General features: G+C 40.0%; 2 protein-coding genes and 1 pseudogene across 6 annotated transcripts; 2 read left to right on the top strand and 1 right to left on the bottom strand.

The window, feature by feature from the left end:
* Positions 1-57,887: 57,887 nt before the first annotated feature.
* On the bottom strand, positions 57,888-129,107 carry taf6 (TAF6 RNA polymerase II, TATA box binding protein (TBP)-associated factor). 5 transcript variants are annotated; one of them, XM_067407806.1, is made up of 15 exons: positions 129,004-129,107; positions 126,428-126,589; positions 108,356-108,442; positions 108,060-108,213; positions 107,558-107,614; positions 103,550-103,669; positions 92,400-92,515; positions 92,051-92,128; positions 72,616-72,717; positions 72,259-72,441; positions 72,007-72,081; positions 70,886-71,011; positions 64,831-65,004; positions 64,513-64,704; positions 57,888-58,900 (listed from the first exon to the last, which is right to left on the bottom strand). In XM_067407806.1, exons 2-15 carry the CDS (start codon positions 126,581-126,583, stop codon positions 58,610-58,612), a joined length of 1,911 nt encoding a protein of 636 aa, XP_067263907.1. In that variant the 5' UTR covers positions 126,584-126,589; positions 129,004-129,107; the 3' UTR covers positions 57,888-58,609. The 5 variants fall into 5 exon arrangements, with proteins under 5 accessions (XP_067263907.1, XP_067263905.1, XP_067263904.1 ...); XM_067407804.1 differs by lacking the exon at positions 129,004-129,107 and adding an exon at positions 127,762-127,952 and having other exon boundaries at positions 126,428-126,608; XM_067407803.1 differs by lacking the exon at positions 129,004-129,107 and adding an exon at positions 127,762-127,952.
* LOC137034115 (zona pellucida sperm-binding protein 3-like) lies at positions 128,853-171,495 on the top strand. Its single transcript, XM_067406741.1, has 11 exons — positions 128,853-129,131; positions 130,210-130,254; positions 145,692-145,807; positions 145,964-146,067; positions 146,839-147,016; positions 168,758-168,875; positions 169,288-169,373; positions 169,531-169,808; positions 169,974-170,150; positions 170,871-171,104; positions 171,206-171,495. The coding sequence occupies exons 1-11, from the start codon at positions 128,853-128,855 to the stop codon at positions 171,334-171,336; spliced, it is 1,746 nt and encodes a 581-aa protein (XP_067262842.1). The 3' UTR covers positions 171,337-171,495.
* A 29,974-nt stretch (positions 171,496-201,469) lies between these two features.
* Positions 201,470-201,586, top strand: LOC137035155 (5S ribosomal RNA; annotated as a pseudogene).
* The last annotated feature ends 79,829 nt before the right edge of the window (positions 201,587-281,415 follow it).

The following is a 281,415-nucleotide window of genomic DNA, read 5'->3' as shown; positions in this document are numbered from 1 at the left end:
GGTTTTATAGCACTTGTGGAGTGAATTTGACATAGTCCTTTGATGTTTAACCGTTTTAAGTGCCTATTGCCCGCTGTGCACAGTTGCCCTGAAGCCACCGGGGTGGCGGTGCCACCGGGCTTGGGCCCGCCATCGCTGCTCGCAGCTATATTTATTATTATTTTTTTTTTTTTTTTATTTTTTTTTTTTTCCGTCTTCCGGGGCTTTTTGGGGGCCTTAACATGCTCAAAAACTCTTGAAAATTGGCACACACATTGGAATCCGCGGCCATTAGGACGCCGGAGAGGCTGGTACCCGGGCGTGGCAGGGGGGCTCGACAGCGCCCCCTTGAAAAAAGTCTGAAAATTTGGTCCATATATTAAACATGCTTGCACGTATTAGTATGAAACTCGGTACACATATAGACCTCATCGGGCCGAACAACTTTCGCGCTCTAAGTTAATCGCCACGCCAACAGGAAGTCAGCTATTAAGGGTTGTTTGAAAAACGCATGCTCTGGAATTTGATATACTCCTCCTAGACGATTAATCCGATCGCCACCAAACTCGGTCAGCATGAAGTCAAGACACTGATGATTAAAAATTGCCAGGGGATTTTTGATATCTCGAACGGTTTGGCCGTGGCGAGGCAACGAATTTATGGCGAGAAAAAGGAAACAGGAAATGTGTTATAACGTCTTAATACATATATTGATCTTTATGAAACTTCACGAGTGTGTTCGTTATAGGAGTCTGATCACATGGATGTGACTATTGTGAGTCAAAGTTATAGCGCCACCAACTGGCAGCAGGAAGTGTATCACTTTTTGAAATGTTTTGAGATCACCCTCTTATTTTTACCTGATTTGCTTCAAACTTCATCAGTGTAATGTCAATACACAGCAGATGTAGACCTATGACAGGATTTTTGATATTTGAAATATTGTTGCCATGGCAACAGGTCAAACTGTAATAATATTCTTGAGTGTTTTTGAGGCTCTTAACATGCTTCAAATTGCATGAAACTCGACACACACATCAATATTGTCAACCAGTAGACATGGACAAAGCCATAGAAATGGGCGTGGTGGAGGGGCTCAGTAGCGCCACCTTTTGACAAAAGTGGGGGTTAGTTTTTCCTACAGTCACCAAACTCGGTACACATATTATTCTCATCAAGCCGGACAATTTTCTAATTTACATTCATTAGCTCCGACCAACAGGAAGTCAGCTATTTTGGTTTGAATGTTAATTTTTTGAAAAACAGGCTATGAATTTTATACTACTACTCCTACAGGGTTTATCCAATTTACACCAAGCTTTTTTTAACTTGTTGCGAACACATTGAAGTTGTTTAATTGCAAACGGATTTTGGATATCTCAAACGGTTTGGCCGTGGCGAGGCAACGAATTTATGGCGAGAAAAGGGAAACAGGAAATGTGTTATAACTTCTGCATACATTGATTGATGTTTATGAAACTTCAGGAGTGTGTTGGTTGTAGTAGTCTGATCACATGGATGTAACTATTGTGAGTCAAAGTTATAGCGCCACCAAATGGCAGCAAGAAGTGTATCACTTTTAAAATGCTTTGAGATCACCCTCTTATTTTTACCTGATTTGCTTCAAACTTCATCAGTGTAATGTCAATACACAGCAGATGTAGACCTATGACAGGATTTTTGATATTTGAAATATTGTTGCCATGGCAACAGGTCAAACTGTAATAATATTCTTGAGTGTTTTTGAGGCTCTTAACATGCTTCAAATTGCATGAAACTCGACACACACATCAATATTGTCAACCAGTAGACATGGACAAAGCCATAGAAATGGGCGTGGTGGAGGGGCTCAGTAGCGCCACCTTTTGACAAAAGTGGGGGTTAGTTTTTCCTACAGTCACCAAACTCGGTACACATATTATTCTCATCAAGCCGGACAATTTTCTAATTTACATTCATTAGCTCCGACCAACAGGAAGTCAGCTATTTTGGTTTGAATGAAAATTTTATGAAAAACAGGCTATGAATTTTATACTACTACTCCTACAGGGTTTATCCAATTTACACCAAGCTTTTTTTAACTTGTTGCTAACACATTGAAGTTGTTTAATTGCAAACGGATTTTGGATATCTCAAACGGTTTGGCCGTGGCGAGGCAACGAATTTATGGCAAGAAAAGGGAAACAAAGTGTTATAACTTCTGCATACATTAATTGATTTTGATGAAACTTTGGCTTAGTCTTCGTTGTACAAGGCTGATCACATGGATTTGACTATTGTGATTCAAAGTCATAGCGCCACCAACTGGAAGCAGAAAATGTGTCACTTTCAGCATACATTGAGATCACCCTCTTATTTTTACCTGATTTGCTTCAAAATTCATCAGAATAATGTTAAAACTTGGCACATGTAATCCTTTGAAAATGGGCAGGGAGGAGGGGCTCTATAACGGCACCTTGTAGTGCAGTAAATGTGGAGTGAATTTGACATAGTCCTTTGATGTTTAACCGTTTTAAGTGCCTATTGCCCGCTGTGCACAGTTGCCCTGAAGCCACCGGGGTGGCGGTGCCACCGGGCTTGGGCCCGCCATCGCTGCTCGCAGCTATATTTATTTATTTATTATTTTTTTTTTTTTATTTTTTTTTTTTTTTCTGTCTTCCGGGGCTTTTTGGGGGCCTTAACATGCTCAAAAACTCTTGAAAATTGGCACACACATTGGAATCCGCGGCCATTAGGACGCCGGAGAGGCTGGTACCCGGGCGTGGCAGGGGGGCTCGACAGCGCCCCCTTGAAAAAAGTCTGAAAATTTGGTCCATATATTAAACATGCTTGCACGTATTAGTATGAAACTCGGTACACATATAGACCTCATCGGGCCGAACAACTTTCGCGCTCTAAGTTAATCGCCACGCCAACAGGAAGTCAGCTATTAAGGGTTGTTTGAAAAACGCATGCTCTGGAATTTGATATACTCCTCCTAGACGATTAATCCGATCGCCACCAAACTCGGTCAGCATGAAGTCAAGACACTGATGATTAAAAATTGCCAGGGGATTTTTGATATCTCGAACGGTTTGGCCGTGGCGAGGCAACGAATTTATGGCGAGAAAAAGGAAACAGGAAATGTGTTATAACGTCTTAATACATATATTGATCTTTATGAAACTTCACGAGTGTGTTCGTTATAGGAGTCTGATCACATGGATGTGACTATTGTGAGTCAAAGTTATAGCGCCACCAACTGGCAGCAGGAAGTGTATCACTTTTTGAAATGTTTTGAGATCACCCTCTTATTTTTACCTGATTTGCTTCAAACTTCATCAGTGTAATGTCAATACACAGCAGATGTAGACCTATGACAGGATTTTTGATATTTGAAATATTGTTGCCATGGCAACAGGTCAAACTGTAATAATATTCTTGAGTGTTTTTGAGGCTCTTAACATGCTTCAAATTGCATGAAACTCGACACACACATCAATATTGTCAACCAGTAGACATGGACAAAGCCATAGAAATGGGCGTGGTGGAGGGGCTCAGTAGCGCCACCTTTTGACAAAAGTGGGGGTTAGTTTTTCCTACAGTCACCAAACTCGGTACACATATTATTCTCATCAAGCCGGACAATTTTCTAATTTACATTCATTAGCTCCGACCAACAGGAAGTCAGCTATTTTGGTTTGAATGTTAATTTTTTGAAAAACAGGCTATGAATTTTATACTACTACTCCTACAGGGTTTATCCAATTTACACCAAGCTTTTTTTAACTTGTTGCGAACACATTGAAGTTGTTTAATTGCAAACGGATTTTGGATATCTCAAACGGTTTGGCCGTGGCGAGGCAACGAATTTATGGCGAGAAAAGGGAAACAGGAAATGTGTTATAACTTCTGCATACATTGATTGATGTTTATGAAACTTCAGGAGTGTGTTGGTTGTAGTAGTCTGATCACATGGATGTAACTATTGTGAGTCAAAGTTATAGCGCCACCAAATGGCAGCAAGAAGTGTATCACTTTTAAAATGCTTTGAGATCACCCTCTTATTTTTACCTGATTTGCTTCAAACTTCATCAGTGTAATGTCAATACACAGCAGATGTAGACCTATGACAGGATTTTTGATATTTGAAATATTGTTGCCATGGCAACAGGTCAAACTGTAATAATATTCTTGAGTGTTTTTGAGGCTCTTAACATGCTTCAAATTGCATGAAACTCGACACACACATCAATATTGTCAACCAGTAGACATGGACAAAGCCATAGAAATGGGCGTGGTGGAGGGGCTCAGTAGCGCCACCTTTTGACAAAAGTGGGGGTTAGTTTTTCCTACAGTCACCAAACTCGGTACACATATTATTCTCAGCAAGCCGGACAATTTTCTAATTTACATTCATTAGCTCCGACCAACAGGAAGTCAGCTATTTTGGTTTGAATGTTAATTTTTTGAAAAACAGGCTATGAATTTTATACTACTACTCCTACAGGGTTTATCCAATTTACACCAAGCTTTTTTAACTTGTTGCTAACACATTGAAGTTGTTTAATTGCAAACGGATTTTGGATATCTCAAACGGTTTGGCCGTGGCGAGGCAACGAATTTATGGCAAGAAAAGGGAAACAAAGTGTTATAACTTCTGCATACATTAATTGATTTTGATGAAACTTTGGCTTAGTCTTCGTTGTACAAGGCTGATCACATGGATTTGACTATTGTGATTCAAAGTCATAGCGCCACCAACTGGAAGCAGAAAATGTGTCACTTTCAGCATACATTGAGATCACCCTCTTATTTTTACCTGATTTGCTTCAAAATTCATCAGAATAATGTTAAAACTTGGCACATGTAATCCTTTGAAAATGGGCAGGGAGGAGGGGCTCTATAACGGCACCTTGTAGTGCAGTAAATGTGGAGTGAATTTGACATAGTCCTTTGATGTTTAACCGTTTTAAGTGCCTATTGCCCGCTGTGCACAGTTGCCCTGAAGCCACCGGGGTGGCGGTGCCACCGGGCTTGGGCCCGCCATCGCTGCTCGCAGCTATATTTATTTATTTATTTATTTTTTTTTTTTTTTTTTTTCCGTCTTCCGGGGCTTTTTGGGGGCCTTAACATGCTCAAAAACTCTTGAAAATTGGCACACACATTGGAATCCGCGGCCATTAGGACGCCGGAGAGGCTGGTACCCGGGCGTGGCAGGGGGCTCGACAGCGCCCCTTGAAAAAAGTCTGAAAATTTGGTCCATATATTAAACATGCTTGCACGTATTAGTATGAAACTCGGTACACATATAGACCTCATCGGGCCGAACAACTTTCGCGCTCTAAGTTAATCGCCACGCCAACAGGAAGTCAGCTATTAAGGGTTGTTTGAAAAACGCATGCTCTGGAATTTGATATACTCCTCCTAGACGATTAATCCGATCGCCACCAAACTCGGTCAGCATGAAGTCAAGACACTGATGATTAAAAATTGCCAGGGGATTTTTGATATCTCGAACGGTTTGGCCGTGGCGAGGCAACGAATTTATGGCGAGAAAAAGGAAACAGGAAATGTGTTATAACGTCTTAATACATATATTGATCTTTATGAAACTTCACGAGTGTGTTCGTTATAGGAGTCTGATCACATGGATGTGACTATTGTGAGTCAAAGTTATAGCGCCACCAACTGGCAGCAGGAAGTGTATCACTTTTTGAAATGTTTTGAGATCACCCTCTTATTTTTACCTGATTTGCTTCAAACTTCATCAGTGTAATGTCAATACACAGCAGATGTAGACCTATGACAGGATTTTTGATATTTGAAATATTGTTGCCATGGCAACAGGTCAAACTGTAATAATATTCTTGAGTGTTTTTGAGGCTCTTAACATGCTTCAAATTGCATGAAACTCGACACACACATCAATATTGTCAACCAGTAGACATGGACAAAGCCATAGAAATGGGCGTGGTGGAGGGGCTCAGTAGCGCCACCTTTTGACAAAAGTGGGGGTTAGTTTTTCCTACAGTCACCAAACTCGGTACACATATTATTCTCATCAAGCCGGACAATTTTCTAATTTACATTCATTAGCTCCGACCAACAGGAAGTCAGCTATTTTGGTTTGAATGTTAATTTTTTGAAAAAACAGGCTATGAATTTTATACTACTACTCCTACAGGGTTTATCCAATTTACACCAAGCTTTTTTTAACTTGTTGCGAACACATTGAAGTTGTTTAATTGCAAACGGATTTTGGATATCTCAAACGGTTTGGCCGTGGCGAGGCAACGAATTTATGGCGAGAAAAGGGAAACAGGAAATGTGTTATAACTTCTGCATACATTGATTGATGTTTATGAAACTTCAGGAGTGTGTTGGTTGTAGTAGTCTGATCACATGGATGTAACTATTGTGAGTCAAAGTTATAGCGCCACCAAATGGCAGCAAGAAGTGTATCACTTTTAAAATGCTTTGAGATCACCCTCTTATTTTTACCTGATTTGCTTCAAACTTCATCAGTGTAATGTCAATACACAGCAGATGTAGACCTATGACAGGATTTTTGATATTTGAAATATTGTTGCCATGGCAACAGGTCAAACTGTAATAATATTCTTGAGTGTTTTTGAGGCTCTTAACATGCTTCAAATTGCATGAAACTCGACACACACATCAATATTGTCAACCAGTAGACATGGACAAAGCCATAGAAATGGGCGTGGTGGAGGGGCTCAGTAGCGCCACCTTTTGACAAAAGTGGGGGGGTTAGTTTTTCCTACAGTCACCAAACTCGGTACACATATTATTCTCATCAAGCCGGACAATTTTCTAATTTACATTCATTAGCTCCGACCAACAGGAAGTCAGCTATTTTGGTTTGAATGTTAATTTTTTGAAAAAACAGGCTATGAATTTTATACTACTACTCCTACAGGGTTTATCCAATTTACACCAAGCTTTTTTTAACTTGTTGCTAACACATTGAAGTTGTTTAATTGCAAACGGATTTTGGATATCTCAAACGGTTTGGCCGTGGCGAGGCAACGAATTTATGGCAAGAAAAGGGAAACAAAGTGTTATAACTTCTGCATACATTAATTGATTTTGATGAAACTTTGGCTTAGTCTTCGTTGTACAAGGCTGATCACATGGATTTGACTATTGTGATTCAAAGTCATAGCGCCACCAACTGGAAGCAGAAAATGTGTCACTTTCAGCATACATTGAGATCACCCTCTTATTTTTACCTGATTTGCTTCAAAATTCATCAGAATAATGTTAAAACTTGGCACATGTAATCCTTTGAAAATGGGCAGGGAGGAGGGGCTCTATAACGGCACCTTGTAGTGCAGTAAATGTGGAGTGAATTTGACATAGTCCTTTGATGTTTAACCGTTTTAAGTGCCTATTGCCCGCTGTGCACAGTTGCCCTGAAGCCACCGGGGTGGCGGTGCCACCGGGCTTGGGCCCGCCATCGCTGCTCGCAGCTATATTTATTTATTTATTTTTTTATTTTTTTTTTTTTTTTCCGTCTTCCGGGGCTTTTTGGGGGCCTTAACATGCTCAAAAACTCTTGAAAATTGGCACACACATTGGAATCCGCGGCCATTAGGACGCCGGAGAGGCTGGTACCCGGGCGTGGCAGGGGGGCTCGACAGCGCCCCTTGAAAAAAGTCTGAAAATTTGGTCCATATATTAAACATGCTTGCACGTATTAGTATGAAACTCGGTACACATATAGACCTCATCGGGCCGAACAACTTTCGCGCTCTAAGTTAATCGCCACGCCAACAGGAAGTCAGCTATTAAGGGTTGTTTGAAAAACGCATGCTCTGGAATTTGATATACTCCTCCTAGACGATTAATCCGATCGCCACCAAACTCGGTCAGCATGAAGTCAAGACACTGATGATTAAAAATTGCCAGGGGATTTTTGATATCTCGAACGGTTTGGCCGTGGCGAGGCAACGAATTTATGGCGAGAAAAAGGAAACAGGAAATGTGTTATAACGTCTTAATACATATATTGATCTTTATGAAACTTCACGAGTGTGTTCGTTATAGGAGTCTGATCACATGGATGTGACTATTGTGAGTCAAAGTTATAGCGCCACCAACTGGCAGCAGGAAGTGTATCACTTTTTGAAATGTTTTGAGATCACCCTCTTATTTTTACCTGATTTGCTTCAAACTTCATCAGTGTAATGTCAATACACAGCAGATGTAGACCTATGACAGGATTTTTGATATTTGAAATATTGTTGCCATGGCAACAGGTCAAACTGTAATAATATTCTTGAGTGTTTTTGAGGCTCTTAACATGCTTCAAATTGCATGAAACTCGACACACACATCAATATTGTCAACCAGTAGACATGGACAAAGCCATAGAAATGGGCGTGGTGGAGGGGCTCAGTAGCGCCACCTTTTGACAAAAGTGGGGGTTAGTTTTTCCTACAGTCACCAAACTCGGTACACATATTATTCTCATCAAGCCGGACAATTTTCTAATTTACATTCATTAGCTCCGACCAACAGGAAGTCAGCTATTTTGGTTTGAATGTTAATTTTTTGAAAAAACAGGCTATGAATTTTATACTACTACTCCTACAGGGTTTATCCAATTTACACCAAGCTTTTTTTAACTTGTTGCGAACACATTGAAGTTGTTTAATTGCAAACGGATTTTGGATATCTCAAACGGTTTGGCCGTGGCGAGGCAACGAATTTATGGCGAGAAAAGGGAAACAGGAAATGTGTTATAACTTCTGCATACATTGATTGATGTTTATGAAACTTCAGGAGTGTGTTGGTTGTAGTAGTCTGATCACATGGATGTAACTATTGTGAGTCAAAGTTATAGCGCCACCAAATGGCAGCAAGAAGTGTATCACTTTTAAAATGCTTTGAGATCACCCTCTTATTTTTACCTGATTTGCTTCAAACTTCATCAGTGTAATGTCAATACACAGCAGATGTAGACCTATGACAGGATTTTTGATATTTGAAATATTGTTGCCATGGCAACAGGTCAAACTGTAATAATATTCTTGAGTGTTTTTGAGGCTCTTAACATGCTTCAAATTGCATGAAACTCGACACACACATCAATATTGTCAACCAGTAGACATGGACAAAGCCATAGAAATGGGCGTGGTGGAGGGGCTCAGTAGCGCCACCTTTTGACAAAAGTGGGGGTTAGTTTTTCCTACAGTCACCAAACTCGGTACACATATTATTCTCATCAAGCCGGACAATTTTCTAATTTACATTCATTAGCTCCGACCAACAGGAAGTCAGCTATTTTGGTTTGAATGTTAATTTTTTGAAAAACAGGCTATGAATTTTATACTACTACTCCTACAGGGTTTATCCAATTTACACCAAGCTTTTTTTAACTTGTTGCTAACACATTGAAGTTGTTTAATTGCAAACGGATTTTGGATATCTCAAACGGTTTGGCCGTGGCGAGGCAACGAATTTATGGCAAGAAAAGGGAAACAAAGTGTTATAACTTCTGCATACATTAATTGATTTTGATGAAACTTTGGCTTAGTCTTCGTTGTACAAGGCTGATCACATGGATTTGACTATTGTGATTCAAAGTCATAGCGCCACCAACTGGAAGCAGAAAATGTGTCACTTTCAGCATACATTGAGATCACCCTCTTATTTTTACCTGATTTGCTTCAAAATTCATCAGAATAATGTTAAAACTTGGCACATGTAATCCTTTGAAAATGGGCAGGGAGGAGGGGCTCTATAACGGCACCTTGTAGTGCAGTAAATGTGGAGTGAATTTGACATAGTCCTTTGATGTTTAACCGTTTTAAGTGCCTATTGCCCGCTGTGCACAGTTGCCCTGAAGCCACCGGGGTGGCGGTGCCACCGGGCTTGGGCCCGCCATCGCTGCTCGCAGCTATATTTAGGGCCCAAGCGAAAATTCGCGCAGGGCCCTCTTGTTCTTCTAAGGATTATTATTATTTTATTTTTTTTTTTTTTTTTTCCGTCTTCCGGGGCTTTTTGGGGGCCTTAACATGCTCAAAAACTCTTGAAAATTGGCACACACATTGGAATCCGCGGCCATTAGGACGCCGGAGAGGCTGGTACCCGGGCGTGGCAGGGGGGCTCGACAGCGCCCCTTGAAAAAAGTCTGAAAATTTGGTCCATATATTAAACATGCTTGCACGTATTAGTATGAAACTCGGTACACATATAGACCTCATCGGGCCGAACAACTTTCGCGCTCTAAGTTAATCGCCACGCCAACAGGAAGTCAGCTATTAAGGGTTGTTTGAAAAACGCATGCTCTGGAATTTGATATACTCCTCCTAGACGATTAATCCGATCGCCACCAAACTCGGTCAGCATGAAGTCAAGACACTGATGATTAAAAATTGCCAGGGGATTTTTGATATCTCGAACGGTTTGGCCGTGGCGAGGCAACGAATTTATGGCGAGAAAAAGGAAACAGGAAATGTGTTATAACGTCTTAATACATATATTGATCTTTATGAAACTTCACGAGTGTGTTCGTTATAGGAGTCTGATCACATGGATGTGACTATTGTGAGTCAAAGTTATAGCGCCACCAACTGGCAGCAGGAAGTGTATCACTTTTTGAAATGTTTTGAGATCACCCTCTTATTTTTACCTGATTTGCTTCAAACTTCATCAGTGTAATGTCAATACACAGCAGATGTAGACCTATGACAGGATTTTTGATATTTGAAATATTGTTGCCATGGCAACAGGTCAAACTGTAATAATATTCTTGAGTGTTTTTGAGGCTCTTAACATGCTTCAAATTGCATGAAACTCGACACACACATCAATATTGTCAACCAGTAGACATGGACAAAGCCATAGAAATGGGCGTGGTGGAGGGGCTCAGTAGCGCCACCTTTTGACAAAAGTGGGGGTTAGTTTTTCCTACAGTCACCAAACTCGGTACACATATTATTCTCATCAAGCCGGACAATTTTCTAATTTACATTCATTAGCTCCGACCAACAGGAAGTCAGCTATTTTGGTTTGAATGTTAATTTTTTAAAAAACAGGCTATGAATTTTATACTACTACTCCTACAGGGTTTATCCAATTTACACCAAGCTTTTTTTAACTTGTTGCGAACACATTGAAGTTGTTTAATTGCAAACGGATTTTGGATATCTCAAACGGTTTGGCCGTGGCGAGGCAACGAATTTATGGCGAGAAAAGGGAAACAGGAAATGTGTTATAACTTCTGCATACATTGATTGATGTTTATGAAACTTCAGGAGTGTGTTGGTTGTAGTAGTCTGATCACATGGATGTAACTATTGTGAGTCAAAGTTATAGCGCCACCAAATGGCAGCAAGAAGTGTATCACTTTTAAAATGCTTTGAGATCACCCTCTTATTTTTACCTGATTTGCTTCAAACTTCATCAGTGTAATGTCAATACACAGCAGATGTAGACCTATGACAGGATTTTTGATATTTGAAATATTGTTGCCATGGCAACAGGTCAAACTGTAATAATATTCTTGAGTGTTTTTGAGGCTCTTAACATGCTTCAAATTGCATGAAACTCGACACACACATCAATATTGTCAACCAGTAGACATGGACAAAGCCATAGAAATGGGCGTGGTGGAGGGGCTCAGTAGCGCCACCTTTTGACAAAAGTCTGAAAATTTGGTCCATATATTAAACATGCTTGCACAGTCACCAAACTCGGTACACATATTATTCTCATCAAGCCGGACAATTTTCTAATTTACATTCATTAGCTCCGACCAACAGGAAGTCAGCTATTTTGGTTTGAATGTTAATTTTTTGAAAAAACAGGCTATGAATTTTATACTACTACTCCTACAGGGTTTATCCAATTTACACCAAGCTTTTTTTAACTTGTTGCTAACACATTGAAGTTGTTTAATTGCAAACGGATTTTGGATATCTCAAACGGTTTGGCCGTGGCGAGGCAACGAATTTATGGCAAGAAAAGGGAAACAAAGTGTTATAACTTCTGCATACATTAATTGATTTTGATGAAACTTTGGCTTAGTCTTCGTTGTACAAGGCTGATCACATGGATTTGACTATTGTGATTCAAAGTCATAGCGCCACCAACTGGAAGCAGAAAATGTGTCACTTTCAGCATACATTGAGATCACCCTCTTATTTTTACCTGATTTGCTTCAAAATTCATCAGAATAATGTTAAAACTTGGCACATGTAATCCTTTGAAAATGGGCAGGGAGGAGGGGCTCTATAACGGCACCTTGTAGTGCAGTAAATGTGGAGTGAATTTGACATAGTCCTTTGATGTTTAACCGTTTTAAGTGCCTATTGCCCGCTGTGCACAGTTGCCCTGAAGCCACCGGGGTGGCGGTGCCACCGGGCTTGGGCCCGCCATCGCTGCTCGCAGCTATATTTATTTATTTATTTTTTTATTTTTTTTTTTTTTTTCCGTCTTCCGGGGCTTTTTGGGGGCCTTAACATGCTCAAAAACTCTTGAAAATTGGCACACACATTGGAATCCGCGGCCATTAGGACGCCGGAGAGGCTGGTACCCGGGCGTGGCAGGGGGGCTCGACAGCGCCCCCTTGAAAAAAGTCTGAAAATTTGGTCCATATATTAAACATGCTTGCACGTATTAGTATGAAACTCGGTACACATATAGACCTCATCGGGCCGAACAACTTTCGCGCTCTAAGTTAATCGCCACGCCAACAGGAAGTCAGCTATTAAGGGTTGTTTGAAAAACGCATGCTCTGGAATTTGATATACTCCTCCTAGACGATTAATCCGATCGCCACCAAACTCGGTCAGCATGAAGTCAAGACACTGATGATTAAAAATTGCCAGGGGATTTTTGATATCTCGAACGGTTTGGCCGTGGCGAGGCAACGAATTTATGGCGAGAAAAAGGAAACAGGAAATGTGTTATAACGTCTTAATACATATATTGATCTTTATGAAACTTCACGAGTGTGTTCGTTATAGGAGTCTGATCACATGGATGTGACTATTGTGAGTCAAAGTTATAGCGCCACCAACTGGCAGCAGGAAGTGTATCACTTTTTGAAATGTTTTGAGATCACCCTCTTATTTTTACCTGATTTGCTTCAAACTTCATCAGTGTAATGTCAATACACAGCAGATGTAGACCTATGACAGGATTTTTGATATTTGAAATATTGTTGCCATGGCAACAGGTCAAACTGTAATAATATTCTTGAGTGTTTTTGAGGCTCTTAACATGCTTCAAATTGCATGAAACTCGACACACACATCAATATTGTCAACCAGTAGACATGGACAAAGCCATAGAAATGGGCGTGGTGGAGGGGCTCAGTAGCGCCACCTTTTGACAAAAGTGGGGGTTAGTTTTTCCTACAGTCACCAAACTCGGTACACATATTATTCTCATCAAGCCGGACAATTTTCTAATTTACATTCATTAGCTCCGACCAACAGGAAGTCAGCTATTTTGGTTTGAATGTTAATTTTTTGAAAAAACAGGCTATGAATTTTATACTACTACTCCTACAGGGTTTATCCAATTTACACCAAGCTTTTTTTAACTTGTTGCGAACACATTGAAGTTGTTTAATTGCAAACGGATTTTGGATATCTCAAACGGTTTGGCCGTGGCGAGGCAACGAATTTATGGCAAGAAAAGGGAAACAGGAAATGTGTTATAACTTCTGCATACATTGATTGATGTTTATGAAACTTCAGGAGTGTGTTGGTTGTAGTAGTCTGATCACATGGATGTAACTATTGTGAGTCAAAGTTATAGCGCCACCAAATGGCAGCAAGAAGTGTATCACTTTTAAAATGCTTTGAGATCACCCTCTTATTTTTACCTGATTTGCTTCAAACTTCATCAGTGTAATGTTAAAACTTGGCACATGTAATCCTTTGAAAATGGGCAGGGAGGAGGGGCTCTATAACGGCACCTTGTAGTGCAGTAAATGTGGAGTGAATTTGACATAGTCCTTTGATGTTTAACCGTTTTAAGTGCCTATTGCCCGCTGTGCACAGTTGCCCTGAAGCCACCGGGGTGGCGGTGCCACCGGGCTTGGGCCCGCCATCGCTGCTCGCAGCTATATTTATTTATTTATTTTTATTTTATTTTATTTTTTTTCCGTCTTCCGGGGCTTTTTGGGGGCCTTAACATGCTTCAAATTGCATGAAACTCGACACACACATCAATATTGTCAACCAGTAGACATGGACAAAGCCATAGAAATGGGCGTGGTGGAGGGGCTCAGTAGCGCCACCTTTTGACAAAAGTCTGAAAATTTGGTCCATATATTAAACATGCTTGCACGTATTAGTATGAAACTCGGTACACATATTATTCTCATCAAGCCGAACAACTTTTCTAATTTACATTCATTAGCCACGACCAACAGGAAGTCAGCTATTTTGGTTTGAATGTTAATTTTTTGAAAACAGGCTATGAATTTTATACTACTACTCCTACAGGGTTTATCCAATTTACACCAAGCTTTTTCAACTTGAAGTCAACACATTGAAGTTGTTTAAAAATTGCCAGGGGATTTTGGATATCTCAAACGGTTTGGCCGTGGCGAGGCAACGAATTTATGGCGAGAAAAAGGAAACAGGAAATGTGTTATAACTTCTGCATACATATATTGATCTTTATGAAACTTCACGAGTGTGTTTGTTATAGGAGTCTGATCATATGGATGTGACTATTGTGAGTCAAAGTTATAGCGCCATCAACTGGCAGCAGGAAGTGTATCACTTTTTGAAATGTTTTAAGATCACCCTCTTATTTTTACCTGATTTGCTTCAAACTTCATCAGTGTAATGTCAATACACAGCAGATGTAGACCTATGACAGGATTTTTGATATTTGAAATATTGTTGCCATGGCAACAGGTCAAACTGTAATAATATTCTTGAGTGTTTTTGAGGCTCTTAACATGCTTCAAATTGCATGAAACTCGACACACACATCAATATTGTCAACCAGTAGACATGGACAAAGCCATAGAAATGGGCGTGGTGGAGGGGCTCAGTAGCGCCACCTTTTGACAAAAGTGGGGGTTAGTTTTTCCTACAGTCACCAAACTCGGTACACATATTATTCTCATCAAGCCGGACAATTTTCTAATTTACATTCATTAGCTCCGACCAACAGGAAGTCAGCTATTTTGGTTTGAATGTTAATTTTTTGAAAAAACAGGCTATGAATTTTATACTACTACTCCTACAGGGTTTATCCAATTTACACCAAGCTTTTTTAACTTGTTGCGAACACATTGAAGTTGTTTAAAAATTGCAAAAGGATTTTGGATATCTCAAACGGTTTGGCCGTGGCGAGGCAACGAATTTATGGCAAGAAAAGGGAAACAGGAAATGTGTTATAACTTCTGCATACATTGATTGATGTTTATGAAACTTCAGGAGTGTGTTGGTTGTAGTAGTCTGATCACATGGATGTAACTATTGTGAGTCAAAGTTATAGCGCCACCAAATGGCAGCAAGAAGTGTATCACTTTTAAAATGCTTTGAGATCACCCTCTTATTTTTACCTGATTTGCTTCAAACTTCATCAGTGTAATGTCAATACACAGCAGATGTAGACCTATGACAGGATTTTTGATATTTGAAATATTGTTGCCATGGCAACAGGTCAAACTGTAATAATATTCTTGAGTGTTTTTGAGGCTCTTAACATGCTTCAAATTGCATGAAACTCGACACACACATCAATATTGTCAACCAGTAGACATGGACAAAGCCATAGAAATGGGCGTGGTGGAGGGGCTCAGTAGCGCCACCTTTTGACAAAAGTGGGGGGGTTAGTTTTTCCTACAGTCACCAAACTCGGTACACATATTATTCTCATCAAGCCGGACAATTTTCTAATTTACATTCATTAGCTCCGACCAACAGGAAGTCAGCTATTTTGGTTTGAATGTTAATTTTTTGAAAAAACAGGCTATGAATTTTATACTACTACTCCTACAGGGTTTATCCAATTTACACCAAGCTTTTTTTAACTTGTTGCTAACACATTGAAGTTGTTTAATTGCAAACAGATTTTGGATATCTCAAACGGTTTGGCCGTGGCGAGGCAACGAATTTATGGCAAGAAAAGGGAAACAAAGTGTTATAACTTCTGCATACATTAATTGATTTTGATGAAACTTTGGCTTAGTCTTCGTTGTACAAGGCTGATCACATGGATTTGACTATTGTGATTCAAAGTCATAGCGCCACCAACTGGAAGCAGAAAATGTGTCACTTTCAGCATACATTGAGATCACCCTCTTATTTTTACCTGATTTGCTTCAAAATTCATCAGAATAATGTTAAAACTTGGCACATGTAATCCTTTGAAAATGGGCAGGGAGGAGGGGCTCTATAACGGCACCTTGTAGTGCAGTAAATGTGGAGTGAATTTGACATAGTCCTTTGATGTTTAACCGTTTTAAGTGCCTATTGCCCGCTGTGCACAGTTGCCCTGAAGCCACCGGGGTGGCGGTGCCACCGGGCTTGGGCCCGCCATCGCTGCTCGCAGCTATATTTATTTATTTATTTATTTTTTATTTTATTTTTTTTCCGTCTTCCGGGGCTTTTTGGGGGCCTTAACATGCTCAAAAACTCTTGAAAATTGGCACACACATTGGAATCCGCGGCCATTAGGACGCCGGAGAGGCTGGTACCCGGGCGTGGCAGGGGGGCTCGACAGCGCCCCCTTGAAAAAAGTCTGAAAATTTGGTCCATATATTAAACATGCTTGCACGTATTAGTATGAAACTCGGTACACATATAGACCTCATCGGGCCGAACAACTTTCGCGCTCTAAGTTAATCGCCACGCCAACAGGAAGTCAGCTATTAAGGGTTGTTTGAAAAACGCATGCTCTGGAATTTGATATACTCCTCCTAGACGATTAATCCGATCGCCACCAAACTCGGTCAGCATGAAGTCAAGACACTGATGATTAAAAATTGCCAGGGGATTTTTGATATCTCGAACGGTTTGGCCGTGGCGAGGCAACGAATTTATGGCGAGAAAAAGGAAACAGGAAATGTGTTATAACGTCTTAATACATATATTGATCTTTATGAAACTTCACGAGTGTGTTCGTTATAGGAGTCTGATCACATGGATGTGACTATTGTGAGTCAAAGTTATAGCGCCACCAACTGGCAGCAGGAAGTGTATCACTTTTTGAAATGTTTTAAGATCACCCTCTTATTTTTACCTGATTTGCTTCAAACTTCATCAGTGTAATGTCAATACACAGCAGATGTAGACCTATGACAGGATTTTTGATATTTGAAATATTGTTGCCATGGCAACAGGTCAAACTGTAATAATATTCTTGAGTGTTTTTGAGGCTCTTAACATGCTTCAAATTGCATGAAACTCGACACACACATCAATATTGTCAACCAGTAGACATGGACAAAGCCATAGAAATGGGCGTGGTGGAGGGGCTCAGTAGCGCCACCTTTTGACAAAAGTGGGTGGGTTAGTTTTTCCTACAGTCACCAAACTCGGTACACATATTATTCTCATCAAGCCGGACAATTTTCTAATTTACATTCATTAGCTCCGACCAACAGGAAGTCAGCTATTTTGGTTTGAATGTTAATTTTTTGAAAAAACAGGCTATGAATTTTATACTACTACTCCTACAGGGTTTATCCAATTTACACCAAGCTTTTTTTAACTTGTTGCTAACACATTGAAGTTGTTTAATTGCAAACGGATTTTGGATATCTCAAACGGTTTGGCCGTGGCGAGGCAACGAATTTATGGCAAGAAAAGGGAAACAAAGTGTTATAACTTCTGCATACATTAATTGATTTTGATGAAACTTTGGCTTAGTCTTCGTTGTACAAGGCTGATCACATGGATTTGACTATTGTGATTCAAAGTCATAGCGCCACCAACTGGAAGCAGAAAATGTGTCACTTTCAGCATACATTGAGATCACCCTCTTATTTTTACCTGATTTGCTTCAAAATTCATCAGAATAATGTTAAAACTTGGCACATGTAATCCTTTGAAAATGGGCAGGGAGGAGGGGCTCTATAACGGCACCTTGTAGTGCAGTAAATGTGGAGTGAATTTGACATAGTCCTTTGATGTTTAACTGTTTTAAGTGCCTATTGCCCGCTGTGCAGAGTTGCCCTGAAGCCACCGGGGTGGCGGTGCCACCGGGCTTGGGCCCGCCATCGCTGCTCGTTATTTTTATTTTTTTCCGTCTTCCGGGGCTTTTTGGGGGCCTTAACATGCTCAAAAACTCTTGAAAATTGGCACACACATTGGAATCCGCGGCCATTAGGACGCCGGAGAGGCTGGTACCTGGGCGTGGCAGGGGGGCTCGACAGCGCCCCCTTGAAAAAAGTCTGAAAATTTGGTCCATATATTAAACATGCTTGCACGTATTAGTATGAAACTCGGTACACATATAGACCTCATCGGGCCGAACAACTTTCGCGCTCTAAGTTAATCGCCACGCCAACAGGAAGTCAGCTATTAAGGGTTGTTTGAAAAACGCATGCTCTGGAATTTGATATACTCCTCCTAGACGATTAATCCGATCGCCACCAAACTCGGTCAGCATGAAGTCAAGACACTGATGATTAAAAATTGCCAGGGGATTTTTGATATCTCGAACGGTTTGGCCGTGGCGAGGCAACGAATTTATGGCGAGAAAAAGGAAACAGGAAATGTGTTATAACGTCTTAATACATATATTGATCTTTATGAAACTTCACGAGTGTGTTCGTTATAGGAGTCTGATCACATGGATGTGACTATTGTGAGTCAAAGTTATAGCGCCACCAACTGGCAGCAGGAAGTGTATCACTTTTTGAAATGTTTTGAGATCACCCTCTTATTTTTACCTGATTTGCTTCAAACTTCATCAGTGTAATGTCAATACACAGCAGATGTAGACCTATGACAGGATTTTTGATATTTGAAATATTGTTGCCATGGCAACAGGTCAAACTGTAATAATATTCTTGAGTGTTTTTGAGGCTCTTAACATGCTTCAAATTGCATGAAACTCGACACACACATCAATATTGTCAACCAGTAGACATGGACAAAGCCATAGAAATGGGCGTGGTGGAGGGGCTCAGTAGCGCCACCTTTTGACAAAAGTGGGGGTTAGTTTTTCCTACAGTCACCAAACTCGGTACACATATTATTCTCATCAAGCCGGACAATTTTCTAATTTACATTCATTAGCTCCGACCAACAGGAAGTCAGCTATTTTGGTTTGAATGTTAATTTTTTGAAAAAACAGGCTATGAATTTTATACTACTACTCCTACAGGGTTTATCCAATTTACACCAAGCTTTTTTTAACTTGTTGCTAACACATTGAAGTTGTTTAATTGCAAACGGATTTTGGATATCTCAAACGGTTTGGCCGTGGCGAGGCAACGAATTTATGGCGAGAAAAGGGAAACAGGAAATGTGTTATAACTTCTGCATACATTGATTGATGTTTATGAAACTTCAGGAGTGTGTTGGTTGTAGTAGTCTGATCACATGGATGTAACTATTGTGAGTCAAAGTTATAGCGCCACCAAATGGCAGCAAGAAGTGTATCACTTTTAAAATGCTTTGAGATCACCCTCTTATTTTTACCTGATTTGCTTCAAACTTCATCAGTGTAATGTCAATACACAGCAGATGTAGACCTATGACAGGATTTTTGATATTTGAAATATTGTTGCCATGGCAACAGGTCAAACTGTAATAATATTCTTGAGTGTTTTTGAGGCTCTTAACATGCTTCAAATTGCATGAAACTCGACACACACATCAATATTGTCAACCAGTAGACATGGACAAAGCCATAGAAATGGGCGTGGTGGAGGGGCTCAGTAGCGCCACCTTTTGACAAAAGTGGGGGTTAGTTTTTCCTACAGTCACCAAACTCGGTACACATATTATTCTCATCAAGCCGGACAATTTTCTAATTTACATTCATTAGCTCCGACCAACAGGAAGTCAGCTATTTTGGTTTGAATGTTAATTTTTTTAAAAAACAGGCTATGAATTTTATACTACTACTCCTACAGGGTTTATCCAATTTACACTAAGCTTTTTTTAACTTGTTGCTAACACATTGAAGTTGTTTAATTGCAAACGGATTTTGGATATCTCAAACGGTTTGGCCGTGGCGAGGCAACGAATTTATGGCGAGAAAAGGGAAACAAAGTGTTATAACTTCTGCATACATTAATTGATTTTGATGAAACTTTGGCTTAGTCTTCGTTGTACAAGGCTGATCACATGGATTTGACTATTGTGATTCAAAGTCATAGCGCCACCAACTGGAAGCAGAAAATGTGTCACTTTCAGCATACATTGAGATCACCCTCTTATTTTTACCTGATTTGCTTCAAAATTCATCAGAATAATGTTAAAACTTGGCACATGTAATCCTTTGAAAATGGGCAGGGAGGAGGGGCTCTATAACGGCACCTTGTAGTGCAGTAAATGTGGAGTGAATTTGACATAGTCCTTTGATGTTTAACCGTTTTAAGTGCCTATTGCCCGCTGTGCACAGTTGCCCTGAAGCCACCGGGGTGGCGGTGCCACCGGGCTTGGGCCCGCCATCGCTGCTCGCAGCTATATTTAGAGCCCAAGCGAAAATTCGCGCAGGGCCCTCTTGTTCTTCTAAGGATTATTATTATTAGGGCCCAAGCGAAAATTCGCGCAGGGCCCTCTTGTTCTTCTAAGGATTATTATTATTTTTTTTTTATTTTTTTATTTTTTTTTTTTTTTCCGTCTTCCGGGGCTTTTTGGGGGCCTTAACATGCTCAAAAACTCTTGAAAATTGGCACACACATTGGAATCCGCGGCCATTAGGACGCCTCAGAGGCTGGTATCCGGGCGTGGCAGGGGGGCTCGACAGCGCCCCCTTGAAAAAAGTCTGAAAATTTGGTCCATATATTAAACACGCTTGCACGTATTAGTATGAAACTCGGTACACATATAGACCTCATCGGGCCGAACAACTTTCGTGCTCTAAGTTAAACGCCACGCCAACAGGAAGTCAGCTATTAAGGGTTGTTTGAAAAACGCATGCTCTGGAATTTGATATACTCCTCCTAGACGATTAATCCGATCGCCACCAAACTCGGTCAGCATGAAGTCAAGACACTGATGATTAAAAATTGCCAGGGGATTTTTGATATCTCGAACGGTTTGGCTGTGGCGAGGCAACGAATTTATGGCGAGAAAAAGGAAACAGGAAATGTGTTATAACGTCTGCATACATATATTGATCTTTATGAAACTTCACGAGTGTGTTGGTTGTTGTAGTCTGATCACATGGATGTGACTATTGTGAGTCAAAGTTATAGCGCCACCAACTGGCAGCAGGAAGTGTATCACTTTTTGAAATGCTTTGAGATCACCCTCTTATTTTTACCTGATTTGCTTCAAACTTCATCAATGTAATGTCAATACACAGCAGATGTAGACCTATGACAGGATTTTTGATATTTGAAATATTGTTGCCATGGCAACAGGTCAAACTGTAATAATATTCTTGAGTGTTTTTGAGGCTCTTAACATGCTTCAAATGGCATGAAACTCGACACACACATCAATATTGTCAACCAGTAGACATGGACAAAGCCATAGAAATGGGCGTGGTGGAGGGGCTCAGTAGCGCAACCTTTTGACAAAAGTGGGGGTTAGTTTTTCCTACAGTCACCAAACTCGGTACACATATTGTTCTCATCAAGCCGAACAATTTTCTAATTTACATTCATTAGCTCCGACCAACAGGAAGTCGGCTATTTTTGTTTGAATGTTAATTTTTTGAAAAAACAGGCTATGAATTTTATACTACTACTCCTACAGGGTTTATCCAATTTACACCAAGCTTTTTTTAACTTGTTGCTAACACATTGAAGTTGTTTAATTGCAAACGGATTTTGGATACCTCAAACGGTTTGGCCGTGGCGAGGCAACAAATTTATGGCGAGAAAAAGGAAACAGGAAATGTGTTATAACGTCTGCATACATATATTGATCTCACAATAGTCACATCCATGTGATCAGACTACTACAACCAACACACTCGTGAAGTTTCATAAAGATCAATATATGTATGCAGACGTTATAACACATTTCCTGTTTCCTTTTTCTCGCCATAAATTTGTTGCCTCGCCACGGCCAAACCGTTCGAGATATCAAAAATCCCCTGGCAATTTTTAATCATCAGTGTCTTGACTTCATGCTGACTGAGTTTGGTGGCGATCGGATTTTGGATACCTCAAACGGTTTGGCCGTGGCGAGGCAACAAATTTATGGCGAGAAAAAGGAAACAGGAAATGTGTTATAACGTCTGCATACATATATTGATCTTTATGAAACTTCACGAGTGTGTTAGTTGTAGTAGTCTGATCACATGGATGTGACTATTGTGAGTCAAAGTTATAGCACCACCAACTGGCAGCAGGAAGTGTATCACTTTTTGAAATGCTTTGTGATCACCCTCTTATTTTTACCTGATTTGCTTCAAACTTCATCAGTGTAATGTCAATACACAGCAGATGTAGACCTATGACAGGATTTTTGATATTTGAAATATTGTTGCCATGGCAACAGGTCAAACTGTAATAATATTCTTGAGTGTTTTTGAGGCTCTTAACATGCTTCAAATTGCATGAAACTCGACACACACATCAATATTGTCAACCAGTAGACATGGACAAAGCCATAGAAATGGGCGTGGTGAAGGGGCTCAGTAGTTTTTCCTACAGTCACCAAACTCGGTACACATATTGTTCTCATCAAGCTGGACAATTTTCTAATTTACATTCATTAGCTCCAACCAACAGGAAGTCGGCTATTTTTGTTTGAATGTTAATTTTTTGAAAAAACAGGCTATGAATTTTATACTACTACTCCTACAGGGTTTATCCAATTTACACCAAGCTTTTTTTAACTTGTTGCTAACACATTGAAGTTGTTTAACTGCAAACGGATTTTGGATATCTCAAACGGTTTGGCCGTGGCGAGGCAACGAATTTATGGCAAGAAAAGGGAAACAAAGTGTTATAACTTCTGCATACATTAATTGATTTTGATGAAACTTTGGCTTAGTCTTCGTTGTACAAGGCTGATCACATGGATTTGACTATTGTGATTCAAAGTCATAGCGCCACCAACTGGAAGCAGAAAATGTGTCACTTTCAGCATACATTGAGATCACCCTCTTATTTTTACCTGATTTGCTTCAAAATTCATCAGAATAATGTTAAAACTTGGCACATGTAATCCTTTGAAAATGGGCAGGGAGGAGGGGCTCTATAGCGGCACCTTGTAGTGCAGTAAATGTGGAGTGAATTTGACATAGTCCTTTGATGTTTAACCATTTTAAGTGCCTATTGCCCGCTGTGCACAGTTGCCCTGAAGCCACCGGGGTGGCGGTGCCACCGGGCTTGGGCCCGCCATCGCTGCTCGCAGCTATATTTTTTTTTTATTTTTTTTATTTTTTTATTTTTTTTTTTTCCGTCTTCCGGGGCTTTTTGGGGGCCTTAACATGCTCAAAAACTCTTGAAAATTGGCACACACATTGGAATCCGCGGCCATTAGGACGCCGGAGAGGCTGGTACCCGGGCGTGGCAGGGGGGCTCGACAGCGCCCCCTTGAAAAAAGTCTGAAAATTTGGTGCATATATTAAACATGCTTGCACGTATTAGTATGAAACTCGGTACACATATAGACCTCATCGGGCCGAACAACTTTCGCGCTCTAAGTTAATCGCCACGCCAACAGGAAGTCAGCTATTAAGGGTTGTTTGAAAAACGCATGCTCTGGAATTTGATATACTCCTCCTAGACGATTAATCCGATCGCCACCAAACTCGGTCATTATGAAGTCAAGACACTGATGATTAAAAATTGCCAGGGGATTTTTGATATCTCAAACGGTTTGGCCGTGGCGAGGCAACGAATTTATGGCGAGAAAAAGGAAACAGGAAATGTGTTATAACGTCTTAATACATATATTGATCTTTATGAAACTTCACGAGTGTGTTCGTTATAGGAGTCTGATCACATGGATGTGACTATTGTGAGTCAAAGTTATAGCGCCACCAACTGGCAGCAGGAAGTGTATCACTTTTTGAAATGTTTTGAGATCACCCTCTTATTTTTACCTGATTTGCTTCAAACTTCATCAGTGTAATGTCAATACACAGCAGATGTAGACCTATGACAGGATTTTTGATATTTGAAATATTGTTGCCATGGCAACAGGTCAAACTGTAATAATATTCTTGAGTGTTTTTGAGGCTCTTAACATGCTTCAAATTGCATGAAACTCGACACACACATCAATATTGTCAACCAGTAGACATGGACAAAGCCATAGAAATGGGCGTGGTGGAGGGGCTCAGTAGCGCCACCTTTTGACAAAAGTGGGGGTTAGTTTTTCCTACAGTCACCAAACTCGGTACACATATTATTCTCATCAAGCCGGACAATTTTCTAATTTACATTCATTAGCTCCGACCAACAGGAAGTCAGCTATTTTGGTTTGAATGTTAATTTTTTGAAAAAACAGGCTATGAATTTTATACTACTACTCCTACAGGGTTTATCCAATTTACACCAAGCTTTTTTTAACTTGTTGCGAACACATTGAAGTTGTTTAATTGCAAACGGATTTTGGATATCTCAAACGGTTTGGCCGTGGCGAGGCAACGAATTTATGGCGAGAAAAGGGAAACAGGAAATGTGTTATAACTTCTGCATACATTGATTGATGTTTATGAAACTTCAGGAGTGTGTTGGTTGTAGTAGTCTGATCACATGGATGTAACTATTGTGAGTCAAAGTTATAGCGCCACCAAATGGCAGCAAGAAGTGTATCACTTTTAAAATGCTTTGAGATCACCCTCTTATTTTTACCTGATTTGCTTCAAACTTCATCAGTGTAATGTCAATACACAGCAGATGTAGACCTATGACAGGATTTTTGATATTTGAAATATTGTTGCCATGGCAACAGGTCAAACTGTAATAATATTCTTGAGTGTTTTTGAGGCTCTTAACATGCTTCAAATTGCCTGAAACTCGACACACACATCAATATTGTCAACCAGTAGACATGGACAAAGCCATAGAAATGGGCGTGGTGGAGGGGCTCAGTAGCGCCACCTTTTGACAAAAGTGGGGGGTTAGTTTTTCCTACAGTCACCAAACTCGGTACACATATTATTCTCATCAAGCCGGACAATTTTCTAATTTACATTCATTAGCTCCGACCAACAGGAAGTCAGCTATTTTGGTTTGAATGTTAATTTTTTGAAAAAACAGGCTATGAATTTTATACTACTACTCCTACAGGGTTTATCCAATTTACACCAAGCTTTTTTTAACTTGTTGCTAACACATTGAAGTTGTTTAATTGCAAACGGATTTTGGATATCTCAAACGGTTTGGCCGTGGCGAGGCAACGAATTTATGGCGAGAAAAGGGAAACAGGAAATGTGTTATAACTTCTGCATACATTGATTGATGTTTATGAAACTTCACGAGTGTGTTCGTTATAGGAGTCTGATCACATGGATGTGACTATTGTGAGTCAAAGTTATAGCGCCACCAACTGGCAGCAGGAAGTGTATCACTTTTTGAAATGTTTTGAGATCACCCTCTTATTTTTACCTGATTTGCTTCAAACTTCATCAGTGTAATGTCAATACACAGCAGATGTAGACCTATGACAGGATTTTTGATATTTGAAATATTGTTGCCATGGCAACAGGTCAAACTGTAATAATATTCTTGAGTGTTTTTGAGGCTCTTAACATGCTTCAAATTGCATGAAACTCGACACACACATCAATATTGTCAACCAGTAGACATGGACAAAGCCATAGAAATGGGCGTGGTGGAGGGGCTCAGTAGCGCCACCTTTTGACAAAAGTGGGGGGTTAGTTTTTCCTACAGTCACCAAACTCGGTACACATATTATTCTCATCAAGCCGGACAATTTTCTAATTTACATTCATTAGCTCCGACCAACAGGAAGTCAGCTATTTTGGTTTGAATGTTAATTTTTTGAAAAAACAGGCTATGAATTTTATACTACTACTCCTACAGGGTTTATCCAATTTACACCAAGCTTTTTTAACTTGTTGCGAACACATTGAAGTTGTTTAATTGCAAACGGATTTTGGATATCTCAAACGGTTTGGCCGTGGCGAGGCAACGAATTTATGGCAAGAAAAGGGAAACAAAGTGTTATAACTTCTGCATACATTAATTGATTTTGATGAAACTTTGGCTTAGTCTTCGTTGTACAAGGCTGATCACATGGATTTGACTATTGTGATTCAAAGTCATAGCGCCACCAACTGGAAGCAGAAAATGTGTCACTTTCAGCATACATTGAGATCACCCTCTTATTTTTACCTGATTTGCTTCAAAATTCATCAGAATAATGTTAAAACTTGGCACATGTAATCCTTTGAAAATGGGCAGGGAGGAGGGGCTCTATAGCGGCACCTTGTAGTGCAGTAAATGTGGAGTGAATTTGACATAGTCCTTTGATGTTTAACCGTTTTAAGTGCCTATTGCCCGCTGTGCACAGTTGCCCTGAAGCCACCGGGGTGGCGGTGCCACCGGGCTTGGGCCCGCCATCGCTGCTCGCAGCTATATTTATTATTATTTTTTTTTATTTTTTTTTTTTCCGTCTTCCGGGGCTTTTTGGGGGCCTTAACATGCTCAAAAACTCTTGAAAATTGGCACACACATTGGAATCCGCGGCCATTAGGACGCCGGAGAGGCTGGTACCCGGGCGTGGCAGGGGGGCTCGACAGCGCCCCCTTGAAAAAAGTCTGAAAATTTGGTCCATATATTAAACATGCTTGCACGTATTAGTATGAAACTCGGTACACATATAGACCTCATCGGGCCGAACAACTTTCGCGCTCTAAGTTAATCGCCACGCCAACAGGAAGTCAGCTATTAAGGGTTGTTTGAAAAACGCATGCTCTGGAATTTGATATACTCCTCCTAGACGATTAATCCGATCGCCACCAAACTCGGTCAGCATGAAGTCAAGACACTGATGATTAAAAATTGCCAGGGGATTTTTGATATCTCGAACGGTTTGGCCGTGGCGAGGCAACGAATTTATGGCGAGAAAAAGGAAACAGGAAATGTGTTATAACGTCTTAATACATATATTGATCTTTATGAAACTTCACGAGTGTGTTCGTTATAGGAGTCTGATCACATGGATGTGACTATTGTGAGTCAAAGTTATAGCGCCACCAACTGGCAGCAGGAAGTGTATCACTTTTTGAAATGTTTTGAGATCACCCTCTTATTTTTACCTGATTTGCTTCAAACTTCATCAGTGTAATGTCAATACACAGCAGATGTAGACCTATGACAGGATTTTTGATATTTGAAATATTGTTGCCATGGCAACAGGTCAAACTGTAATAATATTCTTGAGTGTTTTTGAGGCTCTTAACATGCTTCAAATTGCATGAAACTCGACACACACATCAATATTGTCAACCAGTAGACATGGACAAAGCCATAGAAATGGGCGTGGTGGAGGGGCTCAGTAGCGCCACCTTTTGACAAAAGTGGGGGGTTAGTTTTTCCTACAGTCACCAAACTCGGTACACATATTATTCTCATCAAGCCGGACAATTTTCTAATTTACATTCATTAGCTCCGACCAACAGGAAGTCAGCTATTTTGGTTTGAATGTTAATTTTTTGAAAAAACAGGCTATGAATTTTATACTACTACTCCTACAGGGTTTATCCAATTTACACCAAGCTTTTTTTAACTTGTTGCGAACACATTGAAGTTGTTTAATTGCAAACGGATTTTGGATATCTCAAACGGTTTGGCCGTGGCGAGGCAACGAATTTATGGCGAGAAAAGGGAAACAGGAAATGTGTTATAACTTCTGCATACATTGATTGATGTTTATGAAACTTCAGGAGTGTGTTGGTTGTAGTAGTCTGATCACATGGATGTAACTATTGTGAGTCAAAGTTATAGCGCCACCAAATGGCAGCAAGAAGTGTATCACTTTTAAAATGCTTTGAGATCACCCTCTTATTTTTACCTGATTTGCTTCAAACTTCATCAGTGTAATGTCAATACACAGCAGATGTAGACCTATGACAGGATTTTTGATATTTGAAATATTGTTGCCATGGCAACAGGTCAAACTGTAATAATATTCTTGAGTGTTTTTGAGGCTCTTAACATGCTTCAAATTGCATGAAACTCGACACACACATCAATATTGTCAACCAGTAGACATGGACAAAGCCATAGAAATGGGCGTGGTGGAGGGGCTCAGTAGCGCCACCTTTTGACAAAAGTGGGGGTTAGTTTTTCCTACAGTCACCAAACTCGGTACACATATTATTCTCATCAAGCCGGACAATTTTCTAATTTACATTCATTAGCTCCGACCAACAGGAAGTCAGCTATTTTGGTTTGAATGTTAATTTTTTGAAAAAACAGGCTATGAATTTTATACTACTACTCCTACAGGGTTTATCCAATTTACACCAAGCTTTTTTTAACTTGTTGCTAACACATTGAAGTTGTTTAATTGCAAACAGATTTTGGATATCTCAAACGGTTTGGCCGTGGCGAGGCAACGAATTTATGGCAAGAAAAGGGAAACAAAGTGTTATAACTTCTGCATACATTAATTGATTTTGATGAAACTTTGGCTTAGTCTTCGTTGTACAAGGCTGATCACATGGATTTGACTATTGTGATTCAAAGTCATAGCGCCACCAACTGGAAGCAGAAAATGTGTCACTTTCAGCATACATTGAGATCACCCTCTTATTTTTACCTGATTTGCTTCAAAATTCATCAGAATAATGTTAAAACTTGGCACATGTAATCCTTTGAAAATGGGCAGGGAGGAGGGGCTCTATAACGGCACCTTGTAGTGCAGTAAATGTGGAGTGAATTTGACATAGTCCTTTGATGTTTAACCGTTTTAAGTGCCTATTGCCCGCTGTGCACAGTTGCCCTGAAGCCACCGGGGTGGCGGTGCCACCGGGCTTGGGCCCGCCATCGCTGCTCGCAGCTATATTTATTTATTTATTTTTATTTTATTTTATTTTTTTTCCGTCTTCCGGGGCTTTTTGGGGGCCTTAACATGCTCAAAAACTCTTGAAAATTGGCACACACATTGGAATCCGCGGCCATTAGGACGCCGGAGAGGCTGGTACCCGGGCGTGGCAGGGGGGCTCGACAGCGCCCCCTTGAAAAAAGTCTGAAAATTTGGTCCATATATTAAACATGCTTGCACGTATTAGTATGAAACTCGGTACACATATAGACCTCATCGGGCCGAACAACTTTCGCGCTCTAAGTTAATCGCCACGCCAACAGGAAGTCAGCTATTAAGGGTTGTTTGAAAAACGCATGCTCTGGAATTTGATATACTCCTCCTAGACGATTAATCCGATCGCCACCAAACTCGGTCAGCATGAAGTCAAGACACTGATGATTAAAAATTGCCAGGGGATTTTTGATATCTCGAACGGTTTGGCCGTGGCGAGGCAACGAATTTATGGCGAGAAAAAGGAAACAGGAAATGTGTTATAACGTCTTAATACATATATTGATCTTTATGAAACTTCACGAGTGTGTTCGTTATAGGAGTCTGATCACATGGATGTGACTATTGTGAGTCAAAGTTATAGCGCCACCAACTGGCAGCAGGAAGTGTATCACTTTTTGAAATGTTTTAAGATCACCCTCTTATTTTTACCTGATTTGCTTCAAACTTCATCAGTGTAATGTCAATACACAGCAGATGTAGACCTATGACAGGATTTTTGATATTTGAAATATTGTTGCCATGGCAACAGGTCAAACTGTAATAATATTCTTGAGTGTTTTTGAGGCTCTTAACATGCTTCAAATTGCATGAAACTCGACACACACATCAATATTGTCAACCAGTAGACATGGACAAAGCCATAGAAATGGGCGTGGTGGAGGGGCTCAGTAGCGCCACCTTTTGACAAAAGTGGGGGTTAGTTTTTCCTACAGTCACCAAACTCGGTACACATATTATTCTCATCAAGCCGGACAATTTTCTAATTTACATTCATTAGCTCCGACCAACAGGAAGTCAGCTATTTTGGTTTGAATGTTAATTTTTTGAAAAAACAGGCTATGAATTTTATACTACTACTCCTACAGGGTTTATCCAATTTACACCAAGCTTTTTTTAACTTGTTGCGAACACATTGAAGTTGTTTAATTGCAAACGGATTTTGGATATCTCAAACGGTTTGGCCGTGGCGAGGCAACGAATTTATGGCGAGAAAAGGGAAACAGGAAATGTGTTATAACTTCTGCATACATTGATTGATGTTTATGAAACTTCAGGAGTGTGTTGGTTGTAGTAGTCTGATCACATGGATGTAACTATTGTGAGTCAAAGTTATAGCGCCACCAAATGGCAGCAAGAAGTGTATCACTTTTAAAATGCTTTGAGATCACCCTCTTATTTTTACCTGATTTGCTTCAAACTTCATCAGTGTAATGTCAATACACAGCAGATGTAGACCTATGACAGGATTTTTGATATTTGAAATATTGTTGCCATGGCAACAGGTCAAACTGTAATAATATTCTTGAGTGTTTTTGAGGCTCTTAACATGCTTCAAATTGCATGAAACTCGACACACACATCAATATTGTCAACCAGTAGACATGGACAAAGCCATAGAAATGGGCGTGGTGGAGGGGCTCAGTAGCGCCACCTTTTGACAAAAGTGGGGGGGTTAGTTTTTCCTACAGTCACCAAACTCGGTACACATATTATTCTCATCAAGCCGGACAATTTTCTAATTTACATTCATTAGCTCCGACCAACAGGAAGTCAGCTATTTTGGTTTGAATGTTAATTTTTTGAAAAAACAGGCTATGAATTTTATACTACTACTCCTACAGGGTTTATCCAATTTACACCAAGCTTTTTTTAACTTGTTGCTAACACATTGAAGTTGTTTAATTGCAAACGGATTTTGGATATCTCAAACGGTTTGGCCGTGGCGAGGCAAAGAATTCATGGCAAGAAAAGGGAAACAAAGTGTTATAACTTCTGCATACATTAATTGATTTTGATGAAACTTTGGCTTAGTCTTCGTTGTACAAGGCTGATCACATGGATTTGACTATTGTGATTCAAAGTCATAGCGCCACCAACTGGAAGCAGAAAATGTGTCACTTTCAGCATACATTGAGATCACCCTCTTATTTTTACCTGATTTGCTTCAAAATTCATCAGAATAATGTTAAAACTTGGCACATGTAATCCTTTGAAAATGGGCAGGGAGGAGGGGCTCTATAGCGGCACCTTGTAGTGCAGTAAATGTGGAGTGAATTTGACATAGTCCTTTGATGTTTAACCATTTTAAGTGCCTATTGCCCGCTGTGCAAAGTTGCCCTGAAGCCACCGGGGTGGCGGTGCCACCGGGCTTGGGCCCGCCATCGCTGCTCGCAGCTATATTTATTTATTTATTTTTTTATTTTTTTTTTATTTTTTCGTCTTCCGGGGCTTTTTGGGGGCCTTAACATGCTCAAAAACTCTTGAAAATTGGCACACACATTGGAATCCGCGGCCATTAGGACGCCGGAGAGGCTGGTACCCGGGCGTGGCAGGGGGGCTCGACAGCGCCCCCTTGAAAAAAGTCTGAAAATTTGGTCCATATATTAAACATGCTTGCACGTATTAGTATGAAACTCGGTACACATATAGACCTCATCGGGCCGAACAACTTTCGCGCTCTAAGTTAATCGCCACGCCAACAGGAAGTCAGCTATTAAGGGTTGTTTGAAAAACGCATGCTCTGGAATTTGATATACTCCTCCTAGACGATTAATCCGATCGCCACCAAACTCGGTCAGCATGAAGTCAAGACACTGATGATTAAAAATTGCCAGGGGATTTTTGATATCTCGAACGGTTTGGCCGTGGCGAGGCAACGAATTTATGGCGAGAAAAAGGAAACAGGAAATGTGTTATAACGTCTTAATACATATATTGATCTTTATGAAACTTCACGAGTGTGTTCGTTATAGGAGTCTGATCACATGGATGTGACTATTGTGAGTCAAAGTTATAGCGCCACCAACTGGCAGCAGGAAGTGTATCACTTTTTGAAATGTTTTGAGATCACCCTCTTATTTTTACCTGATTTGCTTCAAACTTCATCAGTGTAATGTCAATACACAGCAGATGTAGACCTATGACAGGATTTTTGATATTTGAAATATTGTTGCCATGGCAACAGGTCAAACTGTAATAATATTCTTGAGTGTTTTTGAGGCTCTTAACATGCTTCAAATTGCATGAAACTCGACACACACATCAATATTGTCAACCAGTAGACATGGACAAAGCCATAGAAATGGGCGTGGTGGAGGGGCTCAGTAGCGCCACCTTTTGACAAAAGTGGGGGGGTTAGTTTTTCCTACAGTCACCAAACTCGGTACACATATTATTCTCATCAAGCCGGACAATTTTTTAATTTACATTCATTAGCTCCGACCAACAGGAAGTCAGCTATTTTGGTTTGAATGTTAATTTTTTGAAAAAACAGGCTATGAATTTTATACTACTACTCCTACAGGGTTTATCCAATTTACACCAAGCTTTTTTTTAACTTGTTGCGAACACATTGAAGTTGTTTAATTGCAAACGGATTTTGGATATCTCAAACGGTTTGGCCGTGGCGAGGCAACGAATTTATGGCGAGAAAAGGGAAACAGGAAATGTGTTATAACTTCTGCATACATTGATTGATGTTTATGAAACTTCAGGAGTGTGTTGGTTGTAGTAGTCTGATCACATGGATGTAACTATTGTGAGTCAAAGTTATAGCGCCACCAAATGGCAGCAAGAAGTGTATCACTTTTAAAATGCTTTGAGATCACCCTCTTATTTTTACCTGATTTGCTTCAAACTTCATCAGTGTAATGTCAATACACAGCAGATGTAGACCTATGACAGGATTTTTGATATTTGAAATATTGTTGCCATGGCAACAGGTCAAACTGTAATAATATTCTTGAGTGTTTTTGAGGCTCTTAACATGCTTCAAATTGCATGAAACTCGACACACACATCAATATTGTCAACCAGTAGACATGGACAAAGCCATAGAAATGGGCGTGGTGGAGGGGCTCAGTAGCGCCACCTTTTGACAAAAGTGGGGGTTAGTTTTTCCTACAGTCACCAAACTCGGTACACATATTATTCTCATCAAGCCGGACAATTTTCTAATTTACATTCATTAGCTCCGACCAACAGGAAGTCAGCTATTTTGGTTTGAATGTTAATTTTTTGAAAAAACAGGCTATGAATTTTATACTACTACTCCTACAGGGTTTATCCAATTTACACCAAGCTTTTTTTAACTTGTTGCTAACACATTGAAGTTGTTTAATTGCAAACAGATTTTGGATATCTCAAACGGTTTGGCCGTGGCGAGGCAACGAATTTATGGCAAGAAAAGGGAAACAAAGTGTTATAACTTCTGCATACATTAATTGATTTTGATGAAACTTTGGCTTAGTCTTCGTTGTACAAGGCTGATCACATGGATTTGACTATTGTGATTCAAAGTCATAGCGCCACCAACTGGAAGCAGAAAATGTGTCACTTTCAGCATACATTGAGATCACCCTCTTATTTTTACCTGATTTGCTTCAAAATTCATCAGAATAATGTTAAAACTTGGCACATGTAATCCTTTGAAAATGGGCAGGGAGGAGGGGCTCTATAACGGCACCTTGTAGTGCAGTAAATGTGGAGTGAATTTGACATAGTCCTTTGATGTTTAACCGTTTTAAGTGCCTATTGCCCGCTGTGCACAGTTGCCCTGAAGCCACCGGGGTGGCGGTGCCACCGGGCTTGGGCCCGCCATCGCTGCTCGCAGCTATATTTATTTATTTATTTTTATTTTATTTTATTTTTTTTCCGTCTTCCGGGGCTTTTTGGGGGCCTTAACATGCTCAAAAACTCTTGAAAATTGGCACACACATTGGAATCCGCGGCCATTAGGACGCCGGAGAGGCTGGTACCCGGGCGTGGCAGGGGGGCTCGACAGCGCCCCCTTGAAAAAAGTCTGAAAATTTGGTCCATATATTAAACATGCTTGCACGTATTAGTATGAAACTCGGTACACATATAGACCTCATCGGGCCGAACAACTTTCGCGCTCTAAGTTAATCGCCACGCCAACAGGAAGTCAGCTATTAAGGGTTGTTTGAAAAACGCATGCTCTGGAATTTGATATACTCCTCCTAGACGATTAATCCGATCGCCACCAAACTCGGTCAGCATGAAGTCAAGACACTGATGATTAAAAATTGCCAGGGGATTTTTGATATCTCGAACGGTTTGGCCGTGGCGAGGCAACGAATTTATGGCGAGAAAAAGGAAACAGGAAATGTGTTATAACGTCTTAATACATATATTGATCTTTATGAAACTTCACGAGTGTGTTCGTTATAGGAGTCTGATCACATGGATGTGACTATTGTGAGTCAAAGTTATAGCGCCACCAACTGGCAGCAGGAAGTGTATCACATTTTGAAATGTTTTAAGATCACCCTCTTATTTTTACCTGATTTGCTTCAAACTTCATCAGTGTAATGTCAATACACAGCAGATGTAGACCTATGACAGGATTTTTGATATTTGAAATATTGTTGCCATGGCAACAGGTCAAACTGTAATAATATTCTTGAGTGTTTTTGAGGCTCTTAACATGCTTCAAATTGCATGAAACTCGACACACACATCAATATTGTCAACCAGTAGACATGGACAAAGCCATAGAAATGGGCGTGGTGGAGGGGCTCAGTAGCGCCACCTTTTGACAAAAGTGGCGGGGTTAGTTTTTCCTACAGTCACCAAACTCGGTACACATATTATTCTCATCAAGCCGGACAATTTTCTAATTTACATTCATTAGCTCCGACCAACAGGAAGTCAGCTATTTTGGTTTGAATGTTAATTTTTTGAAAAAACAGGCTATGAATTTTATACTACTACTCCTACAGGGTTTATCCAATTTACACCAAGCTTTTTTTAACTTGTTGCGAACACATTGAAGTTGTTTAATTGCAAAAGGATTTTGGATATCTCAAACGGTTTGGCCGTGGCGAGGCAACGAATTTATGGCAAGAAAAGGGAAACAGGAAATGTGTTATAACTTCTGCATACATTGATTGATGTTTATGAAACTTCAGGAGTGTGTTGGTTGTAGTAGTCTGATCACATGGATGTAACTATTGTGAGTCAAAGTTATAGCGCCACCAAATGGCAGCAAGAAGTGTATCACTTTTAAAATGCTTTGAGATCACCCTCTTATTTTTACCTGATTTGCTTCAAACTTCATCAGTGTAATGTCAATACACAGCAGATGTAGACCTATGACAGGATTTTTGATATTTGAAATATTGTTGCCATGGCAACAGGTCAAACTGTAATAATATTCTTGAGTGTTTTTGAGGCTCTTAACATGCTTCAAATTGCATGAAACTCGACACACACATCAATATTGTCAACCAGTAGACATGGACAAAGCCATAGAAATGGGCGTGGTGGAGGGGCTCAGTAGCGCCACCTTTTGACAAAAGTGGGGGGGTTAGTTTTTCCTACAGTCACCAAACTCGGTACACATATTATTCTCATCAAGCCGGACAATTTTCTAATTTACATTCATTAGCTCCGACCAACAGGAAGTCAGCTATTTTGGTTTGAATGTTAATTTTTTGAAAAAACAGGCTATGAATTTTATACTACTACTCCTACAGGGTTTATCCAATTTACACCAAGCTTTTTTAACTTGTTGCTAACACATTGAAGTTGTTTAATTGCAAACAGATTTTGGATATCTCAAACGGTTTGGCCGTGGCGAGGCAACGAATTTATGGCAAGAAAAGGGAAACAAAGTGTTATAACTTCTGCATACATTAATTGATTTTGATGAAACTTTGGCTTAGTCTTCGTTGTACAAGGCTGATCACATGGATTTGACTATTGTGATTCAAAGTCATAGCGCCACCAACTGGAAGCAGAAAATGTGTCACTTTCAGCATACATTGAGATCACCCTCTTATTTTTACCTGATTTGCTTCAAAATTCATCAGAATAATGTTAAAACTTGGCACATGTAATCCTTTGAAAATGGGCAGGGAGGAGGGGCTCTATAACGGCACCTTGTAGTGCAGTAAATGTGGAGTGAATTTGACATAGTCCTTTGATGTTTAACCGTTTTAAGTGCCTATTGCCCGCTGTGCACAGTTGCCCTGAAGCCACCGGGGTGGCGGTGCCACCGGGCTTGGGCCCGCCATCGCTGCTCGCAGCTATATTTATTTATTTATTTTTTTTTATTTTATTTTTTTTCCGTCTTCCGGGGCTTTTTGGGGGCCTTAACATGCTCAAAAACTCTTGAAAATTGGCACACACATTGGAATCCGCGGCCATTAGGACGCCGGAGAGGCTGGTACCCGGGCGTGGCAGGGGGGCTCGACAGCGCCCCCTTGAAAAAAGTCTGAAAATTTGGTCCATATATTAAACATGCTTGCACGTATTAGTATGAAACTCGGTACACATATAGACCTCATCGGGCCGAACAACTTTCGCGCTCTAAGTTAATCGCCACGCCAACAGGAAGTCAGCTATTAAGGGTTGTTTGAAAAACGCATGCTCTGGAATTTGATATACTCCTCCTAGACGATTAATCCGATCGCCACCAAACTCGGTCAGCATGAAGTCAAGACACTGATGATTAAAAATTGCCAGGGGATTTTTGATATCTCGAACGGTTTGGCCGTGGCGAGGCAACGAATTTATGGCGAGAAAAAGGAAACAGGAAATGTGTTATAACGTCTTAATACATATATTGATCTTTATGAAACTTCACGAGTGTGTTCGTTATAGGAGTCTGATCACATGGATGTGACTATTGTGAGTCAAAGTTATAGCGCCACCAACTGGCAGCAGGAAGTGTATCACTTTTTGAAATGTTTTAAGATCACCCTCTTATTTTTACCTGATTTGCTTCAAACTTCATCAGTGTAATGTCAATACACAGCAGATGTAGACCTATGACAGGATTTTTGATATTTGAAATATTGTTGCCATGGCAACAGGTCAAACTGTAATAATATTCTTGAGTGTTTTTGAGGCTCTTAACATGCTTCAAATTGCATGAAACTCGACACACACATCAATATTGTCAACCAGTAGACATGGACAAAGCCATAGAAATGGGCGTGGTGGAGGGGCTCAGTAGCGCCACCTTTTGACAAAAGTGGGGGTTAGTTTTTCCTACAGTCACCAAACTCGGTACACATATTATTCTCATCAAGCCGGACAATTTTCTAATTTACATTCATTAGCTCCGACCAACAGGAAGTCAGCTATTTTGGTTTGAATGTTAATTTTTTGAAAAAACAGGCTATGAATTTTATACTACTACTCCTACAGGGTTTATCCAATTTACACCAAGCTTTTTTTAACTTGTTGCTAACACATTGAAGTTGTTTAATTGCAAACGGATTTTGGATATCTCAAACGGTTTGGCCGTGGCGAGGCAACGAATTTATGGCAAGAAAAGGGAAACAAAGTGTTATAACTTCTGCATACATTAATTGATTTTGATGAAACTTTGGCTTAGTCTTCGTTGTACAAGGCTGATCACATGGATTTGACTATTGTGATTCAAAGTCATAGCGCCACCAACTGGAAGCAGAAAATGTGTCACTTTCAGCATACATTGAGATCACCCTCTTATTTTTACCTGATTTGCTTCAAAATTCATCAGAATAATGTTAAAACTTGGCACATGTAATCCTTTGAAAATGGGCAGGGAGGAGGGGCTCTATAACGGCACCTTGTAGTGCAGTAAATGTGGAGTGAATTTGACATAGTCCTTTGATGTTTAACTGTTTTAAGTGCCTATTGCCCGCTGTGCAGAGTTGCCCTGAAGCCACCGGGGTGGCGGTGCCACCGGGCTTGGGCCCGCCATCGCTGCTCGTTATTTTTATTTTTTTCCGTCTTCCGGGGCTTTTTGGGGGCCTTAACATGCTCAAAAACTCTTGAAAATTGGCACACACATTGGAATCCGCGGCCATTAGGACGCCGGAGAGGCTGGTACCTGGGCGTGGCAGGGGGGCTCGACAGCGCCCCCTTGAAAAAAGTCTGAAAATTTGGTCCATATATTAAACATGCTTGCACGTATTAGTATGAAACTCGGTACACATATAGACCTCATCGGGCCGAACAACTTTCGCGCTCTAAGTTAATCGCCACGCCAACAGGAAGTCAGCTATTAAGGGTTGTTTGAAAAACGCATGCTCTGGAATTTGATATACTCCTCCTAGACGATTAATCCGATCGCCACCAAACTCGGTCAGCATGAAGTCAAGACACTGATGATTAAAAATTGCCAGGGGATTTTTGATATCTCGAACGGTTTGGCCGTGGCGAGGCAACGAATTTATGGCGAGAAAAAGGAAACAGGAAATGTGTTATAACGTCTTAATACATATATTGATCTTTATGAAACTTCACGAGTGTGTTCGTTATAGGAGTCTGATCACATGGATGTGACTATTGTGAGTCAAAGTTATAGCGCCACCAACTGGCAGCAGGAAGTGTATCACTTTTTGAAATGTTTTGAGATCACCCTCTTATTTTTACCTGATTTGCTTCAAACTTCATCAGTGTAATGTCAATACACAGCAGATGTAGACCTATGACAGGATTTTTGATATTTGAAATATTGTTGCCATGGCAACAGGTCAAACTGTAATAATATTCTTGAGTGTTTTTGAGGCTCTTAACATGCTTCAAATTGCATGAAACTCGACACACACATCAATATTGTCAACCAGTAGACATGGACAAAGCCATAGAAATGGGCGTGGTGGAGGGGCTCAGTAGCGCCACCTTTTGACAAAAGTGGGGGGGTTAGTTTTTCCTACAGTCACCAAACTCGGTACACATATTATTCTCATCAAGCCGGACAATTTTCTAATTTACATTCATTAGCTCCGACCAACAGGAAGTCAGCTATTTTGGTTTGAATGTTAATTTTTTGAAAAAACAGGCTATGAATTTTATACTACTACTCCTACAGGGTTTATCCAATTTACACCAAGCTTTTTTTAACTTGTTGCTAACACATTGAAGTTGTTTAATTGCAAACGGATTTTGGATATCTCAAACGGTTTGGCCGTGGCGAGGCAACGAATTTATGGCGAGAAAAGGGAAACAGGAAATGTGTTATAACTTCTGCATACATTGATTGATGTTTATGAAACTTCAGGAGTGTGTTGGTTGTAGTAGTCTGATCACATGGATGTAACTATTGTGAGTCAAAGTTATAGCGCCACCAAATGGCAGCAAGAAGTGTATCACTTTTAAAATGCTTTGAGATCACCCTCTTATTTTTACCTGATTTGCTTCAAACTTCATCAGTGTAATGTCAATACACAGCAGATGTAGACCTATGACAGGATTTTTGATATTTGAAATATTGTTGCCATGGCAACAGGTCAAACTGTAATAATATTCTTGAGTGTTTTTGAGGCTCTTAACATGCTTCAAATTGCATGAAACTCGACACACACATCAATATTGTCAACCAGTAGACATGGACAAAGCCATAGAAATGGGCGTGGTGGAGGGGCTCAGTAGCGCCACCTTTTGACAAAAGTGGGGGGGTTAGTTTTTCCTACAGTCACCAAACTCGGTACACATATTATTCTCATCAAGCCGGACAATTTTCTAATTTACATTCATTAGCTCCGACCAACAGGAAGTCAGCTATTTTGGTTTGAATGTTAATTTTTTTAAAAAACAGGCTATGAATTTTATACTACTACTCCTACAGGGTTTATCCAATTTACACTAAGCTTTTTTTAACTTGTTGCTAACACATTGAAGTTGTTTAATTGCAAACGGATTTTGGATATCTCAAACGGTTTGGCCGTGGCGAGGCAACGAATTTATGGCGAGAAAAGGGAAACAAAGTGTTATAACTTCTGCATACATTAATTGATTTTGATGAAACTTTGGCTTAGTCTTCGTTGTACAAGGCTGATCACATGGATTTGACTATTGTGATTCAAAGTCATAGCGCCACCAACTGGAAGCAGAAAATGTGTCACTTTCAGCATACATTGAGATCACCCTCTTATTTTTACCTGATTTGCTTCAAAATTCATCAGAATAATGTTAAAACTTGGCACATGTAATCCTTTGAAAATGGGCAGGGAGGAGGGGCTCTATAACGGCACCTTGTAGTGCAGTAAATGTGGAGTGAATTTGACATAGTCCTTTGATGTTTAACCGTTTTAAGTGCCTATTGCCCGCTGTGCACAGTTGCCCTGAAGCCACCGGGGTGGCGGTGCCACCGGGCTTGGGCCCGCCATCGCTGCTCGCAGCTATATTTATTATTATTTTTTTATTTTTTTTTTTTCCGTCTTCCGGGGCTTTTTGGGGGCCTTAACATGCTCAAAAACTCTTGAAAATTGGCACACACATTGGAATCCGCGGCCATTAGGACGCCGGAGAGGCTGGTACCTGGGCGTGGCAGGGGGGCTCGACAGCGCCCCCTTGAAAAAAGTCTGAAAATTTGGTCCATATATTAAACATGCTTGCACGTATTAGTATGAAACTCGGTACACATATAGACCTCATCGGGCCGAACAACTTTCGCGCTCTAAGTTAATCGCCACGCCAACAGGAAGTCAGCTATTAAGGGTTGTTTGAAAAACGCATGCTCTGGAATTTGATATACTCCTCCTAGACGATTAATCCGATCGCCACCAAACTCGGTCAGCATGAAGTCAAGACACTGATGATTAAAAATTGCCAGGGGATTTTTGATATCTCGAACGGTTTGGCCGTGGCGAGGCAACGAATTTATGGCGAGAAAAAGGAAACAGGAAATGTGTTATAACGTCTTAATACATATATTGATCTTTATGAAACTTCACGAGTGTGTTCGTTATAGGAGTCTGATCACATGGATGTGACTATTGTGAGTCAAAGTTATAGCGCCACCAACTGGCAGCAGGAAGTGTATCACTTTTTGAAATGTTTTGAGATCACCCTCTTATTTTTACCTGATTTGCTTCAAACTTCATCAGTGTAATGTCAATACACAGCAGATGTAGACCTATGACAGGATTTTTGATATTTGAAATATTGTTGCCATGGCAACAGGTCAAACTGTAATAATATTCTTGAGTGTTTTTGAGGCTCTTAACATGCTTCAAATTGCATGAAACTCGACACACACATCAATATTGTCAACCAGTAGACATGGACAAAGCCATAGAAATGGGCGTGGTGGAGGGGCTCAGTAGCGCCACCTTTTGACAAAAGTGGGGGTTAGTTTTTCCTACAGTCACCAAACTCGGTACACATATTATTCTCATCAAGCCGGACAATTTTCTAATTTACATTCATTAGCTCCGACCAACAGGAAGTCAGCTATTTTGGTTTGAATGTTAATTTTTTGAAAAAACAGGCTATGAATTTTATACTACTACTCCTACAGGGTTTATCCAATTTACACCAAGCTTTTTTTAACTTGTTGCGAACACATTGAAGTTGTTTAATTGCAAACGGATTTTGGATATCTCAAACGGTTTGGCCGTGGCGAGGCAACGAATTTATGGCGAGAAAAGGGAAACAGGAAATGTGTTATAACTTCTGCATACATTGATTGATGTTTATGAAACTTCAGGAGTGTGTTGGTTGTAGTAGTCTGATCACATGGATGTAACTATTGTGAGTCAAAGTTATAGCGCCACCAAATGGCAGCAAGAAGTGTATCACTTTTAAAATGCTTTGAGATCACCCTCTTATTTTTACCTGATTTGCTTCAAACTTCATCAGTGTAATGTCAATACACAGCAGATGTAGACCTATGACAGGATTTTTGATATTTGAAATATTGTTGCCATGGCAACAGGTCAAACTGTAATAATATTCTTGAGTGTTTTTGAGGCTCTTAACATGCTTCAAATTGCATGAAACTCGACACACACATCAATATTGTCAACCAGTAGACATGGACAAAGCCATAGAAATGGGCGTGGTGGAGGGGCTCAGTAGCGCCACCTTTTGACAAAAGTGGGGGGGTTAGTTTTTCCTACAGTCACCAAACTCGGTACACATATTATTCTCATCAAGCCGGACAATTTTCTAATTTACATTCATTAGCTCCGACCAACAGGAAGTCAGCTATTTTGGTTTGAATGTTAATTTTTTTAAAAAACAGGCTATGAATTTTATACTACTACTCCTACAGGGTTTATCCAATTTACACTAAGCTTTTTTTAACTTGTTGCTAACACATTGAAGTTGTTTAATTGCAAACGGATTTTGGATATCTCAAACGGTTTGGCCGTGGCGAGGCAACGAATTTATGGCAAGAAAAGGGAAACAAAGTGTTATAACTTCTGCATACATTAATTGATTTTGATGAAACTTTGGCTTAGTCTTCGTTGTACAAGGCTGATCACATGGATTTGACTATTGTGATTCAAAGTCATAGCGCCACCAACTGGAAGCAGAAAATGTGTCACTTTCAGCATACATTGAGATCACCCTCTTATTTTTACCTGATTTGCTTCAAAATTCATCAGAATAATGTTAAAACTTGGCACATGTAATCCTTTGAAAATGGGCAGGGAGGAGGGGCTCTATAACGGCACCTTGTAGTGCAGTAAATGTGGAGTGAATTTGACATAGTCCTTTGATGTTTAACCGTTTTAAGTGCCTATTGCCCGCTGTGCACAGTTGCCCTGAAGCCACCGGGGTGGCGGTGCCACCGGGCTTGGGCCCGCCATCGCTGCTCGCAGCTATATTTAGAGCCCAAGCGAAAATTCGCGCAGGGCCCTCTTGTTCTTCTAAGGATTATTATTATTAGGGCCCAAGCGAAAATTCGCGCAGGGCCCTCTTGTTCTTCTAAGGATTATTATTATTTTTTTTTTTTTTTTTTTTTTTTTTTCCGTCTTCCGGGGCTTTTTGGGGGCCTTAACATGCTCAAAAACTCTTGAAAATTGGCACACACATTGGAATCTGCGGCCATTAGGACGCCTCAGAGGCTGGTATCCGGGCGTGGCAGGGGGGCTCGACAGCGGCCCCTTGAAAAAAGTCTGAAAATTTGGTCCATATATTAAACACGCTTGCACGTATTAGTATGAAACTCGGTACACATATAGACCTCATCGGGCCGAACAACTTTCGTGCTCTAAGTTAAACGCCACGCCAACAGGAAGTCAGCTATTAAGGGTTGTTTGAAAAACGCATGCTCTGGAATTTGATATACTCCTCCTAGACGATTAATCCGATCGCCACCAAACTCGGTCAGCATGAAGTCAAGACACTGATGATTAAAAATTGCCAGGGGATTTTTGATATCTCGAACGGTTTGGCCGTGGCGAGGCAACGAATTTATGGCGAGAAAAAGGAAACAGGAAATGTGTTATAACGTCTGCATACATATATTGATCTTTATGAAACTTCACGAGTGTGTTGGTTGTTGTAGTCTGATCACATGGATGTGACTATTGTGAGTCAAAGTTATAGCGCCACCAACTGGCAGCAGGAAGTGTATCACTTTTTGAAATGCTTTGAGATCACCCTCTTATTTTTACCTGATTTGCTTCAAACTTCATCAATGTAATGTCAATACACAGCAGATGTAGACCTATGACAGGATTTTTGATATTTGAAATATTGTTGCCATGGCAACAGGTCAAACTGTAATAATATTCTTGAGTGTTTTTGAGGCTCTTAACATGCTTCAAATGGCATGAAACTCGACACACACATCAATATTGTCAACCAGTAGACATGGACAAAGCCATAGAAATGGGCGTGGTGGAGGGGCTCAGTAGCGCAACCTTTTGACAAAAGTGGGGGGTTTAGTTTTTCCTACAGTCACCAAACTCGGTACACATATTGTTCTCATCAAGCCGAACAATTTTCTAATTTACATTCATTAGCTCCGACCAACAGGAAGTCGGCTATTTTTGTTTGAATGTTAATTTTTTGAAAAAACAGGCTATGAATTTTATACTACTACTCCTACAGGGTTTATCCAATTTACACCAAGCTTTTTTTAACTTGTTGCTAACACATTGAAGTTGTTTAATTGCAAACGGATTTTGGATACCTCAAACGGTTTGGCCGTGGCGAGGCAACAAATTTATGGCGAGAAAAAGGAAACAGGAAATGTGTTATAACGTCTGCATACATATATTGATCTCACAATAGTCACATCCATGTGATCAGACTACTACAACCAACACACTCGTGAAGTTTCATAAAGATCAATATATGTATGCAGACGTTATAACACATTTCCTGTTTCCTTTTTCTCGCCATAAATTTGTTGCCTCGCCACGGCCAAACCGTTCGAGATATCAAAAATCCCCTGGCAATTTTTAATCATCAGTGTCTTGACTTCATGCTGACTGAGTTTGGTGGCGATCGGATTTTGGATACCTCAAACGGTTTGGCCGTGGCGAGGCAACAAATTTATGGCGAGAAAAAGGAAACAGGAAATGTGTTATAACGTCTGCATACATATATTGATCTTTATGAAACTTCACGAGTGTGTTAGTTGTAGTAGTCTGATCACATGGATGTGACTATTGTGAGTCAAAGTTATAGCACCACCAACTGGCAGCAGGAAGTGTATCACTTTTTGAAATGCTTTGTGATCACCCTCTTATTTTTACCTGATTTGCTTCAAACTTCATCAGTGTAATGTCAATACACAGCAGATGTAGACCTATGACAGGATTTTTGATATTTGAAATATTGTTGCCATGGCAACAGGTCAAACTGTAATAATATTCTTGAGTGTTTTTGAGGCTCTTAACATGCTTCAAATTGCATGAAACTCGACACACACATCAATATTGTCAACCAGTAGACATGGACAAAGCCATAGAAATGGGCGTGGTGGAGGGGCTCAGTAGCGCCACCTTTTGACAAAAGTGGGGGGGTTAGTTTTTCCTACAGTCACCAAACTCGGTACACATATTATTCTCATCAAGCCGGACAATTTTCTAATTTACATTCATTAGCTCCGACCAACAGGAAGTCAGCTATTTTGGTTTGAATGTTAATTTTTTGAAAAAACAGGCTATGAATTTTATACTACTACTCCTACAGGGTTTATCCAATTTACACCAAGCTTTTTTTAACTTGTTGCGAACACATTGAAGTTGTTTAATTGCAAACGGATTTTGGATATCTCAAACGGTTTGGCCGTGGCGAGGCAACGAATTTATGGCGAGAAAAGGGAAACAGGAAATGTGTTATAACTTCTGCATACATTGATTGATGTTTATGAAACTTCAGGAGTGTGTTGGTTGTAGTAGTCTGATCACATGGATGTAACTATTGTGAGTCAAAGTTATAGCGCCACCAAATGGCAGCAAGAAGTGTATCACTTTTAAAATGCTTTGAGATCACCCTCTTATTTTTACCTGATTTGCTTCAAACTTCATCAGTGTAATGTCAATACACAGCAGATGTAGACCTATGACAGGATTTTTGATATTTGAAATATTGTTGCCATGGCAACAGGTCAAACTGTAATAATATTCTTGAGTGTTTTTGAGGCTCTTAACATGCTTCAAATTGCCTGAAACTCGACACACACATCAATATTGTCAACCAGTAGACATGGACAAAGCCATAGAAATGGGCGTGGTGGAGGGGCTCAGTAGCGCCACCTTTTGACAAAAGTGGGGGGGTTAGTTTTTCCTACAGTCACCAAACTCGGTACACATATTATTCTCATCAAGCCGGACAATTTTCTAATTTACATTCATTAGCTCCGACCAACAGGAAGTCAGCTATTTTGGTTTGAATGTTAATTTTTTGAAAAAACAGGCTATGAATTTTATACTACTACTCCTACAGGGTTTATCCAATTTACACCAAGCTTTTTTTAACTTGTTGCTAACACATTGAAGTTGTTTAATTGCAAACGGATTTTGGATATCTCAAACGGTTTGGCCGTGGCGAGGCAACGAATTTATGGCAAGAAAAGGGAAACAAAGTGTTATAACTTCTGCATACATTAATTGATTTTGATGAAACTTTGGCTTAGTCTTCGTTGTACAAGGCTGATCACATGGATTTGACTATTGTGATTCAAAGTCATAGCGCCACCAACTGGAAGCAGAAAATGTGTCACTTTCAGCATACATTGAGATCACCCTCTTATTTTTACCTGATTTGCTTCAAAATTCATCAGAATAATGTTAAAACTTGGCACATGTAATCCTTTGAAAATGGGCAGGGAGGAGGGGCTCTATAACGGCACCTTGTAGTGCAGTAAATGTGGAGTGAATTTGACATAGTCCTTTGATGTTTAACCGTTTTAAGTGCCTATTGCCCGCTGTGCACAGTTGCCCTGAAGCCACCGGGGTGGCGGTGCCACCGGGCTTGGGCCCGCCATCGCTGCTCGTTATTTTTTTATTTTTTTATTTATTTTTTTTTTTTCGTCTTCCGGGGCTTTTTGGGGGGCCTTAACAATGTCAAAAACTCTTGAAAATTGCCACACACATTGGAATCCGCGGCCATTAGGACGCCGGAGAGGCTGGTACCCGGGCGTGGCAGGGGGGCTCGACAGCGCCCCCTTGAAAAAAGTCTGAAAATTTGGTCCATATATTAAACATGCTTGCACGTATTAGTATGAAACTCGGTACACACATAGACCTCATCGGGCCGAACAACTTTCGCGCTCTAAGTTAATCGCCACGCCAACAGGAAGTCAGCTATTAAGGGTTGTTTGAAAAACGCATGCTCTGGAATTTGATATACTCCTCCTAGACGATTAATCCGATCGCCACCAAACTCGGTCAGCATGAAGTCAAGACACTGATGATTAAAAATTGCCAGGGGATTTTTGATATCTCGAACGGTTTGGCCGTGGCGAGGCAACGAATTTATGGCGAGAAAAAGGAAACAGGAAATGTGTTATAACGTCTTAATACATATATTGATCTTTATGAAACTTCACGAGTGTGTTCGTTATAGGAGTCTGATCACATGGATGTGACTATTGTGAGTCAAAGTTATAGCGCCACCAACTGGCAGCAGGAAGTGTATCACTTTTTGAAATGTTTTGAGATCACCCTCTTATTTTTACCTGATTTGCTTCAAACTTCATCAGTGTAATGTCAATACACAGCAGATGTAGACCTATGACAGGATTTTTGATATTTGAAATATTGTTGCCATGGCAACAGGTCAAACTGTAATAATATTCTTGAGTGTTTTTGAGGCTCTTAACATGCTTCAAATTGCATGAAACTCGACACACACATCAATATTGTCAACCAGTAGACATGGACAAAGCCATAGAAATGGGCGTGGTGGAGGGGCTCAGTAGCGCCACCTTTTGACAAAAGTGGGGGGGTTAGTTTTTCCTACAGTCACCAAACTCGGTACACATATTATTCTCATCAAGCCGGACAATTTTCTAATTGACATTCATTAGCTCCGACCAACAGGAAGTCAGCTATTTTGGTTTGAATGTTAATTTTTTGAAAAAACAGGCTATGAATTTTATACTACTACTCCTACAGGGTTTATCCAATTTACACCAAGCTTTTTTTAACTTGTTGCGAACACATTGAAGTTGTTTAATTGCAAACGGATTTTGGATATCTCAAACGGTTTGGCCGTGGCGAGGCAACGAATTTATGGCGAGAAAAGGGAAACAGGAAATGTGTTATAACTTCTGCATACATTGATTGATGTTTATGAAACTTCACGAGTGTGTTCGTTATAGGAGTCTGATCACATGGATGTGACTATTGTGAGTCAAAGTTATAGCGCCACCAACTGGCAGCAGGAAGTGTATCACTTTTTGAAATGTTTTGAGATCACCCTCTTATTTTTACCTGATTTGCTTCAAACTTCATCAGTGTAATGTCAATACACAGCAGATGTAGACCTATGACAGGATTTTTGATATTTGAAATATTGTTGCCATGGCAACAGGTCAAACTGTAATAATATTCTTGAGTGTTTTTGAGGCTCTTAACATGCTTCAAATTGCATGAAACTCGACACACACATCAATATTGTCAACCAGTAGACATGGACAAAGCCATAGAAATGGGCGTGGTGGAGGGGCTCAGTAGCGCCACCTTTTGACAAAAGTGGGGGGGTTAGTTTTTCCTACAGTCACCAAACTCGGTACACATATTATTCTCATCAAGCCGGACAATTTTCTAATTTACATTCATTAGCTCCGACCAACAGGAAGTCAGCTATTTTGGTTTGAATGTTAATTTTTTGAAAAAACAGGCTATGAATTTTATACTACTACTCCTACAGGGTTTATCCAATTTACACCAAGCTTTTTTTAACTTGTTGCGAACACATTGAAGTTGTTTAATTGCAAACGGATTTTGGATATCTCAAACGGTTTGGCCGTGGCGAGGCAACGAATTTATGGCGAGAAAATGAAACAGGAAATGTGTTATAACGTCTGCATACATATATTGATCTTTATGAAACTTCACGAGTGTGTTGGTTGTAGTAGTCTGATCACATGGATGTGACTATTGTGAGTCAAAGTTATAGCGCCACCAACTGGCAGCAGGAAGTGTATCACTTTTTGAAATGCTTTGAGATCACCCTCTTATTTTTACCTAATTTGCTTCAAACTTCATCAGTGTAATGTCAATACATAGCAGATGTAGACCTATGACAGGATTTTTGATATATGAAATATCGTTGCCATGGCAACAGGTCAAACTGTAATAATATTCTTGAGTGTTTTTGAGGCTCTTAACATGCTTCAAATTGCATGAAACTCGACACACACATCAATATTGTCAACCAGTAGACATGGACAAAGCCATAGAAATGGGCGTGGTGGAGGGGCTCAGTAGCGCCACCTTTTGACAAAAGTGGGGGGGTTAGTTTTTTCTACAGTCACTAAACTCGGTACACATATTGTTCTCATCAAGCCGGACAATTTTCTAATTTACATTCATTAGCTCCGACCAACAGGAAGTCGGCTATTTTTGTTTGAATGTTAATTTTTTGAAAAAACAGGCTATGAATTTTATACTACTACTCCTACAGGGTTTATCCAATTTACACCAAGCTTTTTTTAACTTGTTGCTAACACATTGAAGTTGTTTCATTGCAAACGGATTTTGGATATCTCAAACGGTTTGGCCGTGGCGAGGCAACGAATTTATGGCAAGAAAAGGAAACAAAGTGTTATAACTTCTGCATACATTAATTGATTTTGATGAAACTTCGGCTTAGTCTTCGTTGTACAAGGCTGATCACATGGATGTGACTATTGTGATTCAAAGTCATAGCGCCACCAACTGGAAGCAGAAAATGTGTCACTTTCAGCATACATTGAGATCACCCTCTTATTTTTACCTGATTTGCTTCAAAATTCATCAGAATAATGTTAAAACTTGGCACATGTAATCCTCTGAAAATGGGCAGGGAGGAGGGGCTATATAGCGGCACCTTGTAGTGCAGTAAATGTGGAGTGAATTTGACATAGTCCTTTGATGTTTAACCGTTTTAAATGCCTATTGCCCGCTGTGCATAGTTGCCCTGAAGCCACGGGGTGGCGGTGCCACCGGGCTTGGGCCCGCCATCGCTGCTCGCAGCTATATTTCTTCTTCTTCTTCTTCTTCTTCTCCAAAGTGAATCGCATTTTAGAGGGCCTAAACGTGCTCGAAAACTCACAAAACTTTGCACACGCGTCAGAAGTGGTGAAAATTTACGTCTGTTATGGGTTTCGGAATTGGCCGTGGCAAAATGGCTCGATAGCGCTATCTAACGTACAGCCCCACTTGCTACATTACAGTAGGGTTTTGAAATTCGGTACACACATTTATCAGCCAAGTGCCTACAAAAAATTCTCTTGGAGCGAAATCCGAAACCAAACAGGAAGTCAGATATTTTGAATTAATTCACCGTTTTTTGCATTTTCCAGACGTTGTACTTTAACGAACTCCTCCTAGAGATTTAATCAGATCAATGTCATTTTTGGTCAGTCTAATCTAAAGGCCTTTGTGACGTTAAATTGCGAAGATCTAGAGTTTTCACTGAAGGGCGTGTCCGTGGCGGCCTGACAAAGTTTGATGTCTTCGCCATGAAAAAGGAAGTTGTTGTAACTCAGACAAACAATGTCCGATCTGCCCCAAACTTCACATGCTTTATTAGAGTCCTGACCTGAAGACATCTTCATAACAATATTCAGTTACAGTCATAGCGCCGCCTGGGGGCAACAGGAAATGACATGTTTTACACTGTGATTAACTCCTCATAGAGATTTCACAAGATCAACATCATATGTTGTCAGTCTAATCTTAAGACCTCAGTGATGATAAATATCGAAGATCTTGAGTTTTCGGTGAAGGGCGTGTCCATGGCGGCCTGACAAAGTCTGATGTTTCGCCATGAAAGAGGAAACTGCTGTAACTCAGGCATACTATGTCCGATCTGCTCCAAACTTCACATGTGTGATAAGAGTCCTAGCCTAAAGACGTCTATATGATAATATTCAGTTAGTCATAGCGCCACCTGCTGGCAACAGGAAGTGGCATGCTTTATACTGTAATTCACTACCAGATTCACATTTCATCATGCCACGAAGTACCAGACATGCTTGAAACACGATAAATCATGCAACACTTGGCTGAGTGCTAATGTATGCGATTAACACCACGAAACAGGAAGTTGTTGTAACTCAGGCATACAATGTCCGATCTGCTTCAAACTTTACGTGTTCAATGATAGTCCTGGCCTGAAGACATCAACATGGCAAAATTCAGTTACGGTAAAAGTGCCACCTGTTGGCCGCAGGAAGTGTGGCATTTCGAAATGACTTTGGCATAATTCTCCTGTATTCACTCACTTAAATGCATGACGCCCACTGTTCACTGTTTTCCTGAGGCCAACGGGTGGCGGTGAGCCCGTGTGCGAGGGCCCTCTCAACGCTGCATGCAGCTTTAATTTGATCATGTTATCTGAAATGTTTTAATGAAAAGGCAGAGTAAATAGCTCTTGATATACTCTCCAGCTTACCGAAAATTGTTATAACCCTTTGTAGCCAGGAATTCAATATTGCTTTACATTTATCAATATTTCTAAGAATGCTTTCTTTTTCTCTTATTTATTTGTTTCTGGTGACTGTGATGCCCAAATACTTGACTTCTCTTTTAACCTATGTTATCAATTAAGCAAGCTGGTTGATTGTGCAAAGCAAGAATTCCACATTCATTAATGTTTAATGTAACACCTGATGCTTTCGAGAATTGACTGACTGAATCTAATGCTGTGGAGATTTGCCTTTTATCTTTCAGAAATAAAGTCATATCGTCTGCAAACTGACTTATTATGATGTGCTTTCCCATGATGTTAAAGCCACCAGATTTATTCATTCTAATCATAATAGACAGTAGTTCAGCAACCAATATAAATAATAAAGGCAAGCTGTTGCAACCCTGTCTAATGCCCCTCTTGACTGTAAATTGTGAGCATGTGCCATGCTCCAGAGATACACAGCTGTTGATTGTAAAGTAGACTAATTAGGGCCCGAGCACCGATGGTGTGAGGACCCTATTGGAATTGCTCAGCCAATTATTCTTCTTCTCCAAAATGAATCGCATTTTTGAGGGCCTAAACGTTCTCAAAAACTCATGAAACTTTGCACACGCATCAGAAGTGGTGAAAATTTACATCTGATATGGGTTTCAGAATTAGGTGTGGCAAAATGGCTCGATAGCGCCACCTACAAAATTTCAATTAAGCGCCCTTCGTGCTACGTTTCACGTACAGTTATGAAATTCGGTAGACAGATGTAACAGCCCAGTAAAAAGCCCCTGGGTGCAAAGTTTGTAAACCCAACAGGAAGTGAGATATTTTGAATTTTCTCTAAAAAATTTTGGCAGTTTTTGCCATTTCCACATGTTGTACTTTAACGAACTCCTCCTAGAGCTTTAATCAGATCAACATCATATTTGGTCAGTCTAATCTAAAGGCCTTTGAGACGTTAAATTGCGAAGATCTAGAGTTTTCGCTGAAGGGCGTGTTCGTGGCGGCCTGACAAAGTTTGATGTTTCGCCATGAAACAGGAAGTTGTTGTAACTCAGACAAACAATGTCTGATCTGCCCCAAACTTCACATGTTTTATTAGAGTCCTAACCTGAAGACATCTATATGACAATATTCAGTTACAGTCATAGCGCCACCTGGGGGCAACAGGAAATGACATGTTTTACACTGTGATTAACTCCTCGTAGAGATTTAACCAGATCAACATCATAATATGGCCAGTCTAATCTTAAGGCCTTTGAGATGTTAAATTGCAAAGATGTTGAGTTTTCGTTGACCAACAAAGTCTGATGTTTCGCCATGAAAGAGGAAGCTGTTGTAACTCAGGCATACTATGTCTGATCTGCCCCAAACTTTACATGAGTGATAAAAGTCCTGGCCTAAAGACATCTATATGACAATATTCAGTTAGCTATAGTGCCACCTGTTGGCAGCAGGAAGTGTGGCACTTTTACATGATGTTGCTATAATTCTCCTTTATTTACTCGCTTACATGCATGTCGCCCACTGTTCGCTGTTTTCTTGAGGCCAACGGGTGACGGTGAGCCCGGGTGCGAGGGCCCTTTCATCGCTGCTTGCAGCTTTAATTAAATTTATGAATTTCTGTCCAAAACAAATGATTTAAACCTTGATCTACAAATGTATGACTGTAATCGATTAACTCTAGTACCAATTGTATGTTATTATGGATAGATCTTCCAGCAAGGAAGCCAGATTGGGTTTCATTTATTATCTGGGGCAGGCCTTTTTTCATTCTAGCTGCAATAATTCCCGTTAATAATTTATAATCAATGTTAAAAAGCGTAAATGGTCTTAAATTATCTAACAATCTTTTGTCTTTGCCTTGTTAAGGAATAAGTATTAGGCCTTGCTTCATGGTTATCATTAATTTGTTCTTCGCTATGGATTCTTGAATTGCCTTAAATAACAAATGTCTGATATCTTTCCAAAAGAATCTATAAGATTTGGCTGTGAGCCCATCCATACTCGGGGATTTAGTCAATGATAATCTCAAGCTCACATCATCCAGTTCTTCAATTCTTAAATCTGACTCACAAAGTTCATTAAATGAATCATCAATCTTGGGTATGAAGTCTTTAATTTGAGGATTCCAGTTGGGAATATGCAGAAGTGTAGAGATTATTCTAAATGGTTTTATTATACTTACACTCTATTTATCAGTAAATTGATATTGCCCTATTTTCCTGTCTTCTCTTCTCTAAATTGCTGTAGTACGCGATGTTCTTTTCTCCTTGCTCTGTCTACTTTGCTTGATAAATGACATATCAGCACTCTACTGAGTTCTGGGCCTCAGATGTTTCGCCAGGGATCCCTCACCAGAGCTAACTCAGCCATAGAAAATTAAACCATTCTAACAAAACAGACCATACCATTTTATAATTACAGGGGGTCTCAAAATTCAGTACATCAAAAATAAATAAATAAATAAATAAATAAATAAATAAATAAATAAATAAATAAATAAATAAACACACATAAACACACATAAACACACACACACACACACACACACACACACACACACACACACACACACACACACACACACACACACACACACACACAAACTCTATAAACATACACTCTAAAAAATGCTGGGTTAAATATGGACAAACCCAGGGATTGGGTTGTTTTCACCCAGCCATTTTTTTTCAACCAATTTTGGATTTATTTTTTTAGCCAGCAATATATTACTATAGTAAAAGGAATGTTTTTGCTCACCCCCAAATAGTGGCAAATTTGTGGGGTATTTTAAGCTGAAACTTGACCAGACCAGAGACTTATATTACATCTTGTGAAAGAGGGCATAATAGGTGCCCTTTAACCCAACCTGCTGGGTTTGTCCATATTTAACCCAACTTGGGTTGTTTTTAACCCAGCATTTTTTAGAGTGATGAAATTACATTCACCATAAAGCAATATTGAAAATAAACTGAAACACAAAAATGAACTTCATAACACATTCAAATGAACAAACAATCCAAACCCATATGGTACCCAAAACTACATTTCCCATAATTCCTAGCAAAGGATATAAAGGACATCAGGAAAAGCCATGCTCATGGTTGTAACAACAGGCCTTTGTTCCATGCTGCACTCGTGGATCCCGGCGGAACCACGGGTAAGATACACAATCATTCAAACAATTAAATAAAGAAAATGAAACCTATATCTTTGTCTAGTTGTTATTCAATCACTATTTAATAAATGCTGGCTTAAAAACAACCCAAGTTGGGTTAAATATGGACGAATCCAGCGATTGGGTTGCTTTAATCAAGCAACTGGGTTAAATGTTTGCTCAACGTGCTGGGTAGTTTTAATTAACTCAGCTACTGTTAAAATAATGTATTTCTTGCTTAAAATGAACCCAAAATAGGTTGGAAATGAACATTTTTTAATAAGTTTAATAAATAATAATTAAATAATAAACATTTATAAAATTACTTATTAATAAATGCTCACCTTTTGATTATTATTGTTGCCTCTTGTAATTATGTTTCTGATTTTTAATTTCAAACCTAATTTGGGTTTATTTTAAGCCAGCCATATAGTCATTTTTAAACAATAGACGAGTTAAATAATACTACTCAGCGCGTTGGGCAAACATTTAACCCAACCACTGGGTTTGCCCATTTTCAACCCAGCAGTTTTTTGAGTGTAGCGTGCACTTTTGTAATCAATTGTTGTGTCGCTCTTTAAACTTAATGCGTGCATATAGTAACAACATGCACCTCTAACACAATGTTTTGGGTAAATTATTAAAGAAACAAAATAAATACATAGAAATTTATAAACAAGCAGACAAAAAAAAAAAAAAAAAAAAAAAAAAATCAATTTCTCATACAAAGAAATAGAACAAAAAAGAGAAGACTAGAACAAATGAAATAGAATAGCCTTAGCCATCACACAGTGTCTACTAATTTCTTGGAACAGGTTACATACTTCTCTTCTTTTTTTCAAGGCAATCTCCTTACTAAACTTTATAGAACATTCTATATTTTACAAATTATTAGTCTCATTATTTTCAGTTTCAGTTATTATATTATTTTTATCTTTGTACAATATTTTTTTATTTTTAAGAGACTAGAATTAAATTTCCAGTAGCCTTTATTTTTCCTTATTCTATCTATCTTCTATCTATATTCTATTCTATCTTCCCATTCATCAGGTGTCATATTCCAGTCACCTCCCATTAGAATAAAGTATGTTGGATAGACTGTTTTGAGCTCAAAGTATTTGTAATTTCTTCAAGCATTTGTTTATTTTGGGCAATAGTTCTATGAACATACACATTAGTATGAAAAAACAACCATCAATTTTTAAAACTAACATCAGCTAGTGACCTTGGCTATCTGTCCGGTATGTGATTATATCACATGGAAACTTATTAAAACAAACTGCAACACCAGCAGACTTATTGGTCCCATGACTAAACAGTATTCGATCACCCCATTTGATAGACCAGAACTTAAAGGGTTAGTTCATCCAAAAATGAAATTTCTGTCATTAAAGGTGCTCTAAGTGATGTCACACTTTTTTGTCACATACAGCAAACATCTCCTAACTCTATCCGCTAGCTGCCTGTCCCTTGAACACACTGTACATCACATGCAGGCCAATACTGAGTTGGCATTCGGATGTAAACAAGGAAGCCTGCACTGAGTTCACTACATATGACAGCGGTTCAAATTGTTGAATAAAGTCGTTATTTTTGTTTTGTTTTTGCGCACAAAAAGTATTCTCTTCGCTTCATAACGTTAAGGTTGAACCAATGCAGTCACGTTTTCAACTACCTTTCCGGACGTCAAAAGGTACAATGACGTTGCTGCCTATATGTGGATCAGATACCCTCAGATTTCATCAAAAAAAAAATTGTATTCTGAAGATAAACGAAGGTCTAACGGGTGTGGAACGACTTGAGGGTGAGTATTTAATTACAGAAATTAAATTTTTGGGTGAACTAACTCTTTAACAATCACTTCGGAAGAATGAGTTTCCTGTAATAGCAGATATTGAGGTTTTCGCCGTTTACAAAATAAAAACAGTGGGTTTTTTTTTTACCAAATATTTTAGACCCCTCACGTTTAACGAAGCAAGTGAGACATTGAAATTGAACATTGCTGAAGATAATGAGATACTATAAAAAACGAAGAAACAAAAAAGTAAAAAAAACAAAAAAAAAACAGTAAGAACACTCCTTTTGGTTCGCGGTAATAGGCACGCTTTCCATCCTGACTAGACTGTTCAATCTGCGGCCATAGTTTTTTCCTTGCCTCTCTAGTGGTATCTCGACAAGGCAGAAGCCTTCCCTCTTCCCTCCTTGCAGTGACGCCATAACTCCTCCTTGACAAGCCTCCGGACAAATAAGAAAACTATATGTCTACTTCTGTTGTCTTCTTTTTGGCCGACTCTGTGCACAATGTTGATTGCTTCTTCGCGCTGTTGCTGATTCATGTCAGGGGCGATCTCACTGAACAGTTGTATAACATTCTGAAAGTAACGTCTGCTCTAATGTTCTTGTCCTTTACCATAAACCTTTTAGTTTCAGACACCATCGTATCTTGTATCTCTCCTGGTCCCTGATTCTCTCTTTAAGCTCTTCATTTTCTTTGCACAGATGTTTGTTAAACTTTTCTAGCTCGATGACTTTCCCATTGCATTCCCTAACTTCTTCAGCATTGAACTGCACAGCTTTAGTTAAGCTGGCAATCATGCTGCTACTCTGTTTAGCCTGCTCTCGAAATTGTGCCAGTTGCTCATTGAAGTTCTTTTCCAAACTCTGAATGGCTTCCAATATAGTCAGGTTAGAGACCTCATTTTTCTTTAGTGCAGTATTGCTCTTTTTCCCGGCTGGCATCTTACTCAGAGTTGTTGGCGCGGAGTCTTTTCTTTTACTGATTGTGCTAACCTCCATATCGTAGTCATGGTCGGCAGATTGCTTGAGGATCTTAGTGCTATTACAGCTTGCTTCTTTTCACTATCCCCCCTCTTTTATTATCAGTCTGGCTGGTTTGATCATACTTTTTCAATTATTTGGAGTGTCTTTACAAGCGCATAATCAAGATTTGGGATAATTTTGCTTCCGTCTCTGATGTGAGCGACTGTTCAACACGCCATCTTGCCTGGAAGTCCCTTTCACTGCTCGTGTTTAATAATTTAAGGGTTTTTCACCCTTGGTTAGGCAGCTGGGGTAGCTTCCACCGTTGTTGGTGGAGAACTGGAAATAAAATTTAATAGAGCTTTTTCAGGTTTTTGTGGGTTGGTTTGTGTGATTACAAATTATGAACAAGTATCACCTAATCCTGTATTACTTGAGGGGCTTATGGGGTGAGTTAGCTGTGGTCTTACAGTATGCAAATAAGTGTCCCCTGTATAAGTAGCTCAGTTCTTTTTTTTTCTCTTCAGGTTGGACTATCTGCCCCCGTCAGCTGACTTGGCTCAGGGTTGATGTTCTGAATTGTATTGTCCTGTTCAATAAAGAATTATGAATGTACTACTTGTCTTGTGTGATATATTTTTTTTTTGTTTGTTTGTTTGTTTTTGTGGGCCCTTACTGAACGTCACATCTATATAAAATTTCAAGTTGATCCTGACCATGAACCATTTGAAAACCACTAAGGTTTCTACACTACAGTAAAGTCTTATAAAGAAATGAAAATTACAACCACATTTAAAACCCATCTTTATTATAGAAGATAAAAAATGAACATGAAATAGTAAATCAATTAAATTGTTCATTAAACCCTATAAATGCCCAGTTTTTGGTCAAGCACACATGCTCAATTATACACATGTAGAATAGACAAGTGATGGACCCACTGTATCATTTTGTTTGCTTGTTTGTTTGTTTTCTAACTATCTATCATTCCTTCTCCCATTATAAATACAACCATATCTTCATGTTTATTAATGAAACATTGCTAAAGCTGTGAAGTCAAACACAGAATCCAGAAGTCTGGTGCTTTCTTCACACACAGCACCTTTTTATCTCAAATCACAATCAAGTTCCATCCTGTATTTTTCTGCCGTGTGTGTGCTTATTACTGTTACAGCTTCTCTATGCTGGCAGCCACAATGGGAATTATGTAAGCAGTTATGTTTGTGTTTAAATGTACATACAGTAATCAGACATGTATTTGTGTGTATACATTATTCACTGTTAATGTTTTGACATATATATACATATACATATATATATATATATATATATATATATATATATATATATATATAATCATATGTACACAGTGTGTGAGTCTTACGTTCCAAGTGTGCATAGCTATTTGCTTGCTTTTCTAATTGTAAGTATGTGTCAGTTTGTCCAAAAGTGCTCAGTAAGCACTATGACGAGTCTCAAGCTACATTTATTGTTCTTCTGTATCTTGGTGGAATAAGTTTGAGTTTCAGTGTGGCGATTGTGTGCTTGCGGCAGGTGATTCCGAACGTTCTAGCTTGACAGTAGACTCCATGCTGATGGGTGAGGTAGAGGAGGGAAGGACACCTGAGCCCTTGTTCTCCAGTGAGGAAGAGGAAGAAGGCAAAGACACCACAATGTATTTCTGGAGAGGGCGTGAGCCACCCACAGCACCTGTGTTTCCAGACTCCAGTTTAACGAGTGGTTGTAAAGACGTGGGGGTGCTGGGGACTGTACTTGTGACAGGAGATCCAGACTGGGAAGAGCTGAGAGTGATTACCTGGAGGAAAAGTTTACGTCTACAATTACAACAGATATATAGATTAGACACTAGAATTTGACATTTTCTGAAGAAATTGTAAATTGCACTTCCATTTGCAAAACACACTGCCACAATAGTACAATGTCGTGGGTGGTTTTAATGCATTGCATTGCCATTTCTAAGGTGTTGCTAGGTGTAGTTGCCCACCTCCAAGTCTCTATAGGGCTTTTCACACTGCACTTATCCCAAAGTTACCATGGTTCTAAACACCGCTTTTAACCCCAGGTAAAGGAATGTGTCATACTTGTAATTTAGAAGCGGGATTAGCACCGCTTTTTACTCAGGGTTATGAAACCCTACCTCAGAGCAGGGTTAGCACTGCTTTTGCACTGTAAACTTGTACAGTGTGAAACGATGCAGTGTTACAAGGTTACAGCTAGACACTTAGCAACATACAACCAATCACATAGTCATATTTGCCTGCTTTGGACAGTCACAGAAACACCATGCATTGTATATAAATAGTAAATTCATCGTTTGAGAGGAAAAATGTCAAATGCTTACAGAAAACACAACAATTTCAGTGAAGAACAGACCATTTCATTCTTATCACTATAGTCCGAAATGTCCATTCTAATGGACTAATAAGAATATGACTTTTCTCACATTACAATAATGCAAAATGTTTAGAAAAATGTGCTTAATCGTCATTAAAAATAAACTGGTTAAAATACATGATTATTATTTTTGATAAAATTTAGATAATATAATTACATTGTTTTCTTTTCATTGGTTTAGCAGGGTAATACAAAAACAGGCCATGAAGAAAATACATGTTAACTGCAAATAATTTTTAATAATTTTTTAATAATTAAGGTGAAGAATTAGGTTAGACCATCAGGAACTCTTTAGTCTCCAGTGCCACCATTTTCCAGAACTGCAACCTACCTGAAGTCTCCAAAAGTACAAGGTGTCAGGATCTCAGAGACTTTGCTAAGGTAAAGAATCCTGAAATATGATCCCCACTCAATAAGAATCATAAGCTGAAGTGTTGTGAAATACATGAAAACTGTTTTTTAATAGACTTTATAGACAGATAGGTTGAGAGTGACTCTTGAAGGACCAGCACCACAGGTTTTTTTTTGCCACATTTTTAGTCCATCTTGCTAATTGTTAGTTGATCTCATGATAAAAAATCTCATGATATAAAAGATGAAGCGCTATGGACAGGATATTTAAAACAGTATAATGGCTACAACTAGATGGCAAATACCAGAATAAGACTCTTCTCCGCTCTTCAAATACAAAAAACATTAGCCTTTATAGACATAGTGTTTCCTGAGTAAAGAAAATGCTATACTTATTCAAACATCAGTTCTTTATTAACCCTTGCATTGCAAACTAGCAGAGATGGTCCAAACTATGTGCTGAACTTCATTCACAATCGAGGCTGGGTGGAGTTCTGAGGTTTCACTGATAGTTTGAGAATCAAATGGAGTTAAATTATTTAGTTACAAGCTCTTTTAAATGCGTTTCATCGGTTAAGTATTTGTCAAACCCACATACAAACGTAAAGGATGACCAATAGCATTAATTTAAAAAAAAATAAAAAATACAACCAAAAGGACGAAATATAGAGATATGAAGTTTTTGCCCGACAGCGATATAATTTTATTCATTGTTTTTTATTTAATCATTTAATCATTTTCCATTGCACACCTGACAACCCGTCATGGCACACTAGTGTGCCACGGCACAGTGGTTGAGAAACACCGCTATAGAGTTACATTTGAAACAAGTCAATCATAAAGTTAGTGCCCTTCAAATACATAGGCATTGAGAAGGAACAGAAACCCTCAAGAGGAGGTAATTTTGAGAAGAAATTATAACTAAGGCCCTGGCCGTAGCTGTAGAGTGACAGAGTGAGCATTCCGGTTTGAACGCTTTATCATTATTTAGTGTGTGATGATGTTTCTCTGTCTGTCAATGCAATGGCAATCGCTGCTCTGTTTGAATGAGTGCTGTGGTGCCAGCCAGAGGCATGTAAAACTGTGCTCTTTTCCACCAAAATGGTGCCCTTATTCATACCAGAGCTGCATGCTTTAAAGACTACATTAAACCCACAGACTGACTGTAACTGAAGTAATTTGATTTAGCATTTTTATGCTTTTAATCCAAAAGTAAAAAAAACAAACATTGAATAATAAAATTTATAGCCATCAATGCATACACATTATATTTGTAAATAATATAATATAAATAATACCCTTTTAAAGGGGTGCCCTGTGCAGGCATCCAGGGGTCGCTTATTTTTTATTTTATTTTTTAGCTTTTTCAGACCAGGTGCTTATTTCTCTAGCAAAACTTGGCTACAATTATAACCACTTGCTTGTCCAACAAAAAATAGGTGTAATTTCAAAGCTTAGAACCTTGGCTTTACAGTGAATATAGGAAATATGACCCCCTGGTCCGTGTACTTTTGCGTCCATTTGTTTTTCCTTTTTTAAACCAGAAATGCGGTTTCTTTGTTTTGTTTTTTTATTTTAACACTGATGAATAGAATTAGAAGTTCTTTATGCAAGATTATTATTTTGGAAAAATAATATAAATGATATACAACTTGTTATTTAATCTGTAAAAATGCTAAATTTAATTTCCAGTGTTTTGCGTCATACACACAGACGCTAAAGTGCCCTTTAGTGCCTTTTCCTCTGGCGTTAAAGGGATAGTTCACCCAAAAATGAAAATTTGATGTTTATCTGCTTACCCCCAGTGCATCCAAGATGTAGGTGACTTTTTTTCTTCAGTCGAACACAAATTATGATTTTTAACTGCAACCGCTGCCCTCTGTCAGTCAAATAATAGCAGTGGATGGGAACTTCAACTATAACAGTAAATGAAACTTGCTTAGACAAATCAAAATTAAATCCTGCGGCTCGTGACGGCACATTGATGTCCTAAGACACGAAACGATCGGTTTGTGCGAGAAACCGAACAGTATTTATATAATTTTTTTACCTCTAATACACCACTATGTCCAACTTCGTTCAGCTTCCTGTTAGTGAGGTCAAAAAATGCGTTCTGGTGCCAGAAGTGATGTCTCGCCCATATACTTCAATGAGCGCGAGACATCACTTCCGTTGTCAGAGCGCGATCCGACCTCACTTACCGGAAGCTGAACGAAGTTGGACATAGTGGTGTATTAGAGTTAAAAAAATATATAAATACTGTTCGGTTTCTCGCACAAACCGATCGTTTCGTGTCTTAGGACATTAATGTGCCGTCACGAGCCGCAGGGTTTAATTTGGATTTGTCTATGGAAGTTTTTTCGACTCTTATTGTTCAAGTTCCGAATCACTGCTATTATTTGACTGACAGAGGGCAGCGGTTGCAGTTAAAAATCATAATTTGCGTTCGACCGAAGAAAAAAAGTCATCTACATCTTGGATTCCCTGGGGGTAAGCAGATAAACATCAAATTTTCATTTTTGGGTGAACTATCCCTTTAATAGAATGACTCGCTTCAAGAGCCAGCCTAAATGATCATTGATTCATTTTTCAGTCGTTAAATTACTATTATTATTATTTCTACATTTATATTTTAACCTAAATATTACATTTCTAAACCTGATAGCCTCTTGTTTAGAACTCTAACATGATTGAGTTCCCGCTTGTGGTCTCAATCTTGTCACTTTTTACTCTGTTTTATGTGAATAAAGGCCAAAACGACATCTAAATTACTGTGACTTTTTCGTCTGGCTGTGTTAGGTGTTTTATATTGAGAAATTATTTGGGATTAGGAGTCACTTTATAGCTATGCTGTTCAAATTGAAAATATACCAACATTTGTTATGATGACAAAATTATAAGTGATGGTTTTGGATATATACTTTAAAAACTATGGGCACTATCATACACACAGCGCAATGCAATGCCAGACAGATATAATTTTCACGTCCAGTGCCCACATTGTTTAAATAGCAAATGCACTCACACCCATCTGTTCGCCTATGGGCGTGCTGGTCTGAAAACGAGCTGTGTTCAGGTGCATTGTTGGCGTGTTGCAACTGAAAACAACTGCGTCATTGATCAACAATAACCTGGTCTAAAGTCAATGGTGCAGTATTTTTTATGTTTTTTTTTGTTATTTAAAGGGCCCGTTAGTTATATGCACCTATAGGTGGGTCCACAATGCGCGTACACTCTGCTTTTTACATACAAAGGGATGCGCAAGCAGCACACAAACATGCCAAATATTAAAAATAAAAGGATTACAATGTAAAACGTTATTGTGTACATAAAGATAAAAATGCCTACATGTCATAATGGATAGTCATTGCATGTATAGGTAATGACTAGGGGTGTAACGGTACACGTATTTGTACCGAACCGTTTCGGTACAGTGCACGTGTGTACCAAAGCATTACATTGCAACCAATATTCACCACCAATAACCGCAATAAGCTCTGCGTTTTGTTACTTTCGATAAGAAACAAAGTGTCATCCTTCAAATTCTGTCCACGAAATCATGAAGTTTAAACAGAAAATGCCATTTTGACGTGCTTTGATGTGGGGTGACAGATCACTGTACAGGCGCCTCAGTTCAACCGGCAGCGCGAGCGCGGAGCGCAAGTGAATGTGTTCATCTCTTCCTCCTTAATACTAGTTACAGAATAAACATGAAAGAACATCTGAAGGTATGTTGCAAGATTCAGTACAACTTACTGAAACGGTCATATCTCATGTAATCGCTCATTCAGTGTTTCAACGGTGGAAAGACATCAATGAAAGCGTCCGTATTCAACAATATGTCATGATGCATTTACCTCAGAAAAGCTTAATATATGCACTGTATTAGCCAATATATTCATTATTTTACTTAATCTTTTAGTGATATCCTGATTAGGCTATTTAATGTATGTTTAAATAAATCTGATGTTAAAATAACAGCCACTGTGTAGAAATGATTATATTTCAACAACGAATTGGAGTAAAAACATTTAGAAGTTAATGCAAAAACTGCCTTAGGTGCAGCTTACAGGTTTGCATACAATTTGTTATTTGAGTGTTGATTATTTTATCTAAAAATAAAAAGCCATTGAATTTAGGCTAATAGTTTGAGCTTCTTTCAAGTTAGGGCTCTCTACATAGTTTATAGCATTAGCAGAGATCATTTTTTTTATCCTTAAGAAACTTTTAGTTTTAATTTAATTTAATATATTTAAAGACAAAAACACAATTTGTTCAGTAAACCTCTGTTTAATAATAAAAAAAAGCAATTTTATGTTTAGTTTTCTCTCCACCTGCTGTACCGAAAACTGTACCGAACCGTGACTTCAAAACCGAGGTACGTACCGAACCGTGAGTTTTGTGTACCGTTACACCCCTAGTAATGACCAATAAAACTGGCTAATTATTTGACCAATCGTGGCAATACGTTGAAACGTTGCACTGTTTGTTGAATACATTTTCGGAGCTGCATTTTCAGTGCATTTACATTAATTTTCTTTGCTCATTTATTGTTATTTTTTGTCCTGCACCATAGATCAATTTGGGTTTTTGATGTGCACATCTTTTTTTTTTTTTTTTTTTGCTCAACTACCATGACACAAATTCCTTTAAAACTCGTACCTGCTGTGTGGATGCAGCCCCTGCACTTGTTGCCATAACAATATACTTGGTTGCTGGGGGTGACGGCTGAGTGGGCGTTCCAGGGCGAGTGGACATGAGGGTAAGCGAACTGGGTACTTTAATGATGCTGGGTGTGCGTGAACCACCTGACGTTGACAATCCACTCTGAGACACTGACAGAGTTGGCCGTGGCTGTAGAGTGACAGAGTGAGCATTCAGGTTTGATTTGAATGATTTTAACAAGGTATTTTTTAAAAAAAGAACTACTGGTTATGATTTAGACCAGCTTGACAAACGTTTTATTTCAGATTTACTCACCTGTGTGATAGTGAGTGTGGTTCTGTTAACAGTTTGGGCCTGGAAAGAAGCCTGTGCACGAGCCTTGATCACATGTGAACAGAGCATGGTGCCCAGATAACCATAATCTGTCTTGTATTGATCCACCAAATCTGGTAGCAGCCTAGTTTTAGCAACCACACTTGCACAATGTTTCTATACAGAATGAGACAGAGAGAGAGAGAGACAGAGAGAGCGAGAGAGTACTTTTTATCAGATAAGAACAAAAAGAAGGAAATCCTGTTTTATTCTTATTCAATGATTATATAATAAAAATAATTATTTTTTGTTAGTAGTAGTAGTATTAAAATATATTTATTTTACTATAAATTATAAAAATTAAACAAATCAATAAAGAAATATATTGAAATAATGTTGTACTGTAAAATAAAAAAAATTATCATTATTATTATTATTAATAATAATAATATTAATAATAATACTTACAGAACAGTAAAATTACAATACTTATAATAATGTCTTTATTTATTTGCTTTCAAATGTTAAACCATAGCTTTTGATTTAAAAAAGCTGGATGGTTTAAAATCTCCGGTAAATAATAAGTAACAATAAATTCAACAAAATATGCTAAACAATAATAATAATAATAATAATAATAATAGTAATAATAATAACAATAACAGTAACAATTGCCCTCCGATGTTAAAAATGTAATGAATAATTTAACTAACCTAAACCCGGAGCAGCCCGGTATCAGATTTGCCAAGCCTGCCTATTATAAGCAGCTTGTTTTTTCAAAGTAGCTTATAAATTTTGGTAGTCACGGGTTGCTGTTTTTTGGGCTATTTGCGAGAATATAGTTATGTATTTGGTCTTGTTATTGGTTGGCACCCATATGACCAAACATATGACCGCTTTATCATTATTTAGTGTGTGATGATGTTTCTCTGTCTGTCAATGCAATGGCAATCGCTGCTCTGTTTGAATGAGTGCTGTGGTGCCAGCCAGAGGCATGTAAAACTGTGCTCTTTTCCACCAAAATGGTGCCCTTATTCATACCAGAGCTGCATGCTTTAAAGACTACATTAAACCCACAAACTGACAGTAACTGAAGTAATTTGATTTAGCATTTTTATGCTTTTAATCCAAAAGTAAAAAAACAAAAAACAAAACATTGAATAATAAAATTTATAGCCATCAATACATACACATTTTATCTGTAAATAATATAATATAAATAATACCCTTTTAAAGGGGTGCCCTGTGCAGGCATCCAGGGGTCGCTTTTTTTTTTTTTTTTTTTTTTTTTAAAAGACTGGGTTGCTTATTTTAGGTTAGCTTTTTCAGACCAGGTGCTTATTTCTCTAGCAAAACTTGGCTACAATTATAACCACTTGCTTGTCCAACAAAAAATAGGTGTAATTTCAAAGCTTAGAACCTTGGCTTTACAGTGAGTATAGGAAATATGACCCCCTGGTCCATGTACTTTTGCGTCCATTCGTTTTTCCTTTTTTAAACCAGAAATGCGGTTTCTTTGTTTTTTTTATTTTAACACTGATGAATAGAATTAGAATTTCTTTATGCAAGATTATTATTTTGTGAAAAATAATATAAATGATATACAACTTATTTAATCTGTAAAAATGCTAAATTTAATTTCCAGTGTTTTGCGTCATACACACATACGCTAAAGTGCCCTCTAGTGCCTTTTCCTCTGGCGTTAATAGAATGACTCGCTTCAAGAGCCAGCCTAAATGACATTGATTCATTTTTCAGTCGTTAAATTACTATTATTATTATTATTATTATTATTATATGTACATTTATATTTTAACCTAAATATTACATTTCTAAACCTTATAGCCTCTTGTTTAGCACTCAATCTTGTCACTTTTTACTCTGTTTTATGTGAATAAAGGCCAAAACGACATCTAAATTACTGTGACTTTTTCGTCTGGCTGTGTTTTATATTGTTATATATTGAGAAATTATTTGGGATTAGGAGTCACTTTATAGCTATGCTGTTCAAATTGAAAATATACCAACATTTGTTATGATGACAAAATTATAAGTGATTTTCATGACAAAATTCCCATGCCCTTTGCCTCAGTGGAGGTTTGACATGAAATATTTTTCAATTCTCATTGAAAGCAATGCGTTACGGCCGTGTTGCTGGACATTAACGCTTTATGTGGATTAACCCTACCTAAAACAACAACCAGGGAGAAACTATTTTCTCGCACATTTTCTTGTTATCAACAGCATCTAAGGCTAAGACAACGGCAACGTAAACAAAGTGGAAGGAAAATATTTTTATGTTAAGTGTTTATAATGGTTTTCTATAAGTGGAAAACGCTGAACATTAAAGTCGCATTGCCTTCATATTCAGCCTGACCTGCTTGTCTGCATATCTTTATTGGTCATTTAATCAGTGTCTTAATGCATTAAGCATTTTCTACATAACTGTATTTTCTTGGAAAATGCTTAATGTGTTATTAATTGTGTTCACAGTGGGCCGCTTATAAGGTGTAGTGAATTTGCTCCTCCATTATCACTATCGCTGGAAGAAGCGGGACATACTTGTTTGTCGCCAGTATAGCATTCTCTTGGACATGCAGCAGTATCGGACCCCTCGTGAGTGAGAATGGGGTGGAAATCAAGTCATGAATTATAATGTTTCAGACACATGGCTCTCGAAAGTGTGGGAGAAACAGCAATTTAAAAAAAAGAAAACTTGTACTTTTGCATCCATTCCTTTTTGGTTTTTAACCTTGTCAAGAAAAACAAAAAAGAACGGTTGCTGTATTTTTAAATGCTATGGTGAATACCAAAATTTAAATTAAAGCCGAATATACAAATTTCATTTGCACAAAATAAATATTGACTTATTTTCAGATTTTTGTTGATTACGTTTTGCATCTTTATAAACCAAAATTAAAAAAGGACATATTAAAGTTGAAGAAATGTAAATTTACAAGTTTTCTTTTGTAAAATTGCTGTTTCTCCCACACTAAAACACATGATAATACTTGACTTGATTTCCACCTCATTTTCACTCACGAGGCATCCGATACTGCCGCATGTCCAAGAGATGCTATACTGGCGGCAAACCAGTAGGGTATTTCCCGCTTCGATAGTGATATTGGAGGAGCAAACTCACTACTTATAAGTAGCCCACTGTGGACACAATTAACATGTTAAGCTTTTTCCTTGAGAATAAAACACAGTTATGAAGAAAACGCTAATGCATTAAGACACTGATATTAATGACCAATACAGATATGCAAACAAGCAGGTCAGGCCGAATATGAAGGTTACACGCTTTCAGCTTTTAGGGTTATAGAAAACCGTTATAAATGCTTAACATAAAAATATTGTCCTTCCATTTTGTTTACGTTGCCGTTGTCTTAGCCTTAGATGCTGTTGATGACAAGAAAATGCGCAAGAAAATTTCTCCCTGGTTGTTAGGCTACTTTAGTAGGATTAGGCCATGTAAAGCGTTAATGTCCAGTGATGCGGCCGTAACGCATTGCTTTCAATGAGAATTGAGAAATATTTCATGTCAAACCTCCACTGAGGCAAAGGGCATGGAATTTTGTCTTCACGAAATCACATATTGGGGTATAATTTTGTCATCATAACATATGTTGGAATATTTTCAATTTGAACAGCTATAAAGTGACTCCTATTCCCAAAACATTTCTCAATATAAAACAATAAAACACCTAACAGAGCTAGACAAAGAAGTCACAGTAATTTAGATCATCAGTAAAGCCGGTTCCCTGATTACCGCTAAATCGCCATCACCTGCTTTCAAATGGAGCGGAATTTAATAGACAGAGCCGTAGTTCACTGACAAGCTACGCAATATCGCGTTCATTATCGAAAGGCGATTCATCTGCGATAATGAACGCGATATTGCGTAGCTTGTCAGTAGAGCAGGTGGTCTCGATTCAAACAAGACCACAACATTAAACCATGCATAGGTCTTGATATAATCCATGACATGCTGCTTGGCTAAAGCTGTAGGACTTCAGGGATCTGATCGCATTGCAATGATCATGCAGTGTCTGAAAAGTCATTTGAAAATGTTGGGAAGTCCAATTAATGTAAACTTGGTCTGGGATATAGTGGGTAAGGATGATGTGTAGAAACCAATCGGCCACACTTGGATTAGATAGAACTGTCAGTCTGAGCGATCAAACATTTACCATGGGCCATAGAACAGTTGTGCACAATACTGAGACAGACAGCGCTGGAAGATCATCAGTCATCCACCAAGATTTTATAACTTGTTACCTATTTTACGTAATTATAAGTATTGTTTTGGTTTATTGTTGTGTTTACAAGTGCAAGCAGTTCTTACAACACTCAGATCACTTATTTAGAGAGGTTTTTGGAGGTGACCATGGCTCCAAATGTCATAACTTTTGATTGCTTTGAGATAACACACATTTTTTCTCAGGTACAACTGACATGATTGTGAATGACACAAATGTATGTTTAATTTTATGACATTTCATAAATACTTTCTAATAGTAATCATGTCAAGCATGAATAACAAAAATGTGAAAACATTAAAAATACCTACAGGGTTATAGCATCTGAATCGATCAAACACACAATTAAATGTTACTCTTCCAACCCTTCACCCATTCAGACTTCATAATGTCATGGAGAGCTATCACCCTTCTGCTTCACTCCCACTTCAAAGACACTTGAGACATTGATTGTTCTCAATACAAGAATCAGACATGCGGCCCATTGAAATAGCATCCTTTCCACTAATTCATTGACAAATTTGCTTAAAGGAATGAACATGCATTTCCACAGTACATTTTGTGGATTATTACTGTGTTTATATTGTTCTTTTGTATACTGTATAGTGTTATGCATAACTGAAATTTGGAACTACTAGATAATGTAGTATATCTAGGTGGTGTTTCATATCAACATATTTGTATTTAATGACTCACACTTTGGTGGACATCACCATATCTCTCATTGGTTATCAGAGTATAAATGGACACAAACTGCCAGCTTACTCCCCTCATGCAAATGAGTCCACTTTCAAACAAAGGAACATTTCCTGCTTGGAAATTGCACCTTTCTCATTGGTCAAGCCAAAACTCAAAGGTGTGACTGCTGTATAGGTTTAAAAGCCCCCACACAGACCTCACTCTTTCTTGTGATCTTCTGCTTTTGTTCATGCTGATTCTACTGATTGCTGTTCAACTCACCCGGCCAGCCGGCCGGCACAGCCATGCACAACTTCCTTGACAACAGGGTCAAATTAACAGCGCAAGTTTGTCGTCATTTCCCTATTCAATGCAGAAGATATTGATTACAACTTCAGCACCATCGGACCGAAACATCAAGAATTTCTCTTGAGCCTGAAGATCTAGACGCTCCTCAACAGCTAAGGCATTTCCAAGTATTGTACATTTAAACACTAAACGGCAATTTAGTATTAAGTTTGAACCCCTTTGTTAACAAAGGTGCTTTATAGTGAGAAACTGATGGTTCTTCCAGCTCGTTAAATGACTTTTTTTTATAGCTTCTTTCCCCTGTTATGCTATGGTTCAAATTCATTCCCATTCTCTCATTTCCTATGTATGCGTGATTTTTATGTCTGTGTGTGTTTAGTCTAGCTATGTGTTTGTGATTTAGTTCAATAAAACTTGTGTGCACATTCTTGAGAGTTGATAATGATTATGATCACAGCTACATGTTAAGAAAGAGTTATTTTTTTTCTGTGGCTACGGAAAATATCCTTTCTGAAGAGTTGATAGACGATCAATACTGAGTGTTTGCTGGTCGAACAGATTAATTGATTGTAAAATTAATTCAGCCTCATCAAGTTAATTCGATTAATTTATTCAAATATTTATAATTAATTATAATGAGTTATGATTAATTATTCATATTTCCCTTTTGAGCTAATTCATTACAGGCTGTAAGGGGTTAAAATGTTTATTTATTTGCACAAATAACAATAATATGAACAAATTGACAGCACCAGAACTAGAACTACTTCTCATCTAAATGACTGACCATGTTGTTGTAAGGTACTTACAAGTAAAAGACTCTGGACATGATCAGCTCCAATCTTATCAATGTTGGATACCACTGGCCCATCCATCACAGCTTTAATACGAGCACCCTCTACAGACAGGCGAGGGATGATCAATGTCTTTATCACCTACATGAAAAGTAAAAGGCTTAAGGTTTACTCTCTGAATGATCAGCACACTGAGATGATTCAAAATAGTTTACTGAAAAACTTATAATTAAGCAATATGTTACAAAAGGTTGTTGTATACAGTGGCACTGTTAGGAACAACAACTCATTCAGCCAGGACTATATTCACAAAACAGCATGCCTCAAATGCCTTAATGCTTATATAAAACAGTTAGAATATAGTAAGCAAATTCATTATTCATTAAGTGACAATCTTGACATGTAAACTAAAGTTAAAGTGCCCCTATTATGCTTTTTCGAATATTACATTTCATGGAGTGTGTAATATAGCTGTTTATAAATGTAAAAATGTCTCAAACTTTTCAAAGTGATTAAAAATCAAAGTGCATGACAAATAAAGTTATTGTCTCCTAAAATAAATAATTGATTCTGAACTGCTCAAACGAGTCATCAGCAATTCCAGTCTCACTTTCTGTTACATACCTACAAAGCAATGTAACAAATTTGCTTAATGCCAGCCTATGGTCTTTATTGGCTCTCCGCAAACAACGTCTACTTTGACTCGCCCTCAAACACTGTAGTTGTAGCCTGGAAGAGTTTGGTTCATGTTGTCAACATGACTAGAAGACGCTGTTTTCAGCGCTGCAAATCCACTTTGCATGCACTTCAAAAGGATGAGGAATCATGCTGGAATTTATAAGAAAAAACCAACACTATCTTTCAAAGAAATGAGGTTCATGTAAACCTATCGTAGGAGACCTCTAAAACAAAATTAGAAATCTTTAAAATAGCATAATAGGGGCACAGATGGCCTTAATGTGTGCTGCTCAATATGATGAACAAGTGTTTACTATATTGGGTTTTTTAGAATATTTTTGATGCTGTACTGACCAATTAACATCTAAGATCGGAAGAAAAATGACACACATTAAGTATAAATGTGCTTCCAAAGCATTAAATACAGTTATAGTCGACAGTGAATGAAGGAGACTCACGTCATGCCCGAGTTCAGCAAGTCCGGCAATGCAGCCATAACGTGTTGTCCACTGAGTCCTATCATCCAACAATGCCTGAAAATTAAAGAAAGTCATATAAAAAATGACAGATACTTTAAGCTTTTTAAACTAATTTTTGTGTTTTTGCTTGTCAGGTGTATTTATTTCACTTGGATAAAACAAATAATAGCTTGTAAACACACCAGCTACAATGAGAAGTGTGAGCATGCAGACACACAGTGTCTACAATACCTTAGTAAAGGTCTTTGTGATACGTGACTGGATGTTGTTGGTGGTTGTGCTGAATGTCTTGCAGCTCTGAGCCATCAGCCGAGCAGCAAAGTCTCGCAAAGCCCAGTGATTGTCCACGTCAGGCCTTAAACATAACTGCTTACTGACAATACACGTCACCACTGCCGGGATCAACTCATGGAGCTGAATGAGAGCAGAAAACAAAGGGAATTTCTATTACAGCAGTCACATTAGGAAAAATAACATTTGCTATGAACTTTTGAGATAAAACATTTGTATTTGTATTATTGAAAAGATAAAGTAAGTAAGATAAAGGAAATTTCCTTTCTAGTCCAAAAATAAGTGTGAATAACTCACATATTTCTCTAAATATAGTGTGGGATTGTCCATTAAAGCCTTCACCATCCTCATCAAGTATATCAGCAAAGCCAGGTTATTCTGAACCACATTTACACGCACCTGAAACAGAGAAAGAGATAACACTTACTCCTGTGACACCAATATAGAGGAAAGAGCACAGGCCTAATTCTACAGGGGTGCTAGAAGGTGCTAAACACCCTCAAATAAAAGCAAGAGCACCCTTAGTTTAAAAACAGACATAAACTCTTCAGTGTGTATTTGTGTTTGTGCTCTAGAGAACATTAGCATTAGCGTTTCTTTGCAGCATTTTTGCAGCATTGAGCAATGTAGTTAATCACAGACATGTCTGTTGATCTCTTGAATGCAATGGCAGTCAGTAGTGTTTAAGTTTTTGTTTAGTGCCGAGTTCTGCATTCTCATGAATAATCGAATAATATAAACATGGTGGAAATAAGAGATTCATTGTGCATCTTCTTTGGCTCAAGCTTTCTGGGGCTTTTCGCTTGTGACTGAACAGACGGCTCATATCTGACTGTGATCTGATTTTCGGGCTCGTCATTTGCAACCCGATTGATGATGCATGCTTCTTGAAACTTGTTCATCTCTTGGTTGGCGCTTCTGGAAGCGTAGCACAGCATGGCAAGAGTTTTTCCCAACCATGGAAACTGTGGAGTGTGCGGTCAAGTAGGCTGTGGCTTGGAGCTGTTTGGAACCTACACTAGGCTTGTAATTGCAGCTTGTTGTTTTGTGGATTTTAGGAACAAAGCAGTACGGAAACTGGAGAATAATTTTGTTCATTTTATCTGCCTTGTGTTAAGTTCAAACAGATTATGATATTGGCAAGCACTTACGTTTTTTGCATATTCAGATCATTGTACTTGCGTGAACTGGATAAAAGTGACCCATAATGGGAGGTATACTCATGTTTTCTCAGCTTTGAGAGACTATCCGAATTTGTATATCTTTATATTATGAATTATCTGTATATGTATATGCAGAAGTCACATTATGTTAAAGGCACAATATGTAATTTTCACCGCTGAAGGTCGCTTATTCAAAACAATGTGCAATGAGTGTGGAATCATGGGAGTTGTCATCTTCACCTCTACAGCCAGCCAATGGAAAGCAATTGAACAGGACTCAGGAAGAAATCATGTGAGCTAATGTATTAAAGTTTTATTAATGTTAAGCAAGGTGGGGCTGAAATCGAGAGACCTTTTACGCTGCTGTTTTTATTATGCTTAAATATGCCGCAGTCGGCCACTGCATTTCGTTTTGTTGTTTTCGTAATTTAAGTTATGTTTAACGACAGCCTTGAACTTTGTTACTTTAGATCAAATAAATTCACAATTTTACTTTATTCTAATGAAAAAGAAGAAAGTGCTGAATTACTACTCATACAGGTCACTTTATTTGACAAATAACAACAGAAAAAAAAAAAAAAATGCTATCTAAATCAATATCTAAACAATTTGAACCCCTGGCAGTTGATGTAGTCTTTTTAAAGACTCTAGCCCTTCATGTTGTTGGTTGTTATAGACCTCCATAAGCATTTTGTTGCTGCTGGATCTCTATTTCAGGCACCTAAAACTATAGATATGAACAATGATATGGATTACAGAGGAAGACATTTATTGGATCTTAATTTTTAGTTTTAAAAAGTTCACCACGTTAGGTTCAAAAAGCTCTTAAATTGTTAGTTCACCCCAAAATGAAGCTTATGTCATTAATTACTCACCCTCATGTCGTTCCAAACTCGTAAGACTTACGTTAAACTTCGGAATACAAATGAAGATCTTTTTGAAATCTGAGAGATGTCTATTCCTCCACTGACTGCCTTTGCAACTATCACTTTGACACTTCAAACAGTTCATAAAGAGATTGGGAAAAAATCCATATGATTCGAGCGATTTAATCCAAATTTTCTGAAGAGACTCAATCGCTTTATATGATGAACAGATTTAATTAATGCTTTCACTTGCAGCCCACTAGGACCCCAGTAGCCACTTTTCCACTGCGGGGCCAGTACGAGCCAGGGCTAACAATGTGCTGTGCCAATAGCCTCGGACCTCAAGCACCAAGGCCAAAATCAAGTTGCATTTCCACTGTCGGGCCAGTAGCCCCACAGCACTTCCCTGAAACCCGCCCTTAAAACGTTACACAACCTCACCATTTTACCAGCTGACTGAAAACTAGCTAGATGAGCATGTCAGAACCGAACGTCTGGTCTTTACTTAAAGACTTAAGATTCCAACATCAATATTTGACCAACGTTTTACAATAAAAAAATGTTACAGTAACAGCATTTTATTAATTTGTGTCAGGAATGCACATCAATCATGCCAAATCAAACTGGTTTTTACCATTTCACACAAAAAGAGAACACATACCTATTTGGTTGCACCTGCTTCCATTTATTTACGAGAATCACAAGAATGCACAGAACATTTTTTATATTTTATATTGATAAAATATCATATATTTATCATACATTTGCATTTCTATTAATTTTCCATGAAATTATAGCCTGACTTCGTCATACTCATATTCTAGGCAGAATGTGAGTCTGATACTGCTCCATTGCACTTGAATTATGGGGCGTGTCTTAACCGAACAAGTAAAAAAAAAAAAACTCTGCACTCAATTGGATAGACCTACAACCAATCAGAGCAACGCAGTAAGTGACGTATGTTGAACTTGTACTTAAACTTTTGCCGAATCCCGTTGGAAGGACGGCAAACACATCTTTCCCATCGACAAATGCCTTGATTGCGGTACTTTGTTCGTCTTTTAAAATTAATGCGCTGTCGATTTCTTTTATTACAGACATGATAGCGGAATCTAAACATCTTACTTCTCCAGCTGCAGTCATCGTTGGTGAAAACCAATTCAACCCAAGCGCTCTTTGATGACGTGGCTGGTTACGTAACCGCAGATAGCCTGTCCATCATCGATTAAAGCCTGCCCTGGCAATTTGATTGGCTCGGCCTTCTGGGAGCCGAGCATAATTACTCCACAATGGATCGAGTCCAGACCGAACTTCCCGTCCAAAAAATGATGTGGGTGGGGTTCGGGCTGGCACCCAGGCTAATGAAATTATGTAATGAAAGTGATCTGAGGAGGTTTGTGTGATCTCTTCCATCTCAATGCAGTATACTGTTATCCTTTCAGCCAGAAACAGAGAGAGCTCATGAGAAGAAAACAAGAGTTATGCTTTAGTCTAGTATCAACAAAGGTACAGTGCAGAGATAAAACATTAAACCAAATAAATACACGATTATTACAATCATATATGAGTTGTCTATGTTCCTCAAGCAGTCTCTGGTATTTTCCATAAACGTGTGTATTTATTATTGTAATGATTAGCATAAGTAGCCTTTAGCATTGCATATAAGTATATTTCTGCCTCATACAATGATGAGAATTTTGAGCTGAAAATTGTTTAAAAATGTATTAGATGTTGAAGCTAGCTGGTAGGCTGATATAATAACATGGGAAATGAGCAGTAGTGTCGACCGTCTCCTTCCGCCTCTGTTCATGATAGGGCTGGATGATTATGACCTAAAATCAAAACCTCAATTAATTGAACATTTTACCTTGATTACGATTAATGAATGATTATTTTGTTTGTTTTTGTTTGTTTGTTTTTTTGCCCTCATAGGTCACTTACAAGGTTTGTACTGTAAATATGCTTGACTATTAAAAGGTGGGATATTTTTTCCTTCTGAAAGAGTGATCTGACATAACAGCTCATTTTTAGCAGTTATTTAATCTATGGTTCCTAAAATTTCTTACAGATTTCTGCTCGTTGTAAATCAGATGATAAATTAGCACAGTACCAGTATGTAATGAGAGCGATTGCGTGTGAGAATTAGTCTCTCTATTAATTGTGAAGCTGTGGGTTGTAAATAGCAACTTCAAAAGTAGAAAAATATATGCTATAATAAGTTGAGTTTCTAAGCTATAAATCACAGGACAGCGCTGACAACTAGTTTCTGCTCCTGTGCGATCTTCACGTTTTGTGCAGCTACTGTTTGTATAAATGTTCGTGCCAAAATGCAGCTGCGTGAGCATGATCTAATAACACATTCGATCGTCTAAATCGCTTGAATGTCTAAAATGGCAAATCGTAATACACATACAACTGACAAAGTTTAGTCAAGACGCAAGGCTCACCGCTCGCGCGCCATCTCTGTGTTGACTCTGCATCCACCTGCGTGTTGACTGGACGGGGCGGAGTCACGTGGCAACACGCGCGCTAGTATGTTTTAAAGTGGGAAATATTGACAGGATTAAAAAAACTAAATAACCGACATGAGAAAATTACGTTGGTTAGAGGTTCTGAATTTCAGTTTCGATTACTTTTCGATTAATCGTCCAGCCCTAGTTCATGACCACTCCTCAAACCCCCACTTGGCCTGCTTTAGACCAAGGTATTAGGTGGGCCAAAAAAAACCTGGCCACTGGCCCCAACGAGGCCTGATCAAGACCCAGAAGTGACAATGCAACTGGCCCTGGCACGCACTAGCACGCTCGCCTTTTGGCCCGACAGTGAAAACGCAGCTACCGATCCTCTAAGGGGGCTGCGAGAAAACTTAAAATTAATTTAAATATATTAATATAATTCATTAAATTTATTATGAATACGTTAAATTAAAAAAATAAAAGCACCACCTCTCTCTGTGATTGATTCGAAACAGCCCAAGCCATTTCTCATCATGCTGTGTGAAATGAAAGACCGATCGGTGCCTCAAAACACGCAAATAAATAATATGTCGCTAATAAAGTTGATGGATGATGATGATTGTAACTGAAGGTAAAGACGATTACAGAAGTTATACATCAGACATGCGTGAGTCCGTAATTATTGATGCACAAAAAATATTGGAAATGTTCACTGATGACATCGACTTGCCTTCAGATGGCTGAGTTTTTACACATTTTTATTTTTATTTTTCATATTTAATTTGGTGTGTTTAATAATTCTGAATGGATCCGTATAGTATTCAGTCCTTTGGTATCTCCCTGTGCAAATTTGTTTAATTTACTGTATAACTGAGCAAAGTAAATACTTTTAAAGAATGTCTGCAGTGACATTTTTGCAAAGTATGTTAGCAAAAAAGAACACTGAAGGTTTAAATCTATCTTGACTTTATTTTGTTTAAAAATAATAACATGGAGTTGAAAAGTAATGACTCTAGAATACAAATGTTTTTGTGGCCTTGCAGTATTGATTCGGAGAGGAGGGGGACCTTGGAGTAAATAAGGTTGAGATTCACTGCTATATAAGAACTTTACTATCACAGAACTTCACTGTGGGGGCCAGGCACTTCTCATTGTACTCCCCCTTTCAATGCCATACATTTTGGATGCTTCTAGATCCAAAATGATTGATTTGGTCTCACGAGACCAGAGTATAGATTACAAGAAATCTATATTTTTTAAATGTGGGCCTTGGAAAAGACAAAATTAGTTTCTTGTGCTTTGGCTACTATAGATATTGTTTGTGTGAAAACAACAATACATTTCACTGCAAGTTGAGTCTTACTGTGTGTGATTGAACAGTCACTGTTCACTGCTTTTTCCAGCTCTGAGACACTTTCTTGGCATTTCTTTTGCTCTTTTCTTTCACTCATCATGAAATGTAGGCTTAAAGTGAAGGCCTGATTCTTTCAGTTTCACAAGTCCACTCTTTTGGAGTTTCTGTGTTACATTTGCTTTGGTAATCCTCTTGTACCATTGTCTTCTTTTGCGCAAAGAAACATGTCTTCTAACAATTCTCTCCCAAGTGGTTCCATTGTTGTCTGAGAATGATTTAACCCAGGGGTACTCAACAGGCGGCCCGCGGGCCGCGTCCGGCCCGTCAGCATTAAATGTGTGGCCCGCATCATGCTACATATAAATGTATTTTTATTATAATTTGCGTTCAAAATTAGCGTGAATATTACTTAGTTTTTTTACACGTATACTAGGGTAGGCGTACAGTGTGCGTGATGCTGTAATCATCAGCAGAGAACGCGTATAGTGTACGCGCGCAGCACAGTTTTTCTAACCACAAAGAACAATATAAACTGAAGGCACTTTGCACGCGCGCATTGAATAGTTTTTGCACTAATTTAGTTTGTCCACAAGATGTCAGCACTGAAACGGGCTGTTGTTTCAGTCTGAAAAGAAACGGAGAAGACAGAACAAGAGTAGCAAAAAACACAATAGCCGACCGTGTTGAAGAGCGCTCGTTTGAGGGGATTAAAAGATACCAGCAACTCTAATTTTAAACAAGTACAAAGACATTTTATTGTAACTATTTGAGTGTAAAAGACTAGACAAGCATGAATCTCTCTAGTGCGCATGTGTCGAGCACTTGTGTTCCTGAACGCCATCAAAAGCTCGAGACTGTGCGCGCAAGTAAAAAACAAAGTAACCTTATTTTTCCATGATAAAATGCATTTGAAATTCCTCAAACTTTGCAGTGTGTAAGTTGCCGAACAGCATGAAAAACAAACCTTTTATTCTTGAATCAATGTGTTATAAACAGAAAGCAATCAGAGAGCGCTCCCATTACAGATCTGTCATCATCACATCATTGACCTCATGCAGAATATCTTATTTATCATGTTTACAACGTTGGTTATAGTTAGATAATTCATGAGATTGTGATTTGTGAGGACACAAATTTGTATAATGACATGGGTATTACACTGGTATTACGACGTAAACATGTTTTATGAGGACATTTCATGAGCCCTCATATTTTAAACAGCTTTAAAACATACTAAACCATGTTTTATTAAAAATTAAAAAATGCAGAATGTTTTCTGTGATGGTAGGTTTAGGAGTAAGGACAGTGTAGAGGGATAGATAGTAGAGTTTGTACAGTACAAAAATCATTACGCCTATGGAATGTCCTCACTAAGATAGCAAAACAAACCTGTGTGAGTGTGTGTGTGTGTGTGTGTGTGTGTGTACAGGTTTATATTACATTGTAGTTATATTACCAAATGGTCACCTATATTGTGGGGACCAGCCAGCAGTCCCCATGGGGAAAATGGATTAATAAGCATATTAAACTATGTTTTTTTGAAAATGTAAAAATGCCGAAAGTTTTCTGTAATGGGTAGATTTAGGGGCAGGGGCACGGGCAGGGGAAGGGGCAGGGGCAAGAATATACAGTTTGTACAGTATAAAAACCATTATGCTATGGACGTAACATTATGTCTATGGTTTACTATCCCTACAAGGAGTGTGAGTGTAAGTGTGAGTTTTGTGTTTCTGCCCCTGCCATTCCCGCACAATCTTGCAACATTGTTGCAAAATTCAAGTACCAACACAGTCTATTCTTAACATTCCCGCACATTTTACCCTCTATCTTGTGGGAACCAATCTTTATTTTCTCATACTCTATCCCAGCTGCAAATTGGGGCTGGGACATAATAAATATAGCTTTGCCAGTGTGGTTCCTTATCACAACTGATCAAGATGGAGCATTAGAGAGTTTCAAAATGAAGATGAGCCCCAGGACAAGCCCATCAGCAGCCAGCTAAAGGCCCGTTAGCAGCTCGCAAGTGAAGAAATATGGATGTCAAAAAATAGTGAAATTGAATGGTCTTCTTGCCCAAGAAATGAGCCACCCCACATGGCTGACAATATAAGAATGCAACCAGGGCCAACACGGATGGCAGTTTCTCATGTGCAGGACATCAAGTCTTCTTTTGAGCTGATGCTCAATCTCATCCTCTTCTTCAAAGTCACTGTCAGACTCTGAATTTTCAGAAATGTGATCCTCACATTATGAAACCTCTTCCTCTACATCATCAAAAGCTTCTCTCTCTTCCAAAATCAATTGCAAGGCACCTGAACAGCAAATCTTTTGGCCATCTTGATCAGTTGTGATAAGGAGCCACAATATAAAACACAATATACACCAATGGCATAACATTATGACTACCTTCCTAATATTGTGTTGGTCCCCCTTTTGCTGTCAAAACAGCCCTGACCCATCGAGGCATGGACTCCACTAGACCCCTGAAGGTGTGTTGTGGTATCTGACACCAAAATGTTAGAAGCAGATCCTTTAAGTCCTATCATTTGTGAGGTGGGGCCTCCATGGATCGGACTTGTTTGTTCAGCACATTTCACAGATGCTTGATTGGATTGAGATCTGGGGAATTTGGAGGCCAAGTCAACACCTCAAACTCCTTGTTGTGCTCCTCAAATCATTCCTGAACCATTTTTGCTTTGTGGCAGGGCACATGATCCTGCTGAAAGAGGCCACAGCCACCAAGGAATACCATGAAAGGGAGTACCTGGTCTGCAACAATGCTTAGGATGGTCTGCGGCTATGCAGCCCCATACGCAACAAACTGTGATGCACTGTGTATTCTGACACCTTTCTATCAGATCCAGTATCAACTCCTTGAGCAATTTGAGCTACAGTTGCTCGTCTGTTAGATCGGACCACACAGGGCAGCCTTCGCCCCACGTGCATTAATGAGCCTTGGCCACCCATGACCCTGTCGCCGGTTCACCCCTGTTCCTTCCTTTTTGATAGAAGAGCTGCAGATGTAGATCTGCTCTGACCCAGTCGTCTAGCCATCACAATTTGCCCCTTGTCAAACGTGTTAAAATCCTTACACTTGGTCATTTTTCCTGCTTCTAACAAATCAACTTTGAGGACAAAATATTCACTTGCTGCCTAATTTATCCCACCCACTAACAGGTGCCGTGATGAAGACATAATCAGTGTTATTCACTTCACCTGTCAGTAGTCATACTGTTATGTCTGATCGGTGTACATGCATAAAGTGCAAGTAGTACATATGCAACACAGGAAAACTCTGCACCTGATGTGTTGTATAGGCTGGTATGAAAAGGCAATGAATTCAATGGGGCTGATGTGTCATCTAGAATGACATGGTTACTGTATGTGTTCAGCTTGTGTTGTGTAAACTGACCTGAATGGATTCAATTTCTAATGAAGTTCAGCAGTAGTAGTCTGGTTAGACGTAAAAAGAAATCTCACTGCATGACTGGCTACTCTCTGTTGTCTCAGACGACGACATCTTTGTCCTGTGTCAGGCACCGTAGGTTCTCTATGTGCTTTGAAAAGGAGGGGTGATCGCTGTTGGCTGCAATCAGCAACCTCACGCTATGCCGCTAAAATTTACACACTGCACCTTTAAAAATGTGGGGTAATGCAGTGATGTTTTACTTGATCAAAACAATAGTGCTAAAAATATGTTTTAGTGTAAAAGTTATGTTATAACATTACTCTGTGCATTAGCTCAGTGTCTGGTATAAGACACTTGTTGCAGATTGCAGTAAGCTAGATTGACATTAGAGTATCATATTAATAAAAGTTGGATGACTTGTTAAATGGCATGCACATAATTTTAAAATATATTGTATGGTGAGCAAAATGCTGTATTACTGTTACTACAAATAAAGCTCCTTCTGATTATGTTATGTTAGCCTCTTGACAAAATAGCACTGTCTCTGAGGCATAGTACAAACATGTTATTTGCGATAAATCAAGAAAACAAGAGATTCGCCGTGTTGAGATATATAACAATGACTAGTTTTCTGTCAATAAAAGTATGCAAACAGTTGCTCATCTGTCTAATAAAACACAGTGTATTAAAGCATCTTTGTTGTTTTCATTGTTTTCAAGGGTAACGGAAAACAAAGGTAACGCGGATATGACGTCACTGACAGGAGACACAATGATACTGGCCGTTACACTAGTTAAAATAGCTTATTTCTCTGGATTTAAATGTTGTTGGAAACATTTGGGATGTTATAAGTACACAAGTCAACAAAATATATAACATTGTTTTAGTGGTTTTTGGGATATTTTAATCCAAAAATCTTGCATATTGTGCCTTTAGCTTGCACCAGAAACTTAGTTTTTTTTTTTTTAACTTTCAGGAGCTTGTACTCATTTTTGCTACAACATTTTATTACTGATAAGACTGTTACGGCCTGTGCCTTGTGTGTGACGTCATGACTCTGTTTCTTCCTGAGAGTTTTGATTGTAGGTCCGCCTTTGTGCACCTGCTTCTAGTTGCGTGTGCTTAAATGGAGGACGCTGAGAAGACTGGAGCGAGGAGACACACCAGCAAACAAGCTTTTCTTTCCGTTTTTATTTTTTGTCTTCCTTTATATCAGTTGATTTGTTTGTCTTAGTTAAGTTAGGTATGTATTTCTTTATTATTCTTAATTTGGGTTAATTGTTGGTTATATTTGGGCATTGATTTGTTTGTTTTTTCGTATGATAGGTTACGTGTTCCCGATTTTCTTTCTTGTTCGTTGAATAAATATTTAACGATGTATTGGGTTTCACGTGTCCTTCTTTATGTTACGTTTCCCATTTTATGCCTTTAAAGTCAGGGTTCGTAACATAAATTGGGGGCTCATCCTTGATTTTTATTTTTTATTTTGTTGAGCAAATTATTATAGTGGTGCAAAACAAACTCCGGATAGGTAGAGTAAACCATGAGGACCGTGTCTAGCGCCGGCCCTTACTACGGTTTACTGATTTATTGTTTTTCTTTGTTATTTTAGTTTGTTATTTTTGGAGGTAATCCAGAGGGGAGGCTCCTCTCAATCGGTACCCTCTGAAGACTAGTTAGGTCTTATTTAGTTTTTGGCTAGGTAGGTTTAAGTCTGGAGTTGTTTGCGCTATTATATTTGTTTGTTTGTTGCTCAACTATGGCGACATTTGATTTAAATGCGTTTATAAAACAACCAAGTCTTGTAGGATTAGAAACGTGTAGAAAGGATGATTTGTTTCTTATTGCCCAACATTTTGATATACCCGTTTCTAAAACATTACATAAAAAAAACTTAAAAGCTTGTTTGGTGGCTGGTTTAGTTGGTAAAGGGGTGTTACCTTCAGAGGTTAATGTCCCGGAGAAATCAGCGGAATCGCTGGATAAGGCTCAAGCACGAACGGATGAGCTGCAGCATCAGCGTGAGAAGGGTATACTTTTTGACAGGTGGGTGAAGGCTTGTAAAGTGACTGACTACAATTCTTTGCGTGAATTGTTGCTCATTGAAGAGTTTAAGAATTGTGTTCAATGATTCAGAGAGAATCATTGAAGCTACAAGAGGATCTGCATACTGTAAGTGTTTTGCTGTCGTTTCTAGTTGATTTTAGTGCTGTATAGTTGCTTTACTGCTTGTTTACTGAGGTCACGTGGCAAATCGCGTTTGGTCTCGTTTGCTCTGAGTCAGTAAGGCGTGGTCTTCTGAACTAACGTTGTAATAAGCTGGTATAAGTGCACAGTGTACCGCGGCAGCGGACGCGGCAGCCCTCATGTGAAACCCTCCTCGTGTGAAGACCGAAGAGTGTAAAGACCAGCGACTCTACCTGTGCGACTCCACCGAGCAACGACACAGACAAGACACTTGAGTATTGCTCTTTTCTTTCTTTCCTCTTTATACAGTGTGTTCTTGTCTGTCTTTTGACTTGTTTTAGGTATGTGCTTCCAAATTCCCACTATTACTAACCCTCGTAAATCGCATGCTACACGCTGTAAGCAGCGCAACCATAACAACCTGCGTTCTTTACCCATGTCACCTAGTACATTGTTTTCTATTTCGATTGGGCTCTGGAATTGTCAGTCTGCTGTCAACAAAGCAGAGTTCATCACAGCTATTGCTACTTATTCAGATCTCCATCTCATGGCTCTGACTGAGACATGGATCAAACCAGAGGACACTGCCACACCAGCAGCCCTCTCCTATAATTTCACTTTCTCTCACACCTCACGCCAGATTGGGAGGGGTGGTGGTACTGGTTTGCTTATGTCCAATGAATGGAAGTTCAATCCTTTACCATCTCTCTCTGAAAATGGCTCATTTGAATCACATGCAATTACCATCACCTACCCTACCAAAATTCATGTTGTAGTTGTTTATCGCCCCCCAGGTCAGCTAGGTAACTTCTTGGAGGAGTTGGATGTGTTACTCTCATCCTTCCCTGAGGATGGCACTCCTCTGCTAGTACTTGGTGACTTCAACATCCATCTAGACAAACCTCAGGCTGCTGACTTCCACACGCTGCTTGCCTCATTTGATCTCAAGCGAGTGGCTACCTCAGCTACCCATAAATCAGGTAACCAATTGGACCTCATCTACACACGCTTTGGCTCCACCGACAATACACTGGTTACTCCACTACACACCTCAGACCACTTTCTCATTACTTTCACACTCAACCTGACCCCCAACTCATCACACACCCCACCACACGTCACTTTTCGGCGAAACCTACGCTCCCTCTCACCATCTCATCTATCCTCTTCGGTCTCATCCACACTTCCTCCCGCTAACCAATTCTCATCAATGGACACTAACACTGCTACTGACACTCTCTGCACCACTCTATCATCCTGCTTAGATGATTTCTGCCCCCTCTTAACCAGACCAGCCCGCGCCACCCCCTCTGCCCCCTGGCTCTCTGATGTTCTCCCTGAGCATCGGTCTAGACTCAGGGCTGCAGAGAGGAAGTGGCGCAAATCTAAAAATCCTACTGACCTTAGCTTATATCAGTCACTCCTTTCTTCTTTCTCTACTAATGTCACCAATGCTAAAACCTCCTACTATCACACTAAAATTAACAACTCAAATGACTCCCGAACACTTTTCAAAACCTTCTCTTCTCTTCTTTGCCCTCCTCCCCTCCCTCCCACATCAGTTCTTACAGCTGATGACTTTGCCACTTTCTTCACACATAAAATAACAACCATCAGCGGCCAATTCTCCACACCACACACTGACAAGAACATCTTAATTGAAAACACACAAATTCTCCCCTCCTTCTCCATGCTTTCTGAGGCAGATGTTTCCAAACTCATTCTTTCCAATCACCCTACTACCTGTCCGCTAGACCCTATCCCCACTCCTCTTCTTCAGGCCATCTCCTCCTCAATTCTACCTGCACTCACTCACATTATCAATTCCTCCCTTCACACTGGAACAATTCACACAGCTTTTAAGCAGGCTAGGATTACCCCACTGCTTAAGAAACCCACTCTGAATCCAGCTCTTTTAGAAAACTACAGACCAGTATCCCTTCTTCCTTTCATTGCTAAGACACTTGAGAGAGTTGTATTCAACCAACTGTCTACTTATCTCTCACAGAACAACCTCCTTGACAACCACCAGTCTGGTTTCAAGAGTGGCCACTCTACTGAGACTGCCCTGCTCTCAGTCACTGAAGCCCTGAGACTGGCACGAGCATCTTCAAAATCATCAGTACTCATCTTGCTGGACCTGTCTGCTGCCTTTGACACAGTGAACCACCAGATCCTCCTGTCTACACTCATGTCGAAGGGCATCACGGGAACCGCGCTCCAGTGGTTCGAGTCTTACCTCTCAGGTAGGTCCTTCAGGGTATCTTGGAGAGGTGAGGTGTCCAAGTCACATCATCTTGCTACTGGGGTACCTCAGGGCTCTGTGCTTGGTCCACTTCTCTTCTCCATCTACACGTCATCACTAGGATCGGTCATTCAGGATCATGGTTTCTCCCATCACTGTTATGCTGATGACACACAACTCTACCTCTCATTCCAACCAGATGATCCGACGGTTGCTGGTCGCATCACAGCCTGCCTGACAGCCATTTCTGCCTGGATGAAGGACCACCACCTCCAACTCAACCTTGCAAAAACGGAACTGCTTGTGATCGGTGCAAACCCAACACTTCATCACAACCTTTCAGTTCAACTTGGGTCTTCAACCATCACTCCTTCCAGGACAGCCAGAAACCTTGGAGTGGTGATGGATGATGGTCTAACCTTCACAGATCATGTTGCAGCAACGACCCGGTCCTGCAGATTTGCCTTGTACAACATCAGGAAGATTAGACCCTTTCTATCTGAACATTCCACACAAATTCTTGTCCAAGCTCTTGTTCTATCCAGACTGGACTACTGTAATGCTCTCTTGGCTGGCCTTCCAGCATGCACTATCAAGCCTCTACAACTGATCCAAAATGCTGCAGCAAGACTGGTCTTCAACAAACCGAAGAGAGCGCACGTCACTCCTCTCTTCATCAGTCTGCACTGGCTGCCAGTAGCTGCTCGCATCCAATTCAAGGCTCTGATGTTTGCTTACAGAACGACAGCTGGCTCTGCACCGCTATACCTTAACTCACTACTTCAGACTTACGCGCCCTCCAGAAACCTGCGTTCTGCAAGTGAACGGCGCCTTGTGGTGCCATCACATAGGGGCACAAAATCACTCTCACGGACCTTCTCCGGGACTGTTCCTGGCTGGTGGAATGACCTACCACGCTCTATCCGAGCAGCCGAGTCTCTAGCCATTTTCAAAAAAATGCTAAAGACGTATCTTTTTAGTCAGCACTTGACCCAGTAGTAGTAGCACTTACCTTGACTAATATTCTTCTCCTATCTGTGTATTTATTTATTAAAAAAAAAAATAAAAATTCGCTATGAGCACTTTACTGACATATCTGTGACTTCACTCAGCACTTACATACTGTTGTTCTCATGTTGATTTAATTGATTCTACTACTCTCATTTGTAAGTCGCTTTGGATAAAAGCGTCTGCTAAATGACTAAATGTAAATGTAAATGTGTTTCGGAACGAACTGCGGTTTATTTAAATGAGCAAAAGGTTAGTACTGTACAACAAGCAGCCGTTTTGGCAGACGAGTATGCTTTGTTGCATAAACCCGTGTTTGTCAAGCGTTCGGTTGATGCTGGACATGCCTCACAAAAGGAAAATGAGGTTAGTTCTTATGATGATCAAATAAAACCTAGTCCGTCTGGCCCAAAATTTCATAAAGAATGCGGCTATTGTCATGAAATGGGACATGTGATCGCTGAGTGTAGAATTTTAAAACGAAAACAAGAGCGTCCGGGTTCTTCGGTGAATCAACCTCGGGGTTCAGCATTGGTGAAAGTTTTGTCGCCGCAGCCTGTGACTTCTGAAGTTCCTGATATGTGCTTTCAGCCTTTCGTGTTTGACGGTCTTGTGTCTTTGACCGGTCGTGATGAGGATCAGAGGGCTGTAAAAATTTTAGGCGACACTGGGGGATCGCAATCTTTTATATTGTCTAATTCTCTACCTTTTGGTGCGGAGTCTGTGTGTGGCACTAGTACTATTGTACAGGGAATAGAAATGGGTTTTGTACCTGTTCCCCTTTATCGTGTTTGGGTATCGTCTGATTTGGTCTCTGGATGTTTTAACGTTGCGGTCCGTTCTTCTCTCCCTGTACCAGGCGTCGATTTTATTATGGGCTATGACATTGCTGGAGGTAAGGTAATGCCAGTTATGCACGTTACTAATACTCCACTTACTGATCCACAACCTGAATTTTCCGAACGTATTTGCTGTTAGTGCGGTTACGACACGTGCGCAGGCAAAACATTTAGATAAAGAAAATGAAATAGATCTAGGTGACTCTGTTTTTAAAGAGATTCTGGAGAAGGAAGTATTTTCTGAGTCTTCAGAGGCTCCTAGATTTATTTCGAAATCTATCTGTCCAGGTTCTGATGTTTTTTTTTGCCTATTTCCTGTAGCGCTCTTACAGAGGCTCAGAAGAGTGACCCAACACTTGAAAAATGCGTCTTAGTGCTGATAGTGACATGTTACCGTCGCGTAACCATCAGTTCTATTGGAGTAACACTGTGTTAATGTGTCGCTGGAGTGCTCACTCCTTGTGTGAGGATGTTCAGAATGAATGGAATGTGGTCCATCAAATTGTGGTACCTTTTCAGTTTCGACAGCATATTTTAAATCTGGCTCATGATCTCCCTTGGTCTGGACACCTTGGTGTGACCAAAACATATAATTGGGTGCTGCAACACTTCTTTTGGCCCGGTTTAAAAGCTGATGTGTCCCGAAATTGTAAAAATTGCCATACTTGTCAAATTGTGGGGAAGCCCAATCAAATTGTGCCACCTGCTCCCCTTCGTCCTATTCCGGCTCTAGGTGAGCCATTTGAACGAGTTCTTGTCGATTGCGTTGGTCCGCTTCCATGAACAAAATCTGGTTCACAGTTTATTTTAACTATTATGTGCACGGCCATGCGGTTTCCGGAAGCAGTACCGCTGCGGAAAATAACTGCTAGAGCTGTCATTAAAGCTTTGACAAAATTTTTTACCACGTTCGGATTGCCTAAAACGGTTCAAACTGACCAAGGTTCGAATTTTTTATCTAGAGTTTTTCGAAGTGCTCTGAGAGCTCTAGGAGTGTCCCATGTTGTGTCCAGCGCCTATCATCCTGAATCGCAGGGTGCTCTAGAGCGCTGGCATCAAACTCTGAAATCTGCTCTGCAAAATATTGCATGGAGACTGATAATGAATGGGATGAGGGCGTTCCTTTAGTTTTATTTGCTCTTTGTGAAGCGCGACAGGAATCACTTGGTTTTAGCCCGTCCGAATTGGTTTTTGGACATAACGTACGTGGTCCTCTAAAGGTTTTAAAAGATGAATTCTTCACCACTAATCCGTCTGAGAAAAGCAACGTGCTTGATTTTATTTCTCGTACCCGTGAGCGTTTACAAAATGCTTGTGCTGTTGCAAAAGAAGCGCTCTCTCGGTCACAAAAGAAAATTAAGGGTTGCTTTGACAAGCGAGCTGTTGTACGCAATTTTAAGGCGGGCGAGAAAGTTTTAGTGTTGCTTCCTGCGCCTGGTTCTGCTTTGGCTGCACGGTTTGCAGGACCATACGTGATTAAAAGTAAACTGAGTGATACGGATTATATAATCCATACCCCAGAACGCAGACGAAAGACGCGGTTATGTCATGTGAATATGTTGAAGCCTTACCTGTGTCGTGCTGGTAAAACTGAGGCAAGTAACCTTTCCGAGTGTAAATTCCAGGCAGAGCGAGTGTCCATGTTGTCTCACACTCTCGCGAGTGAAGATGTAGATGACGGTTTGTCCATGTCTACAGAATTGTTGAATGGTGGTCGTTTGAAAAATTCTGAAATTCTGGAATATTGCCATCTCAACTGTCACTAATGATCAGCGACAAGATGTGACTGATTTGGTGAAAAGTTTTCCTAACCTGTTTAATGATGTACCCTCAGGTACTCCTGTCATCCAGCATGACATTGAGGTGGACGACGCCCGTCCAATTAAACAGCATGCGTATCGCTGTCCAGTAAGTAAGAGGGAGGTCATGAGGCGTGAAGTGGAGTATCTGGTTCAAAATGGTTTTGCCAAAAAGAGTAACAGTCCTTGGAGTTCACCGTGTGTCTTAGTGCCTAAGGCAGACGGGTCGCTCCGTTTTTGCACAGATTTTCGAAAGGTGAATTCTGTTACAGTGCCAGATGCTTTTCCTTTACCACGTATAGAGGACTGTATTGATAATCTTGGCACTGCTCAGTACATTACAAAATTAGATCTTTTAAAAGGATAGTGGCAGGTGCCTTTAACTGAACGTGGCTCTGAAATTTCCGCCTTCGTGACTCCCGATTCTTTTCTCCAATATACGCGGATGGCGTTCGGGCTCCGAAATGCACCCGCTACTTTCCAGCGGTTGATGTCTATGGTGCTGGGTGACCTCCCAAACTGTAATGTTTATCTGGATGAAGTGGTTATCTATTCTCCTACCTGGGCTGATCACATTTCTTCGCTGTATGATGTGTTTGGTAGATTGGCTACCGCTTCCTTAACGTTAAATCTAGCGAAGTGCGAGTTTGTGAAAGCTTCTGTTACGTACCTCGGGAAAAAGGTTGGAAATGGCGAAGTACGTCCTTTTGAGGCAAAAGTAAATGCAATTATTGCGTATCCTGTGCCTACTACACATCGTGAGTTAAGGCGATTCTTGGGGATGACCGGTTACAGATGCTTCTGTAAAAACTTTTTGACTGTCGTCGCTCCATTAACACAACTGTGTAGTCCAAAAGTTGCTTTTAACTGGACTGATGAATGTCAAAATGCATTTTTATGTGCTAAGTCTCTTCTTTGTAGTGCCCCTGTTTTGTCTGCTCCTGAGATGGATCGCCCGTTTAAACTTGAGGTCGACGCCAGTGCAACCGGAGTTGGATATAATCATAACCAACGGTTGATGCGCTGGGCTCTAATGGCTCAACATTATAATGTGGAGATCCGTCACAAGAGGGGATCTGATAATATCGTTGCAGATGCTCTTTCACGGGGATAAGTAAGTTAATGTAACTTCATTTTTTTTTTTTTTTTTTTTTTTTTTTATTCTTTGCTTGTTAATGCTTCACCCAGAACCTGTCTCTTTGTATTCGACTAGGTTCTTCTTTTAGGTGAGGGAGTGTTACGGCCTGTGCCTTGTGTGTGTTGTGTGACGTCATGACTCTGTTTCTTCCTGAGAGTTTTGATTGTAGGTCCGCCTTTGTGCACCTGCTTCTAGTTGCGTGTGCTTATATGGAGGACGCTGAGAAAGACTGCAGCGAGGAGACACACCAGCAAACAAGCTTTTCTTTCTGTTTTTATTTTTTGTCTTCCTTTATATCAGTTGATTTGTTTGTCTTAGTTAAGTTAGGTATTTATTTCTTTATTATTCTTAATTTGGGTTAATTGTTGGTTATAATTGGGCATTGATTTGTTTGTTTTTTCGTATGATAGGTTACGTGTTCCCGGTTTTCTTTGTTGCTCGTTGAATAAATATTTAACGATGTATTGGGTTTCACGTGTCCTTCTTTATGTTACGTTTCCCCTTTTCTGCCTTTAAAGTAGGGGTTCGTAACAAAGACAATCTTATTTTCTTGATTAATATTCTTTGGTAATTAATCAAGCAGACTTGCTGGAATATTATATATTCAAATAACCCCTAAAATGTCTCTTACGTAAAGAGTAACTGCTGAATTTGTTAACTTTCAGAGGGGGTGTATTCATTTATTCTGAGTACTGAATAGCACTTTCATAATTCATAATTTGAATAAAAGTTTTGTTTTTCATGCTGCCAAGAGGACCAACAGATAACCATAACCATGATAACCATAGCAATGGACAGGACAAATAATGTATCTCAAAAATAAGCAATGTAAAATGCACTAATAAATAAATAGAAAAATGTCCAGAATTTTCTTATGGTGACAACTATTTGTTATAAGTCAGCAGCACATTCAAGCCCTCACAATGTTTTTGAAATGCTGTTGCTATTACTTGTAAAAGTAATGACTTAACCTTGTAACCTTGTAAATTTCTCATTGCACATTGCTATCTTTGTTCTGGTGGTGCTTAGCAGCCTTGCTTACACATTACATCTGCTTTGTAAGACAATCCTCACTAATTTCAAAAGCACCCTCAATGATTTGATTCTGGAACTGGGCCTGAACTAACACTTTTTATTTCACTTATATGTGTGCATGTGTATGAGAGAGCTAAAGGTCTAACATATCACCTATTTTACTGGTTGTAGCAATTTTACACTGGTTAATACAGCAGTTATAGCAGATATAAGTGGTCCATGAATGTACTCACGCCCTCAGAGATGAAGGTACTAAACCTTGGCAGCATCTGGTACAGCCCTGGGTCTGTTGCTATGCTCTGCAGTGCCTCCTGGTGGCATAATTACAGCACCAAATGACAAAATGAAAAATAGAGGGACAAAGTTACTTTAAATGTCTTTAAATGTTTTTGTTTTAGGTGGTGTTCTGTCAAACTTGCTTGTATATCATAATGCAGAAAGATATTAAAAATACAGCAAAATGTCACAGGGACTAACATTTTAGGGAAATAATGCAAAATACAGTTTAATGGCTGATAAATTTTACATTTACATGTGCTGAAGGTTATTTTGGACCCTGCACACACACAAACACAAACATACCGCTCTTTTGGCTTCACAAGATCCTACACAAGCTTCAGTGATCTCTTTATAGTACAGTTGCTGTTCCACAGAGAGCTCGTGTGTGCTACGCGGCTTCATCCGCATCTTTTCCTTTCCTAAAAAAACAAAAAAAACACAAGAGAAAGGTGTGAGTAAGATTGGAAAGTCAGTAGAATAAAATTAACTAAAACACCAGAGATACAATTGCAATCAAAATTATTCAACCCCACAGACACCGTAACAATTCATAAATGTAAGCTTTAAAAAAAAAAAAACAAAAAAAAAAAAACATATATAGCACTTTGGTGGCATATTAAATGATAATAACTATAAAGAATGTAAAATGTTTGAGTTGTAGTATTTTTTCATAATGCAGCTATGTCATAATTATTCGACATTTTAAGTTTTTAAATAACTTACTAGTATGATATGGTACAAAATTGTGATAAACCTCAATTAATCAAAGCTTTTGGTAACAAAGGTTTTTGTAACCCTATAACCACTTTATTAGATTAAGTTGTAGCATATGCATAAATTAAGCTCATGCATGTGCTGAAGTTGATTAGCAAATATGGCCAAAATAAAATAGCTCTCATACAAGCTAAGAGAAAAAGGTTATGGCTACAGAAAATTTCCAAGACACCAAAGTTCCCAGAGACACAGTTGGCAGCATCGTTTGTAAGTTTAAAATGTATGGTACCATAGCAAATGGAAGGGGGAAAAAAAAGATTGTGGCAAGCTGGGTGAGGCCAAGAGTCCTGGGAACAGAGCGAGGCCGGTGGAAAGAGTGCTAATGAGCCTGAGTGTCACAGAGAAACTCCAGAAGGATAAAGGGAGAAGCTACGACAAGATGAGAGAGGACCAGGTTTGGACTTAATGTTGGTGTTTTGTTCTAGTTTAAGCAGCAGTTATCTGTGAGGTTGTGCTGCTTTATTTTGTTTTGTTGTTTGTTCATTTTATGATTAAAGTTACACTGATTGTTTGCCAGTTCCTGCCTCCTCCTCCCCTGAGCCTTTAACATTGCTACAAAGATGTTTAATCAGAGCAGCTGAGAAAAAAAAAAAAAATTATTTACTTCCAAAGACTTGCTATATAAAAAAAAGAGAAACACTTAAAAATAATGGTTCTTTATTGGCATTGATGGTAATCATGAAGAAGCTTTAAAGGATTAGTCCACTTTCAAATAAAATTCAACTAAATAAAATGAATAGACCTTTCTTGCACAAAAGACACACGATTCCCCTTTAAACTCTTGTAGCTTGACCTGTGCAAAGTAACTGGGATGGTTATATTACGGAACGAACGCAGCGGCAGTTTCGTTTTTTTTCCGTAAGTAGAATAGGGAAGGCATAGGACATACAGCGTAAGCTTTTTGAAGAATACGGAAAGAGGAAGCACGAGCAAGGTGATCATTTGTGTTTATAAAGCATAAACCGATCGTTTCACTAGATAAGACCTTTATTCCTTGTATGGTATCGTTTAAAGCCCTTTGAAGCTGCACTGAAACTAATTTTGACCTTCAACCGTCTGGAGGCCACTGAAGTCCACTATAAGGAGAATAATCCTGGTATATTTTCATCAAAAACCTTAATTTCTTTTCGACTGACGAAAGAAAGACATGAACAACTTGGACATGGGGGTGAGTAAATTATCAGGAAAATTTTATTTGAAAATGGACTACTCCTTTAACATCCATGGAACCTTTCCATTGCACAAATGGTTCTTTATAGTGGAAAAGGTTCTTTAGATTATAACATATACTTTTCACACACTCTTCGAAGAAATGTGTAGAAAAATCACATATATTATGTGCAGCACTTGTGTCTATATTACATAAAACTGTGTTGGAAGAATTCAGTTGTTTTACACATAGTTATGTGTAGTTTTAAAATTAACACAACCTGTGTGTTTGTTCACAGCATCAAACACAATCCGTGTAGCCAAGAATATCCACAATGTGTTAATATTACATGTTTACACATCATTGTGTGAATCTCAGAGGTATAGTGAAAACCAGTCCTCCAAGACCAAGACCTTTCAAGACCAGAGGTGTGGTCAAGACCAGACCGTCCAAGACCAAAACAAGACCATTCAAGAGTGGATTTAATGAGATAATTAATCAAGTGATGATTGTGCATTAGTGACGAACACTTGCTGTTAACAAGCAGAATCACAGAAGAAAAGATGAGCAACAAGAACAGAAAAAAGAGAAGAGGCGAGCAGAAAACAAACAACTACAACTGACCTCCAGCCACAGCCTTATGCTGCGTTCACACCGAACGCGTCTGGGGCGTAAAATTCGCACCAGACGCGTCTAGTTGGACGCTTGAACATTTTGAAGTCAGACGCTTCAGACGCGCGTAAAATTCGCAACATGGGAGGGGCTTTCATCTCTTTCTGCACAGATCCTCTGATTAAACACATAATCACATAAAAACTCACTTGCCTATAACATTCTACTAATCCTAAAGACCTTGATTAGCTGGTTCAGAAGTGTTTGATTAGGGTTGGAGCTGAACTCTGCTTGATACTGGCCCTCCAGGACCGGAGTTGTCCATCCCTGCTGTCACATAATCTACAGTTGGAAACCTGTAGCGGCAATTTAACTCGGTTATGCCGGCCGACTTTTGCTAGCTAGAAGGTGGGCTAGTATCAACGGCTAAAATCATGCAAAAAGTTTTACAACTAACCAGATTGTCCGATTTCTTCGCTTATTCTCTTCCAGGCAAGGTCCTTTTTATTCCTGTCTCGATAAAAATATAATGACACATCATAGAGCTCAGGGTGGCCACACACAGCGACATCTTTGTTCTGCTCTCCACCACTGATCACATCATAAACACGTTACTACCAAAGCAGAGTCCCTGATTGGTTAACACGCCGCAAATTTACGCCAAAGTTCAGATTTTTCAACTCGGGCGTTTGGGCGTCAGACGCTCAATTCGCGCGTCAGCCGCGTGAACGCTCAATTCGCGCCGCGCTAGATGCTTGATTCGCGCCGCAGGACACCTAGACGCATGTTTAATTTGACTTGTAATTGCAATTGTAATTGTAATTGCACTGCAACATGTAAATCAGATGCCTCAGACACCCCAGACGCGTTCGGTGTGAACGCAGCATTACAATAGATGAAATCAAGTGAAGACGAAAGAACATTAAATCTATCAAGATCTCAGTAGAGGATGATTAAACAACTCTAAAAACAGCATTACCGGCATCACTTAAGTCTAACTGGTTTGACTCTATTTCTGTCATACATCTACAAAAGTTCTCATTGAAAAATAACAGTGGCTTAGATATTGATGTTTCATTGAAAATGTTTGGTCAACATTATGGAGATCGTGTTTGTTTTATTTGGGCTCTTGACCCTTCACTTTTACAACATTAGTTTAGTTTTGTATAATTTTTATAACAGCCCTATTATTCTTCAGCTTGAGATCCAATAGTGTTGTGACAATCAGATAATCTGGAGGATTACAAAGACACATTATGCACAGATAGTTTTGAACTACTGCATAATTTAGACACACAAATAAATTAAGAATCAGTGTTTGAATCTCAACAATGGTGACTAAACATCACAAAACAACAACTAAAGTCACAACAAAACAATAAAATAAAATCAAATAGTAAGAAAATAAGAACATAAGACAATTCATCTGCATAATTTGTTCATGCTGCAATGCATGCTAGGAGTCATGGATGAGATTTTTACTATGCTGGTACCCAGCATGCATTGCAGCATTAAGCATTTTGTTGATTATCACCATTGTTGAGAGATTTATATACTGATTGTTGATGTCTATGTCTCAATGATAAAGTTGTAAGAAACTGTAGTCTGCCTCGACCCAGATTCCACTCCAAAGTATATTTTAGAATGAACTCATCCCCAAAATGGCTTAAAGGTACAATTTGTGATATTTTTTTCCGCTAGAGGTCGCTAGAAGCCTATTCAAAACAAAGGCGTAGTTTGATGACGCCAAGTTTTAGAGCAGAAACTTGGGACATGTGGTCTCCATCTCAACGGACGGTGCAAAAGAATAGGGATTGGAGTCTGGAAGAACTCATGTTCGTGGATGCGATTATTAACTTTACTGTAGTATGAAGCAGAGCAGGACCGAGTGTTGCGGGAGCTGAACGAGGAGCTGGAGCGATTGATCAACACACGCCTCACAAGCAGCGGGACTTTTATTATGACACAGTCGCCGGCGCCGCTTCCGCTTTTCCGGTCATGAGTTTACGGGAGCTGTCCTTGTGGACAGAACCAGCGGCAGATGGTAAACAGTAATTATGTCCCATAAATAAGTAACACAATCCACCATAAAACGTGCAAGAAGTAAATAAGGAACTGCTTGAAGCAAGCTAGTGGTTTGCTGGACGCTAGACACTACTTCCACATTTGTCCACGGCACTGTTGTCATGTGGTTTCTACGTCAGTAAAGGCGGTAACAAAGGTAACTGACGTCATTGACAGGCGACTGCACTGCCCCGTGTCACTGTTTAGAATGGGAATTTTCTCATGATTTACAAGTAGTTGAAAACATTAGAGATATTGTTTGTAATCAGCTGGACAAAATATATAACACTAGCCTAGTGGTTTTTGGATATTTTACTGCAAAAATTTTACATATTGTACCTTTAAAGGTGGTAAAGAGGGTGTTTTTTTTATACATTTTTGCAATATTACTTGAAACTTTCTTTACTAACTGATAAAAGACTATTTATTAGGTGCACTGAAAGGAATAATATTAATATACATCATCTGTGCACGAGGTAGGGCCTTAAAAACATCAGCCAATCGTTTACGCGATCATCACGGATTGGCCCTCTGGCTTGTCAATCACTGCCATGACGTTCCTTGTGAGAGACGTGCGCTGCTGCGCACTACAGTAACTTTCCACACTCCACAGGTGCCGCATGCAGTGTTTTTGTCAGAAGACAGGAGTAACAACTGCAGATTATGAGTTACCTGCGGTGAGTCCGACATAATGAATCCACTAACACGACACAGCGAATGCCGGTGGTAAACAAACACTCGTGTTCCAATACTCGTGCATGAGTTTTGGGAGGCGTTCCCTCGAAATTTTAAAAACTCACTAACAGTCTTTGGTTTCTCAGTCGACGAAAAGATCCTCTTTAGCACAGAGAAGAAGAAAGTCAACAGTTATGTTGTTTCTGTAACCCTTTGGGTTGATCACATCCTGAGCAAATGGTCATCAATTGTAGAATAGGAATGGACAGAACCATCTCAGACAATGGGGTGTGTCACAACTTCATTAACATACAGACCACAGCTGTTAATTCATGAGCAACTACATTTACATGAAGAGTGGTAAACTGTAACAGGATAAAAGTTTTGAGATTTGGATGTTCTGGGTTCATTCCGACTCCGATGAACCCAAGGTGCTACATGTACTTTGTCACTGCTATGCTGCAATAAATTTTATCAAGATCTTCAATGTCCTCCTCATTTTTTCTTATACAGTAGTTCAAAACTTTCTCTGCACAATGTGTTTTAAAAATCTGTCAATTCGTATTAACAATGCTGGATCTCGTGCTGTAGAATCACTGGGCAAATTTAATGGATAAAGCAAAATTAATTAAACCCTGACCTATATAATTGTATGAAATATTGGATGAGATCAGTAAATCAGGTCACAGATTTTGTTGTTCAAACGCCCAGTCTTGCCCGACTCTCTGTGACCCCATGTAATACAGCAGCCTGGCCTCCTGGTCTTCCACTCCCTCCTTGAGTCTGCCCAAATTCATGTTCATTGCATCGGAGACACTATCTAATCATCTCATCCTCTGCCTTCCCCTTCCCCAATCCCAGCAAGTATTTGAGCTTTAGCTTCAGTATCTGTCCTTCCAATGAACAGTCAGGTTTGATTTCCTTTAGGACTGACTGATTTGATCTCTTGTGAGTCCCTTGGACTGCAAGACCACATGAAACCATCAATTCTTCAGCGCTCAGCCATTACTTATGATCCATCTCTCACAGACATACATTACTACTGGGAAAACCATAGCTTTGACTATATGATGCAGGAACTACAATACATTGGTTAATACATAACCAACATCATCTGATCATATTTTCTCTTGGTGTTTCTTGCTGTAACAAATGTGATTTATAAACACTCAGTTACAGCAGCCAAAGAAAAAAAATAATGTTTAAGGGTTTGTTTAAGAGCCTAACTAAAGCAAACACTGATCAATGGGGACTTCAAACCAAACTATTATTTTCAATAAAACATCAACACCTAAACCACTGTAAATTCTCAATAACAACTTGTGTACACATATAAAACCAAACTGTTTTGTAATAAGTGAAGCTAGTAATGCTATTGTGGAGTTGTTTAATCATCCTCTGTTAAGACCTTGAGAGATTTTTACAAGATGTAATTTAAGTCTCGAGTGTCCCCAGAATGTGTCTGTGAAGTTCCAGCTTAAAATACCTCACAGATCATTTATAAATTCATGGTGTAAATAACCATTTCTGACTACAATCAAGAACAGGCTGTTTTCGTGCATGTGCCTTTAAATGCAAATGAGCTGCTATGCCCCGCCCCCTCTCTACGATCACAGTTCCTGCCTCAATCAGATTGTTGACATGGTTGTCACTACAGCTGCTCAAGCGCAGAGAAAATGGCGTACAGCGTACAGCTTGCTGAGGGCGGAAACTATGGTAATACAGGACCAGTCATTGGCTATGGGCGGGGCATGAGGAAGGTGACGTCACATTACTCAGAGAATCAAAACGGCTTGTCTAATGAGACTGCTTTGGTTTAATGGGTATTTAAAAAAAAAAAAAGGAGTAGGTGGATTTTTATCATTGTAGGGTGGTTGTGTTCACACACTGCCAACACACATTTATTTCGAAACACATTTATAATGTCTTCTTTTATCCACAGTTGATTTCATCTAAGGCTGTGGCTATAAATCAGCTGTAGTTCTTGTATTTCTGCTCATCTCTTTTTTCTGTTCTTGTTGATTCTCTTTCCTTCAGTGATTCTGCTTGTTAATAGCAGATAACCTTCCTGACACATTAACTGTGTTAAAATCAATAACACAGTGAATGTGTAAAAAATTAACACAACAACCGATGTCCCAAAACTCTTTGATGTGTAACCCAGGTGGAGTCGGTTTTTAACACTGGATGTTACAAAGCGACCTTTGCAAATCCATTTGCTCTTCATGTTCTGAAGTAGCACGAGTGCTTGAAATACGTCAGAAATGGGGCATCAGTTTACTGTTGGGAATTTATCATGTTGCGTCATGACACATCCAGTGTAGACTAGAGCCCGACCGATATGGATTTTTGGGGGCCGATGCCGATATTAACTTGAAAAGAGCCGATTTATGAGCCGATATTTTGATTTTGAAAATAAACTGGATATTAGACCCATTTCCTATAAACTACACTTACACAACATTCAATAGCAAAATATCTGCCTGTTCTATGTATGTGGGCTGTATAAACCATTTTCCAGAAGGGATTATGTTAAAAAAAGCCTCAGATTCTCAATGACTAAACAATTGCACATCAAAAGTATATATTTTTAATGACCAAAAAGCAGTCTGGTTTTAAACATTTAACAGTTTTACTTACTTCCAGTTGAAGCTGGTTTTAACAGTCTGTGTACAGAATATTTAGAAGTGATAATGATAGGACCGTTAGCTAGAACTACCACACTGTTTTTATATACAGTGTATGAACTAAATCTACAATCATGGCGTACCGCAAGTCTGTGAGGCCCCCCCGCAAAGAATGAGATTGGGCCCCTCCCACAAGCAGTGATGTCATGTGTTCAAATTTGTTGTGCACCTGCGTCCATCTGCCCCACAGTTTACAAAAACTGATTTAACAGTGAATCATGTGGTGAATTATCATTGCATTGATTCATTTGATGTTATCGAATAATATTATCCTAGCTAATGTTTAGTGATTTTGATATCGTAGACTAAAATACCGGCAGGAATAAATATTTAGGATAATTTATTCATTAAACCCAAAGGAGCGCCAAGAGAATTGATAACAGCCGCAACGAGCACTGGCCACGATTTCAGAAACAACACATTCCAGCGGATAGATCGCCTCTTATTTAACACAGACCTACACATTTCTTATCAAATGGAGATGTTTCTTTCTATTAGGTACAGTTATTCGCCAAGTTTAAATTAATGTTTGAGACGTTTCAGAAAGATTCTGGCGGAGAGAAAAAAGTAGACCATTTGTAGTCTTGCACTAATCTGTAGGCCAGGTGGACAACTCCGGTCCTGGAGGGCCAGTGTCCTGCAGAGTTTATCTCCATCCCTGATAAAAACTCACTTGCCTATAACATTCTACTAATCCTAAAGACCTTGATTAGCTGGTTCAGGTGTGTTTGATTAGGGTTGGAGCTAAACTCTGCTTGATACTGGCCCTCCAGGACCGGAGTTGTCCATCCCTGCTGTAGGCTATCGCCCAAAATGACGGAAGGCCTGTTTTAAGTTGTTTCAGCTGTCATGAGGAGAAAATCAGAACGCGCCGGCGCTTTCATCGGCCAGAGGGATAAAAATGTAGCCAATTTAGTTTCATATATATTTAAATATTGGGCTATTGCCTAATATATTTTTTGTAAGATGTCACCAATGTTGATTATGAAAAGTGAATAGTCGGGAGACATATGCAGCGGGTTAGACATTAAGTTTTGTTTTATAGTAAGTCTTTCTTTAAAGTGAATTTCGTTTTGTAGAAATTGTATCTTAATTTCAATCAATGTTTCATCAACCAATTGCCTATATTTAATAAATAAGGATAAACCAAGAACGTCGGGTGTGGAATGGATTGTGTAGGCTAACAAACGAACTCATGTTTCTGCGCAGCCTTTGAATAAGGCTGACGCAATAGATGTTTTTCTGTTTTTATTAAATTTTTTATTACTTTATTAGATGCCTTTATTACTTAATTAATTGATAAGATATTTTTGGTCTAACAATATATTTTTTGCTGGTCTAAATTCTAAGTTAGACACAAATTTGCGTATAGGTGTGTATATAAGGTTCCCTTCTAGACAAGAACGTAAATTGCTGTTTCGGCCGCACATTTTCAGTAATTTCGATCGGTGCATCAAATGATGTATAGGCCTAAACTAAATTCATGTAGTTACAGTAAAATAATAAAGAAATAACTAGACTTATTGGCTAGGCTACATTTGGAAAAGAACTTAAAACATTCCGGTAGCTGACCATTATCAGAGCTGGCGATGGGGTAGCCTAAATACATTTGGGCAATATATAATAATATAAATAGGCCTAACAATAATAATGTCTCAGCTATGACCGAACATATTTATTTGTCTCGGCACACATCCGCTAACAGTAGCACAGCGCATCAAAGCTTGCTGTTGTGTTGGCAAAACAGCGATGGAAACAACAGTGAATTTTCCCCCTTTTGTGGTAATTTAGCACTAGTTTCTATGATCTTCTGCTTGTATTTTTGGGCTTCAGTTGGATGCTTTATTTTTATCTTTAGTCAATTGAGTTCAGTTCTAAAAAAAGGCTATAAAGTAGTCTAGCCTAAATAGGTGAATCTGCGACGGGGCCCATCATAGGGTGGGGGCCACCACGCACCGCGGGGGCTGCGGGGGTGTCCCGTACGCCACTGATTTCACATGACGAACGACAGACTCACCATCAAAAGAGTACATCTCTGTGGCTCGGCTGATAGCTTTCTTCTGTAGTGGATTTCTGGCGCTGTTGTCAACTGGGGAGTTGCAGAGCTCCCTCTGGTGGGCAAACTATGCAACACTCATAACATGAGTGAAGCATGAGACTCTGTTTCTCATGTTTCATCGGCCGTTATAAACGCAGATGCCGATTTAAATGCAATTAGCTCATATCGGCCGATAATATCGGTCAGGCTCTAGTGTAGACAGCATCACTTATTTTAATGCTTTTGTCACGTCCTGCCGTTTGCATCTGGTGTGGACACACTGCAAGATTAACACAACAAGTGCTGTCCCAAAACTAACACACTGACATGTAAGAATTTAACACAGTTAAAAAAAAAAGTTGTTGTGTTAAAAAAAAAATTGTGCTTTTAATAACTGTTCACTGAAAGGTTCTTTGGGGAACCAAAGATGGTTCTTCTATGGCATCACTGTGAAAACCTCCATTTGGAACCTTTATTTTTTAAGAGTGTAAAAACACTAAACATGCACTGACTTAATGTTTGTAAACCTCGACAAACGACACTATTGAACAAGAGAACATAAAGGCTGGCTTGAATTTGCTAAAAGGAAATAGGAAAGGCATGTGGGAGTTCTGGAAGAATGTTTAATGGAGTGATGAGACCAATCGGGAACTTTCTATACCCATGAATCAGCAGTATGTATGGCACAAAAAGGCATGGCTTATGACAGAAGAACACCATCCTTAGGGTCAAACGTGGAGGTGGGTATGTCTTGTTATGAGGGTGCTTTCCTGCTGCAGGAAGTGAAAATTTTGACCATGTGACCAACATAATGGATTCTTTGAAGTATCAGGATATTTTGGCAAAGTTTGTGATGATTCAGTATGTAAACTGTAGCTTTACTGGAACACTGGACTTTCCAGCAGGACAATGATCCGAAGTATACATCCAAATCTACCTAAGCTTGGTTCTTGGAATGTTCTTAAGTGGTCTGCTCAGTCTCCAGATTTAAATTCCCTTGAAAATCTTTGGTGAGATTTGAAAAAAAGCAGTGGCATCATGGAAACCAAAGGATATCAGTGAGCTGGAATCTTTTGCACATATATTCCTAATTGCCTAATATTTCAGTAGACATATGTCAGAAATTTGTAAGCACTTATAAACAATGTTTATTTAGGGTTATAATGAGTAAATGATTCTCTACAAAATTACATTTTGGGGGGTTGAATAATTTTGTATATGGATGTTTATAGCCATATTTAACACATTTTTTTTTTTTTTTAATTTAACTCAGTAACTCAACCTTATGTTCTCACAATCACTCAAATGTGTATTATAATCTTTCTATGATGGTTTACTTATGCTTTACTTGAAGTGTTTTCATACAATTTGAACCAACTGAATGTCTTGCAGGTCAGGGGGGTTCAATAAATTTGATTGCAACTGTACCTTTTAAACTGAACTATTTTCTGACCTTTGACTTCAGCAGAGGTTGCACCCTGACTCTTAGACTGGATAGAGCCTTCCTCTTCCTGTCCAGGTTTGACAGCTTTAAGCGGCTCTGTAGACTCTGCCTTCTGCTGCTCTTTAGGGGCTGAGTGAGATGGAGAAAAGGGGTACGGATAAATAAATCACAAAATTATTTAATGTATTTTTAATGTAATAGGCTAGAAATGGGATACTAGTGAACTGCTACATACTTGTGTGGTATATACTGTCTACTTTTTTTTTTTTTTTAAAGGGTTAGTTCACCCAAAAATGATATCATTTATTATTCACCCTCATGTCATTCAACACCCGTAAGACCTTTGTTCATCTTCGGAACAAAAATTAAGATATTTCTGATGAAATTCAATAGCTCAGTGAGGCCTGCATAGACAGCAATGCCACAAACTTCTTTCAGTGATTCAGTGATTTGTGTGTCAAACTGCTAAAATGCTGAAATTACATGACTTTGGTGCTCTAAATCACTGATTCGAAACAAAAGATTCAAAGCAGTGTTTTGAAATCGGCCATCACTAGATATTGTTGAAAAGTCATTATTTTGTTTTTTTGCCAAACAAAAAAATATTCTAGTCACTTTCTAATATTAAAGTCCCTGTGAACCGGAAGTCGCAAATGACTTTTATTCAGTGTTGTGATGTATTTCCAAGTGAAACGGAATATTGAAAAGAGGGCAGGGTTTTACTTTAGTGCTCCTCCTCTCCATCTCTTGCTCATAGCAGACTAACGGTTGGAGGGGAGTGGTTTAAGCGTTTTCAACCCAAGCAGTCAAACTGATGTCATCTGAGAAGGAATAGCATTCTAGACCGGAAGTAACTTTTCAGATTTTGATTAAAGATTATCATGAAAAACAATTTTTTTTCAGTGCATTAACTTGCATGGATTAATTATCCAGCACAAGACTAGTAATATAAGCTAACAAAGTAAATAGGGTTCATTTTGATTTCATGACGACTTTAAGGTTGAACCACTGTACTCGCATGAACTGTTCTGAATATGTTTTGAGTACCTTTCTGGATCTTCAGAAGTTCGGTGGCATTGCTGTCAGGCCTCACTGAGCCATCGGATTTCATCAAAAATATTTTCATTTGAGTTCCAAAGATGAACGAAGGTCTTACAGGTGTGGAACGACATGAGGGTGAGTAATTAAAGGATTAGTTCACTTCAGAATTAACATTTTCTGATAATTTACTCACCCCAATGTCATATTCATGTCTTTCTTTCTTCAGCCGAAAAGAAATTAAGGTTTTTGAGGAAAACATTCCAGGATTTTTCTCCATATAGTGGACTTGTCCACATTCACAAGACATCAAAAAAAAAAAAAGCACTCAAGACTTGCAAACTCGGGTTTAATTTGGGTAGTGCTAGAGCCTATACACCTGTCTGTATAATAACTAAAATAATGTTTATATATTTTCTGGCTAGTTTACTTTAGTTTATTATAATACACCATACTTTCACCCAAACTGAATAATTAAAAACAAGTCTAAATGGGTAAATCTTCTATAAATATTTTTTATTCTTAATTTTCTTTTCTAACATACTCCAATTCTTGTTAAAACACACATGCTTATTCTGTGCTTTTTGAGAACTTTTTGTGTGAAATCATTTTTATTTTGTCCATCAAAAGTGTGCTTTCACTTTAATTGAGCATCAGCAGCACAGCAAAAATAGACCCACTTCACTGCTGCTCATGCGACGCTCCTGCTTGACGGAGCGCTGTTCCTGCTCCCGGTGTGAATGCACCCATTGGTTAACATGCACGGCAAAAAAAATTATGCGTCGCAAATGCTTGCGGTGTGAAACCAGCACAAGTCAAATGGCATTTAAAAAAAAAGGTAAAACAGCAATGTCGGATGATTTTGAAGTTGGAGGAGAAAATGGGATGAGAGTTTTTTGCCCTACCGCGCTACTTCCGTCTACGTCACGCATGACCTTTCCAACGTGATTATGCTTCATCGCAGAGCTAGTGCAAGACGAGCATTTGTGGTTAAAAAGTACACAATTTTTTTTTTTTTTATTTTTAGAAAATGAACGATCTTTTCATTAGATAAGACCCTTATTCCTTGGCTGGGATCATGTAAAAAGCCTGTAAAAATCCTGGAATGTTTTCCTCAAAAAATAAGTTATTTTTGACTGAAGAAAAAAAGACAAACATCTTGGATGACAAGGGGGTGAGTAAATTATCAGGAAATTAAGTTTAGGGCGGCTGTGGCACAAACCTTACATTGGTTGGTGGTCTAATAAATTTGTTAAGCACTGTATATACAGTGGGGAAAAAAAGTATTTAGTCAGCCACCAATTGTGCAAGTTCTCCTACTTAAAAAGATGAGAGAGGCCTGTAATTTTCATCATGGGTACATTTCAACTATGAGAGACAAAATGAGAAGAAAAAAAAAAAAAAATCAAGAAAATCACATTGTCTGATTTTTAAAGAATTTATTTGTAAATTATGGTGGAAAAGAAGTATTTGGTCAATAACAAAAGTTCATCTCAATACTTTGTTATATACCCTTTGTTGGCAATGACAGAGGTCAACAAGGTTTTTACACACTGTTGCTGGTAGTTTGGCCCATTCCTCCATGCAAATCTCCTCTAGAGCAGTGATGTTTTGGGGCTGTCACTGGGCAACAAGGATTTTCAACTCCCTCCAAAGATTTTCTATGGGGTTGAGATCTGGAGACTGGCTAGGCCACTCCAGGACCTGGAAATGCTTCTTACGAAGCCACTCCTTCGTTGCCCGGGCGGTGTGTTTGGAATCATTGTCGTGCTGAAAGACCCAGCCACGTTTCATCTTCAATGCCCTTGCTGATGGAAGGAGGTTTTCACTCAAAATCTCACGATACATGGCCCCATTCATTCTTTCCTTTACACGGATCAGTCATCCTGGTCCCTTTGCAGAAAAACAGCCCCAAAGCATGATGTTTCCACCCCCATGCTTCACAGTAGGTATAGTGTTCTTTGGATGCAACTCAGCATTCTTTCTCCTCCAAACACGACAAGTTGAGTTTTTACCAAAAAGTTCTATTTTGGTTTCATCTGACCATAAGACATTCTCCCAATCCTCTTCTGGATCATCCAAATGCTCTCTAGCAAACTTCAGACGGGCCCGGACATGTATTGGCTTAAGTAGGGGGACACGTCTGGCACTGCAGGATTTGAGTCCCTGGCGGCGTAGTGTGTTACTGATGGTAGCCTTTGTTACTTTGGTCCCAGCTCTCTGCAGGTCATTCACTAGGTCCCCCCGTGTGGTTCTGGGATTTTTGCTCACTGTTCTTGTGATCATTTTGAACCCACGGGGTGAGATCTTGCGTGGAGCCCCAGATTGGGGGAGATTGTTAGTGAACGTGTATGTCTTCCATTTTCGAATAATTGCTCCAACAGTTGATTTCTTCACACCAAGCTGCTTACCTATTGCAGATTCAGTCTTCCAAGCCTGGTGCAGGTCTACAATTTTGTTTCTGGTGTCCTTTGAGAGCTCTTTGGTCTTGGCCATAGTGGAGTTTGGAGTCTGACTGTTTGAGGTTGTGGACAGGTGTCTTTTGTACTGATAACGAGTTAAAACAGATGCCATTAATACAGGTATCGAGTGGAGGACAGAGGAGCCTCTTAAAGAAGAAGTTACAGGTCTGTAAGAGCCAGAAATCTTGCTTTTTTGTAGGTGACCAAATACTTATTTTCCACCATAATTTGCAAATAAATTCTTTAAAAATCAGACATTGTGATTTTCTGGATTTTTTTTTCTCATTTTGTCTCTCATAGTTGAAATGTACCTATGATGAAAATTACAGGCCTCTCTCATCTTTTTAAGTGGGAGAACTTGCACAATTGGTGGCTGAATAAATACTTTTTTGCTCCACTGTACTACAGTAATAGTATGATTTGAATATGAGCTTTATTGCAGTATAATAATCCAAACATATTCCCTTATTTGATACCAAGGTAATGCGAATGAAAGAAAAAGCCAGAAAACTCTTACCTGGAGGTGGGTTCTCCGGTATTGCAGGCTGGACACCATCAATGCTTAACCAGTGAGCTGAAAGACAGAGACGACAGGCTATTTTCTTCTTTGCACTCAAATAGCACAAAGCACATTGGAGACTTGACTCCACAAGTGCTCAATGCTCATTATAAACACTTGTAAAAAACAAAGTAAACAGCACAAAAAATAATGGCCAAAATAGTGTATTTTATTAATTAGATTTTCAACACTATAAAAAGTTTATTTTTCCATCTTGAACACTTTTTTTTACTGAGATCACTTACAATGCATTTTGGGAAGGAAATATTTGATGCTATTTAGCAAAAACAAGGTATTCTAAAAGGCAAGAAAAATTATGCTGTGTTCCTTCTGGAACAGCTTTTGAGACAGGACAGTGTCTGTAATGCTATTTAAAATAAGCAACTCACTATGTTTGGTATAGAGTTTGCATCTAAATAGCAAATAATTTGGTTTCATATGAGAAATGTTTGTTAATTACCTTTGAGTGAAACATCAAGAGGAACTCGAGGGAGGGGCGTGTTGATGATGTCACTAAGATCCACTTCCTTTTCTTCATAAAAGTGCAATTCTCTGCCGCCTCCACTTGCAAAGCGAAACGGGATGAACTCTTGAGACTGGAATCCATACAGTGGCTAAAGGAGACAAGAAAAATTAAAGAAAAAGTTGCTATACATAGGAAAAATAATTTGTGAAAGGTAATGAATGTTGTGGTTCACAAAAGCATGAGTTAGACAGAGAAAACAAACAACTCTCACTTCATTTCAGTTTTCTTACCTCCACGTTTTTTAGTTTAAGAGCATGGTCAATGTCACCAGTCGTAAGTTTGCGTCTTTTCCCATGGTGCATAAACTTTAGCGCATCCTGTGGGAGATATCACATCAATATTTAAACAACACCTTCAGCTTTTCTGTACAATCTCTCAAATGGAAATTATTGCACATTCCTGCAAAAAGATATTACACTATCACTTGATTATTATATCCTGCCCTCATATAATTATTTAATATAAAAACTAACATTCTGCATTTTACATTCCATCTGCATATTTCAAATAAGGGTGGTTGAAGCAAATTAAGGGCCCTATTTTAACGATCTAAACGCAGAGTGTAAAGCGCACGGCGCAGGTGCACTCAGGGCGTGTCCAAATCCACTTTTGCTATTTTAACGACGGAAAAACGGTCCGTGCGCCGGGGCGCATTTTTGAAATGGGTTGTCCCTATTCTCTTAATGAGTAATGGGTGTAACGTTCAATAAACCAATCAGAGTGTCATCTCCCATTCCCTTTAAGAGCAAGATGCGCTCGCGCCATGACGGATTGCTATTTACATGGTGGAATTTGTTGGCGGAAAAGCTGAACGCTTTTCAAGCGAAGAAACCGATCTGCTCGTGCGCGAAGTTAAACGTTTAGTTAGAAGGTAAACGAAGTTACATTTTTATATTTATGTAGCCTACACAATAATATTCTTTTACACTGTAATCCTTTTGTTTTTAATATTTGGCATGTTTGTGTGATGCGCATCCCTGTGTGTAATAAGCAAAGTCGACGCGCCCAGAGGCGCAGTTTCTACCAACGCGCTCTAACAAAAAAATATTGCGCCATTGGCTTTAGACTTTAGACCAGGTTTGAGTTGGTCTATGGCGCAGTCTATTTTCAGCTCCTTAAAATAGCAATGCGCCGGCAATGCGGCTGAACACACCTCTTTTTTAGACCAGCACGCCCATGGGCGCACTAACTGGTGCAAATGCATTTACTAATTTAAGGACGTGGCGCTGAAAGGGAAAACGCGAACGGCGCCGGACGCAAACTAGCAAACACACTTGCGCTGCGCCTTGCGTCGCATTGCGCCAGGTGTATTATAGGGCCCATAGTGTTTTCCACAAGATTTTTTGAGGCAATGGTGGGTGAGCATCGAAGAACTGCGGCAACCATCCTGGGCTTGTTCACAGCATGTCAGCTGCATCTGCATCTGTTTTGTGTTGATATCTCAAAGCAATCAAAAGTTATGCCATGTTAAACCATAGTAGCCTTATCAAAAGTCCAAAAACCTCTCCAAACAAGTGATTCAAGTAAAATTACATAAATTAAGTAACAAGTAATAAGATCCTGGTTGAGGAGTGATGATCTTCCAGCTCTGTCTCAGCTTTGTGCTCTTATTCTATGGTGCATGGTAAATCAAGACCTGTCAATCTGAGCAATCATTCCAATCCAATCATGTTCCAGCTGTAAAACAGTGTCCAATTGGTCTTTACACATTGTCTCTACCCACAATACCAGAGATCACGTTTCCATTGGTTGAATTTTCAAGTGATGCTGGAAAACACTTCTTCGGATCCTGGAAATCCTATATCTTTAGCCAAGCAGCATGTCATGACACACCAAGATAATTTTTTTTAAGATCTATGCATCATGTTATGTTGGGAGTGGGCAACCTGTTCTAAATAAAGATCTATGATTTACTATGGTTTAATAGTCTGCTCAACCTCCAAGATCTTTACACCTCCAGAGTGAGAAAAGGGGCTAAGATCTAAGAATTGCTAATCACTCTAGACCCCACACATCCAGCCCACCTTCTCTTTGAGAAGGACTAGAACAGCCAGGCAAAAGAACAGTTTTTTCTTGCAGGCTATATTCAGCCTGAACAATTAAAAACTTACATAATATAGACGGTCTACAACAACTGTGCATTTGTGCATAACATCTAAAAATTGCACATTTGTAAATTACATAAACTGTACACTTGTAAATAACATATCTGTACATTCATTAAAACAATTATTTCTCTCTCTAGTTTTCTACAACTGTATTATATTGCATTATTTAAATGTTTGTTTTCTTATATTGTTTTTATATTTCATCTCTACTGTGTAATTCCTATTATCGTCTGCACTATGTCTGTACTTTCTTCTGCACTGGAAGCTTCTGTCGGCAAGACAAATTCCAATAATTGGCAATAAAGGTCTCTGATTTTGATTACTAATGTTTTGTGAAGTTACAAAACAAAACATGGCGCAATAGTCTCATTTGTATACCGTTTACTGCACTTTTATGCACTGCAACTTTTCATACAAATACTTGCCATAGTTTGGTCACAAACTGAAACAAATATGTTTTTTGTATTCTGCTAGTTGAAACCTTTTCAACGATATATGACAAAAGGCACATTTTCAAATAAATCAGAGATTTATGGAACATTTTTAAGACCATACTATGTGATTTCATTTAGAGAAGACTAAAATGCTAACCTTTTTTAGCTTAGCACAGTGTCAAAATACAATTTATGAGAATAACAGCATATTTTACTCCAAAATCACATTATAGCATCAGTCTAGTGATTGAAATAACTTCCTAATGTGAACTGATATGGCTACTTTTATAAATAACATTCCCCAATACTGTTGGCGAGTATCTGAAACTGTGTCATTCGCCAGATGGCTGGTAACAGAATTCTAACAATGCAGTGTTGTGAGAGCACAAATGTGAATGACACTGTACAGCTGACAGTCAGTGCTGCATCATCAGGAAAGCTTAAGCCTTTCCACTGTAAATATTCAAGCACTAGAACACGCGAAAGGGCGCGCCCTGAAAAGCGCGTTGCAGACAGCGTGCAAACACTTAAGTTGAGCTCTCTTTAATGCCTTCCTGTGCTTGAACGGACAAATCCACACAAAATGATGTAAAAAAAAAAAAATGTCTGTCCTGGCGAGTATCCTAGTAAACAGTCGAATATGTCTTCAGTAAAGAAAGAAAATGCATTATCCGTGCGTACATTCGGTGTAAAAGTGACAGCATCCTAATAATCCTGCTGCTGCCTGCATTTTTAATGTTAACCAAACCACAAAGAAGAATATGAAGACTATGCAGTATTATGTATTATTTATTTGATTAGCCTACTTTATTATATTTCTGTACCTAAAAACTACTGTTAGACCTGCATGAAAAGCACTTTATATTTAATTTGTATCTTTGTTGCATTGTATTTATTTGTGCTATTGATCATAATGTGATTATTTGTTCTCATTTTATTACTGACTGTTTACTTGTCATTAAAAATGTAGGCTATTAAAATTATATTTATGCTAGTAGTTTTAGCTGTGGCATTGAAATTTGAATAGAGGATTGTGCATTTTCACTAGTACTAAAAACACTGGTGTCATAACTGCCTGTTTTTGTTTCATGGCTGGTAAAAAATAGTTACCGCCCATTGACAAGCGTGGCAAAAAGTTAGTTTTAGGCCCTGGATGTAAATATAACAAAACACAGAAAGGTGTCAGCAGTTAACAGGTTAATGTAACATTTCCTGATGCAAAATAACTGCAACTTACTCTCTGTAGGCTATAGTGGCGAAATCCACAGGATGATGTACATTGAGATGGGTGAACAGGTTGATGGCAATACCCCTTTTGCGCTCACTGTTGGAAAGTCCTGCAGACTGCGGTGTCTAACTAGTCATACTGACGAGCTTACTATTCTGGAGTGTGGGTAGAGACTCTCCTCTGTCTTATCAGATGACATGATTTTGTAGTAGCTGCACACGCTGTGTCTTCTGCTTTATGACAGATAGCAGCGATAAGTTTCAATATTGCCACCTATTGTCAGTGTTGGGCACGTTACTTTAAAAAAGTAATTAGTTATAGTTACTAGTTACTTCTCACAAATAGTAACGGAGTTAGTAACTGAGTTACATCATTATAAAAGTAACTAATTACCAGGGAAAGTAATTATTGCGTTACTTTAAAAATTTAAATATGTCAAATAACTTGGATGCCCCCAATATTAAATATATCTAAGAATAAATTATTCTTGATCCGACTCGTGACTCATGATCCTCTCTTCCTCACGACATGAAATTTCTCTGTACTGTACTATACGTGTTGGTAGCCATTAAAGAAAATGTAGTTTCATATTTATGTTTAAATAGTCCTATGTTGTGTTTTAAATTCATTTACCTGATTATGAAAAGTGAACAGCATGAGTAAGATGGATCATAAGATGCGCAATAGATCGGGAGACATGGAGTGGGTCAGACACGATTTTGACCACTTCATTAAGTTTTGTTTTATAGAAAGCCTCTCTTTAAAGTGAATTTCGTTTTGTAAAAATTGTATCTTAATTTTAATCAATGTTTCATCAATCAATTACCTGGATTTAATAAATAAGAAGCAAATATAGCAGAGTCATGGCAGGCGCGGGCACGATCACTGGCGCGTGAACTGGAGCGCGTCTTACAGGCTACAGAACTGAAACTCAGCGGCCGCTTGCCTAGCGGACATGAGAAATATATCTATAGAAAGCTTGAAATATCTAAAAACGAAAAGAAATAGGCTACTCTGATTAAGCCTAATCCGGATGAAATGTACATTCTCTCTCTAGGCGCGTCTACTATGAAGAGATGATGAGAGTCAGCAATGTCAACTTCATCTTTGCAGCCGACATTGATTCAGAAAACATTACTTTATTAATAAACAATTAAAATGTCTCCTTGCTATTTTGGTCACATTCATAATCATTACTTTTGCCGGTTCTTTATGGCAAGCTTTATGCATGCGATTGAGTGTATTACATAAACCCTCATTATTATGGTTTATTCTCTCCAGTATTTAAAAAAAATAATTAATATAAATGTGATTAGTCAACTAATGGCTTAAATTAATAACTACTAGTCGACTAGAACAACTTATTTCCCATTTTTTCAATCCAGCATGTGACATATTCTGGTATTCTGGTTTGAGCTCGCGCTCAGCTCGCATGCTCATAGACACACACAGAGCATCGAGCATTATTATCAGTTTAAAATTATATTTGAGCATGACTAACCCCAACACACACCAGAGAAAAAAACTTTGCAGGTCCTATGGCTAAGAGAGAGCCTACTCAGATGAAAACCGCTTCAGTGAGCTCAATTATAGTAACGCAGCATTTTTTTTTGCCAGTAACGGTAACAGCGTTGTAACGGGAGAAAAAGTAATTTGTTTGATTACTCGTTACTGAAAAAAGTAACACCGTTAGTAACGTTATTCACATCACTGCCTATTGCACTTTGGGATGTCAACCATGTACCGGCGCTGGATTATTTACGTGTCATATTATCTTTGATGTACTATTGCTTTTAAATATTACTGTTATCGGCAAAACCATTATAGTCACACCCTTAAAACAATATCGATCTTTCATGTTTTGAATATCATGGTTATCATCAATACCAGTATATCGCGACACCCTAGACACAAAGAGCTTATTGTGGGATCTCTGTAGAAAGGTATCACTCAGTTGAGGGCTACAAAAGAATTCCAAGATATGGAAGATTTTGGGTGAACCAACCTTTAAGTCAGAAGTCATTTACATGTGGAGAAAGTTTAAAATGAAAATAACCTTCACCTTTCAACATGAATGATCCAAAACACATCAAAATCAACAAAAGAATGGCTTCAACAAAGAAAGAATTAAAATGTAGAACCCAGGAGATGCCCTCACAATTTAGCAGATCTGAAATGTTTTTGCAAAGAAGAGTTAGAAAATATTCCCAGGTCAATAATTTACATACAAATTTACATTTAATCATTTAGCAGACACTTTTGTCCAAAGTGACTTACAATTCAAAACAATAGAAGCAGTTGAACCAACAAAAGAGCAATAATATGTAAGTTCTGTGACAAGTCCCAGTTAGTTTAGCACAGTACATGTAGTAAGGTGCACACTTGCAGTTAGTTATTCCAAGCAGGGATGCAACGATCTAAAGTTCAGTATTGGTATCTCCTCCATTACTTCAATTTTTGGCGGATCAGTTTCGGTCAGACAGGACCGATCCAAATCCAATACTGTCTGTATTCATGGTTGTTACCATTAAGCTCCACAAAATGCAAAAGCATATTGTAAAGTAAGCAACATAAAAGTTTTTGAAAACTCTATTCCAAGTCCTTCAAAGCTATTTGATAGCTTAATGTGGGGGACAGATGAGTATTTATGTTGTCAAAGATAGGGTAGGCAATTTTGGAGAGGTTAGCAATAGCAAGCACTCTCCGAAGGAACACCTCCTTTAAAACATATGAATGCACACAGCAGAGTCTGCAAAGCACCACGAGACGAGAGACGATGTTAAATTACCTCATGTCTCAAAGTACATACCATTACAATAATAGTTAAAGCTGCAAGCAATGATGTTTTAGGAAAACAGAGCACAGTGGGCAATATGTATTTAAGTATATAAATATAGGAGGACTACGTCATTCGTTTGTGTTTGCCACTCTTCCTGCTACCAGCTGTTGGCAATATGACTATAACAAAATTTTGGCTTATAGATGTCTTCAGGCCAGGGCACTTATCAAACCTGTGAATTTTGAGGCAGATTGGACATTGTATGCTTTAGTTACAACAACTTCCTGTTTCATGATGACAACAGCATGCTTTAGCACTCAGCTAAGTGTTGCTAGCATGTTTTAGAAAGTTTGTAACATGTTTAGCATTCAATTGCATAATTTAGTATGTTGCTAGTAGTGCATCACAGTGTTAAACGTCACTTCCTGTTGTCAGTGGGTGGCGCTATTACTAAAACTGAATATTGTCATGTAGATGTGTTCAGGGCAGTATTGGACATTGTATGCCTGAGTTACAACAACTTTCTGTTTTGTGGCGTTAATCGCATACATTAGCACGTAGCCAAGTTTTGCATGATTTAACGTGTTTCTAGCATGTTTGGTAATTCATGGCATATATTTAACCCTTATAGGGTCTTTGGGGTCTGCACAGACCCCAAACGACGTTTGCTCAAATAAAAAAAAATATTCTCTTTGTCCAAATGACATGAAACTTTGTAGCGTTGTTAACACTTTCTAGATCTACAAAGAAAAAAAAAATCGGAGTGATATCTTGTTTTTATGTTAGTGTAAAAAAAAGGGTCACACTCAGGGTCTTCGGGGTCTCCACAGACCCCAGGCAATAAAATTTAATTTTGTTATAAAATAACTGCTTTTTAAAAAACAAATGTAATTTTACTCTGTTTATTAATGTTTTTACTTCATATTTGTGCAGTTTTTGGAGGATTTCTCGTATCTTTTAAATTTATATAAATAAATAAATAAATTAATATTTTTACAAAAACAGCTTTTTATGTAAAATTCCCTTTATAAAAGACCCACATTTCTAACTTTCATTCATGGGGATAACATGGATAATTTGACATGGTTTAGTGTAAGATTTTTGCCCATCTTTTGAAAAATGCAGTTTTAAAAGTAAAAAAAAATCACTTTTACCAGTAAATGGCTGCAGAGCTCCACTATTTATGTGCTATCTGACTGACTGAAAGACATCTTTTCATAAGTTTTTTTTTGTTGGATTCATATCTAAATGTTATGAAATCACAATTATAACAATAAAAAATACTTCTTGTCAAAGTTTAGCATTTTTTGTACTGAAAAAAATTAATTTTTCCAAAATGTTGATTTTGAGGATGAATTTTGTCCATTTTCACAGTGGAGTCTCATCATAATGTAACAATATTGAAAAACTATTTTTTTTATTACAAAAAATGCTAAACTTTGACAAAAAGTACCCTTTATTGTTATAATTGTGATTTCATAATATTTAGATATGAATCCAACTGAAAAAAACTTATGAAAAGATGTCTTTCAGTCAGTCAGATAGCACATAGCATATAGTGGAGCTCTGCAGCCATCTACTGGTAAAAATTATAGTTTTTTTACTTTTAAAACTGCATTTTCCAAAAGATGGGCAAAAATCTTACACTAAACCATGTCAAATTATCCGTGTTATCCCCATTAATGAAATTTAGAAATGTGGGTCTTTTATAAAGTGAATTTTACATAAAAAGCTGTTTTTGTATAAAAACCTATTTTAAAAAAATATTTTTTAATTTATTTATATAAATTTAAAAAATATGATAAATCCTCCAAAAACTATACAAACATGGAGTAAAAACATTAATAAACAGAGTAAAATTAAATGTTTTTTAAAAAAACAAGTATTTTGTTACAAAATAGCATTTTGTTGCCTGGGGTCTGTGGAGACCCCGAAGACCCTGAGTGTACTTCCCAAACGAAGACCGCATAAGGGTTAAATGTGTTTCAGGGAGTGAATTACAGTGTAAAGCATGCCATTTCCTGTTACCAACAGGTGGCGCTACGACTAACTGAATATTTGCATGTAGATGTTTGGGGCAGGTTGGACATTGTATGACTGATTTATAACAACTTCCTGTTTCATGGCGAAAAATTTAACATTGCAAAGGCCTTTAGATTGGACTGACCAAATACAATGTTTATCTGATAAAATCTCTAGGAGGAGTTTGTTAAAGTACAACATCTGGAAGTGGCAAAACCTGCAAAAATTTTGCAGAGAAAATTCAAAATATATCACTTCTTGTTGGGTTTTCAGATTTTGCTCCCACTGACTTTTTTGTAGGTATTGGGTTACATGTGTCTACTGAATTTCATCCTTGTACATGAAACATAGCACAAAGGGCAATTAATTGAAATTTTGGTTTTGTATTGAGCCATTTTGCCACATCTTATTCTGAAACCCATATCAGAGGTAATTTCACAACTTCTGACGTGTGTGCAAACTTTCATTAGTTTTTTGAGCATGTTTAGGCCCTCAAAAATGTGATTCATTTAGGAGAAGAATAATTGACTACAATAGGGTCCTCACACCATTGGTGCTCAGGCCCTAATGAATGTAAACAACTTACAGAGCTCTTACTTGCACCACCTGACTGCTGCAGCGTTGAAAGTGTTGATAATGTTCACGCATAAATCTTAATCTGAGGACGTAAACAGCTCGGGGTAGAATATCATGGGTTGTCATCTCGTCATTACTGTTAAGACATTGCATGAATGCAGCATAAACTTCTTGTTTTGGTTCAGGAGGAACTGTAAAAGGCGGCTGCTTTTTGTTTGTAGTGCTCAGTGACTGTCTGTTGACTCTGCATAACCTTAGCCTACGGAACTCGCTGATGATGTGTGATGTGTGATTGTATATGAAAATACAAATGACGAACAGCAGGTGGGACATTGTATCAATGCATTCGGACTGAATGCAATTAGTGGACTACTTCTATTATCAATTGCTATAAGGATGTGACATTAAAGGTCTGCTACCCGACCGATCAGGCAAAACTTCCTTCCTAATATTGTGTTGGTCCTCCTTTTGCTGCCAAAACAGCTCTGACCCGTTGAGCCGTTGAGGTATGGACTCCACTAGACCCCTGAAGGTGTGCGGTGGTATCTGGCACCAAGATGTCAGTAGCAGATCCTTTAAGTCCTGTAAATTGTGAGTTGAGGCCTCCATGGATCGGACTTGTTTGTTCAGCACATCCCACAGATGCTCGATTGAATTGAGACACCTCAAACTTGTTGTTGTGCTCCTCAAACCATTCCTGAACCATTTTTGCTTTGTGGCAGGGCGCATTATCCTGCTGAAAGAGGCCACAGCCACCAGGGAATACCAGGGAATTTCATTTCCATGAAAAGGTGTACATGGTCTGCAACAATGCTTAGGTAGGTGGTGTCAAAGTAACATCCACATGGATGGCAGGACCCAAGGTTTCCCAGCAGAACATTGCCCAAAGCATTACACTGCCTCTGCCGGCTTGCCTTCTTCCCATAGTGCATCCTGGTACCATGTGTTCCCCAGGTAAGCGACGCACACGCACCCGGCCATCCATGTGATGTAAAAGAAAACGTGATTCATCAGACCAGGCCACCTTCTTCTGCTGCTCCGTGGTCCTGTTTTAGTCCTTCCTTCGTGGTCCTTCCTTAGACGACTTTTACTTGGAAGCTGTAGTTTTGGAGATGCTCTGACGCAGTCGTCTACCCATCACAATTTGGCCGTTGTCAATCTCGCTCAAATCCTTACCCTTGCCCATTTTTCCTGCTTCTAACACATCAACTTGATGTGGACAAATGTTCACTTGCTGCCTAATATATCCCACCCACTAACAGGTACCGTGATGAAGAGAATCAGTGTTATTCACTTCACCTGTCAGTGGTCATAATGTTATGCCTGATTGGTATATAGCCTATGTAGTGAAGGTTTGAGTGCCATCTGCTGTGTTGTGGCCGAAAGTGCGCACGAGAGCGGGAGCACATTTATATATAATTTATATATTAATATAAACTATCTTGTGCGCTCTTTTGGTCACAACACAGCAGAACAGCACACAGACCTTAACTATGAGTGCGATAAGGCAGGGAAAACTTGTTACAGTGCCAAATGATGCAGGGAAAGCTGCACTGTAACGAATTCTACCGAATAGGAAAAAAATTCATCAGTCATACTCCTCGTGTTTGATGGATAACAGGTGAGCCGGGGGACAGCACAAAATTAGAGGCTACATAAATCTCTAAAATTACTATGCAATAATGTGTTAAGTGAACAAGTGTAAACTGAGCACAGCGCAAATCAAGTAGCTGTGCTGCATGCTGTTTGTGTCAAGACGACACAAACTCTTTGTCAAGAGTAGGCCATTATCAATAAAATACTGCATCAAAAACATTTTCTACTAATTGATATGCATATTTGTTGTAATGTTTTAAACCTTGAGAGACAATATAATAGATGATATGATACACAAATGAGTGAAAACTTTATGAATGAAATGAGCACAGCGTGTTCATAAATCAAATCCTAGTTTTTAGAGGGGGCGCTGTGAGCCTACTTGTTAGACTAATAAAATAAAAAGTAAAATACACAAATAACATTAAAGGAATAGATCACTCAAAAATGAAAATTATTCCATAATTTACTCACCCTCAAGCCTTCCTAGGTAAATATGAACATCTTCTTTCAGACAAACACAATTGGAGATATATTTAAAAATAAAAATATCCTTAGTCCTCCAAGGTTTATAATAGTTGTGAATGGCAGCCCAATTTTTAAAGAAAAAAAAAAAATAAAAAAAAATGCACCCATCCATAAAAAAAAAAAATTAATCCATACGACTCCAGGGGCTTAATAAAGGCCTTCTGAAGCGAATCGATGCATTTGTGCAAGACAAATATAAAACTTTATAAAGTAAAATAACGAGCTTCCGGCACAACAGCCACAGTGCCAGTACTACACAATGCCATGACATTCTACGCTGCTCCATAATATACAATGCTATAACACGTAGTATGTCATGTCATTTGTACTACGTTGCAGAAGTTAACACTTTCTGTACATACGCCGAATGCGTATGGCTGTCGCGCCGGAAGCTCATTATTTTAATTTATAAAATTTTAAATAAGGATATTTATCATACACAAATGCATCGATTAGCTTGAGAAGGCCTTTATTAACCCCCTGGAGTCGTATGGATTATTTTATGGATGGGTGCATTTTTTTGTCTTCAAAATTGCCATTCACAACCATTATAAACCTTGGATGACAAAGGATATTTTTAAATATATCTCTGATGGTGTTTGTCTTAAAGAAGATAGTCGTATAGGGTAAACATACCTATTAAGCTCAAGTACCCATTAAGCACAATACCATCTTTGAGCTCCAATTATAAAAAGAAAAAAAATAATGTATTATCCAACTTGATGTCTTAACCAATTGATGTGTTTGTTACTACACACCTCCTGTAATTTCAAGAAAATCAGACCATTGCACACTGAGATATAGGTATTCAAGTGTTCACACTGTCTGGTGGCCATTTTGAAAGCTGTGTGAAATCTTTCACCAAAAGAGGAGCTCCTTAAATGTGCATTTTTAAGGTGGTTAAGCCTTTATTTTGGGTAAGTATAACTACTTACTGCAAAATTAAGAGATTAATGTTTAGACTTTTGCATATTATAACCTGGAATCTGGATATGGGAAATAATTACAGTGAGATCCAAAAGATAGTTTTAGCAACATAGCGCAGATGCTACAGAACATTGTTGGCTTACTAGCTGTATAAGATTGTTTGCTACACTAATATATTACTTTACAGATATTACTGGCTTGTACTGTTAAATCCATAATATTATAAATTAACAGTTTATTGATGGTCTGTGGTTTTACAATTCTGCATTTTTTAAAGAAATAATATTATTATAAGGTGAGCTTAAAGGGTGCACTACTATGAAAAACACACAGCTTCAGTGTGACATCGATAAGAAAAAGTATAATTTAATAGATATTGTCCATAATAGTTGTTCATATTAAAATATGTATAAACTTAATACATGACCTAGATTATTTATTTAGCAAAATCTTGTACTTTAAATTTCATGAAATATTTATTAATTAAAAATTGTTAGTGCTCCAATTAAGCTCAGTGTGCTCCTTTAAGCTCATCCACATTGAATGTCTATGTAAATACTTCATAAACAGACTTTAAATATTAACTGATGGTTAACCTTTATAAAATGATTAATAACTTATTTTCATATGGTTAGGTCAACCAAAAATAAAAATTACCCCATGATTTACTCACCATCAAGCTATCCTAGTTGTATATGACTTTCTTTTTTTTAGACGAACACAGTTAGTTCTATTAAGTAATGCCCTGATTTTCCAAGCTTTATAATGACAGTAAATAGAGGATGAGATTTTGAAGCCCAAAAAAGTGCAACCATCCATAATAAAAGATATCCACATGGCTCCAGGGGTTAATAAAGGCCTTCTAAAGTGAAGCGATGCATTTGTGTAAGAAAAATATCCAAATTTAAAACTTTAAAAACTAAAATAACTAGCTTCCGACAGATGGCCATACACATCGATTTACGGCGAAATAGTGAACTCTGACCTGACAGAAGATGTAATGACGAATGCGGAAGCGCAGATGATGGAGCAAAACAAAACATCGGTCATGAATAAGAAGTCTAAAACAAGAATTTTTTTAAGAGAAATGTCTGAGGATTTCGATACAAGAAAAGAGGAGCATGAGTTTGTTGCCCAGCATTATTTGTTTGAACAGCAAAAGGCAGTAAAGCTTATGCTACTATTAACTGATTTTTGAATGTGTTGCTTAGATGAACAAGGACTAGTCTAGATGTTGCAATGTGTTTGAATGACACTTCACTATGAATATATGATTGATCAAATTGAATGCCTTGTTGCTTGATTTTAGTGTTCTTTTTTTTTTTGTGATTGACTGTACCTTCAAATGAAACATTTTTCAATTCTTTAAAAAAGTTTTTAATTTAATGATGTACATCTTAATTGAAATGCTTTTGTCATTTAAAATTAAATATCATTGTTTGAGAGAAATTTTATTTTATTTTACTTTTTGTACTAAAATCAATGTCCTGTGCATTAAAAATGTCTCAATTTGCACCTAGGATGCTTTTTTTTTAAACTGAAAGTAACTTATTTTAATATCTTAAAATATGTCAGAGCCAGTGTTTTGTCTAAAGATGCACACCAGTAATGTTTTTTTTACTAGGGTACATTTATAAAAGCTACTTAAATACCCTAATAGAACTAAAGCCTAATCCTGGCTTAGTCCAAGCCCCGTCTGTGAAACCAGGCCTAAATGTTTAGACTTTGTCAATATTTTCTCTAGAATTACTTTTGCTTCTGAATTATCCATTCACCTAGTTTATAATATTTTTATTTATTTTATTTCTAATATTTTTATTTATGGTTATGATTAATTATTTTAAACCATTTTTTCTCTAATGAAGTAGCTTTTTGGGGTATCGGAATTGGATCAGTTATGAAAAATGGTATCGATGCATCCCTAATTCCAAGTTTTTATTTATGTGTATGTATGTATGTATGTATTTATTTATTTATTTAATTTATTTATTCTCTGAAACGTCTCATTTTGGTTTTCAGTGGCATTGCATAGAATTAGGGCTGTCATGATATTGGATTTTTCACACCACGGTTATTGTGGCCGAAAATATCACGGTAACGATATATTGCGGTATTTATAGAATCCTTGGGGTGGGAAATTTATCAGTCTAAATAATTTACTTTGTTTATTTAGTTTTTCTCTTTCAGGGTTGCTGCACATTTTTTAAAGTCAAATTTAAGTTTTTTTTTCAAGACCTGAAGAAATAAAAATTAATACTAGCATAGTAGCCTATACATTATGGCTGTTTCCAATCAAATGAAATCATTTTCAACAAAATCCATCTTTGTAATACAAAGGTGACACAGAATGAGAAGTGACATTAATATATTTACACAGCATTTACAATTTGTCTACATAAATTTAATTTAATATTTAAATATTGAAATAAATATTTCTAATTTTAACTTTTTAATGTCCCTTAAAAAAGAAACTAAACTAAACTGCCAGTAGGTGGCACCAAGTCACTGTCTTAAAGGTGCTAAAGAGGATGTTTTGTTTTATACATTTTTGCAATATTACTTGAAACTGTCTTTACTAACTGATAAAAGACTATTTATTAGGTGCACTGAAAGTAATAATATTAATATACATCATCTGTGCACGAGGTAGGGCCTTAAAAACATCAGCCAATCGTTTACGCGATGATTGGCCCTCTGGCTTGTCAATCACTGCCGTGACGTTCCTTGTGAGAGACGTGCGCAGATTGGCCCTCTGGCTTGTCAATCACTGCCGTGACGTTCCTTGTGAGAGACAAGCGCGGCTGCACGCTCCAGTAACTTTCCACACTCCACAGGCACTGCATGCAATGTTTTTGTCAGGAGACAGCAGTAACAACTGCAGATTATGAGTTACCTGCGGTGAGTCTGACATAATGAATCCAAAAAACACGACACAGCAAATGCCGGTGGCAAACACTTGTGTTCCAATACTCATGGCACGAGTTTTGGGAGGCGTTCCTTTAAAATGGGCTGTGAAGGAGGGGGGCTGTTCTTACGCATGCGCTCATTTCAAAAATTCAGTAACAGTCTTTGGATTCTCAGTCGACGAAAAAATCCTCTCTATCACCTTTAATGAGTGAATGAGTCAAACGATTTGTTCAAATGACTGATTCTTGACTTCATTCAGGAACGAAGCTCGGATTCATTCGTTCTAAACGCGGATTCGGCCAGTATAAAAAAACCTTTCTGTTGCATGGGGCTTTGTTCTGCGGTTCATAATTTTGACATTTTCGTTGGCGAAATAAAGAAAAAAAACAAGCAATATTAACAACACTGTGTCTAAAATGTAACTCACATTGTACATTTAACAAGTTGAAGGAACATTGCATTTGTGCTGATTTGGGGAAAACGGCACTTTTGCTCATGTGATATTGTAAAACAACTACATCTTATAATGTGATATAATGACAAAAAATTGTCGGGGCAAAAAATGCCTGTGTATCTTGAATTTTGAGGGCAAATAACTGCATGCATATCTACATCACGCCGAGTAAGACAAATAAAGAAAACGTCGTACTTAAAATAATCACCCTTTATTTAAATACGTGAACACAGAAAATCGCTGTTAATATAACATTTCCCATTCCATGACTATTAAAATAATCGCAATTTACTCTGCAGGGTGATGGACACGGAGGTGGGTAAGAGGTTGTTGGTGTTGCCACCCTTTGCACTGACTGTAGCTAGGCAAATCCTGCGGATTGGGCCGTCTAAGGTGCCGAAAAACTCCCATACTGTCGAGCTTATTTACTTTTTTCGGGTGCAGACAGACCCTGCGTTCCAATGTCCATACTATCCATCCTAAATAGTATGTGAGATTAAAATAAGTGTGTCCCAAAGCATAGTATGTTGAAAAGAGTATGCCAAAAGTCCCAGGATGGTCTACTATTTCCGGTAGATTTTCGAAGTGTGGATCCGTGCACACTATAGAGGCTAATATTGCCCACAACCCATTGCGCATTGGACGAGGATTCAGTTCAGAACTACAAACACGAGTAAAAAGTGTTAAAAAACTACAAAACATGGCGGATATATGCAATCGACGCTGAGAGATTTGAGTGACTAATAATCAGTTTAACCTGATAGAAAATATATATTTAATGTTACCCATGTTATTTTTCATCTGCAAATACCAATGTGGACTTTTATGAAGATCTGATTGGCCATTAACTTTTAAATGCATCTTTATGCATTAATATGAGGAGAGTTCTCCACATGAAAGACCTGCGACTGCAGATCAACGTGCTGCATTTCACTCCGATACGGTAGGAAATTAGCTAAATGAAATGTGGAGGATGTAAGATGATTGACAGGCCAGTTTACGGTGACAGGATGCGACAGAGAGAAAAGACGCGATTGTATGACGTGTTAGTATGTCCCAAAGCTTGTCTACTCTTTTACTACACACTCAAAAGTAAGTACTTTTTGTTCACAGAAAGAGTACATACTTTTAGGGCGTAGTATAAGTAGGCGAATTGGAACGCAGCAAGAGCCTCTGCGTCTTCTTCTTGTTTGACAGGCGTCAGCGTTAAGGTGCAATACTGCCACCTGAGAGATCAACCAGGTACTGGCGCTGGAGTATTTACATGTCATGATATCATAAGTGTCCTATTCATTTTAAATATCGTGGTTATCACCAATACCGGTATAATCGTCACACCCTAAATTAACACAATATCGATATTTCATGCTTTGAATATCACGGTTATTGTCAATACCGGAATATTGCGACACCTAGGGCTGAAACGATTCATTACAAAAATTCATCGAGGCAAAAACTCTGCCTCGAAGCCTCGTTAAATTCATATGACGCGCACTATACGCGCAGGGATCTGATTCACACGGACCGTTGTTCATGTTCAGGAAGCACACCATAGCACGTGACATTTTGAATTTAGTTGGCGCGATGGCGGAGAGTAAAGATAGATATGATGTTTAGCTTTGATGTTTTTAAGTAGTAAACGTATTCACGTTCAATTTTAAGAGAGTATAGCCTAAAAAAAAGAACCCCTTCACACACACACATGCACCCTCGTCTCTCTCACGCGCCAGTCAGACCAATCGTGGCAATGTATCACATATGCTTAAACTTTTTATGTAGCCACGCAACAATTTCAGCATGCATTCACTGAATACACAGGGACGTGATGTTGTGACGCGATTTTTCAAACGGATGCTTCATCTAAAATGCACCGGAATTCAAGGGATGCAAGCCAAATGCAGCGTTCTATTGAAAATGATTGTATGTAGGCTATTTCTGCCGTACCAAACTGCAATGAAGCAACTGGTCTGACTGGGGCGTCACTCTTCCTCACACACGGCATGCGTTTTTGTTCTCAGGTGGGTAATTTGCAGAAGGTGCAATCCTTTTTTTGTAATGTTGTATTAAGAAGACAAAACTAAGGCCAAATGGCCTTTACTATTTAAGTTTGTATTCATACTTTTACATGTTATACATGTTTACAGTGAGTTGATTGTATGACTGTATTGTTATATAATTGTTGGCACTGGCACTTATAAACACTAAATGGGTAAAAATTGCAATAAATAGGCTTAGTTTTGGAGCAAAATGTTGGAGTTGGAACCAATACCTCTGTTTTTTTTTAGAAATAAAAGCCAAATGCTTGATCATTTTACAGCCACATAATTTCGCTATGCATTATTTGTTTTGGTTGCAAAAAAAATAAATAAATAAAATCAGATTAATCGATTAATCGATCGATTAAGTGCTAGATTAATCGATTACAAAAAGAATCGATAGCTGCAGCCCTAGCGACACCCCTACAAAGAATGTAATTTTTACATTATGTGTGACAAAGTACTGATATGATTTATCTTTTTTTCATTTTTTACATCATAAAAATGTAATATTTTATTACACTAATAATTTAATTGGAACAAAAGGAGGTGGGGGAGATACAAACATGTAATATACATTTTAAATATGCATGTCCATGTAATGTGCACAAAATTTGTTCTTAAAACCATAATGAAAATGAAACTTTCTTTGTATTTTAAGCTTACATTATAACATTAAAAAAAATGTTGATTACAATTGTAAATACCTGTGCAATCTCTTTAATCCTGTAGCTAACCTCTTCGCTGAGGGCCAGACAACTGTCTTCCTGCAGTGAGCCCACACCCACTGACTCCGCCATCGCCTTCATGGATTCAGTAGGGAGGATCACTGAACACAGCTTCTGTCTGCGTTCCTCTGCCATGTCTCGCTTTATAGCAGGAAAACAACTACATTTATAAATCAGATATATTCAAATTTCAAGTAACCGTCATCAGTAAATTACACTCTTTCAATCCATTTCCACTGGCAAGAGAATTAGATAACTTTAAGAATGGTCTGCTGAGGTTTTGTTTAAATTTCAAAAATAACTTATCATAGCCTTAGCATTAATGCTGTCGTTTCCAACGAATTCATGTTTATGAATGTATAGTTGACATGGAGTTATATATAGTTGCATCTTTTTTTATTATTACATTATCTATTATCACAGCTTAAAACCCCTAGTCCAAATATTTTTTAAATAAAAAAGTTCATTTCTAAAGAAAAAAATCTATATATTTTATATATATATTTCCATTAAAATGTGAATTCACATATTTACAACAGTTGATATAATGAGTGCTATGTTTTCATTGTGTATTACTTGGCCACAGGTTAATGGCAAGATGATTTGTACATTTGTTCACAAATGTTATATATAGACACTGGACTCAAGTTGCAAGCAAGTTATCCGTAGTTGTAGTCTATTGATATGGAATTTTAATGTCTGATGCCTAAACAGATTAACTGGCATTAGTGTAACTGGCAGATATAAAGCAATTATATTACAAATTATCCAATTTAAAGATATGAAAATATGCATACATAATATATATATATAAAATATATATATATATATAAAAAAAAAAAAGTTTATTTCTAGAAGGTTGAGGAGTTTCTCCGGAGCATTGTATCCTATTGGGAATCAAAAGAGACCTCCTGAGAACCACGCGTCTAAAACATCTAGTTATTGGTTTGTTAATTTAGTTGCTGGTTTTACAGGAATCCAGAACACTCCTTCTCCGTAATGCATCGAGCAGCATCAACACTTCTTCCAATGTTTAAAATCTTATAAAAGGTCTGTCAAATGTAATTTGGCTCAAGGAAATTCCCTAACGATCAGAAAAGTTTGAGTTTTCAAGCACATTTATAAGAAAACTTAATGGGGGATCAAGTACTCAAATACTGATATACTACGCTGTAAAAAAGTAGTTTATGCACATATTCAAGTGTCTTAAGACTCATTAAGCACATTATTTATATACAACTGGGGATAATTATAGACGTTTTCCTGCAATAAAATTGCACAAAAAGCAGAACTGAACTGCATGTCGTTCTTACCTTTAAAAAGAGGATGCCGCAATGTTAAAACGATTAAAACTATTTCTAAAAAAGCAAATCCTTTATTAATAACTGCTCACTTTGTTGCTGTGCAGCTACTTGTTTATTTATCCACTGAATTTGTTTTTATATTTATACTTGGTATATCCTGTTTAGCTCCGAACCATTTTTCCGAAAATCCGCCATTTTGAATTTGCTGGAAGGTCCTGAGAGTGCGAATGAAAGATCGAAACGTAATCCCATATAAACTAATTTACAAAAAAAGTACACATTAGCGTCATGTCATTTAATAGGGATTATAAAGAAGCTAACAAACGATTTACTAACAACTACAGTTAATATTTCATGCAAAAAAACAACATGTATGGGTTTAATTCTTATGCATCTTTCATGATATCGATTGCTTCGTTCATCCGCTAGCCAGTCTGCCGAAGATTACTGCTATCAACAAACGGGTTTTGCAACTACTCATGCCTACAATAATCAAAAGCCATCTTCCTTAAGTGTAAAAATATTCGATTTTATAATAAATTGTTGATAATATTATTCACTCGTTTAAATATTTTTTTTTCATGCAAAAATAAAGTGAAGAATGTGAAAAGATATTTCTAAAACAAGATCATAAATATAAACAGAACAAGAGAGGTAACAAATCAATAAAAGATACACACCAACAACATAACTGAAAGAGAGAGACGAAGTTAAAAGAAGGATGTAAAACATAATGAACATTTAAAGAATATTCAGCTCAGCTGACATTAGTGACTTTACTCTAGACTGTTGTGGGAGGGGTTGAGCTCTCGTCTCTTTAATAATTGCCCGACTTCAGCAGTGCAATGCCCAATTAACCCGTGGTTTTTATGAAACTCATACAAAATTGGTTAATTGTTAATTTAAAGAAGCGGAAGTAGGCCGGATGCTTGCAAGGTGATGCAGGGCACAGCTTTGCAGCTTTGGTTCTTTAATTGAGGACGATGACAGAAAGTTTAATCTTTCATCTCTTAATCCTAATTTTGACTACAGAGTTTAGTGATGTGAGGGCCTTTCAACTGAGCTCTGACCCTCCGATACATCCATCCGGTCGTTCGCAAATGAAGGAACCTTTCCTAATCAAGAAGCTCTCGAATCAAGTGAAATATTCGCCCGGCAGACAAATCACACGTGTCAAAACTGTAGCTGTGATTTGCCATGAGAATTACATGGAGATTGCGATTAAGGTTGACCTCTTTGACGTTGGTTTACCTGTGGATGCTTCAGAGCTGCGGCTTGGTGCCGACAGTCAGTTCATTCCTTCGTGTAAAGTGACCGCGTTCTCCAATAACGAGTACATCATAGCAGCTGAGCTCACTGACTGTGGTACTCAACACTGGGTATGAGCAATTCAAGCATTTTTGTATTGCATATTCATTTTGGGTCATAATCTTAAAGAGCGGCTCATCTGGAAAGCATCCGTTGTGTACACACATCAGAACATATTTAAAACCCGTTTTTATTCATTCTAAAGAACAAATATGTTAAACATTTTAAACAACTAGATGTCTACTTAAAATCTAACTTTCTCGAGATAACACGTCTTTCTATCAAACTGTTCTCGAGAAAAAAAAACAGAAGAAAAAAAAAAACATTTATCATAGGCCTAGTATCAGGGTTCGAAATGAGGGGGGTCCCGGACCCTCCATAAGTCATTAGGGACCCCCCCATAAGAATTCATTTTTGGATTTTGGGGGTTCCTGACAAATATCTTAACACTAAAAAATATACTTCGGGCGTCCGCGTTCGTGCACCGTCCGCATGACATAATTTTCGTCATGCAGAGGGCCCGCACACCCTGGCCGCGTGCAGGCCAAATTTCGAGACCGCGCGGACAGTCCGCGTGCAACAGCGCATGCGCAAGCAGTATAGAGGAGTCCACTAGGTGGCAATACGCACAGTATTAAGCACAGTGTTCAGCCGTCGATGAAGAGTGTGAAAAGACTGGTTTAAAAACACGCTTGAAAAAAGAGAAAAACACGACAATGGACAGCGAACTTGACCAGCGTTTGTGCGAAGAGATTAGAAAGTAACCACATTTGTACAATATTCATGTTTAAAGAGTACAAAGACTTATTTAGGGCGGCAAATTCATGGAGGGGATTAGTATGGGAATGGATGCACTTCTTTCCTTCTCCGATCATGTCCAGTGAATGTCACACTGATGACACGACTCAGTGCTGCCCTCCAATGTCTGGTAGAGCATAGACAAAACTGTACTGCGCATGTGACGAACGCAGTCATCCGCGGTGTAGTATGAGGTGTCGTTTCGCTATTTATATGAGGTGTCCTTTCGCTATTTACGATGCTAACTAATCAGTCATGTCGATCGTCGCGTACCTTGCCGTGAGCAGAAGCCGTGACCAATGACGTGTGATAAGAAGCGTGACACTTTCGTCGCCCCTCTTCTCGCCTGAGAAACCGTGTGAGAAGCTACGTGACGTCTGCGCCGTGACGTCTGAAGTAAGTTTTGCCAGTTGTTTTGTAAATTGTCTGAAGTTCTGTAAATCAGTGTTTTTGCTTTGTTTTGAGCAAAAAGAAAACGCATTTAACGCACCTCAAAATCGCTGAATATTTCTTCATTCCTAATTTTGTTTAAATATGTTGACGAAAACATGACCTGACGTACACTATTAGCCAATCAACTGACATTAAAAGATGTGCTATTGCTTAGCTTGAAAATGCCTGGGCTTAATGTCCTAAAATGACAACCAGAGACAACAAATCAACACATTTCTCCTGTCATAAACACTACTGCTAAGATGACAGCATTATCCAAGTAAAACATAATTTGTTTTATCATTGTTACAGAGTTTTGTCCCCCATATAAATCCTTTATAAAACAAAACAAAACAAAAAATGCATGATGCATTAAAGACAGTTAAATTAAAAGACCAAATTCTAAATTAAAAGATTAATTCAGAGTGCAAGCTATGGCCTATTATCAAACACTAATCATGTATTTTAATAGAAATTATAATATTGTAAGCTATAGCCTATATTACCGGAAAAAAGAAATGCACATGCAGAACAAACTGTCATATTAGTTAAGACAGCATATAAAAATAATTATTCTTGGGATAAGCATTTCTCATATGTCAATGTACAGTAAAACTATATTGTCAGAACATGGTTAAAGAAATGTAATGGTTATAGTTCAAAAGTATAAGTATGGAAACAGATAAGCTTAAAAATAAGGAAAATAAGCTTAAAATATTCCTTATCCTGTGGCTCCCTCTATTGGACAACATTTTCAGGCGAACCTCTTTCAGATGAAATGCTGATCGTTAAGAAATTGCTTAGCTTCCTGAGCATCAATAACTGTATTTGGCTTCGATAAGTCTGAGACTCCCGGCCTGAGATTGTGTCCCAGACGGCAATAAATAGTTCTTGAATTTGTAAATATTCATGGCTTAAACAGCTGGAAAATTGACTGCACTGCAGTTGTGGATGTTTTTCCCAGGCAGGGTTATTATAGTTAACTAAGAAAAAATAAAACTAGCTATTAAACATTTATGCTAATTGAAATAAACCTGAATATAAGAAAAAAAAAAATTAGTTAAAAAAAACTTAAACTAAACGAAAACTAAATGTTGCCTTGTCGATGCCATTTCGTTTTCTCCCCTGACTTTCAACCGACGAGATCATTATCTTTTCATTAACCGACAAGGTAAAATAAAATTAGAATTAAACGAAATTACAATGGATACGTGTCCGTGACCCATTAATAAAATCCCAGGGGTTTAATTTAGTTTTAGCCTATATGAACAAATAGCAGAATAAACAACAGAACATGAGGATTCATCATCATCGGGCAGCAGCGCTTCTGAATGGAGAAATCCTATAAAAGGAATAAATAACCTATGCACGAAATTTATTTCACCTAAATAATAAACATATTAACAAAATGAAAGGAACAAACTGCGACTAGTTATATGAGTTTCGGTTCATTTTTGAGAAGTCCACAGAAAGGAAATTATTTTTGCTTTCTTTATTTTACAGGCATTTTTTTCTTGTGAAATAATAGGCCTATTAACTCTTCACAGATTCGAAATGTTACATAAATGTGACCATAAATGTCTGAGTATTTCATTTTTTTCCCGCTTTTATAAGAAAATGTAAGTGAACGCGTCAGCGCCTCACGCACACACATTATTTATTTTTTTATGACTGAGCACTGTTCTTAATTCACTTACCCAGCAACATCACCTAAAATATAACTAAAGCTTAAATATAATAATTAAATTTATTGCATTAGACAAATCGAATGCAAGCACATGAGAACAAATAAATAAGTCTAGGCCTACTAATAATAATTAATGCAACACATCTCAAACGAGCGTGTATAACCATGCAATATATTTGTTTATTTCGTTGTGCTAACCTTAATGTTTTTTATGCCATTGCGGCACTTTTACATTATTTTTCTAAGTAAACATGCGCTTAAAAAACAAAACAAAAAAAAAAAACATGTTTGACCGTTGAGCTCGTCTCTGCTGTTTTATTTGTTTAGCTGCTTCAACCAAGCGCGCACTTGCAGTGTTACCATGGCCACTTATGCATTTTTGGGCTTGTTATTTTATTATTATTATTATTAGCCTATTATTATTATTATTATTATTATTATTTTCCATATTAAGAGGGGAAAGCTTTAGTTCAGCTGGAATGGCCGGTGTGTCCTTTAAACGGATAAAAGTCAGCAAATGCGGTGCTTGCGCAACAGAGGTGGCTGGAGGAATGGCCAAGCTTCATTCAGAGAGACAGATTTGTAATGCTTCCTACAATTATGAACATTTACACCTTAATTAAAGCTTCCTTTGATAATATTTTAGCTTTACTCTTATTTTGTCCAATGTTATCCACACATACATTATCCAGACGCTAGTCCACACGTACGTTATCCAGACGCTTATCCACACGTACGTTATCCAGACGCAAAGTAAAAAATATACTTTCTCAACTACGTCGCCGCGCACTTTGAGCGCAGCTTCAACGCGTGACCGTGACGTCTAACGTCTCATCTGACGTCTGACGCCTGAATACTATGGGATTTTGGCCAGACGGCTGGCGTGCGTATACACGTTAGTTCTCCTCTCAGTTTGCTTAGTAATCATCACATTTTGTTGAAGTCACCCCTCATACGCTTACGCTGCATTCACACGGGGCGTCAGCGTCAACGCTTGACGGAGGGCGTGTCTGAAGCTTGTGCTGACGCAACAGTTATAGTGATTACAGCCAATCACATTACTTTCCTGTGTTGCACGAACGCAGTTGGCTGCGACTGCTCTAGGGTATTTGCATAGGGCGATCTGATTGGATGACTCCTGCGTTGGCGCTTGAAAAGTTGAGAAATCTTCAACTTCTGCCGCTTGCAACGCGAGTGAAGCAACGCGACGGAACCCACAATTCAGTTCGGCAACGCATGACGTCACCCATTCAAAGTAAACGAGAAGCGTTAACGCCGGCGCCATGTGTGAATGCAGCCTTAGTGTTCTCAAAAGTGCACGTCGAAAGTGTGTGCTCTCTCCTTAGGGCTTTGAGTCTGTTACAGGTTTAGGACAGCATTATCATTAAACTCAACCAAAACATGGAATTATCAAGGATAAATTTGGCAGATGATTATAATTGTTGAGTTATAATCCAGTATAATTAATATGAAATATGCATATGAACACGTAAAACTATTATTTAAAATAGCCGTGGGGGGATGACAGGATAAATATACCTTCGATCAAGGCCAAAACTTTAAGTTTGTAAGGAGCCAATAAAAAACTACACCACGTGTATGATCATCTTGGCTATATATTACGGTGGCATATTGCCTCATACATAATGTTTTCCACTCAATTATGTCGTTAAGACATCTTTTTCTCATAATAACGAGATGTTATGTCGTTAAAACGACATATTTTGTAGGCATATATGACATGAACATATAGGCTACCTTTATCTGATCTATAATAGAGAATTTATCCTAGATCAGTGCCTTTATCACACTTCCGCACTCGAAAAGCATAAGCAAATATAGTGTAAAATACATTTCGATGCCTGTATCGATGGCAATGCCCATAGAATAATGAACACAATATTATAGCCTATGCAGTTTCTAGCCTAATAAAAGAGAAAAAAATTATCAATGGGGTTTCAGTCGCATTTTATTATAGGCCTATTCAAAAATAATATAGCTACAAATACAGGTAAACAGGCCTGACATACGGATACAACAATAATGCTATATTGTCATTGACCTATTTATCAAAATAAAACTGATAAATGAAAGTGGAGACAATAGCCTACACTGTAAAAAGTAAAACATTGGTGTTTTTCGTTTGATATATATTTTTTCATTCCAATAGCCTAAAATTATTAGATTAAGTAAAATTACATTTTGTAATTTGTGTCTTTCAATCTATTTTCTTAGATCGATACAATATAAAATTATAACATAACAATGAAATTAAAATTATACATTCGATCAAACTACTTTTATTAGATTAAGCATGGTTTGCGCATGCGCACACATGAAAACTCGAGAGAAGGTTCTGGAAGAGACCGAACGCAGAAGAAGCGGCAGAAGTCGGAGGAGGAGCAAAGCGAACAGGACACGTTTGTCAGGTAAGGGAGAAATTAACCAAAATTGTACGTCTGTCTTATCCTTGCCCTTTATTTCAGCACTCACCATATAATTTTTATAAGGTAACTAGTTCAGTTTTTATAAGGTAACTTCCTTGTTTTACTGATAGCCAGGCTAGCGCGACCTATCTAGCGTAACGTTAATGTAATGAGGAAACTCATCTAACATTTAAATACTTGAATAGAATTAACGTCATATCATTTTAATGAACATATAGGCAGATTAGAAGTTATTATAACGTTAATTTTGACATTAGCGGTATAGCGTTAACATTGCGCCATTTTACAGCTAACAATTTTCATGGGAAATCCAAGAACTTAATATTATATCTGACCGATTGAACGGATATTATGAAAAGAAAAAACATATTTTCTCGCTCTGAATGTTGTAAAAAAAAAAAGTTGTATTCATGACTAAAGCTTGAGTATATTGCATTTCTTTGCCGAAAGAAATGAATCACCTCAAAATGCGAGTGACGTGTAACGTTTCCCGCTCAAGAGTTTAGGCTTAAAGGGATAGTTCACCCAAAAATGAAAATTTGATGTTCATCTGCTTACCCCCAGTGCATCCAAGATGTATGTGTCTTTTTTTCTTCAGTCGAACGCAAATTATGATTTTTAACTGCAAACGCTGCCGTCTGTCAGTCAAATAATAGCAGTAACGTTAGATGGGAACTTCAACTATAACAGTAAATAAAACTTGCTTAGACAAATCAAAATTAAAACCTGCGGCTCGTGACGACACATTAATGTCCTAAGACACGAAACGATTGGTTTGTGCGAGAAACCGAACATTATTTATATAATTTTTACCTCTAATACACCACTATGTCCAACTTCGTTCAGCTTCCTGTTAGTGAGGTCAAAAAACGCGTTGTGATGACGGAAGTGATGTCTCGCCCATATACTTCAATGAGCGCGAGACATCACTTCCGTTGTCAGAGCGCGATCAGACCTTACTAACCGGAAGCTGAACGAAGTTGGACATAGTGGTGTATTAGAGGTAAAAAATGATATAAATACTGTTCAGTTTCTCGCACAAACCGAGCCGCAGGGTTTAATTTGGATTTGTCTATGGAAGTTTTTTCGACTCTTATTGTTCAAGTTCCCAATCACTGCTATTATTTGACTGACAGACGGCAGCGGTTGCAGTGAAAAATCATAATTTGCATTCGACTGAAGAAAAAAAGTCCTCTACATCTTGGATGCCCTGGGGGTAAGCAGATAAACATCAAATTTTCATTTTTGGGTGAACTATCCCTTTAACGTTACTGGCTCAGCTCCGAGCGCTCAATGCCGTTATGAACGTGGATTTTATGTTTTAAATTTGTGAAGGCAGGAAATGAATGTGTGGAAAATTAATTTACACTTTAAAACTGTAAAACTAAAACGGATTAATGTTTGGATTTTAATTTTAGGAAAGCTGCTGCTTGGTAGGCCTAGTTCCTGGTGCCAGTTTTGGTTGTCCAGTCTTCGCTGACACTGGTAAGTTGTTTTTGCCATGGAGGGGAGAGGATTGGGTGCAGTAGGTGATTCGTGCATTACATTCAATACTGATTGCACTGATTCAGGGCTGGAACAAATGATTACATATGCTGTGTCCCAATTCGCTTACTTGTACTATGCCCTAAAAGTATGTACTCTTTTTGTGAAGAAAAGGTATTTACTTTTGAATGTGTAGCAAAAAAGTAGGCAAGCTTTGGGACATACTACTTCGTCATCTTTATCGGACGGATCTGTCGCGTGCATCCTGTCACGTAAACTGCCCTGTCAATCATCTTGTCACAGTTAAAATCCTCTATTAAATCTATTTTATTCTCCTAACTTTTCGGAGAGAAATGTTGTAGCACATTCATTTACCAGTCATGTGTTTTCAATGCGGAGACTGTCCTCGTGTGTTTGCAATTTGAATATAATGATTCATTTAAGAGTTAATGGCTTAATGTATCTTTGCAAATGTTCAAAATGCTGCTGCAGACTTTGTATTTTCTGCTGTTTTCATTTTTTAGATCAGTGCCGAGTTCATGAGAATCACAACGCAAAAAGGGTGGCATGACAAAGGAAAGGACTGGCAGGATTTTACATCGTTTAGATGAGGTATGTACAATTACGACTGAGTCAGACTGAATCAAATGTTTGATATTAGCTTAACCAGTCTGTTCTTTGGTCACTATGACAGGGTTGTACAATAACTTTTTTGCGCGTAACACTGGTGCTACAAAGGTTAAAAGATTTTTAGCACCAGTAGTCTGAAAGTTGTCAGCACAGACTGATTTCTTTTGTAGCATGTGCGACAAATGTCACACTGTACAGCCCTGTATGATACCAACATTAAAACCCTGACAACTCAATCGTTTGTGCTCAAAACGAACTCCGTCTAACCACAATGAGTGAAGATCTGAGCATGATGCCCCTAACACTAACATTATTAGCCTTTTCATTGTGGTGTTATATGGAGGCAATCTTGTGTTATGGATGCCCTGGTTGTTTTAAAAGTTGTATCAGCGATTGCAGGCCCAAACATAAATGATCATATTCCTCCTCATGATCCGCTAGCTGCACGCCCCAGAAGCAGGCTGTCAAAAAAACAAACAAAAAAAAAACAACGCCTTTGTAGGCAGCCTAGGGTCTGAGATCTGTACACAAAAACAATAGACCGCAACAGCGCTATCAACCACTCAAAACCAAAATAGTGTTTAATTTTCTGAGATACTGATACACTCTTTATTCATTACTATGTATTGTCTTGCCAGGATATGCCAGGTGATGGACTGGAGCAAACAATGGCCGTCTTAATCAGTGAGACAGACAGACACCAGGGTTCTCATTGAGTCCACAGAGGTCCTCAGTAACGTGCCCTCAACCGCAGCTGCTGTTGCAATGCTGTTTGGACTGTGTGGTAAACCTTGAGTATTCAAAAGAACTGAAATTCAGTTGAATTTTTTCTGAAAGTTTTAATGGAACTTGGCGCAAGAAAAATGACCCCCAAAATATGTCGCCTCTCCACTCTGCTGCATAGTCAATGACTGACTGACAGCCTCCATTTCAGTGCTTTGATGAACACAGGATGGCAGAAATTCTTTCACCCCAGTCTCCACTACATCGTATTAGTAGTTCAGTAGTTGTTTGTTGTTTACTGGATGTGGCAATATCTATGTTTTGTATTTGATTTACATTTATTTCTCAGAATTACATTTGTATTTGTAAAACAATGTTTGTTTTGCCAAAAAAGTCTAATCTTTAAAACAGTGATTTAATAAATCTTTTAAAATAATGTTTGATCTGACTCATTTAAAATATATATATTTTGAGAGAATTAAATTTTTTTTAGATTGTCAATTGTGAAGCCTTTTATATTACTTGCAATGAATACATATTTCAGACTGAAGAAAATTAAATTTAGATCAAGTCTCTTAAAAACCTTTTTTTTTTAATTTAAGCCAATTTAAAATATTGATTTACACCAAATTCAGAAAAGAGTTTGCATGAAATGCAGAAAATTAGTTTGAACTGAATGGTTTCTGAACATTAGGTCAATGTAAAATCTTTATTGTGAATGGTTACTTCAATTTTATTAAGTTAATCCAATGTTTCACTTTTTACAGTGTACCTCCAAAAATATCTACATTACTTTTCCAACATTTGTGTCATTCTTAAAAGGTTTATTGGCCTCGATGAGTCTGAGACTCCCGGTCAGACATTGTGTCTCAGACGGTATTAAATAATTTGTGAATATTTGTAAATATTCGTGGCTCAAACAGCTGGAAAAATGACTGTGGCTATACTGCAGTTCTGTGGGTGTTTTGTCTAGGCAAGGATATTAGCCTATAGTTAACTAAAAAAAAAAAAAACTATTCAAACTATTCAATCGAAATAAACCTGAAATTTAAGAAAATATAGCCTAAATATTAGTTGAAAATTTCAATATAATTTCAATAAAATATTTCATATTTTGGGCTCATCTGATTTTTTGCACAATCTTTATTAGCATGATATTTAGTGAGTTTGGTCTGTTAAAATCACTGTCTTAGTCAGGCCCGGTTCTAGGATTGCGTGACTGGGGGGGCATTTCGAAAACTTGGTGGGGCAGCATAATATGATTTATGATTCCTAGGTTTATGATCCCCCTACCCCCTTTTAACTACTAAACAGTTTCCTCCATTTTTCAGATTTTTCCAATTAATAACCTCTTCAAATTTAATATTAGCTAATCACAAAAGTACTTTCTATAATTCTGAAATTTAAACATTTGTTTTTTGACTATTTAGTTAGTACAACTGTTTAATTGGACTGTTTAGAGACTTTTGGTCTAAGATACGAATGGCTTAAAATTACAATTAATTTGATTACTTTATTTTCTAAATATTACATAACTTTTGGTAAAATAATGGAAGATGAACACATTCAATGTCTACTGAACAATATTTTCATTTTGGGAAAATGTTATATTCATGTTATATTAATTTACTGTAAGTTCCTTAAAACAAAGCCACTGTTTTCTGTTTTGCAGAAAGAATTTTGGATTTACTTAATCTTTAAGAATGGTAAAATTTAAAAGTGGAAGAAGACAACTTGGTTCATTGAAGAAATTTAAACCATTAGAAGACCTGGCTGCATGATTCTTTCCTTTTTCGTGTTTTATTATATATTGTGGACTATATGTAAACATCTCATAATAATACATTTTTGTTGCAGTGCCAAAAAAAAAAAAATTTGATCTCACTTTATTTTTTAAATTATTGATATTTTGCAGATTCTGAAAGGTGTTATCACATCAAATAATAGGCTACTATTCAACAAATAGCGCAATATGCTGATAGAATATTTTAGAGTTCAACATAACTTAGCAAAACTATTTTATATTTTACTATAATAGTTACATCTATACATATATTTTTTTTTTTTAGTTTTTAATTTATTAATTTTCAAGATTTTTCATGACTTGGAAATCACATTTTTAAAATTCCAAGCTACATTTCCAAGTGTTCCATGATCGTGTAGCAATGTATTAACGGTGTGTGCGCGTTTAAATATTGACTAGAGTGCATTTATAAAGGAGCTGCATGTCATCTGCTCAAGTGATTGTCAATGGCCGTCTTGAGAAGTGATCAGATAAGGTGTGTCTTGGGAAACTGCTTAGAAAAAGGATGTGGATGAGGACATGAATTCTTTTTACAAGTTGAAATCTTGTAATTATGGCAATTCTAGCATGGTGTGAGTGAGCACCTGAAGTGCTGAGCATGTCTGTGAGGGAGAACTGTAAAAGGATGCGCGCCAGAAAAATACAACCGCACAATGTTTCTAGTAATTCGCGTATAAACTAATTTAGTGTTTATATATTTTTTACATTTTGAGTATTATCACAAAAAAATTAGTATCCTGGGGATGTTGGAGGGGCACAAAAGAAATCTGGGGGGGCATTGCCCCTCCTAGCCCCACCCAGACCCGGCCCTGGTCTTAGTACATTAAGCCATGTTAAGCCTTTTCTTATAACGGTTTTCTATGGGAGAAAAAGCTTAACGTGTTATAAAACGTGTTAAGATCATATTTTGGGCTCATATGATTTTTTTGCACATAGTATACTTTATTATAAAGATATTTAGTAAGTTTGGTCTGTTAAAATCACTGTCTTAGTACATTAAGCCACGTTAAGCCTTTTTCACATTAAGCGTTTTAGAATGTCCCTACCAGGGGACTAAAGGGATAGAGATGTGTATGTTGTCCACCTTCTTTTACACGTATTTCTTTTTCTTTCTTCTCTGGAAAATAAAAATTAGACTTATGGAAGACTTTTCTATGTCCCTCAAAAATATGATTATAGTAACTGTTCTATTTAGAACTGCATCGCTCTCATGAATAACCCCTTTATATGCATTTCTTTATTCCTGCTTTTTTGTTTTTCAAAGCTGTAATCGTCATAGCCACCTCATTAATGGTTTTCTGGAGCTCAACCATCAAACTACAGTTTTATAATTTAAAGATAATAATATACTAATCGTACTGAAAATAAACTATTATTAAACACATTATTTACAACACCAGCGTCCTTTATAGGCTACCACTTTAAAAGGATAAATTAGAAGTTTATTTCTTTATGGATCCTTGGATCTATTTAAACGGGTTCTGCTATTGCTACAAGCTGAAGAACCATAATTTGGTACCGTTTAAAACCATTTTTCTTTAGAGTGAAGGGAGGAATGCATTTTCTTCAAGTGATGGACTTGATTTTGTTATTTTCAAAGCAATAGCCTACTTGCTGCTAATATTTATTGAAATCACCGCCTGTTAAATAAAACTTTACTAAATTAATAATAAATAATTATAAATAATAAAAAAAAATATGGAAAAATGCAGGTAAGTTAACACATCTCATCATGTATATGATTTAAAATTAATAATATTAAAATATATATATTTTCCACCATCAAATAGTCTATTACTGTTTCACATTTCACAAACTTACATGTAAATGAAATATACTGTCAATACACAAGTTACACAAATTATTTAGATAAATAAATGCATTTATTTCTATTGAAAGGGATAGAAAACAAATTAATAATATAAGTCTAAAATGATTCCTTATCTTATAGCTCCATCTAGTGGACAAGGTTAATATCCAAGCCTTCGGGTTGCAGATGAAATTGCTGATGATTTAGAGCAGTGGTTATAATACCAAAAATAAAATTATAATAGTTCAGGGTGAGAACAGCAAATTCTAAACCAGGAGTTCTCAACTGAATAGGGTTGGAGCTAAACTCTGCAGTAAACCTTAAAGACCATAGCTGACAACCCCTGGATTAGAATTTGCTGTTCTCCTGAGCATCAGAAATTCATACATCTATTATAACTGCTCCTCTTTTTGGTCAGAAGTTACCATGTTAGTATTCCTTCGTTGTAACAAATGTAATATTATTATTATTATTATTATTGTTAATAATAATAATTATAATAATAATAATAATAATAATAATAATTATAATAATTAATAATAATAATAATAATAATATTAGAAGAATCCTTTCTACCATCTTTTTACGGTTTATACTTTTTGTAACTTCTTATTTTCCCAAATAGACAAACTATATCCATGAAACCAAGAATGTTTTCTAGGATAACTTGTTCTCCACCTCATGTTGAAGAAAATGTTAAATGACAAAGAAAATTCAGGCAAGATCACGAAAGAACAAAAAGAGATATAGAAAAATTGAGCATAAGGGCTATGTCATCCAAGTTAAAATAATGCCTTTAAATTTTCAAAACATGTTTAATTTGTTCACTTCAACACTAATGTAACAGCCAATACACACAAAGACACACACACACACTCATAATACATGTAATAAATTTAGAATTCTTATGCACTGTTGCCACTAGTTAGTTAACTAATTATTGTAAAATCGATAGTCTATAACAAATAGCCTACATCTACTAATGGAAATTTTTAAATGCGTTTAAAGGCGTCATATGATGCGAAGTATGATGATCAGGCGTCATATGATGCGACGTATGATGATCAGGCGTCATATGATGCGACGTATGATGATCAGGCGTCATATGATGCGACGTACATATTTCAGATGTACCAATCACACGTCATTTTTTTATGCAAATTTCTCATGTACGCCGCCGTCACGTCGCCGCCTACGATTAGTTTCAGTGACGTCGCTGTGACGTCGCCGCGGGTCTATCGTCTGCCCTCCCTATCAATCCCATTCAAAATTTGACACTGTCTGATGGCGACGTAAGGGTAGACTGTGCCTTATCCTTCACCTGCTTAGCCTTAGAAGTGGCACGTTTGGCCTCCCATAAGGGAGCGCCATAAACTGAAAGGAGAACTAACGTGTATACGCACGCCAGCCGTCTGGCCAAAATCCCATAGTATTCAGGCGTCAGACGTCAGATATGAGACGTCAGACGTCACGGTCACGTGTTAGAGCTGCGCTCAAAGTGCGCAGCGATGGCTATGGTGTGGAGTCCATGCCAAAATCAAGCTTACTATGAGGTGTCGTTTTGCTATTTACGATGCACATGCAGAACAAACTGTCATTAGTTAAGACAGCATATTAGGATAAATAAAAATAATTATTCTTGGGATAAGCATTTCTCATATATCAATGTACAGTAAAACTATATTGTCAGAACATGGTTAAAGAAATGTAATGGTTATAGTTCAAAAGTATGGAAACAGATAAGCTTAAAAATAAGGAAAATAAGCTTAAAATATTGTTTATCCTGTGGCTCCCTCTATTGGACAACATTTTCAGGCGAACCTCTTTCAGATGAAATGCTGATCGTTAAGAAATTGCTGTTAGCTTCCAAAGCATCAATAACTGTATTTGGCTTTGAGTCTGAGACTCCCGGCCTGAGATTGTGTCCCAGACGGCAATAATTAGTTAGTGAATTTGTAAATATTCATGGCTTAAACAGCTGGAAAATTGACTGTACTTGCAGTTGTGGATGTTTTTCCCAGGCAGGGTTATTATAGTTAACTGAGAAAAAATAAAACTAGCTATTAAAACATTTATGCTAATCGAAATAAACCTGAATATAAAATGGTTAAAAAAAAAATTAAACTAAACTAAAACAAAATGTTGCCTTGTTGATGCCATTTCGTTTCCTCCCCTGACTTTCAACCGACGAGATCATTATCTTTTCATTAACCGACAAGGTAAAATAAAATTAGAATTAAACGAAATTACAATGGATACGTGTCTGTGACCCATTAATAAAATCCCAGGGGTTTAATTAGTTAAGCCTACATGAACAAATAGCAGAATAAACAACAGAACATGAGGATTCATCATCATCATTGGGCAGCAGCGCTTCTGAATGGAGAAATCCTATAAAAGGAATAAATAACCTATGCAAGAAATTTTTCACCTAAATAATAAACATATTAACAAAATGAAAGGAACATACTGCGACAAGTAACTAAGTTATATGAGTTTCGGTTTGGATTTTTGAGAAGTCCACAAAGGAAATTCTTTTTGCTTTCTTTATTTTACAGGCATTTTTTTTCTTTTTATTGTGAAATAATAGGCCTATTTAACCCTTCACAGATTCGAAATGTTACATAAATGTGACCATATGTCTGGGTATTTTAATTTTTTCCCGCTTTTATAAGAAAATGTAAGTGATCGCGTCGGCGCCTCACGCACACACAACATTATTTATTTTTTTATGACTGAGCACTGTTTTTAATTCACTTACCCAGCAACATCACCTAAAATATAACTAAAGCTTGATATATAAATTCAATTTATTGCATTAGACAAATCGAATGCAAGCACATGAGAACAAATAAGTCTAGGCCTACTAATAATTAATGCAACACATCTCAAACGAGCGTGTATAACCATGCAATATATTTATTTCGTTGTGCTAACCTTAATGTTTTTTTTATGCCATTGCAGCACTTTTACATTATTTTTCTAAGTAAACAAGCGCTTAAAAAACACAAAAACAAAAACATGTTTGACCGTTGAGCTCTTCTGTATTATTTGTTTAGCTGCTTCAAGCCAAGCGCGCACTTGCAGTGTTACAATGGCCACTTATATGCATTTTTGGGCTTGTTGTTTTATTATTATTATTATTATTATTATTATTTTTTTTTTTTTTTCATATTAAGAGGTGAAAGCCTTAGTTCAGCTGGAATGACCGGTGTGTCGTTTAAACGGAGAAAAGTCAGCAAATGTGGTGTTTGCGCAAGAGAGGTGGCCGGGGGAATGGCCAAGCTTCATTCAGGGAGACAGATTTGTAAAGCTTCCTACAATTATGAACATTTACACCTTAATTAAAGCTTCATTTGGACAAAATAAGAATAAAGCTAAAATATTATCAATGTTATCCACACATACATTATCCAGACGCTAGTCCACACATACCTTATCCAGGCGTTTATCCACACGTACGTTATCCAGGCGTTTATCCACACGTACATTATCCAGGTGTTTATCCACACGTATGTTATCCAGACGCAAAGTAAAAAAATATACTTTCTCAACTACGTCGCCGCCATTGCCGCCGCGCACTTTGAGCGCAGCTCTAACACGTGACCGTGACGTCTAACGTCTCATATCTGACGTCTGACGCCTGAATGGGATTTTTTGGCCAGACGGCTGGCGTGCGTATACACAGTTCTCCTCTGTTTGCTTAGCAATCATAACATTTTGTTGAAGTCACCCCTCATAAAACGACACCTCATATATTGGCTCATACACACACTGCACTGAGCCATGTGAGGACCGTGTTCTGATACGTGTTAGCGAAAAGAAAAAAAAATAACTTCACTGCCACACGTGATTTACGTGACATCTATGCCTCGTCTGCGTCTTAAAATGAATGGATTTAATAGCAAAAAATTAAGACGTCAGTGAGACGTTCAGTCATATTAATGAGCTCGTCTGAACGTCATACCATTTAGCCACTTATTTGTGACCGCATTTTTCGTGACACGTAACGGCTTAAAAACTCCTGAATGGGGTAATACTGATGTATTTTATATTGTAGAATAAAATGTGAAAGTATCTTAAGCTTTTAAATGCATGTTATTAAATGCCTGAAATAAGGTCTGTGGTTAACACAACCTCAAAATATTTTCAAGTCTTATTCAATGGCATAAAATGCATCAGCACTCTATATACATACTGAAGTCCCAGATTTTCAAGACATGGGGATTTCCTATGGGTCTTTAGACTGGTGGTTTTAAATCCAAGTAAATTTTAATGTTTTTCATATTTCTATGTTCTACATAAATTGCACATACCTCCTACTTAAAAATAAATAAATAAATAAATAAATAAATAAATAAATAAATAAATAAATAAATGTAGTTAAACATGTAAACTCTTATTGTCAATGAGTGTCATGTAGGTTTAAGATGTGCACTTTTGTTGCTACAGTGTGACCTCACTACACACTTTCCCTAAGCTGATGTTTCTGACCCAAGTGTGCCATTTGGGACAAGGCCTTTGATATCATGGTATTTGCATACTTAATTGTTATTGGCCTTCTTTCATATGTTTATTGCATATTTAATTGTAATAGATGTCTTTTCTTGCCTTGTTTTGCCATATAGTTTTCTACGTCTAACAATGACTGTTGCATTATGATGATAGCAAAGCAGCTTGTATGGAGCATTTCATTTCATATCAGACCAAAGCTTTTAAAAAAAAAAAAAAAGTCAAGTTAGTTCTTGACAACCAATTAAATAAATGATAAATCAATTTAATAATTTTATTCAACTAAGCTTTTATTTTGTTCAGATTACAGATGACTCTCTTATATACACCAACCTCCTTACCTTCAATCCGCAACCCTCTCCAGACGGAGTGGTTCGCCTTGAGAAGACAGTGGTTCCTATTGAATGTTATTACAGCAGGTAAGTATAACTAATCATGTTATCCCCTAATGATTAACAGTAGTAATGATATGGAAATTGCACTGGTTATGAGAAACGCTGATTGTTGTTTGTCCCAATTCTTTTGGGAGGTTCTGCTAGAGATGGGTCATTTATATTGTGTCCTCTGTCTCTCAGGAGATTTGACGTTACTAGTAACCCCATCAAACCAACGTGGATTCCTTACAGTTCAACGCAATCTGCAGTGGAGGACTTGCAGTTTTCACTAAAGCTAATGACAAGTATGTGCAGTGGTGTTTCCTTAAAAAAAAAAACATGAATTCAATTGACAAGGGTTAAGGTTAGTCTTCATGTTGTTGTTGACCATAAAATTGTCCATTTTAATAAAAAATAGCCAATAGGTTGTAGTTACATCATAGCCATGAAACATGATTTGCTATGTGTTTGGCTGCAGGTGGTTTTAGATGGAGGGACATTTTTATTGGAAACCTGTAGGTCTGGATTAGTCATCAGTATTGTCTTTTTTTTTTTTTTTTTTTTTCTGTAAGAGAAAAATGCCAACATTTGCTAAAGATTTGTCAACTCTGAGTATGCTAGTATGTAGACGGCTTCATGGCTTACAGACATGGGCTAAAAGCCACAATATGCAGTTAACCTATTTGTAATTTCCTTTAATATCCTTTAAAGCTGAAGTCCATAACTTTTTGTACTCTAGCGGTTAATAAATGGAACTGCATGCGTCTTGCAGAAGAACATTGTAGCCGGAGCTACTTCTCTCTGTTTATGTCTATGACAAGTCACGCAAATATTGTGCTACTCTGCAGCGGTACAACCCAAACCAGTCTAAGATAGTCAGAATATAAATGCTTATTATAGGTGTACTGTAATGAATCAGGATAAGACGCACAACACGGTTTGGAAAATGAATTCATGATGTACTCACTCATTATATAATTTTTGGACATTTTGAACACACAAAAAGTTACGGACAGCAGCTTTAAGTAGAATGGTTGTAGAATGGTCACACTTGGTTTGCATTACTTCTGGTGCAGGTGATTGGCACTCTGAACGGGCCTCTGCTGTGTACTTCTTGGGTGACATCATAAACATGGAAGCCTCAGTTCATCTGGGTCATCACTTTAGCCTCCGCATATATTTTGAGAGCTGTGTTGCCACGGTGACTCCAGATATGAACTCTGTCCCCAGATACACGTTTATTGAAAATCATGGGTGGGTACATTCATCAGGGTTTGTTTTTGTCTTCAATTTATTTCACTCAGAACATCTTAGCAACTGCATAGAAATGCCCTGGCAACCACCATAGCATCTGAGTTTTCTGCAGGCAAACACCACTCACTCAGTTGTATTGTAGCTGAGATGGTCCTCACTGCAGAACACGAGATCCAGGGGGCAAGGTTGGATCCAGATCCAACTCCTCCCACTTTACATACCCTAAACTAGGGCTGGGCAATATATCGCATGCGACTGCCACACGCATTTCATCAGTAAAGCCGGTTCCCTGATTACCACTAAATCGCCATCACCTGCTTTCAAATGGAGCGGCATTTAATAGACAGAACCGTAGTTCACTGACAAGCCATGCAATATCGCATTCATTATCGCAGATGAATCGCCTTCGATAATGAACCCGATATTGATGAAATGCGCGTGACAATCACATGCGATATATCGCCCAGCCCTACCCTAAACCAACCCGTCTCCACCCCCTGATCTCTAAACCTACCCATCTCCACCCCCTGGATCTGGATCCATCTCCTCCCACTTTACATATCCCTAAACCTACCCATCTCCTCTCCACCCCCTGGATTTGGATCCTGGATCTTGAGTTCTGCTGTGAGGAACTATTGGAGTAGTTGGGGTTTCTTGTACTGATAAATGGCGCCATCTTGTGGGTGCAAGACCGCAGTTAAAGCACTCTGTCTGAGGAGAGATGAGCCAACAACGGTGTTCAAAGATAAAATAATTTAACTCTGTAAATTAGTAAACTTTAACCATAAATACATAAATTAGATGTTATAGCTTGATATGTTCAAACTTGGTGCTAAAAATAGAGACAAACTTGTCAAATCATGTACCAAAAAAGATGTAATTTTGCATTTTAAATAAAATGGCCATGAATGAGTGCATGTTGAGTAAAAAATCGCTGAAATCGCTTTTTGTTGTCTATGCTCATTAGGCTATGTTGCCTTCATGTATCGGAATTATCGAGTTTCCTATAGTTAAAAAATGACCATGGAACAACCTCTCAGGTAGTTTACCACAGATATATATAATATATGGATGGATGGATGGATGGATAGATAGATGCCTCATTAGCGTGTTTCTATGGGCCATTGATATTCTATATAATTGGGTGTTTTTAAATGAACACTGAGAGTCTGGGAACGTGACGTCAGCAACGCATTGCATTCTGGGACTTTAGGTCACTGACAGTACAGTAGAGACTGGGAAGTAGTGGAGGAAGATGTTAAAATGTATATTTTACAGTTAAAAACATATTAGAATGGTGAACACTGGCTGTGTTAACTATCTGCATAAACTGACCAGTGTGGAAAATGGATGTGAAAGGGAGCGCCATTTTGTCCCATTTTCGGGACATTCTAAAACGTTAAATGTGGCTTAATGTAAGTAAACATCATACTAATAGCCCAGAATTACACGTTAAAGGGTTGGTTCACCCAAAAATGAAAATTATGTCATTAATGACTCGCCCTCATGTCATTCAAAACCCGTAAGACCTCCGTTCCTCTTCGGAACACAGTTTAAGATATTTTAGATTTAGTCCAAGAGCTTTCTGTCCCTCCATTGAAAATGTTTTGTTTGTACGGTAGACTGTCCATGTCCAGAAAGGTAATAAAAAAAAAAATCAAAGTAGTCCATGTGACATCAGTGGGTTAGTTAGAATTTGTTGAAGCATCGAAAATACATTTTGGTCCAAAAATAACAAAACCAACGACTTTATTCAGCATTGTATTCTCTTCCGGGTCTGTTGTCAATTCGTGTTCACGACTCCGCTTCCCCCCCTTCTGCTCTAGTGTAGTTCACGACTCACGACTTGTGGATGTAAGATGCTGCTGACGTGTTATCTAGTGCGCCAGAGCTTCGTTTACAGTCTGAGGGAGATGCACGCTGTATTCAAGCTATTCTACATTGTTTGTATTTTGGTATTGCTATATTTTTTTAAAATAGTGCGTAAGTGTGCATGTCGCGGATGTCCTAATCACCAAAAACAACCACGGCGACGTAAAAGTCCATTACCAATGCTGACAGATGAAAGGATTCAATGGAATCAATTCAATGGAAAGGATCCCGGAAGAGAAGACAATCTGAATAAAGTCGTAGTTTTTGTTGTTTTTGGACCAAAATGTATTTTCGATGCTTCAACAAATTCTAACTAACCCACTGATGTCACATGGACTACTTTGATGATTTTTTTTTTATTATTTCTTTTTATTACCTTTCTGGACATGGACAGTCTACCGTACAAACATTTTCAATGAAGGGACAGAAAGCTCTTGGACTAAATCTAAAATATCTTAAACTGTGTTCCGAAGATAAATGGAGGTCTTACGGGTTTGGAACGACATGAGGGTGATTCATTAATGACATAATTTTCATTTTTGGGTGAACTAACCCTTTAAGTCACTGTCCATTAAGCGTTTTTTTTTTTTTTGTTGTTGTGTTTTTTTTAATGGGAGGAAAATGCGTACATGTTAAATGTGTTGCGTTCATATTCTGGGCTTATCTGCTTTTCTGTACATAGTAAACACCAAACTAATAAAGCATACTAAGTTTTGTACGTTAATAAGTGTCTTAGTAAATTAAGCCACGTTAAGCTTTTTCACGTTAAGCGTGAAAAACACAATGGTGAAAGTGAAACTCAATGAAAATAAACATGACCAAAATGTGGCTTTGTCATTTTGTATTTATTACAGATTCATAACTTCTGATCCATTTGAGTATGTAAGTGCTCACGCCATCAATAATGTACGAAAACTCGTTTATAAATGTTATTTGTGATATAGCTTGTTGCGATCACTCTCCGTGTTCATAAAGCAGCACACCTTTGATTCATTGTTCAGCTCGTCTCAGTAAGATCATTTGTTCCATTTAAGTCCAATAAAACTTACTTGGTGTAGCGATTCCACAATATAATTCATTTCAGAGCTGCATCACAGAGGGTCATGCAGTTATTATCCCTTAATTCATTAACATGAGGAAATCAGGGCGATATGATGATATGCTGGCTGAGATCAATCTATATTGTGTTTATTTTATCTGGCAGATATATCAGTACCACTTAGTTATTAAAAACTGCAATAGAGAAATCACTTTGGTCCTGTGTGTGGTCCGATAGAAGGCGGCAGTATGATTTCTGTGCGTGTGTATATCGTGTCCTGGCCACACGACTGATCGAATGAACACGAGATTCAAATATTAGCCAACTTATTCTAAGCAAGTACAAGCAGCGCTTTAAAAAATTAACATAAATACAGTCGTTTTTCATCTGGTGATTTGTATTTGTTGTCATTGTACGCTCCTGAGCGTGACCTAAAACATGGCGGCGATTACCCAGAATGCAAATCACAGTGACGTAGTTTGCCAAGCTCTATACAAGTTTTAGTACTGGGTGATATATTGTAGTGACCCTGCAGTCAGCGCAAGCAGCTGGGTCCGTGTACTTTTGTGTCCATTCCTTTTTTGTTTTTTAACCACTTAAAAAAAAAAAAAATGAACGGTTGTTGTATTTTTAAATGCTTTGGTGAATACCAACATTTAAATTAAAACCGAATACACAAATTTCGTGTGCACAAAATAAATATTGACTTATTTTCAGATTTTTGTTTATTACGTTTTGCATTTTTATAAACAAATTAAAAAACAGTTTAAAGTCGAAGAAATGTCAATTTACAAGTTTTCTTTTGTAAAATTGTTGTTTCCCCCACACTTTCGAGAGCCATGTCTCTGAAACATAATACATGACTGGTGACCACCTGGCTATATATTGATCTGTTGCGGGACACGTGAGACAGATAAAATTACAACTTTAACGCTATGTAAATATTGATTTACATTTGTTGGCAAACTTTGCATATGCGCCGATTAATGTTTCTGCCGGTGGGTGCCCACACTAATGATCGCAGCCATTCGTTGGAAATATTTAACATCAGGACGGATGATTACATGCTTTAATCGATTTGGTCAGCTTTGAGCAGCTCTTGAGGTTCTTATCCAGTATGTGAGATGAAATCCTTGCTGGTGTAATTGTGTTTACTGACTTTGAGGCCTGCTCTTTGCGCTCTCCACTCAGTTGTCATCAGAGGGAAAACCTCTCTCTATGATTGCGTTGATTGGTTATTTTCACAGCTAGAACATGACGGCTGCACAAATAGATTTTTAAATGCTCCCAGTTTTTATTATATTTCTTACTGTGGTATTGTAATTTCATGGATGAAAAAAAATTACAGACATAAATGAAATGCGGGACACTACTTAAGTCTTGCGGGACGCAGGACAAAGCTCCCAATTTCGAGACTGTCAAGTCACCTTTATTTATATAGCGCTTTTTACAGTGCAGATTGTGTTAAAGCAGCTTTACATTGATAACTGGTACATAATTTTTGCTGCACATCAGCTCTTCAAGAATAGTGTCAATGCAGGCAGATCAAAGCACTGTTGAATAAATGTCAAGAATACTGTTGAATATCAAATGTCAAGTGTCCCCAACTAAGCAAGCCAAAGGACAGCGGCAAGGAACCCAAACTCCAACAGGTTTTTGAGGAACTGTACTACTGGCTGTCGTGTCGATGAGGCCTTCACAATGTATGATCTAGTCGACTTGATCTCTGCTGTCCTGCAAAATGCTTAATGTAGGTTAAAAGGCTTAATGTAGCCTATGTGATATTGGAGGACCAAATTCACTACACCTTATAAGCAGCCCATATGAACACAATTTATAACACATTAAGCATTTTCCTAGAAAATAAAACGGTTATGAAGAAAACGCTAATACATAAAGACACTGATATTAAATGACCAATAAAGATATGCAGACAAGCAGGTCAGGTCGAAAAATAAGGCAACGTGCTTTCAACATTCAGCGTTTTCCATTTGTAAAAAACAATTATAAACGCTTAAGATTATATTGTCCTTCCATTTTGTTGACGTTGCCGTTATAGCAGATGTTGTGATGACTAGGAAATGTGCGAGAAAATGTAGTTTCACCCTGGTTGTTGTTTTAGTAGGATTGTAATGACTCATCACTCGACATGGGATCCATTTAGCAGGCTTTATTAAAGCACTCATGGTCGTACAGGCAGGGGTCAGGGCTGCGTTTCCCAAAAGCATCGTAAGCCTAAGTTGATCGTAGCTCCATTGGTTTCAATGGAGCTACGATCAACTTAAGCTTACGATGCTTTTGGGAAACGCAGCCCAGAACCAGCAAACACAGCAATGGAGAACAGGCAGATACGTGGTCAGAAACAGGCAGTGGATTGGGGTCACAGGCAAGAATCACAGTCCAAGGAAACAGGCAATGGGTCAATAGGCAGGCAGCAATGGGTCGATAAACGATGAACAGACAGGAATGGCAAGGGGAAAACAAACAGGGTAAAAACGCTCAGTAATGACAGCCGGGGCAATGATCAAGACTTCGCGTGTGTCAGTGTGTGACGGCTGCTTAAATGACAGTACAAACTAGCTGCAGCTGGAGAGTGATCAGAGTCCAAGGAACGGGTTTGTGGAAAATGTAGTGTGAGTCAGTATAGGTGAGTGAATGGATGCGTGTGTCAGTATTCCGGGGATGGAACCCTCTGCTGGCCAGCGGAGGGAATCACGGGGTTCGTCTCCGTGACAGAGCCCCCTCCCTGCAAGCGACTCCTGGCGCGAGGTGGCACACAACGTCGGGGTCTACCACGTGGTCGAGGGGCCGGTCTTTCTGGATGGTTGCGGTGGAATTCGTCGATCAGGTTGGGGTCAAGAATATCCTCGGCATTGACCCAAGATTGTTCCTCTGGACCCTTCCCAGTCGACCAGATATTGGATGATGCGTCCCCGACGTCTGGAGTTGAGTAGCTCTCGCACCTGGTACGTCTCCTCGCCCTCCACTAGAACGGCCTGGGGACTCTGCTCACGGGACCTCCCCTCTCCCTCTTCACTGGGGTCAGCAGTGGGCTTGAGCAGAGAGACATGGAAAGTGGGAGAGATAAGATGAGACACGGGTGTAATTTGACGTGTTATTTTGAATGGACCCATGTACCTTGGACTCAACTTTTTACAGGGAAGTCCGAGGCGGAGGTCCCGGGTAGACAACCAGACCCATTGGCCGGGATGATACTCAGGACACTCCAGCCGGCACATCGGTGGGTTCCCTGGACCACGGGAACATGGGTGGTTGATAACCCAAGATGCATCTGAATGGAGTGATACCGGTGGAAGGTTTGACCAGGGAATTCTGGGCGTATTCTGCCCACAGAAGATACCGGACCCAATCCTCCTGGTTCTGACTGCAGTATGATCTTAAAAAGCGAGTGAGTTCTTGATTCAATCTCTTGACCTGCCCATTCGCTTGAGGATGATAGCCGGAGGTCAGGCTTACATTGACGTCCAGGGCTTGGAAGAAGGCTTTTCATAGGCGAGACGTGAACTGGGGGCCATGATCTGAGACTGTCTTCGGGCAATCCGTAGAGGCGGAAAACCCAGTTGCACAATAGTTCGACAGTCTGCATGGCAGTCGGGAGCTTGGGCTGAGGGATGAGACGACAGGCTTTAGAGAAACGATCTATGACAGTGAGAATGACGGTGTTACCTTGTGATATGGGTAGATCTGTGATGAAATCGATGGCTATATGAGACCAGGGACGTTGTGGAATGGGAAGTAGTTGGAGTAATCCGGCTGGTAGCTGTCTTGGGTTCTTTTTCATGTTTATAGGTTTGACACTGCTGGACGAAGGTTGTGGCATCCTTGACTAGGGTCTCCCACCAGAAACTGTTTTGTAGTAAATGAAGGGTGGCAGTGATACCTGGATGACCTGACGAAGGTAGACCGTGAGTGAAGTTCAAAACTTGGTCACGTAGGTTGGGAGATACAAACACTTTGTCAGGCGGACCTGAAGTTGGTAAAAGTTGGCGAACCCCAGGAAGCATTGTAATTCCTTCAAGGTGTTGGGTTCGGGCCATTTGAGGACAGCGCTGACTTTACTCTCATCCATGGCAATCCCCTCTGAGCTGAAGATGTATCCAAGGAAGGTGGTTGACGTGGTGTGGAACTCGCACTTCTCTGCCTTGGCATAAAGCTGGTGGTCGATTAGGCGTTGTAGTACAGCTCTAACATGGTAAATGTGTTCATCAAGAGTGTTGGAATAGATAAGGATGTCGTCAATGTATACAATCACAGACCTGTTCAGCATGTCCCTGAATACGCCGCTGACGAATGATTGGAAGATTGAAGGACTATTAACCAGGCCGAACGGCATAACCCGGTATTCATAGTGCCCATTGGTCGTGGAGAAAGCAGTCTTCCATTCATCACCCTCTCTGATGCGGATCAGATTGTATGCGCAGGGTAGATCCAGTTTGGTGAAGTATTGGACAGTACGAAGCTGTTCAAGGGCAGATGGCACTAGGGGAAGTGGGTACCGGAATTTCACTGTGATTTCGTTGAGACCCCTATAGTCAAAGCATGGTTGAAGACCCCCATCTTTTTTCCACACGAAGAAGCAGCCAGCAGATGCGGGTTAGGTAGATGGCCGAATGAATCCTTTCTCCAACTCCTCCTCTATATATTTAGACATGGCCTCAGATTCTGGTTGGGATAGAGGGAAGATGCGACCCCTGGGGGGCGCATGACCTGGAAGGAGATCAATGGCACAGTCATGAGTACGGTGTGGTGGTAGGTATTGGCTTGTTCCTTACTGAAAGCCGTAGCGAGGTCGAGGTATTCTTTGGGCAGGTTGGAGATGGCTGGGACATCCGGGTTGACCAGGACGGCGTTAACAGGCATGTGTGTGATGGTAGACAGACATGATCTCTGACACTGGGTGCTCCACTTGGTAATTTGTCCCTCTCTCCATGAGATTTGTGGATCATGGAGCTGAAGCCAGGGTAATCCTAGAATAATGGGAGTGTTAGACACAGGTAGCATGTAGAATTGAATGCATTCCTTGTGAAGTAGTCCAGTTGACATTGGGAGTTCCTGGGATAACTGGTTAATCAGTCCATTCCCCAGAGGGCGTCCATCTATCGTGGCTACAGAGAGGGAAGTGGAACATGGAATGAGACACATTATTGGTCTTGGCGAACTCCTCTGATATGAAATTGCCGCGCCTGAATCCACCAAGGCAGCGGTAACCACACAAACGTCTCGGTTACGTATGTAACCCTCGTTCCCTGAAGGAGGGAACGGAGACGTACGTCAGTAGTGACCGACGAATTGGGATATCGCTAGAGAGCCCCTATCAGCTTCGAGAAAACTAAAACAAGCCAATGAACATTGGCGTGCGATATTTTGCATAACGCACCCCTCCCCATCCGGGGCATATAAAAGGGGGAGGAGATGCAATCGCACTCTGTTTTTCGCTGAGGAGACAACTGGTGTCTCCGTTCCCTCCTTCAGGGAACGAGGGTTACATACGTAACCGAGACGTTCCCTTTCAATCGGTCACGTTCGACGTACATCAGTAGTGACCGACGAATTGAGATCCCAAATAAAACGCCACAGTTACGAACCCCTTCCAGTGCCCAGCGCAAGCTCTAGCCACCCGTCGCACCAGGGGGACGGAGAAGGGGGCGAGCTTACGCCGGGAAGTCTACTGCTGTTCCGAAATACCCCCTAAGTAAACTAGACTACACTGGGAAAGCGAACCCAAAGGGGACGCTGCGGAGCCACTACCCACCCAGAGGGGAAGGAATTTACGTGGAACATCTGCCCTTCGGGCCAGGCCATAACACATACATGTCCCTGGGATGGCCCCACCTAAGTAGGGGGAGACTCATCTGACAGGTGACAGCAGAACTCTGCTAAGGGAAGACACGGACTCACCGTAGGGAGTAACCGTGGACCATGCACATATGGAATCACTCGCTTAGAGGGATTACAACATATGGAACCCAACCAACAGACAACACCGAAGGTGGATGTTGGTCTGGCATCAGACACTCCGCAATGTCCGAGCCGAAGGGGAGGCGGAGGAACTCGACAGGGTTCACCGATCGGGGAACACGACTGGAGTCAAAAATGCACGTATCCAGCCCAGAGAGCGGGAATGGCATTGCAAGCCGACACAGAGAACAGGTTCAACGCGTCTACCGGCTAGTGGAAGCGAGTACACTGGAAGAAACCGGTTCCACATGTAAGCTATAAAACCTAGCAAACGTGTTTGGTGTCGCCCAGCCCGCAGCTCTACAGATATCTGTCAGCGAGGCGCCCTGAGCCAACGCCCAGGAAGAGGCCACTCCTCTGGTGGAGTGGGCTCTCAACCCGAACGGGCAAGGCACGCCCTGGGAATCATAAGCCAGGGCGATGGCATCCACAATCCAGTGGGCCATCCTCTGCTTGGAGACAGCCTTCCCTTTCTGCTGGCCTCCATAACAGACAAAGAGCTGATCTGAGGTCCTAAAGCTTCGAGTTCTATCCACGTAAACGCGCAGAGCGCGGACTGGACAGAGCAAAGCCAGGGCTGGGTCTGCCTCCTCCGAAGGCAGCGCTTGCAGGTTCACTACCTGATCTCTGAAGGGAGTGGTAGGAACCTTGGGCACATATCCAGGCCGGGGTCTCAGGATAACGTGAGAGTCACCAGGCCCGAATTCCAGGCACGATTCGTCGACCAAAAATGCGTGCAGGTCCCCTACCCTCTTGAGCGAGGCCAATGCAACCAGGAGGACGGTCTTAAGGGACAGTACTTTTAACTCAACTGATTGCAAGGGCTCGAAGGGATGATGCCGAAGGGATGAAAGAACTACGAAAGATCCCAAGAGGGTATGGAGGGGGGACGAGGCGGATTCAGTCTCCTCGCTCCCCTCAGGAACCTGACGACCAGATCGTGCTTCCCCAAGGACTTCCCATCAACTGCATTGTGATGTGCGGCAATGGCGGCAACATACACTTTGAGGGTGGAGGGAGACAGCCTTCGCTCCAGACCCTCCTGCAGGAAGGAAAGCATGGATCTGACCAAGCATGATCGGGGGTCTTCTCGGTGAGAAGAGCACCACTCAACGAACAGGTTCCACTTCAACGCATAGAGACTCCTAGTGGAAGGAGCTCTAGCGGAAGTGATAGTGTCTACAACCGCTTGCGGGAGATCATTTAGAACCTCCGCATCCCGTCCAGGGACCACACGTGGAGGTTCCACAGGTCGGGACGCGGGTGCCAGAGGGTGCCCCCTCTCTGAGTCAGGAGATCCTTCCTCAGAGGAATGGGCCAGGGAGGGGCTGCCGTGAGGAGCATCAGGTCTGAAAACCATGTCCGGGTGGGCCAATAAGGGGCCACCAACAAGACCCTGCTCCCCATCCTCCCTGACTTTGCACAAGAGTTGAGCAAGAAGGCTCACTGGGGGAAACGCATACTTGCGAAGACCCCGGGGCCAACTGTGTGCCAGTGCATCCGTGCCGAGAGTACCTGCGGTCAGGGAATAGAACCACTGGCACTGAGCATTCTCCTGGGAGGCAAACAGATCTATCTGAGCCTCGCCGAAGTAATGCCAAATCAGCTGGACTACCTGGGGATGGAGTCTCCATTCGCCCGCAAGTGGAGGCTGCCGTGAAAGCTCGTCGGCTGCACGGTTGAGCACACCTGGGACATGACTGGCACGAAGCGACCTCAGATGCTTCTGACTCCATAACAAGAGATGGCGGGCGAGTTGCGACATGCGGCGGGAGCGTAGACCACCTTGATGATTGATGTACGCTACGGTCGCGATGTTGTCTGAGCGGACTAGAACGTGCTTGCCTGTCAACAGCTCCTTGAAGCGGCCCAGCGCAAGACGAACTGCCAGCAACTCGAGGCAATTGATATGCCAATGCAGCTGAGGCCCCGTCCAAAGACCTGAGGCTGCATGCCCGTTGTACGTGGCGCCCCACCTAAGGTCGAGGCATCTGTGTGAACCACAGCGTGCCTGGACACCTGTTCGAGGGGAACTCCTGCCCGCAGGAACGAGGGGTCTGACCATCGAGTGAGGGCACGGCGACAGCTCGGTGTCACAGGAACACGGAACGTGCCGCGTTGCCACGCCCATCTCGGGACCCGGCCGTGGAGCCAGTGTTGGAGCGGCCTCATATGAAGCAATCCGAGCGGCGTGACCGCGGCTGCGGATGCCATATGCCCCAGGAGCCTCTGAAACATTTTCAGTGGGGCCGCTGTCCTGCACTTGAGCGTACTCAGGCAGTTCAACACCGACTGGATGCGCTCCTCTGTGAGTTGCGCAGTCAGGGCGACCGAGTCCAGTTCCATACCGAGATAAGAGATCCTCTGCCCGGGGGAGAGTTTGCTCTTGTCCCAGTTGACCCGAAGACCCAACCGGCTGAGGTGTGCCAACACCAGATCCCTGTGTTCGCACAACTGTTCCCGCGAACTGGCTAGAATAAGCCAGTCGCCGAGATAGTTGAGAATACGAACGCCTTGTTCCTTGAGGGGAACAATGGCTGCCTCCGCAACCTTCGTAAAAATGCGGGGAGACAGGGCCAGCCCGAAGGGCAGGACTTTGTACTGATATGCCCGACCCTCGAACGCAAACCGTAGGAAGGGTCTGTGACGAGGCAGAATCGAGACATGAAAGTACGCGTCCTTCAGGTCTATAGCTGCGAACCAATCTTGGTAACGGATGCATTGAAAAATACGTTTCTGCGTCAACATCTTGAATGGCAGCCTGTGAAGGGACCGATTCAGGACTCGCAGATCCAAGATTGGCCGTAACCCACCTCCTTTCTTCGGTACAATGAAGTAGGGACTGTAAAACCCTGACTTCATATCGGCTGGAGGGACCGGCTCGATTGCACCCTTCGCCAGGAGGACAGCAATCTCCGCCCGAAGAACAGGAGCACTGTCCAGTGACCCCTGAGTGTAGTGGACACCTCTGAACACCGGGGGACGCCGGGCGAACTGAATCGCATAGCCGAGCCTGATAGTGCGGATGAGCCAGCGGGACGGGCTGGGAAGCGGTAACCAGGCTTCCAGACGCCGAACGAGCAGGACCAAGGGCACCACAGGCGCACCGGGAGTGGGGCAGCGAGGCAGAATACTGGGACTCGACTCGGACAGCACAGCGGCCCGAAGTGGAGTCAGATTCTGCGGGGTGACAGCAACGATGGGAGACGGTACACGTGGTACGGCCTGCACCATCGGGGCGCCCCCTACTGGCGAAATGAGAGGGGGCTGCGGACACCAAGGCAGAGCCCCGGGTCCTGACAACCGCGCCCTCTTGTGACCTGGAGGATGAAAGGGAAACAGCTCTTTCTGTGAAAAGGTGAGTACCGCTGGACTCCGGAGAGCCTGCGGCGGAACACATACAACAAGTTTCTCCCGGCCCTCCCCCGGGAGTGGAGGGGCAGATGGAATCCCCCCCGAAGAGCTGCTACTTCCTCCTCCAGGTCGCCCGCTTCAGGATCGCGACTTCCTCGACCTCTTACCACCTGGCTTGACTTGAGCGGGCTGGGCGCCCCGGCCGGCGCCGGCTCCCTGCTGTTTGGCTGGTGGAGGCTGCTGCTTGGCCAACTTAGCGGGAGCGGAGGACGACGCGGCCGGGCGCCCTCGGCGACGAGCAGGCTGAAGTTGCGCCGCCGGCGGGTCAAGACGTGTTTAATCGCCTCAGCCTGCTTCTGGGCAGCAGAGAACTGTTGGGCGAAGCTCTCTACTGCGTCGCCGAATAGGCCAGCCTGGGACACGGGGGAGTCCAGGAACCGATATTTATCGGTCTCCCTCATGTCAGCCAGGTTTAGCCATAGATGGCGCTGCTGGACTACCATAGTAGCCATCGCTTGACCAACGGAGCGTGCTGTCACTTTAGTCGCCCGGAGGGCGAGATCGGTGGCAGCTCGCAACTCCCCCAACAGATGCTGGTCAAGACCACCCTGTGGCATTTCCGATAACGCTTTTGCCTGATACACTTGCAAAAGGGCCATGGCATGCAGGGCGGAGGCGGCCTGCCCACAAGCTCTATAAGCCTTCTCCGTCAGAGAGGAAGAAAACCAGCGCGACCCGCCCCGAGGTACCAATCGTCAAGCCGAGAGGGGCCAGGACAGGGTGGAGGGTTCCACACGAGCCCGACGCTCTCGGCAGCCCGGGAAAGCACAGCCATCAACTCAGGATCCGACTCGGCCACAGCCGCCACCCCGTGAGACGGGGGCTCAGCCGAGTCATCCTCTCCCGAGGACTCATGCTCGCCTTCCGATACCGTGATCGACATCTGGTCCTCCGCAGGTGCACCGAAGGACAATACCGGACGCTCCGAAGAGGGCCCGGCATGACACGGCGGTAACACCACTGGCTGCAGTGCTGCAGAGGCGGCAGGGGCCCGCGGAGCAACACTCGGCGGGGAAGCCCTAACCGTGACCCTCAAGTCACCCTGCCTACACGCCGACGAACCGTCACCCCGACCGGAGCCAGAGAAAACAGCCGCACGGGGCATAGGGGAGGGGACCCCCGCTCCCTGAGAACCAAGGAACGAGAGTCTCGACCTCAGCACCGCGATAGTCATGTTCCCACAATGAGAACATGAACCATCTACAAACGCGGCCTCAGCGTGCTGAACGCCCAAGCACGTGATACAGCGATTGTGCCCATCAGCAGGGACCAGGGAACGACCACACCCAGTAGCGCACAGACGAAATGCCATCTCCCCAGATGCAGGGTTCGTCTGTAAAGTCTAATAGAGGGGGAAACTCACAGCTCTTTTGTGAATGAGACACACAGGGAGTGTCACGAAGTGTGGTAAACACACACACACACGGGACCCGGCCAAATCGCAGACCAAACAATTGGAATTACAGCGGAACGCTGTTTCACAGCCGATGTTGCCGCCCGGACCCGGAAGCTCGTGGACTCGCTGCAGTGTCGTTGCGCCAAACACGGTAAGAACGCTGTTTCTTCTTGTTTTAAAGATCTTCTTAGCTGTAGGACACCAAAGCTTGGCTCCGAAGCGAAAGACAGAGTGCGATTGCATCTCCTCCCCCTTTTATATGCCCCGGATGGGGAGGGGTGCGTTATGCAAATATCGCACGCCAATGTTCATTGGCTTGTTTTAGTTTTCTCGAAGCTGATAGGGGCTCTCTAGCGATATCCCAATTCGTCGGTCACTACTGACGTACGTCGAACGTGACCGACTGAAAGGGAACTCCATTAATCCATAATATGATCGGAACAGTTACACAGTTTATGGGACTGACAGAGTTTAATGTGGCACTCACCGATTTAGTGGCTGCAGATGATGGACGTGAGGGGCATGAGATCCGCTGATGACCTGGTAAAATCCGCAGTACAAACACAAACGATTGGTGAGGCGGCGATTTCTCTCTTCAGCTGATAGGTGGTAGGCATTAACTTGCATGGGTTCTGGGGTTTCTTCGAGAGCCGTTGATATAGCCGATAAGGGACGTCGTGAACCTGCGCGATGTTCACCCTGCAGATTATCGATGGTAATGGCCAGTTCAATGAAAATGTTAAGGTCCTTGCCCTCATCACGGCATGTTCAGCTCAGTCTGCAGTTCATGAAACAATACCTTTAGCGTGTCACTCGCCCAATTAGTTTGTGCTGCCAGTGTGCGAAACTTAATGGCGTATTCAGCTGCCGTTAATCTCCCCTGGGATAATTCCAACAGACGTTCACCTGCTCCTTTACCCTCTCTGGGGGGATCAAAGTCCTCACAGAATTGTCTGAGGAATTCATTAAACGAAGCAAACGCTGTCCCGTCAGCGCGCCATACAGCAGTGATCCAGTCCAAAGCCCTTCCCGTCAATAGAGAGCACACAAAGGCGATCTTACCAGTCTCTGTGTTGTAAAGGGTGGGTTGTTTCTCGACGAACAGACAGCATTGAAGTAGAAAGCCTTTACATTTGGTAGCGTCACCATCAAACTTTTCAGGAAACGCCAGGCGGGGGTTCACGTGAGACGGCGTCTCTGCCGCGTGGGTAATGGTGGCAGTGCTAGCGGCCGTGCTGTGGAGACTTTGAACGGCCTTAACCAACTCCTCCGTTATTGAAGTCAAACGATTTAGCTGGTGTTGGTTAGCAGCAATCTGACTTGCCTGAGCAGCCATGTTGGCACACAGATGATTGTAAGCCGCTGGATCTTGTTGTGGCGAATTCTTCTGTAATGACTCATCACTCGACATGGGATCCATTTAGCAGGCTTTATTAAAGCACTCGTGGTCGTACAGGCAGGGGTCAGAACCAGCAAACACAGCAATGGAGAACAGGCAGATATGTGGTCAGAAACAGGCAGTGGATCGGGGTCACAGGGCCTCTGCTAGCCAGCAGAGGGAATCACGGGGTTCGTCTCCGTGACAAATGCGGCTGTAATGCATTGCTTTCAATGAGAATTGAGAAATATTTCATGTCAAACCTCTGCTGAGGGCAAAGGGCATTGGAATTTTGTCTTCACGAAAATCACATATTGGGGTATAATTTTGTCATGTTGGTATATTTTCAATTTGAACAGCATAAAGTGACTTCTGATTCCAAACAATTTCTCAATATAAAAAATATAAAACACCTAACAGAGCAAGACGAAAAAGTCAGTAATTTAGATGTCGTTTTGGCCTTTATTCACATAAAACACAGTAAAAAGCAAAATGACGGGATTGAGACCATAAGCGGGAACTCGATCATGTTGGAGCGCTATAAGGTTTAGAAATGTAATGTTTAGCTTAAAATATAAATGTACAAATAATAATAGTAATTTAACGACTGAAAATTAAAGGTGCTCACGCATTTTTAGGCCAAAACATTTTTTTGTCACATACAGCAAACATCTCCTCACTATCTGCTAGCTGCCGGTCCCCTGAACACACTGTAAAAAAACGCGGTCTCTGTAGTCGCCACAAGCTCCGAAAATGGCAATAAAAACAAACGGGTGCAGCCTGGACCACGAATCATAATAAACATGCTCCAGCCACTAACCAACAAGAATGATTTTAAATGCAAGTTCATGACTGTTTCAGGAAGCATTGAGGAGGAGGAGGAGGAGGGTCTAGCTAGCCTCTGTTTTGTTTGACAACACTTCGAACGTCAACAGGAAGTTACATCCACCCAGGATCACTTAGAGCACCTTTAATCAATGTCATTTAGGCTGGCTCTTGAAGCGAGTCATTCTATTGATGCCAGAGGAAAAGGCACTAGAGGGCGCATAGCATCTGTGTGTATGACGCAAAACACTGGAAATTTAATTTAGCATTTTTACATATTAAATAAGTTGTATATCATTTGTTATTTTTAATAAAATATTAATCTTGCATAAAGAAAATTTGCTTGTATCTGCTAATTCTTTTCATCAGTGTTAAAATAAAAAACAAAGAAACCGCATTTTCCATATTTCATTTCTGGTTTAAAGTCTGCGTGAACCGGAAGTTGCAAATTACTTTTCTCCAGTGTTGTGATGCATTTCCAAGTGAAACGGAATATTGAATAGAGGGCAGAGTTTTACTTCAGCGCTCCTCCTCTCCATCTCTCGCTCATAGCAGACTAACAGTTGGAGGGGAGTGGATTAAGCAATTTTTCAACCCAATCCATCAAACTGATATCATCAGAGAAGGGGCACCGTTGCAGAGGGGAGGAGCATTTTCAGATTTTGATTAAATATTACGAAGCCAAAAAATGTTTTGTGTGGATTGACTTGCATGGATGAATTGTTCACCACAAAACTAGCAATTTGAGCTAACAAAATAAGGTCAGTTTTGATTTCATGTGTACTTTAAAAAAGGAAAAATGAATGGACGCAAAAGTACACGGACCCAGCTGGGTGCATTATGGGTATTTTGTAGTTGATTTATGTGTTAAGCAAGATGGTTGGGTTTTTGCGTTAACAAAGTGTGTTTATGTTCAAGTTAGTTCGGGTGGGTTTGGTTCATTTACTGCCTTATGTAAAAAGTGTGATGCTGCGTCCCAATTCGCCTACTTATACTACGCCCTAAAAGTATGTACTCTTTCTGTGAACAAAAAGTACTTACTTTTGAGTGTATAGCAAAAGAGTAGACAAGCTTTGGGACATACTATCACGTCATACAATCGCGTCTTTGCTCTTTGTCACATCCTGTCACCGTGAACTGACCTGTCAATCATCTTACATCCTCCACATTTCATTTTGCTAATTTCCTTTTGGAGAGAAATGCAGTACCATGTTGATCTGCAGTCGCGGGTCTTTCATGTGGAGAACTCTCCTCATGTTAATGCATAATTATGCATTTTAAAGTTAATGGCCAATCGGATCTTTATAAAAGTCCACATTGGTGTTTGCAGATGAAAAATAACGCAGATAATATTAAATAAATATTTTCTATCAGTTTGACTGATTAGTCACTCAAACCTCTCCGCGTCGATCGCGCATATCCGCCATGTTTTGTAGTTGAACACTTTTTACTCGTGTTTGTAGTTCCTCGTCCAATGCGCAATGGGTTGTGGGCAATACTAGCCTTTATAGTGTGCACGAATCCACACTTCGAAAATCTACCGGAAATAGTAGACCATCCAGGGACTTTTGGCATACTCTTTTCAAAATGCTATGCTTTGGGACACACTTATTTTAATCTCACATACTATTTAGGATGGATAGTATGGACATTGGGATGCAGGGTGGCTCTCACTATCATGGAGAGAGATGTGTAGGGGAGGGACTTGGCGATATGGCCTGACCTGTGTAGTGTTTTTTTTTTTTTGTTTTTTTTCAGTGTTCAGAACAAAAGCATAAAGATGATGTTATTGTCTTCTTCTGGTCTGTTTTGCCTGTGCTCCTACTCTGAGACACTAATGATCATGCGGTGCATGGGACATGAGTGCTCGTATTTTCTGCCAGCAATTAGCTTAGTAAAAGTTTTATAGTTTAGCTTCTGTCAGCCCCCACTACAGAATAAATGAGTTATTTCAATGATAACATTGATATGTGATCACCTGGATTTAGACCTACCTGTATTGTATTTATATAAAAGTATTTATTTAAATTCACATATTTGCTTTATGTATTTCCCCGGCATGGAAGTCAGGCACATGCAAGTCTGGAAACATGATTCCAGGCTGCATGTTAATATCCGTAGATTATTAGATCTTTAAGTTGTAACAGGATGGAACACTATTGAGTCCAACCTTTTAGTTTAATCATTTGTTTTACTCATTTTACTTGCATTTTTGCAGTTTCCCCAATTAAATACAGTCATGCAGCAGGCACTTTTGCCACTCAGTCTGGCTGAGGCGGTGTGTTCCAGTGGGAAAGTGACGTCAATGCATACCTTCTATATGTAAGCCATCCGCCATATTGGAACAGTCAAAGCCGGTGCTGACTTTCAACAGCAGGTTGATTGAGTGTCTGTAACCATAGTTAGACATGTGTATTAATATCTATATCAGAAATAGAATTAAGCGGATAATTTTGCTAAACTAACACAATACAACAAGATGAAGGCATCAGCTAACACATTAAAAAGCTACCATAGTACAAGTAAAAACATTAAAAACCCTAGTACAAACCTGTAATATTATTGAGTCAATTCATATAAAAAAACAAATCAACACATTCTCACATGTGAAAAGTTATCCTAATTTCTTCTGGAATTTGAATCTGGGTGGTTTCACAAACAGAAGCTGCCCAATATTGTGGTATTATTGATTCTTACTGTTAGTGATAATATGCTGACCGTTCCAAGATGGCTGGTGCACAGATGCCATTTTCGACCACTCCAGACATGTATATGTATACAAATTTTCGGTTTTCACTGGGAAGTTTGGGGATCATTTTGATACTCAAGTTCCTGAGATGGGCCGGCCACAGACGGGAGAACGATTGCTGCTGTGACTGGTGTTCCTTGGTATTCTTATGGCACACTTCATATGCACCTAAGGTCCTGTGGACTTAGAATGGCTTCCGCGTGTCTAAGTCCATGAGCGTGTAGGGTGTCCCATTTGTCATTTTAGGTAGTGCTACGCTGTCTATTCAACGTAAACCACATAGAAGAATGACAGGGTAGAGAAGAAATTGTTGTATTTTTGTTTAGTTTTTACACACAGATTATTCTCGTCACTTCATAACATTAAGGTTGAAACACTGTAGTCATGTTGACTATTTTAGCGTTCTTTACTAATTTTATGGACCTTTCTATGCGGGGAAAAAAAACTTAATTTGTGTTCGGAAGATGAACGAAGGTCTTACGAGTTTGGAATGACATGAGGGTACTTAATGACAGAAATTTCATTTTTGGGTTATCTAACCCTTTAAAGTACCGTAAGATGGATGTACCGTGGATGCCCGTGATCTTCGGGCCCTTAGACGGCACTGCATCACATACAGGAATGCTACTGTAATGGAAATCACAACATGAGCTCAGGAATACTTCCAGAAAACATTGTCGGTGAACACAATCCACCGTGCCATTCGCCGTTGCCTGCTAAAACTCTAGGTCAAAAAAGAAGCCATACATGATCCAGAAGCACAGGCGTTTTCTCTGGGCCAAGGCTCATTTAAAATGGAGTGTGGCAAAGTGGAAAACTGTTCTGTGGTCAGACGAATCAAAATTTGAAGTTCTTTTTGAAAAACTGGGACGCCATGTCATCCGGACTAAAGAGGACAAGGACAACCCATGTTGTTTTAGCGCTCAGTTCAGAAGCCTGCATCTCTGATGGTATGGGGTTGCATGAGTGCGTGTGGCATGGGCAGCTTACACATCTGGATAGGCACCATCAATGCTGAAAGGTATATCCAAGTTCTAGAACAACATATGCTCCCTTCCAGACATCGTCTCTTTCAGGGAAGACCTTTTTCCAACATGACAATGCCAGACCACATACTGCATCAATTACAACATCATGGCTGCGTAGAAGGATCCGGGTACTGAAATGGCCAGCCTGCAGTCCAGATCTTTCACCCATAGAAAACATTTGGCACATCATAAAGAGGAAGATGCGACAAAGAAGACTTAAGACAGTTGAGCAACTAGAAGCCTGTGTTAGACAAGAATGGGTCAACATTTCTAATCATAAACTTGAGCAACTTGTCTCCTCAGTCCCCAGACATTTGCAGACTGTTCTAAAAAGAAGAGGGGATGCCACACAATGGTAAACATGGCCTTGTCCCAACTTTTTTGAGATGTGTTGATGCCATGATATTTAAAATCAACTTATTTTTCCCTTAAAATTATACATTTTCTCAGTTTAAACATTTGATATGTCATCTATGTTGCATTCTGAATAAAATATTGAAATTTGAAACTTACACATCATTGCATTTTTTTTATTCACAATTTGTACTGTGTCCCAACTTTTTTGGAATCGGGTTTGTACAGTTAAAAAGGGATTTTATACCTGTATGATATTACACTGTAGCCACATTGGATTAGTGGTTTGGAAAATGGATGGATGATGATTGGGCTGCAGACATCATCTACTGGTCAGATGCGGGAATTTGGTGTGCGACTGTCGCAGTGCATTATGGGTATTCTCTTGCCGTTGAACGTACATCGGTTGTATACATTAGTGCGGTGCATTGTGGGATTGAATGAGTGCACTCTATAATGTCCACTTGGTTTCGCACACCACTACAAATGGCTGTCCACTCAAATAGTACCCTATTTAAGGTTATGGGGGCAATTTCAAACACAGCCCTAGTGGTACCATAAAAATAACACGTTGTCATTTCAGGACTACGGTAATTACAACATGGTGTGAAAGCAGCATTACGGACAAAAATATTAAAGGTCCAGTGTGTAATATTTAGGAGAATTTGACTTGCAATATAATATACATAACTATGTTTTTATTGGTGTATAAAGACCTTGCATAATAAACCGCTATGTTTTTATTACCTTAGAATGAGCCATTTCTATCTACATATGCCGCAGGTCCCCTTCGCCATTTTGCGCCACCATGTTTCTCTAGTTCCCCTAAACGGTCAAACTGCTCCACAGAGCACGTTTTGTCGCTATGTTGTTCTTCATTAGTAGTAGTAGTAGTCGTAGTAGTAGTCTGGTTTATTAGATGCAGAGACCATTCTTTGTTAGAAGTAAGAAGAAACCTTGTAGCTTGACCGATTACTCTGCTGTCTCAGACAATGACATCTTAGTCCTGTGTCGGCCACCGTAGCTTCTCTATGTGCTTCAAAAGGGAGGGGTGAGTGGTGTACGCTGTTGCTTGCAGTTGAGTGGTGTACGCTGATTGCATGCCAGATGCGATGGACTCAGGGTTTTTTTTCTTCTTTCCTTTTCCGACTATGCATATTCCAACAAATGTATGTGTATTCCATTCTCTTCACTCTTTAGTTTATTAAACAACACAAACCTTTTAAAACTGCAAAGTTGATGGACTTGCCTGTCATTTATGTTCTCCATTTGAAAACATAAGACTTCATAAGTTTATTTTGCCTGTTAATACTACTGCTGTTGTCATAGATAGATGCAACTGGGAGTACTAAGCTACACTAAATTTTTTTTTTTTTTTAAGAGACCTTAGTGACTGCCCTTTTTTTGCACTCTTTCAGACCCCTTTATTTATTGTAGAAATGTTTATGTATGCAAGTGAAATTACAGAATTTAAAGTATAGAAATAAGTTGAAACAATTTTGTTCAGTACTATTATAACTGTCAAAAACAGATGTATATCAGTTCTGCATATCGGTTATCGGGCACATAAAGATGCAAATAATCATTATTGTTTATAAAAAGTCAATATCAGTCGATGGTTTCTAGTAGTGTGAATATAAGGAAATGCTTTGGAAATATTCTTTGGTTAATCACTGATAAGTTAATTTAATTCCCTCCCCCCAATAGTTGTCTGATGGATGGACCGATAACAGGCTCAAAGTCTCGTTTCCTGCACAGAATCCAAAATGACAAACTCCAACTCCAGCTGGATGCCTTCAAATTCCACCAAGAGACGAGGCCAGAGGTGTATATAGTGTATTCCCATGAAAACATGTTCTCAGCCCAAAACATTAAAATGGTGATGGAGGGTTTGTTATATTTGCTTAGGTCAGGGGTTGGGAATGTTGATCCTGGAGAGCCACTGTCCTGCAGATTTTAGCTCCAAACCTGAAGAAAGAAGAAAAAAAAAAAAAAAAAACTTGCCTGTAACTTTAGTAATCCTGAAGACCTTGATTAGCTTGTTCAGGTGTTTGATTAGGGTTGGAGCTAAACTCTGCAGGGCAGTGACTCTCCAGGACTCATATTCCCTACCCCTGGCCTAGGTTAATAATATTGGATGAAAAAGAAAAGTGGTGGTGTTGTACACATTACATTCTGATGTCACTTAGTAGTTCCACTTGAGTTAAAATTAACATACCTCTCATTTTGTCGTGCAGATGTACATCACTTGTAATCTTCAAGCTTACCCTGTAATGGATGCAGTTAATCCCTTTCATAAAGCATGCTCCTTTATTGATGGAAGGTGTGAAGCTTTGCTCTTTCTCTCTCTTTCTTTTTCTATTGTCTAGTAAAGTTTTACATTTAATCATAGACTTTTGCCATGTAAACTGTATTTTCTGGTATATAGTTTCTTTGGGGAATTAACCAAGTTTCTCCCATTCCCCTCTTTAATCTACAAGCTGGAAGGCAGCAGATGGAGGTGACTGGGCTTGTTACAGCTGCCAAGGAACAAAAGATTATGCACCATCCTTCCATTCCTCTCTGCAGCAATCTGGGTCACCTCCTGCTCCCAGACAAGATCAGACCTCATATTACCAAAAGCCCAACAATTTCCAGCCCAGAATTCAAGAGGGTTCTGGAAGTTATTTCAGGTCCTTGCTACCAGCAAGCGAGCCTATTCCCTCTTGGAGGAAATTAATTCTCCTGCAGGAGGAGGATGAGGGAATTAGTTCAGTGGGTAAGCACTCCCAGGTCTAGTGATTGTCTTGGTGTTCTTTGTCTTAAAGAGTAAATCATTTAAACTATTTAAACTATGTATTTTAAAGCTGAGATCTTGAAATTAAAACTGCAGGTAAGCATGTTTGCACTAACCATTTTGAAAACTGTGGTTCTGTGTCAATAGGATGGGAACAGGAGAAAACAGTGGGTCCATTGGCCATCTTTCCAAAGAAAAGCAAAATGGGATTTCTGGCTCCTCCTAGAGTGAAGGAGGGTGTTCCTCCTCTCCCTTCTCTCAGTAAAGATAAGAAACCGATGCCTCATAGTAGCCTATGGAAGAATGGTGTCACTGCTGAGATGGGTTTGTATTCAACACGTTACAATCTCTATTTCTAAAAGGCATAATTGGGTCAAAAACTAAGACTAACTAGGACATACAGTAGGTCTTTTTTTTTCCCTAAACAGAAGTCAAAATTAAAACTTGAAAAAAATTTTTTTGTTTGTTTTTTTTGTTTTTTTTTCCCTGTGCACTGCCTGAAAGTGAAGTTGGATTTTTATTATTTCTTTTTTTAAATGATGCATGCCTAAATTTGAATTGATCACAAACTGTTATTTTAGGATTTGGTCCTCCTTCATGATACACAAGCAGAATGAATTTGTATAAATTGTTCGTAAAACATTCTGCTGTACATTTTTGGGTTCATGAATCTTTTTCAAAATGTTAGTTGGTATGAAAATATTTACTGCTTTATATTTATATTTTTAAATATAATATATAATATAATATTTTTTATATATATATATATAAATATATATATATATATATATATATTTATATATATATATATATATATTTTTTTTTTTTTTTTTTTTACTGCTCCCAACCACATGTAAATGGTTAAAACATCAGAATGTTATTATACATTATAATGTACATATTACATTATAAATCTAAAGTCTATGAAACCTTTGTAGTAACCTTTTCAGTATTAACATGGTAATTTGGGTTAATATAAAGTAATATGGTAATGGTAATGGTTATGGCAGTTAAAATGCAGCCTAAAATATTAGTCTCCACCAGACCAAGTGGGTGGTGTAACTCCTCCACCCTCATTGGAACCCACTGAACATCCCAATTTGATGGAAAGTGAACCAGAATCTAAGAAGCTGGAGGAGGAGGAAGAGGATGATGAATATGACAGTGAAGATAAAGAAGACTATGATGGTGGAGATGAAGACCATGACTATGAAGAGAAAAAAGGAGAGGCAAAAGAGTCTGATCAAGGCATGTGGAAGACTAGAGTCTTGCCAGAAGGTACAAAAAGGCACAAAACCATCACGGTATTTCTCTTTATTGAAGCATTGTTTGATGGGGTACTTATGTTTGCTCATGGAATAGTTGATTTTATCTTGCAGATTTTAAAGAACGCTTCACAACTCATGCCTCTAAGAATGAGGAAGACTCTGGACTGCGTACACTGGGTACAAGCCCTTCCCTAAAAGACGAGGAGCCAGCTGACATATATCACCCTCCTAAGGACTCCTGAGCTTCTAAACCAAAGGTTATGAATGCTGTCAAAGATGAAGCAACCTGGCTGAGGTGGAGGAAAACCTAGTTCATGAAGCACACAAGCAGGAAACAAGGCATAAGAGAGGTTTCACACTTTGGACTGATTTAGTTTCATAAATAAACATATTTTTCTTTGTCTTTGCTTCAGTTTATATTACTGCATATACAAAACAAACCTATTATGCTGTTAAAGACATACTGACTGTTAAATGGAATACTGTGTTAATGAAAACACTCATGATTTCAATTGATTGTATTAAAAAAATACCATAGATTAAAACGAAAGCTATGAAGACCTTGTTTAAATGCTGATACACAAGATTAGTGCAACTCAATAGTTAAAGCTGGTGTTTAAATTAGGTTCTGAAAATGCCTGTTAATTGCACATTGTTCAGGTTATTTCACTCAAAGGGAGTTGTTTTGGAGAAAATGCCTGTGGTAGATAAAGCAATGCATTATACATAGGTCAAGTTTACATACACCTTGGAGAATCTGCAAAATGTTCATTATTTTAACAAAATAAGAGGGATCATACAAAATGTTTTTTTTATTTAGTACTGTCCTACGTAAGATGTGAAATTAACTTAGGACAAAATGTATTGCTTTAGCTCTTTTTAATTATTTTGAACAAACGGCAAATCTCTCTCTCTCCAGTGCACTTGTTTCGATCGTGGCTGCGTTCAAAACTGCATACTCAATGAGTGGGTACTTAATTTCAATAAGTACTTAATTATTGAGTGCTAAAAGAGAAGGTACCTTATAGTATATATACTATATATGTATAATAAATAACGCTTATCTTTTGTCAGCCGTCTACGTTCTTATTTATCGGGGAGGGTGGGAACAAAGCATGTGTGAAAAATAAAATTTAAAGGGGTGTTTTTTTTTTTTTTTTTAGCGCGATCATTATTAACGAGACCCATAAGCATATACAACCATGTAGCTAAACAAGCCAAAATGAATTATTAAAAATGAAACTGAAGGTAAACCTGCTTTGCTCTCATAGTGGTTAACTTTAACGTTACCTCTCTTTCGGTGAAGTGGAGCAGCTGCTCTTGCTGAATGGCACGGATTGCACTATGGACTATTGTACCTTTTGTATATTCTTATTTTTTAACTGCATTTTATTTTTTATAACGAACAAGCTGCGATGTCACGTTTCCGGGTGCGATCAAACAGCCGTCTTTGCAGGGGACTTGCCTTATCGTTATGGCAACGGTTCGTAGCCAGGTCAAATTACGTCAGAGTTTGTTGCAGTTTGTTGGAAAACTGTTCACACCGCGCAGACATTCCACGACCCGACAAACACCGATTAAACATGTTCAGTCGGGTGAAAACCGACTCTGACCAACGCCAAACCGAAGTTCTCTCAACTGGAATGAAGGATTTTGAAGGGTACAACTGATGGACACTTCGGGCCCCCATGATCCTTTGCACAGGGAAGTTGTTTGACGTCACATAATAGGTACAGGAGGCTCGGAGTTCGATTTTACATGTATAAATATTACAGTAGTATAGAAAAATACTGTACATACATTTATAAGTTAGATTTGGATTATTATGGTCAAAATGACATTGTACTTCAACAAAAATACTTTAAAGCTACCTTTCAGTCCATTCAAATGTTTCAAATCATAGACACAATGTACATTCTTTTTAACGTTGACGTTTGACCCCTACAACCTTCATCCCTTCAAAGCTCTCATTCCAGAGTGTAAACCCTTTGAAGGGATTAGGGCATAGGGATGAGCCCTTTCGAATGGAAGGCAGGGTATGAATGCGATCTGACATCATCTGCCATGTTGACATTATCATATGACCTACGACGTAATCACAAGCACAACAACCTAAAAGATATGAGTGACAGGTTTAATTCATCTATCTGTAAATGTCTTGATATTGATTAAACTTGCTTTTGTGGTCTTGTTGAAGAAAAGGCTGCCCATGTATTTTGTGATTGTAGTATAACCAATACATTTTGAGTTAAAGTTCTTATATTTTTAACCAGGCGCCACGAGGGGGCAAAAGGGGGCATTGCCCACTCAGATCTGATTTGTGCACCCTCAGTTTCATTTTTGTTTTCATGGTTACCAACAAAATGTTTACTATATATGTATAATAAATAACGCTTATCTTTTGTCAGCCGTCTGCGTTCTTATTTATCAGGGAGGGTGGGAACAAAGCATGTGTGAAAAATAAAATTTAAAGGGGTGTGGTTTTATCCGACCCCGCGTGATGTAATGATTGAGACAAATCAGACACGATTATTTGCTAGTTAACCAATGGTTTTAACCTCATTCTGGGGCCTGGCTTCCATCCCCCGAGAAGTTCTGTTACAAACTTTATTGCACCAATAAATGCCGCATGGAGAGCAGAAAAGAGACACACAAAACTCATTTCAAACCCAGTAATCAATCATGTGTTTTGATAATCTTTATTGACATCTTATACATGCACATACAAATTTCTGATAAAATCAGCAAAACTAGGGCTTGAATGCGCATTCCCTTGAACGGCAGAACGTTCCTCGATGCTATAATGCATATTTAAATGGCACGAAGAAGCTAACCTGAAATTATCGAAGAAATCATAATTTCAGTTGCTAAACGAGCGTAAGACTTTTCTGACGACGGAATCGCAGATTAGCAGCGCATACAAAGGGTATTAGAATAAATTTACCTGAACTTGGGCGAAGAAACCCCCACTTTCAGCTTTAAATGCATAAGTCTTTCTGACGATCGAATCTCAGATTAGCAGCATGAACAAATAAACTACCCTGATCTTGGGCGAAGAAATCCCCACTTTCAGCGGTAAACGCATAAGCCTTTTTCTGATGACGGAATTCCAGATTAAGCAGCATAAATTTACCTGTGTGACGAAGAAATCTCACTACAGAGTTTGTAATGGTGTTCTGGGCGAGACTCCCCATTCACCGATTAAAGGCCTTTTTACTATTCGTTACGTCACCGTATTCATATTAATGCGCTGGACCGCACATATGAAACGCACGCAATGAATTTGTGGTGTAAATTCTATCTTAGCTAACTAGCAATTCGCCACTCTCTGTGAAGTGATGTGTTGTTGTGATTTGTGAGTTATGCGTGACAACACTGGAGTTCTCAATGCGGACTTGCAGCACGGTTAGAATTCTGCTCTATTCTGATCATGTTGCGGGCTGGCATTGGTCTCCTGGCAACGCATGACAACAGAGCGTGGAGAGCAGACACCTCTGAAAGTCTGATAACAGCACCCACATCACAGACTGTTGTGCAAACAACAAACCTTGTGTAGCCAAATCTAGCTCTATAGAAATCCTACACGTATACCCTACAAGTTAAAACCATTTAGCTCGACTAAAAGCTGCTAGCACCCTTCTAGCACCTAGACATGTACGAGCGCGAAGCATTCAAGCCGAAGACTTTATAGACTTTGGGATCTCTTTTAGGAGGGACTTTGATTTGAACTGTTGATGGGGACACAAAGCGTTGTGAAGCTCGGAATCAAATGAATCAATTGCGTCACAAACGATTCACTGTTCGAACCGCTCAAAACGCCCCTTTGCGGGTCAGAACAGTAAGCGTAGTGAATACTAGAGATATACGAATACGAGACATCTTTAATAAGCCATTCACAAATGGTTATTATTAAGTTGTAATCAATTAAAAGTGATCAATGAATCATCTAATATCCTTAAACATGAGGTTTCTGTCAAGACATGATATTTCAGTAAACGGTAGTTTACTGAAATATGACAATACGTCACTTCCCTTTATCAAATGCGTCATTTAAATGTGTTAGACACATTTCATGTACAAATCATGTATAGACATGGGTTCATGGGACTTAGAGATGAACCATGGACATCTTGAAACACTTTGAAACTGCTAGGATGCATCACAAAGCCTCGTTTACTGAAATCACGTGACTGTGGCAGTTTGACACACGCTCCGAATCACTGATGCAAGACAAACAATTCACTTGAATTCCAAAGCTTCACATGGCACGCCTCAAAGGCACCCATCTCTGGTTTAAACCATTTGTGTGTGTGTGTGTCTGTGTGCGTGCGTGGCATCACTCACATCGTCAAGTCTGAGTATCTCTATTCAGTCAAGTTGAATTTAAATTAAATGTAAAATTTAATTAAATCAATTTGTTTAGTTTCCTGTCTCCTAAAGCTACAAGGAAATTCTGAGTTTACTCTTTATTTATTTATCTATTCATTTTTTTTCCTAACCCTATTTCTCTATCTTAGTTCTACTTCATGCTAATACTTTGTTCAACTGACTATCCCTATGCAGCCAAGTTGAATTTGGTTAAATTTGAAAAGTTAACTAAATCAATTTTGTCTGTTTACCTTTCCTTTTAGATTTCTAAATCTATTAGGAAATTCTAATTCTATTTTTGTCCAACTTCATTCCTCCTCTACATGTCATTTTTATTTCCTTCACTTCCTTTTGGTTTCAGTCTGAATATCTCTATTCAGCCAAGTTGGTTTTAATTAAACTTAGCATTTAATTAAATCAACTTAGGTGTTCACCTTCTCTTTAGGTTCCCTAGAGCTAAAAGGACCTTCTGTTTTTACCCTTTTTGTGTTATTCTACCATCACCCTCTTCCCTTTTTTTTTTTTTAAATAGGATTACAGTAGTTCTAGAAACTGTTGTTTCCTTAATGAGGCATAATGAGTTATAGGTTATTACTACGATAACACCTATCTCTCAGCTCCCCCTCCTCACTCCTTAGTGCTGACTGAGTACATGAAGTACGGTCACCGTCCAGTGCACTTTTGGCTCCGGAAAGGACTAGAAACTCTTCCCGTTGTTTCTTCTCCTTTCGACCTCAAGGCATCTGGTCTTTCCCTGTTTGTCTAGAGATTAGGTCATCACTTGAACCAGTGACACCTGCTTAACCATATCTCCTAGCAAGACTAAATGGCTAAAAAATCTCTTTCCTTCCTTTCCCTTTTCTTATTTCATTTTTTTTTTCTCTCTCTCTCTACCAGTTTGTTCTATTTATTTACCTTATGGTGATAATCTCTGGAAAGGAATCATCTGTGTTCTGAGTAATAGTAATGACGTGTACCAGCCCCGTCATCAGTAAACACCGCTTACAGCTGTCATCCAAGATAGTTAAACAACTTAGTCTCATGCTGGCTTCCCCCACTTCAGCTAGCCACTTCCTATATGGCCCACATAGCTGTACGAACTTGCATTTGCCTGTGCCATCTCTTTCTCTCATGTCCCCATAAGTGTGCCTGTCTGCCCAGTACATCCAGCCCTGCCATCCAGGACCCCCTGGAGACCCAGCGGAACAATGTGATGGTTGCAGTCAACAAACCTGCAACAGCAGAGCAAGGGACAGCGAGATCGGCAGCACCAGCAGACACTTGACACCTGACCTGAGCCAAAAGGAGCTTCAATTTCTCCTTAGCCCATGCTCATACGGGCTTCCAACAGGAGGTAATTGAACGAACACTGCAAGTCACTGAGTTCCACAGAGAACCAACCCACTCAGCATGAGAAGGCACAGGACAGATGCAAGAACCATGACAGAGCAGAGCAATTGAGGGAGGTCACCAGTCCTCAGGAGGCTCTGACAGCTGTTGAACTTTGCCAGTTAAAGAACGTAAGGAACTGTTTGAATTTAAAGCGACACTAAAGCTAAGGCCCTTGAAGGCCACCCGCATGCAGAACTGAAAGTCAAACATTGACTCCACAATTCAGCAGCGTGAGAGACAAACACATTGTGGTCCGAAAAGAACTGAAACAGCCCGAACAACTACAAATGGACCACACAAGGAACCTGCAACCTGATGGACTTCACAGCAGCAGCAGCAGTGAGAGCTCCCCCAACCCTTCACAAAGGGGGGAGGGGCCAGAGCCTGCAGCCTAGGATACCACAGCGCTCATGCCAACCTATGAGACCTTCCTTTTTGCCCGACGCCCCTGACTGGCATGACCCACCGAGACAGGCTCTCTGTTCTTGATCTAACCAGAATCACCACAATTTCTGACTTAACAGCCAGTCAACCTCCAATCAGACTATTAGCAACTGAAACCAGTCAGCATAAAGGACTCCTCAGACCCATAAGTCTGAATGCAGATTGAGCGCTGCCCTCGACACCAGGCAAGGCAGATCTGAAAGTCCCAGGGTTACTGCCACAGACTCAGACAAACCTGGAATGAATGGAGGACACCCACAGGACCTTTGCCTCCTACACCAGTTAGTCACCTCTTTGGACAGCACAACCTGCCCTCATACAATGCCACTCATGGGACCTGACACACAAGGTCCCTCAGCAGGGGTTCTTAAGACCCCAGTGACTGTGAACTGCAAACACAGTGCCTTCCACATTGCTTCTACAAAGGTTCCTAGTCAGCATAGGGCATAAAGCTTTTAAAGTAGATGAAAATGTGTGGTCGCAGAAATGTAGGAGTCCGCATTAGGAGTGGAAGGAAACCTTGTGTGAATGTATAAATCTCAAATGCTCATGACCATCCACGACGAGCTATTTTGAAATATGACACTAGATTGAGCTGGTTAAGCTAGCATGGCCTAACGCCACTCGCTTAAACCATCGTCCAACTAAAAGTGTGTTTAATAATTGATAATTCCAACATGACGTTTGACAACGCTTGATTCGCATGTAGATCAATGGTGCTGGCTGGTTAGGTGCAGATAAAACTATAGCTTGAAGTTACACCTCTGCCGTAACAGAAAGAGTCTTCAGACATTTTAGCATATGTTCAAATGGTATCAGTGTGAAGTTAATCTGATTTTAGCGAAGAAATCCTAATCTCAGTATTAGAGCGTAAGCCTGTGTTGACGAAGAAATCTCAGCTCAGCGGCATGTAAACTGTACCAGAATTGATTATTCTGCTTTGGTTGGAGAAATACCAATTGCAGTATTACTTAACCTGTTTCTGATGAATGAATCTCAGTACAGCGTTATAAAAATTTAGATTTGGGTAAGGCTCCCCTTTTATAGTTAAGATTGATGTCATTCATCTAAACTTTGGCTGCAGTTACAAGCATAGCTACCTCTTGACCAAAACTGTGTTTCACTCGTCGAAAGGAATATCAGTATTCCTGCACAAGACGGACTTAACTATATATGCTTAAACAAGCTTTGACTTACATCAAACTGTGTAATTACCCTTTAAACAAGTACAAGACGTTGTTTAAAGTAGAGAGAAGAGTTTACATGAGTAAAATTTGCAAAGGCCAAAACATATTTGCATTTTACTGAATGTAATATCAAGTTTTTGAAAATCTGAAAGTATAAGCATCACATTTTAACTCTGTACGTAACTAGTTTGAAATGAGCAGACAGTCTTCATGAACTGTTTGAATTGCTGTGGTGTGCATTGGTTCCCATGACAACGACTTGTCACAGGAAGTGCTAACTCATCACCTTGTGATGCCATGGTGTAAACAAACCAGGCTAGGTGGCTAAGCTAACCCCACTTAGCAACCCTTCCGCTCAGGCTAAGCTAACTAATAGCTTCTACAGTTAGCGGTTAGCATCATTTATGTGAAGCCTTTAACTACAGCTTGTGTGTATGCAGTGTGAACTGATCTAAACCCATTCTGCTGTTTTAGTCACTTCTTTACATCTTCCTTTTTTTCTGCTATGGTTCAATTTCCCAATATAACCACAAGCAACTAGACATACTCTCCTTCTTGATTTTGTTTATTTACAACAGTTGCTTCAATTTTATGAGCCAGCTACAAAGTAATCTGAACAATTACTAGGGCACAATTTTGAGCACCACTAATAAGCAGAATCTAATAGGAAAGCTCTCCTCTTCCTCTCCCTTTTTCTTTCCTATTTGTTCAGAGGTCAAGCCTGTCGTGAGCCATCAGTAAGAAATACTAAGAAATAATTTGACCACAAGAACCATCTTAAGTCATTTGTTAAACCTAGCTGTATTTTATACACCTGGCTGCTCACTGTGCCTTTAGCCCTAAATTCTGTTTGATCTTGCAGTAGTCTCTTGCCCTTACTCTCACCACAAGCATGCCTAAATGTTGCAGATGCTCAGCCTAACTGCCCAGATGGCAGACCAAAAGGACTGGCTAGGTGTCGTGAGGAACACCCTCCTAACCAGTGCTGCTGATCAATTATAGCACCAGAGCCAAAGCAACTGGACAAAGATGGAAGAGAAGTAAAGGCAGATGACTCAAACCAGAGGTATGGTCACAATGATCTGACTGAAGTCAACTTCTTCCTGACCCACATCCTCACTGTTTTGAAACAGGAGGTGAACAACCTCAAACTCCAGATCACAGAGACTCACAAGGAGCTGATGCAAGCTAAAAGCCACATAGACCAGCTAGAGATGGAGGCTCGGGACAGACACAAGGACCCTGACAGAATAGAGACACAGAAGAAAAGCCACGAACTGCAAACGGCTCTGACAGCTGCTCCGCAACGAGAGCAGCTGGAAAAGGCAGCCAAAGAAGACGTGCTAAAAGAACTCTTTCACAAATAGTCACTGTTAAAAATAGCAAATTCTGAACTCTAGGTCAAAGATGACACAATCAGGACCTGTGAACGTCCTCTGGATGTGTCCAGATCTGGGATTGAAGCTCTGACCCAGCAGCTGGACAACACCAAAGATGAACTTGACATGGCCCAAAGAGAACTAAGACTCTCTTGCCTGCAGCAGAAGAACCTCCCCCAGCCAAGCACAGAGGTACAGAGGGGGGAGCCAAAGCCTTCTGCTTGACACCTTATCAGCTAATTTCCTGAAATCTTCTAAAGCTACAGAAGGAGAAGGATTAATTCAGACAGACCCAGGCACCAGACCTACCACAGGGAGAAGCCACGGATGGAAACATCCTCTTCCTGCAGACACCGCATGATCTCCAACAGCAGGTAGCACAAGGGCGACCGGACATGCCTGCATCGAACCTGTAGGAGCTTCTAACGCTAGTAAGGAGCCCCTTGAACAGTACTTACTTGAGAAGTACTCAGAAGCACAAGCTTCTGGCCACTCACACAAGACCACTCAGACCTGCTCAAGCCGGCGCTGCCACAAGAGCAGAGGGACACAGCAAACTTCAGACTCCTTCGGACTGAGAGCAGAGGTAACAAACGCTTCTGTCATCAACCCTAGGTCAGTCTGAAACACTCTTCACACTACAACTCCCATAACCTCTTCCAGCAACCACCTGCTTCACGGGTGTCCGAATGACAGATGACACTGTCATAGCACCTGCAACCTAGACACCTGCTGAGCAAACTCAAAGAGCTGATCCTCGCCACCAGCAAACCTCTTGCCCCACTAACTGACTTTAGAGTGACAGGTGACACACTGTCAAGGCACTGGATGCTTTGGTTCCTGCAGCACCAGCTCAGAGACCTGAGTTTACAGACTGTCTGCATCAACCGCCATGAAACGACCACCACTCCAGGAGACACACACAACCAGGGCCCATCACAGCCTTCCAGCCTTGTGTGTCAGTGATGTGTCTGATCTTTCTGCACCTTCAACGTCGCTCGCTGTTGCCATAAGAGAGACAACAAGAGCGAAAGGGGGGAATTATGTAATGATTGAGACAAATCAGACACGATTATTTGCTAGTTAACCAATGGTTTTAACCTCATTCTGGGGCCTGGCTTCCATCCCCCGAGAAGTTCTGTTACAAACTTTATTGCACCAATAAATGCCGCATGGAGAGCAGAAAAGAGACATTTTCCCTGCATGTTCCACACAGAACACAGATGTTACTGCACTAACTTATAGACAGACTGTTCTATAAAAGAAATGGTAATCTCAGGAAATGGTATCCATTATTACTGTTGTTGTATTGTACTCATTGTATTTACATGTTTTATGATTTTTAAGTGGTATGACATGCAAGGTAACTTCAATCATGCCATGTTTAGTGTCTACGGGTTCCCAGCGGGAAGATTTGAATGTTTGTGTATGCGGTATGTCCATACCTGCGCAACACATAAGTATTACAAGGATCTTGTAATAGTCCTTCTTCAAATCTCAGCCAGTTTAATCTTAATCGGTCATAAAAGCCCCAACAAGGGGAGGTGTATGTCACCCGGAAATACAACATCCTCATTGGCCCACATCATTCCTAAGAGGTTGGCTTTGACCAGAGGTTAAAAGTCAGTGGATAGTGCCACTCCCTCTTTTTCTCCTTGCTCCTGAACGACCGAACGGACTGTCCTTGCAGCTGGCCTAGGCAAGGCCTGTAGGCCCCGGCCTACAAACGAGCCATGTGCTCCTCATCCAACATGGAAAAGACTGATAAAAACTCCGAACTGAATCCTCAAGACCTCTTCTCAGATGGCAGAGCCGATGCTCCTCAGCCTAAGAGCACCTTGCAAGTATCGTACATTTTAACACTAAATAGCAATTTAGTATTAATTTGTAAGATGTACCGTTGATATTCCTGAAGAAACTGAGGATTCCTTTCCAGATTGCCTTTGACATTTCATGTAGCTCTAGTAACAGCATCTCTTCCGGTTCAACTCTATCATTACTCATTCTGACTTGTGTATGTGTGTGTGACCCTTTGTGTATGTTATGTTACGTGTTTGTTAGTTTAGTTATGTGTTTGTGAGTTAGTTAATAAAGATTGTGCACAGGACATGTTTGGTTCTGACTCCGTCTGCTAATGAATTGCCGCTTAAGTGATAGATCCGGACGACGTGCTCTGAGTAGTACAGTACAATAAGAAATATTATTTTTCCATAACTTGGAAATTAACATTTCTTAGAATTAATAAACAATCAACACTGAGCGTTCACTGGACGAACAGGTTAACTGATTGTAATATTAATTTTAATGTAGCTATGTCCAGTTAATCTGATTAACGGATTTGCATATTCATAATTAATCATAATTAATAATCATAATGAGTTATGAATAATTATTAATATTTCCCCTTTGAGTTAATTCGTTACAGTGATATGGTTTCCACCATGCAAATATCAGTTACGATATCAGTGATTTAGTTTCAGCTAAAACGCGAATAGCCCTAATCATCAGTATTCGACAATGGACATAAGAAAGTATATGCAGCGTATTACAGACGTGAAGGAGGACACTACAAGTGTGATTGAGAGTAAAGGGGGTCGCACACCGGACGCGCAGCTCAGCGCCGTGCAGTGCTGCGACACGTCTTTAAAATTTGAACGCATTGTTTTCTATTGTCTTCTGAATAGTAGCTGGGCACCGCGGACAGGCTCCAAATGTCGCCGCCAGTGTGCGTACACTCATATAAAACAATGCGTTCGAATTTTAAAGACGTGTCGCGGCGCTGAGCTTCGCGTCCGGTGTGCGACAACCTTAAGCCTGACAAAGATGACAACCATCAAAATGCAGCTGCAATTTTTGGATGAGCGCTGACAATCAGAGCCAACACCAAGCACGAGCATTAGCCTGAACAGCCAGGCCCAAGCCCCGTCTCAACCCCAACCCCCTCCACTGCTCCCCGATGACCTCGGAACAGAGAGCCCAGTCCAGGTCTGCCTGCAATCAGACTCAGGTTGTATGTTCAATGGCAGAAAACATCTCGGGTTACGGATGTAACCCTGGTTCCCTGAGTAAGGGAACGAGACGCTGCGTGAAACGCATTGGGAACCTTCTGCGTGATATCGTCATTGAAGCACTCCTGTATCCAACCAATCGTGTAACGAGACGTCAGAGGCGGGTGACGTCACGGACCAGGAAACTATAAAGCATGCCCGGATGCAGAGAACGCTAGCTTCTGTGGAAAATCTGAAGCAAGCACTCGCAAGCATGCAGGGGTACGGCAAGAGACGCAGCGTCTCGTTCCCTTACTCAGGGAAACAGGGTTACATCCGTAACCCGAGAGGTTCCCTTTCGTGGGAACTATCGACGCTGCGTGAAACGCATTGGGAACGCAATCCCAACTGTGCCGTACTTCAAATGCTTGCTATGTTAGCTCGACAGTACGGAGGACCCCGGAGTGGAGCCCACATCAAGGTTATAATATTTGATAAATGTGTGCTGGTTTGACCATCCAGCTGCATCACAAACGTCACTCACAGAGACGCCAGACATCAAAGCTTTCGATGCCGCCATACCCCTTGTGGAATGAGCGCGGACGTTAAAGGGAGAGGACTGTCCGACTGCTTTATATGCAAGTGAGATGGCCTCAACCACCTACTTGCTCATCCCCTGCTTGGACGCCGGTCCACCTTTATTAGGAGAACTGTAACAGACGAACGATTGCTCTGTTTTACGCCACAGGGCAGCTCTGTGGACATAAGCGTCCAAAGCCCTCACTGGGCAAAGCAGATTTAGTTTTTCCTGATCCGAAGATATAAATGGAGGAGGATGAAAGGCTTGAAGCACAATAGGACCCGGGACATTGGTGGGGACCTTTGGCACATAGCCAGGTCTAGCATGAAGAAATGCTCTCACCATTCCAGGAACGAACTCCAAATATGAGGGGGCCACTGAAAGGGCCTGAAGATCTCCAATTCTTTTTAGAGAAGTAATAGCAAGTAAAAATATCGTCTTTAAAATCAGAAACTTTACAGACACCTCCTCCAGTGGTTCAAAGGGAGCCTCCGCAAACCCACGTAGAACCACTGATAAGTCCCAGACTGGCGTCCTTGTGCGTACTGGAGGCCTCAGCCTCAGTGTACCACGGAGGAAGCGTGACACGAGGGGGTCTCGACCAACCGAGGAATCCCCCTCAACATGATAGGCTGATATAGCCGCAACATAAACCTTCAAGGTTGAATAAGATAAGCCCTCCGAGAATTTGTCTTGGAGAAAAGATAGCACAAAGCTGATAGGAGCACGGACAGGGTCCGTTTCATGTTGTCTACACCAGGTAGAGAATAAATTCCACTTATAAGAGTAAAGCTTCCTCATGGAGGGAGCCCTGGAGCTAAGTATGGTCTCAACAACCTCAGATGAGAGACCAGCCTATATGAACCTGTCCCCCTCAGAGGCCAGGCCCATAGTTTCCATAGTTTTGGGCGGGGATGTATTATCGTGCCGCCCGCCTGAGATAGAAGATCCCGTCTCAAGGGGAGCTCCATCGGAGCGCCGTCTATCATGGACACCAAGTCCGAAAACCATATTCGGGTCGGCCAGTATGGGGCCACCAGTATCAGGCTGACCCCTTCCTGGCGTACTTTCTCCAGGACTCGTGGGAGCACAGCGAATGGGGAAAATGCGTACAGACGTAGCCTCGGCCACGTCTGTACCATGGCATCCAGACCCAGGGGTGCTGGATGCGTGAGGGAGTACCAGAGCGGACACTGGGTTGACTCTCCCGAAGCAAACAGGTCTACTTGTGCTTGACCAAAGTTTTTCCAAATGAGATCCACCACTTCTGGATGGAGTCTCCACTCCCCGGGCCTCGGCCCCTGCCTCGACAGGGCGTCTGCCCCCACATTCTGACTCCCGGGGATATAGGCTGCCTTCAACGACTGCCATTAGACCCAACAGTTTCTGAAACTGTTTCACAGTGAGAGACTGGCCTAACTTCACCCCTTTTACGGCTGACAGAACAGAGCTCACACGGACAGGAGTCAGACGTGCCCGCATTGTTGTGGAGTCCCACATAACACCTAGATAATTGGTGGTCTGAGCCGGTATCAGCACACTCTTCTTGGCATTGAGCCTCAGCCCAAGCCTTTCCATGTGAGACAGAACAACATCTCGATGTTGAACTGCTTGTTGCTTTGAGCGAGCTAGAAACAACCAATCGTCGATGTAATTCAGTATGCGAATGCCCTGGAGTCTCAAAGGAGCCAGGGCTGCATCCACGCACTTCGTGAATGTGCGGGGTGATAATGATAGGCCAAACGGAAGAACCTTGTACTGGTAAGCTTCGCCCCCGAAAGCAAACCTGAGGAACTTCCAATGAGAAGGATGGATGGATACATGAAAGTAAGCATCTTTCAAGTCTATCGTCACGAACCAGTCCTCGGACCTGATTTGGGGAATGATCTGTTTGAGTGTAAGCATTTTGAATTTTAGTCTTTGCACCGACCGATTCAACACCCGTAAGTCTATGATAGGACGAAGTCCTCCATCCTTCTTCGGAACTATGAAGTAACGGCTGTAGAAACCTGACAGCTTGCTGGGAGGAGGAACCCTTTCTATAGCTCCTTTTTGCAAAAGTGTCATAACTTCCTGTTCCATAACCAGAGACTGCTCGGGGGTCACCACTGTGGGAAGGACCCCATTGAATCTGGGCGGGCGAGACCCAAACTGAATTCTGTACCCCTTTTCTATCATGAGCAGCACCCAATTTGATATATTCGGTAGAGTTTTCCATTCTTCCAGAAAATCTACTAAGGGAACCAGTCTCTCGAGACTAGCCTCTGGTGTTTTTTTAGCACTTGGCTCGGCGCTCTGAAACGGCGTGCCGGCAGAAGTCAGCCGAATCAAGTGCAGGCCAACCCTCCTCAGAGGATTGGTGGGGACCCGACGCACACTGAATGGTAAAAATAGCGTGGTCCCCAGAGGGCACTGGATGGAAGCGGGGGCCAGGTGTTTCAACACCACGCTTTCTCCAGACAGGGGCCGCCCTCCTGGGTCCTGATCCACAGATATCAGGACCGCTTTTTAGAAGCCTTCCGCGCCACAATAACAGCCCGCAGGTCTGTCTTGGGCTGAGAAGGCTTCTGTGCAGCTCGCCCCTGTCCCCAGAATCTACGTGGGGGAGCACGGGCGGCCACACTAATTTTTTGTTGCGCTCTGTGGTGCGCTGAGGAGCTCGTTGCGGGCCGAGACTGCTCCCGCTCAACAGTCTCGGTGGGGATTTTAGACCAGCGGGGAAGGAACCTCTGAAACGCTGCAGATTGTTTCTTGGTCTCCTGGAACCTCTCGACGACAGTTGTGACTGCGTCACCGAAGAGGCCCGCAGGAGACAGCGGCGCGTCCATAAGGGCAGACTTATCTCTGTCCCTTATGTCGGAGAGGTTCAGCCACAAGTGCCTCTCCGTGGCCACCAGGGCTGCCATAGAACGGCCCACTTCTTTAGCCGTCTCCTTGGTGGCACGGAGAGCCAGGTCTGTTGCCATGCGCAGTTCCTGGATGCAACCAAATGTGGCCTCCCCGCTGGTATCAATTTCCCCCAGCACTTCAGCTTGATAAGCTTGCAGCAGCGCCATGGTGTGAAGACACGCTGCTGCCTGCCGCATAAGCTTTGCCCACCAAGGAAGATGTAGTCTTAAGGGGCTTGGTGGGCAACGTCGGTGCTTTTAAGGACGATGCCGACTCGGGTGAGAGATAGCCCGCAAGCGTCTCTTCAACCCAGGGCATCGCCGCATAACCATACTGTTTCAGGCCCATGATGTTGCTATAGACCGATGTCTGGGGGCTGAACACTGTGTTGGACTGGTCTATTCCATGATCTAGACACCTCAGTGTGTAGATCTGGAATGAACGGTAAGCACCGACGTGGAGGTAATGACCGTGCGGGGAGAAAGCGCTCATCGAGTTTGCTTTTAGGTCTTACATCTCCCCGCTCTGCTTCTGGCCAGCTAATATTTAATTTGGCAACAGCTCTGGCCACTACCTCCATGAGCTCCTCATCTGCAGAGGAAGAGGATGGCGGTTCCTCTTCCGCTGCATTGACACTCATTACATCAACATCCTCAGATGAAGACAGATGAAGTGCCGATGTCTCTCCCCGAGGGGAAGAAACCGCTGGGGGTGCTTCCACCATGGCAGGAGAGACAGTGGGTCTGGCAGCTAAAGGGAGAGATAGGGCGGGGCCCGTCTCAACCCCCGCTGCTAGATCCATTTGTGAACCCCACGAATGGAGCCTTCGCTCTGCCTCGGCAGCAGCGGGACCCGATCCGCGGGGAACATCAACCGAGGCACCCTCTGCTCTATCAAAGAGTGCCCGGCGAGATCGCAGCACTCTGAGGGCGAGCCTTTCGCAATACACGCAGACAGCTCCCTCGAGAGCTGCCTGCGCGTGCTCAACCCCCAGGCAAACAACACACATATCGTCAGGGATAAAGCGAGTGCAGGGATGGACACATTTCCTGAACCGCTTGCTGCTTTCATCCGCCATTTCTTTATATATTTTTGTGTCTTATGAGGTGTATGTATGTATGCATGTATGTTGAAACTCTTGTCCTCAGACAAAGAGAGATAAATCACAAACAGTAAGATGCACAACATCGATCTTAGACACACACACACACTTGTTGCTGCAGCTCTTGTCCTTAGACGAAGAGTGAGACCAATAATATATATATGGACAGACAACAATAAATAAGACACACGGGATAACATAGAGTGCTTGCTGAAGATAACAGAAGCTAGCGTTCTCTGCATCCGGGCATGCTTTATAGTTTCCTGGTCCGTGACGTCACCCGCCTCTGACGTCTCGTTACACGATTGGTTGGATACAGGAGTGCTTCAATGACGATATCACGCAGAAGATTCCCAATGCGTTTCACGCAGCGTCGATAGTTCCCACGAAAGGGAACGTTCATTCTGCAGTAGTTGGTTTAAAAGAAGGGAATGGCTGGACTATTCACTTCCTCCGATTCAGTCTTCTGTTTTCCATGTAGAAAGTTCAGTTCGGGGGCTAATGCTGACAAGGCCTTCACGCTAAGTGGCTACTCTAACTGGAGACATGCAGTGGATTCTTCAAAGGGATTTTCCAGGTATGCGTCTGCAAAACAGCACGAGAAAAGGAATCACGCAGCGCTGCAGGAACAGAGGTGTCAACTCTTGTTAATTCGAGACAACTAGATAGAAATCGCAAGTATTTATCTGCAATTGTCGATATAATTGAGTTTCTTGTTTCAAAGACGCTTCGTCTGAGGGGTTTGTTGGATGCTTTTGACACAATGGGAGAGGGGGGCAGTGGTCTTTTTTTGTCCATGATGGATTATACTCTACGAAAAGATAAAGAACTTGCTTAAGTGTACAGCACTATACCTTCCAATGCCAGATACACATCGCATGACATTCAAAATGAAATTATTGGACTTATGAGTGAACTTTTAACTGAGGAAATTGTGAAAGATGTAGGAAATTCATGGTAGGCTACACGTTAAAGGTAGATGGGACCCAAGATGCCAAAGGCCGTGAAAACATTTCCATCGTCATTTGCTACCTAAACAAAAAAACAAAGTTCTCGAGCGGCTGTTGTGTGTGGCAACAACTGAACAATTTGACGCATTGTCGTTAACTAATCTCGTCTTAACAGAGGTAACAGGTGCTGGTCTGAGCACTGAAAAAATTCTTAGTTAGTGCTATGATGGGGCCAGCGTGATGTCGGGAAAGAACGGGGGGATAAAAAAGATTCTACAGGATAAATTGATCAGCTGCATTTGGTGGTGGTGTGCGCAATGTCATCGGAGAATGCACTGGAGTTTTTTTTTTTTTTATGTGTGTGACAACCTATATAAATTTGTGAAGAAACCAACAGTGGCTGCCCAATACGATGGCGAAATGACTTCTCGATCAAAGGTGGACAGGTCACCTGGCAACAGCGTCTGTCATTGTAAGATGCTATGACAACATTGTGAATTTTTTTGTCTGACACAGGCCTGTAACGCACAAGCAGAGTGTACAGAACTGACATAAAGCTGGAGGCTGCAGGCTTGGTGAAGCTTTCTGGACAGTTCAACAGCTAAACCACTATTGGACATGACCAAAACCGAAACTGTGGATGCTGAATTCGCTGTCGCTTGACAGTTTATACGGACTGAAATCACTCTTTCTAAAGGCCAATTCACACCGCACCGACAAACACCAACAAATGCCAACAAACAAGTTGGCCGTTGGATTTGGCCATCCCCTTACCTGAGAGCATATATAGGCTGCACACACCTCTATTCTCCAGTTGTCATTCGCTTCTCGCAAACTCTGGAATATTTTACACTTAGCTCATTGTTTTATGGAGAGAGATTCAAATTTTTGGACCAAAAACTTCCTCACGTAATAACCTAGAATACTATCTAACAGTTGATGGCTTCTCTGTTAAGTTTAGGTGCTCTAGATTCAAAAATTGAATTTACCTCGGCATAGTTGAATAACAAGAGTTCAGTACATGGTAATGACATACAGTGAGTCTCAAATTCCATTGTTTCCTCCTTCTTATATAAATGTCATTTGTTTAAACGACCTCAGAGGAACAGGCGAATCTCAACCAAACACAGACTGTTACGTAACAGTCGGGGTGTACGCCCCCAATATTTGCATATGCCAGCTCATGTTCAAGCATTAGACAAGGGCAGCCAATATTAACGTCTGGATGTGCACAGCTGAATCAACAGACTAGGTAAGCAAGCAAGGACAATAGCGATAAATGGCAGATGGAGCAATAATAACGTACGTAACCTCGGTTCCCTGAGATACGGGAACGAGTACTGTGTATGGGGCAAAAGCTCCTTTTTCCTCCTTGCTGAAGCCTTTTTCAATAGCGCAGTGAAACTGCATGTCTATTGGCTCAAAGGAATGGAACTCTTTGAACCAATGACGGCGTGGCGTAGTCGCGTGAGCCAATGGCGAAACAGCGCGCCAACAAGCCTGCCAAAACGGGCGTGGCTTATGGCTATATAAGCCGGTGTTTTCGCCATGGATGCAGTTTAACTCGACTGAAGCGACGATACTGAGCCGCAGTGTTGGGGCACGGCATAATACGCAGTACTCGTTCCCGTATCTCAGGGAACCGAGGTTACGTACGTAACCGAGTACGTTCCCTTTCGATACTCTCACTCATACTGCGTATGGGGAACGAATTCAATCACGCCGTGCCGAGACAGGGAACGACAAAACATAACGTGGGCGCCAGGGGGGCCCAGAGGATATGTGAGAGGCTAAAGCCGTCGAACCCTAGATGCACAGGGTCCAGAAGGCCCCTGGGAGAGCGTGACGACGGTGCTCAGAGAGGCCGTCTTTTCACACCGAAAGGACCCGAGCATGTAAGGTCGGGATGTCTAAATTGTAAAATCTGACAAAAGTGGACGGCGAGGACCAGCCGGCCGCCTCACAGATGTCTTTGAGAGAAACGCCACTAGACCACGCCCAGGATGAGGCCATGCCTCTAGTGGAGTGGGCTCTTACTCTTATGGGGCAGTCCAGGCCCATAGAGGAGTAGCATAAAGCAATTGCGTCGACTATCCAACGCGAGAGGCGTTGCTTGGAGACCGGAGACCCTTTAGTGCGGCCGCCAAAGCAGATGAAGAGCTGGTCTGACTGCCTGAACGGCTGAGACCACTCAACATAGATCCTCAATGCCCTGACGGGGCAGAGTAAATGCACCTCTCGATCGTCCATGGAAGGAGGCAGCACTGAGAGGGAAATAACCTGTGCTCTGAACGGGGTTGAGAGCACCTTGGGGACATAGCCATATCTGGGTTTTAGAACGACCTTAAAGTCGTTGGGCCTGAACTCAAGGCATGCAGGGCTCACAGAGAGAGCCTGCAGGTCGCCGATGCTAGCGCGAGTAGCAGAGTGGTTTTGAGCGTTAAAGGCCGAAAGTCAGCTGACTGCAGTGGCTCAAAGGGCGGACCCTTGAGGGCTGCAAGGACAGTGGAAAGGTCCCAAGAGGGAACGGTAAGTGGTCTAGGGGGGTTAAGACGCCTAGCACCTCTTAGGAAACGGACAATAAGGCCGTTTCTGCCGACCGTCTGGCCAGCAATAGGGGCGTGGAATGCTCCAATGGCTGCAACGTAGACCTTGAAGGGGTGAGACCACCATCCAGCCGCTCCTGGAGGAAAGACAGTATCTGGGATACGTCACTCTCCACAGGGTTGATGCTGCGCGTTGAGCACCAGTCAACGAAGACCGACCATTTCTGGGCATAGAGATGCCTGGTGGACAGAGCTGTAGCCTGAGAAATGGTGTGCAAAATGTTCCTGGGGAGGCTTATCGGCTCCCATTGAGGGACCATAGGTGCAGAGCCCACAGTTGGGGCTGGGGGTGCCAGATCGTCCCGTTCCAATAGGGTCTGGCTGCAGACAAGATGCACTCTCAGACACATGCACTCTCAGCCGCGCATGCGCATTAAAACACATGCACTCTCAGCCGCGCATGCGCATTAAAACACATGCACTCTCAGCCGCGCATGCGCATTAAAACACATGCACTCTCAGCCACGCATGCGCATTAAAACACATGCACTCTCAGCCGCGCATGCATATTAAGACACATGCACTCTCAGCTGCGCGTGCGCATTAAGACACATGCACTCTCAGCCGCGCATATATATATATATATATATACACTACCGCTCAAAAGTTTGATCATTAAGATTTTCATTTGATTGATTTTTAATTTTTATGCTTATCAAGGCTGAATTTTTTTGATGAAAAGTACAGATACAAAAGATACAGTATTGTTAAATATTACAATTCAAAATAAGAGTTTTGTATTGTAACATATTTAAAACATTTATTTATTTCTGTCATGCAAAGCTGATTTCTCATCATCCATTACTTCAGTGTTCAATGTCACATGATCTGTCAGAAATCATTCTAATATGCTGATTAGCCTAATCATCAATGTTGGAAACAACTTAATTCTTTTGCTGCTTGATTCTTTTTATAGCCTGTTAGGATTTTATTCTAAAGATTCTGTGGAAAAAAAACACACCAGAATTTATTCAATATTAAATTCTTTTTTTTTTTTTAAATCTTTACTTACACATTTTAACATATGAACACATATCCTGAATACAAATATACATTTTTCAACAACAAAAAAATAAAATACTAAACCTTTGAAGTGTAGCTGAAAGTATATTAAAATAGAAAACTGATATTGTGAAATATTGTTGCAGTTTAAAATTTCTCTGTATTTTTTATCAAATAAATGAGCATAAACTTTTAAAACATTGATTATATATTATATATATATAATTAAGATTTATACATACAGTAACTTGTAATCTGGAATCTGAGGGTGCAAAAACAAAAAATATTGAGAAAATCACCTTTAAAGAAAATTAACTTTATAAATTAATTAAATCATAGCCTAAAAAATCAAAGTCACATTGCTACTGCTACGGTCACATTCAATGTTAATATTCTATAATAATATGTTAATATGGTTCCAAACACACCAAGTTTGTGGTTGAGTTTTGTAAATAATTTATATATATATATATATATATATATATATATATATATATATATATATATATATATATATATATATATATATTTATATTTTTTTTTTTTTTTTTTTTTTTTTTTTTAAAATGTTCAGTGTGTTCATTAAAGTTGTCCTAAAACCTTCTTCTTAGGACAGCTTAGTACTCAGGACAACTTTGATGAACTTTTTTGATCCACTTCAAATGTTGACTACTGTATATTTTATATATATATATATATATATATATATATATATATATATAAATGAAAAAAGAAATGGACTATTTTTTTTTATTTTGTGTGCGACAAAATATTGGTGTGAGATGCATGTTGTCCACCACATTCTCTACAAATGTATTCATGTCCTGCATAAATGTGAAGACAAACATCAGTGGCTCTACAAGATCGTCCTCTATACGCTCTGCACTGCAGTACTGTTCCAAGGCCTCAATGGCTTCTTCATCCTCCATGCACAGTATACGAGGAAGCTGAACTGAGCTAAGAAGATCACCAGAGTTCTCCAAGCACTCTTAAAACTTAAAGGATTAGTCCACTTTCAAATAAAATTTTCCTGATAATTTACTCACCCATGTCATCCAAGATGTTCATGTCTTTCTTTGTCTTTTCAACTTACGGAAAAAACGGAACTGGCACTGCGTTTGTTCCGTAAGTAGAATAGGGAAGGCGTAGGACATACAGCGTAAGCTTTTTGAAGAATACGGAAAGCAGAAGTACGTGAAAGGTGATCACTTGTGTTTATAAAGCATATACAGTTGTATTTTTGTAGAAAATGACCAATCGTTTCGCTAGATAAGACTCTTATTCCTCGTCTGGTATTGTTTAAAGCTGCACTGAAACTGTAATTTTGACCTTCAACCATCTGGAGGCCATTGAAGTCAACTTTAAGGAGAATAATCCTGGAATGTTTTTGATTAAAACCTTAATTTCTTTTCCACTGAAGACAGACATGAACATCTAGGATGACATTGGAGTGAGTAAATCAGGAAAATTTTATTTGAAAGTGAACGAATCCTTTAAGATTCGTCATGATACGCACCTAAGAAAAAACATTGCAAGAGGATAATTAAAAATATGCTGAACAATAATGGCTGCAACCCCTCTAATAAAACCTACTTTTCGTGGAGCCACCTGCTTCTCCGATGCAGACTCGGGGTGAAAACATTTGTTTCATCTTCCTAAAAAAACATGAAGATTGAATTTGAACCTGTTATCTTTAGTACTTTTTGTTCAGGGGTAGAAGATAGACAATAAACATCTTGAATGTAAAATTTAAAAAAAAAAAGAAATGGATAATATACAGACAATGAGTTTGATAGTGTGTGCGTGAGAGTTGATAGTGTGTTTGTGAATGAGTTTGGTAGTTTGGGTGAAAGCTTTGATAGTGTGTGAGAAATAGTATAGTAGTGAATGAGAGAGTTTAATAGCATGTATGTAAATCTTTGATAGAGTGTGAAAGACATTACAGTAACATTTAGAGTTTGATAGTGTGTGTAAGAATATGTTTGAAATATGTCGTGAACAGTCTCTCTTTTGCTTATTAGTACCCTTTTTGAAGAAAGAAAAAAAGAAAAGAAAAAAACTTATCACACATCTTACCTTGGAAAAAGATTGCATTTTTTATATGGACTTTCCAGTGAGCCTGAACTGTCTTTTCAAGGGCAAAAGGGGCAATGATACAATTTGCAACAAGATGTGCATTTTGGTATCAGCTGCTTTACACCTGCTAGGACTATTGATTGATGCATCTGTAAGCATAAATTGAAGAGACAGAAACAAAAATAATTGTGTATAATATTCTTTGCATGTTTGTTATCTGTTTGGTAGTATTCCATGCATCTCTCGATTTGAAAGACCATTGTTAACATTAAGATGTTATTCCATCTTTATTTTAAAATAATTTTAAGTAACACTTTGTCTAAACAACAATTATACAAAGTAGGTCACCTGCAAGCTTCTGTCACTTTATTTAAAACAACAGACACAAACAAAGACTTTTTCAACGTCTAAACAAAAGGAATATAGATCTTCACTTATTTACTGGATGAAGAATTGATACCCAATTAGCAAGACGGATACATCAGATAGATATCAGGATAGTTTCGATAACATTATCTTATAGATTAAACAACACTTTTATATCTAGCTAATCTTGTATGAATAAGGTAAATATACTTACATCAATTACTTAATAGTCGTCGTCGTCGACTCCTCTAAACACATGCATAACGCTGACACCTGTACATGTGGGATATACCAGATAAATATCAGGATCGTTTTCGATAACATTTAACGAATAATGAACAACTCTTTTAATTTAACTTAATCTTGTACGAATTGCATAAATATACTTACAAGTAGCCTGTAGGTGCATTAAACACGTGCGTCTGAAAGTGCATGTAGCTGCGTGTCCACGGGCTGCTGATATATACCAGGTTCAGGTCCTCCAGAGTGGGGCCACCAGTACGACTCTGTGTTTGACTTCCCTGATTTGTCTGATCACGTAAGGGATCATTGCGATCGGGGGAAAGCATAAAGGAGGAGCCTGGGCCAGGCTTGGGCCAGGGCATCCGTCTCTTTCGAGAAGAAGGTCGGGCAGTGAGAGCTGTCTTCTGAGGCAAAGAGATCGACCTTCCCAAAGATCTCCCATATCTTCCGTACCGTTTGGGGGTGGAGCATCCACTCGTCTGAGGGGACATTGCTCCGTGACAGCATGTCTGCCCCAAGGTTTGATTTGCCAGGTATGTGCGTCGCTCTGAGCGACCGCAGCCTGGGCGCTGCCCATTCGAGGAGGCGCTTTGTCAGAGCACAAAGGCGGCTGGACGAAAGGCCTCCCTGGTGGTTTATATAAGATACGACCGTCATGCTGTCCGACTGGACCAGGACGTGGTGTCCTTTCAGGAATGTCTGGAACGTGGCCAGGGCATGTTCTACTGCCAGCATCTTGAGGCAGTTGATGTGCAGATGGCTCTGCTCGTGGGTCCACAAGCCGAAGGCCGGTCTGCCCTCGAAAACGGCTCCCCAACCCGTGTTGGAGGCGTCCGTCGAGAGCACCTTCCTTCTTGATACCGCCTGAAGGGGGACTCCACGCTTGAACCAGCTGGGGTTCGTCCAAGGTCTCAGAGATGTAACACAGGCCTGATTGACCTTGATTAAGAGGCGGCCATGCCGCCAAGCATGAAGCGGAACCCTGAGTTTCAGCCAGTGTTGCAGAGGCCGCATACGTAAGAGGCCGAGCTGCAGTACCGGGGAGGCGGAAGCCATCAGCCCTAGCGTCCTCTGGTTGGATGAAAGTCTTCAGAGGGTAACGGGCGTTGTTCCTGACTGATGCCGAGAGCTTCTGAATCATCAGAGCGCGCTCTGGGGAGACTACAGCCCTCATGTGGACTGAGTCGAAGACTGCGCCCAGGAACGTGATACGTTGGCTGAAAGTTGACCCTGAGTCCCAGGCACTGAAGGTGGCTGAGGAGCATGGATCTGTGGTGTTCTAGCTCGGTACGAGACTGGGCCAGTACGAGCCAGTCGTCGAGGTAATTCAATACTCGGATCCCCATCTTTCTTAGAGGGAGAAGCGCTGAGTCCATGCACTTGGTAAACGTGCGGGGAGCTAGAGACAGCCCAAAGGGCAGGACCTTGTATTGATAGGCCACACCCTCGAAGGCGAATCTCAAGAATCGCCTGTGGCGGGGGGCTATCTGGATGAGAAAGTACGCATCTTTCAGGTCCAGCGAGAAGAACCAGTCCCCTGGGCGGATCTGCGCGAGGATCTGCTTCAGCGTTAACATTCTGAACTTCCGTCTCACGAGGGAGAGGTTCAGAAGTCTGAGGTCCAAGATGGGTCTGAGACCGCCATCTTTCTTGGGGACAACAAAGTAGCGGCTGTAGAAGCCCGACTCGCTCTCTGCGAGGGGAACGATTTTATTGGGTTCGCCATAGAACGGCGGTTTGTGTGGGCGCAGTCGTTGTGGGCCCAGGGCACATAACCCGATGAATTCCAGCACCCGGAGCTAAGCGAGGTGGCAGGGAATGCAAGCGAGAGAGCTTTTGGGGGGGTCCGGCCGTGGCGAGACCTGACCCCATCCTCTTTCTTCCTGCTGGATCAGGAAGACGCCGCAGGCGTTGGGTCCAGCACTATCTTAGGGCGGGGACCCTGGCGTCTCGGGAGCGTGGAGCGTTTTGCAGGGCAGGCCCGCAGGCGTTGCTCTTCAGGTGGTGCTGCTTGTGATGCGAAAGGGGCAGGCTTGCCTCGGCCGGCAATGGCGGAGGTCATACGGCAGGGTTTAGAGGGAAGGGCCCTCTTGCTCTTCCAGCTCACGGCCACGGGCGGGCAGAGGTGAGCGGCCACGGCTTCGTCTAGTGGCAGCATCTGCTCATAGCCCTTTTCACTTGAGCCGTCAACCGAGGTGAGAGCCGCGGGTGAAGAAGTGCGAAGGCAGGCGGATTATGGGGCACGCCAAGACTTTGTGAGCTCTGCGTGGACCTCAGGGAAGAAGGGCGCAGATCGCTGGCGGGGGGTCTGGCGGGGCCCCGGCAGAAACCACTCATCCAGCCTACTGCGAGTCGGCTCCTCTAGTGTGGCCCATTCCAGATCGAGCTCCTCAACGGCCTTAGAAAGGATGTGGATTAACTCGGCGTCCGTTCCTGGCCTGGAGTCAATGGGCTCTAGTGACGTTAGGGGGGCGGGCTCCTCGTCGCCGACCCACTCCTCCGCTTCGGATGCCGCGAGCGACATGGAGTCGTCGGGCTGCTCATCCTCCGAGTCGCCGAAGGAGACGAGCTTCCACTTCCGCTGAGGGACGCTGCTCCGGGCGTGCAAAGAGGACGGGGGACGGCTCTCTCACAGGAGAGGGAGAGGTCGGCGGGCGCTGGTCCGGCATAAGCTCTCCCAACTCGGGGGAGGAAGAAGACGGGAAGGCGGAGCCGCTTTCCGTGAAGAAAGCGATCCGAGCGCGGAGAGAAGCGAGACTCATGCACTCGCAGTGCGGGCATGAAGTCTCGGTGAGGGGCCTCTTCAACGGCAGAGAGAGCTCGTTCCAACGGTGAAAGCCGTTCAGCAGGATCCAGCGAAGCGTAGATCGCCGCTGAAGGAGAGAGAACTGAATCCATGGCGAAAAAAACGTATATAGCTATAAGCCACGGCCGTTTTGGCGGGCTTGTTGGCGCGCTGTTTCGTCATTGATTCAAAGAGTTCCATTCCTTTGAGCCAATAGACGTGCAGTTTCACTGCGCTATTGAAAAAGGCTTCAGCAAGGGGGAAAAAGGAGCTTTTCCCCCATACGCAGTATGAGTGAGAGTATCGAAAGGGAACTGACATGATCATTGATATGATATTTTTAGTGATGTTTGTAAATTGTCTTTCTAAATGTTTCGTTAGCATGTTGCTAATGTACTCTTAAATGTGGTTACAGTTACCAACGTTTCTAACTGTATTCACGGAGACAAGTCGTTATTTTCATTTTTTAAACACTTGCAGTCTGTATAATGCATAAACACAACTTCATTCTTTATAAATCTCTCCAACAGTGTGTCATGTTAGCTTTAGCCACGGAGCACTATCAAACTCATTCAGAATCAAATGTAAACATCCAAATAAATACTATACTTACGCGATTAGACATGTTGCATGACAAACACTTTGTAAAGATCCATTTTGAGGGTTATATTAGCTGTGTGAACTTTGTTTATGGTGTTTAAGGCAAGCGTGAGTTCTTGGGGCGTGGAGCACGAGATTTAAAGGGGCCGCATACCTTGAATCGGCGCATTTATAATGATAGGCTGTTAAAAAAATTTATTAAAAAAAAAACAAAACTATGCGGTATTTTGAGCTGAAACTTCACAGACACATTCAGGGGACACTTAAGACTTATATTACATCTTTTGAAAACATGTTCTTCGGCACCTTTAAGTCTTCATCGTCAGTTAGGAACCTGGGTGTGCTCTTTAATACCAATCTTTCATTTGAAGGCCATGTTTCTAGAATTTGTAAAACCGCATTCTTCCATCTTAAAAATATATCTACACTACGACAGATGCTTTCAATGAAAAATGCAGAACAGTTAGTTCATGCGTTCATGACCTCAAGGCTAGATTACTGTAACACTCTACTGGTTGGTTGTTTCGCTCGCTTGATAAATAAATTACAGCTCGTACAAAATGCAGCAGCTAGAGTTCTTACTAGAACTAGGAAATATGACCATATTAGCCCAGTTCTGTCAACACTGCATTGGCTTCCTGTTAAACATTGTATAGATTTTGAAATCTTGCTAATTACCTACAAAGCACTAAATGGTTTAGTTCCCCAGTACCTGAGCAAGCTCTTAAAGCATTATAGTCCTTCACGTTTATTGCAATCTCAGAATTCAGGCCAGCTGATAATACCTAGAATATCAAAATCAACCGCAGGCGGTAGATCCTTCTCCTATTTGGCACCTAAACTTTGCATTGTTATCAATTTATATGTTAAAATCTGGATTTTTAGGCTGCATAAATTAGGTCAGCCGGAACCGGGAACACTTCCAGAACGATTGGTTCACATCGATCGCTCTTAATTATGCTTTTTTTCCACATAAGCATTTATCCACCACACCGAACGTTTCTTCATTTCGCCTATTCAGGCACATGTTATGAATTCACAGTTCTTCCTCTCGGGTTCTCAATCGGCCCCCAGACTTGTGTGTGTGTGGAGGCGGACATTCTTCACTGAGAATGTCGGGTCTGCAGATTTTAACATACATAGACGACTGGCCGAGTCAAAATGTTGCGAAATGTGTCGAGTGTTGCGAGACACCAGCCGTGTGCTCATACACATCACATCTTTTGGGTTCAGTGTTAATGTGAACAACAGCAATTTTACACCCAGTCAGAGTATGATTTTCTGGGGTTTGGAGCTGAACTCAGTCTCCATGCGAGCACGTCTCTCTCAAGACCAAGTTCTCTCTCTAATGAACTGTCATAGTTCAGAGAGGGAGCAAAAGTGCAATATCGCACATGTCTCAGACTGCAGGTTTTGCCTCGGGGGCTTCTGAGAATGAGAGCGTTCATGAAATGGGTTTTGTCACTACATTTCAGCCTGTTACGCGATCTCTGCCACTCGCTGCATGTGATGCGCGCCTGCACGGCAGCTCTGCGCCACTTGAGGATCGCAGACTTTTACGCACAGGGAATCCCTCGGGGGGCAGTGATGTTGTGGAAAGTTATGACGACAGATGCGTCCTTAACAGGCTGGGGTGCCAGGTTAAAGGAGCGCAGAAAGGTGAACTGTTTGTGGCCAAGCAGACTACGTTCAGCTACGTTCAGCTTATTTAGAGCTTATGCCATTTGAAAAGCTCTATATTATTTTCTGCCTTGCCTGCAGGGACATCATGTGTCCCTTGTATGCTGCGACAATACCACAGCAGTGGCACAGTATCAAATGCCAGGGCGGCATGTGCTCGTCGAATCTTCACGATCTAGCCTTAAAAGCGTTTGGTGTGGAGCAGGTGGTTTTCTCCTGTTGTTAAGCATGACTCATGTTCCAGGTATTCTGAACAGAGGCGTGTGGACCTTCTATCGAGGGGGAACCCACTCTATGTAGATTGGCTCCTCCCCCTTCAGATAGTGGCCATAATATGGCTTAGATTCGGACAGGCAACCGTTGATCTAACCCTAACCCTAACCTCGTGCGAAAACACTCATTGTGTCCTATGTTCTTCTCGCTATAATGTGGACGCGCTCCTTTGGGTAGACGCACTGGCCCACCTATGGCCCAAAGTGCTGCTGTATGCTTTTCCTCCCCTATGCCTGATAATTCCCACACTGGCCAGGGTGAGAGAGAAGGGCCTGTCTCTCATTCTGATAACACCCAGGTGGCCCAAAGCACCGTGGCTGGCAGAGATACTCCTTCTGTTTCTGTTATATGCCCAGCCGTGGCTCCTCTCCCTCTGCACAGATCTATTATCTCAAGCAAACGGGGAGATTTATCACCCACAACCGGACAGGGTGGCTCTCTGGGCCTGGCCCGTGAGAAGACAATCTTAAACACGTTAGGGCGTCCCCAGCATGTGGTTGCTACTATACAGAATGCCAGTGTCGTTCCTTCATGGCCTTTATATGGTTGTAAGTAGGAAGTGTTTGAAGGGTGGTGTGATGGGTGTGTTCTTACAAAATATCAGGCACTGAGCACTGATATGATGTGTTTCTTACAAGACCTTATGGATAAAGGCAGGTCTTTTTCCACTATTAAGGTCTACCTTCTCGGTTCATTCCTCGTGCACTAAATTCTCTCTTAGTGGAGATAAGTTTTAAGCATTACCTGGCTTTTATGCTTATGTGCTTCCCTGCGTTCACATCGGAGGTGTTGGAGCTGTCCACTTTTCACCCTCCACCTTTTTCCTCTGTGGAGGACCAGAGGCTGAATGCTCTGTGTCCTGTCCGTGCATTACAGACGTATATGACCAGGAGTAGTGCTTTCCGGAAGAGCTGCTCTTTATTTCATGGTCGCCCCCTCACAAGCGGAGTCCCATATCCAAGCAATGCGTCTCATATTGGCTTGTGAAAGTAATAAAGTATTTTATCCATCCTATGGAAAACAATTGTAGAATTTGTTTTCTTACTATAAAAGCTAGAAGTGTTGTGATGCCTCTTGGCCTATTTGACTGTAAGGGTCAAACAAGTTTACTTGGCCACTGAGCATATTTTGTTAGTAATTCTCCACCAGACAACAGGTGGTGGTGAAATGAACAAGACCATTATTAAAGGGTGTCACATGAAGGCTTCTTGCCTCCTGGGAGTATTGACTGTTTTGATACAATGTTTCATTTGGCAAATGGGAAAAGGGTTGACCATCCATTGGCAGAAGGCCATGAGAGATTAGGGTAAAAGATGTACAGTAGTTGACAGTCAGTCACCCTTACTAAGAAAATTGTCCCTTACATAAGCAACACCTGAAGTTTTAATTGGTGAAATGAATATGGCAGAAAGGTCGGGGAGTACATGGGAAGGTGGTGTGGGAGAAGAGCCCCCGTAGATGATATGGCCAGCAGCCATATCACCCTGTATCCCAAGACCGATTGCCCACTGAAGCTAAGCAGGGCTGAGCCTGGTTAGTACCTGGATGGGAGACCTCCTGGGAAAACCAGGTAGCTGCTGGAAGAGGTGTTGGTAAGGCCAGCAGGGGGTGCTCACCCTGTGGTCTGTGTGGGTCCTAATGCCCCAGTATAGTGACGGGGACACTGTACTGTAACAAGCACAGTCCTTCGGATGAGACTTTAAACCGAGGTCCTGACTCTCTGTGGTCATTAAAAATCCCATGGCACCTCTCGTAAAGAGTAGGGGTGTAACCCCATTGTCCTGGCTAAATTCCCTCCATAGGCCCTTACCAATCACGGCCTCCTAATAATCCCCATCCATTGAATTGGCTCTTTCACTCTCTCTCCTCTCCACCTACAGCTGGTGTGTGGTGAGCGCACTGGCGCCGTTGTACTGTGGCTGCCGTCGCATCATCCAAGTGGATGCTGCACACTGGTGGTGGATGAGGAGATACCCCTGATATGATTGTAAAGCGCTTTGAGTGTACAGTAGTACATATGAAAGCGCTATATAAATGCCTCATTCATTCATTCATACATGATATCATGGAAAATAACTGTTAGGGTCCCTTACAAAGGTGAAAGGCAAAGGGGGAGGTATTGCTGTAATTTAAAGTAATATTTACAGTATTAGTCAAAAGTCTTTCAAATATAATTCCTTCAAAGTGATGGTGCTTTACGTACTAGCTGCAGATAAAGTCCTTGTTGTTGGTGATTTTAATATCCATGTAGATAATAAAAAAGACTCATTGGGATTGGCATTTACAGACATTCTAAATTCTATTGGTGTTAGACAACACGTGTCAGGACCCACTCATTATCGTAATCATACTTTAGATCTAATATTGTCACATGGAATCGATATTGACGCAGTTGAAATTCTGCAGCAGAGTGACGACATCTCAGATCATTATCTAGTCTTGTGTATACTACATTTAGTTAAAGAGGCTAAACTGCCTCCCTGCCATAAATATGGTAGAACCATCACTTCTACCACTAAAGATCGCTTTATAAATAACCTTCCTGATCAGTTTCATCGCCTTAGTATACCAGACAGCTTAGAAAACCTCGATGTTGCAACAGAAACTATTGCCTCTGTCTTTTCCAGCACATTAGATTCAGTCGATCCTTTGCGTTTAAAAAAGATTAAGGAATTTAATCCAATGCCATGGTACAGTGAGCAGACTCGGGTCCTAAAAACTGCAGCCAGAAAAATGGAGCGTAGCTGGAAGAAAACAAAACTAGAAGTATTTCGCATTTCGTGGAGAGAGAAAATGATTGAGTACAGAAAGGCCTTAAAAACTGCTAGATCTGCATATTTTTCAAAACTCTTAGAAGAAAATAAACACAACCCTAGGTATTTATTTGATACAGTGGCTAAATTAACAAGAAATAAAGCTTCAACTTCTGATGTTTCCAAAGAGCACAGCAGTAACGACTTTATGAACTTCTTTACTTGCAAGATTGATAATATTAGAGAGAAAATTATAACCATGCAACCGTCTACTACAGTATTGTGTCAGACATTGCATTGTAGTGTCCCTGAGGAAGAATTCAGGCCAGCTGATAATACCTAGAATCAACCGCAGGTGGTAGATCCTTCTCCTATTTGGCACCTAAACTGTGGAACAACCTTCCTAGCATTGTTTGGGATGCAGACACACTCTGTCAGTTTAAATCTAGACTAAAAACGCATCTCTTTTTAACCTGGCATACACATAACACATTATATATTTATATTTTCAAATCCGTTAAAGGATTATTAGGCTGCATAAATTAGTTCAGCCGGAACCGGGAACACTTCCTATAACACCAGATGTACTTGTTACATCAGAAAAAGAATGGCATCTACGCTAATATTAGTCTTTCTGTTTATCCCGAGGTTTACCATAGTCAACCGGATTCGGGGCCGTTTCCAGATGAGACAGAGGACCGGTGCCTTGACACGACCACAACGCAGCCCTGTATCAGCAGAGATCGAGTCGACTAGATCATCCATTGTGAAGACATCATCAACACAACAGCCAGTGCCACAGTTTCCTCAAAATTATAATCACGATTATTAATCATGTTTATTCTATCAAAAAGAGTAATGTAACTATGGCTATTTTGCAAGTTCTTTACCAACCTACACTTCACCCAAAAGGCCTGTAGGTGGCACAAAGACTTAAATTTAATCAACTATAATAACTTCGTTAGATGGTAAATCAATACAAAACATGGTTTTGGTGAGCGCTTTGTAATATGTATTCACATTAGATTTTAAAGCAACACAATTCGTTTGCAATAAGATAAACCAGATTCAAATTGACCGGCAAATTCATAAAGCAAAGAAAAATAATTTCTAGCTGATCAACATTATGAAAACTGGTAAAACCTTTAGGAACTTCAAAAGATAAAACAGCGAAATTTCTAATATTACTTACAATATTTCCAAATTATGTTCATTTTCATAGAGCGGGCCAATATCGTGACGATTATTTAAAATCAAAAAAATTTTTTTCACATTGCAGCAAAACAGACTTAAAATACTCCATAATTTTTTGTCATAGAGACATAAGTAATATATCAATTGAAACTATAGAATGTCTTCTTTTATTTGTGTACACTCAGAGTAAAAACAAAATGTTGTGCTTTTTGCAAAATAAAGAAAACTAACATGATGCGTGATCTGTAGTCTCCCTCTGAACGAAGTCCAATCTGATAGTTCTCAGAAAATGAACTGTAACTTAGTGAATACTAATGACACAAAAATGAGACTTATGTCTAAAGAAATGTTGAAATGTAAAGTTTTAAATCCTGTAAGTCAAATTGAAAAACAACAATTCTCTGTTAATGTAATCTGTATTAAAAGAGAGACATGTCAGACATCCATTAGCCATCATTATCCACTAATTTGGCCATACCCATGGAGCGAGCGCTATTCAGACTCTGAGACAAATTCTGAGGCAATACATGTATACACTGTCGCAATTGTGTATTTATTATCTTCCAAAGTGTTTATCTGCATGTTTTAGCCATGATTATAGCGATCTTTAGAAGCCTCTGTTAGTTCCTGGAATGTCACATGGTATGCCTGTTCTTCATTAGGGACATTTGTGGACTAAAGGTACACAGAGCGCCCTCCGGCTGCAAGTATGAATTGAAAACACAGTATCCAGCGTTCATAGTGATGACAATAAATATTGAATAAATATTACTCCTCTATTTAGAAAATTGACATAAAAATATGAGAATCCACCAATATTTCTCAAAATGTGCATGCTTTTAAGCTAAAAGCCTATATGAAATTCCATAGAGGTAACATGAATGTTCAGACACTTTGCATCACAGAAATACATTATATTTTAAAGTCTATTAAAATAGAAAACCATTATTTTAAACTGTAGTAATATTTCACAGTATTGCTGTTTTTTCTGTGTTTGATATACAGCAAAGAGCTTGAGGCTTCTTTTAAAAATATAATAGTAATGTGTCCAATCTTTTGACTGGTACTGTAGTTTAAACTATAATAGCCCTATACAATTTTTTCTTCACATGATGTAAATGATACCTGCATGCATGAGATCACAAAAATCATGTTTTTTTTGTCAAGAGTGGACATTATATTAACTTTAATACAATAGCCTACCTGACTGAAAGGGCTCATTATGTGGGTCATTATGTGGGTCTTTGTCTTCTCAGGTGTGAATCACAGCATTATTCATGAAGATTCACGCTTCCATGCATACTGTGTGTTTTGACAAAAAGTGTCTTACAAAATTTAAATCAATATATTGTTTTATATGAACGAGTAGGTAGGATAATTTTACATCATTTTGAAGCAAAAATTCTAGTCTACAACCTTCAATACCCAGAAGTTTTTAGAACACAGATTTAATATTTGTTTTTTGGCCTTATTTCAGTGACTTAAGCTTTTTGTTTTTTCAATAACCACACATAAACATTATTCCTTCAAAAATACAAACATGTACATACATGTTGCTCACATATTATGGTAGTCTAGTTCGTGCTGAATACAGTGTAATGACACCTTTTCAATTAATATGTTTATGAACAACTGAAAAAAACACAAATGTCAGTGCATGTCAAAACTTATCCAAGGCACCAAATCAGCCTCAGACTCCAGAGGGTTAAAAATCTGTTGTACCAACGCAAGTCAGTGTGTATTGTTGGTGTAAAGTTAAGCCCCCTTAACAATTTCACATGCTCCCTCAGTCATTTCAACCTGCCGCCGGGCCTGTTTTTAACCCTACTAATCTGATCCCAGTTTTATCCTTGAAGATATTTTTTTTTATTACAAAAACTGCCAAATCGTTATCTCTTGAATATGTTGAATGTGTCTCTTGAATATGCAATACGTTTTGTCATATAACATAGCTATGCATGAATGCACACTAGACAAATGCAGCCAAGGTGATGTTGATATGAGCCACACTCTGCTTCATTAGGAAATGCAACTTTTCTAGGCTACTTGAACCTCTTCTGCTTATAAAGAATAATAATGACAACACAACTGAAACTTAAAAGGAAAAAAACATTTATTGAAATAAGTGATTTATAAAAACAATAATAACAACACAACTTTGATTTGAAGATAAACAGAAGTAAGCTGTTTATGAGGTACAGCTATCATAAAGAGATACCTTGGAGGAAGAAACATGTTCAATGACATGTTTGTGTGTAAACAAGTGAAAAGAAGTTAGCTGTTTATGAAGTACAGCTGTTATGATAACCTGTATATGGGTAAACAGTGAAACAAAATGTTTGATAGCTGTTTATGTGAACAAAAAAGATTGATATCTGTTCATGTAAACAAAAAGGTTGATAACTGTTCATGTAAACAGAAAGGTTGATAACTGTTCATATAAACAAAAAGGTTGATAACTGTTCATAAACAAAAAGGTTGATAACTGTTTATGTAAATGAAAAGATGTGATCACATCAAAAGAATGTAGAAAGAAAAAGAGCCTAATAGCATATATATTAACCACTGAAGAATGACACACAACTGGTATTGTAACGTCTTTATTGAGGCATATATTAACCATTAAAGAATGACAGACAACTGGTATTGTAATGCCTTTATTAAAGCAAATATTAACCACTTATAAAAGAATACAAAACAACTGGAAATGCATTTGTTAGCAACATGTTAGTAGATTAGAAAGGAAATAACATGTATTAGAAAGAAAGGCAGTCTTAGGCCGGGTTCACACAGCAAGCGGCAGCAGAGCAGAAGCAGCACGTATTTAGTTGATAACTGTCCTTACCGTTGAAGGATGTCTTGATCAGAAGCACAGGACGCAGCAGAGGAATGGAGTCCAGAACAAAGAGGAGAGGCCTCTATATATAGACATATGAGGGGAATTCCCAAGAAGATGACATCAACTGGTCAGATAGTCTATAAAAAGGCTGGACCATGAAGAGAGCAGGAGGGGCTGCTTCACACCTGAGGCTACACCTCCGACACCAGAACCAGCTGATGATGCCTCCATCACTGATATTGCCTTGACTGAAGAACTTTTCAATACTTATACTTTATTTAATTACTTGTATAGAATGTTAGTAGAATATATGTAATGCTAGTAGTACTAATGTAATAAATAAATGAACTTATAACTTTATAACTAAACTCGGCCTCATGTGGCATTAATGTAAAGTCATTGAGCCTGAACAGACCATGGAGAAGTCTTCTGTCTGATTGTAAGTATTTTTAAAATGCTTATAATTTAAGTCAGATTTGACTTTCTTACCTAACCTGAGAATAATAAAAATAAGGTAAAGGTGCTTAGAGACGCATCGTAAAACAGTGAATACATCTAAATTTACAGTCAAGCAATGAAATAATGCATGAATTAAAAAAAACAATTATATTTTATTTACTGACAACAAGAAATGTGAATAAATTAGTAAATAAATGAATAAAAGCAACCATCAAAATAAATAAATACATATATACAAGTCAACAACACATGAAACAAAGCTTTATTCAAAATTATTGTTCTAACAATCATGTATTTACAGGTGGTGAACCTCAAATCTAACTACCATCTCAACACAGCTGTGCCAATTCTGCAGCTTTATTTTGATGGAGCAGCTGACTACTGTGAACACCTTTGTCTGTCTTTGCTGTCCATCATTTCCCTCATTGCTGCTCTTCTCAATGGGCACATTGTTGAGTCAGAGCAGGGGCGGACTGGCCGTCGGTAGCACCGGGACATTTCCCGGTGGCCTGATGGTTATTCTGGCCTGCCGGCTGCCGCTGTGCTGTCGATCAGACTGACGTGTATGCAACTGCGAATTAATTGACGCACTTAAGAATCTACGAATCAGGCGATCGCGGAGTGAAAATGACACCACATGACCCAACATCAGCGAAGCGCTATATACAGAGGCAGGCTTTATCTTTAAAAATAGTGCAAAAAATGGAGCGTAAACGCAAAGGAGGAGCAGAGAGGGAACGCATAAAATGAGAAAAGCCCTGGCCACAGACGCAGCAAGTTGCTGCAAAATCCCAGCCATGTTCGCCGGTAAGGGAACAGGTCGGTCAGAATTACATTTACATAATATTTACCAAGGGTGGGGAAAACAATCGATCCGTTCGGTTCTCCACACTCGGTTCGGCACGCGCTCGGACCGCTGTTCTACTTAAATCTGACGAAGCATCTGTAATATGGTTTAATATAAATAACACGTAAAACAATCAGGGTTCAGTTAATATATGTTTCTGTTGATGGATGAACATTCTGGGTTCCCAGACATTACAACAACAGTGATGAAAAAAATAAAATAAAACCGTGGACAAACCATTCACTCTTGTTAAATACGAACACTGTATCAGTGCATTCTCTTAAAGTGACAGTCTTTATATTAATTGAACAGCAACATCGAAGAAATCACTCACTGCTCTTGATTAAAAAGCTTTTGTAACTTTAATAAAGAATAATCTTTAATGTATAGTCCAAAATGCAATGCTGTTTTACATTATTACTTTATTCAATTTCAGTACCTAAAAACTAATGCCAGACCTCCCTAAAAAAAACTGAAGTCAGTTTATTTTATTTGTATCTTTAATCTATTATATTTAATTGTGCTGTTTTTTTGTAGTTAGAATATTCTAAATAATATGAGAAAATATATATATATATTTGAAAGTATAGTTTTTCCATAAATATAGCAACAACGGTACCGAAACCGTGACTCTAAAACTATGAAACAAACCGAACCGTTTGTTTTGTGTTTGTGTTGTTTTTGTTTGTGTTTCTGATACTTTTGATATACTTGAGTTGAGCATTGGAAATATATAAAATATAAATATTTTAACATGTGAATATGTCTCTTTTATTATCCCTTCTTAAAATGTGTAAGCCAATTTTATATTTGTCTTTGGTGTGGTATAGATGGTCTATTCCTAGTGAGTTTTTGAGGGTTTATTTATTTATCCATTCGTATTATGAATGGTAGTCTACCTGTTACATCAACTAACAGGGTTACCCTATAAGTTTAGCAGGCTGGTGGACACATGAATTTGGTGGTGGTGACTGCAGCAGCAGAGGTGGCCTGGGGTGGAGTCAAATTCCCGGCCTGATTTACTGTCCCAGTCCGCCACTGAGTCAGAGGATGAGAAAAACCATGATGACGCCCCCTGAACCCCACAACCTTGAAGCAAGAGTGGGAAAGGTGTGTGGGACAATCTGGCCACCGCTGTGTCTGCTCCAAACATTTGTGCCTGCTCTCCATGAACATGACTACCTGTAAAACATTTAAACTGATTAAAACATTTACAATTCATGTCAGCATTCCATTTCTTGCCATATTTAATTTCATACACTATATTGCCAAAAGTATTGGGACACCCCTCCAAATCATTGAATTCAGGTGTTCCAATCACTTCCATGGCCAAAGGTATATAAAATCAAGCACCTAGGCATGCAGACTTCTTCTACAAACATTTGTGAAAGAATGGGTCGCTCTCAGGAGCTCAGTGAATTTAAGCGTGACCTTCAAGTTAGCTCAAGAACAGTGTATAGAGAGCTTCATGGAATGGGTTTCCATGGCCGAGCAGCTGCATCCAAGCCTTACATCATGTGCAATACAAAGCGTTGGATGCAGTGGTGTAAAGCATGCCGCCACTGGATTCTAGAGCAGAGGAGACGTGTTCTCTGGAGTTACGATTACACTTCTATGTCTGGCAATCCGATGGATGAGTCTGGGTTTGGCGGTTGCCAGGAGAAAGGTACTTGCCTGACTGCGTTGTGCCATGTGTAAAGTTTGGTGGAGGGGGGATTGTGGTGTGGGTTGTTTTTCAGGGATTGGACTTGGCCCCTTAGTTGCAGTGAAAGGAACTCTTAATACTTCTCAGCATATGAAGACTTTTTGGACAATTTCATGCTCCCAACTTTGTGGGAACAGTTTGGGGATGGCCCCTTCCTGTTCCAACACGACTGCATCAGTGCACAAAGCAAGGTCCATAAAGACATGGATGAGTGAGTTTGGTGTCAAGTCACCTTTATTTATATAGCGCTTTTTACAATGTAGATTGTGTCAAAGCAGCTTTACATTGATAACTGGTATATTATTTTGGCTGCACAGCAGCTCTTAAAGAATAGTGTCAATGCAGGCAGATCAAAGCACTGTTGAATATCAAATGTCAAGTCAAATGTCAAGTGTCCCCAACTAAGCAAGCCAAAGGTGACAGCGGAAAGGAACCCAAACTCCAACAGGTGACATCAGATGGCAAACAAGTGGCAAATAGGTGTTAAAATGGAGAAAAAACCTTGGGAGAAACCATGCTTAGTTGGGTGGCCAGTTCTCCTCTGGCAAACAGTGCTTTATGACTCAGGTTGCTATCATAAGTCCAATAGGATTCCAACATTCAAAGTATTTATTTCAGTTCCATCCAGTTGATGATCGTATTCATCACGTTGGTATGGATGGTTGTTGAGGAGCTGTGCCACTGGTTGTCGTGTTGATGAGGCCTTCACAGTGGATGATCTAGTTGATTCAATCTCTGCTGATACTTCAGGGCTGCACTGTAGTCATGTCAAGGCGCAGGTCCTTGGTCTCACCTGGATACGGCCCGGATCCGGTTGACTACGGTTAACCTCGGAAAAAACAGCAAGACTAATATTAGCATAGATGCCATTCTTCTTCTAATGTAACGAGTACATCTGGTGTTATAGGAAGTGTTCCCGGTTCCGGCTGACCTAATTTATGCAGCCTAATAATCCTTTAACGGATTTGAAAATATAAATTGATAATGTGTTATGTGTATGCCAGTTTAAAGAGATGCATTTTTAGTCTAGATTTAAACTGACAGAGTGTGTCTGCTTCCCGAACAATGTTAGGGAGATTATTCTAGAGTTTAGGTGCTAAATAGGAGAAGGATCTACCGCCTGCAGTTGATTTTGATATTCTAGGTATTATCAGCTGGCCTGAATTCTGAGATCGCAATAGACGTGAAAGACTATAATGCATTAAGAGCTTGCTCAGGTACTGGGGAGCTAAACCATTTAATGCTCTGTAAGTAATTAGCAAGATTTTAAAATATATACAATGTTTAACAGGAAGCCAATGCAGGAATCTCTGTTTTTTCTGAATTCAGTATTAGGAAATTACTGGTCATCCAATTTTTTATATCAGCTATGCATTCCGTTAATTTTGTGAATTGGTAAGTTTCGTCAGGGCGCAAAGAAATATAGAGCTGAGTATCATCAGCGTAACAATGAAAACTAATGCCATGCTTCCTAATGATATCTCCCAAGGGTAGCATGTACAGAGTGAAAAGCAACGGTCCTAGTACTGAGCCTTGCGGTACTCCATATTGAAATTGTGATCGATATGACATCTCTTTGTTTACTACTACAAACTGATAACGGTCAGATAAGTATGATTTGAACCATGACAATGCAATTCCACTAATGCCAACATAATTTTTGAGTCTATCTAAAAGAATATTGTGATCGATAGTGTCAAATGCAGCACTAAGATCCAGTAACACTAATAGAGAGATACAACTACGATCTGAAAACTATGAAATCATTAGTAACTCTAATGAGAGCAGTCTCAGTACTATACGGTCTAAATCCTGACTGGAAATCCTCACAGATACCATTTCTTTCAAAAAGGAACATAGTTGTGATGATATTGCCTTTTCTAGTATTTTTGACAGAAAAGTGAGATTTGAGATCGGCCTGTAATTGACTAATTCTCTAGGATCAAGTTGTGTTTTTTTAATAAGAGGTTTAATAATAGCCAGCTTAAAAGTTTTCAGTACATGGAGATGGAGGAACTTGACTGGCCTGCACAGTCCTGACCTCAACTAGGGCTGTGCCGATAAACGATATCATACTGAATCGCGATAAAATATATGTTGATAACGATGATAAGCTCTAGGCATTTTTACTCAATATGGATTAATATAAGAGCCAATCATACAGCAGAAGTATGCGACAACAGCCAATCAGCGTGCAGCTTTAAACGTTCACGTCAAAGAACAAAGTCAATTTCCTACGGCACTTTGCAAAGAAAACTCAACACAAGGCTGACAAAAAATGAGTGGAAGCAGCGACGAAAGTGAAACTAACCTTGAGGTATTATCCAAAAATGATGAAATTGTCGACAAAAAAAGGTAGCATGAATTCAGTTATATGGAAGTGGTTTCGTTATTTGAAAAGCAACCAGGTGCAGATTAGGTATATTAAAGTACACATGAAATCAAAATTGACCTTATTTATTTTGTTAGCTCAAATTGCTAGTTTTGTGGTGAACAATTCATCTGTGCAAGTCAATCCAAAGAAAAAAATTGTTTGGCTTAGTAATATTTAATCAAAATCTGAAAATGCTCCTCCCTTCTGCAACGGTGCCCCTTCTCTAATGACATTGGTTTGACAGCTTGGGTTGTAAATGCTTAAACCACTCCCCTGCAATCGTTAGTCTGCTATGAGCGAGAGATGAGCTGTGTCCCAATTCAGGGGCAGCACACTTCGAAGTGCATGAAAGGGTGGGGTTTTGGAGTGGAAGGTTGCCAGGTCTATGCAACCAAACCATCCCAAAAGTCGCGTAATCACAGCACAAGTATAAATGTATCCCAATCCCAGACATGGCAACAATGAGCTGAACGTCATCAAATGGCTAGCGGCTGTGTGACAGACAGCTGACAGTTGACGTTTATGTGTGCATTTTAATGTTTATGACTTTCTGTTGGGTTTTGACATGCTTCACTGCCGGCGACGACGGGACACTGGACCAAAAGATGTATGGTTAAACTATGTAATGTTAGTTTTATACCGTTAGCAATAGTTAACCTTGTTTGGTTTTTTAATGTTCAATTATGTTAAATTTATGTTAACTGTGAAAATATATACATTTATATTTATACATTTACTCTGTAAACCCTAATCAAACCAGCTAATCAAGGTCTTTAGGATTAGTAGAAAGTTATAGGCAAGTGAGTTTTTATCAGGGATGGAGATAAACTCTGCAGGACACTGGCCCTCCAGGACCGGAGTTGTCCATCCCTGGTGTACACCGTGAAGTGTCTTGAAATCGGCGCTTCATGCTGAGGTGACATGACAGCTCACAGACAGCAGCACCAATCCACCTGTCACTGAGGTAAAAATGAGGTAAAAATTATGCTGCCTGCTTGTTCATATAAAACAATAGAGAGATTTAAATTTTCTAAAACATCTTTGGTCAAGAAACACAGTATGCATGGAGGCGTGAATCCTCATGTATAATGGGTGATTCTCACCTGAGAAGACAAAAGAATCACATAATAATGACCTGAAATGACTTGCATATTAATGAGCTCTTTCAGTCAGGTAGGCTGTGAAAAAACCCTCTGTGATCATGATTCAAATCTCATCATGGTGTAAATCAAACATACAGAAAAAACAGCAATACTGTGAAATATTACTACAGTTTAAAATAATGGTTTTCTATTTTAATAGACTTTAAAATATAATGTATTTCTGTGATGCAAAGTGTCTGAACAATTATGTTACCTCTATGGCATTTCATATAGGCTTTTAGCTTAAAAGCATGCACATTTGGAGAAATATTGATGGATTCTCATGTTTATGTCAATTTTCTATACAGAGGAGTAATATTTATTCAATATTTATTGTCGTCACTGTGAATGCTGGATACTGTGTTTACAATTCATACTTGCAGCCGGAGGGCGCTCTGTGCACTTTTAGTCCACAAATGCCAATGCTAAAGAAGAATAGGCAATCCAGGAAATAACTGAACTAACAGAGGCCAGAGATTGCTAACTATGGCTATTCAAAACACTTTTCAATACAATAAATACACGATTGAGACGATGAATGCATGTATTGACTCAGAATTTGCCTCTGAATAGCGCTGGCTCCGTGGGCTTGGCTGCATTAGCGGATAATGAGCTGGAAATCACGGATTTCTGACATGGCTCTCTTTTCATACAGATTACATAAACACAGAATGTTTGTTTTCGAGTTGACTTACACGATTTAAAACCTGACATTTAAACGTTTTTTTAGACATAAGTCTAATTTTTTTGTGATTAGTATTCACTAAGTTACAGTTCATTTTCTGAGAACTATCAGATTGGACTTCGTTCAAAGGGAGACGAGAGATCACGCATCATGTTAGTTTTCTTTATTTTACAAAAAGCACAACATTTTGTTTTTACTCTGAGTGTAGACAAATAAAAGAAGATATTCCACAGATTAAAATGGTGTATAACTCTTAATTGTATGTGCAACATTAACTGAGTATTTTGAGTCTCTTTCACACTGGTAAGAAAAAAACTGCAGTGGTATCGCCGGCGATACCCTCAGACCTCAGAGTGTTAATATAATTTAAATGGATGAGTTATAAAAAAAAATTCACCCCCCTCAGAGTTGTCATGAAGGGCAAAATTAGCAGTATAGACCAAAACACAATTTGAACCAGAGTGTAAACATGTTTTTTTTTTGCTGTAAACTTGGCTGTTTTAACATTATGGTCAATGAGATTCTGCTCCCTTTTGCAGCCTGTCCCTAGCGGTCAGTCGATGAATTGCAGTTTAAGTTACTTCCGTATTGGCTTCACGAGAAACTGGGGGAGGTTGCCGCTTGTTTCAAACACAGGAGCGGCGCAGAGTTGCCATGGAAACGGACAAACAACAACTGACAAGCAGCAAAAACAGCAGTCTCTCGCTGTTGTTTTCACCTCTTTCAGGTGAGTTTAGTCGCTAAAATCACACGAATAATACACACAACTGTTCTTGACACTTCTCTAACATGTAATTGACACACTTCTGTTAAATATTTACTTTATAGAAACGGTTTAGTCTTCAAAAAAAAAAAACCTGTTAGCATTGTTTCAGAATAGGTAACATTAGGCTATCGATTGATTTGTTTATGATAGTTTAGGCTTTTAATTTAATCACAACTTTATGTGTAGATGAGAGGTTTTAATAGTTTTATAAAGGTTTTGCTGTCAGGTGATTAGAAGCTGGCTAATTTATAAATGTAAATGTAGCCTACTGTTAGTCGGTGACATAACTTGCATGAAACAAGTTTTCAAAAGTGTTTTGAGCTCTTATGGTAAACAAATATTTATAAATATTGTTCTGTGATTTCAGCAGCGATAAAATAACCCCTCTACAACCAAGGGGAAGCTCCGAACATTTCAACATTTCTGAAGGAAGCTGCCAACAGAAGAACGAAAACACAGGTGAGTTGAGGAAACTCACCAAATAACTCCATATCCAATTTTTTCCCACAATATTTTTCACCTATACCATGCATCTGTTATTTTCTTCTTTTTTATTTTCTCAAATTTACATTTTTTTATTTATTTATTTTTTAAGACGGCTTTGACATCCAAATGTAAGTGACACTGTATGAGCAATATTTAATAATTAAGTAAAGCTAAAAACATAAATTCTGTTATTTTATGTATATTCTTCTTTTTCTGCTGTAGCTTCTTTTCTTTTAATAAACCTGGCATTGGATAATATTGTTGGCTCTGTGACAAATTGTTTATGTTCCTAGATACTTCCCTGCTGACGCTGTGCACCATAAAAAAAGTTCCTGTCGAAACCACATGACTAGTAAGTAAACCCTCTTGAACATACACTAATGTTCAAAAGTGTGGGGTTGATAAGATTTTTAACAAGTATCTTCTGCTCACAAAGTCTGCATTCATTGTCACATGATCCTTCAGAAATAATTCTAATATGATGATTTGATGCTCAAGAAACATTTATGATTATTATCAGTGTTGAAAACAGATGTGCTGCTTCACATTTTTGTTCAGGATTATTTGATGAATAGAAAGTTAAAAAAGAACAACATTTTTTTTTTAACAGAAATATTTACTCTCACTTTTGGTCAATTTAATGCATCCTTGCTGAATAAAAATGTTAATAAAAAACAAATATATCTTATTGACCCCATTAGAGTACACTGGGATCAATGAATCCTGTGGGGGAAAAAATAATAAATAAAAATTTTTTAAACTGTTAAAACAGTTTTCACAACAATATTAAGCAGCACAACTGTTTTCAACACTTAGCTGCACGTGACCGCACGTCACTCACGGATAACTGAAAATGGGCAAAGAGGCAGTACGTAGTTGGAGCCCATGCGACTTGTTGCTGAAACCACGCCCGCCTAGCATATATATCTTAGATACTATCTAAAATATTAATAAAGATAACAATACGATTAGAAAGTACTAAAGGTTAACTGTCAATCTACGGTGATTTTTAAGATAACGTTATAGATGCTCTAACACCAGTAGGCTAATTAATTTGTGTGGGGTGTGCAAATAACACAAAAAAATCAACTGGGACTTCATACCTTTAATGAAATAGAGATCGCGAGATGAATCCAGTCCGTTGCACTTGGGTAAAATGTCCATTTCAAAACATAAAACATCATTTATAATGGCCAATTCACCGGTCACTCAAGTGACCACTCCCTTATTTATGCAGAACTTTAAGGCTTAATATAATTTAAACGGATGAGTTATAAAAAAATTCCCCCCCCCCTCAGAGTTGTCATGAAAGACAAAATTAGCAGTATAGACCAAAACACAATTTGTACCAGAGTGTAAACATGTTTTTTTCTGCTGTAAACTTGGCTGTTTTAACATGATGGTCAATGAGATTCTGCTCCCTTTTGCAGCCTGTACCTAGCGGCCAGTCGATGAATCGCAGTTTAAGTTACTTCCGTATTGGCTTCACGAGAAACTGGGGGAGGTTGCCGCTTGGTGTATACCAACCAATAGGTTACGATCAGATCGATGGCTACAGCGCTTCGGATTTCAGGTATTTTTGTTTTGCCTTAATACTTTAATACAATGAAAATATATATGATACTATATTATCAATATAATAAACTTGCCTGACAATATTGTTAACATGGTTACATATGTAGTTGTGGAATTTTCCCAGTCAGACGTTACTCGTTGGTCGGTGTTTGTGGGGCAGTGTGAACATGACAGTTTTTTCTCATAGAATTCTAAATCCAACGGCCAACTTGTTCGTTGGCGTTTGTTGGTGTTTGTTGCCGTTTGTCGGTGCGGTGTGAATTGGCCTTTAGATTAAGTCAGGGTTAGGTTTTAGTTAAATTAGGACATAGGGGGAGGGAGGGTCTAGCTAGCCTCTGTTTTGTTTGACAACACTTCGAACGTCAACAGGAAGTTACATCCACCCAGGATCGCTTACAGAACCTTTAACATAAATTTAACATAATTTAACATAAAAAAAACAAACAAGGTTAACTAGTTGCTAACGATATAAAACTAACATTACATAGTTTAGCCATACATATTTTGGTCCAGTGTCCCGTCGCTGGCAGTGAACCATGTCAAAACCCAATGATGCACACATCTCTCTCTAATAGCATCCTTTACTTCCCTGTATAAATTTGGAATTGCTGTTTTTGACATGTAAATTTTACCCGGAAGGTCATATTGCTTGTCTTGCAGTTTTGCAGCAATTCTTTAAATGCTGATTTTTCGACTTTATTGAATGGCTGCATTTCCATTTTGTATCGCGTTACACTCTCAGTCAAAGAGCGGCATCTGAAAACTAATTAGTTGATCGCTCAAAAGCCTGCGTTATACGCAATTGACGAGACTGATGCGTGGTCGCGGATGTCTTCGTGATTTCGGCGAATTCTGTGGGGTGATGTGTCTTCAGGGGAGTCCATAAGTTTGTGGTGTTAGCGCTTTTCACTGATATTTCTCTTTTACACATACGACATATTGCCTTCTCAATGTCCTTTGGTTGCCCTTTGTTATCTGGTTTGAAACCAAATTACTTCCATATCGTTGCCGTCATATTTGGCTTTAAAATTAGATCCATTTTACTTTCATTTAATTTTTAATGTGTGATAGAAGATAAAAAATAAAATGAAAAAATTAATAAATAGAGCCATATCACAGACCCTGCAAAGACAATTTTAATGTCAGTCTCAGGTAATAATAAGGTTCATGTCCTACACACACACACAAACACACACACACACCCAAATGTATGGGGGAGGAGAGAAAGAGAGAGAGAGACTGAGACAGACTGAAGAGATCATTTAAAAAACAAAACAAAAATAAAATCTTAATTGTGACAAAGTAGTCTGTGATATTTTTTTCAAATATCAAACTGATAATATATGCTTGATTTATCCAACCCTGTTTTAAAAATAGGTATATGCTGCCCTCTAGTTAATACTCTATGTAAGACATTAATTATATTTGATTGAAAAATGGATTAATCTGCCTATTTTTAATTACACATGCTTTTTGAATTGGAAAAAAATGAATAAAATGTGTTTATTTCAAACATCTATATTATTCTATATATAATTTAATTGTGTATAGTGTTTTTTTTTTTTAATAGAGGATATGAGTCATTCCGTTTACCTTTTTTTTATATTACTTCAGTCTATTACCATGGCAAGACAGTTCCAGATATCCATTATCCGTTCTCAATTTAACATCTTCAATGTCTTAGCAACATGTACAAATTGTTTGGTCTGAATTGAATAAACTCCCTAGAAGTAGTAGTTTAAAATTCAGAGCCTGTTTTGTCAAAAAAACCACATTCAAACCAAAATAGCAGACTTCCTGTTGGTCGGAGCTAATGACTGTAAATTAGAAAATTGTCCAGGTTAATGAGAAGAATAAGTGTACCGAGTTTGGTGACTGTAGGTTAAACTAATCCCCCTACTTTTGTCAAAAGGTGGCTCTATAGAGGCCCTGCTCCCCGCCCATTTCTACGGTTTTGCCCATGTCTGCTGGTTGATATCTCTGATGTGTGCATTGAGTTTCATGCAATTTGAAGCATGTTAAGAGTCTCAAAAGCTTCCAAAAGTAATATTAAAGTTTGACGCGTTGCCATGGCAACAGTGTTTGTGATATCACTATTCTTTTCAAAGGTCTACATTAACCATGTCTTAACATTACTCTGGTGAAGTTTGAAGCAAATCGGATAAAAATAAATGGTGATCTCAAAGCATTTTGAAAGTGACACACTTCCTGCTATCAGTTGGTGGTGCTATAACTTTGACTCACAATAGTCACATCCATGTGATCGGAGTACTACAACCAACACACTTGTGAAGTTTCATAAAGATCAATCAATGTATGCAAGAGTTATAACACACTTCCTGTTCCCTTTTTCTCGCCATAAATTTGTTGCCTCGCCATGGCCAAACCGTTCGAGATATCAAAAATCCGCTGGCAATTTATCATCATCAATGTCTTGACTTCATGCTGACCGAGTTTGGTGCTGATCGGATTAATCGCCTAGGAGGAGTATATCAAATTCCAGAGCATGCGTTTTTCAAACAACCCTTAATAGCTGACTTCCTGTTGGCGTGGCGTTTAACTTAGAGTACGAAAGTTGTTTGGCCCGATGAGGTCTATATGTGTACCGAGTTTTATACTTGTATGTGCAAGCGTGTTTGATATATAGACCATGTTTTCGGACCCCATTCAAGGGGGCGCTGTCGTGCCCCCCTGCCACGCTCGGGTACCAGCTTCTGCCCGGCCCTGTTGGCCGCAGATTCCAATGTGTGTGCAAATTTTCAAGAGTTTTCGAGCATGGTAAGGGCCCCAAAAATGCCCAAATAGTCGAAAAAAATAAAAATAAATAATAAATATAGCTGCGAGCAGCGATGGCGGGCCCAAGCCCGGTGGCACCGCCACCCCGGTGGCTTCAGGGCAACTGTGCACGGCGGGCAATAGGCATTTAAAACGGTAAAACATCAAAGGACTATGTCAAATTCACTCCACATTTACTGCACTACAAGGTGCCGCTATAGAGCCCCTCCTCCCTGCTCATTTTCAAAGGTTTGCATGTGCCAAGTTTTAACATTATTCTGATGAATTTTGAAGCAAATCAGGTAAAAATAAGAGGGTGATCTCAATGTATGCTGAAAGTGACACATTTTCTGCTTCCAGTTGGTGGCGCTATGACTTTGAATCACAATAGTCACATCCATGTGATCAGCCTTGTACAACGAAGACTAAGCCGAAGTTTCATCAAAATCAATTAATGTATGCAGAAGTTATAACACTTTGTTTCCCTTTTCTTGCCATAAATTCGTTGCCTCGCCACGGCCAAACCGTTTGAGATATCCAAAATCCGTTTGCAATTAAATAACTTCAATGTGTTAGCAACAAGTTAAAAAAAGCTTGGTGTAAATTGGATAAACCCTGTAGAAGTAGTAGTATAAAATTCATAGCCTGTTTTTTCAAAAAATTAACATTCAAACAAAAATAGCCAACTTCCTGTTGGTCAGAGCTAATGAATGTAAATTAGAAAATTGTCCGGCTTGATGAGAACAATATGTGTACCGAGTTTGGTGACTGTAGGAAAAACTAACCCCCTCACTTTTGTCAAAAGGTGGCGCTACTGAGCCCCTCCACCACGCCCATTTCTATGGCTTTGTCCATGTCTACTGGTTGACAATATTGATGTGTGTGTCGAGTTTCATGCAATTTGAAGCATGTTAAGAGCCTCAAAAACACTCAAGAATATTATTACAGTTTGACCTGTTGCCATGGCAACAATATTTCAAATATCAAAAATCCTGTCATAGGTCTACATCTGCTGTGTATTGACATTACACTGATGAAGTTTGAAGCAAATCAGGTAAAAATAAGAGGGTGATCTCAAAGCATTTCAAAAAGTGATACACTTCCTGCTGCCAGTTGGTGGCGCTATAACTTTGACTCACAATAGTCACATCCATGTGATCGGACTACTACAACCAACACACTCGTGAAGTTTCATAAAGATCAATGTATGTATGCAGACGTTATAACACATTTCCTGTTTCCTTTTTCTCACCATAAATTCGTTGCCTCGCCACGGCCAAACCGTTCGAGATATCAAAAATCCGCTGGCAATTTTTAATCATCAGTGTCTTGACTTCATGCTGACCGAGTTTGGTGGCGATCGGATTAATCGTCTAGGAGGAGTATATCAAATTGCAGAGCATGCGTTTTTCAAACAACCCTTAATAGCTGACTTCCTGTTGGCGTGGCGTTTAACTTAGAGCACGAAAGTTGTTCGGCCCGATGAGGTCTATATGTGTACCGAGTTTCATACTAATACGTGCAAGCGTGTTTAATATATGGACCAAATTTTCAGACTTTTTTCAAGGGGGCGCTGTCGAGCCCCCCTGCCACGCCCGGGTACCAGTCTCTGTGGTGTCCTAAAGGCCGCGGATTCCAATGTGTGTGCAAATTTTCAGGAGTTTTTGAGCATGTTAAGGCCCCCAAAAAGCCCCGGAAGACGGAAAAAATAAATAAATAAATAAATAAAAAGAATAATAATAATCCTTAGAAGAACAAGAGGGCCGTGCGCGCTTAATTCGCTTGGGCCCTAATTAAAGCTGCAAGCAGCGTTGAGAGGGCCCTCGCACCCGGGCTCACCGCCACCCGTTGGCCTCAGGAAAACAGCGAACAGTGGGCGACATGCATGTAGACGAATAAATACAGGAGAATTATGGCAAGATCATGTAAAAGTGCCACACTTCCTGTTTCCAACAGGTGGCGCTATAGCTAACCGAATATTGTTATATATATAGGTGTCTCTAGGCCAGGACTTTTATCACACATGTGAAGTTTGGGGCAGATCGGACATAGTATGCCTGAGTTACAACAGCTTCCTCTTTCATGGCGAAACATCAGACTTTGTCAGTCCGCCACGGACACGCCCTTCAATGAAAACTCAAGATCTTTGACATTTATCATCGCTAAAGTCTTAAGATTACACTGACAACATATGATGTTGATCTGGTTAAATCTCAATGAGGAGTTAATCACAGTGTAAAACATGACATTTCCTGTTGCCCCCAGGTGGCACTATGACTGTAACTAAATATTGTCATGAAGATGTCATCAAGTCAGGACTCTAATAAAACATGTGAAGTTTGGGGCAGATCGGACATTGTATGTCTGAGTTACAACAACTTCCTGTTTCTTTCGTGGCGTTAATCGCATAAATTAGCACTCAGCAAAGTGTTGCATGATTTAACGTGTCTCTAGCATGTTTGGTACTTCGTGGCATAATGAAATGTGACTCTGGTAGTGAATTACATTGTGAAGCATGCCATTTCCTGTTGCCAGCAGGTGGCGCTATGACTAACTAAATATTGTCATATAGACGTCTTTAGGCTAGGACTCTTATCACACATGTGAAGTTTGGAGCAGATCGGACATTGTATGCCTGAGTTACAGCAGCTTCCTCTTTCATGGCGAAACATCAGACTTTGTCAGGCCGCCACAGACACGCCCTTCAGCGAAAACTCAAGATCTTTGATATTTATCATTGCTAAGGTCTTGAGATTAGACTGACAACATTTGATGTTGATCTGGTTAAATCTCCAGGAGGAGTTAATCACAGTGTAAAACATGTCATTTCCTGTTGCCCGCAGGTGGCGCTATGACTGTAACTGAATATTGTTATGAAGATGTCTTCAGGTCAGGACTCTAATAAAACATGTGAAGTTTGGGGCAGATCCGACATTGTTTGTCTGAGTAACAACAACTTCCTTTTTCATGGCGAAAACATCAAACTTTGTCAGGCCGCCACAGACACACCCTTCAGCGAAAACTCTAGATCTTCGCAATTTAACGTCACAAAGGTCTTTAGATTAGACTGACCAAAAATGACATTGATCTGATTAAATCTCTAGGAGGAGTTTGTTAAAGTACAACGTCTGGAAAATGCAAAAAACGGTGAATTAATTCAAAATATCTGACTTCCTGTTCGGTTTCGGATTTCGCTCCAAGAGAATTTTTTGTAGGTACTGGGCTGATAAATGTGTGTACCGAATTTCAAAGCCCTAGTGTAATGTAGCGAGCGGGGCTGTACGTTAGATGGCGCTATCGAGCCATTTTGCCACGCCCAATTCCGAAACCCATAACAGACGTAAATTTTCACCACTTCTGACGCGTGTGCAAAGTTTCGTGAGTTTTCGAGCACGTTTAGGCCCTCTAAAATGCGATTCACTTCGGAGAAGAAGAAGAAGAAGAAGAATATAGCTGCGAGCAGCGATGGCGGGCCCAAGCCCGGAGGCACCGCCACCCCGGTGGCTTCAGGGCAACTGTGCACGGCGGGCAATAGGCACTTAAAACGGTTAAACATCAAAGGACTATGTCAAATTCACTCCACATTTACTGCACTACAAGGTGCCGCTATAGAGCCCCTCCTCCCTGCCCATTTTCAAAGGATTACATGTGCCAAGTTTTAACATTATTCTGATGAATTTTGAAGCAAATCAGGTAAAAATAAGAGGGTGATCTCAATGTATGCTGAAAGTGACACATTTTCTGCTTCCAGTTGGTGGCGCTATGACTTTGAATCACAATAGTCAAATCCATGTGATCAGCCTTGTACAACGAAGACTAAGCCAAAGTTTCATCAAAATCAATTAATGTATGCAGAAGTTATAACATTTTGTTTCCCTTTTCTTGCCATAAATTCGTTGCCTCGCCACGGCCAAACCGTTTGAGATATCCAAAATCCGTTTGCAATTAAACAACTTCAATGTGTTAGCAACAAGTTAAAAAAGCTTGGTGTAAATTGGATAAACCCTGTAGGAGTAGTAGTATAAAATTCATAGCCTGTTTTTTCAAAAAATTAACATTCAAACCAAAATAGCTGACTTCCTGTTGGTCGGAGCTAATGAATGTAAATTAGAAAATTGTCCGGCTTGATGAGAATAATATGTGTACCGAGTTTGGTGACTGTAGGAAAAACTAACCCCCACTTTTGTCAAAAGGTGGCGCTACTGAGCCCCTCCACCACGCCCATTTCTATGGCTTTGTCCATGTCTACTGGTTGACAATATTGATGTGTGTGTCGAGTTTCATGCAATTTGAAGCATGTTAAGAGCCTCCAAACCACTCAAGAATATTATTACAGTTTGACCTGTTGCCATGGCAACAATATTTCAAATATCAAAAATCCTGTCATAGGTCTACATCTGCTGTGTATTGACATTACACTGATGAAGTTTGAAGCAAATCAGGTAAAAATAAGAGGGTGATCTCAAAGCATTTTAAAAGTGATACACTTCTTGCTGCCATTTGGTGGCGCTATAACTTTGACTCACAATAGTTACATCCATGTGATCAGACTACTACAACCAACACACTCCTGAAGTTTCATAAACATCAATCAATGTATGCAGAAGTTATAACACATTTCCTGTTTCCCTTTTCTCGCCATAAATTTGTTGCCTCGCCACGGCCAAACCGTTTGAGATATCCAAAATCCGTTTGCAATTAAACAACTTCAATGTGTTCGCAACAAGTTAAAAAAAGCTTGGTGTAAATTGGATAAACCCTGTAGGAGTAGTAGTATAAAATTCATAGCCTGTTTTTTCAAAAAATTAACATTCAAACCAAAATAGCTGACTTCCTGTTGGTCGGAGCTAATGAATGTAAATTAGAAAATTGTCCGGCTTGATGAGAATAATATGTGTACCGAGTTTGGTGACTGTAGGAAAAACTAACCCCCACTTTTGTCAAAAGGTGGCGCTACTGAGCCCCTCCACCACGCCCATTTCTATGGCTTTGTCCATGTCTACTGGTTGACAATATTGATGTGTGTGTCGAGTTTCATGCAATTTGAAGCATGTTAAGAGCCTCAAAAACACTCAAGAATATTATTACAGTTTGACCTGTTGCCATGGCAACAATATTTCAAATATCAAAAATCCTGTCATAGGTCTACATCTGCTGTGTATTGACATTACACTGATGAAGTTTGAAGCAAATCAGGTAAAAATAAGAGGGTGATCTCAAAACATTTCAAAAAGTGATACACTTCCTGCTGCCAGTTGGTGGCGCTATAACTTTGACTCACAATAGTCACATCCATGTGATCAGACTCCTATAACGAACACACTCGTGAAGTTTCATAAAGATCAATATATGTATTAAGACGTTATAACACATTTCCTGTTTCCTTTTTCTCGCCATAAATTCGTTGCCTCGCCACGGCCAAACCGTTCGAGATATCAAAAATCCCCTGGCAATTTTTAATCATCAGTGTCTTGACTTCATGCTGACCGAGTTTGGTGGCGATCGGATTAATCGTCTAGGAGGAGTATATCAAATTCCAGAGCATGCGTTTTTCAAACAACCCTTAATAGCTGACTTCCTGTTGGCGTGGCGATTAACTTAGAGCGCGAAAGTTGTTCGGCCCGATGAGGTCTATATGTGTACCGAGTTTCATACTAATACGTGCAAGCATGTTTAATATATGGACCAAATTTTCAGACTTTTTTCAAGGGGGCGCTGTCGAGCCCCCCTGCCACGCCCGGGTACCAGCCTCTCCGGCGTCCTAATGGCCGCGGATTCCAATGTGTGTGCCAATTTTCAAGAGTTTTTGAGCATGTTAAGGCCCCCAAAAAGCCCCGGAAGACGGAAAAAAAAAAAGAAAAGAAAAAAAAATAATAATTAAAGCTGCAAGCAGCGATGGCGGGCCCAAGCCCGGTGGCACCGCCACCCCGGTGGCTTCAGGGCAACTGCACAGCGGGCAATAGGCACTTAAAACGGTTAAACATCAAAGGACTATGTCAAATTCACTCCACATTTACTGCACTACAAGGTGCCGTTATAGAGCCCCTCCTCCCTGCCCATTTTCAAAGGATTACATGTGCCAAGTTTTAACATTATTCTGATGAATTTTTAAGCAAATCAGGTAAAAATAAGAGGGTGATCTCAATGTATGCTGAAAGTGACACATTTTCTGCTTCCAGTTGGTGGCGCTATGACTTTGAATCACAATAGTCAAATCCATGTGATCAGCCTTGTACAACGAAGACTAAGCCAAAGTTTCATCAAAATCAATTAATGTATGCAGAAGTTATAACACTTTGTTTCCCTTTTCTTGCCATAAATTCGTTGCCTCGCCACGGCCAAACCGTTTGAGATATCCAAAATCCGTTTGCAATTAAACAACTTCAATGTGTTCGCAACAAGTTAAAAAAAGCTTGGTGTAAATTGGATAAACCCTGTAGGAGTAGTAGTATAAAATTCATAGCCTGTTTTTTCAAAAAATTAACATTCAAACCAAAATAGCTGACTTCCTGTTGGTCGGAGCTAATGAATGTAAATTAGAAAATTGTCCGGCTTGATGAGAATAATATGTGTACCGAGTTTGGTGACTGTAGGAAAAACTAACCCAACCACTTTTGTCAAAAGGTGGCGCTACTGAGCCCCTCCACCACGCCCATTTCTATGGCTTTGTCCATGTCTACTGGTTGACAATATTGATGTGTGTGTCGAGTTTCATGCAATTTGAAGCATGTTAAGAGCCTCAAAAACACTCAAGAATATTATTACAGTTTGACCAGTTGCCATGGCAACAATATTTCAAATATCAAAAATCCTGTCATAGGTCTACATCTGCTGTGTATTGACATTACACTGATGAAGTTTGAAGCAAATCAGGTAAAAATAAGAGGGTGATCTCAAAGCATTTTAAAAGTGATACACTTCTTGCTGCCATTTGGTGGCGCTATAACTTTGACTCACAATAGTTACATCCATGTGATCAGACTACTACAACCAACACACTCCTGAAGTTTCATAAACATCAATCAATGTATGCAGAAGTTATAACACATTTCCTGTTTCCCTTTTCTCGCCATAAATTCGTTGCCTCGCCACGGCCAAACCGTTTGAGATATCCAAAATCCGTTTGCAATTAAACAACTTCAATGTGTTCGCAACAAGTTAAAAAAAGCTTGGTGTAAATTGGATAAACCCTGTAGGAGTAGTAGTATAAAATTCATAGCCTGTTTTTTCAAAAAATTAACATTCAAACCAAAATAGCTGACTTCCTGTTGGTCGGAGCTAATGAATGTAAATTAGAAAATTGTCCGGCTTGATGAGAATAATATGTGTACCGAGTTTGGTGACTGTAGGAAAAACTAACCCCCACTTTTGTCAAAAGGTGGCGCTACTGAGCCCCTCCACCACGCCCATTTCTATGGCTTTGTCCATGTCTACTGGTTGACAATATTGATGTGTGTGTCGAGTTTCATGCAATTTGAAGCATGTTAAGAGCCTCAAAAACACTCAAGAATATTATTACAGTTTGACCTGTTGCCATGGCAACAATATTTCAAATATCAAAAATCCTGTCATAGGTCTACATCTGCTGTGTATTGACATTACACTGATGAAGTTTGAAGCAAATCAGGTAAAAATAAGAGGGTGATCTCAAAACATTTCAAAAAGTGATACACTTCCTGCTGCCAGTTGGTGGCGCTATAACTTTGACTCACAATAGTCACATCCATGTGATCAGACTCCTATAACGAACACACTCGTGAAGTTTCATAAAGATCAATATATGTATGCAGACGTTATAACACATTTCCTGTTTCCTTTTTCTCGCCATAAATTCGTTGCCTCGCCACGGCCAAACCGTTCGAGATATCAAAAATCCCCTGGCAATTTTTAATCATCAGTGTCTTGACTTCATGCTGACCGAGTTTGGTGGCGATCGGATTAATCGTCTAGGAGGAGTATATCAAATTCCAGAGCATGCGTTTTTCAAACAACCCTTAATAGCTGACTTCCTGTTGGTGTGGCGATTAACTTAGAGCGCGAAAGTTGTTCGGCCCGATGAGGTCTATATGTGTACCGAGTTTCATACTAATACGTGCAAGCGTGTTTAATATATGGACCAAATTTTCAGACTTTTTTCAAGGGGGCGCTGTTGAGCCCCCCTGCCACGCCCGGGTACCAGCCTCTCCGGCGTCCTAATAGCCGCGGATTCCAATGTGTGTGCCAATTTTCAAGAGTTTTTGAGCATGTTAAGGCCCCCAAAAAGCCCCGGAAGACGGAAAAAAAAAAAAAGAAAAAAAAATAATAATTAAAGCTGCAAGCAGCGATGGCGGGCCCAAGCCCGGTGGCACCGCCACCCCGGTGGCTTCAGGGCAACTGCACAGCGGGCAATAGGCACTTAAAACGGTTAAACATCAAAGGACTATGTCAAATTCACTCCACATTTACTGCACTACAAGGTGCCGTTATAGAGCCCCTCCTCCCTGCCCATTTTCAAAGGATTACATGTGCCAAGTTTTAACATTATTCTGATGAATTTTGAAGCAAATCAGGTAAAAATAAGAGGGTGATCTCAATGTATGCTGAAAGTGACACATTTTCTGCTTCCAGTTGGTGGCGCTATGACTTTGAATCACAATAGTCAAATCCATGTGATCAGCCTTGTACAACGAAGACTAAGCCAAAGTTTCATCAAAATCAATTAATGTATGCAGAAGTTATAACACTTTGTTTCCCTTTTCTTGCCATAAATTCGTTGCCTCGCCACGGCCAAACCGTTTGAGATATCCAAAATCCGTTTGCAATTAAACAACTTCAATGTGTTCGCAACAAGTTAAAAAAAGCTTGGTGTAAATTGGATAAACCCTGTAGGAGTAGTAGTATAAAATTCATAGCCTGTTTTTTCAAAAAATTAACATTCAAACCAAAATAGCTGACTTCCTGTTGGTCGGAGCTAATGAATGTAAATTAGAAAATTGTCCGGCTTGATGAGAATAATATGTGTACCGAGTTTGGTGACTGTAGGAAAAACTAACCCAACCACTTTTGTCAAAAGGTGGCGCTACTGAGCCCCTCCACCACGCCCATTTCTATGGCTTTGTCCATGTCTACTGGTTGACAATATTGATGTGTGTGTCGAGTTTCATGCAATTTGAAGCATGTTAAGAGCCTCAAAAACACTCAAGAATATTATTACAGTTTGACCAGTTGCCATGGCAACAATATTTCAAATATCAAAAATCCTGTCATAGGTCTACATCTGCTGTGTATTGACATTACACTGATGAAGTTTGAAGCAAATCAGGTAAAAATAAGAGGGTGATCTCAAAGCATTTTAAAAGTGATACACTTCTTGCTGCCATTTGGTGGCGCTATAACTTTGACTCACAATAGTTACATCCATGTGATCAGACTACTACAACCAACACACTCCTGAAGTTTCATAAACATCAATCAATGTATGCAGAAGTTATAACACATTTCCTGTTTCCCTTTTCTCGCCATAAATTCGTTGCCTCGCCACGGCCAAACCGTTTGAGATATCCAAAATCCGTTTGCAATTAAACAACTTCAATGTGTTCGCAACAAGTTAAAAAAAGCTTGGTGTAAATTGGATAAACCCTGTAGGAGTAGTAGTATAAAATTCATAGCCTGTTTTTTCAAAAAATTAACATTCAAACCAAAATAGCTGACTTCCTGTTGGTCGGAGCTAATGAATGTAAATTAGAAAATTGTCCGGCTTGATGAGAATAATATGTGTACCGAGTTTGGTGACTGTAGGAAAAACTAACCCCCACTTTTGTCAAAAGGTGGCGCTACTGAGCCCCTCCACCACGCCCATTTCTATGGCTTTGTCCATGTCTACTGGTTGACAATATTGATGTGTGTGTCGAGTTTCATGCAATTTGAAGCATGTTAAGAGCCTCAAAAACACTCAAGAATATTATTACAGTTTGACCTGTTGCCATGGCAACAATATTTCAAATATCAAAAATCCTGTCATAGGTCTACATCTGCTGTGTATTGACATTACACTGATGAAGTTTGAAGCAAATCAGGTAAAAATAAGAGGGTGATCTCAAAACATTTCAAAAAGTGATACACTTCCTGCTGCCAGTTGGTGGCGCTATAACTTTGACTCACAATAGTCACATCCATGTGATCAGACTCCTATAACGAACACACTCGTGAAGTTTCATAAAGATCAATATATGTATGCAGACGTTATAACACATTTCCTGTTTCCTTTTTCTCGCCATAAATTCGTTGCCTCGCCACGGCCAAACCGTTCGAGATATCAAAAATCCCCTGGCAATTTTTAATCATCAGTGTCTTGACTTCATGCTGACCGAGTTTGGTGGCGATCGGATTAATCGTCTAGGAGGAGTATATCAAATTCCAGAGCATGCGTTTTTCAAACAACCCTTAATAGCTGACTTCCTGTTGGTGTGGCGATTAACTTAGAGCGCGAAAGTTGTTCGGCCCGATGAGGTCTATATGTGTACCGAGTTTCATACTAATACGTGCAAGCGTGTTTAATATATGGACCAAATTTTCAGACTTTTTTCAAGGGGGCGCTGTTGAGCCCCCCTGCCACGCCCGGGTACCAGCCTCTCCGGCGTCCTAATAGCCGCGGATTCCAATGTGTGTGCCAATTTTCAAGAGTTTTTGAGCATGTTAAGGCCCCCAAAAAGCCCCGGAAGACGGAAAAAAAAAAAAAGAAAAAAAAATAATAATTAAAGCTGCAAGCAGCGATGGCGGGCCCAAGCCCGGTGGCACCGCCACCCCGGTGGCTTCAGGGCAACTGCACAGCGGGCAATAGGCACTTAAAACGGTTAAACATCAAAGGACTATGTCAAATTCACTCCACATTTACTGCACTACAAGGTGCCGTTATAGAGCCCCTCCTCCCTGCCCATTTTCAAAGGATTACATGTGCCAAGTTTTAACATTATTCTGATGAATTTTGAAGCAAATCAGGTAAAAATAAGAGGGTGATCTCAATGTATGCTGAAAGTGACACATTTTCTGCTTCCAGTTGGTGGCGCTATGACTTTGAATCACAATAGTCAAATCCATGTGATCAGCCTTGTACAACGAAGACTAAGCCAAAGTTTCATCAAAATCAATTAATGTATGCAGAAGTTATAACACTTTGTTTCCCTTTTCTTGCCATAAATTCGTTGCCTCGCCACGGCCAAACCGTTTGAGATATCCAAAATCCGTTTGCAATTAAACAACTTCAATGTGTTCGCAACAAGTTAAAAAAAGCTTGGTGTAAATTGGATAAACCCTGTAGGAGTAGTAGTATAAAATTCATAGCCTGTTTTTTCAAAAAATTAACATTCAAACCAAAATAGCTGACTTCCTGTTGGTCGGAGCTAATGAATGTAAATTAGAAAATTGTCCGGCTTGATGAGAATAATATGTGTACCGAGTTTGGTGACTGTAGGAAAAACTAACCCAACCACTTTTGTCAAAAGGTGGCGCTACTGAGCCCCTCCACCACGCCCATTTCTATGGCTTTGTCCATGTCTACTGGTTGACAATATTGATGTGTGTGTCGAGTTTCATGCAATTTGAAGCATGTTAAGAGCCTCAAAAACACTCAAGAATATTATTACAGTTTGACCAGTTGCCATGGCAACAATATTTCAAATATCAAAAATCCTGTCATAGGTCTACATCTGCTGTGTATTGACATTACACTGATGAAGTTTGAAGCAAATCAGGTAAAAATAAGAGGGTGATCTCAAAGCATTTTAAAAGTGATACACTTCTTGCTGCCATTTGGTGGCGCTATAACTTTGACTCACAATAGTTACATCCATGTGATCAGACTACTACAACCAACACACTCCTGAAGTTTCATAAACATCAATCAATGTATGCAGAAGTTATAACACATTTCCTGTTTCCCTTTTCTCGCCATAAATTCGTTGCCTCGCCACGGCCAAACCGTTTGAGATATCCAAAATCCGTTTGCAATTAAACAACTTCAATGTGTTCGCAACAAGTTAAAAAAGCTTGGTGTAAATTGGATAAACCCTGTAGGAGTAGTAGTATAAAATTCATAGCCTGTTTTTTCAAAAAATTAACATTCAAACCAAAATAGCTGACTTCCTGTTGGTCGGAGCTAATGAATGTAAATTAGAAAATTGTCCGGCTTGATGAGAATAATATGTGTACCGAGTTTGGTGACTGTAGGAAAAACTAACCCCCACTTTTGTCAAAAGGTGGCGCTACTGAGCCCCTCCACCACGCCCATTTCTATGGCTTTGTCCATGTCTACTGGTTGACAATATTGATGTGTGTGTCGAGTTTCATGCAATTTGAAGCATGTTAAGAGCCTCAAAAACACTCAAGAATATTATTACAGTTTGACCTGTTGCCATGGCAACAATATTTCAAATATCAAAAATCCTGTCATAGGTCTACATCTGCTGTGTATTGACATTACACTGATGAAGTTTGAAGCAAATCAGGTAAAAATAAGAGGGTGATCTCAAAACATTTCAAAAAGTGATACACTTCCTGCTGCCAGTTGGTGGCGCTATAACTTTGACTCACAATAGTCACATCCATGTGATCAGACTCCTATAACGAACACACTCGTGAAGTTTCATAAAGATCAATATATGTATGCAGACGTTATAACACATTTCCTGTTTCCTTTTTCTCGCCATAAATTCGTTGCCTCGCCACGGCCAAACCGTTCGAGATATCAAAAATCCCCTGGCAATTTTTAATCATCAGTGTCTTGACTTCATGCTGACCGAGTTTGGTGGCGATCGGATTAATCGTCTAGGAGGAGTATATCAAATTCCAGAGCATGCGTTTTTCAAACAACCCTTAATAGCTGACTTCCTGTTGGTGTGGCGATTAACTTAGAGCGCGAAAGTTGTTCGGCCCGATGAGGTCTATATGTGTACCGAGTTTCATACTAATACGTGCAAGCGTGTTTAATATATGGACCAAATTTTCAGACTTTTTTCAAGGGGGCGCTGTTGAGCCCCCCTGCCACGCCCGGGTACCAGCCTCTCCGGCGTCCTAATAGCCGCGGATTCCAATGTGTGTGCCAATTTTCAAGAGTTTTTGAGCATGTTAAGGCCCCCAAAAAGCCCCGGAAGACGGAAAAAAAAAAAAAAGAAAAAAAAATAATAATTAAAGCTGCAAGCAGCGATGGCGGGCCCAAGCCCGGTGGCACCGCCACCCCGGTGGCTTCAGGGCAACTGCACAGCGGGCAATAGGCACTTAAAACGGTTAAACATCAAAGGACTATGTCAAATTCACTCCACATTTACTGCACTACAAGGTGCCGTTATAGAGCCCCTCCTCCCTGCCCATTTTCAAAGGATTACATGTGCCAAGTTTTAACATTATTCTGATGAATTTTGAAGCAAATCAGGTAAAAATAAGAGGGTGATCTCAATGTATGCTGAAAGTGACACATTTTCTGCTTCCAGTTGGTGGCGCTATGACTTTGAATCACAATAGTCAAATCCATGTGATCAGCCTTGTACAACGAAGACTAAGCCAAAGTTTCATCAAAATCAATTAATGTATGCAGAAGTTATAACACTTTGTTTCCCTTTTCTTGCCATAAATTCGTTGCCTCGCCACGGCCAAACCGTTTGAGATATCCAAAATCCGTTTGCAATTAAACAACTTCAATGTGTTCGCAACAAGTTAAAAAAAGCTTGGTGTAAATTGGATAAACCCTGTAGGAGTAGTAGTATAAAATTCATAGCCTGTTTTTTCAAAAAATTAACATTCAAACCAAAATAGCTGACTTCCTGTTGGTCGGAGCTAATGAATGTAAATTAGAAAATTGTCCGGCTTGATGAGAATAATATGTGTACCGAGTTTGGTGACTGTAGGAAAAACTAACCCAACCACTTTTGTCAAAAGGTGGCGCTACTGAGCCCCTCCACCACGCCCATTTCTATGGCTTTGTCCATGTCTACTGGTTGACAATATTGATGTGTGTGTCGAGTTTCATGCAATTTGAAGCATGTTAAGAGCCTCAAAAACACTCAAGAATATTATTACAGTTTGACCAGTTGCCATGGCAACAATATTTCAAATATCAAAAATCCTGTCATAGGTCTACATCTGCTGTGTATTGACATTACACTGATGAAGTTTGAAGCAAATCAGGTAAAAATAAGAGGGTGATCTCAAAGCATTTTAAAAGTGATACACTTCTTGCTGCCATTTGGTGGCGCTATAACTTTGACTCACAATAGTTACATCCATGTGATCAGACTACTACAACCAACACACTCCTGAAGTTTCATAAACATCAATCAATGTATGCAGAAGTTATAACACATTTCCTGTTTCCCTTTTCTCGCCATAAATTCGTTGCCTCGCCACGGCCAAACCGTTTGAGATATCCAAAATCCGTTTGCAATTAAACAACTTCAATGTGTTCGCAACAAGTTAAAAAAAGCTTGGTGTAAATTGGATAAACCCTGTAGGAGTAGTAGTATAAAATTCATAGCCTGTTTTTTCAAAAAATTAACATTCAAACCAAAATAGCTGACTTCCTGTTGGTCGGAGCTAATGAATGTAAATTAGAAAATTGTCCGGCTTGATGAGAATAATATGTGTACCGAGTTTGGTGACTGTAGGAAAAACTAACCCCCACTTTTGTCAAAAGGTGGCGCTACTGAGCCCCTCCACCACGCCCATTTCTATGGCTTTGTCCATGTCTACTGGTTGACAATATTGATGTGTGTGTCGAGTTTCATGCAATTTGAAGCATGTTAAGAGCCTCAAAAACACTCAAGAATATTATTACAGTTTGACCTGTTGCCATGGCAACAATATTTCAAATATCAAAAATCCTGTCATAGGTCTACATCTGCTGTGTATTGACATTACACTGATGAAGTTTGAAGCAAATCAGGTAAAAATAAGAGGGTGATCTCAAAACATTTCAAAAAGTGATACACTTCCTGCTGCCAGTTGGTGGCGCTATAACTTTGACTCACAATAGTCACATCCATGTGATCAGACTCCTATAACGAACACACTCGTGAAGTTTCATAAAGATCAATATATGTATGCAGACGTTATAACACATTTCCTGTTTCCTTTTTCTCGCCATAAATTCGTTGCCTCGCCACGGCCAAACCGTTCGAGATATCAAAAATCCCCTGGCAATTTTTAATCATCAGTGTCTTGACTTCATGCTGACCGAGTTTGGTGGCGATCGGATTAATCGTCTAGGAGGAGTATATCAAATTCCAGAGCATGCGTTTTTCAAACAACCCTTAATAGCTGACTTCCTGTTGGTGTGGCGATTAACTTAGAGCGCGAAAGTTGTTCGGCCCGATGAGGTCTATATGTGTACCGAGTTTCATACTAATACGTGCAAGCGTGTTTAATATATGGACCAAATTTTCAGACTTTTTTCAAGGGGGCGCTGTTGAGCCCCCCTGCCACGCCCGGGTACCAGCCTCTCCGGCGTCCTAATAGCCGCGGATTCCAATGTGTGTGCCAATTTTCAAGAGTTTTTGAGCATGTTAAGGCCCCCAAAAAGCCCCGGAAGACGGAAAAAAAAAAAAAAAAAAGAAAAAATAATAATAATTAAAGCTGCAAGCAGCGATGGCGGGCCCAAGCCCGGTGGCACCGCCACCCCGGTGGCTTCAGGGCAACTGTGCACAGCGGGCAATAGGCACTTAAAACGGTTAAACATCAAAGGACTATGTCAAATTCACTCCACATTTACTGCACTACAAGGTGCCGTTATAGAGCCCCTCCTCCCTGCCCATTTTCAAAGGATTACATGTGCCAAGTTTTAACATTATTCTGATGAATTTTGAAGCAAATCAGGTAAAAATAAGAGGGTGATCTCAATGTATGCTGAAAGTGACACATTTTCTGCTTCCAGTTGGTGGCGCTATGACTTTGAATCACAATAGTCAAATCCATGTGATCAGCCTTGTACAACGAAGACTAAGCCAAAGTTTCATCAAAATCAATTAATGTATGCAGAAGTTATAACACTTTGTTTCCCTTTTCTTGCCATAAATTCGTTGCCTCGCCACGGCCAAACCGTTTGAGATATCCAAAATCCGTTTGCAATTAAACAACTTCAATGTGTTCGCAACAAGTTAAAAAAAGCTTGGTGTAAATTGGATAAACCCTGTAGGAGTAGTAGTATAAAATTCATAGCCTGTTTTTTCAAAAAATTAACATTCAAACCAAAATAGCTGACTTCCTGTTGGTCGGAGCTAATGAATGTAAATTAGAAAATTGTCCGGCTTGATGAGAATAATATGTGTACCGAGTTTGGTGACTGTAGGAAAAACTAACCCAACCACTTTTGTCAAAAGGTGGCGCTACTGAGCCCCTCCACCACGCCCATTTCTATGGCTTTGTCCATGTCTACTGGTTGACAATATTGATGTGTGTGTCGAGTTTCATGCAATTTGAAGCATGTTAAGAGCCTCAAAAACACTCAAGAATATTATTACAGTTTGACCAGTTGCCATGGCAACAATATTTCAAATATCAAAAATCCTGTCATAGGTCTACATCTGCTGTGTATTGACATTACACTGATGAAGTTTGAAGCAAATCAGGTAAAAATAAGAGGGTGATCTCAAAGCATTTTAAAAGTGATACACTTCTTGCTGCCATTTGGTGGCGCTATAACTTTGACTCACAATAGTTACATCCATGTGATCAGACTACTACAACCAACACACTCCTGAAGTTTCATAAACATCAATCAATGTATGCAGAAGTTATAACACATTTCCTGTTTCCCTTTTCTCGCCATAAATTCGTTGCCTCGCCACGGCCAAACCGTTTGAGATATCCAAAATCCGTTTGCAATTAAACAACTTCAATGTGTTCGCAACAAGTTAAAAAAAGCTTGGTGTAAATTGGATAAACCCTGTAGGAGTAGTAGTATAAAATTCATAGCCTGTTTTTTCAAAAAATTAACATTCAAACCAAAATAGCTGACTTCCTGTTGGTCGGAGCTAATGAATGTAAATTAGAAAATTGTCCGGCTTGATGAGAATAATATGTGTACCGAGTTTGGTGACTGTAGGAAAAACTAACCCCCACTTTTGTCAAAAGGTGGCGCTACTGAGCCCCTCCACCACGCCCATTTCTATGGCTTTGTCCATGTCTACTGGTTGACAATATTGATGTGTGTGTCGAGTTTCATGCAATTTGAAGCATGTTAAGAGCCTCAAAAACACTCAAGAATATTATTACAGTTTGACCTGTTGCCATGGCAACAATATTTCAAATATCAAAAATCCTGTCATAGGTCTACATCTGCTGTGTATTGACATTACACTGATGAAGTTTGAAGCAAATCAGGTAAAAATAAGAGGGTGATCTCAAAACATTTCAAAAAGTGATACACTTCCTGCTGCCAGTTGGTGGCGCTATAACTTTGACTCACAATAGTCACATCCATGTGATCAGACTCCTATAACGAACACACTCGTGAAGTTTCATAAAGATCAATATATGTATGCAGACGTTATAACACATTTCCTGTTTCCTTTTTCTCGCCATAAATTTGTTGCCTCGCCACGGCCAAACCGTTCGAGATATCAAAAATCCCCTGGCAATTTTTAATCATCAGTGTCTTGACTTCATGCTGACCGAGTTTGGTGGCGATCGGATTAATCGTCTAGGAGGAGTATATCAAATTCCAGAGCATGCGTTTTTCAAACAACCCTTAATAGCTGACTTCCTGTTGGTGTGGCGATTAACTTAGAGCGCGAAAGTTGTTCGGCCCGATGAGGTCTATATGTGTACCGAGTTTCATACTAATACGTGCAAGCGTGTTTAATATATGGACCAAATTTTCAGACTTTTTTCAAGGGGGCGCTGTTGAGCCCCCCTGCCACGCCCGGGTACCAGCCTCTCCGGCGTCCTAATGGCCGCGGATTCCAATGTGTGTGCCAATTTTCAAGAGTTTTTGAGCATGTTAAGGCCCCCAAAAAGCCCCGGAAGACGGAAAAAAAAATAAAAAAAAAAAAAATAAATAATAATCCTTAGAAGAACAAGAGGGCCCTGCGCGAATTTTCGCTTGGGCCCTAATAATCCTTAGAAGAACAAGAGGGCCCTGCGCGCTTAATTCGCTTGGGCCCTAATAATAATCCTTAGAAGAACAAGAGGGCCCTGCGCGAATTTTCGCTTGGGCCCTAAAGAAGAAGAAGAAGAAGAAGAAGAAATATAGCTGCGAGCAGCGATGGCGGGCCCAAGCCCGGTGGCACCGCCACCCCGGTGGCTTCAGGGCAACTGTGCACGGCGGGCAATAGGCACTTAAAACGGTTAAACATCAAAGGACTATGTCAAATTCACTCCACATTTACTGCACTACAAGGTGCCGCTATAGAGCCCCTCCTCCCTGCCCATTTTCAAAGGATTACATGTGCCAAGTTTTAACATTATTCTGATGAATTTTGAAGCAAATCAGGTAAAAATAAGAGGGTGATCTCAATGTATGCTGAAAGTGACACATTTTCTGCTTCCAGTTGGTGGCGCTATGACTTTGAATCACAATAGTCAAATCCATGTGATCAGCCTTGTACAACGAAGACTAAGCCAAAGTTTCATCAAAATCAATTAATGTATGCAGAAGTTATAACACTTTGTTTCCCTTTTCTTGCCATAAATTCGTTGCCTCGCCACGGCCAAACTGTTTGAGATATCCAAAATCCGTTTGCAATTAAACAACTTCAATGTGTTAGCAACAAGTTAAAAAAGCTTGGTGTAAATTGGATAAACCCTGTAGGAGTAGTAGTATAAAATTCATAGCCTGTTTTTTCAAAAAATTAACATTCAAACAAAAATAGCCGACTTCCTGTTGGTCGGAGCTAATGAATGTAAATTAGAAAATTGTCCGGCTTGATGAGATCAATATATGTACCGAGTTTGGTGACTGTAGGAAAAACTAACCCCCACTTTTGTCAAAAGGTGGCGCTACTGAGCCCCTCCACCACGCCCATTTCTATGGCTTTGTCCATGTCTACTGGTTGACAATATTGATGTGTGTGTCGAGTTTCATGCAAATTGAAGCATGTTAAGAGCCTCAAAAACACTCAAGAATATTATTACAGTTTGACCTGTCGCCATGGCAACGATATTTCAAATATCAAAAATCCTGTCATAGGTCTACATCTGCTGTGTATTGACATTACACTGATGAAGTTTGAAGCAAATCAGGTAAAAATAAGAGGGTGATCTCAAAGCATTTTAAAAGTGATACACTTCTTGCTGCCATTTGGTGGCGCTATAACTTTGACTCACAATAGTTACATCCATGTGATCAGACTACTACAACCAACACACTCCTGAAGTTTCATAAACATCAATCAATGTATGCAGAAGTTATAACACATTTCCTGTTTCCCTTTTCTCGCCATAAATTCGTTGCCTCGCCACGGCCAAACCGTTTGAGATATCCAAAATCTGTTTGCAATTAAACAACTTCAATGTGTTCGCAACAAGTTAAAAAAAGCTTGGTGTAAATTGGATAAACCCTGTAGGAGTAGTAGTATAAAATTCATAGCCTGTTTTTTCAAAAAATTAACATTCAAACCAAAATAGCTGACTTCCTGTTGGTCGGAGCTAATGAATGTAAATTAGAAAATTGTCCGGCTTGATGAGAACAATATGTGTACCGAGTTTGGTGACTGTAGGAAAAACTAACCCCCACTTTTGTCAAAAGGTGGCGCTACTGAGCCCCTCCACCATGCCCATTTCTATGGCTTTGTCCATGTCTACTGGATGACAATATTGATGTGTGTGTCGAGTTTCATGCAATTTGAAGCATGTTAAGAGCCTCAAAAACACTCAAGAATATTATTACAGTTTGACCTGTTGCCATGGCAACAATATTTCAAATATCAAAAATCCTGTCATAGGTCTACATCTGCTGTGTATTGACATTACACTGATGAAGTTTGAAGCAAATCAGGTAAAAATAAGAGGGTGATCTCAAAACATTTCAAAAAGTGATACACTTCCTGCTGCCAGTTGGTGGCGCTATAACTTTGACTCACAATAGTCACATCCATGTGATCAGACTCCTATAACGAACACACTCGTGAAGTTTCATAAAGATCAATATATGTATTAAGACGTTATAACACATTTCCTGTTTCCTTTTTCTCGCCATAAATTCGTTGCCTCGCCACGGCCAAACCGTTCGAGATATCAAAAATCCCCTGGCAATTTTTAATCATCAGTGTCTTGACTTCATGCTGACCGAGTTTGGTGGCGATCGGATTAATCGTCTAGGAGGAGTATATCAAATTCCAGAGCATGCGTTTTTCAAACAACCCTTAATAGCTGACTTCCTGTTGGCGTGGTGTTTAACTTAGAGCACGAAAGTTGTTCGGCCCGATGAGGTCTATATGTGTACTGAGTTTCATACTAATACGTGCAAGCGTGTTTAATATATGGACCAAATTTTCAGACTTTTTCAAGGGGGCGCTGTCGAGCCCCCCTGCCACGCCCGGGTACCAGCCTCTCCGGCGTCCTAATGGCCGCGGATTCCAATGTGTGTGCCAATTTTCAAGAGTTTTTGAGCATGTTAAGGCCCCCAAAAAGCCCCGGAAGACGGAAAAAAAAAAATAAAATAAAAAAAAATAATAAATATAGCTGCGAGCAGCGATGGCGGGCCCAAGCCCGGTGGCACCGCCACCCCGGTGGCTTCAGGGCAACTGTGCACAGCGGGCAATAGGCACTTAAAACGGTTAAACATCAAAGGACTATGTCAAATTCACTCCACATTTACTGCACTACAAGGTGCCGTTATAGAGCCCCTCCTCCCTGCCCATTTTCAAAGGATTACATGTGCCAAGTTTTAACATTATTCTGATGAATTTTGAAGCAAATCAGGTAAAAATAAGAGGGTGATCTCAATGTATGCTGAAAGTGACACATTTTCTGCTTCCAGTTGGTGGCGCTATGACTTTGAATCACAATAGTCAAATCCATGTGATCAGCCTTGTACAACGAAGACTAAGCCAAAGTTTCATCAAAATCAATTAATGTATGCAGAAGTTATAACACTTTGTTTCCCTTTTCTTGCCATAAATTCGTTGCCTCGCCACGGCCAAACCGTTTGAGATATCCAAAATCCGTTTGCAATTAAACAACTTCAATGTGTTAGCAACAAGTTAAAAAAAGCTTGGTGTAAATTGGATAAACCCTGTAGGAGTAGTAGTATAAAATTCATAGCCTGTTTTTTCGAAAAATTAACATTCAAACCAAAATAGCTGACTTCCTGTTGGTCGGAGCTAATGAATGTAAATTAGAAAATTGTCCGGCTTGATGAGAATAATATGTGTACCGAGTTTGGTGACTGTAGGAAAAACTAACCCCCACTTTTGTCAAAAGGTGGCGCTACTGAGCCCCTCCACCACGCCCATTTCTATGGCTTTGTCCATGTCTACTGGTTGACAATATTGATGTGTGTGTCGAGTTTCATGCAATTTGAAGCATGTTAAGAGCCTCAAAAACACTCAAGAATATTATTACAGTTTGACCTGTTGCCATGGCAACAATATTTCAAATATCAAAAATCCTGTCATAGGTCTACATCTGCTGTGTATTGACATTACACTGATGAAGTTTGAAGCAAATCAGGTAAAAATAAGAGGGTGATCTCAAAGCATTTTAAAAGTGATACACTTCTTGCTGCCATTTGGTGGCGCTATAACTTTGACTCACAATAGTTACATCCATGTGATCAGACTACTACAACCAACACACTCCTGAAGTTTCATAAACATCAATCAATGTATGCAGAAGTTATAACACATTTCCTGTTTCCCTTTTCTCGCCATAAATTCGTTGCCTCGCCACGGCCAAACCGTTTGAGATATCCAAAATCCGTTTGCAATTAAACAACTTCAATGTGTTCGCAACAAGTTAAAAAAAGCTTGGTGTAAATTGGATAAACCCTGTAGGAGTAGTAGTATAAAATTCATAGCCTGTTTTTTCAAAAAATTAACATTCAAACCAAAATAGCTGACTTCCTGTTGGTCGGAGCTAATGAATGTAAATTAGAAAATTGTCCGGCTTGATGAGAATAATATGTGTACCGAGTTTGGTGACTGTAGGAAAAACTAACCCCCACTTTTGTCAAAAGGTGGCGCTACTGAGCCCCTCCACCACGCCCATTTCTATGGCTTTGTCCATGTCTACTGGTTGACAATATTGATGTGTGTGTCGAGTTTCATGCAATTTGAAGCATGTTAAGAGCCTCAAAAACACTCAAGAATATTATTACAGTTTGACCTGTTGCCATGGCAACAATATTTCAAATATCAAAAATCCTGTCATAGGTCTACATCTGCTGTGTATTGACATTACACTGATGAAGTTTGAAGCAAATCAGGTAAAAATAAGAGGGTGATCTCAAAACATTTCAAAAAGTGATACACTTCCTGCTGCCAGTTGGTGGCGCTATAACTTTGACTCACAATAGTCACATCCATGTGATCAGACTCCTATAACGAACACACTCGTGAAGTTTCATAAAGATCAATATATGTATGCAGACGTTATAACACATTTCCTGTTTCCTTTTTCTCGCCATAAATTTGTTGCCTCGCCACGGCCAAACCGTTCGAGATATCAAAAATCCCCTGGCAATTTTTAATCACCAGTGTCTTGACTTCATGCTGACCGAGTTTGGTGGCGATCGGATTAATCGTCTAGGAGGAGTATATCAAATTCCAGAGCATGCGTTTTTCAAACAACCCTTAATAGCTGACTTCCTGTTGGTGTGGCGATTAACTTAGAGCGCGAAAGTTGTTCGGCCCGATGAGGTCTATATGTGTACCGAGTTTCATACTAATACGTGCAAGCGTGTTTAATATATGGACCAAATTTTCAGACTTTTTTCAAGGGGGCGCTGTTGAGCCCCCCTGCCACGCCCGGGTACCAGCCTCTCCGGCGTCCTAATGGCCGCGGATTCCAATGTGTGTGCCAATTTTCAAGAGTTTTTGAGCATGTTAAGGCCCCCAAAAAGCCCCGGAAGACAGAAAAAAAAAAAAAAAAGAAAAAAAAATAATAATTAAAGCTGCAAGCAGCGATGGCGGGCCCAAGCCCGGTGGCACCGCCACCCCGGTGGCTTCAGGGCAACTGTGCACAGCGGGCAATAGGCACTTAAAACGGTTAAACATCAAAGGACTATGTCAAATTCACTCCACATTTACTGCACTACAAGGTGCCGTTATAGAGCCCCTCCTCCCTGCCCATTTTCAAAGGATTACATGTGCCAAGTTTTAACATTATTCTGATGAATTTTGAAGCAAATCAGGTAAAAATAAGAGGGTGATCTCAATGTATGCTGAAAGTGACACATTTTCTGCTTCCAGTTGGTGGCGCTATGACTTTGAATCACAATAGTCAAATCCATGTGATCAGCCTTGTACAACGAAGACTAAGCCAAAGTTTCATCAAAATCAATTAATGTATGCAGAAGTTATAACACTTTGTTTCCCTTTTCTTGCCATAAATTCGTTGCCTCGCCACGGCCAAACCGTTTGAGATATCCAAAATCCGTTTGCAATTAAACAACTTCAATGTGTTCGCAACAAGTTAAAAAAAGCTTGGTGTAAATTGGATAAACCCTGTAGGAGTAGTAGTATAAAATTCATAGCCTGTTTTTTCAAAAAATTAACATTCAAACCAAAATAGCTGACTTCCTGTTGGTCGGAGCTAATGAATGTAAATTAGAAAATTGTCCGGCTTGATGAGAATAATATGTGTACCGAGTTTGGTGACTGTAGGAAAAACTAACCCAACCACTTTTGTCAAAAGGTGGCGCTACTGAGCCCCTCCACCACGCCCATTTCTATGGCTTTGTCCATGTCTACTGGTTGACAATATTGATGTGTGTGTCGAGTTTCATGCAATTTGAAGCATGTTAAGAGCCTCAAAAACACTCAAGAATATTATTACAGTTTGACCAGTTGCCATGGCAACAATATTTCAAATATCAAAAATCCTGTCATAGGTCTACATCTGCTGTGTATTGACATTACACTGATGAAGTTTGAAGCAAATCAGGTAAAAATAAGAGGGTGATCTCAAAGCATTTTAAAAGTGATACACTTCTTGCTGCCATTTGGTGGCGCTATAACTTTGACTCACAATAGTTACATCCATGTGATCAGACTACTACAACCAACACACTCCTGAAGTTTCATAAACATCAATCAATGTATGCAGAAGTTATAACACATTTCCTGTTTCCCTTTTCTCGCCATAAATTCGTTGCCTCGCCACGGCCAAACCGTTTGAGATATCCAAAATCCGTTTGCAATTAAACAACTTCAATGTGTTCGCAACAAGTTAAAAAAAGCTTGGTGTAAATTGGATAAACCCTGTAGGAGTAGTAGTATAAAATTCATAGCCTGTTTTTTCAAAAAATTAACATTCAAACCAAAATAGCTGACTTCCTGTTGGTCGGAGCTAATGAATGTAAATTAGAAAATTGTCCGGCTTGATGAGAATAATATGTGTACCGAGTTTGGTGACTGTAGGAAAAACTAACCCCCCACTTTTGTCAAAAGGTGGCGCTACTGAGCCCCTCCACCACGCCCATTTCTATGGCTTTGTCCATGTCTACTGGTTGACAATATTGATGTGTGTGTCGAGTTTCATGCAATTTGAAGCATGTTAAGAGCCTCAAAAACACTCAAGAATATTATTACAGTTTGACCTGTTGCCATGGCAACAATATTTCAAATATCAAAAATCCTGTCATAGGTCTACATCTGCTGTGTATTGACATTACACTGATGAAGTTTGAAGCAAATCAGGTAAAAATAAGAGGGTGATCTCAAAACATTTCAAAAAGTGATACACTTCCTGCTGCCAGTTGGTGGCGCTATAACTTTGACTCACAATAGTCACATCCATGTGATCAGACTCCTATAACGAACACACTCGTGAAGTTTCATAAAGATCAATATATGTATGCAGACGTTATAACACATTTCCTGTTTCCTTTTTCTCGCCATAAATTTGTTGCCTCGCCACGGCCAAACCGTTCGAGATATCAAAAATCCCCTGGCAATTTTTAATCATCAGTGTCTTGACTTCATGCTGACCGAGTTTGGTGGCGATCGGATTAATCGTCTAGGAGGAGTATATCAAATTCCAGAGCATGCGTTTTTCAAACAACCCTTAATAGCTGACTTCCTGTCGGTGTGGCGATTAACTTAGAGCGCGAAAGTTGTTCGGCCCGATGAGGTCTATATGTGTACCGAGTTTCATACTAATACGTGCAAGCGTGTTTAATATATGGACCAAATTTTCAGACTTTTTTCAAGGGGGCGCTGTTGAGCCCCCCTGCCACGCCCGGGTACCAGCCTCTCCGGCGTCCTAATGGCCGCGGATTCCAATGTGTGTGCCAATTTTCAAGAGTTTTTGAGCATGTTAAGGCCCCCAAAAAGCCCCGGAAGACGGAAAAAAAAAAAAAATAAAAATAAAAAAAAAAAATAATAATCCTTAGAAGAACAAGAGGGCCCTGCGCGAATTTTCGCTTGGGCCCTAATAATCCTTAGAAGAACAAGAGGGCCCTGCGCGCTTAATTCGCTTGGGCCCTAATAATAATCCTTAGAAGAACAAGAGGGCCCTGCGCGAATTTTCGCTTGGGCCCTAAAGAAGAAGAAGAAGAAGAAGAAGAAATATAGCTGCGAGCAGCGATGGCGGGCCCAAGCCCGGTGGCACCGCCACCCCGGTGGCTTCAGGGCAACTGTGCACGGCGGGCAATAGGCACTTAAAACGGTTAAACATCAAAGGACTATGTCAAATTCACTCCACATTTACTGCACTACAAGGTGCCGCTATAGAGCCCCTCCTCCCTGCCCATTTTCAAAGGATTACATGTGCCAAGTTTTAACATTATTCTGATGAATTTTGAAGCAAATCAGGTAAAAATAAGAGGGTGATCTCAATGTATGCTGAAAGTGACACATTTTCTGCTTCCAGTTGGTGGCGCTATGACTTTGAATCACAATAGTCAAATCCATGTGATCAGCCTTGTACAACGAAGACTAAGCCAAAGTTTCATCAAAATCAATTAATGTATGCAGAAGTTATAACACTTTGTTTCCCTTTTCTTGCCATAAATTCGTTGCCTCGCCACAGCCAAACTGTTTGAGATATCCAAAATCCGTTTGCAATTAAACAACTTCAATGTGTTAGCAACAAGTTAAAAAAAGCTTGGTGTAAATTGGATAAACCCTGTAGGAGTAGTAGTATAAAATTCATAGCCTGTTTTTTCAAAAAATTAACATTCAAACAAAAATAGCCGACTTCCTGTTGGTCGGAGCTAATGAATGTAAATTAGAAAATTGTCCGGCTTGATGAGATCAATATATGTACCGAGTTTGGTGACTGTAGGAAAAACTAACCCCCACTTTTGTCAAAAGGTGGCGCTACTGAGCCCCTCCACCACGCCCATTTCTATGGCTTTGTCCATGTCTACTGGTTGACAATATTGATGTGTGTGTCGAGTTTCATGCAAATTGAAGCATGTTAAGAGCCTCAAAAACACTCAAGAATATTATTACAGTTTGACCTGTCGCCATGGCAACGATATTTCAAATATCAAAAATCCTGTCATAGGTCTACATCTGCTGTGTATTGACATTACACTGATGAAGTTTGAAGCAAATCAGGTAAAAATAAGAGGGTGATCTCAAAGCATTTTAAAAGTGATACACTTCTTGCTGCCATTTGGTGGCGCTATAACTTTGACTCACAATAGTTACATCCATGTGATCAGACTACTACAACCAACACACTCCTGAAGTTTCATAAACATCAATCAATGTATGCAGAAGTTATAACACATTTCCTGTTTCCCTTTTCTCGCCATAAATTCGTTGCCTCGCCACGGCCAAACCGTTTGAGATATCCAAAATCCGTTTGCAATTAAACAACTTCAATGTGTTCGCAACAAGTTAAAAAAGCTTGGTGTAAATTGGATAAACCCTGTAGGAGTAGTAGTATAAAATTCATAGCCTGTTTTTTCAAAAAATTAACATTCAAACCAAAATAGCTGACTTCCTGTTGGTCGGAGCTAATGAATGTAAATTAGAAAATTGTCCGGCTTGATGAGAACAATATGTGTACCGAGTTTGGTGACTGTAGGAAAAACTAACCCCCCACTTTTGTCAAAAGGTGGCGCTACTGAGCCCCTCCACCACGCCCATTTCTATGGCTTTGTCCATGTCTACTGGATGACAATATTGATGTGTGTGTCGAGTTTCATGCAATTTGAAGCATGTTAAGAGCCTCAAAAACACTCAAGAATATTATTACAGTTTGACCTGTTGCCATGGCAACAATATTTCAAATATCAAAAATCCTGTCATAGGTCTACATCTGCTGTGTATTGACATTACACTGATGAAGTTTGAAGCAAATCAGGTAAAAATAAGAGGGTGATCTCAAAACATTTCAAAAAGTGATACACTTCCTGCTGCCAGTTGGTGGCGCTATAACTTTGACTCACAATAGTCACATCCATGTGATCAGACTCCTATAACGAACACACTCGTGAAGTTTCATAAAGATCAATATATGTATGCAGACGTTATAACACATTTCCTGTTTCCTTTTTCTCGCCATAAATTTGTTGCCTCGCCACGGCCAAACCGTTCGAGATATCAAAAATCCCCTGGCAATTTTTAATCATCAGTGTCTTGACTTCATGCTGACCGAGTTTGGTGGCGATCGGATTAATCGTCTAGGAGGAGTATATCAAATTCCAGAGCATGCGTTTTTCAAACAACCCTTAATAGCTGACTTCCTGTTGGTGTGGCGATTAACTTAGAGCGCGAAAGTTGTTCGGCCCGATGAGGTCTATATGTGTACCGAGTTTCATACTAATACGTGCAAGCGTGTTTAATATATGGACCAAATTTTCAGACTTTTTTCAAGGGGGCGCTGTTGAGCCCCCCTGCCACGCCCGGGTACCAGCCTCTCCGGCGTCCTAATGGCCGCGGATTCCAATGTGTGTGCCAATTTTCAAGAGTTTTTGAGCATGTTAAGGCCCCCAAAAAGCCCCGGAAGACGGAAAAAAAAAAAAAAAAAAAAAAAAAAAAATAATAATCCTTAGAAGAACAAGAGGGCCCTGCGCGAATTTTCGCTTGGGCCCTAATAATCCTTAGAAGAACAAGAGGGCCCTGCGCGCTTAATTCACTTGGGCCCTAATAATAATCCTTAGAAGAACAAGAGGGCCCTGCGCGAATTTTCGCTTGGGCCCTAAAGAAGAAGAAGAAGAAGAAGAAGAAATATAGCTGCGAGCAGCGATGGCGGGCCCAAGCCCGGTGGCACCGCCACCCCGGTGGCTTCAGGGCAACTGTGCACGGCGGGCAATAGGCACTTAAAACGGTTAAACATCAAAGGACTATGTCAAATTCACTCCACATTTACTGCACTACAAGGTGCCGCTATAGAGCCCCTCCTCCCTGCCCATTTTCAAAGGATTACATGTGCCAAGTTTTAACATTATTCTGATGAATTTTGAAGCAAATCAGGTAAAAATAAGAGGGTGATCTCAATGTATGCTGAAAGTGACACATTTTCTGCTTCCAGTTGGTGGCGCTATGACTTTGAATCACAATAGTCAAATCCATGTGATCAGCCTTGTACAACGAAGACTAAGCCAAAGTTTCATCAAAATCAATTAATGTATGCAGAAGTTATAACACTTTGTTTCCCTTTTCTTGCCATAAATTCGTTGCCTCGCCACGGCCAAACTGTTTGAGATATCCAAAATCCGTTTGCAATTAAACAACTTCAATGTGTTAGCAACAAGTTAAAAAAAGCTTGGTGTAAATTGGATAAACCCTGTAGGAGTAGTAGTATAAAATTCATAGCCTGTTTTTTCAAAAAATTAACATTCAAACAAAAATAGCCGACTTCCTGTTGGTCGGAGCTAATGAATGTAAATTAGAAAATTGTCCGGCTTGATGAGATCAATATATGTACCGAGTTTGGTGACTGTAGGAAAAACTAACCCCCACTTTTGTCAAAAGGTGGCGCTACTGAGCCCCTCCACCACGCCCATTTCTATGGCTTTGTCCATGTCTACTGGTTGACAATATTGATGTGTGTGTCGAGTTTCATGCAATTTGAAGCATGTTAAGAGCCTCAAAAACACTCAAGAATATTATTACAGTTTGACCTGTTGCCATGGCAACAATATTTCAAATATCAAAAATCCTGTCATAGGTCTACATCTGCTGTGTATTGACATTACACTGATGAAGTTTGAAGCAAATCAGGTAAAAATAAGAGGGTGATCTCAAAGCATTTTAAAAGTGATACACTTCTTGCTGCCATTTGGTGGCGCTATAACTTTGACTCACAATAGTTACATCCATGTGATCAGACTACTACAACCAACACACTCCTGAAGTTTCATAAACATCAATCAATGTATGCAGAAGTTATAACACATTTCCTGTTTCCCTTTTCTCGCCATAAATTCGTTGCCTCGCCACGGCCAAACCGTTTGAGATATCCAAAATCCGTTTGCAATTAAACAACTTCAATGTGTTCGCAACAAGTTAAAAAAAGCTTGGTGTAAATTGGATAAACCCTGTAGGAGTAGTAGTATAAAATTCATAGCCTGTTTTTTCAAAAAATTAACATTCAAACCAAAATAGCTGACTTCCTGTTGGTCGGAGCTAATGAATGTAAATTAGAAAATTGTCCGGCTTGATGAGAACAATATGTGTACCGAGTTTGGTGACTGTAGGAAAAACTAACCCCCACTTTTGTCAAAAGGTGGCGCTACTGAGCCCCTCCACCACGCCCATTTCTATGGCTTTGTCCATGTCTACTGGATGACAATATTGATGTGTGTGTCGAGTTTCATGCAATTTGAAGCATGTTAAGAGCCTCAAAAACACTCAAGAATATTATTACAGTTTGACCTGTTGCCATGGCAACAATATTTCAAATATCAAAAATCCTGTCATAGGTCTACATCTGCTGTGTATTGACATTACACTGATGAAGTTTGAAGCAAATCAGGTAAAAATAAGAGGGTGATCTCAAAACATTTCAAAAAGTGATACACTTCCTGCTGCCAGTTGGTGGCGCTATAACTTTGACTCACAATAGTCACATCCATGTGATCAGACTCCTATAACGAACACACTCGTGAAGTTTCATAAAGATCAATATATGTATTAAGACGTTATAACACATTTCCTGTTTCCTTTTTCTCGCCATAAATTCGTTGCCTCGCCACGGCCAAACCGTTCGAGATATCAAAAATCCCCTGGCAATTTTTAATCATCAGTGTCTTGACTTCATGCTGACCGAGTTTGGTGGCGATCGGATTAATCGTCTAGGAGGAGTATATCAAATTCCAGAGCATGCGTTTTTCAAACAACCCTTAATAGCTGACTTCCTGTTGGCGTGGTGTTTAACTTAGAGCACGAAAGTTGTTCGGCCCGATGAGGTCTATATGTGTACTGAGTTTCATACTAATACGTGCAAGCGTGTTTAATATATGGACCAAATTTTCAGACTTTTTTCAAGGGGGCGCTGTCGAGCCCCCCTGCCACGCCCGGGTACCAGCCTCTCCGGCGTCCTAATGGCCGCGGATTCCAATGTGTGTGCCAATTTTCAAGAGTTTTTGAGCATGTTAAGGCCCCCAAAAAGCCCCGGAAGACGGAAAGAAAAAAATAAATAAAAAATAAATATAGCTGCGAGCAGCGATGGCGGGCCCAAGCCCGGTGGCACCGCCACCCCGGTGGCTTCAGGGCAACTGTGCACAGCGGGCAATAGGCACTTAAAACGGTTAAACATCAAAGGACTATGTCAAATTCACTCCACATTTACTGCACTACAAGGTGCCGTTATAGAGCCCCTCCTCCCTGCCCATTTTCAAAGGATTACATGTGCCAAGTTTTAACATTATTCTGATGAATTTTGAAGCAAATCAGGTAAAAATAAGAGGGTGATCTCAATGTATGCTGAAAGTGACACATTTTCTGCTTCCAGTTGGTGGCGCTATGACTTTGAATCACAATAGTCAAATCCATGTGATCAGCCTTGTACAACGAAGACTAAGCCAAAGTTTCATCAAAATCAATTAATGTATGCAGAAGTTATAACACTTTGTTTCCCTTTTCTTGCCATAAATTCGTTGCCTCGCCACGGCCAAACCGTTTGAGATATCCAAAATCCGTTTGCAATTAAACAACTTCAATGTGTTAGCAACAAGTTAAAAAAGCTTGGTGTAAATTGGATAAACCCTGTAGGAGTAGTAGTATAAAATTCATAGCCTGTTTTTTCAAAAAATTAACATTCAAACCAAAATAGCTGACTTCCTGTTGGTCGGAGCTAATGAATGTAAATTAGAAAATTGTCCGGCTTGATGAGAATAATATGTGTACCGAGTTTGGTGACTGTAGGAAAAACTAACCCCCACTTTTGTCAAAAGGTGGCGCTACTGAGCCCCTCCACCACGCCCATTTCTATGGCTTTGTCCATGTCTACTGGTTGACAATATTGATGTGTGTGTCGAGTTTCATGCAATTTGAAGCATGTTAAGAGCCTCAAAAACACTCAAGAATATTATTACAGTTTGACCTGTTGCCATGGCAACAATATTTCAAATATCAAAAATCCTGTCATAGGTCTACATCTGCTGTGTATTGACATTACACTGATGAAGTTTGAAGCAAATCAGGTAAAAATAAGAGGGTGATCTCAAAGCATTTTAAAAGTGATACACTTCTTGCTGCCATTTGGTGGCGCTATAACTTTGACTCACAATAGTTACATCCATGTGATCAGACTACTACAACCAACACACTCCTGAAGTTTCATAAACATCAATCAATGTATGCAGAAGTTATAACACATTTCCTGTTTCCCTTTTCTCGCCATAAATTCGTTGCCTCGCCACGGCCAAACCGTTTGAGATATCCAAAATCCGTTTGCAATTAAACAACTTCAATGTGTTCGCAACAAGTTAAAAAAAGCTTGGTGTAAATTGGATAAACCCTGTAGGAGTAGTAGTATAAAATTCATAGCCTGTTTTTTCAAAAAATTAACATTCAAACCAAAATAGCTGACTTCCTGTTGGTCGGAGCTAATGAATGTAAATTAGAAAATTGTCCGGCTTGATGAGAATAATATGTGTACCGAGTTTGGTGACTGTAGGAAAAACTAACCCCCCCACTTTTGTCAAAAGGTGGCGCTACTGAGCCCCTCCACCACGCCCATTTCTATGGCTTTGTCCATGTCTACTGGTTGACAATATTGATGTGTGTGTCGAGTTTCATGCAATTTGAAGCATGTTAAGAGCCTCAAAAACACTCAAGAATATTATTACAGTTTGACCTGTTGCCATGGCAACAATATTTCAAATATCAAAAATCCTGTCATAGGTCTACATCTGCTGTGTATTGACATTACACTGATGAAGTTTGAAGCAAATCAGGTAAAAATAAGAGGGTGATCTCAAAACATTTCAAAAAGTGATACACTTCCTGCTGCCAGTTGGTGGCGCTATAACTTTGACTCACAATAGTCACATCCATGTGATCAGACTCCTATAACGAACACACTCGTGAAGTTTCATAAAGATCAATATATGTATTAAGACGTTATAACACATTTCCTGTTTCCTTTTTCTCGCCATAAATTCGTTGCCTCGCCACGGCCAAACCGTTCGAGATATCAAAAATCCCCTGGCAATTTTTAATCATCAGTGTCTTGACTTCATGCTGACCGAGTTTGGTGGCGATCGGATTAATCGTCTAGGAGGAGTATATCAAATTCCAGAGCATGCGTTTTTCAAACAACCCTTAATAGCTGACTTCCTGTTGGCGTGGCGATTAACTTAGAGCGCGAAAGTTGTTCGGCCCGATGAGGTCTATATGTGTACCGAGTTTCATACTAATACGTGCAAGCATGTTTAATATATGGACCAAATTTTCAGACTTTTTTCAAGGGGGCGCTGTCGAGCCCCCCTGCCACGCCCGGGTACCAGCCTCTCCGGCGTCCTAATGGCCGCGGATTCCAATGTGTGTGCCAATTTTCAAGAGTTTTTGAGCATGTTAAGGCCCCCAAAAAGCCCCGGAAGACGGAAAAAAAAAAAAAAAAAAAAAAAAATAATAATAAATATAGCTGCGAGCAGCGATGGCGGGCCCAAGCCCGGTGGCACCGCCACCCCGGTGGCTTCAGGGCAACTGTGCACAGCGGGCAATAGGCACTTAAAACGGTTAAACATCAAAGGACTATGTCAAATTCACTCCACATTTACTGCACTACAAGGTGCCGTTATAGAGCCCCTCCTCCCTGCCCATTTTCAAAGGATTACATGTGCCAAGTTTTAACATTATTCTGATGAATTTTGAAGCAAATCAGGTAAAAATAAGAGGGTGATCTCAATGTATGCTGAAAGTGACACATTTTCTGCTTCCAGTTGGTGGCGCTATGACTTTGAATCACAATAGTCAAATCCATGTGATCAGCCTTGTACAACGAAGACTAAGCCAAAGTTTCATCAAAATCAATTAATGTATGCAGAAGTTATAACACTTTGTTTCCCTTTTCTCGCCATAAATTCGTTGCCTCGCCACGGCCAAACCGTTTGAGATATCCAAAATCCGTTTGCAATTAAACAACTTCAATGTGTTAGCAACAAGTTAAAAAAAGCTTGGTGTAAATTGGATAAACCCTGTAGGAGTAGTAGTATAAAATTCATAGCCTGTTTTTTCAAAAAATTAACATTCAAACCAAAATAGCTGACTTCCTGTTGGTCGGAGCTAATGAATGTAAATTAGAAAATTGTCCGGCTTGATGAGAATAATATGTGTACCGAGTTTGGTGACTGTAGGAAAAACTAACCCCCCCACTTTTGTCAAAAGGTGGCGCTACTGAGCCCCTCCACCACGCCCATTTCTATGGCTTTGTCCATGTCTACTGGTTGACAATATTGATGTGTGTGTCGAGTTTCATGCAATTTGAAGCATGTTAAGAGCCTCAAAAACACTCAAGAATATTATTACAGTTTGACCTGTTGCCATGGCAACAATATTTCAAATATCAAAAATCCTGTCATAGGTCTACATCTGCTGTGTATTGACATTACACTGATGAAGTTTGAAGCAAATCAGGTAAAAATAAGAGGGTGATCTCAAAGCATTTTAAAAGTGATACACTTCTTGCTGCCATTTGGTGGCGCTATAACTTTGACTCACAATAGTTACATCCATGTGATCAGACTACTACAACCAACACACTCCTGAAGTTTCATAAACATCAATCAGTGTATGCAGAAGTTATAACACATTTCCTGTTTCCCTTTTCTCGCCATAAATTCGTTGCCTCGCCACGGCCAAACCGTTTGAGATATCCAAAATCCGTTTGCAATTAAACAACTTCAATGTGTTCGCAACAAGTTAAAAAAAGCTTGGTGTAAATTGGATAAACCCTGTAGGAGTAGTAGTATAAAATTCATAGCCTGTTTTTTCAAAAAATTAACATTCAAACCAAAATAGCTGACTTCCTGTTGGTCGGAGCTAATGAATGTAAATTAGAAAATTGTCCGGCTTGATGAGAATAATATGTGTACCGAGTTTGGTGACTGTAGGAAAAACTAACCCCCACTTTTGTCAAAAGGTGGCGCTACTGAGCCCCTCCACCACGCCCATTTCTATGGCTTTGTCCATGTCTACTGGTTGACAATATTGATGTGTGTGTCGAGTTTCATGCAATTTGAAGCATGTTAAGAGCCTCAAAAACACTCAAGAATATTATTACAGTTTGACCTGTTGCCATGGCAACAATATTTCAAATATCAAAAATCCTGTCATAGGTCTACATCTGCTGTGTATTGACATTACACTGATGAAGTTTGAAGCAAATCAGGTAAAAATAAGAGGGTGATCTCAAAACATTTCAAAAAGTGATACACTTCCTGCTGCCAGTTGGTGGCGCTATAACTTTGACTCACAATAGTCACATCCATGTGATCAGACTCCTATAACGAACACACTCGTGAAGTTTCATAAAGATCAATATATGTATTAAGACGTTATAACACATTTCCTGTTTCCTTTTTCTCGCCATAAATTCATTGCCTCGCCACGGCCAAACCGTTCGAGATATCAAAAATCCCCTGGCAATTTTTAATCATCAGTGTCTTGACTTCATGCTGACCGAGTTTGGTGGCGATCGGATTAATCGTCTAGGAGGAGTATATCAAATTCCAGAGCATGCGTTTTTCAAACAACCCTTAATAGCTGACTTCCTGTTGGCGTGGCGATTAACTTAGAGCGCGAAAGTTGTTCGGCCCGATGAGGTCTATATGTGTACCGAGTTTCATACTAATACGTGCAAGCATGTTTAATATATGGACCAAATTTTCAGACTTTTTTCAAGGGGGCGCTGTCGAGCCCCCCTGCCACGCCCGGGTACCAGCCTCTCCGGCGTCCTAATGGCCGCGGATTCCAATGTGTGTGCCAATTTTCAAGAGTTTTTGAGCATGTTAAGGCCCCCAAAAAGCCCCGGAAGACGAAAAAAAAAAAATAAATAAATAAAATAAATATAGCTGCGAGCAGCGATGGCGGGCCCAAGCCCGGTGGCACCGCCACCCCGGTGGCTTCAGGGCAACTGTGCACAGCGGGCAATAGGCACTTAAAACGGTTAAACATCAAAGGACTATGTCAAATTCACTCCACATTTACTGCACTACAAGGTGCCGTTATAGAGCCCCTCCTCCCTGCCCATTTTCAAAGGATTACATGTGCCAAGTTTTAACATTATTCTGATGAATTTTGAAGCAAATCAGGTAAAAATAAGAGGGTGATCTCAATGTATGCTGAAAGTGACACATTTTCTGCTTCCAGTTGGTGGCGCTATGACTTTGAATCACAATAGTCAAATCCATGTGATCAGCCTTGTACAACGAAGACTAAGCCAAAGTTTCATCAAAATCAATTAATGTATGCAGAAGTTATAACACTTTGTTTCCCTTTTCTCGCCATAAATTCGTTGCCTCGCCACGGCCAAACCGTTTGAGATATCCAAAATCCGTTTGCAATTAAACAACTTCAATGTGTTCGCAACAAGTTAAAAAAAGCTTGGTGTAAATTGGATAAACCCTGTAGGAGTAGTAGTATAAAATTCATAGCCTGTTTTTTCAAAAAATTAACATTCAAACCAAAATAGCTGACTTCCTGTTGGTCGGAGCTAATGAATGTAAATTAGAAAATTGTCCGGCTTGATGAGAATAATATGTGTACCGAGTTTGGTGACTGTAGGAAAAACTAACCCCCACTTTTGTCAAAAGGTGGCGCTACTGAGCCCCTCCACCACGCCCATTTCTATGGCTTTGTCCATGTCTACTGGTTGACAATATTGATGTGTGTGTCGAGTTTCATGCAATTTGAAGCATGTTAAGAGCCTCAAAAACACTCAAGAATATTATTACAGTTTGACCTGTTGCCATGGCAACAATATTTCAAATATCAAAAATCCTGTCATAGGTCTACATCTGCTGTGTATTGACATTACACTGAGGAAGTTTGAAGCAAATCAGGTAAAAATAAGAGGGTGATCTCAAAACATTTCAAAAAGTGATACACTTCCTGCTGCCAGTTGGTGGCGCTATAACTTTGACTCACAATAGTCACATCCATGTGATCAGACTCCTATAACGAACACACTCGTGAAGTTTCATAAAGATCAATATATGTATTAAGACGTTATAACACATTTCCTGTTTCCTTTTTCTCGCCATAAATTCGTTGCCTCGCCACGGCCAAACCGTTCGAGATATCAAAAATCCCCTGGCAATTTTTAATCATCAGTGTCTTGACTTCATGCTGACCGAGTTTGGTGGCGATCGGATTAATCGTCTAGGAGGAGTATATCAAATTCCAGAGCATGCGTTTTTCAAACAACCCTTAATAGCTGACTTCCTGTTGGCGTGGCGATTAACTTAGAGCGCGAAAGTTGTTCGGCCCGATGAGGTCTATATGTGTACCGAGTTTCATACTAATACGTGCAAGCATGTTTAATATATGGACCAAATTTTCAGACTTTTTTCAAGGGGGCGCTGTCGAGCCCCCCTGCCACGCCCAGGTACCAGCCTCTCCGGCGTCCTAATGGCCGCGGATTCCAATGTGTGTGCCAATTTTCAAGAGTTTTTGAGCATGTTAAGGCCCCCAAAAAGCCCCGGAAGACGGAAAAAAAAAAATAAAAAAAAATAATAAATATAGCTGCGAGCAGCGATGGCGGGCCCAAGCCCGGTGGCACCGCCACCCCGGTGGCTTCAGGGCAACTGTGCACAGCGGGCAATAGGCACTTAAAACGGTTAAACATCAAAGGACTATGTCAAATTCACTCCACATTTACTGCACTACAAGGTGCCGTTATAGAGCCCCTCCTCCCTGCCCATTTTCAAAGGATTACATGTGCCAAGTTTTAACATTATTCTGATGAATTTTGAAGCAAATCAGGTAAAAATAAGAGGGTGATCTCAATGTATGCTGAAAGTGACACATTTTCTGCTTCCAGTTGGTGGCGCTATGACTTTGAATCACAATAGTCAAATCCATGTGATCAGCCTTGTACAACGAAGACTAAGCCAAAGTTTCATCAAAATCAATTAATGTATGCAGAAGTTATAACACATTTCCTGTTTCCCTTTTCTCGCCATAAATTCGTTGCCTCGCCACGGCCAAACCGTTTGAGATATCCAAAATCCGTTTGCAATTAAACAACTTCAATGTGTTCGCAACAAGTTAAAAAAGCTTGGTGTAAATTGGATAAACCCTGTAGGAGTAGTAGTATAAAATTCATAGCCTGTTTTTTCAAAAAATTAACATTCAAACCAAAATAGCTGACTTCCTGTTGGTCGGAGCTAATGAATGTAAATTAGAAAATTGTCCGGCTTGATGAGAATAATATGTGTACCGAGTTTGGTGACTGTAGGAAAAACTAACCCCCCCACTTTTGTCAAAAGGTGGCGCTACTGAGCCCCTCCACCACGCCCATTTCTATGGCTTTGTCCATGTCTACTGGTTGACAATATTGATGTGTGTGTCGAGTTTCATGCAATTTGAAGCATGTTAAGAGCCTCAAAAACACTCAAGAATATTATTACAGTTTGACCTGTTGCCATGGCAACAATATTTCAAATATCAAAAATCCTGTGATAGGTCTACATCTGCTGTGTATTGACATTACACTGATGAAGTTTGAAGCAAATCAGGTAAAAATAAGAGGGTGATCTCAAAACATTTCAAAAAGTGATACACTTCCTGCTGCCAGTTGGTGGCGCTATAACTTTGACTCACAATAGTCACATCCATGTGATCAGACTCCTATAACGAACACACTCGTGAAGTTTCATAAAGATCAATATATGTATGCAGACGTTATAACACATTTCCTGTTTCCTTTTTCTCGCCATAAATTTGTTGCCTCGCCACGGCCAAACCGTTCGAGATATCAAAAATCCCCTGGCAATTTTTAATCATCAGTGTCTTGACTTCATGCTGACCGAGTTTGGTGGCGATCGGATTAATCGTCTAGGAGGAGTATATCAAATTCCAGAGCATGCGTTTTTCAAACAACCCTTAATAGCTGACTTCCTGTTGGTGTGGCGATTAACTTAGAGCGCGAAAGTTGTTCGGCCCGATGAGGTCTATATGTGTACCGAGTTTCATACTAATACGTGCAAGCGTGTTTAATATATGGACCAAATTTTCAGACTTTTTTCAAGGGGGCGCTGTTGAGCCCCCCTGCCACGCCCGGGTACCAGCCTCTCCGGCGTCCTAATGGCCGCGGATTCCAATGTGTGTGCCAATTTTCAAGAGTTTTTGAGCATGTTAAGGCCCCCAAAAAGCCCCGGAAGACGGAAAAAAAAAAAAAAAGAAAAAAAAATAATAATTAAAGCTGCAAGCAGCGATGGCGGGCCCAAGCCCGGTGGCACCGCCACCCCGGTGGCTTCAGGGCAACTGCACAGCGGGCAATAGGCACTTAAAACGGTTAAACATCAAAGGACTATGTCAAATTCACTCCACATTTACTGCACTACAAGGTGCCGTTATAGAGCCCCTCCTCCCTGCCCATTTTCAAAGGATTACATGTGCCAAGTTTTAACATTATTCTGATGAATTTTGAAGCAAATCAGGTAAAAATAAGAGGGTGATCTCAATGTATGCTGAAAGTGACACATTTTCTGCTTCCAGTTGGTGGCGCTATGACTTTGAATCACAATAGTCAAATCCATGTGATCAGCCTTGTACAACGAAGACTAAGCCAAAGTTTCATCAAAATCAATTAATGTATGCAGAAGTTATAACACTTTGTTTCCCTTTTCTTGCCATAAATTCGTTGCCTCGCCACGGCCAAACCGTTTGAGATATCCAAAATCCGTTTGCAATTAAACAACTTCAATGTGTTCGCAACAAGTTAAAAAAAGCTTGGTGTAAATTGGATAAACCCTGTAGGAGTAGTAGTATAAAATTCATAGCCTGTTTTTTCAAAAAATTAACATTCAAACCAAAATAGCTGACTTCCTGTTGGTCGGAGCTAATGAATGTAAATTAGAAAATTGTCCGGCTTGATGAGAATAATATGTGTACCGAGTTTGGTGACTGTAGGAAAAACTAACCCAACCACTTTTGTCAAAAGGTGGCGCTACTGAGCCCCTCCACCACGCCCATTTCTATGGCTTTGTCCATGTCTACTGGTTGACAATATTGATGTGTGTGTCGAGTTTCATGCAATTTGAAGCATGTTAAGAGCCTCAAAAACACTCAAGAATATTATTACAGTTTGACCAGTTGCCATGGCAACAATATTTCAAATATCAAAAATCCTGTCATAGGTCTACATCTGCTGTGTATTGACATTACACTGATGAAGTTTGAAGCAAATCAGGTAAAAATAAGAGGGTGATCTCAAAGCATTTTAAAAGTGATACACTTCTTGCTGCCATTTGGTGGCGCTATAACTTTGACTCACAATAGTTACATCCATGTGATCAGACTACTACAACCAACACACTCCTGAAGTTTCATAAACATCAATCAATGTATGCAGAAGTTATAACACATTTCCTGTTTCCCTTTTCTCGCCATAAATTCGTTGCCTCGCCACGGCCAAACCGTTTGAGATATCCAAAATCCGTTTGCAATTAAACAACTTCAATGTGTTCGCAACAAGTTAAAAAAGCTTGGTGTAAATTGGATAAACCCTGTAGGAGTAGTAGTATAAAATTCATAGCCTGTTTTTTCAAAAAATTAACATTCAAACCAAAATAGCTGACTTCCTGTTGGTCGGAGCTAATGAATGTAAATTAGAAAATTGTCCGGCTTGATGAGAATAATATGTGTACCGAGTTTGGTGACTGTAGGAAAAACTAACCCCCACTTTTGTCAAAAGGTGGCGCTACTGAGCCCCTCCACCACGCCCATTTCTATGGCTTTGTCCATGTCTACTGGTTGACAATATTGATGTGTGTGTCGAGTTTCATGCAATTTGAAGCATGTTAAGAGCCTCAAAAACACTCAAGAATATTATTACAGTTTGACCTGTTGCCATGGCAACAATATTTCAAATATCAAAAATCCTGTCATAGGTCTACATCTGCTGTGTATTGACATTACACTGATGAAGTTTGAAGCAAATCAGGTAAAAATAAGAGGGTGATCTCAAAACATTTCAAAAAGTGATACACTTCCTGCTGCCAGTTGGTGGCGCTATAACTTTGACTCACAATAGTCACATCCATGTGATCAGACTCCTATAACGAACACACTCGTGAAGTTTCATAAAGATCAATATATGTATGCAGACGTTATAACACATTTCCTGTTTCCTTTTTCTCGCCATAAATTTGTTGCCTCGCCACGGCCAAACCGTTCGAGATATCAAAAATCCCCTGGCAATTTTTAATCATCAGTGTCTTGACTTCATGCTGACCGAGTTTGGTGGCGATCGGATTAATCGTCTAGGAGGAGTATATCAAATTCCAGAGCATGCGTTTTTCAAACAACCCTTAATAGCTGACTTCCTGTCGGTGTGGCGATTAACTTAGAGCGCGAAAGTTGTTCGGCCCGATGAGGTCTATATGTGTACCGAGTTTCATACTAATACGTGCAAGCGTGTTTAATATATGGACCAAATTTTCAGACTTTTTTCAAGGGGGCGCTGTTGAGCCCCCCTGCCACGCCCGGGTACCAGCCTCTCCGGCGTCCTAATGGCCGCGGATTCCAATGTGTGTGCCAATTTTCAAGAGTTTTTGAGCATGTTAAGGCCCCCAAAAAGCCCCGGAAGACGGAAAAAAAAATAAAAATAAAAATAAAAAAAAAAATAATAATCCTTAGAAGAACAAGAGGGCCCTGCGCGAATTTTCGCTTGGGCCCTAATAATCCTTAGAAGAACAAGAGGGCCCTGCGCGCTTAATTCGCTTGGGCCCTAATAATAATCCTTAGAAGAACAAGAGGGCCCTGCGCGAATTTTCGCTTGGGCCCTAAAGAAGAAGAAGAAGAAGAAGAAGAAATATAGCTGCGAGCAGCGATGGCGGGCCCAAGCCCGGTGGCACCGCCACCCCGGTGGCTTCAGGGCAACTGTGCACGGCGGGCAATAGGCACTTAAAACGGTTAAACATCAAAGGACTATGTCAAATTCACTCCACATTTACTGCACTACAAGGTGCCGCTATAGAGCCCCTCCTCCCTGCCCATTTTCAAAGGATTACATGTGCCAAGTTTTAACATTATTCTGATGAATTTTGAAGCAAATCAGGTAAAAATAAGAGGGTGATCTCAATGTATGCTGAAAGTGACACATTTTCTGCTTCCAGTTGGTGGCGCTATGACTTTGAATCACAATAGTCAAATCCATGTGATCAGCCTTGTACAACGAAGACTAAGCCAAAGTTTCATCAAAATCAATTAATGTATGCAGAAGTTATAACACTTTGTTTCCCTTTTCTTGCCATAAATTCGTTGCCTCGCCACAGCCAAACTGTTTGAGATATCCAAAATCCGTTTGCAATTAAACAACTTCAATGTGTTAGCAACAAGTTAAAAAAGCTTGGTGTAAATTGGATAAACCCTGTAGGAGTAGTAGTATAAAATTCATAGCCTGTTTTTTCAAAAAATTAACATTCAAACAAAAATAGCCGACTTCCTGTTGGTCGGAGCTAATGAATGTAAATTAGAAAATTGTCCGGCTTGATGAGATCAATATATGTACCGAGTTTGGTGACTGTAGGAAAAACTAACCCCCCCACTTTTGTCAAAAGGTGGCGCTACTGAGCCCCTCCACCACGCCCATTTCTATGGCTTTGTCCATGTCTACTGGTTGACAATATTGATGTGTGTGTCGAGTTTCATGCAAATTGAAGCATGTTAAGAGCCTCAAAAACACTCAAGAATATTATTACAGTTTGACCTGTCGCCATGGCAACGATATTTCAAATATCAAAAATCCTGTCATAGGTCTACATCTGCTGTGTATTGACATTACACTGATGAAGTTTGAAGCAAATCAGGTAAAAATAAGAGGGTGATCTCAAAGCATTTTAAAAGTGATACACTTCTTGCTGCCATTTGGTGGCGCTATAACTTTGACTCACAATAGTTACATCCATGTGATCAGACTACTACAACCAACACACTCCTGAAGTTTCATAAACATCAATCAATGTATGCAGAAGTTATAACACATTTCCTGTTTCCCTTTTCTCGCCATAAATTCGTTGCCTCGCCACGGCCAAACCGTTTGAGATATCCAAAATCTGTTTGCAATTAAACAACTTCAATGTGTTCGCAACAAGTTAAAAAAGCTTGGTGTAAATTGGATAAACCCTGTAGGAGTAGTAGTATAAAATTCATAGCCTGTTTTTTCAAAAAATTAACATTCAAACCAAAATAGCTGACTTCCTGTTGGTCGGAGCTAATGAATGTAAATTAGAAAATTGTCCGGCTTGATGAGAACAATATGTGTACCGAGTTTGGTGACTGTAGGAAAAACTAACCCCCCCACTTTTGTCAAAAGGTGGCGCTACTGAGCCCCTCCACCATGCCCATTTCTATGGCTTTGTCCATGTCTACTGGATGACAATATTGATGTGTGTGTCGAGTTTCATGCAATTTGAAGCATGTTAAGAGCCTCAAAAACACTCAAGAATATTATTACAGTTTGACCTGTTGCCATGGCAACAATATTTCAAATATCAAAAATCCTGTCATAGGTCTACATCTGCTGTGTATTGACATTACACTGATGAAGTTTGAAGCAAATCAGGTAAAAATAAGAGGGTGATCTCAAAACATTTCAAAAAGTGATACACTTCCTGCTGCCAGTTGGTGGCGCTATAACTTTGACTCACAATAGTCACATCCATGTGATCAGACTCCTATAACGAACACACTCGTGAAGTTTCATAAAGATCAATATATGTATGCAGACGTTATAACACATTTCCTGTTTCCTTTTTCTCGCCATAAATTTGTTGCCTCGCCACGGCCAAACCGTTCGAGATATCAAAAATCCCCTGGCAATTTTTAATCATCAGTGTCTTGACTTCATGCTGACCGAGTTTGGTGGCGATCGGATTAATCGTCTAGGAGGAGTATATCAAATTCCAGAGCATGCGTTTTTCAAACAACCCTTAATAGCTGACTTCCTGTTGGTGTGGCGATTAACTTAGAGCGCGAAAGTTGTTCGGCCCGATGAGGTCTATATGTGTACCGAGTTTCATACTAATACGTGCAAGCGTGTTTAATATATGGACCAAATTTTCAGACTTTTTTCAAGGGGGCGCTGTTGAGCCCCCCTGCCACGCCCGGGTACCAGCCTCTCCGGCGTCCTAATGGCCGCGGATTCCAATGTGTGTGCCAATTTTCAAGAGTTTTTGAGCATGTTAAGGCCCCCAAAAAGCCCCGGAAGACGGAAAAAAAAAAAAATAAATAAATAAAAAAAAAAATAATAATCCTTAGAAGAACAAGAGGGCCCTGCGCGAATTTTCGCTTGGGCCCTAATAATCCTTAGAAGAACAAGAGGGCCCTGCGCGCTTAATTCGCTTGGGCCCTAATAATAATCCTTAGAAGAACAAGAGGGCCCTGCGCGAATTTTCGCTTGGGCCCTAAAGAAGAAGAAGAAGAAGAAGAAGAAATATAGCTGCGAGCAGCGATGGCGGGCCCAAGCCCGGTGGCACCGCCACCCCGGTGGCTTCAGGGCAACTGTGCACGGCGGGCAATAGGCACTTAAAACGGTTAAACATCAAAGGACTATGTCAAATTCACTCCACATTTACTGCACTACAAGGTGCCGCTATAGAGCCCCTCCTCCCTGCCCATTTTCAAAGGATTACATGTGCCAAGTTTTAACATTATTCTGATGAATTTTGAAGCAAATCAGGTAAAAATAAGAGGGTGATCTCAATGTATGCTGAAAGTGACACATTTTCTGCTTCCAGTTGGTGGCGCTATGACTTTGAATCACAATAGTCAAATCCATGTGATCAGCCTTGTACAACGAAGACTAAGCCAAAGTTTCATCAAAATCAATTAATGTATGCAGAAGTTATAACACTTTGTTTCCCTTTTCTTGCCATAAATTCGTTGCCTCGCCACGGCCAAACTGTTTGAGATATCCAAAATCCGTTTGCAATTAAACAACTTCAATGTGTTAGCAACAAGTTAAAAAAAGCTTGGTGTAAATTGGATAAACCCTGTAGGAGTAGTAGTATAAAATTCATAGCCTGTTTTTTCAAAAAATTAACATTCAAACAAAAATAGCCGACTTCCTGTTGGTCGGAGCTAATGAATGTAAATTAGAAAATTGTCCGGCTTGATGAGATCAATATATGTACCGAGTTTGGTGACTGTAGGAAAAACTAACCCCCCACTTTTGTCAAAAGGTGGCGCTACTGAGCCCCTCCACCACGCCCATTTCTATGGCTTTGTCCATGTCTACTGGTTGACAATATTGATGTGTGTGTCGAGTTTCATGCAAATTGAAGCATGTTAAGAGCCTCAAAAACACTCAAGAATATTATTACAGTTTGACCTGTCGCCATGGCAACGATATTTCAAATATCAAAAATCCTGTCATAGGTCTACATCTGCTGTGTATTGACATTACACTGATGAAGTTTGAAGCAAATCAGGTAAAAATAAGAGGGTGATCTCAAAGCATTTTAAAAGTGATACACTTCTTGCTGCCATTTGGTGGCGCTATAACTTTGACTCACAATAGTTACATCCATGTGATCAGACTACTACAACCAACACACTCCTGAAGTTTCATAAACATCAATCAATGTATGCAGAAGTTATAACACATTTCCTGTTTCCCTTTTCTCGCCATAAATTCGTTGCCTCGCCACGGCCAAACCGTTTGAGATATCCAAAATCTGTTTGCAATTAAACAACTTCAATGTGTTCGCAACAATTTAATAAAAGCTTGGTGTAAATTGGATAAACCCTGTAGGAGTAGTAGTATAAAATTCATAGCCTGTTTTTTCAAAAAATTAACATTCAAACCAAAATAGCTGACTTCCTGTTGGTCGGAGCTAATGAATGTAAATTAGAAAATTGTCCGGCTTGATGAGAACAATATGTGTACCGAGTTTGGTGACTGTAGGAAAAACTAACCCCCCACTTTTGTCAAAAGGTGGCGCTACTGAGCCCCTCCACCACGCCCATTTCTATGGCTTTGTCCATGTCTACTGGATGACAATATTGATGTGTGTGTCGAGTTTCATGCAATTTGAAGCATGTTAAGAGCCTCAAAAACACTCAAGAATATTATTACAGTTTGACCTGTTGCCATGGCAACAATATTTCAAATATCAAAAATCCTGTCATAGGTCTACATCTGCTGTGTATTGACATTACACTGATGAAGTTTGAAGCAAATCAGGTAAAAATAAGAGGGTGATCTCAAAACATTTCAAAAAGTGATACACTTCCTGCTGCCAGTTGGTGGCGCTATAACTTTGACTCACAATAGTCACATCCATGTGATCAGACTCCTATAACGAACACACTCGTGAAGTTTCATAAAGATCAATATATGTATTAAGACGTTATAACACATTTCCTGTTTCCTTTTTCTCGCCATAAATTCGTTGCCTCGCCACGGCCAAACCGTTCGAGATATCAAAAATCCCCTGGCAATTTTTAATCATCAGTGTCTTGACTTCATGCTGACCGAGTTTGGTGGCGATCGGATTAATCGTCTAGGAGGAGTATATCAAATTCCAGAGCATGCGTTTTTCAAACAACCCTTAATAGCTGACTTCCTGTTGGCGTGGTGTTTAACTTAGAGCACGAAAGTTGTTCGGCCCGATGAGGTCTATATGTGTACTGAGTTTCATACTAATACGTGCAAGCGTGTTTAATATATGGACCAAATTTTCAGACTTTTTTCAAGGGGGCGCTGTCGAGCCCCCCTGCCACGGCCGGGTATCAGCCTCTCCGGCGTCCTAATGGCCGCGGATTCCAATGTGTGTGCCAATTTTCAAGAGTTTTTGAGCATGTTAAGGCCCCCAAAAAGCCCCGGAAGACGGAAAGAAAAAAAAAATAAATAAATAAATAAAAAATAAATATAGCTGCGAGTAGCGATGGCGGGCCCAAGCCCGGTGGCACCGCCACCCCGGTGGCTTCAGGGCAACTGTGCACAGCGGGCAATAGGCACTTAAAACGGTTAAACATCAAAGGACTATGTCAAATTCACTCCACATTTACTGCACTACAAGGTGCCGCTATAGAGCCCCTCCTCCCTGCCCATTTTCAAAGGATTACATGTGCCAAGTTTTAACATTATTCTGATGAATTTTGAAGCAAATCAGGTAAAAATAAGAGGGTGATCTCAATGTATGCTGAAAGTGACACATTTTCTGCTTCCAGTTGGTGGCGCTATGACTTTGAATCACAATAGTCAAATCCATGTGATCAGCCTTGTACAACGAAGACTAAGCCAAAGTTTCATCAAAATCAATTAATGTATGCAGAAGTTATAACACTTTGTTTCCCTTTTCTTGCCATAAATTTGTTGCCTCGCCACGGCCAAACCGTTTGAGATATCCAAAATCCGTTTGCAATTAAACAACTTCAATGTGTTAGCAACAAGTTAAAAAAGCTTGGTGTAAATTGGATAAACCCTGTAGGAGTAGTAGTATAAAATTCATAGCCTGTTTTTTCAAAAAATTAACATTCAAACCAAAATAGCTGACTTCCTGTTGGTCGGAGCTAATGAATGTAAATTAGAAAATTGTCCGGCTTGATGAGAATAATATGTGTACCGAGTTTGGTGACTGTAGGAAAAACTAACCCCCCACTTTTGTCAAAAGGTGGCGCTACTGAGCCCCTCCACCACGCCCATTTCTATGGCTTTGTCCATGTCTACTGGTTGACAATATTGATGTGTGTGTCGAGTTTCATGCAATTTGAAGCATGTTAAGAGCCTCAAAAACACTCAAGAATATTATTACAGTTTGACCTGTTGCCATGGCAACAATATTTCAAATATCAAAAATCCTGTCATAGGTCTACATCTGCTGTGTATTGACATTACACTGATGAAGTTTGAAGCAAATCAGGTAAAAATAAGAGGGTGATCTCAAAGCATTTTAAAAGTGATACACTTCTTGCTGCCATTTGGTGGCGCTATAACTTTGACTCACAATAGTTACATCCATGTGATCAGACTACTACAACCAACACACTCCTGAAGTTTCATAAACATCAATCAATGTATGCAGAAGTTATAACACATTTCCTGTTTCCCTTTTCTCGCCATAAATTCGTTGCCTCGCCACGGCCAAACCGTTTGAGATATCCAAAATCCGTTTGCAATTAAACAACTTCAATGTGTTCGCAACAAGTTAAAAAAAGCTTGGTGTAAATTGGATAAACCCTGTAGGAGTAGTAGTATAAAATTCATAGCCTGTTTTTTCAAAAAATTAACATTCAAACCAAAATAGCTGACTTCCTGTTGGTCGGAGCTAATGAATGTAAATTAGAAAATTGTCCGGCTTGATGAGAATAATATGTGTACCGAGTTTGGTAACTGTAGGAAAAACTAACCCCCCCACTTTTGTCAAAAGGTGGCGCTACTGAGCCCCTCCACCACGCCCATTTCTATGGCTTTGTCCATGTCTACTGGTTGACAATATTGATGTGTGTGTCGAGTTTCATGCAATTTGAAGCATGTTAAGAGCCTCAAAAACACTCAAGAATATTATTACAGTTTGACCTGTTGCCATGGCAACAATATTTCAAATATCAAAAATCCTGTCATAGGTCTACATCTGCTGTGTATTGACATTACACTGATGAAGTTTGAAGCAAATCAGGTAAAAATAAGAGGGTGATCTCAAAACATTTCAAAAAGTGATACACTTCCTGCTGCCAGTTGGTGGCGCTATAACTTTGACTCACAATAGTCACATCCATGTGATCAGACTCCTATAACGAACACACTCGTGAAGTTTCATAAAGATCAATATATGTATTAAGACGTTATAACACATTTCCTGTTTCCTTTTTCTCGCCATAAATTCGTTGCCTCGCCACGGCCAAACCGTTCGAGATATCAAAAATCCCCTGGCAATTTTTATTCATCAGTGTCTTGACTTCATGCTGACCGAGTTTGGTGGCGATCGGATTAATCGTCTAGGAGGAGTATATCAAATTCCAGAGCATGCGTTTTTCAAACAACCCTTAATAGCTGACTTCCTGTTGGCGTGGCGATTAACTTAGAGCGCGAAAGTTGTTCGGCCCGATGAGGTCTATATGTGTACCGAGTTTCATACTAATACGTGCAAGCATGTTTAATATATGGACCAAATTTTCAGACTTTTTTCAAGGGGGCGCTGTCGAGCCCCCCTGCCACGCCCGGGTACCAGCCTCTCCGGCGTCCTAATGGCCGCGGATTCCAATGTGTGTGCCAATTTTCAAGAGTTTTTGAGCATGTTAAGGCCCCCAAAAAGCCCCGGAAGACGAAAAAAAAAAAAATAAAAAATAATAATAATAATAAATATAGCTGCGAGCAGCGATGGCGGGCCCAAGCCCGGTGGCACCGCCACCCCGGTGGCTTCAGGGCAACTGTGCACAGCGGGCAATAGGCACTTAAAACGGTTAAACATCAAAGGACTATGTCAAATTCACTCCACATTTACTGCACTACAAGGTGCCGTTATAGAGCCCCTCCTCCCTGCCCATTTTCAAAGGATTACATGTGCCAAGTTTTAACATTATTCTGATGAATTTTGAAGCAAATCAGGTAAAAATAAGAGGTTGATCTCAATGTATGCTGAAAGTGACACATTTTCTGCTTCCAGTTGGTGGCGCTATGACTTTGAATCACAATAGTCAAATCCATGTGATCAGCCTTGTACAACGAAGACTAAGCCAAAGTTTCATCAAAATCAATTAATGTATGCAGAAGTTATAACACTTTGTTTCCCTTTTCTTGCCATAAATTCGTTGCCTCGCCACGGCCAAACCGTTTGAGATATCCAAAATCCGTTTGCAATTAAACAACTTCAATGTGTTAGCAACAAGTTAAAAAAAGCTTGGTGTAAATTGGATAAACCCTGTAGGAGTAGTAGTATAAAATTCATAGCCTGTTTTTTCGAAAAATTAACATTCAAACCAAAATAGCTGACTTCCTGTTGGTCGGAGCTAATGAATGTAAATTAGAAAATTGTCCGGCTTGATGAGAATAATATGTGTACCGAGTTTGGTGACTGTAGGAAAAACTAACCCCCCACTTTTGTCAAAAGGTGGCGCTACTGAGCCCCTCCACCACGCCCATTTCTATGGCTTTGTCCATGTCTACTGGTTGACAATATTGATGTGTGTGTCGAGTTTCATGCAATTTGAAGCATGTTAAGAGCCTCAAAAACACTCAAGAATATTATTACAGTTTGACCTGTTGCCATGGCAACAATATTTCAAATATCAAAAATCCTGTCATAGGTCTACATCTGCTGTGTATTGACATTACACTGATGAAGTTTGAAGCAAATCAGGTAAAAATAAGAGGGTGATCTCAAAGCATTTTAAAAGTGATACACTTCTTGCTGCCATTTGGTGGCGCTATAACTTTGACTCACAATAGTTACATCCATGTGATCAGACTACTACAACCAACACACTCCTGAAGTTTCATAAACATCAATCAATGTATGCAGAAGTTATAACACATTTCCTGTTTCCCTTTTCTCGCCATAAATTCGTTGCCTCGCCACGGCCAAACCGTTTGAGATATCCAAAATCCTTTTGCAATTAAACAACTTCAATGTGTTCGCAACAAGTTAAAAAAGCTTGGTGTAAATTGGATAAACCCTGTAGGAGTAGTAGTATAAAATTCATAGCCTGTTTTTTCAAAAAATTAACATTCAAACCAAAATAGCTGACTTCCTGTTGGTCGGAGCTAATGAATGTAAATTAGAAAATTGTCCGGCTTGATGAGAATAATATGTGTACCGAGTTTGGTGACTGTAGGAAAAACTAACCCCCACTTTTGTCAAAAGGTGGCGCTACTGAGCCCCTCCACCACGCCCATTTCTATGGCTTTGTCCATGTCTACTGGTTGACAATATTGATGTGTGTGTCGAGTTTCATGCAATTTGAAGCATGTTAAGAGCCTCAAAAACACTCAAGAATATTATTACAGTTTGACCTGTTGCCATGGCAACAATATTTCAAATATCAAAAATCCTGTCATAGGTCTACATCTGCTGTGTATTGATATTACACTGATGAAGTTTGAAGCAAATCAGGTAAAAATAAGAGGGTGATCTCAAAACATTTCAAAAAGTGATACACTTCCTGCTGCCAGTTGGTGGCGCTATAACTTTGACTCACAATAGTCACATCCATGTGATCAGACTCCTATAACGAACACACTCGTGAAGTTTCATAAAGATCAATATATGTATTAAGACGTTATAAGACATTTCCTGTTTCCTTTTTCTCGCCATAAATTCGTTGCCTCGCCACGGCCAAACCGTTCGAGATATCAAAAATCCCCTGGCAATTTTTAATCATCAGTGTCTTGACTTCATGCTGACCGAGTTTGGTGGCGATCGGATTAATCGTCTAGGAGGAGTATATCAAATTCCAGAGCATGCGTTTTTCAAACAACCCTTAATAGCTGACTTCCTGTTGGCGTGGCGATTAACTTAGAGCGCGAAAGTTGTTCGGCCCGATGAGGTCTATATGTGTACCGAGTTTCATACTAATACGTGCAAGCATGTTTAATATATGGACCAAATTTTCAGACTTTTTTCAAGGGGGCGCTGTCGAGCCCCCCTGCCACGCCCGGGTACCAGCCTCTCCGGCGTCCTAATGGCCGCGGATTCCAATGTGTGTGCCAATTTTCAAGAGTTTTTGAGCATGTTAAGGCCCCCAAAAAGCCCCGGAAGACGGAAAAAAAAAAAAAAAAAAAATAATAATAATAATAAATATAGCTGCGAGCAGCGATGGCGGGCCCAAGCCCGGTGGCACCGCCACCCCGGTGGCTTCAGGGCAACTGTGCACAGCGGGCAATAGGCACTTAAAACGGTTAAACATCAAAGGACTATGTCAAATTCACTCCACATTTACTGCACTACAAGGTGCCGTTATAGAGCCCCTCCTCCCTGCCCATTTTCAAAGGATTACATGTGCCAAGTTTTAACATTATTCTGATGAATTTTGAAGCAAATCAGGTAAAAATAAGAGGGTGATCTCAATGTATGCTGAAAGTGACACATTTTCTGCTTCCAGTTGGTGGCGCTATGACTTTGAATCACAATAGTCAAATCCATGTGATCAGCCTTGTACAACGAAGACTAAGCCAAAGTTTCATCAAAATCAATTAATGTATGCAGAAGTTATAACACTTTGTTTCCCTTTTCTTGCCATAAATTCGTTGCCTCGCCACGGCCAAACCGTTTGAGATATCCAAAATCCGTTTGCAATTAAACAACTTCAATGTGTTCGCAACAAGTTAAAAAAAGCTTGGTGTAAATTGGATAAACCCTGTAGGAGTAGTAGTATAAAATTCATAGCCTGTTTTTTCAAAAAATTAACATTCAAACCAAAATAGCTGACTTCCTGTTGGTCGGAGCTAATGAATGTAAATTAGAAAATTGTCCGGCTTGATGAGAATAATATGTGTACCGAGTTTGGTGACTGTAGGAAAAACTAACCCAACCACTTTTGTCAAAAGGTGGCGCTACTGAGCCCCTCCACCACGCCCATTTCTATGGCTTTGTCCATGTCTACTGGTTGACAATATTGATGTGTGTGTCGAGTTTCATGCAATTTGAAGCATGTTAAGAGCCTCAAAAACACTCAAGAATATTATTACAGTTTGACCAGTTGCCATGGCAACAATATTTCAAATATCAAAAATCCTGTCATAGGTCTACATCTGCTGTGTATTGACATTACACTGATGAAGTTTGAAGCAAATCAGGTAAAAATAAGAGGGTGATCTCAAAGCATTTTAAAAGTGATACACTTCTTGCTGCCATTTGGTGGCGCTATAACTTTGACTCACAATAGTTACATCCATGTGATCAGACTACTACAACCAACACACTCCTGAAGTTTCATAAACATCAATCAATGTATGCAGAAGTTATAACACATTTCCTGTTTCCCTTTTCTCGCCATAAATTCGTTGCCTCGCCACGGCCAAACCGTTTGAGATATCCAAAATCCGTTTGCAATTAAACAACTTCAATGTGTTCGCAACAAGTTAAAAAAGCTTGGTGTAAATTGGATAAACCCTGTAGGAGTAGTAGTATAAAATTCATAGCCTGTTTTTTCAAAAAATTAACATTCAAACCAAAATAGCTGACTTCCTGTTGGTCGGAGCTAATGAATGTAAATTAGAAAATTGTCCGGCTTGATGAGAATAATATGTGTACCGAGTTTGGTGACTGTAGGAAAAACTAACCCCCACTTTTGTCAAAAGGTGGCGCTACTGAGCCCCTCCACCACGCCCATTTCTATGGCTTTGTCCATGTCTACTGGTTGACAATATTGATGTGTGTGTCGAGTTTCATGCAATTTGAAGCATGTTAAGAGCCTCAAAAACACTCAAGAATATTATTACAGTTTGACCTGTTGCCATGGCAACAATATTTCAAATATCAAAAATCCTGTCATAGGTCTACATCTGCTGTGTATTGACATTACACTGATGAAGTTTGAAGCAAATCAGGTAAAAATAAGAGGGTGATCTCAAAACATTTCAAAAAGTGATACACTTCCTGCTGCCAGTTGGTGGCGCTATAACTTTGACTCACAATAGTCACATCCATGTGATCAGACTCCTATAACGAACACACTCGTGAAGTTTCATAAAGATCAATATATGTATGCAGACGTTATAACACATTTCCTGTTTCCTTTTTCTCGCCATAAATTTGTTGCCTCGCCACGGCCAAACCGTTCGAGATATCAAAAATCCCCTGGCAATTTTTAATCATCAGTGTCTTGACTTCATGCTGACCGAGTTTGGTGGCGATCGGATTAATCGTCTAGGAGGAGTATATCAAATTCCAGAGCATGCGTTTTTCAAACAACCCTTAATAGCTGACTTCCTGTCGGTGTGGCGATTAACTTAGAGCGCGAAAGTTGTTCGGCCCGATGAGGTCTATATGTGTACCGAGTTTCATACTAATACGTGCAAGCGTGTTTAATATATGGACCAAATTTTCAGACTTTTTTCAAGGGGGCGCTGTTGAGCCCCCCTGCCACGCCCGGGTACCAGCCTCTCCGGCGTCCTAATGGCCGCGGATTCCAATGTGTGTGCCAATTTTCAAGAGTTTTTGAGCATGTTAAGGCCCCCAAAAAGCCCCGGAAGACGGAAAAAAAAAAAAAAATAAAAATAAAAAAAATAATAATAATCCTTAGAAGAACAAGAGGGCCCTGCGCGAATTTTCGCTTGGGCCCTAATAATCCTTAGAAGAACAAGAGGGCCCTGCGCGCTTAATTCGCTTGGGCCCTAATAATAATCCTTAGAAGAACAAGAGGGCCCTGCGCGAATTTTCGCTTGGGCCCTAAAGAAGAAGAAGAAGAAGAAGAAGAAATATAGCTGCGAGCAGCGATGGCGGGCCCAAGCCCGGTGGCACCGCCACCCCGGTGGCTTCAGGGCAACTGTGCACGGCGGGCAATAGGCACTTAAAACGGTTAAACATCAAAGGACTATGTCAAATTCACTCCACATTTACTGCACTACAAGGTGCCGCTATAGAGCCCCTCCTCCCTGCCCATTTTCAAAGGATTACATGTGCCAAGTTTTAACATTATTCTGATGAATTTTGAAGCAAATCAGGTAAAAATAAGAGGGTGATCTCAATGTATGCTGAAAGTGACACATTTTCTGCTTCCAGTTGGTGGCGCTATGACTTTGAATCACAATAGTCAAATCCATGTGATCAGCCTTGTACAACGAAGACTAAGCCAAAGTTTCATCAAAATCAATTAATGTATGCAGAAGTTATAACACTTTGTTTCCCTTTTCTTGCCATAAATTCGTTGCCTCGCCACAGCCAAACTGTTTGAGATATCCAAAATCCGTTTGCAATTAAACAACTTCAATGTGTTAGCAACAAGTTAAAAAAAGCTTGGTGTAAATTGGATAAACCCTGTAGGAGTAGTAGTATAAAATTCATAGCCTGTTTTTTCAAAAAATTAACATTCAAACAAAAATAGCCGACTTCCTGTTGGTCGGAGCTAATGAATGTAAATTAGAAAATTGTCCGGCTTGATGAGATCAATATATGTACCGAGTTTGGTGACTGTAGGAAAAACTAACCCCCCACTTTTGTCAAAAGGTGGCGCTACTGAGCCCCTCCACCACGCCCATTTCTATGGCTTTGTCCATGTCTACTGGTTGACAATATTGATGTGTGTGTCGAGTTTCATGCAAATTGAAGCATGTTAAGAGCCTCAAAAACACTCAAGAATATTATTACAGTTTGACCTGTCGCCATGGCAACGATATTTCAAATATCAAAAATCCTGTCATAGGTCTACATCTGCTGTGTATTGACATTACACTGATGAAGTTTGAAGCAAATCAGGTAAAAATAAGAGGGTGATCTCAAAGCATTTTAAAAGTGATACACTTCTTGCTGCCATTTGGTGGCGCTATAACTTTGACTCACAATAGTTACATCCATGTGATCAGACTACTACAACCAACACACTCCTGAAGTTTCATAAACATCAATCAATGTATGCAGAAGTTATAACACATTTCCTGTTTCCCTTTTCTCGCCATAAATTCGTTGCCTCGCCACGGCCAAACCGTTTGAGATATCCAAAATCTGTTTGCAATTAAACAACTTCAATGTGTTCGCAACAAGTTAAAAAAAGCTTGGTGTAAATTGGATAAACCCTGTAGGAGTAGTAGTATAAAATTCATAGCCTGTTTTTTCAAAAAATTAACATTCAAACCAAAATAGCTGACTTCCTGTTGGTCGGAGCTAATGAATGTAAATTAGAAAATTGTCCGGCTTGATGAGAACAATATGTGTACCGAGTTTGGTGACTGTAGGAAAAACTAACCCCCACTTTTGTCAAAAGGTGGCGCTACTGAGCCCCTCCACCATGCCCATTTCTATGGCTTTGTCCATGTCTACTGGATGACAATATTGATGTGTGTGTCGAGTTTCATGCAATTTGAAGCATGTTAAGAGCCTCAAAAACACTCAAGAATATTATTACAGTTTGACCTGTTGCCATGGCAACAATATTTCAAATATCAAAAATCCTGTCATAGGTCTACATCTGCTGTGTATTGACATTACACTGATGAAGTTTGAAGCAAATCAGGTAAAAATAAGAGGGTGATCTCAAAACATTTCAAAAAGTGATACACTTCCTGCTGCCAGTTGGTGGCGCTATAACTTTGACTCACAATAGTCACATCCATGTGATCAGACTCCTATAACGAACACACTCGTGAAGTTTCATAAAGATCAATATATGTATGCAGACGTTATAACACATTTCCTGTTTCCTTTTTCTCGCCATAAATTTGTTGCCTCGCCACGGCCAAACCGTTCGAGATATCAAAAATCCCCTGGCAATTTTTAATCATCAGTGTCTTGACTTCATGCTGACCGAGTTTGGTGGCGATCGGATTAATCGTCTAGGAGGAGTATATCAAATTCCAGAGCATGCGTTTTTCAAACAACCCTTAATAGCTGACTTCCTGTTGGTGTGGCGATTAACTTAGAGCGCGAAAGTTGTTCGGCCCGATGAGGTCTATATGTGTACCGAGTTTCATACTAATACGTGCAAGCGTGTTTAATATATGGACCAAATTTTCAGACTTTTTTCAAGGGGGCGCTGTTGAGCCCCCCTGCCACGCCCGGGTACCAGCCTCTCCGGCGTCCTAATGGCCGCGGATTCCAATGTGTGTGCCAATTTTCAAGAGTTTTTGAGCATGTTAAGGCCCCCAAAAAGCCCCGGAAGACGGAAAAAAAAAAAAAATAAAAAAAATAAAAAATAATAATCCTTAGAAGAACAAGAGGGCCCTGCGCGAATTTTCGCTTGGGCCCTAATAATCCTTAGAAGAACAAGAGGGCCCTGCGCGCTTAATTCGCTTGGGCCCTAATAATAATCCTTAGAAGAACAAGAGGGCCCTGCGCGAATTTTCGCTTGGGCCCTAAAGAAGAAGAAGAAGAAGAAGAAGAAATATAGCTGCGAGCAGCGATGGCGGGCCCAAGCCCGGTGGCACCGCCACCCCGGTGGCTTCAGGGCAACTGTGCACGGCGGGCAATAGGCACTTAAAACGGTTAAACATCAAAGGACTATGTCAAATTCACTCCACATTTACTGCACTACAAGGTGCCGCTATAGAGCCCCTCCTCCCTGCCCATTTTCAAAGGATTACATGTGCCAAGTTTTAACATTATTCTGATGAATTTTGAAGCAAATCAGGTAAAAATAAGAGGGTGATCTCAATGTATGCTGAAAGTGACACATTTTCTGCTTCCAGTTGGTGGCGCTATGACTTTGAATCACAATAGTCAAATCCATGTGATCAGCCTTGTACAACGAAGACTAAGCCAAAGTTTCATCAAAATCAATTAATGTATGCAGAAGTTATAACACTTTGTTTCCCTTTTCTTGCCATAAATTCGTTGCCTCGCCACGGCCAAACTGTTTGAGATATCCAAAATCCGTTTGCAATTAAACAACTTCAATGTGTTAGCAACAAGTTAAAAAAAGCTTGGTGTAAATTGGATAAACCCTGTAGGAGTAGTAGTATAAAATTCATAGCCTGTTTTTCAAAAAATTAAAATTCAAACAAAAATAGACGAATACCTTTTGGTAGGAGCTAATGAATGTAAATTAGAAAATTGTAAGGATAGATGAGAAAAAAATATGAACCGAGTTAGTTGACTGTAGGAAAAACTAACCCCCACTTTTGTCAATTGGTGGCGCTACTGAGCCCCTCCACCACGCCCATTTCTATGGCTTTGTCCATGTCTACTGGTTGACAATATTGATGTGTGTGTCGAGTTTCATGCAAATTGAAGCATGTTAAGAGCCTCAAAAACACTCAAGAATATTATTACAGTTTGACCTGTCGCCATGGCAACGATATTTCAAATATCAAAAATCCTGTCATAGGTCTACATCTGCTGTGTATTGACATTACACTGATGAAGTTTGAAGCAAATCAGGTAAAAATAAGAGGGTGATCTCAAAGCATTTTAAAAGTGATACACTTCTTGCTGCCATTTGGTGGCGCTATAACTTTGACTCACAATAGTTACATCCATGTGATCAGACTACTACAACCAACACACTCCTGAAGTTTCATAAACATCAATCAATGTATGCAGAAGTTATAACACATTTCCTGTTTCCCTTTTCTCGCCATAAATTCGTTGCCTCGCCACGGCCAAACCGTTTGAGATATCCAAAATCTGTTTGCAATTAAACAACTTCAATGTGTTCGCAACAAGTTAAAAAAAGCTTGGTGTAAATTGGATAAACCCTGTAGGAGTAGTAGTATAAAATTCATAGCCTGTTTTTTCAAAAAATTAACATTCAAACCAAAATAGCTGACTTCCTGTTGGTCGGAGCTAATGAATGTAAATTAGAAAATTGTCCGGCTTGATGAGAACAATATGTGTACCGAGTTTGGTGACTGTAGGAAAAACTAACCCCCCCACTTTTGTCAAAAGGTGGCGCTACTGAGCCCCTCCACCATGCTCATTTCTATGGCTTTGTCCATGTCTACTGGATGACAATATTGATGTGTGTGTCGAGTTTCATGCAATTTGAAGCATGTTAAGAGCCTCAAAAACACTCAAGAATATTATTACAGTTTGACCTGTTGCCATGGCAACAATATTTCAAATATCAAAAATCCTGTCATAGGTCTACATCTGCTGTGTATTGACATTACACTGATGAAGTTTGAAGCAAATCAGGTAAAAATAAGAGGGTGATCTCAAAACATTTCAAAAAGTGATACACTTCCTGCTGCCAGTTGGTGGCGCTATAACTTTGACTCACAATAGTCACATCCATGTGATCAGACTCCTATAACGAACACACTCGTGAAGTTTCATAAAGATCAATATATGTATTAAGACGTTATAACACATTTCCTGTTTCCTTTTTCTCGCCATAAATTCGTTGCCTCGCCACGGCCAAACCGTTCGAGATATCAAAAATCCCCTGGCAATTTTTAATCATCAGTGTCTTGACTTCATGCTGACCGAGTTTGGTGGCGATCGGATTAATCGTCTAGGAGGAGTATATCAAATTCCAGAGCATGCGTTTTTCAAACAACCCTTAATAGCTGACTTCCTGTTGGCGTGGTGTTTAACTTAGAGCACGAAAGTTGTTCGGCCCGATGAGGTCTATATGTGTACTGAGTTTCATACTAATACGTGCAAGCGTGTTTAATATATGGACCAAATTTTCAGACTTTTTTTCAAGGGGGCGCTGTCGAGCCCCCTGCCACGGCCCGGGTATCAGCCTCTCCGGCGTCCTAATGGCCGCGGATTCCAATGTGTGTGCCAATTTTCAAGAGTTTTTGAGCATGTTAAGGCCCCCAAAAAGCCCCGGAAGACGGAAAGAAAAAAAAAATAAATAAATAAATAAAAAATAAATATAGCTGCGAGTAGCGATGGCGGGCCCAAGCCCGGTGGCACCGCCACCCCGGTGGCTTCAGGGCAACTGTGCACAGCGGGCAATAGGCACTTAAAACGGTTAAACATCAAAGGACTATGTCAAATTCACTCCACATTTACTGCACTACAAGGTGCCGCTATAGAGCCCCTCCTCCCTGCCCATTTTCAAAGGATTACATGTGCCAAGTTTTAACATTATTCTGATGAATTTTGAAGCAAATCAGGTAAAAATAAGAGGGTGATCTCAATGTATGCTGAAAGTGACACATTTTCTGCTTCCAGTTGGTGGCGCTATGACTTTGAATCACAATAGTCAAATCCATGTGATCAGCCTTGTACAACGAAGACTAAGCCAAAGTTTCATCAAAATCAATTAATGTATGCAGAAGTTATAACACTTTGTTTCCCTTTTCTTGCCATAAATTTGTTGCCTCGCCACGGCCAAACCGTTTGAGATATCCAAAATCCGTTTGCAATTAAACAACTTCAATGTGTTAGCAACAAGTTAAAAAAAGCTTGGTGTAAATTGGATAAACCCTGTAGGAGTAGTAGTATAAAATTCATAGCCTGTTTTTTCAAAAAATTAACATTCAAACCAAAATAGCTGACTTCCTGTTGGTCGGAGCTAATGAATGTAAATTAGAAAATTGTCCGGCTTGATGAGAATAATATGTGTACCGAGTTTGGTGACTGTAGGAAAAACTAACCCCCCCACTTTTGTCAAAAGGTGGCGCTACTGAGCCCCTCCACCACGCCCATTTCTATTGCTTTGTCCATGTCTACTGGTTGACAATATTGATGTGTGTGTCGAGTTTCATGCAATTTGAAGCATGTTAAGAGCCTCAAAAACACTCAAGAATATTATTACAGTTTGACCTGTTGCCATGGCAACAATATTTCAAATATCAAAAATCCTGTCATAGGTCTACATCTGCTGTGTATTGACATTACACTGATGAAGTTTGAAGCAAATCAGGTAAAAATAAGAGGGTGATCTCAAAGCATTTTAAAAGTGATACACTTCTTGCTGCCATTTGGTGGCGCTATAACTTTGACTCACAGTAGTTACATCCATGTGATCAGACTACTACAACCAACACACTCCTGAAGTTTCATAAACATCAATCAATGTATGCAGAAGTTATAACACATTTCCTGTTTCCCTTTTCTCGCCATAAATTCGTTGCCTCGCCACGGCCAAACCGTTTGAGATATCCAAAATCCGTTTGCAATTAAACAACTTCAATGTGTTCGCAACAAGTTAAAAAAAGCTTGGTGTAAATTGGATAAACCCTGTAGGAGTAGTAGTATAAAATTCATAGCCTGTTTTTTCAAAAAATTAACATTCAAACCAAAATAGCTGACTTCCTGTTGGTCGGAGCTAATGAATGTAAATTAGAAAATTGTCCGGCTTGATGAGAATAATATGTGTACCGAGTTTGGTAACTGTAGGAAAAACTAACCCCCCCACTTTTGTCAAAAGGTGGCGCTACTGAGCCCCTCCACCACGCCCATTTCTATGGCTTTGTCCATGTCTACTGGTTGACAATATTGATGTGTGTGTCGAGTTTCATGCAATTTGAAGCATGTTAAGAGCCTCAAAAACACTCAAGAATATTATTACAGTTTGACCTGTTGCCATGGCAACAATATTTCAAATATCAAAAATCCTGTCATAGGTCTACATCTGCTGTGTATTGACATTACACTGATGAAGTTTGAAGCAAATCAGGTAAAAATAAGAGGGTGATCTCAAAACATTTCAAAAAGTGATACACTTCCTGCTGCCAGTTGGTGGCGCTATAACTTTGACTCACAATAGTCACATCCATGTGATCAGACTCCTATAACGAACACACTCGTGAAGTTTCATAAAGATCAATATATGTATTAAGACGTTATAACACATTTCCTGTTTCCTTTTTCTCGCCATAAATTCGTTGCCTCGCCACGGCCAAACCGTTCGAGATATCAAAAATCCCCTGGCAATTTTTATTCATCAGTGTCTTGACTTCATGCTGACCGAGTTTGGTGGCGATCGGATTAATCGTCTAGGAGGAGTATATCAAATTCCAGAGCATGCGTTTTTCAAACAACCCTTAATAGCTGACTTCCTGTTGGCGTGGCGATTAACTTAGAGCGCGAAAGTTGTTCGGCCCGATGAGGTCTATATGTGTACCGAGTTTCATACTAATACGTGCAAGCATGTTTAATATATGGACCAAATTTTCAGACTTTTTTCAAGGGGGGCGCTGTCGAGCCCCCCTGCCACGCCCGGGTACCAGCCTCTCCGGCGTCCTAATGGCCGCGGATTCCAATGTGTGTGCCAATTTTCAAGAGTTTTTGAGCATGTTAAGGCCCCCAAAAAGCCCCGGAAGACGAAAAAAAAAAAAAAAAAAAAAAATAATAATAATAAATATAGCTGCGAGCAGCGATGGCGGGCCCAAGCCCGGTGGCACCGCCACCCCGGTGGCTTCAGGGCAACTGTGCACAGCGGGCAATAGGCACTTAAAACGGTTAAACATCAAAGGACTATGTCAAATTCACTCCACATTTACTGCACTACAAGGTGCCGTTATAGAGCCCCTCCTCCCTGCCCATTTTCAAAGGATTACATG

This window comes from Chanodichthys erythropterus, chromosome 13 (genome assembly GCF_024489055.1).
Source record: "Chanodichthys erythropterus isolate Z2021 chromosome 13, ASM2448905v1, whole genome shotgun sequence".
NCBI lineage: Eukaryota > Metazoa > Chordata > Actinopteri > Cypriniformes > Xenocyprididae > Chanodichthys > Chanodichthys erythropterus.
The sequence above is the reverse complement of the archived record's forward strand: the minus strand, read 5'-3'. Positions and strand labels throughout refer to the sequence as shown.

Coding starts and splice junctions, on each gene's coding strand:
- taf6 (XM_067407806.1), bottom strand. CDS start 126,583: ATGGCAGAGGAACGCAGACAGAAGCTGTGTTCAGTGATCCTCCCTACT. Junction 72,442..72,615: donor CACTATATTTAGAGAAATAT/GTGAGTTATTCA, acceptor GCTCTCATTCAG/CTCCATGAGTTGATCCCGGC. Junction 72,082..72,258: donor TCACAAAGACCTTTACTAAG/GTATTGTAGACA, acceptor TTTAATTTTCAG/GCATTGTTGGATGATAGGAC.
- LOC137034115 (XM_067406741.1), top strand. CDS start 128,853: ATGAAGGAACCTTTCCTAATCAAGAAGCTCTCGAATCAAGTGAAATAT. Junction 129,132..130,209: donor ACTGTGGTACTCAACACTGG/GTATGAGCAATT, acceptor TTCTCGCCTGAG/AAACCGTGTGAGAAGCTACG. Junction 171,105..171,205: donor GACTAGAGTCTTGCCAGAAG/GTACAAAAAGGC, acceptor TTTATCTTGCAG/ATTTTAAAGAACGCTTCACA.